The 279567-nt window shown below is 38.8% G+C and overlaps 13 protein-coding genes and 2 long non-coding RNA genes across 23 annotated transcripts; 10 read left to right on the top strand and 5 right to left on the bottom strand.

The window, feature by feature from the left end:
- The first annotated feature begins 2904 nt into the window (after window positions 1-2904).
- Window positions 2905-28261, top strand: LOC139938913 (sodium-dependent dopamine transporter-like). Its single transcript, XM_071934578.1, has 14 exons — window positions 2905-3455; window positions 9687-9866; window positions 13705-13839; window positions 15459-15723; window positions 16444-16582; window positions 17239-17373; window positions 17916-18019; window positions 19076-19200; window positions 21478-21590; window positions 22047-22178; window positions 22387-22486; window positions 22738-22853; window positions 23583-23750; window positions 24755-28261. Exons 1-14 carry the CDS (start codon window positions 3383-3385, stop codon window positions 24872-24874), a joined length of 1905 nt encoding a protein of 634 aa, XP_071790679.1. The 5' UTR covers window positions 2905-3382; the 3' UTR covers window positions 24875-28261.
- Window positions 28262-31653: 3392 nt separating this feature from the next.
- Window positions 31654-35892, top strand: LOC139938503 (uncharacterized). The gene is made up of 2 exons (XM_071934070.1): window positions 31654-31769; window positions 32403-35892. Exon 2 carries the CDS (start codon window positions 32428-32430, stop codon window positions 34429-34431), a length of 2004 nt encoding a protein of 667 aa, XP_071790171.1. The 5' UTR covers window positions 31654-31769; window positions 32403-32427; the 3' UTR covers window positions 34432-35892.
- A 274-nt stretch (window positions 35893-36166) lies between these two features.
- On the top strand, window positions 36167-41104 carry LOC139938862 (uncharacterized). The gene is made up of 2 exons (XM_071934505.1): window positions 36167-36931; window positions 38409-41104. The coding sequence occupies exon 2, from the start codon at window positions 38433-38435 to the stop codon at window positions 40416-40418; it is 1986 nt and encodes a 661-aa protein (XP_071790606.1). The 5' UTR covers window positions 36167-36931; window positions 38409-38432; the 3' UTR covers window positions 40419-41104.
- Window positions 41105-41283: 179 nt separating this feature from the next.
- On the top strand, window positions 41284-46035 carry LOC139938861 (uncharacterized). The gene has a single exon (XM_071934504.1). It carries the CDS (start codon window positions 41943-41945, stop codon window positions 43938-43940), a length of 1998 nt encoding a protein of 665 aa, XP_071790605.1. The 5' UTR covers window positions 41284-41942; the 3' UTR covers window positions 43941-46035.
- A 373-nt stretch (window positions 46036-46408) lies between these two features.
- On the bottom strand, window positions 46409-59680 carry LOC139938942 (BRCA1-associated protein-like). The gene is made up of 13 exons (XM_071934615.1): window positions 59418-59680; window positions 57673-57933; window positions 56217-57090; window positions 55389-55578; window positions 54356-54469; window positions 53291-53439; window positions 52500-52575; window positions 51759-51897; window positions 50917-51029; window positions 49822-49911; window positions 48897-49061; window positions 48255-48350; window positions 46409-47734 (listed from the first exon to the last, which is right to left on the bottom strand). The coding sequence occupies exons 1-13, from the start codon at window positions 59521-59523 to the stop codon at window positions 47549-47551; spliced, it is 2559 nt and encodes an 852-aa protein (XP_071790716.1). The 5' UTR covers window positions 59524-59680; the 3' UTR covers window positions 46409-47548.
- A 140-nt stretch (window positions 59681-59820) lies between these two features.
- Window positions 59821-65139, top strand: LOC139939057 (nicotinate-nucleotide pyrophosphorylase [carboxylating]-like). Its single transcript, XM_071934777.1, has 4 exons — window positions 59821-60756; window positions 61317-61448; window positions 62441-62581; window positions 63409-65139. Exons 1-4 carry the CDS (start codon window positions 59887-59889, stop codon window positions 63712-63714), a joined length of 1449 nt encoding a protein of 482 aa, XP_071790878.1. The 5' UTR covers window positions 59821-59886; the 3' UTR covers window positions 63715-65139.
- A 1135-nt stretch (window positions 65140-66274) lies between these two features.
- LOC139939112 (microfibril-associated glycoprotein 4-like) lies at window positions 66275-67404 on the top strand. The gene has a single exon (XM_071934850.1). The coding sequence runs from the start codon at window positions 66281-66283 to the stop codon at window positions 67388-67390; it is 1110 nt and encodes a 369-aa protein (XP_071790951.1). The 5' UTR covers window positions 66275-66280; the 3' UTR covers window positions 67391-67404.
- Window positions 67405-69109: 1705 nt separating this feature from the next.
- LOC139938759 (ankyrin repeat domain-containing protein 13D-like) lies at window positions 69110-81451 on the bottom strand. Its single transcript, XM_071934378.1, has 13 exons — window positions 81215-81451; window positions 80168-80303; window positions 79228-79352; window positions 78759-78804; window positions 78383-78526; window positions 77417-77600; window positions 76774-76925; window positions 76184-76263; window positions 75438-75623; window positions 74423-74525; window positions 73570-73910; window positions 72948-73018; window positions 69110-72409 (listed from the first exon to the last, which is right to left on the bottom strand). The coding sequence occupies exons 1-13, from the start codon at window positions 81326-81328 to the stop codon at window positions 72130-72132; spliced, it is 1962 nt and encodes a 653-aa protein (XP_071790479.1). The 5' UTR covers window positions 81329-81451; the 3' UTR covers window positions 69110-72129.
- Window positions 81452-82285: 834 nt separating this feature from the next.
- Window positions 82286-181570, top strand: LOC139938218 (uncharacterized). 5 transcript variants are annotated; one of them, XM_071933620.1, is made up of 22 exons: window positions 82286-82518; window positions 101908-102120; window positions 111544-111619; window positions 121084-121193; window positions 121761-121836; window positions 125311-125390; window positions 126805-126936; window positions 127576-127845; window positions 128710-128785; window positions 129524-129595; window positions 137145-139040; window positions 139424-139911; window positions 165188-165517; window positions 168252-168327; window positions 169688-169972; window positions 171094-171150; window positions 171920-172021; window positions 172651-172747; window positions 174828-174881; window positions 175936-176137; window positions 176543-176694; window positions 177416-181570. In XM_071933620.1, exons 1-22 carry the CDS (start codon window positions 82474-82476, stop codon window positions 177540-177542), a joined length of 5016 nt encoding a protein of 1671 aa, XP_071789721.1. In that variant the 5' UTR covers window positions 82286-82473; the 3' UTR covers window positions 177543-181570. The 5 variants fall into 5 exon arrangements, with proteins under 5 accessions (XP_071789721.1, XP_071789722.1, XP_071789723.1 ...); XM_071933624.1 differs by lacking the exon at window positions 82286-82518 and adding an exon at window positions 87625-87761; XM_071933623.1 differs by lacking the exon at window positions 82286-82518 and adding an exon at window positions 100489-100720.
- Window positions 181571-184594: 3024 nt separating this feature from the next.
- LOC139938994 (transcriptional adapter 2-alpha-like) lies at window positions 184595-201527 on the top strand. 2 transcript variants are annotated; one of them, XM_071934695.1, is made up of 16 exons: window positions 184595-184733; window positions 188904-189028; window positions 189337-189396; window positions 189995-190086; window positions 191218-191315; window positions 192143-192193; window positions 192976-193064; window positions 194332-194404; window positions 195042-195105; window positions 197676-197719; window positions 197825-197935; window positions 198564-198635; window positions 199215-199344; window positions 199987-200030; window positions 200155-200228; window positions 200898-201527. In XM_071934695.1, the coding sequence occupies exons 1-16, from the start codon at window positions 184730-184732 to the stop codon at window positions 201081-201083; spliced, it is 1317 nt and encodes a 438-aa protein (XP_071790796.1). In that variant the 5' UTR covers window positions 184595-184729; the 3' UTR covers window positions 201084-201527. The 2 variants fall into 2 exon arrangements, with proteins under 2 accessions (XP_071790796.1, XP_071790797.1); XM_071934696.1 differs by lacking the exon at window positions 184595-184733 and adding an exon at window positions 188475-188587.
- A 1939-nt stretch (window positions 201528-203466) lies between these two features.
- On the top strand, window positions 203467-208345 carry LOC139938670 (uncharacterized). Of its 2 annotated transcripts, none has more exons than XR_011786189.1 (5): window positions 203467-203565; window positions 204917-205023; window positions 205982-206108; window positions 206700-206821; window positions 207256-208345. It is a non-coding gene; the product is annotated as an uncharacterized lncRNA (long non-coding RNA). The 2 variants fall into 2 exon arrangements; XR_011786188.1 differs by having other exon boundaries at window positions 203474-203574.
- A 12800-nt stretch (window positions 208346-221145) lies between these two features.
- On the bottom strand, window positions 221146-224616 carry LOC139939071 (uncharacterized). The gene is made up of 5 exons (XR_011786261.1): window positions 224526-224616; window positions 223813-223974; window positions 223282-223431; window positions 222516-222765; window positions 221146-221790 (listed from the first exon to the last, which is right to left on the bottom strand). It is a non-coding gene; the product is annotated as an uncharacterized lncRNA (long non-coding RNA).
- A 6466-nt stretch (window positions 224617-231082) lies between these two features.
- Window positions 231083-249954, bottom strand: LOC139938863 (protein HIRA-like). Its single transcript, XM_071934506.1, has 27 exons — window positions 249833-249954; window positions 248722-248784; window positions 247976-248086; window positions 247162-247252; window positions 246719-246807; window positions 246171-246266; window positions 245355-245437; window positions 244532-244609; window positions 244088-244255; window positions 243825-243878; window positions 243325-243381; window positions 242797-242867; window positions 242202-242307; window positions 241628-241834; window positions 241006-241097; window positions 240265-240430; window positions 239560-239822; window positions 238681-238921; window positions 237518-237677; window positions 236996-237089; window positions 236350-236511; window positions 235735-235793; window positions 235117-235222; window positions 234037-234159; window positions 233365-233528; window positions 232975-233069; window positions 231083-232711 (listed from the first exon to the last, which is right to left on the bottom strand). Exons 1-27 carry the CDS (start codon window positions 249867-249869, stop codon window positions 232583-232585), a joined length of 3165 nt encoding a protein of 1054 aa, XP_071790607.1. The 5' UTR covers window positions 249870-249954; the 3' UTR covers window positions 231083-232582.
- Window positions 249955-250006: 52 nt separating this feature from the next.
- Window positions 250007-253762, top strand: LOC139938791 (zinc finger matrin-type protein 5-like). Its single transcript, XM_071934423.1, has 4 exons — window positions 250007-250182; window positions 250802-250864; window positions 251154-251225; window positions 251919-253762. The coding sequence occupies exons 1-4, from the start codon at window positions 250059-250061 to the stop codon at window positions 252197-252199; spliced, it is 540 nt and encodes a 179-aa protein (XP_071790524.1). The 5' UTR covers window positions 250007-250058; the 3' UTR covers window positions 252200-253762.
- A 144-nt stretch (window positions 253763-253906) lies between these two features.
- LOC139938789 (ARF GTPase-activating protein GIT2-like) lies at window positions 253907-278975 on the bottom strand. Of its 3 annotated transcripts, none has more exons than XM_071934420.1 (19): window positions 278834-278975; window positions 276549-276685; window positions 275711-275823; window positions 273469-273570; window positions 270450-270546; window positions 269383-269469; window positions 268612-268742; window positions 268026-268120; window positions 266821-266918; window positions 266039-266111; window positions 265826-265920; window positions 265087-265210; window positions 263911-264095; window positions 259276-259425; window positions 258499-258804; window positions 257516-257592; window positions 257024-257230; window positions 256370-256433; window positions 253907-255768 (listed from the first exon to the last, which is right to left on the bottom strand). In XM_071934420.1, exons 1-19 carry the CDS (start codon window positions 278886-278888, stop codon window positions 255571-255573), a joined length of 2394 nt encoding a protein of 797 aa, XP_071790521.1. In that variant the 5' UTR covers window positions 278889-278975; the 3' UTR covers window positions 253907-255570. The 3 variants fall into 3 exon arrangements, with proteins under 3 accessions (XP_071790521.1, XP_071790520.1, XP_071790522.1); XM_071934419.1 differs by having other exon boundaries at window positions 273466-273570; XM_071934421.1 differs by lacking the exon at window positions 273469-273570.
- Between the last annotated feature and the right edge of the window lie 592 nt (window positions 278976-279567).

Genomic DNA, 279567 nt, shown 5'->3' on the forward strand with positions numbered 1-279567 from the left:
AAATGTTACTATACAGGCTGATACATCACTGTTACCCGTTACAAGTCCTAGCCAGTTCCCCAATTGGCTACGACCATCTTTGCTGGATCCCATTCACAGTTTACAACATCTTGTTAACACAAACTTAAAGGCAAAGTTTATCTTTTGGTTTCTGGAACCGTTTGATTGTTTCAATCCTACATAAATACAGACATAATACAAGTAACATATGCAAATTCATTTCAAAGAGTGGTAGCGTTTTTAAATACTGCCGAACGGAGCGATTATATCCACGCAGGAAGAATAACCCACTGAATACATAATCTGAGAGACATTTACTGTCAGTAGTGCATCTCTGATTCAAATTTGGGGGATCAAAACTGATTCAAAGTGAAATGAATCTCAACATTCTTTACACTATCGAAAGCTGCTGTAACCAAGTAAATTTGTACAGCCATTAATTTTCAGAGTGATTAACAAACTGAATCTTTCTCTATAGTGCAAAGTTAATCCACGCATTTTAACAACGAAAGTCGAAACTCCTTTAAATTTGTCTCACCCTGTGTGAGATTTGTTTTATTCTACTTTCTCCGACGGATTGAACAACGATAGCCACAAACCCCGACGCTGCGATTCCCTTCGACTATGTCGCAGCGTCTCGCAGACAGACAGAAGCATCGGCAGGACTACGGCTCGCTGTTTCGCCATTCGAGGGGGGAAATCCTTCGATCCATTGCTGCCGCGTTTTGGCTTTCTTTCATCGACTGCTTGGAAGATCGCGTTTCGAGGGCAGAGTGGCGTCCATGTGACCAATGTGTGGCCACCTGCTGCCCTGAGGACCTGATCCCATAGGAGAGAGCTTAAGTAGTCCCTAACTTCATCCCTAGATGCTACACTAAGACGATGGTACACTGAGAGACAAGGGAGATGTTGCAATCTGGGAGGGATTGGGAGGCTCTGATTATGAATATTGCCGGATATCTGGGGAAAGTGAGTGATCGTTGGATTGCGTTTTATCCCAGTTTTAATATGATGATAATAACAATATTGATAGTGAGGTGGTCTGTAGAGGAATGAGTTGGTTTATACAGGTATAAGGGGTAATGATATTGGAATATCTAATGAAGTGATTGCAATCGTTAGCGATTTACACACTCACATTTTACACACTCCTATTTGATTCATATCCTCTTTTCAGCATCATCTCATCGCATCATTCATGGGGCGGCCATTTTGTTTTTACTCCAATATAATCATTGTAACCAAACCGAGGCTTGAAGGCAACAGACTCTGGTTCTACGTTTGTGAAATACTAGCATCCATTACTGTTGTTGGATACAGGGGACATGACCAAGATAGTGCCTGCATGATCAAGGTCTATGGTGCATAAATGATTACGGGAAACAAAAACCCTAACCGCTCCCCTCACCAAGTCAAGCCAAAGTATTTGAAATAGGAAAAAGTTGGGGAGGATAATCAAGTTCATCTTCACGAATGTAGGGATCATGGAGATGATGATGACAATCATGAAAATAACACTGATTTGGATAAGTGTGAACAACGAATACAAGATGTATGTCGTTTGGGCTTCAGTGCCGAAGAGCGAACGATACAATGTACAACACCTTCAAACAAACAAATCAATACTATAGTGTTGAGGAGGAATGATAAGCTTCAATGTGACAATAGGGGCAAAAACATTCCATTGAAGATGACAATCAATACAAAATATGTCCCCTATACACTGGACGATCATGACAATGGTGACGCTTTTACAAGGACATTGACCACTTTGACGCAGGAATGTCTGCGATGCACCTAGAAATCGGCTCGATGACAAAAGATAAACAACAATTATTAAAAATAGATGATAACAGATTTCACAATATTACAAAAGACAACAAAGGTGTCAACAGATGACAAATACGTCGAAATATTGTGACCGATGGTAATTATTTCAAACGATTGCATAACATGACCCAAATGACAAAGATGTTAAAAAGTGACAGAAGATGACAATACCAAGAAGACTCGTCGTAATCCTCATTGTCTTTAAATAAGTGACTAAAATGTGACAAGCGTGTCTACAGAATGACGACGAAGACGTCGAAAGATTTCATCACACGACCCAAATGGCAAAGGTATCAAATCGTGACACAAGATTGACAGAGTGAAGCAGACTCATCGTTAATCCTCATTATCTTTAAATGAGTGACTAAAAGATGACAACAAATGACAAAGGTGTCAACATGTGACGAAGACGTCAACAGATCGCATAACATGACCCAAATGACAAGGATGTCAAAATGTGACAGAAGATGACAATACCAAGAAGACTCGTCGTAATCCTCATTGTCTTTAAATACGTGACTAAAATATGACACAAGATGACAAACGTGTCAACAGAATGATGACGAAGACGTCGAAAGTTTGCATCACATGACCCAAATGACAAAGGTGTCAAAACGTGACAGAAGATTGACAGTGTGAAGAAGACTCATCGTAAATCCTCATTATCTTCAATTAACTATAACTACTTTAAAGCCACGATTGTTTCCACAGAACCACTCATTCAATTCACCGTCTACAACTTGGAGGTGTGTCTTATTCAATTTGGTATCTAATTAACCCAGCGTACAACAGTATCTTTTATGGCAATGTTCATTCCTCGAAGTAATAATATTACAAGCACGATGAAGCTAATCTGTGATTGTTGTTGCATCACGGAGAGACCCGATCAATTTGTCATTTACCTTCGGCCTGTCCCGAGCGGAAACGCCAGCGCAGCATTTGCATAGCCTACCTCGGAGTTTTTAATTAAAGAAACAGTTGAGTCTGGATTGGATACAGTTGTATCTTCGACTGAGCTTTCTTGGCGAGTAGAGTGGTGCCTGCGCTATGCATATAAATCGCTGCGGGGGACCCTACTTTCTACTTGTTGCATATCACAGTGGTGGACCAGAGGGGGTGGTCAAGTCAACATAGGCTCGCCGCCGCTGCCATACGTACACGACGCTGGCTCAATCCCTTGCTTGGGTGGTTGTATTCTACATCAGCAACATCGGGGTTTCTTTCTTAACCCACTTCAGCGAGGCAGGCCCATGAGCGCTGATCGGATCCGTCAGACCTGTTGCATGCATGCAGCTCCCGTCAATCAGGGCTTCTGATTTTTTTTACATCCATGAATCGGACTTTTTGCCTCTTCACAACAGCTCCTTAGGTCTCCTTCAGACAGAAAGTCTCGGTAACTACGGCTGAAAAACACTCACCGAACGGAATTCAGTTTTTTCTACTTCGTCTCTGAAGTGAAAAAGTTCGTAGACGTTCTGAGGGTTATTGAATACTTTTTTTTTTGTTCGGCCAAGGACGAGTGTGGAGTGTTAAAAACAGATACAAATCTACCATGAGGACTGATAGTGCTGTGACAACTACTAGCAATAACCCTAAATTTTATGGGATCAACATGAACTCCAACGGTATGTATAAATCATGATCTGCGTTTGTAATTTAATTTGACCTAAAATGTGGGGAAAGAAAGTAACCATCAGTTTGCAGTCAAAAGTTTACCGAACTTTACCGACGGCATCAGAGAGGTGCTTTGTTATAAAAATGTGGGCGGAGTGTTATTGGCAATTAAGGAGATCACGGCTCGCCTAAACTGTGAATAAAACCGGGTTGGGGCGTAATGGTCTTATTGTTATTTCAATTCCTGAATGAGATCCTAGAGGCCTAGGGAAGGGATATTAACAAAGTTGGAATCCAATGAGGAATTTGAACTGGATGCAATTATAACAACTGTGGCTTTTTAATATTTTAAAGGCAGTGGACACTATTGGTTGTTGTCAAAAACTAGCCTTCACAGTTGGTGTATCTCAACATATGCATAAAATAACAAACCTGTGGAAATTTGATCTCAATCGGTCATCGAAGTTGCGAGATAAAAATGAAAGAAAAAAACACCCTTGACACACGAAGTTGTGTGCGTTTAGATGGTTGATTTGGAGACCTCAAGTTCTAAATCTGAGGTCTCAAAATCAAATTCGTGGAAATTTACTTCTTTCTCGAAAACAATGGCACTTCAGCTCAGGGGAAGCCATCTCTCACAATGTTTTATACCATCAACCTCACCCCATTACTCGTCACCAAGAAAGGTTTTATGCTAATAAATTTTTGAGTAATTACCAATAGTGTCCACTGCCTTTAAGTTGGTGGTGCCGGATTTAGCACAGCTTTCCAAAACAAAATTGCTAAGTTATTGTTTTTGCTCATTATAAAGGGCGCTTATTAATGACAAATGCAGAATAAGACATCACTGGTTCTTAAAATGTCCACCCATGATATTTAAACATAATTTAGTACTAGTAGCCAAATGAAGGGTATAGCAGTTGATGAATTAGGCCCAAGTCATTTTAATTTGTGTATACACCATAATATCTTAGGGGAGGAAGTGTCGGCTCTGCAATATTGATCTTGTTGAAAGGGACTTTAAAATAACCTACTGAGTTATTTGTTTCACATAACTCGGGAAAGTATTGCGTGTACAGCACATAAAATACACTGGTGTTAAGAGTAACAAACAAATAATATTGAATTATTTGTTTAAAGGCTAACCTATCAGTCACGTATGACTAGCGTTATTGTAAGATGTGGTAAATAAATTGATTAGACGGATTAGAATGAACGCGTGGAACGAGTTCACTTCTGGCGTAAGATGAGAGTCAATCGATGCGGACTTTTAAGGTTTCCGTTCATGGACACATTGTGGTGAAACTTCAACATTTAACTGTCATGGAAATTAAATGACATGGATTAGTTTACCGATACATATCTAAACCATTGTGGGCCCAGGCACCAGTCCACCGGTGAACAGTCAATAACTTTCCACTGCACTTGTAAGGCTTGAAGCTAAGATTTCTGAAGTAGTCACAAACTTTTGGTCAGCACAGCGTAGAAATGTACATTGCTTGTTGTCGTGTGTTTAAACAGATACACTTGACACCACTTTCACTTCATGAAAAAAACCTGCGATTCAGCAGAGCAATTGTCAAAATATTTGTTGTAAGTACTCTTAACTATATAAAAATGATTTTTCCAACACGACCAAGTTGCACACTGCGTCCATGATTTTTACGCAATGTGTGGAAAGCACCTCGCCGGAATCGAACCACACATTTGAGAAAGTCCACTTGTTGGAAGTTGGCAAAATGCACCTTAAGCAAACAATCACACAGAACGTTGTCTCAGCCAATACTTTAAACTGAACTTAACATCTTCTCCGAAGGGAATACGATGAGCCTTATGTAGAACCATATACATAAACCATAAAGCAAGGACTATGGTCTATGCATAAACTAAACATTATAAAGGTTGGTTTTATGTATTATGTTTTAGATTCAAATTCTCTTTAGGTGGAGGGGAACAGTTCCATGATACTTTAAGTATGTCATCAATAAACAGTGTCCTCTGTTAAGCAAAACATGTCTTTTCTGTTCTAAAGTTTAATTACTTTAACATCTCTCTGACGCGTACAGAAATACCAATATTATCAACAAGCTTGTGTACAATATATTTTTTAAATTTATATCGAGCAGCTGCAAACGTTACAAACCAAAAGGGTCTATGGTATAACTTCAATAAAATACATATAAACCCAGCAGAGCCTTTTCTCGAAGGCTAAAGCTTTAACCTTCAAGAAAAACTCTGCTTCGGGTTGAAACGTCAAACCATGTACTATTTTTTGTGCATAATAAATGTCCAGCATATCTTTACATAAATGTTGATTTGCCGTGCTCTCTCTGCAGCTCAGTTTTCTCTACCAATAAATAACTATTTCCGCAAAGCTCTCGCTCTGTCTAACACCAACATGAAAGCCCCTTGTACGATATTTTGAAATCAGACATCAGGGCACCTGCGCGTGGTGGTCCAGCTCAATGCACCAACGATCAATTCTTCAGAATGGTTACCATAGTGACGTGGTCGATGACGTCACTGCCCATGGTAACCTTAACATCTTGTGTGTTTGTTCACAAGCACAGTGCCACCTAGTTTTGTCTGAAACTGAAGAAAGGCGGCGAGTTGAAAGTTTCACACGTTGTAAACACATGGAGTAAATACGTGCAAGGACATTGGTACCGAAATAGTGGATATAAGAAACGGCGATGATCCAAATCACACAAACACCAATATGCTTCAATACCTTCTAACAATCCCCATACCATCCCCCGTCGATGCAGCATAACTATCATTCTATCACGCGAAAGATATAACCTTGTGTCTATTTAATAGACAAATAAATTAAAATGCTGATACTCTGTCACCTAAAAATAACAACTCGGTAAAAAAAATCTTCCCGTTAACATCCGACCCAGCACAAAATATGTTTTTAAAATGCATCTTAAATGTCACCCAGTGGATTCACTTTCCTATCATACTTTGGTGCAAGACTGAGTGGAGGTTTGAGCCAAAAAGTTCTTTCCAACAACTTAACATGATCGATCAACAACCAGTGCAACAATTGATAATATATAACAACCGAGATTCTCTCAAATGGTTCAGATCAATCAATGACAGGAATTCAGGGGAACATTCCATGTTAAAATAGCCATGACCTAAAAAACATTGAATCTACGGTTACATTTCTTTCATCAAGTCCATTCTTCCTCAACTTTATATGACCCGAGTTGGCTTATGGCTATGGCTGAAACGACAGAAACTCATATTGTCCACTGTTGTCTTTGCAGTCATAGTCATAGTGGTAGCCGCTAGACGTAGCCGAAATCGGACGCGGCCTCCGTGTACGCCAATTCAAAATGAATGCATTAAAGTAATTTTAGTAATTACTAAAAAAAAATACTTATAGTATAAAAACCTACTTGGTATTCGAGCAATGGAGAGAGAGCTGTTTAAAGTATAAAACATTGTGAGAAAAGGCTCCCTCTGAAGTAACGTTTTTGAGAGGAAAGAGGCAACTTCTCACTCAAATCCTTCAGCTCAAGACTTTTTTATGCATCTGAAAGCAAAGAAAGTATTGCACCAGGGGTGTTTTTTCTTTCATTACTCTCATTAAAATTCGATGACCAATTGAACCCAAATGTTTACAGGGTTGTTTTTGTATATACTAGTCTTTGACAATATGATCATACGTGTCCAGTGCCTTAATTTGAATTAAAATGACATGGCTTTGCTTGCTCTAATCTAAAATGGTTGCGTCAAACGTTTCAACCTCAAGCCTCTGCACTCGACCAAGTTAGCTTACATCTGTACAACTCTTCCGATGAGGTACACTTATGGTGTTACGGCAATCGTGTCCAGATTGAAAATAGATAGGCCTACACACTGGCTGATCAATAAAGGAGACCGATCGTGGTTTTTTACCCACGGCCACGATCTTGCTCAACTATGTGACGAGCCGTGGCGATCCGCAGCTAATCGAATTTACCCTGAGATCTATCCACTCTCTAGCTCACGGTGAAAATCATATATTGTTTGAGCTGGGGTGCCATTGGTGATTGGTGAATCCTTAATCTAAGTGGAGGGAAAAGATCTCTGAATTTTGTACACAAAGAGGATAATGTGAAATGAGGAAAAAATGGAGTTTATGAAAATATCTCTTAAACAAATCAACGATTTGAAATGTAAAGCGTTTTGTTTACGCAAATGTGTTTCTTGATATGGCAGTAGTTTTCCTTCCTTCACTATGGGGTCTTGTTTTTGGAAAACATTTTGTTTCAATACCTACGTGCGAAACTGTTTCTTTGAGTTTAGATTTCTGAGAAATAAGAAAGGTCTTATTAATAGTTGTCTCTTTGCAGTGTTTAATTTTAATTGTTTTTTTTTGTGATTTATTGTTTTTTATTCCATATTCCATAATGTGAAATGTTTGAGCTGCTATTGTACTTGTGTTTGTTTGTTTGTTGGTTTATTCATATATCTGTTTACTTGCCTATTAATATTCTATATGCTTTTTACCCAGAGTATGCCAGGGTATGCCCAAAATGAAGTTTTGGGGCCCTGTTAACATGCCTTAACATCAATAAATCACTGTGACGACATCAATTCTGTAATTATACGTTTAACATTATATTTCCACCCTCCCCCCTGCATTTTAACACTAAACGTTAGTAGTTCATTCACGAATGTTACCGCTACATATGAAGTGTGGATCTAAGTCCATCTAATGTTGGGACTTCGATCACTATGTGGACTTACACACGTCCACACAGTGTTCTTTACAGTGTCGAAGAATGGTGCTTTCATCAAGTACATATCAAATAAATATCCAAACAGTAACTGCAACTCATGAATGCGTATGGGTGGACAGAAGCCCACTCAAAACATTCGAGACAAATAGAAATTCCAAACCGGCTCAAATTTGATTGGCAACCAAGGTTGGTAGCTCTCGGAGTGTAGAGTATATCATTGTGTTATAGGAAGCATCATTTGGTAGATACCACTATAGACTAATTGCACACATTGTGGATGATCATAATACCGTACGTCAGTGTGTTAAACTGCCACTTTGTTACGATACATTCGGAAAAGTAACAACGTTACTGTAAATGTTGTGCAAGGTCAAAGTATAAAGATCACCCACTCCAATTCATTTTCCTTTTTCAAGCAGGATGCCTCGAAAATAGAAACCTTTTCGCAATGTATAACGTGTATAGTTCCTCTAAAAATGTTAATACCAGAAGTTGTGTATAACATACTGATTCATATCGACATTGGAAAGGGCATTTGAATTCACCAACCAACCTAGCTCTGCATCAGAATTGTGTGGCATTTTAAAGGCCTACTTGACGGTCGTGAGAAATGTTTCCTTCTATAGATTTGATGGTAAAATCATCTGTTTTAAGTGGATTGTTGCTCATGTTTCACAACAGTTCATGACTTCTGTGAACTTCAGGGACTCTGTGTATGGTCTTATTTCTTGAAAGATTGAAGTATGGTTTCCTGATGACAGTTTCTTAAATGACCGATCTGGACAATTGTCCTAAGCTTCGTTTCTGCAAACAACTACTCAAATGATAAATGAGGCTATGTGAGATTGTTCCAAGTTGATCTATAAAGGGTATTTATATATCTTTTTGGGGAGACCATAGCAGAAGCTCAGAATAATATAGCCACTTGGTATTTTCTCGCTGTTACGTCTAGTGCACAAGTCGTTCTTCTATGGCAATGTACAGGATTTATAATATCGATAAAAACTATTAGTCCTCAATCTGAAAGCAAGTCCTCAGACAAAATAAATATCAGTACAATTCCTCTATCTAATTCAAGTCGAGGAAATAGCAATGAAGTTTCGAGTCACCAATGCTTATTTCGATCAGTGTAAGTCTTTGACAGTCGTGAGAAATGTCCTATTCTAGATTTGATGGTAAAATCATCGATCAATGTAATCGAAATAAGTTTTAATGTAATCGAAATAAGTTTTAATGCAATCGAAATAAACATTTTTAATGTGTGAAAACAATATATTGAACCGTCACCATCGTTGGTGTTTTTCTCCTAATTATTGCTTCATGTTTATGCCCAAATAAAGTCATGTAATATATATACCCGATTCATTGAATGAATAAATTTAAAAAAAAAATATCCCACTCCGATTGTCGTCATCGATCAATTCGAAGAAACTTTCCTAACATTTCTTTTTCGTTCTCTCCCAATCCACTTTATCCCACTCTCCATGTTTCTCATCAACCGAGCAGCACAGGGCAAGTTATTGAAAGTAAGCGTGGAGGGCGGTGAGCTTGCTCCTGGGAGAAGAAGCGATGGCGCCCGTCCAACCTGGGGCGGTAAAGCGGACTTTCTGCTCTCCATCATCGGGTTCTGCGTGGACTTGGCCAACGTGTGGCGGTTTCCCTACATGTGCTACAAGAACGGAGGAGGTAAGGAGTAGGGGAAACTATTTATAAGGAGACTTAGCTGGAGGGTTACGTTTCTACGTCTACCCTTCGTAATGATTTTGTGTCTTTGACATTCTCGTTTTGTTGACTGTCTCGATGTTTGATCGGAATCGAATGTTCATTTGAGTGGGAAATTTTTACTCCAATATATCATCAAATCAGAGGGAAATGGGTCATTTTAACGAGGGCTCCTGAGTCAATAAACACGGTATGCCTTTGGGCAAGCTCTCGGGTCGAAGACGTTCATTTGGTGTTAGACACGATACATTAACTCAGAGGCTCGAGAGGTTTCACCTTGGGGTTCATGAAGAGTTACTTGGGTATTAACAGCCTAAGTCCGTTACTCATTATTACACATCATTGCCTCATTGATGAGTACCATGAATGTTATATGACTTTATAACGATTGCCTTCTTAGACTATAGCTCACTTTAATTGGTAACAAATTATTTCAAGGGAACAAACTTGTACTTTCTCAATTTAGTACATTAGCTTATAACATGAACAGAACTGCTTTTAACAATATCTAAGACCTTTGCAAATCATGATTGTGCCTTTGGACTTACTGCATCAAAAAAGAGAAAGATTCTCCTAGGGTCGAAACGTCAGGCCATTAACTATTTTTGCATTTATACTCTCGGTCCATTTGGTTGGTAATCTGTTTGCAACAGCTAATTCTATTTTCTGCATAAAAAAGACATACAATTTTCTTTTTATTTCAATTATGTAGTTAAAGGTTTATTATTGTTTGCTTTTCAGTTATTGATTTCTTGATTTCTTGACTGCTCTAACGAAGCATTGCATTATTTTGTGCCATGCTACATAAAATAGATAAAACACAAGATTATTAAGGAGTTTTATTTGTAAAGCTCAAGGTACCGGCATTTCCTTCAAATGCACATCATTTGGTATGGGTGAGCATATTAATCAAAATGTGAGCCCTCCCACTGAACCACCTGCTACTTCAAACTTAAAACAAACATCAGAATAGTTGGCTATGTTCACAAAGTTTGATGCAAAACTTGACTTGTATGAACTCATGGTTAAACAAATAGAATACTATTTTAGTATTTCTACGTCGTGAAGTCGCTATCATCACGTTTCCCCGTGAAGATACACGTAGGCCCTATTACTAAATTTAATTTATGGTGACCTTTGCTCCGTAAGTGGGTTTTACCTGCTGGCCTCCGACCCAAGTGTTGTGTCAAGTGCAGCGTTTAAAATGATTCATTGATAACTGTGAATTGAGGGATAACCTCACAAGTACGTGGGGTTTATAGTTTACGATCCTACACCCTATGTTTTAAAGGTTTACGAAAACTACGCATGCCTTATAAGAAACCTAGAGTAATATGCCTGGTATACTCAGTACTTTCCAGGAAAGTACTGAGTATACCGTGCTACAAACATGGGTGTATATGGGTAAAGTCAAAATGAATATTGTTACCCCCGATGCAAATTTATCATCTATTAAACCTATAATAATTCTGAAACACAACTTGAAGTAATAAGTGAAAACCTTTGGGGAGGATCTGTGAAACCTTTCAATGAGTTTGTGGTATAGGGATATTTTCATCAACGTGACCAAATTGGGGTTTGCATGGAAATAGACTGGTCCCTGGAGACTCCCACTGTTTAAACAGTGCAAACACGTAGTTCTGGAAATAGCAACTAGACAAATTTCGTCTTGGTACCTACATTTGGATTGATTTCAGGAATGCGTCCATTGACCCACTAATCAAGTTCACTATTTTCGAACAAATTTCCAAACCGAAAGATCGAATTACATTTTAAAATAGCTCCCAAGACGGCAACACCACTGCTCTCTTTACTTCTCAAACTAATGCAAACTCTGATTTTGAGGGTATTGAAGAATTCGAAGCTGTGCCCCATGGACCTGTTATGCATGCCGGCTGCTCTATTAGCGGTGAAGAGGTGAAACAGTGCCCTGGTGTCGACGGCATTCATCTATCATCGAACTCACGTACGCGGTCGGAAACACAGCTTGTACAAGTTTACTCGCGTTGTTTTATGTTTTTTAATAACAGTGCCAATATCAACATGATTGGCTTCGCGACGGAAATTAACAAATCAAGACTGGCCTGCTTGCCTTTGGAGTCACGAAGAGCTTTAATGTTGCTTTAATTAAGCCTTAACGAGCAGCACTGTAATTATGAATTGCACGCATGGTGTACATACAGCTTCTTAATTGCTACAATTCGGTTCGCACTTTCAGTCATCACTGTTTTTTAATAACAAGTGGATTCTATTTTGTGCTGCGAAACAAACAAAACGAAACATAACAAAATCGTTATCGAGGAGCTCCTTTCACATGAGAGCAATTTAGCAAGGGTTCCTTGCTAAATTGTAGCATGGTTGTAAAATTTTACAAAATGTACCTCATGTGAAAGGACAACAAATCTCTACACTGCCCACAAGTCCCCCTGCAAAATCTTGTTTCAACATTTTTCAACCATGCTAAAATTAAGCAAGGGACCCCAGTTAAATTGCTGCCGTGTGAATAGCACTCAAGTGAGATCTCCACGATTTAGGGAACAGAGGAGGAACCCAAAAGACTAATCACTTTGTGTTTTGTATTTTAGAAAGATCGAATTGTAAACAGTGGGTCCCTGGATTACATCAGTTGCAAGTGCTAATTCATGAGTTTGCTAAAGGGAACTGACACCAATACATTTATTCAAGGTTTTGTTCCAACGTAGACGTAATGTTACTTTGGCGATCGTAAAAAGCATGTATTAAATCATAGGAACTGTGTTTTGGTGTGAAGTATGATATACGAGTTACTGTTTCATTTTAAAAAAAATGCTAGGCAATGATGAAACATCTGTTCTTGTTTGTCGATTGAATGGTATACATTTTGTCAACTATTTATATGAAAGCAGGCCATGCTCAGGTACAACCTTTCATCTAAATGCAAGCAAATCAAGATAAATTTGACGAAGACTTTCACATATTTCCTATCCCCTTTAACACGGCTGCACTCCAAAAACGCCCCCGTTTTCTGTTCCCGTTACTGAGCTGTGTCTATTCTAGAGTGCGAATCCTACACCGTTAGCACGCCGGCAGGGAGGTCCGGATCGTTCAGGCATTATTCCACCCGGATCACAAGGATCAAGATAAACGGAGTATACGGATTAAGGTGGCCGTTCCTGCCGACGGCCTTACAAATGCTACTGGTTAGCCCATGAGCCTATACCCAGGATGGGTGCAGTAGCGATACGTGATTACGAGGGTATCAGCTTACGAGGGGCTGGGAAATACGCCCCTATGTGATATGGGATAGGGTTAAGCCAATATGATCGAGCATGCCTACAGCTCACACTTGGTATATGAAACGGTGACATATTTTCGCAGCTCACACTTATAAAACTGTGTCATATTTTGCACATCTTGCTGCTATTACAATGATGTTTGTTTAATTGGCATGATTTTATCGAAATTGGATTTGAGCCCCTGGGCTTCCGGGGCCCCTGGGCGGGCCATAGACGCGCGTTGTATTGACTTTATGTAGCACACAGATCTAATTACATCTAGATACGATACAATGACCCGAGGGGGCGAAATGGTATGAATGAAGTTGAAAATATCAGTGAAACCAACAATATTCTAAATAGTCCAATTTCATTAGGTTGTTCGTCTGTTGCCAGAATTATAATGCAAACATAATCATTTATTTCAAGGGGATATATTCAGCCAACTCGATTACACGTACCAGGAGTCATGAATACCTCATCACTTTTCCAAAACTTTAAGTTGGGAAAAATTTTAATTTGTTGTTCCATTTTGTCGTTTTGTCTAGGGGCGTTCCTCATCCCATACACGATAATGCTCATCATCTGTGGTATCCCACTCTTCTACCTGGAGCTGGCCCTGGGCCAGTACAATCAGACAGGCGCCATCACCGTCTGGGATAAAGTCTGTCCACTATTTAAAGGTAAGTTTGTCCAATATTTAAAGGTACAAGTAGTCCAATATTTAAAGGGAAGTTTTTCCAATATTTAAAGGCAAGTGTGTCCAATATTTAAAGGTAGGTTTGTTTTATGGGAAGTTTGTCCAATATGTTAAGGTAAGTTTGTCCAATATTAATTAAAGGTTAGACACATTGTATGCATTTCTCTAATGCACAATCTGTCAAGCCATATCTGATAAACTTTGCTGTTCGCCATTTTAGTTAGCAAACAAAACACAACACCACCTGTAGTATAGTTCTTAAGTCAGGTCAAGTTCCTTTCTGCCTATATTATTTTGAAGATGGAATTTATTCAAATTTTCCTCCTGCAATGAACTATCGGTAAATCTAAAGATTAGCACCCAGACTTAGCACACTACTGTTCTATTCGTACACCCTCGTCAGCTGTAACCACGGATCTAAGCTGAATCGGCAATCTAGTTCTCGATTTTAAGAATTCCAACAAAATTGTGAACCCAAACCACAAAATAATGAAATCCTCAGCAGAGTTCCAGCTTGAGGTTTAATCTTGGCTGAATTACCTCCGGCCCTCGGATCAAAATCAAAGAACGTAAGGCAAGCTAGGGCTGCAGTTTACTTACCGCTTCCGGAAACCGAACCCAACCATCGAACCAACAAGAAAAGAGATACTACGCTTCTGGGAACAACTTCGATTTTCTTTTAATTAAAACCTTTGAAATCCGAGGTTTTTGGCTGAATCGGGGCCCATGTTGCTTTTAAAGACGATAATTAAGGTGAGGTCGGTGTAATCTTATGCTCACTTCTTCCGGGAAGGATTTCTAGTGTGGACTAGAAGGAGAGATACCAGGGGTCAGAAATTCCTCAGCGTCCCCGTTTTTGTTTCTTCTTCAGGGAATCAAACTGTATGGCAAAAGTTGTGTCTTTATGGGCATCATAGATGTGTTTTGTGTATTGTTCAGCTAAAGGGAACAGAAGTAAAAGGCATTTCGAAAGAGAAGTGCTAAAATAATGTCCATGCGGCTGCGTGTCGTTTTGGCATTGCAGTTACGTAGAATGGCACTCAATCATAATTATAATCAATAGTCTCGAGTCTAGCCTATTTGTGTGGACGTTTCAAAGAACGGTAGAGATAGTTCAAATGTTACGGAGCATATAAAACAATCCCAGTAAGCAAGGGAATGTTAAAGGCAGTGGACACTATTGGTAATTATCAAAGACTAGCCTTCACAGTTGGTGTATCTCAACATATGCATAAAATAACTAACCTGTGAAAAGTTGAGCTCAATCGGTCATCAAAGTTGCGAGATAGTAATGAAAGAAGAAAACACCCTTGTCACACGAGTTGTGTGCGTTTAGATGGTTGATTTCGAGACCTCAAGTTCTAAATCTGAGGTCTCGAAATCAAATTCGTGGAAAATTACTTCTTTCTCGAAAACCATGGCACTTCAGAGGGAGCCGTTTCTCACAATATTTTGTATCATCAACCTCTCCCCATTACTCGTTACCAGTTAAGGTTTTATGCTAATAATTATTTTGAGTAATTACCAATAGTGTACACTGCCTTTAATTACGAGAAACTCATACGCCGTTTGAAATACATTTGAGATGATTTCTTTGCTTAGGGGTTGGATGGTGCGTGGTCCTGATCGCGTTCTTTGTGGACTTCTACTACAACGTCATCATCTCATGGGCTCTCTACTACTTCTTTGCCTCCTTCACCACCGTCTTACCGTGGAGTACCTGTGACCATGACTGGAACACCATGTACTGTTTCGCACCCATTGACGGGCCGCAGTTTGACGTGGAAGTCAATGTTACCGCTGAAGATGGGACAAACGGGACCATCATTATCAATAGGACCACCTCAGCAGCCACGGAATACTATGAGTGAGTAGGCATGTACGTAGAGTTGTTGACAAGTTCATCAGCTTGAAACTACCTGCTCAAATTAATCAGGGACTTGATATCCACAATTTCATACATCAAAACTGTTTCCTAGCTCTCTGACATAGTGTCACTGACACTGCAGTCAAACCTAAATACACCTATGGCCAAATTGACAGGTTTCTAATTCGTGGGCAACAAACTCAAATCATTGACAGATGACGTCCAACATTTCATTCATCAAAACATGTTTTATAACTCTCTGACACTAACAGTAGCACCTACTGAATGATAAGTATCTTTCAAAATCAAACTTAAGTTAACCTACCCAAAATTTACATGTTGCATGAGTAACGTACAATCTGTAGATGCAAATCATACTCAAAATGGTACCCCCAGAAACTTCATGCACCTGCATTCACAGAGTGAGATAAGTACAACTTGAATACCTCTACAACACCGGTAGTCATAACACCTCAATGACGAGGGGGGCCACAGTTTGTTTGTATTTTTAGGACACACAAGATGTAGGCTACAAATTTTGGTTCAGGGCCTTTGTCACCTACTCCCAGGGGTTACCCCCTTTTAAGTCCATGCATATAATAATAAAGGCTTGGGTATCATCAATCAGTACTACAAAAAACTGCTACTTTTTGAAGGATCACTCAATTACCAATCAAATCCATTCGGAACCCAACTCAGTTTTGTCTATCCTTGATACAGGCGTGGTGTGCTGCAGATGGACCAGAGTGGTGGAGTGGAAAACATGGGTAAAGTGGTCTGGCAGTTGATGCTGTGTCTCTTCACGGTTTATTTGATCTGTTACTTCAGCATGTGGAAGGGAATCAAAGGTTCAGGAAAGGTATAGACAATTCTTGATGTCTTTGTCTAGTTATCACTATTCGTACATACCGGAAAGCCACCGAACAATTCACATGGTATCCTGCTTTTCAACCCGAATGTGGGTTTGTTCTATGATGTAACTACAGTCTTACACGCAATGTTAAGTAAACGGCATCAAAATGATGTCCTAAACCCATATGATTTTGATCCTAACACAAACAGTGGTGTAAAATCTGCACTAAAATTCTTGCTATCGTTGTTTGAATCCCAATCGGGTTTGGGTTTTGTTCTCCGAAGACTCGGGCCAAGCAATGAGCTACAGTGCTTATCACGTAAGGTGAAAACCGGAATAGTATGTGTTGTTCTCTTTGCAATTATAACATGTGTGATACAAACTGCGGTATATTTGCTGTGGTCGTGGTTCGAATCCCGTCCGGGGAGATTTTATTTTATTTTATTTTTTAAAATACATCGGTGTGTATGTTAACAATTTAAACAGTATTTCTTATCCAATGTCTAATATCAATATCTGTTGCACAAACACTAACTTAATTGCGCAAAAAATAATCAACTTTAAATTGCCAAAAAATACTAATTACGTATAATTGCACGAATACTAATACACTATAATTACACAAATACTAATAAACTTTACATGTTTTTTTTTTGTCCAAGGTGGTATGGTTCACAGCTACATTCCCGTACGTTGTGCTGTTCTGTCTTCTGATACGTGGGGTTACACTCGAAGGAGCGGATGTTGGTATCAAGTATTACGTCATCCCGGTGTTTTCCAAGCTTCTCAATGCTCAGGTATGGCCATAGCTCATTACTAATGTACCGTTGATTTTTCCTCGCCAATAATGTCACGCTTTAAGAACTTTATTGTGGTTTACTTCGGAGGACAATCATGTTTGTAGCATCAGAATTTCTGCCACCCGGACACTTCGTGGCCACTTTACACCCGTCCATCACGACCAAAGAGACCATCTACTTGCCTCACAAAGCGAATGTCACAAAGTATTGTTGCTGATTGTGACTTTAAAGCCGTCCGATCTGTTAATTTACAACAACGGCCCGTCATGCCGTGCTGCCCAATAAGAGCTGTTCCCCAAAACAACTATACGTAAATGAACAACGAGTTGAATCGATTTTTAATAAATGTCCACGTCACGTGGCGTAACAAATTACAAGTGACAGATCTATAGACATAGAACTTTACCAAAACTTTCTGCTTTTATATACATCGCAACGAATAGACGTTTGGTTGATCGGTATCAGGTATATACTTTGCTCAACTGTAGCTATTTGATGATAATAGTTCTTAAACATTTTCCATTATTTGCTTTTCGTAGGTGTGGGTTGATGCAGCCACACAGATATGCTTTTCTCTTGGGCCTGGGTTCGGCACTATGTTGGCTTATTCCAGTTACAATAAGTTCAATAATAACATATACAGGTGAGTATTATAGGATCTATAAACAAATGACAAATTAGTCGCTTTGTCCTGTCCCTGTTTTGAAGCTGGTTGATACGTTGGTTCCTATCATTTTCCCTTGGGCCTGGATTCGGTACTAGGTTGGTCTATTCCAGTTATAATAAGTTAAACAATAACATATACTGGAGAGTATAGGTTCTACAAGAAAAGTGAGCAAATCTCACTTTAGTATCTTATAACTCTTTTTGTACTGTCTCTGTTTTGAAGCACTTTTCGGCACTAGGCTGGTTCATTACAGTTATAATAAGTTAAACAAAAACATATACAGGAGAGTATTTTATTTTCTATAAGAAAAGTGCACAAATCTCGCTTACCAATTACTGTTTTCATCCTGTCTCTGTTTTGGAGTTGGTCCAAATGTTGGTTCCCTACCAGGTTCTTGTTCTGGTTCTCTGTCTTGTTTCATCTGTCCTTTGCTGATTCGATCTACAGCTCAGGTTCATTTAAGCCGGTTTGTCATGTTTCAGCTTTGGTTCAGTTCCTTGAAGGATATGGGTCCAAGTTCTTGCACTCCATTATTGTTTCTAAAGGGGTGTTGTATGTAGGGTGCTCCATTCCATGCAGTAGGAAATAGACTCAAATCCAACGATCCATTCAAAGGAAGCTCTATATAGGCAGCACTGAATGCAATCTCATAAATGAACTGCTGCAACAGGAAACACATACAGAATTACATTACAATTAACAATTCAGAAAACAACAATTATGAACTATCATCAGTTGTCTTTGAGTCAGACAAAATTGTTTAAGTGTAGTCTAAGGGCCATGTCACACGAGGCAATTTACGGGCAACCAGTTCCAGGGAATCTCCATGAAGAAAAGGCATTCACATTTGAATGTTCACCTATTTCTCTTGTGGATCGTAAGACAATGTTTGAAAATTGACCCGTGTGCTACCAAAGTGGTCCTGTAGTACGCACTGCAGTTGGTTGCCACCAAGTTGCCTGCAAAAGTTGCCTCGTGTGACAAGGCCCTAACTCGTCAGTTGTTTCCTGATCTCGTTCCTGAACTATACAGGGATGCTCTGATCACAAGTATCATCAACTGCGCTACGAGCTTTCTGGCAGGCTTCGTAGTCTTCTCTGTGCTCGGTTACATGTCAGTACGCAACAAAGTCCACATTGACAAAGTCGCCACTGAAGGTAAGTGAACAACGAGCGTATTGAAACGAGACTATATTATCATCACATTGTGTCTTATACGGTCAAAAGAAGCTTGGTCAAAACTCTTTTTCGCGTTTGCAATCGCTGGAAACGAATTGAGAATTGTCTGGAAGCAAAACTAGAAAGAATATTTCCCTTCATGCAATAGAAAAACAAATTGTTCAATTTTTATCCAATTATCCATAGGTGTTGACTGTATAGACTATATTCATGTTTCTTCTTCGTAGAATCACTTATTGTTATCGAGCCTGCAAGAATCTGACGTTTCATCAACAACAGTTAACTGTCTACGATTACAATCCCAGATGAAACGCATTAGTTCAGAGATAAATGATTTGCAAAATTTTATCGTTTTTCAATTTGTACCAATTCCCTCTGGTGGCACAGGTCGTATCACTGCTGTTGTGAAAACTCTTTAAAATAGGTTGTTTCTTTACAACATACATTGTAAAATCATTCATTATTATTGTAAAAGTTGCCAGCATGCGTAGACACAATTAAAGCTGAAAGGATTACTTTATACCAAAGTTGTTTTCATTGGCAAAATGGGCCTTTTGGGATCTGGCAGCGAAAACATTTCTAGACCGACAAGGATCAACTTGATGATAACATTTTACCTCCTGACATAAATAGAAGAGAAAATACCACCCTGGAATCTAGACACAGATGTCAAACAAATCAAATTTAGTTGCCCAACTAATGACGATGTTATACGTAAGTTTTTGGATACCCGATTGCCCAAATAACGCGTAGAATGCGGTGTATACGCTTGACCTAAATAAATAAGGTTAGACAGGGTCCTTTATTGGGGTATTGTATGCCTATGGGCATTATATACGTCACCTAATAATAGGGGTCAGGAACCCACACTTAAATGGGCTTAGCGGCCCTTCAGTGAACCGGGGTAGGTTTATCTCTGGTTAATGCAAGGACTCTGGGTTTCCGTAAGGTGTTCCTTGTTTTCAACAATTTGCTTGCCATCGGGCAGCAATTTTCTGGTAGAAAACCACATCCAAACAGATCAGTAGACCCCAAAGTTTGAACTTGTATGTCTGATGGTAAAACTGCAAATAGAAGTTAACTCTTTCCAATAAAATACATAGCAAGAGGTGTCAAATGATTAATTTAGCCCGATTATTTGATGAAAAGGCACGTTGGGTTCAGCAAGGCATAACTTTAATCTTGAGCTCCAAAATATTCGTAAAATATTCTGAGAAAAAAGTCAGTGCAACACCATGAAAGGATTAATGATGTGTGTTGGAATATCTGTAAATATTGATTATTTATCCCAAAACTTTCAGCGTGTATGAACCAACGTCTGGTTTTTTAACCTGACATTCTTGATAACCATTGCACCTCGAAATATAAAAGTGGAACACGTTGAAGGTACACCAATTATAATGAAGTCAACCGCACTCTTATGCAAAAGGCAGCTAAACAAACCACCATCAATGGGCAAATCAGTCAAAGTGGGTGCTACTAACACGTCAATCAGAGAGTCTTGAAAGGGTTTAAACTTGAAACGTTTCTTGCCCGAGGAGTGTAAACAATTGGATTCAAGCTTTTAGGGACTAACTTCCTGTTTTCTTACATTTCTGCCATTACAGTAGTGATTATAGTAAACCGTTCGTACAATAACAACACACTATTGTACTTGTTGGGAAAGTCACAAGTCGTACCCTGAATAGTGTTCATAATAAAAGTATATGAAGTTACAGATAATATGTAGCTCAAACGTAGACCTACTTTGTTGAAAATGGTAATTGAAATAACTGTCCCGCCGTACCAATGATATAAAGCTGTGAACAATTGAACATCGTGCGAATAAACCAAAACGAGATATCTTTGTAATATTTCACAATGATTTCAAAGAAAACTGCCACTTTCGTGGTCATTATATCTTTGGTAACAAAATAAAAAGTCAAAAAGTGAAAAGAAAGTTATTGTTAATAACATGTGTTGCTTGTTGTGCCCCCCCCCCCCCCACCCCCAAATGGAATGGATTAATTGATGGTCACTGCTATTTATTTCAACATTAGAAGAAAATAAAAAAAGAAAGATTTCACGAGAAATAATGGCGATAAAGGTTGCAACTTTCTTATTCTATGTTCGATAATTTCAATAATCAGTTTGAAGATTTTTCAGTTTGCTAGATCTGCCACATGTAAGCATTTTTAATATAGGCCTATTCAAAATAATTCAAGGTTTGCACTGGAACTTTTTTCTAAATATTGTTTTTTTTTCTTGTCGTTTTAGGACCCGGGCTGGTGTTTGTGACGTACCCAGAAGCACTCGCAACGATGCCTGGAGCGCCGATATGGTCCATCATTTTCTTTCTGATGCTGATTACATTGGGCTTAGACAGCTCGGTAATTACAAAGATCTCTAATAATGGCTGTCTTCTCTTCTTTCTTGTACACTGTGCGTTAATTAAACCAAGTATCAAATGTAGTCAGATAGACTCCAGTTTGACTTACGTCAAATCAGTGCTTGGGAAATCCTTAAAATATAATAATCTTGATGCAGAGCAGCTTTCCCCGCAAGAGGGCGCTGCATGCTTACGCAGAAAACTCATTTGAGTTAGAACAGTGAAAGAAACATCAATATTTGATTTACTTCAGTACATAACTGTGAAAGGACACGTTTTTCCTTTGTTTATTTTCCCTCACCACTCAAACTTTTCTTCACAAAACAATTACTGTTTGGCTTTTTGGCTCAAAGGATTAGGGGAAAGAAAAAAAAACAACAACAAAATTTGTGGAACTTTTCATCTAGCAAATTTCATGGTATATAAATCTTGAATTCTCGACTGCTTCATGTTTCAGTTCGGGGGTTCGGAGGCCATTATGACGGCTCTTTCTGATCAGTTTCCACGCATCGTCAAAGACCACCGGGAAATTTTCATGGCTTTTCTTTTCTCGTTCTACTTCCTCGTGGGGCTTGCCTTCACGTCGCAGGTAAAGTATAGTAACATGATTTGTTAACATTATTTCTTTAGTGTGTACTAAAAAAATGGCTGAAATTCATATCCGCGGCTTCCTTTGTGCCTATATTATACAAGATGATAATTTGTGTTTGAAATAACCCATACTTTCGTTATAAAACTGTTTCCATTTGAAGTAAGAATGTTCGTTTTACTGAATCTTGATCTTATTTTGTTTCCAGGGTGGGGCATATTTGGTGTTCCTCTTTGACAGCTTTGCTGCCTCGTACTCCATCTTGCTGGCTGTGTTCTTTGAAGCCATTGCCATTTCTTGGTTTTACGGTAAGACGACATTTCATCATACATTTCGACCCTATTAATGCTCTACATAATTATTTCTGAATCAAATTGCCATATACTTTGTTTATCATCGACTTTATTTTATAGCTAATGGGTTGACATAAGTTCACACTGTCAAGTATAAACAACAAGCCTTTATATTGGGGTATTTGAAACTATGCCATACAATCCAACTTAAAACTATGAAAGTTGAAATGAAAAAAATTTGATTTTTTGTTCCTCCCGACAAACAGGGATGCAGCTGCCGCCAACAAAGAGGATAAGTCAAGATATCAAGGCAATGCTCGGATACTACCCAGGAATGTACTGGCGTGTGTGCTGGTCATTTGTATGTCCGGCATTCGTTATGGTAAGTATCAACATTAACTTTGTGCTCTCGGGTCAGAATTTACTCTGATTCGGGTCCTTTACCAGGGAAAATTTCATAGAGCTGTTTATGGCCAGAGATATTGGAATTGAAGGCATTCGGGCTACAGTTTTTTGTAAACTGTTTTAATTCCAGGCATATGTCCCTTTTTGTTAAATTTTTGATTATGTTTGTTTTTTTTGTATGTGTTTTTATGCCGAATAAATAATAATTATAATATTAATAATAATAATAATAATTATAAGCAGAAATTATTACTTGACACTTTTCTGCTGAGGACAAATGAGCAGGACACCAGTCAAATATTGCTTATTAGAATGGTAGTTTGACTGGTAACCTTATTCTGGTAAGCATTGTTTTGTTGTTCTTAGCTGCTTTTTGTGCTTAACCAGCTCAATGCGAATGGGCTCAGGCAACTGGTCAAAAGGCATTGTGACTAGCGTCTGCGTCTGTTGGATCAATTTCAAGGTTATTTTGTACACAGATTCCGGGTCATACTGACCCAGAAACGTGTCAATGGGTCAGGTCTCACAGAGCCCGGATCCGGCTGCATGTTGACCAGGGAGTTTCTAGTGTGTGACCAAGAAGTCCCAGAGCTAGCTTTTCAAAATAAACCTTTTTTTTTAGCAATTTGGTTTATGAAGCCTTTTACGACTCCATAATATTGGACTTTTCGTCACGACTGTTTCCTGAATGTTTTCTTGTACGCAGTGCTGTAGTGTGTTTGGATTAGCCAATTACAAGTACCCCACCTACGACGAATACACGTACCCACCGTGGGCCATTGGGCTGGGATGGATGGTCGCAGCTGCGTCTGTTATATTAATTCCGCTTACTGCAATCTACAAGATTGCCTCAACACCCGGTTCCCTTTATGAGGTAAGGTTATGGAGATCAAATATTAATTGATCGAATTGCTTGCAACATTTTATAATCATTCTTCTAAAATGTAGACTGTGGGAAAAAATAGCATTCTTATCCCCACGTATGTTTGTCCACTTGCCACACCACACCTGTAACTTATATATCCTGTGAGAAAAAATTGTACCTGATCGTATTGTCATATAATTATAGATATCATCAGGTGTACGTGACCACAAGGGAAACTGACTGGGTCAACTTTGAAAATTTTTTGGGTTGAACAAAGAAAAATCGACTAGGGATTTGAACCAACGACCCCCGGTTTAACCAACGCGCTATCTAGCCCTATGTTGGCGGTCTCCAACTGATTTAATAATAATAATAATAACTTTCGATTTATATAGCGCCTAATAATTAACACTTAATTCTCTAAGCGCTTTACAAAGAAGTACACTATAAATCAACAACAACATAAATATATATATATATAACAAATAACACCACTACAAGCATAACGATACAACAATACAAGAACGTAAACTATTGTAAGAAAAGGTACTATATATTACGGTTCTTTGCCGGTCATGGTCGGTGATTTAGAGGCTCTAGATTGCGGTGTCTTGGGTTCGAGTCTTGTCCGGGTACAATACAATTTCGATTTTTTTTTTTTTGCTCAGGACTGACTAAGAGAGCATTTAGTTATAGCGAGGAGCTTTGTACACATTGATGTATACAACAAAACGACATTCATATTGTAGTCAAACCTACAATTTTAATATTAGGGGTTCATTTCAAAAACGTTTTCGTTTCCCATGCAATCATGTTTTTTGTTTGTCATCTGTAAACTTGTACTTACAAATAAATTGTCTTCATAAAATCATGCTACCCATTCTGTACTGTGTCGACACAAGCAAATTTGCACTAACTGTCTTTACATCCAATCATTTAGTTATAACTGCTCATCATAGCTATCAAAATACTTTTTGTTCTACAATTTTATTTCTGTTTTCTTCTCCTTATAGCGGTTTAGAGTGAACCTACAAACCCCACCTCAGTACCCAACCGACATGGAGGTCGGTAACCATTACCCCTGTCAACTCAACGGTGTACCAATGGACACCAAACCGGTCACGCACGTTTAAAATTTCCAATGGAACAGAAGTGTGAACGTTCGTAGGGGACTAGCCGTGGGGGCCAGCGAAGCTCAGTCCCCCACGAGCATGTACGGAAGACGCGGTCAAACACCGTAAGTTAAGGTTCAACAAGGAACACGATCGGGGATTTGTGTGGATTTTCTTCGAAGAAATGCCTTTCCCGGAATACCAAAAAATCACATTCGCAATAATATTCAGACTGTTAAGGTTTATTCATTTGTAATAAATTTGAAAGTTTATCTCAGTGACTGTGGATAAATAACAGTAAACATTAGGAGGATCGACTGCATGAAAATACGTTATAATTTTCACTTTTAACAGAATACACTGAACTGCACTGCAAGCTTGACCACGTATTTTTACACAATATTATGCTAATTATAACTCTCTTTTTTTGTAAGTCGACTGGGGTCGAATGTAGCTAAACAATTCGGCACAAAATCGTGGAGGGGCCGGGAAATTGTAATGGTGTAGTAATAAGACAGATACGTTGTGTTCCGGTTTATTTTCCACGTTTTGTTTATAATCGTATAATTGTTTTATCAAACTCTTGGCAAAACATCACAAACTCAAACAGCGCCCTCGTTGACGTTAAAGAAGATTCAATGAACTTTACAGTTGGGCGTGTAACTTTACACAAGGGCACGTTTTCATTGTTCTCTCAGTGATGGTAGACTTTAGTCAAGGCGCACGCGGCACCCCCAGTAGTCAAGCGCGACTTGATTAAAGGCTACAGTGATGGCGGCATTTGTAAAACGATTACGTAACTCAAGTATATGGTCGTTTAATTTTCGGGCTTTGGATTTTGTTTTTAACAAATAAAGCTTTTATGTACATTTTAATACTGTTAATTTGATTATAATCTCAAAAAAATTAAAATACGGTACTTATTTAATAACAATAATGTGTTGGATTTTGTTAGGCTTATTGCAATGACGAAAGAACTAACAAATAACAACAAAATGTAAATAGTAATTCATGTTAATGATTAAGTCATTGGTGATCACTCATAATTAACTTCATATAAATATCAAACTTAATTTCAAATCAGAGGATATTTCCCCATAAAAGTACATCATCAAATTCCATCATCCAAAGTCCATCATCAATTGGCATAACCAGGGCCCAATTTCATAGAGCTGATAAGCACAAAAAAATTGCTTGGCATGAAATTTCTTCCTTGATAAAAACAGGATTACCAACCAAACTTCAACGTGATTTTCAGGATAAGCAACAGCTGAATACAAGAAGAAATTTCATGCTTAGCAAATTTTTGTGCTTAGCAGCTCTATGAAATTGGGCCCAGGAGTTGTTTCGACGGGATACTGCAACACACTACTGCTATTATAAAATACAATGAGATGTATCTCATCATTGTTGACGTCGTGAAATTAGCATAATCTTTACAGTAGTAAGTAACATAACTGACGAAGTACCTTATTTGACGTACAAATGTTCTTATGGTTTGGAAACAACTTTTTAAGTGATTTATTTATTTAATATGATTCTGTCATGCTATAGTGTAATTTTGTTTGTTAATAATTACTGTACTTATAGTCCGAATACATCAGCTGCAGTCCAGCTCAATACTTAAGTTATTTTTGTCACTAGTTTTTCTCCGTGCCCTTGCGAGATAACAAATAATAATATAGTTATTATATAGCGCATTTTATAATAACGTTTAATTGTTCTGGAGAGTATTCTTGCCATAATTGTCGGTCTCGATATCACACTTTGGGTGTGAAATTATCCAAATTATGACGACAGCTTAAAGAGAGCAAATTGAAACTTTTCCTAATTTAATAAACTTAAGTAAAAATTATTTGTTAGGAGAAATGCAAAAAAAGGTGTTTCTACAATATTGCCCCTGATAAATATTGTGTTCCTTCAAAAAGTGGTAAACGTGAAAGTGAATAATATGGAGACATGATGTGTACCTGATACGTATAGTTCCCTGTTTACAGTACAACTGTGGATAACATTGAACATAAGAGCCATGATTTTTCCTTGAGCCTTGTTTTGACTACATGGGCCTCTTTCGAAACTGAAGTTTTGGTTGCAGCTTAACACAGCTCTGAAAATGAAAATAAAAACGTGCACTTTTGTTCACTCTCAACTTCATCCAGGTGAAGCCAGGGTGAAGCTAAGGCTGCAGTTTCGAAAAGGCTGTTAATGGGAGACTTTGTAACGCTAGGTGGCAGCAGACTAACCAAGTAATGTCCATTGTCTGGGTCAATCTGAGCATGCTCACATTTCTAAGACATGCAGTGGATTTACTTGGTAAGTCTGTTTCCACGTATAGAGTACTCAAAAAGCTCCCATTGAAGGAATACAAAAAAAGATGGCCGCTAAACGGTAACATTTATTTTGAGAAAAACAAATAGGTGTCGACCACGTAGACTAGCCGAAGAAAACCGTGCTTCAGTTTTGCAACTTGGAAAAGTATGGCATGTGTATTGGGTTGGAAAACTCACTTTTATATAGGCCCCGGTATAACCGTGTTTTGGCATAGGCCCACAGGGCATGATGCAAAATATTATGACCAAAAGTATAACATTTTTACTAGTTTATGTACACTTGGGTTTTTTTAAACGAAGAAACGATTTTTTACTGTTTAAAACTTGTTTCCACCATCTAAGGTTTGGGCAAATAACTTGTGTATATCCTTGGTACGATTTTGTTACTTTTATACAACTAAGAGTCGAAAAACATATATGTGAAACGTTGTGATAGGTTTAGATAGTCTACCTATACTAGATATAGGCCTAATGTATACGTGTTTAGTATATTGGCAAAAATGGTATCCCACGTTTGATAGGTTTTCCTAAGTAAAGTAGGGAATTTCGTAAACTCTCTCTTAAATTTCTTTTAAGAAATTTGAGCGGAGTTGTTAAAATAACTCCGATAGTGACAACTGCCAAGTAATAATTTGGCTCCATCCAGCTTCATCCCCCCGCCTCTCAAACACCCCCCCCCCAAATATAGCATTCCTTGCCACTATAGGCCTAACCCAAATCGTATACACTAGCCTCCTTTTTTTCTAAACGACGAGACATTTTTGGCAAACCTTCAAGTCACTGAGACTATATATAAACTGGTTTTCTAGGTAGAAACAACATTTGTTAATGGGATTACAAAGTAGTTAAAGGACCCTACCTTAAAAAAATTGACAATTCTCAGTTCCTATTAAGGCGTTGTATCTCAACAGGAAAAGGGCTAGATTATAGCTTTGTGTAAATTGCTATAGTAAGCCATTCTATGAGCAATGGTAATATTATATACTTATTTACTCATAAACATTGTATAGACGCATTGTTGGTATATTATACATTATTATAAAAAATGATATTATAATTCTTAGTGTATTGAGTATTATAGGAGAATGTTTAATTTGTGATGTATTATTCTATCAACAATAAAGCTCTTTCTTAACAGAGAGATATAAAACAACTAATATTGTTGAGCCTTTTAAGACTACAAAACGTTTATTCTATTGCGATTTTATTGTCTTATTATTTGGACAATAGACAATGATAAAGAAGCAGAGGCCATCCAGGGTAATGCAAAAGTTAAAAAAACTGTCATGAAAAAATGATGTGTCCTCCAAGACCTTGCTCATTTAAAAGAATAAAAAATCGTTGTACTATAAAATTTCAGAAATCTAAAATTGTAGTGAAAAGTAAGACAAAAGACGGCAAGTAAAAGAAATACTAAAGCAATATACACTAAACACCATATTCAAACCAAACCCAGTTGTCAAAAGTAGCAGAAACTCAAACCAGATGAGATTAGAAGGAATAACAACTATTATTTGCAAGATTTTAACCGCTCTGCTGGTACAAACTTTGACTGTGAGAGCCCCATGCACTTTTAACCACTTTGAGAATTGAACTATGGTTAAGTGAGTGAATGTATGGCATTTTCAAACAGGTGGTTGCGCGAGTAAGCCAATGACATGGTCATTATACACTGAAAGCTGCTTGGAATTTGTTATGCAACAAAATGTAACAATCTTGATTGTATAAGTACAATGCTTCTTTCACCATTGTGTCAACCACTGAATAGCTTTAATCATGTTACGTTCCTGTGAATGTTGATTGTGTGCATGTTGTTATGTGTGATGTTGAATTGAAGAAAAAGGACTTGTTCATATTGTTCAATATGCACAAATCTACACGACTGAACTGAAACGAATGGCGGACACAGTACTGGAATTTTTTTAAGGAGAAGCTGAGTAAACTTTTTTCAACTTTGCGAGAACGGCTTATCACATGAATATGCCTAACTATAAATATAAATATGAATAGTAGACTTGCGGGTACAACCATGTTTAAAACCTCTTTTGAGGGAGTGTTGGCTCTGAAAAGAGCCGGTTTGGTCAGTATACTTTGCTCGTTTTCCCTCGTCTTCCCTCGTCTTCCCTCGTCTTCAAGAAAATGAACAAAAAAAAATAATGTTTCATTTTATGGTTTACAGAGCGAGTTGTGAGTTAGTGGCTCTTCCTTTCTTCCTTTTATTATATCCTAGAATCCTTAGTAGTTACATGCCGTATTTTTCCTAGGGTCTTTTCACAGAGTAAAACAATTCCCTTGTGCAAACAATTTTGCTGAAAAAAACGAGCACGTTTTGATTTTGACACATGCAGAATGCATGGGCCTATGGCTGCGCATCCCGCCCCGAGCAGACGGTCGCAAAGTTGGTAAAAATTACAAAATTACAAATTTGTTCGGAGAAAGAATGAATTTAACTCACCATATTCTCAGCTTCGTGGTCTACTCCATTTTTACATGCTTCTAGTGGAATTATTTCCCCGGAATTTAACTTCTTGTCATAAAAAAACACAACTTTTACCGCACAAACTTTCACGCACAACGTGTTCGTTGGAAACTTTTCATTATACGCGTTGACGAACGTGTACATTGTGTCATTGAGTGTTGTGAATGAATAGTCGGTATAACATACCACGTGATTATAAACATGAACTACACGTTCTGTTGTGGACGTTTGGATGGTGCACGGAAGTTTTGAACTACCGAGTTGCATATCATTATAGCTGGTTCCCGCCAATGTTATTAAGTTAATTAAGTACAGGTGGACAGGTGGGTGTGGCGTAACGAGCTAACGTAACAATGACAATGTTCACTCTGTTCCAATTATTTAATTACAGATAAACAAGAAAAAGTTTGTCCTTTTAGACAACGATAATTAAATATTAGATTATTTATGTTTAAAATGAGTGTGATTTTTGGAAGCCATGGCATTCTTTAGTAACTGATTTACAATTGACATTAAATGAAGTGATTAAAACCGTATGGGTGAGATGGTCCTACCCCCTCCAGGGTGTCTATTTTTTCACTCACTGGGGAGGGGGGGGGGGGCACGTCTTCCATTTCCTTTTCAGGTATCTAATTTTTGTGTTGGTGGTTCCTGAGGGCACTAATTGGGGTGGTGGACGTGGATTGTTGCTAAGCAATTTACTCATGTACGTACAGGTTTCTCGTTTGAGTATCGTAGCATACCTCTATGGTTTAAATGAATTTACACAATAAACCACGAACTTCGGGGTGCTGTAGCAGACACACCAAGTGCAATTAATTATATAGCAGGAAACCAGTCAATAAGCGAACATGTGAAAGGGGTTTTGGTTGGTAACCTATTTCTGGTGAACCAAATATTGTTTTGTGCTCAGCCGCTTTTTGTATTACAGCAGTTCTATGACCAAGGGCGCAGCGGGTTAGCAGTTTTTTAGGTTGAAATTGGTTACGTCTGCTGCCACCTCACGTTCTGTGCCCAAAATCATAAAATCTGTAAGCTCAAAAATTTGCCAACAGAAAAATACTTTTGGCAGAAAGAGGTTACCATGCAGCCCAAATACCACGATTACCAGTTACGACTGGTACCCCATTAATATTTTTTTAGGCAACGAAATTCGCTAAGCAGTATTTTCTGCAATACAGCTTAATGAAAGTGGGCCCTACTCTTAAAAGTTTCATATTGAAGGGAAATGCCCAACATTTTGGTGTTGCTTTTGTTGACGTTTTTGCAAGACATTGCTTATCGGGTTCCATAGTTCAAGTGTGTTCAATTGTCTGTGCAGTTCGTCATATCACTGTTAACTAAATTCAAAGTGCATGTGCTACCATCAGCTTGCATTGTGTGCCACAAAACTGCAACCATATTATACAGGCCTACATCACAGACATTATTAACAGCCATGCAGACTTCCTGTATGAAAGACAACCTGAAGAAATTGTCCGTTTTGAAAAATTGATTTAAAAAAAGGGGAAAAAGTGAGTGGACAGTTAATATTCGACGACAACGAGTTCGAATACATATCAAAATCGTTTTGATTGTCGTTGCTGTTGTTGGTGTTGTTCCTTGGATTGGTTTTAGTTTTTTGTTTAGATTTGTGTTTTTCATGTTTTTTTAGCGTGGTTCATGACGATGCTTAGTCTTGGTGCAAGACGTTTCTCGTTCCCTTTTCACGCACACCGCGGCCAATTCACCGACAGCGCGCGCACTGACTCACCTGACTTAAAGTCCACTCACCGCCCCCGGAGAAGTTTCTCCGGGGCGGTGAGTGGACTTATAAGTCAGGTGAGTCGGTGTGCGCTGTCGGTGAATTGGCCGCGGTGTGCGTGAAAAGGGATCGAGAAACGTCTTGCACCAAGACTAGAAGATGCTTGACAGGATTTCAAAGTTCAAGTGCATCTAAATTTATCTGGTCATGATATCCAATCGCACGTAGTCAACTGGGTGTTTCCAGACAGAAACTAAAGTCCAAGTGCATTATTGGGCTTTACATGCATTACAGTAATACGCTGTTTGGATTAGGTTAGAGTCGTGAAGAAAGCCGCGACATCAATTGGTGTGCTAAATTCAGGTAAGAGTATAATACATGATATAGAAAAGCAGTTCCCGTCCTCTGATTTTCAATAAACACATCACATGACAAACTTATGAAAATGGTAAGAGACGTGCTTGGATTTCTGCAAATGAATTAAGGTAACCTCTAATGGTGTTTCATCAACTCATAGTCTTGCAGGTGGACTCGTATAAGGAACTCCATTAAAGGCACTGGGCACATTTGGTAATTGTCAAAGACCAGTCTTCTCACTTGGTGTATCTCAACATATGAATAAAATAACAAAGCTGTGAAAAATTGAACTCAATTGATCGTCGAATCGAGAGAATAGTGGAAGAAAAACACCCTTGTCGCACAAGTTCTGTGCTTTCATGTTTGATTCAGCTGAGGTCTCAAATTCAATTCAAATATATTAGTTTAAAATTACTTCTTTCGCAAAAACTACGTTTCTTCAGAGGAAGCCGTTTCTCACAATGTGTTATATCAACAGCTCTCCATTGCTCGTTACCAAGTAAGTTTTTATGCTAACAATTATTTTGAGTAACTACCATTAGTGTCCAGTGCATGCTTTTAACAGTGGGCTTTCAGACTTCAACATGTTCTTACCATGTGTCTTACCCACTTACCGGTTGGTTTGATTGTATTTTGCAGGTTTTGTCATAATTACGATTTTACAATGGCAACCGGTGGTATCACAGTTGAATCATTTCTGGGGAAGATCAGCAGGGATCATCTTGAATGTGCAGTTTGTGCAGACAACTTTAAGAATCCTAAAGTTCTGGACTGTCTGCACACATTTTGTCTCAAATGCCTCCGCGAGATGAGAATACGGCAAGATCCTGAAAACAAGAAGCTCATCTGTCCGATATGTAGAAAAGAAACCCATTTGGAGAAGATCGAAATAGATGATCTGCCTCATAATTTCACTCTAGATGCTTTGGTGGATGAGCTATATGTACATCAGAAGCTTCTGGGGACCACACCCTCACGTGTCACGTGTCAGTCATGTGAGGAAGAAGATCAGACAGCCGTTTCAAGATGTATGGATTGTGATCACTTTCTTTGTCAGGATTGCCATCGAGCTCATGGCCGGTTGGCAGCTTTGAGATCTCACACGACCTACACACTTGATCAGTTTCGTTCTGGAGAGATCGTATACAAAAGTAAATTGAGAGAACACATTCCAAAATGCCAGAAGCACTTAGACCAGAGTCTAAGCATTTACTGCAATACCTGTGAGCAGATGACATGCACTACCTGTAGTGTACTAAATCATGGGCAACATGCCCTCGTTGGCATACCCGAAGCATATGACAGCTTCAAACAACAGGTGACAGATCTGGTTTCAAAGGTGAAAAATAATATCAAAGAGCTCCAGGATGCCAAAGACACAGCAAACATGTTGCAGAAGAAGTTGGACACATCATTTGCTGAAACTAAGAAGAAGATTTCCCAAAAGGCCGACGATGTGGTTGCAAAGATCAAAGAGGAACAGCAGAAGTTGACGCAAGAGACAGAGAAGATTTACAAAGAAAGGTCCGAGACAATTAACACTTCTGCCGCTCAAAACAGCAACGAAGCAGACCACTCGGAGCAGAAGCTAGCTGATGTGTGCAGTCTAATGGCTGAAACAAACCGCTACGAGGTGCTTGACCTCAAGCAGAAAGTATTGTTTAATCTCAGAAAACTAACAGAGAAAACGACAACAGTGGCACCTGAACCCTTGTCAATGTTTGATTATAAGGAAGAAGAAGATTCCTTTGGGAAATTGGTATTGAAAGACCAAACGAACATTGTGCCTATGCCTCGGGGTCCGCTCTTAAACCAATCCACTACAACTAAAGACAAGCAACTATTAGAAATCCTGAAACACTCGTCTGTAAGTGTCAAGAAGGGGCAGTGGTTATTAAAAACAGAATTGCCGAACAAGTTTTCCAACGCAAACTGTGTTGGAGTTTTTTCAAACAATAAAATTGTCGCTCTTGATAACGGTAACAACAGACTAGCAACCTTTTTTCCCTTGCGTAGCAGCGCGCGTCAATTCCAAGCCATAGATAACGTACATTTGGATGGACTAACAGTGAACAGAGATAACAAGCTCATTGCCCTGCAAAGTCCGTTTGTGAAAGTGTATGGTGATGATTTGTGTGTTAAGTTCACACCAGGTAATGGATCAAACGCCAAACCAGTAGGTATTGCAGTAAGTAAAGATAACATAATAGCGGTGAGCTTCGAAGACAGAGAGGAGATCTCTTTGCACAAACTTGATGGCACCTTCATCAAACTACTAACGGCTCCAGACGTTGGTAGATATTTGACTTTCTACAACAACCAAGTTATTTACACAACATCATCATCATCTTCTTTTAATTGCCTACTATCAATAGACTGCTCCACCGGCACAAGGGTGTTAGGAGTTTGCTTTGTCGACGACGATAGCGATATAAACCCTACTGATGTGTGTTGTGACCTTGATGGGACTTTCTACGTTTCATGGAAGGGATACACGGGTGAGATTCGCCACTACCGTTACAAAAGTGATGGTAAAACTCTTGAGTGCAATACAGTAATCAGAGGGTGTGGTAGCGCGCGAAATATTCTCATCACACCCGGTGGTGAGTTAGTGGTAGCTGCGGGAAACACGGTTAAAATTTATCATCGTGTGGAGACAGACGACTAGTAAATCAAGTACATGTAAGCAACACTACACTAACCCCCTTGCTGACGTCACACGCGGTCCGGCTACAGAATGCGTATGGTCTTTAGGGGAGTCATCAGGCACCACGTGCACGTCACTAATGCTTAAACGCAGGAAATTTGACTGACGTCAACATCACATGATTTGTTTATCAAGATTCTTAGCTTTGCACACTTGCCCTGTGCTTGCCCTGGTCATTGACCTTTTTGTTAATCAGAAATGTGATGCAATAATTTCATTAAACGCTCCAACGAACGCGCAGATTATGTCATTGCGTGTTTGTGAATGAATAATGTATAAAAGTCCACGTGATTACAAGCATGAACTACACGTTCTGTTGTGGACGTTTAGATGGTGTACGGAAGTTTTGAACTACAGGACAGCGTTGCATATCATTATAGCTGGTTCCCGCCAATGTTATGGAGTTAACCAAGAGCAGGTGGACAGGTGGGTGTGGCGTAACGAGCTAAAGTAACAATGACAATACTATGTTCACTCCGTTCCAATTATTTAGTTACAGAAAAAACAAAAAAAAGTTTGTCCAAATAATTAATGACAGTTTATAAAAGCTTTTAGATAACAAAAGCTCAAAATTGAGTGTGATTTTTTTTTTCCAAACCGCCTATTCAGTTTCTCTTCAAAGTTCAAGCTATGGTGATTATTTAGTAACTTTAAATTCAATATTGACATTAAATGAAGTGGTTAAAAGTGTATGGGTGAGATGGTCATACCCCTTCCCGGGGTGTCCAATTTATTATTATTCACTGGGGAGGGGGGGGGGTGGTTTCTTAGCAGTGGGGTGGGGCATTTCTTCCATTTTTCCTTTTCAGGTAGACCAACCGTACATACAGTGTACGTGTATGTAATTTGTGTGTTGGAGGAACCTGAGGGCACAGGAAAATTTGCCCCCCCCCCTCCCCCTAACTACGGCACTGTCCCTCCCCTTCCGTTCCGGATTGTTGTAAACAATTTACTCATAAGAGTAACTATAAATATAATATTTAATAGTAAACTTGCGGGTACAACCATGGGTAAAATCTCTTTTGAAGGAGTGGTGGCTCTGAAAAGAGCCGGTTTGGTCTCGACGTTTCGAACAGTTTACTCTGCTCGTCTTCGTGAGGACGTCATGCACTACGGGCCAACCCCAAGTAACCCAATACACAAGCAGAGCACTTGGAGCTGACCCGGGTGAGCCCATGGAAAGTGACATCAAAGCTATTCGAACGTACCGGGGGAAGAACCGGGGGAAGACCGGGGTCGACCCAGGGAAGCTAATCGAACGCACCCATATTGATCAATGAGCCTGAACATTGATCTCTATTAGGCATAAATAAAAAAAAATTATTGGCGTAACCCGACTTAGCCTAAAAATATTTTTGAATATTTTTTCAAGGGAAGAAATTTAATGATTAAAATCTATTAAAGACATAAAAATAAAATAAATGTCATCAAGAGTTTAAAAATATTATACTATTGTGTGTAGCCTTGTTTTCTTTTGTTATCGTGTATACTACTGGCTTAAACATTTAGAATACACGTCATTTTCGTTGCTGGGAGGGGGAAAAAAGAAGGGAAAAAATCCATACCTACTGTACCTACCCTATCATTATTTTGGGGCCCGTTACGCCAACATAACATATATATTTTTATGACATTTTTGAGAATAGAGATTAATGAGCCTGAACATCTAACGTCACACTTCGAGGAGGCTCATTGCGGATAAAGACAGGAGTCCATCCTACTTGGAGCAAGTTCGAGTGGGCACAATTAGTCGACCCGTGGTTGACTACTGACCAGCAACGTGCATGCGCAGTGACGTACTCACCCGAACGACTCGTTTGGTAGTCTAGTCAACCTTCCGCCTTTTCACTACAGTGTCACTGGTTCCCCTCTGCGCTTTACACATGTTAGAATGGAACATGCTGTTGAGACCAGTGGAGAAACCATTGGCTTGAGGCTGGTTCCAAAATGGTCGACCACAGTATTCAACCAATGGTCGACCAGCCTGGGTTCGAGCGCAAATGGTCAACCTTTAGTTAACCATTGTGCACACTCGAACTTGCTCTTGGTATGATGCTTGTACTTGGGAACGAGGTTGGCTAGCACCAACTACAAGTTGAAAGTCACCCTCTTTTGTATGGCCCTTTTCGAAACCACAGCTTTGGATTTGGATTGGGCTTCAGGTTCAGTCCTCTCGTCTGAAGCCCTGAGCGCCTACATGCAAAGCAGGCGCAGTTTGTCAAAACAACCGCGGGGCCAAGCTAGCCTGAGCCGAATCAGTTGAACTTCAACTTGTAGCCGTGGTTTCGAAAGGGCCATATTTTGAAGGGGTATTGGTGTACACTTACATGTACTTCCGGATTCTATTTCTACCTCCATTCGGGACAAATTAAAGTGTTTCTTCGAAATAGCTCGTTTTCCTTCAGTGACTTCCTTTTTTGACTACTGGTGGCTATAAGCAAAAACTATACTAGTTATCCAGGTGTGTAAAGGCTATTATTATTATTATAGAGCAGTTAAATAAAGGTAGTGGACACTATTGACAATTAGTCAAAATAATTATTAGCGTAACACCTTACTTTATACTTGGTAACGAGTAATAGGGAGAGGTTGGTAGTATAAAACATTGTGAGAAACGGCTCCCCCAGAAGTAACGTAGTGTTCGAGAAAGAAGTAGTTTTCCACGAATTTGATTTCGAGAGTTCAGATTTAGAATTTGAGGTATCGAAATCTACCATCTGATCTGAATGCACACTTGAATGCACACAACTTCGTGTGACGTGGCTGTGTTTTCTTTCATTACTATCTCGCAACTTCGACTGTTTTTATTATTTTATTTTGTACAATTTGTTGTTGATGGAGCTTTACCATTAACTTCAGTTTCCCTTTAGTTTCTTAGCTATAAGAAATTGCAGATAATTATAATTGTCCAAACCGCTCATTGTTGGAATATTGGCAGTTGATCGAAACTGAAATCACAATGTTGCAACTGACCCAACTAATTTTCTATTTTTTTTGGAAACAAATGAAATTGGGCCACGTCTCAAGGTGTGCTAAATTAAAGTCACCCGGAAGTGGTATTTGTTTTCAACATAAAGCTTTTGTCACTAATATATGTGTTTTGGTGAGTGGAATGTGAATAAACAGTTAACGAAGGTTTTAAAAAAAAACAGTTCTTATGTTATTTACAAATTTAAGAGTAGACCCCGACCCGAGATGGCGCTGTTCGTGACGTCAATCGAGGCAGACTTTGCCTGTAATGCGTAGAGTAAACACAATTGCAAAGTACATGTACGGACCAAGTCGTGAGTTTGTACGTTTAAAAAAAAAATGTTTTTTTTCCATGAATGCCGACCAGGTGTATTGCTGCTGAATGCAGAAAAACACTCACGACTTGGACGTACATGTACTTTGCACGTGTGTTTACTATGCGCATTGCAGGCAAAGTCTGCCTCGATTGACGTCACAAAAGGGGTATACGGAGTCAGCCCCTCCAAACAACTTTATACATTTTTTAAACATATAAATCGTGACAAACAATTACAAACAAAAAATGTTTTATTGTTCGTAAGCATATACTCTTATGTTTGAAAGAAAAACAATTATATTTCCAGCTGCCTTTAAGGTAAGGTATACCAGTGATATTCAGAAAAGCAGATCTCCTCTGATTTTCAACACCAGTGTTTTGCAGGTCTCCGAGACCGGTCTTGTCATGGTCTTGGTGGTCTTGGACAGGCTGGTTTTTGTCCTGGTCTCGGGTGTACTGGTCTTGACAGATAAACACACCATTCAAACAACTTATGACGTGCTTCGATTGCTTTCAATGAATGAAATAGGAAATAGAAAATTGTTATTTGGGTCAGCTTCTAATGCTGCTTCCAGTAGATGCATTTGTACTCGTAGGAATTCGATTAAAACAGTGAGGTTTTATAAGACTATTATTAAATTATTTTTTGCAGGTTCTGTCGTATTACGATTTTACAATGGCAACCGGTGGTATCACAGTTGAATCATTTCTGGGGAAGATCAGCAGGGATCATCTTGAATGTGCAGTCTGTTCAGACAACTTTAAGAATCCTAAAGTTCTGGACTGTCTGCACACATTTTGTCTCAAATGCCTCCGCGAGATGAGAACACGGCAACATCCTGAAAACAAGAAGCTCATCTGTCCGATATGTAGAAAAGAAACCAATTTGGAGAAGATCGAAGTAGATGATCTGCCTCATAATTTCACTCTAGATGCTTTGGTGGATGAGCTTTATGTACACCAGAAGCTTCTGGGGACTGAACCATCGCGTGTCACGTGTCAGTCATGTGAGGAAGAAGATCTGACAGCCGTTTCAAGATGTGTGGATTGTGACCACTTTCTATGCCAAGACTGCAAACATGCTCATGGTCGTTTAGCCGTTACGAGATCTCACACTACCTACTCACTTGATCAGTATCGTTCTGGAGAGATCGTCTACAAAAGTAAATTGAGAGAACACATTCCAAAATGCCAGAAGCACTTAGACCAGAGTCTAACCATTTACTGCAATACCTGTGAGCAGATGACATGCACTACCTGTAGTGTACTAAATCATGGGCAACATGCCCTCGTTATCATACCCGAAGCCTATGACAGCTTCAAACAACAGGTGACAGATCTGGTTTCAAAGGTGAAAAATAATATCAAAGAGCTCCAGGATGCTAAAGACACAGCAAACATGTTGCAGATGAAGTTGGACACATCATTTGCTGAAACTAAGAAGAAGATTTCCCAAAGAGCCGACGATGTGGTTGCAAAGGTCAAAGAGGAGGAGCAGAAGTTGACACAAGAGTCAGAGAAGATTTACAAAGAAAGGTCCGAGACATTTAACACTTCTGCCGTTAAAAACAGCAACGAAGCAGACCACTCGGAGCAGAAGCTAGCTGATGTGTGCAGTCTAATGGCTGAAACAAACCGCTACGAGGTGCTAGACCTCAAGCAGAAAGTATTGTTTAATCTCAAAGAACTAACAGAGAAAACGACAACAGTGGCACCTGAACCCTTGTCAATGTTTGATTATAAGGAAGAAGAAGATTCCTTTGGGAAATTGGTATTGAAAGACCAAACGAACATTGTGGGTCCGCTCTTAAACCAATCGACTACAACTAAAGACAAGCAACTATTAGAAATCCTGAAACACTCGTCTGTAAGTGTCAAGAAGGGGCAGTGGGAACTAAAAACAGAATTGCAGAACAAATTTTCCAATGCAAACTGTGTTGGAGTTTTTTCAAACAATAAAATTGTCGCTCTTGATAACGGTAACAACAGACTAGCAACCTTTCTTCCCTTGCGTAGCAGCGCGCGTCAATTCCAAGGCATAGATAACGTACATTTCGAGGGACTAACAGTGAACAGAGATAACAAGCTCATTGCCCTGCAAAGTCCGTATGTGAAAGTGTATGGTGATGATTTGTGTGTTAAGTTCACACCAGGTAATGGATTGAACGCCAAACCAGAAGGTATTGCAGTAAGTAAAGATAACATAATAGCAGTGAGCTTCGAAGACAGAGCGGAGATCTCTTTGCACAAACTTGATGGCACATTCATCAAACTACTGCAGGCTCCCGGCGTTGGCAGATATTTGACTTTCTACAACAACCAAGTTATTTACACCACCTCATCTATTGGTAATGGACTAATGTCAATAGACTGCTCCACCGGCACAAAGGTGTTATCAGTTTGCCTTGCCGACGCCGACAGCGTCATGAAACCTACTGGCGTGTGTTGTGACCTTGATGGGAGTTTCTACGTTTCATGGAAGGGATACACGGGTGCGATTCGCCACTACTGGTACCAAAGCGATGGTATAGCCCGTGGATGCAATACAGTAATCAGAGGGTGTGGTAGCGCGCGAAATATTCTCATCACACCCGGTGGTGAGTTAGTGGTAGCTGCGGGAAACACGGTTAAAATTTATCATCGTGTGGAGACAGACGACTAGTAAATCAAGTACATGTAAAGCAACACTACACTAACCCCCTTGCTGACGTCACACGCGGTCCGGCTACAGAATGCGCATGGTCTTTAGGGGAGTCATCAGGCACCACGTGCACGTCACTAATGCTTAAACGCAGGAAATTTGACTGACGTCAACATCACATGATTTGTTTATCAAGATTCTTAGCTTTGCACACTTGCCCTGTGCTTGCCCTGGTCATTGACCTTTTTGTTAATCAGAAATGTGATGCAATAATGATGTCACAATGCAGAAGAAATACATAATCTAAACCGCTAATGGAATCATTGACACCACTCACTATTCAAAAATGCATTACCAAGTACCCATACCTTTTGAGCAGAACAACGAGTTTTTACTTTAATGCAGGTATAACAATGTTGGTATGTGGTTCTTATTTTGTGACTACCCATTCAATTTGGTGATGAAGGTTTTGCATATAAAATAATGAAACAGTGCAAGCCAGACAGTACATTATTCTATTAAAGAAGAAGTCTCACCAAACAGTATCAACAACTATGAAATATTATTAATTTCACAATTGACCTACACTGCATGCTTATCATCCCTTCTGCATGCTGTTTGGTAGACTTTGTTCCAAGTCTGCGATCGTGGTTTATAGTATACCCGATAGCCAATAATTGTTGCCTGAAGTAGCGCCCTCTAGTATGTAGATTAACCTCTACCATTAGCTACGATCATGAGTTGGGGCGCATGATAGCTAATCTGTGGGGGCGTTTTTCGTGGCTGATACAAAGGAATAACCGCAATCTAGACTTGAAATCAAGTCTAGCTCTTTGGGGGAGCTGGGACCACACATTGCGTATCTTTAAACAAAATACCACTTTCATTTACATATGCGTCAGTCCACAAAACGAGCCAAATTATTTGTTCTATTTATACATTATTGATGCAATGGGGAGATCAATATAATTTACCACCAGGTGGTGTTTGAGGCCATGTGCGAATGTAATTAGCATAACATTTGTTCATCCTGTTGACTATTGTTATTGCACGAGTCACTGCGTGTCTACAGATTAAAAATGAGGTTTAAATGGATTCAGGATATCGTCAAGTTATACAGATATCACTATTAGTAAACTTTAGATTAGGTTCAAGCCATGAAGATATCTGCAGTACATCTAGATATGGTAAATTCAGGTCAGGGTATACATGTATAACATTATTGATAAAAAAGCAGATCCCATCCGACCATTGGTTTTCAATAATTATGCCACACAACCCACCTTTAAAAATTTCTGGTGGTAAATATGAGAGACGTGCTTATGTTATGAGTGTGTGACTGTTGCAATCATAACAGGAAACTGTAATGTTGGACAGCTATTAGTTGTTTCCTCAACTCATGAGTCACAGTCTTTCCGGTTGATTTGTACTAAAAACTCCATCAACAGTAAGCTTTCAGACAAAACCACTTCTTACCACCACTTAGGCTACAGGTTGCTTTTTAAACTTAGTGTTTTGTGGACTTTGTTGTATTACGATTTTACAATGGCAACCGGTGGCATCACAGTTGAATCTGTTTGTGGGAAGATCAGCAGCGATCATCTTGAATGTGCAGTCTGTTCAGACAACTTTAAGAATCCTAAAGTTCTGGACTGTCTGCACACATTTTGTCTCAAATGCCTCCGCGAGATGAGAACACGGCAAGATCCTAAAAACAAGAAGCTCATCTGTCCGGTATGTAAAAAAGAAACCAATTTGGAGAAGATCGAAGTAGAAGATCTGCCTCATAATTTCACTCTAGATGCTTTAGTGGATGAGCTTTATGTACATCAGAAGCTTCTGGGAACTGAACCATCGCAAGTCACATGTCAGTCATGTGAGGAAGAAGATCAGACAGCCGTTTCAAGATGTATGGATTGTGACCACTTTCTATGCCAGGATTGCCAACAAGCTCATGGTCGTTTAGCCGTTACGAGATCTCACACTACCTACACACTTGATCAGTTTCGTTCTGGAGAGATCGTCTACAAAAGTAAACTGAGAGAACACATTCCAAAATGCCAGAAGCACGTAGACCAGAGTCTAAGCATTTACTGCAGTACCTGTGAGCAGATGACATGCACTACCTGTAGTGTACTAAATCATAGGCAACATGCCCTCGTTATCATACCCGAAGCCTATGACAGCTTCAAACAACAAGTGGCAGATCTGGTTTCAAAGGTGAAGAATAAGATCAAAGAGCTCCAGGATGCCAAAGACACAGCAAACATGTTGCAGAAGAAGTTGGACACATCATTTGCTGAAACTACGAAGAGGATTTCCCAAAAAGCCAACGATGTGGTTGCAAAGCTCATAGATGAAGAGAAGAAGTTGACGCAAGAGACAGAGAAGATTTACAAAGAAAGGTCCGAGACAATTAACACTTCTGCCGTTAAAAACAGCAACGAAGCAGACCACTCGGAGCAGAAGCTAGCTGATGTGTGCAGTCTAATGGCTGAAACAAACCGCTACGAGGTGCTAGACCTCAAGCGGAAAATATTGTCTAATCTCAAAGAACTAACATGGAAAAACCCAACAATCGCACCTGAATATCTGTCACTTTTTCATTTTGAGGAGGAAGAAGATTCCATTGGGGAACTGGTTTTGAAAGACCCACCGAGTATCGTGCCTCAAACTCGGCCCTTACACCAGTGGGCTGCAACTTATAATGGAGAGGAGCGGGTATCACAAATCCTGAAACAATTGTCTCTTCAGACGAGTATCAAACAAGGGCGGTGGGTAAAAAAGACAGAAGTATCGGACCAACTGGTCAATGCATGCTATGTTGGAGTTTTTGCAAACAATAAAATTGTTGCTTCCGATTATGACAACAACACAATCGTAACCTTTTTTCCGTTGCGTAAGGGCAAGCGTCAATTCCAAGTCGCCTTAAATTACGTACGTTTTCAGGGGTTAATAGTGAACAGGAATGACAAGCTCATAGCTCTTGAAAATACCTCAGTGAATGTGTATGGTGATGATTTGTGTGTTAAGTTCACACCAGGTACAAAACTAAACATCAAACCAGTAGGTATTGCAGTAAGTAAAGATAACATAATAGCAGTGAGCTACGAAGGCACTGGGAAAATCTCTTTACACAAACTAGATGGCACCTTCATCAAACTACTAAAGGCTAAAGGCGTTCATAGATATTTGACTTTCCACAACAATAACGTTATTTACACCCGTACAAAACCATGGTCTCAATCACTGGTATCGATAGATTGCTCTACTGGTAAAAAGGTGTTTACAGTCGACATTGATAACAACGACAACAGTAATACTGACCCAACTGGTGTCTGTTGTGACAATGATGGAAGCATCTACGTAGCATCACACAGACACACTGGGGAGATTCACCATTTCGGTCCCAATGGTGAACACATGGGGCTTGCCATCAAAGGGTGTGGTAACGCGAGAAATATTCTCATCACACCAGGCGACGAGTTAGTGGTAGCTGCAGGAGACACGATTAACATATATCATCGTGTGCCAGACAGTTAAAGGACTGGAAAAGAGAATACAACATAACTTATACTGTACTCACCCCCTGCTGACGTCACGCGGCTACACTGCCATAGTCTTTTAGGGGAATCAGGCGCAATGCTCACAGAAACTAAACTGACGTCATTTTCATGATCTGTTTACCAACATGCTTAGCCCTGCGCATGTGCCCGATTTTGAGGTCATTGGCCTTTTTGTCAATCAGAACTGTTGATATAAAGCATGCAATAATTGTATATTGTCATTGGTCATACGAAATATATACTGATGAAATCATTGACAACTCACTATTCAAAAATGCATTATTAAGTACCCATACCTTTTTAAATACCACTTTTCACTTAATGATAGGTAAAACAATGTTATAAAAAATGTATGATTTGAGGCATTGCATGGTGAGGTATCAATATATATTTGGTTTGCGGGAACACCATGGTGTTGCTCTGCATACCAAGTATATAATGTTGTAATAGTTCATATTTTCTCACATTTGTAAATACCGTGTACAATTTGGTGATGGAAATTGTGTATATAAAACAATTCAACAAGGCAGACAGACAATGCTATACAAAATACATATTGCATGGTCTGTGAGTGCAAGATATAGAGCGGGCAAAACACAAAATGCATGTTATGAAACTCCATTTTGTCTTGATTTAAAACTAAAGAATTGTTAAACCGTAGTTAATAATGGATTTGTATCAACAAGTATAGATTGGTTTGTAAATATCCGATGGGGAAAGTATACATTGACTGGAAATGTCTGTTGTTAACATACATGTAAAAAATACCGGTACAAAATAAGAGCAACAATTGGTCCAATTTGACATAAACTTGTTTTATTAATCTTTTTGACAAATACTTGTTATTTTTTTTATTTAGATTTATATATTTGCATCTCCGATCATTCTTAAAGAATTGGCCCAAACTTCATCAAGCTAGAAAACAGAACATATTGCACGAAACTCCAGTTGTTCTAAAAAAGAACAACTGCCAGAAACCAATTAGCCGTAACTCCGCTTTTACATTCTATAATTTGTTCAGAATGTTGCCAGTAAACTCACCTGTTTGGCTATAGGTTTAAACCGGGCAACCCATATTATACCCAAAAGCCGGAGTGGTGGTAAATGAAGTTGACCACAATGTCAGAAAATCATAGAATGTTAAAGCGGAACAGAATTTCAAGGCCAGCCACCATCTAAATGTATCAATCCTAGCTGGTATTCAGTACCCTGCTTAGCAAAAGTTTTGTGCTTAACAGCTTCATGAAGTTTGCCAATGTATCTATGTATTATAAGTTTTAAATATAACACATACGTCAAAATTTGTACAGCATAAGGCTAAGAAAGGCTTGTAGATATTGGTCGCTTAATTCAATGTAGTTTTAACAAGTAAGTTTTAATATAAGAAGAAACAGCATGAAGTGTCACATTGTCATCTTTCCTATTAAAGGCACTGGACACTTACGGTAATTACTCAAAATAATTGTCAGCATAATAACTTACTTGGTAATGAGCAACGGAGACCTGTTGATAGTGTAAAACATTGTGAGAAACGGCTCTCTCTGAAGTATCGTAATTTTTGAGAAAGAAGTAATTTCTCACAAAAATGTTATTTGAATTGAATTCGAGACCTCAGCTGAGGTCTCAAAATCAAGCATCTGAAAGCACAAAACTTGAAGGATGTGTTTTCTTCCAATATTCTCTCGCAACTTCGATGACCGATTGAGTTCAAATAGTCACAGGTTTGTTATTTTATGCATATGTTGAGATACAACAAGTGAGAAGACTGGTCTTTGACAATAACCAAAGGTGTCCAGTGCCTTTAACATGGTGTAAAATTGGGCAGAGCGTTACAGTAATATATACATTTAACATTATAATGTGTGTTTGCCTATAGTAATGTATTAATGTACTATTAGTATTGTGTTCATTTTTTCCAAGTCTATGCAGACAACAAAACCAAAAGCACTTTGGATGGAATTCAAAACCAACCCATTCCACATTCTTAAGCGGACATGTCTAAATAATCTAACAACTTGAGATGTTGTACTACTTGAGTTGATCTGAGAAAAAGGTGGAGTTTTAAGCCTTCCCTAAACTGTCACTGCTTAAAGATGTTCTTGTAGGCATTGTACAACCTCTTTTTGAAAAGAAAAACAGATTAAAGGAACACGTTGCCTTGGATCGGTCGAGTTGGTCTTTGAAAAGCGTTCTGTAACCGTTTCTTATAAAATTGGTATGGTTGGAAAGATGTTGTAAAAGTAGAACACAATGATTTACACAAATATGCCTTGAAATTGCGTGGTTTTCGTTTTACCTCGTCGACAAACACGGTCGGCCATTTATGGGAGTCAAAATTTTGACTCCCATAAATGGCCAACCGTGTTAGTTCTCAACGTAAAATGAAAACCATGCAATTTTGAGTGATACTTGTGTGGATTATTATATTCCACTTTTAAAACATCTTTCTAACCATATACATTTCATAACCAATGGTTTCAAACGCTTTTCATAGACCAGCTCGTCCGATCCAAGGCAACGTGTTCCTTCAACATTGTATATAATCTTTTAAAATGTTAAAAAAACTTTGAAATTATGGACACTTTCTAACAGCTTTTGTCAGAGGTCATAATTAAAAAAAACTCTTAAAAACAATTAAAACAATTGTATTCTTGATTTACATTGGGATTGACAAATGTAAATAATTTGTTAAAGGCAGTGGACACTGTTGGTAATTACTCAAAATAATTATCACCATAAAACCTCACTTGGTAATGAGTAATGGGGAGAGGTTGATAGTATAAAACAATGTGAGAAACGGCTCCCTCTGAAGTGACGTAGTTTTCGAAAAAGAAGTAATTTTCCACGAATTTGATTTCGAGACCTCAAGTTTAGAATTTGAGGTCTCAAAATCAAGCATCTGAAAGCACACAACTTCCTAAGATAAGGGTGTTTTTTTCTTTCAATATTCTCTCGCAACTCCGACGATCAATCAAGCTCAAATTTTCACAGTTTGTTGTTTTATGCATATGTTGAGATACACCAAGTGAGAAGACTGGTCTTTGACAATTACCAATAGTGTCCACTGTCTTTAAGTCCAAGATCAATATAAATACTGAAGTGCCTAATACTTTCCAAGGCATTTCGAAGGCAGTGGCAACAGTTCTGGTCCAGCAAACGTTTTGCGCTACAAGCCCTGCAGTCTTGAGGATTTTTCTCTCAAAAATTGAGCCTGTGGTTATTACACCACCCTTTTGCGAGTCCTCAGTTTGGTTTAAACAGCGCCCTCTATAGAGTGTTGAAAGATTCACTCAAAGTTTCATAAATATTCCGCATGTACTATCTGCGGAATAGACCTTTATCATGCTGCCTCCATCTTGGTCATGTTCCTTGTATCGAATACTGACAACGAATGATAATAATCATTTTGAAATTAGGAACCAGACTATTTTGTTCTTCCAGCCTCGGTTTGGTAACATTGATATCTATGGGAGAAGTTCAAGATGGCTGCACCACGATAAAAGTCTATTGCAATCTTCACAAGTTTTTACAGATGTACTATCTGCAGAATTGGATGAACTACTTAATCAAAACAAGACCTGCACCTCATCTTCCTTTCTTCCTACCCTTCCTTGAGGAGCGACCGTCTGACGAGGCAGCTGCTGCTTCTCCAATGACAATCTGTCCATCTTGGATTTCTTGTCTTGTGTCATCTGAAGTGCTTCCAATCTTCTGCTGGGCGTCTAGATAAAACATTAGGTCTCTCAACTGCTCCTTGAGCTCATCAATCTCCTATTGACATAAAAAGTTACAAAAACTGTTTAAAGGCCAGTTTGTAGTCGGTCTCGCTATGGTCGGGCGATGGAAATATTGACGCGCGATCGAAAAAATACACAGTTTTTAGGCCTCAGCCATGACTATAAACTGTGTCGCGCATCTAAATTTCGCACGACCAACTATAAACCGGCCTTCAGGGTGGTCGGGTTCGCAAAATAATAATAATAAAATAATAATAATAATATTTATTCGGGCAAAACATTTACAAGCGTTCCACCTCTGGGGCCCTAGTTTGAAGGTTTGCAGTCCCTATCTGCCCATGTCTTCACTGGAATCGTGTTCTAGGTGTTTCCTCTCATAAGGAATTTTCTAGAGCATAGAGCAAAAAGATGGTAAACCATTTTTGACACAAGATAATTAACAACAGTTCTGAAAACAGAAATAACCATTAATGCAACAAAACAACCACATCAAAGAGACATAAACTTGCAAGGCCCAACTTTTGCAGAAAACCAAATAACAGACGGTTACATACCCCTTGTTTCTTTTTACTGTCCTCTGTGTATTTGGTTTCAAGTTCCATCACTTTGGTTTGCCAAAGCTGCTGGTTTTCACGTAAACATTGGTTCATCTGGAGAAAAAAAAGAAAAACAAATCATAAAAATTTGCACAAAATGATTTTCAACATCCAACCTTGGCCTTGACTCTAGCTTGGGCTCTGGCGTAGGCTCCATCTTGGGTAGCCTGAACATCTGACATCACACTTCGAGGCTCGTGAATACTGTTTGCATAATACCACACACGTGTACACATGCAGAAACGACCGAAAGTAAGCGTTCCATATCTGTGTTTTGATTGGTTGTCCGAGGTGACTGCAGACCAATCAAAACAAACTCAGCTCTGGTAGCTTTTAGTCACTGCATTTATCCTATGGTATCATTGTAGCCATTGGAATCACTGGATCTGAGTAGCAGGTACCTGTCTTTATCCTTGAGGATAAAGACAGGGGCCCAGTCTACATCTTGGGCTCCGTTCTGGGCTCCAGCTTGGCTCTGGTCTGGGCTATGGCCTGGGCTCTGGCTTGGGAGTGAACAGTGCCTAAGCTAGAACCAAAATCTAAGCTGAGATTTCACAAGATAGCCATAATAGGTTGAGGTTTCTCGGTGTGATTACCAACCTCTTTCTCTTCTTTCAGATCAGCAGCAACCTTACTAAGACGTCCACTCAGCTGAGAACATTTCCTCTCCAGTCCAGACTTCTCCTTGAGGGCAGTCTGTAGACACTGTTCCATCTTATCTCTCTCTTCCACTGTCTTACGAGAACGAACCTCAACCTCTGACATCTAATGAGGAGTGGGAAAAACCCATAGAGTTATATATAAGAACTAGAGGGCACACAAGTGATGCTTCGTGCACAAACGCCACAGGACCGCAAGATGACAAGCGCGTCATTCTGCACGCGCGTTGAATATGCAATACACGATTGAGGTTTTTTTTATTGAACGCTCACGCGATGCTGTTTGTTCAACTTACAAAATGGCCGCACAAACACACGCTGTGAGATGCCAGTTTTGTCAACTTAGAAAGTGGCCGCCTGAGCACATGCCGGGGCGCGTATATAGGCAAGTGCGCTCTCTAGTTCTTATATATAACTCTATGGAAAAACCACATTGAAATCATTGCATCAGTGCAAAAGACGTCAGTTATGCTGAATCTTGCACAAGAGAGGCCTGTGCCAAAATATATCTTATTACTTTTTAATGACGAAGGGAAATGAAACATTCTATTTATTCCAATAGTCAAAGTCCTCATGTGAGTGGAAAAAAGGTCTTTAACCTTGTGTTAAAAGTGTTTGAATTCGATACCCTCCCAATGCTTAAAGATGCTATGTCAGATTTTTGACCCCAAACATTAAAAAACACGTAATTTTTCGAGCAATGGCTCAAATGAAAGCTTGTAACTTTCTCGACCCCCATCAAAATACCTATTGAATTTTAAATCAAAATTTTTGGGTCAAATCAGGAAAAAATCTGACATAGCATCTTTAATTGGTCAACATCCAAAACATCAGATGACATCCTTCAGAGAAAAATAACTACTTACCCGATAGAGGGCATCTTGCTCGATATGTGCCATCTGCTCCTCAAAATAGATTCTTTGTGACTCAAGTTGATTTGTTAATAAATAGGAATACTGAAAACAAAGAAAATTGTCAAAGTGTGAGATTTTGCAGTAGTGAAAAACAATCTTAAGATGCATGGGGGATGAACTAACAGGGGAAAATGGCACAGAGCTTCTTAGGCCCTTGTCACACGGAGTTGTGTGCTCTCAGATGCTTGATTTTGAGACCTCAAATTCTAAATCTGAGGTCTCGAAATCAAATTCATTGAAAATTACTTCTGTCTCAAACTACGTCATTTTAGAGGGAGCCGTTTCTCACAATGTTTTATACCATCAACCTCTCACTATTACTCGTTACCAAGTAAGGTTTTATGCTACCAATTATTTTGAGTAATTACCAATAGTGTCCACTGCCTTTAAGCAAAAAAACTCTTTTTGATAACTAGTAAGCAACAGCATAACAAGACATCTTTTCAGCGAACAAGCGGAGGCAATGGAGGATGAACTATCAGGGCAAATGGCAAATGTTATTTGGTCCTTAGAAACAAAGTTTGAATATTTTCTTGAGTTCAAGGGTTGACCTACAAGTACTCATGATGTAGGCTTGAATAGACTTTTCAGGCTATTGGATCACAATTCTCAAAGGCCCTTTAAGTAGGAAGAATATCATGTATGTACAATGAGCTTCTCCCTCAAAACCAGGTATAGACCCATTGCATATGACGTCACACTCTCAAAAAGGAGACAGATCATTGGACAATAGCTATGCGTAAAAAACATGCGCGTGACCTCAGCGTACCTGTAGCATTTCGCATTATGCAAGGGTGAGCTATTGATTTCTTACACAATACAGAACGCGCCTCAGAACAATGCGCGTAGCTTTTGGGTGTCAACTCTCTTTTGTGCATGTTTGTATATGATTTTGACACCCAAAATGACACCCAGGATAGGCACATGTGAGTACGCTGGGCGTATTGCAAGGGGTCTATACAACAGTGTGGATATACAATTAAAATCTTAGAACTGGACGGTTACCACCGTCCTTATAAAGAGGAATTCCTTTTGACCTTCACTTACCTCAAGTTGTAGCGAGTCCAGTTTTTCAGAATGAGCTGACTCAGTGTCCCTCCTGTCCCATTCTATGGGTTTACCGTCACCTTTACTCTGCACCAATCTATGTACGTAGTTATCTAGAAATACACAACAAACACAGTACATGAGAAATCAACTCAGTACGGGCAACAGCCATGTAATAGCTTTTTCTTGAAAGTACCTGACCATGGCCCAATTTCATAGAGCTGTCAAAACAAAGAGTTGCTTAGCATAACACAATTATGCTGAGCTAAATAAGGTAACGGGCTAGAATACCATTTCAAGTGTACCAATTGTGACTGGTATCCTGCTCATTTTTGACTAGCAGGAAATTATTCAGCAATATTTCTGCTTATGACAGTAATGAGCCCTAATTTCATAGAGCTACTTAGTGTTAAAGGCAGTGGACACTATTGGTAATTACTCAAAATAATTATTGGCATAAAACCTTTCTTGGTGACGAGTAAAGGGGAGAGGTTGACGGTATAAAACATTGTGAGAAACGGCTCCCTCTGAAGTGATGTAGTTTTCGAGAAAGTAGTAATTTTCCACGAATTTGATTTCGATACCTCAAGTTAGAACTTGAGGTCTCGAAATCAACCATCTAAACGCACACAACTTCGTGTGACAAGGGTTATTTTTCGTTCACTACCAATAGTGTCCACTGCCTTTAAGCACATGCGAATTACTACAAAAAACGTAAATTGTTGGTTCAAATCCAACTCTTGTCAATTTGTCTTTGTTCAACCCCAAATCATTTAAAATTCACCAAGTCAGTTTCGCTTGTAGTATAATGTTATTCTTTTAGAAATGATTGTTTTTTCTACCTCCAGCATAATCCCACACCCTTTGGTTGCCAAGCTGCATGGCGTATGTGTGTTGTGTCTCCTCAAAATGGCGATAGGAATGAGCGTTGGAGTATCTTCCACAACCAACATGTCCACAGATTAGACAGATCCATAGACTCTAGCAACAAAATCAACAAAAGGAAATATTTAGTGGATTGAGAAAGGTGAATTAAATACTGCAAGTACTCAATGTATCCACAGACTCTATCAACAAAATCAACAAAAGAAAGTATTTAGTGGATTGAGAAAGGTGAATTAAATATGTCAAGTAGCCAATGTATGCATTCACAGACACTATCAGCAAAAGTAAATCAATTACCCCAGCCATCGTTCCTGTTTTGTCTATGATTATGAAGTGCGCAAATCAAGAAATTGTGATTCAGTCAATAGATGACAACACTTATTCTAATAGAGGTTAAATTTGCATCGGGGATCATGAATATTTATTTTGGCTTTTACCTATATGCACGGATGTGTGTTAGCACTGTATACTCAGTACTTACCCGAGTTCGGTGAAAAAACCCACAGGCATATTACGCGGGTGGGATTCAAACCCACGACCTTTTCCAAATTAATAACACTTGTTCTAATCGTTCCGAAATCAGTGGCTAGCTTGGGATTCAAACTGCCATTAGACCTGCAGTCTTAGGTGTCCTATGCTTTAAGGCTACTTCATGATGAAGTCACAACCGGTGATTCAAACACTGCCTTAGTTCTTACCTCTTGAGCTCCGCAAGTAAAGCACTTATGGTCTTCAACAGGCTCAGGTGTTTGGCAGTATCTACATACAGGGCAACTACAAAAAAGAGTAAATAATAAAAGATTAATAATAATTATTATTACCCATTTACATGTATATATATATCGCATAACACATAATGATTAAAGACAGTGGACACTATTGGTAATTGTCAAAGACCAGTCTTCTCCCTTAGTGTATCTCAACATATGCATAAAATAACAAACCTGTGAAAATTTGAGCTCAATCGGTCGTCGAATTTGCGAGATAATAATGAAAGAAAAAACACTATTGTTACACGAAGTTGTGTGCTTTCTGAAATCAAATTCGTGGAAAATTACTTCTTTCTCGAAAACTACATCACTTCAGAGGGAGCTGTTTCTCACAATGTTTCATACCATCAACCTCTCCCCATTACTCATAATCAAGAAAGGTTTTATGATGAAAATTATTTTGAGTAATTACCAATAGTGTCCACTGCCTTTAAACAAGTCCCTATGCACTGTATAGAAATAAAGAAAACAGAAATCAAGTACAACATTTACTAGGAAACAAACGTGTAAAATTCAAGCCCAAAATAGAGCTGCTTAAGCAGACAATATTACTTCACAATTTTCTGCTGAGCAGAACTATCAGGATACCAGTCACAAATTGTACTAGTGACAATGTGGTTTGGCTGGTAACCATACTCTGGTAAGATGATCTTTATTGCGCTTAGCTACTTTTTCTGCTTAGGCGACTCATGAAGTTGGGTCCTGATGGTCTGTCCTACCTTGTGTCACCCCATTTGTCGAGGCAGTTCCCATGGAAGGCATGATTGCACAGTATGGTTAAGATGCCATCCACTGATTCATCCATACGCTCCAGGCAGATATGACAGGTAGGGAGTTCAGTCAAGCCAGGGACTGGTAAAGTTGCACCCTAGATCCAGAACCACAAAATACAAATCAATGAATAATAATAACAGCATTTATTAGTGTTGAGACCAATTTTAATAAGAACTGACTCCGCGGTAGTACAGTTAATCACGATCCTATAAAGCTAAAGTACTGTAGTAGTCCCAGCCTATTCTCTATACCATTCGCCCGGGTAGTTAAAAAGCATGACAGTTCTTTTCAGAACTGAGAAGTCTCCCGAAACCCTGAACATCTACTCCGCGGTAGTAGAACACAGCAAGACACTTCTCTAAGAACAAACTCTACCTGGCAAGTAGATACACACACGGTGTTACCGCAAACCAAATATACATTGATACCTCACCATGCAATGCCTCAAACCCTTTTCGAGCTGTTGCAAAGCGGTATAACAAAACATGAAAACCATGGAGGAAACTTTTTAAACTAACAAGTGAGTTTGAAGATGTTTTTCTGAACTGTGGCCAAGGGCCAAATTTCATAGAGCTTCTTCAACAGGAAATATGGCTTAAAATTTGTCTGCTAAGCAGAAATGAGCAGGATACCAGTCACAAGCTGTACTTGTGACATGGAAGCTTGGCCTATAACCTTTTTCTTGTAAGCATAATTTTTGTTATTCATAGCTACTTGTCAAAGCTTAAGCACATCTTTGTCAAAGAGCTGCTTAAAAAAAACTAGCTTATTACAACAAAATTATGCTCACCAGAATACGGTTACCTGCTAAACTATCATGTCACATTCAAAAATGTAACTGGTATCCTGCTTATTTCTGCTAAGCAGAAATGTGTTAAGAAATATTTTCTGACAAGCAAGCTAGTCGAAACGCTGAGACCAATTCAAGAAGTGAATCCGCGGTAGTGCAGTTAATTACGTATTTTCCGCTTAGCGTTGCTGTGAAATTGGGCCTCCGCCTTTAAAATTACCTCAAATGCCTTCATACACTCCACCCGAGAGACATACACCAGGTAGCAAATAGTGCTCTCGATGGAATTGAAAGGTTTCCCATTCAGCTCCGTGTAGAATTCATCTGCATCTTTCTGTGGGAGGAAATTGAAAACCGAAAAATGTACTAAGTGCAACTGGGATAAAGAATAGAATTACTGATGTGTGATATGCACTGTACACTGAGCGCTTTCCCCTAGAGTCATGTAGAAATTAAACTCCACACTGGTTTCGCTGTGATATTAGAGAGCATAAAATCTTTTGGCCAGGGCCCAATTTCATAGAGCTGCTAAGCACAAAATTTTCTTAGCATGAAATGTATTCCTTGACAAAAACAGGATTACTAACCAAATGTCCATTTGTTGCAGATTGCTTGTTACTGGTATCCAGCTGTTGTTTGCTTATCCTGAAAACCACGTGGAGATTTGGTTGGTAATCCTGTTTTTATCCAGGCAAAAGTTTCAATTTTTTGTGCTTAGCAGCTCTATGAAATTGGGCCCAGGGCCGTTTTCACAAAGCAATAAAATTTATCGCATAACAACTTGTCAGTATTACCATAGTGATTTGTATTGTGACATCACACTTTACTTAGCAAATGCGATTGATTTGCAGTTAAAATCAATCTTAGCTCTTTGTGCCCCAGGTTTCGAACCCACACTCTACTGACAACACCAGGGCCAAATTTCATAGCGCTGCTTAACAGTAAGCAAATTTGCGTGCTTACTGTAGCTTAAGCCTTAGCGTGTTTCACAGGTTAGCAGAAAAATTTGGCGGCCATATTGCGCGTTTACATCATTAGGATGCATTTTGACATCATTTATTTTCGTGCCATAAGCACCGGATGGTTAGCATGCCTTTTCGTGTACTTCTGGTTAGCAGCGCTATGGAATAGAAATTGCACAGTAAGCACAAAATCGGCCGCTAAGCACCGCTATGAAATTGGGCCCTGAGCTTGGGTCCGGTGAACTAGACCGCTCAGCCACAACTTGCTTGGCCATGATAATTTGAACCCACCTGATGCTTGAACTTAAAGAGCACCATGTACTGATTGGGCGTGGCATCTCTAATGATCCTCATGAGTTGGATGCCTTGACTGAGTGGAGCAGCAAGCTGAAGGAGGTCATGAATGGTCATGACGGCAGGTACAGCCAGCATGCATAGCATCTCACTACGGGATACTCCTTCATCCAGAGATGTCATCTCACTAATAATAATAATAAGAATAATAAGAATAATAAGAACAATAAGAATAATAATAATAACAAATTCTTATATAGCGCATTTCACAATAAATCGTATCAATGCACTTTACATTAGTCCCCTGGTCATTGGGCCAATGAACATCCCTTTAATCTTTCTCAGCTCCCATTAGGGAGTATAGAGCCCCGAGCTGCCGTGGCGCTCCGAAAGCTTTTTCATTCACAATATCAACCTCTACCTGCAGGTACCCATTTATACCCCTGGGTGAAGAGAAGCATTTATAGTAAAGTATCTTGCTCAAGGACACAAGTGTCATGACCGGGATTCGAACCCACACTCTGGTGACTAAACCACCAGAACTTGAATTCGATGCTCTTAACCACTCGGCCGCGACACTCAATGGTTTTTCAATATTTAGAATGTGGAAAGGTTTGCAATGACTATATCTCTAAATGAGTTGGGGTGGTTCTGAAAAGAACCAACAGTTTCCACCATGCAAAGTTTTACTATGCGAATAGTAAACTTTTTGTGAATGTAACTTTGTTTGATCATTTAAACTGGTTGTGATCGCTATCATTAAAACATCAGAAAGATACATATTTTTGAACAGAATGTCAATGAAAACATTTTGTAAAAGCTTACTTTTCTTTAAAGAGGTGAAGAATCCCTTTAGTTAGCTCCACACTTGGGTTGCCAGAGGAGAATGGAATGACGCTCTGGTGCTTCGACAGTGGACTCTTTGTCATGTGCTTCCCGTCTAGTATCCCACCTCTTTCAGTTGGTGACATGTTACGGTAATCCTTAGTATCTACCTCTATTGTCTGAGGAAGGGGGCTTCCTGTCACAATGGAAGCATAACTTCTCTGGCCTCCAACGGGGACAGAAGTGCAATTACCAGTTTCTTGGATCGAGTCCTTTATTCCATCTCCACTTGAAAGATCTTGGGTGTTAGTTTGTGGCTTTTTTGATTTCTTAGGTCCATCGCTGTCTGGCATTTTATAACTTCTCTGGCCTCCAACGGGGACAGAAGTGCAATTACCAGTTTCTTGGATCGAGTCCTTTATTCCATCTCCACTTGAAAGATCTTGGGTGTTAGTTTGTGGCTTTTTTGATTTCTTAGGTCCATCGCTGTCTGGCATTTTATAACTTCTCTGGCCTCCAACGGGGACAGAAGTGCAATTACCAGTTTCTTGGATCGAGTCCTTTATTCCATCTCCACTTGAAAGATCTTGGGTGTTAGTTTGTGGCTTTTTTGATTTCTTAGGTCCATCGCTGTCTGGCATTTTCTTTGATTTCTTGTTTTTGTTTCCAACTGGCTTGCTGACCTGGGTTTCCTCAGCAGGACTTTTGTTCTGAAGATCCTTCGTAAGACTCTTCCCTTTTCGATCGTTATCTGTGTTGGGGTCTGGTGGTTTGTTGGGAGTTGGTGGTGTCCCGTCTGAATTTGGTGACAGTGTGTCATTGTCGTTTGTAATCTTGGCCTTCTCTAGGTTTTTCAAAGTGTTGTTTAAGCTGTCTAAATACGAATGAAAGTGACAGAAAATGTTGTACATTATGATAATTTTTACTGAAGCATCATCAAAGTACTGGCATCAAATATAGCATAAAATTAGTCCTACATAAAATACTACTTGTTAAAACCATAGTTGGACCCTAGAAATTTCAGGAGACGACCGCCTCTATACCCTTAAATTGGGGGGGGGGGGGGGGGTCCACTTGTCCTATATGTACTGCGGAAGGCCAGTCCTTCTCAGGATGCCCCCCCCCCCCCATTTCTACATGCAGGGCATGCAGTATGCTTCGTTTTAAAAAGGGCAAGAGCACCAAGTCATTTTCTTCTTGGTAAAGGCCACTCTATGATGAAATTGAAAATTTCTACCGGAGCATTCAAGGGCACCAAGGCAATGACCAGGGGACACAGAGACAATCGCCTTCATTGCCTCCGTGAAGTATCAGGCCTGCACATATATTAAAAACATTTTTGGATTGTGTTTTATTACCACAAGCCTAGGCTAATTGGCTAGTTTGGAAAAACAAAACAGTGCATGAATGTATGAATGGAAATACAATAAATAAACAAATCAACAAACAAACAAACCTGTAAACACGATCGTCTCAACAGTCATCTCTCTCATTTCCCTTGAGCCACGATGCTGATTCAACACTTCTTCTCTAGTCTCCACATGCTTACTCGTTGGACTCTTTGGTGATCCCCTGACGTTGCTGGGTGAAGTCGCTCTCCCCTCATCCTCTCCTCCCACCTGCCTTTCTTTCAAATTCTTCTCAGTGGATTTGATGTTTGGATTGGACTTATCTTGGTGGGGAGGGAGTGCTTCATCTTTTTCTTGCATTTTCTCCTCTAGAAATAGAACATGAAAAAAAAATAAGTGAAACTTTTTATTTTATTTTGTTTAATTCAACATCATTATTCAAAATATTAATATTAAACATTATAAACCTATTAAAATGTAACAATTAATTCAGGAAGTTAAAGGAACACGTTGCCTTGGATCGGACGAGTTGGTCAAAACAAAAGCGTTTGTAACCGTTTTTGATATAAAATGCATATGGTTGGAAAGATGTTTTAAAAGTAGAATACAATGATCCACACAAGTTTGCCTCGAAATTGCGTGGTTTTCCTTCTACTGTGCGAACTAACATGGTCGGCCATTTATGGGAGTCAAAATTTTGACCCCCATAAATGGCCGACGTGTTAGTCGACAAGGTAAAAGGAAAACCACGCAATTTCGAGGCATGTTTGTGTGGATCATTGTATTCTACTTTTACAACATCTTTCTACCCATATGCATTTTATAAAAAACGGTTACAAACGCTTTTCAAAGACCAACTCGACCGATCCAAGGCAACGTGTTCCTTTAACAAAAGATAAAAATACACACATGGCAAGAGAATAATAATAATAATAATAACTCTAATATAGCGCATTTCACAATAACCATATCAATGAGCTTTACATTAGTGCCCTGGTCACATGGCCAATAACAAGAAAACCCTAAGAACAGACAGAAAACACTGCAAGACCCAAAATGGACAACTATTGAACTAATCACTAGGTAGGGTGGCAAGATGAGTTGGGGGGGGGGGGGCTTTTAAGCACATACATTGCTTTTCGTCACCAAATAAAACACTTATTTAGTTTTTTAAGCATAGGCCTAATGAAGTCCTTCATACAACAAAGAAATTGTTTCTCTGCACTGCAGAACCCAATATCATGGCAAAAAAATACTAAGCAATTTGTTTTTTATGTAGCAAAACTTAAGACCTATTTAAAAAAAATACTATCAAAGCTCATGTACAACAAATCTTTGAAAAATATACGCATGATAAGGTCATGCCCGGCTGTCTGTTTATTTATACACAAATCATGTTCTGTCTCAATAAATTATTTGAGACTGCTTGATGAAAAAAGCTTCCCATGTGTATTCTCATGATTTTGATTTATATAATATAGAAAAGTGAAAATAGAGTAGTATCGTCAGATTGTCATTCTAAATCGTTTGGTAGATGATGCATAAAGTTAACATCTAGGCCTATAAGTTTACTACAAATTCATTTAAATCATGTTGTTCTACAATCTTAGGGAAATCTATTCTAATTGAGAAACCAGTGCCAAATCCTTCTGCCGCTTTTTGTTCTTTTCTTTTCGGTTCTTCATTCATTTATCTACCAACTTAAAAAAAAGTACACTTCGTTTTATTTATCGAGGGACATAAAGTGAGAGGGCAGTGTTCGGGTTCGGTTTTCCCTCTTGACTGGAAGCACAAGGCTTTAGGCCTACACAAAAGAAAATTAAAACAGGAAAAAAAGTACTTTATTAATTACCTTTTTGTTTGATGATGTCGTCTTTGCAGGACGTGAAACGGACCGACTCTGGCAATGGGATATGGTCCTCTATCTCAAACCGCAAAACCACCAAAGAAACAGACATATGGAATCACAAGAAATCCCTCTTGTGTGTCCAAACTTTTACATTCTTCAGACAAACCAAAACTTAGTTAAAAGTTGAAGTAAATATGGAGCATCTTGGGCAAAATTTTAGCCTTGTGTTTCGCCGCTGGTCCGGGTCGTTTCTGACGTGCATGACTTTCGGCAGATTTGAGAAACTGCTTATTAACATGGTTCCGCTACTCAGGCCTCGTTGAGTCCAACGGAACAACGAGGCGGCGTTCAGGCAAAAAAAATGTAAACACGCTATGACACCGTTCAACAACAGAGGGCGGGCTTTACAAGTAACAGTTCCTGGGTGCCTTGTAGTTTGTTTCAGTTCTGCTGGTGATTTTTGACGTTTTAGATGAATACAGGGTATCATAAACAGCGTTCAAGTGCCCGTTCCCTCTCTAAAATGGGGAAGTGGGGTAAGTACAAGAAGAAGTACAATACAAAATGGGAAGACCAGCCGGGCATCAAAGACTGGATTGCCCGCGTACCGAATGATGACACTAAAGTGATGTGCCGTTATTGCCACTGTCGTCTACGGGCCCATAACCATGACTTACAACGGCACGCAAAGACCTCAAAACACAGGTCGTGTGCCGGTCCAAAGGCAAGCATGTCAAGTGCTCCGACGTTCGAGCAGCACTCGGTGAGTGGTCCAAGCACGTACAGTGGAGTGTCAAGCTTCAACATCCCAAGTGTTCTACACCCAACTGCCGTGCAGGAAGCTGTGAAACGGTGGCTTTTAGAAGACACACCAAGTTTCGACTACGCTGGGTTCGTCGTTGGTGACCTTGAAGAAACAGCTGTGATCATTTGCAAGAGCCCTGGTGTTCTAGCTGGTGTGCCGTTTGTTGAAGCAGTCTTTCATGAACTTGATTGCTGGGTGCAGTGGAAGTACCGGGAGGGGGCGGAGCTATATGATACTCCCTGTGAAGTGGCCACCGTTTCGGGACGAGCCCGACGTATTCTTCTCGGAGAGAGAATAGCATTGAATATTCTTGCACGTGCAAGTGGGGTCGCCAACAAAGCTCGCCAGTTTGCGCAAATGGCTACTGACCACCATTGGCATGGGGAGATTGCCGGGTCGCGCAAGACAACCCCTGGATTCCGAATGGTGGAAAAATACGCATTGATGGTTGGCGGAGTGTCAACGCATCGATATGATCTGTCCAGTATGATCATGTTGAAGGATAACCATATTTGGACAGCTGGAAGTATAACAAAGGTTATTTAAGTTTGTGAAAAATACTTTTGAAAATATGCTGTATAAATATCAACTAATAACATCAACAACCACTTTTAATTTTTTATTTATTTATGCACTTCCTTTGTGTAAAAAACATGTACATCATACGTATAACTGCTAGATGTTCTCTAAGACTTCTCGATCTAACCCCCTCCCCCACATTGTTCTGCAAAAGGGATATCACCACCATCACGTTTGTGCAGTAAGACACAGATACTGATTCTATGTCCTACAATGAACTAGTAAACAATCCAAGAATTCGTGCAGTTCATACATACATGTATGAGACCCTGAATTCTACCTCCATGGCCTAAACTTGTTTTAAAAGGCAGGCAATTGCCCCGGTCATTCCAATGCCTTGCTGCCCTTTGAAATGTAAAAAGAAATTTACTACTTCCTTATAGAGGTGCCCTTTGTTTTAGAAAGGAGAAAATGCCTCGGTGCCATCTTGTTTAAAAATGAAATCATAATTCTCCATTAAACATGTTGAAGTCAGAATCAAGTTAAAGTTTTGTTGCCTGTTGTTTTGTTCACACCAGGCTGTTAATGATGCTAGACGTGTGGGTGGCTTCAGTACTAAGATCGAGGTAGAGTGCCGTAGTGTTCCTGAAGCTACAGAAGCAGCCCTGGCCGGAGCTGAGATCGTTATGCTTGACAACTTTGACGCACAGGTAGTTGCATCTTTAATACTATGCAGCTCTCCTAAATTACACTTCTAACAGTTATCAAGTTATTTCACTGGTCATTCAAGTCATTAACACTTGACCTAATCCATCCCTAACCCTGGTTTAAGTGATAATACTGCAATCTCCACATATTGGGATGTGTACACGTGCAGGTGATTGAGCAGTAAGATTACATGGGTCCCCCGATGATGTTACCCATGTCCATAGTTTACAGTTTACACTTTAAAATCATCATACTTCATTTCGATCTGTTGGACTGATGATGCTTTACACATGATCAGATCATGGAGCAACAAACTAGCTTCACAATCAGACTATCCATGGTCCTTTCTCTATGATCATTTTCGTATGAATTATTTTCTTAATTTTAATTTTTTTTACTGGTCGTGTGTTAGAATGTTATGTGCTCTCGAACAGGCTGGTCCTGGAGAGAGCACAATAATGAGTTAAATAAAATATTATTATTATCAGACATACATGTGTACCACCATAATCAGTGTCCAACAGTTTGGGCATTGATTGACCATTACATCCTACCCTAGTCAACTGTTCTTTGTTTGCCAAAAATAAACACAGTATGAATAGAAGGACTTAATAATTTGACCTTGGTGCTGTATGTGAATGGTATCACTGAACAAAAGGAACTACAGGTACACTCAGCGGGTGTCACCAAAAGAATATGGTGCTACAGGTAATGGTTCAATGCATACTGTAGTAAATTTGACTAAAAGAACCCTGGTTCAAAGGAAAAATATGTGTCTATATCCACAAGTCACTGACCTGGACTTGTCCATATCTCCCACAGGGGAGGAGGTTAAAGGGGAGGAGGTTAAAGGGGAGGAGGTTAAAGCCTGGACCAAACCACAAGTGAAAGGAGGTATGCTGATGCCAACGTTTTAATTGAAACTAAGCAAGTTTTTCCCTGATAATTTGTCCCTGGTAATTGCAATTATGTATGTGGTCATTGTCTTCAACAGGCTGCCAAAGAAGCTGCATCCAATCTGAAAGACTTGTTTCCACAGCTGATCATCGAGGTCAGCGGAGGGGTCACTGAACATAATATTGCTCAGCTCTTCAGCCCGTTCATCAATGTCATCTCATCTAGCACACTCACTCAGGTACATAAACATACTTTGATGTCTCTGTTGACAACCACATTGTTGTGATTTCACAGCCACATTATTGGTGAACTTGTTACAACAACCTCATACAACAGAGAACTATCCAGCGACCCTTTGCAATCTCTTCAATACTATGGTGTATCTTTTATGCGGTTTCACAGCCATATTGTAGTTTCAACAGTCACATTATTGGGTAAACGTGTTACAACAACCTCATACAACAGAGAACTATCCAGCAACTCTTTGCAATCTCACCGAGTACACTTGACACTCGGGTACATAAACATACTATGGTGTCTCTTTTAACAGCCCCATTATTGTGGTTGAACAGCCATGTTATTGGGTAAACTCGTAAAACAGATAACTATCCAGCAACCCTTTTGCAATCAAATCAACCACACTCAATCAGCCTGAATTGGGTACAGAAACATATTTGATGTCTCTTTGGGTACATGTGAATTTTAGGTACGTGTGCGAGTTCACAACCACATAATTGGTTAAACAGAGAATCTGTCAACGTTTTGTGTGTGCAAACCTCACCCTGAACTGCAATCTTGAAGAAGCACAGCAATTTTCCTCTGGTTATGGGCACTTCTGTGAGGAAAATGTAAACTTGTATTGGAACTTTGCAAAGGGCACTACAGCAAAAGCACAGTCTTACAACAGTATGTAACTAATGATATGGACCAGTCAAAAACTTGCCAGTTGGAAAAAAAGTGAAGGGCAACCCCTGACAGGGCACCACTGCATATGCTGATGGGTTATTTCGAGGTCTGATGTACTATATTTGACAGTGTTATTGTTTGGTTTGTTTACTCCCATAGGGATACCCTGTTGTGGATTACTCCCTCAAGATCCTGAAGGAAGGTCATGACCCACGCAATCCAACAGTCACCTCCATACAGCGTCTCTCTATGGAATCTATGGACCCAACTCACACTCTCAACCACAGCGTCACCGATGCCGTCTCCGTCATGAATATTCTGAGCAGGGAAGCCAGTGCATCCAGGGATGGTAACCAGAGCCTGGTCCAGGGTGACCGAGGCCAGGACTTGGAGACAACAACAGTAACGATTATCACAACAACCGAGGATAATGTACTGGACGGTGGTGAGCAAGGCCACAATTAAAATGGTTGCTATTGTCTTTTGTTAAAACTACAAAACAGCCATGTTTTGATAGATAAAACAAGGAAGGTTTAGTCAACGTGATGCAATGAAGGGGATAAGCCAAGCAAATATTAAGTCCTTGATCAATAGGGTCCATGGGTAGATGCTCTTTAATCACTGACTCCACCTTTTGTTATTGGTTTCATTCTACCGTTATTTCTCGTAACATGGACTTGGCTTGTTAAGGATTCTTTCTAGTTATAAATCACGTGGACTTAATACATGAAATAATATCTGAAATGGGTCAAACATTGAGAGACTAAGTGAGCATGTAAAAGAGCTATGTATTTACCAAGTAAAGTCTACTGCCACCTTGTGTTCAAGAAGTCTCCCATATACGTTAAGGAGAATGGACGAGAAAGTGAAGCTTCATGAATAAAATGCACAAATCCACACTAAAGAGTCTATTCTTTAGAGTCTATTCTTTGACCTATGTAACAGTTTCATTGAATTGGATTTCTTAATTTTACAAAATATTATCGGCATACTTTTATTGCTTGCAACATTATCGAGTACAATGTCAGTTTGCTCAGCTAACAATAAATTGTGTTAGGGCCAACTAAAGTGATTTTTATAAACTGGAAAATATTTTTGTAAATTGAAAGATAAGATGTTTCAGTTATGATTTGTTGCACTTCATACTATCTAGTAATTTTCAAGTTTCAACTATTTACTTCAGTTTGTAAAAAAACCTACACTCAACTGTAGATTATTTCACGAATATATGCTTAAGATAAGATAAGATGAGAACTTTATTATTCCACAAAGGGGAAATTAAAAAGTATAGATTTGTAACGACGAATCTACAGTTAAGTGTACATTCGTAAGTATAATCTACACTGTCAACAAAAGAGTGAGGCCGTGTCCGAAACGACGACTTCGGCTACAGCTACGTCTAGATCAGCGCGTCTACCAGTGTTGAAGAATAGGCAGACGCGCGCGATCTAGCCGTAGCTGTAGCCAAATTCGCCGTTTTGGACACGGCCTTAGTCAACGAAATAGTTAAAATTGAGAACAACGTAATATTATTTTCTTTTGTTAATGTATCAATTATAATGTTTAGGCACTAGTATTTTGAACTGACATAATATTTTTATTTTAGCAATATTTAGCTGGACAATTAACTTTTTTTTATTTATTTATTTTTATTTTTTTGGTGGGGGGGCTCTTTCTGTTTGTTGGTTAAGTCTTATTGGATAGTTATTACTTTAATGGCACTGCACGATACCCTTTTGGTTAAACTTTTTTTTTTTTTAACTTAACTAAGTGTTGAATTCACATTAGTTTTTATACACACTTTGTTTGGTATGTTTTGAGAAAATGGTATAAAAAGGAAGGATATAGGTGTTAACTTTACATTTTAATAAACACAATTTAATGGATGAATCAAAGGAAAAGTTGTTTCAGTTCTTCAAATTATTTAAATCTAAGTTTCTTTGACCAGAGCTAAAGCACCAAGGTGATACCATAGTATGTTATATCCCCCACCTCGCCCACCCCGATCCCCACACAGGATACCTAGTTTTATCTATCTATCTATCCCTCTAGTGGGTAAAGTTATTACCCACTGCCCCCCCCCCCCCCCCCACAACAACAAAAAAGTTAGACCTATGTTGTAAAACATGTTGGTGTGGGAGAAGTAATGCCATTACACGAATGACAAAATGACTATTCCTGGGATTTGTGAAAATTTGATAAACCTAGCCTCTGCAGTAAATCTACACTAAGAGAGGGCGCTACATCGATTATTAACATCATTACGTGGTACACCACTCTACATGTTGAAATGCTAAAGTACCAACATAGAATTATTCTAAAGTCTACTGGCTTTAATATTAAAACCACTCTTGTGTATACACTATCACCGAGTAATCAACTTCCAATTTAACATTTCAATACAGTTACCACGTATCCATAGTTACTGACGTCCTTGCCACTATTAGACCACAACCAACGTCACCAAAACAAGACGCTCGTGCAAGTCAATTGTTCTCTCAGAAATTTTGTTATTCATTTAGCTGTCGTTCTTAAAATAGTTCATTGTTTGCTTCTAATTGCTGCGGAATAAACAGCTCAAGCAGACAAGGTTAGCCGCCAACAGTTTGAGAATTAGTATACTCTTATTTTATAAAGCCACTACAAAAATGCAATAGCTGTGGGGTGCGATCGCGGCTCTGTTAGATATTATTATAGTTCAGCAGAAGCTCTTGGGGGGAAATAGTATTCGGATTGAATCGGAATTATAATAGTCGGCAAAGCATCCTCAAAGAAACATCACACACACACCTTTTGTAGAAAAGACTATGAAAAATTTTCAGTTTTAGACGTGAGAGGAGAACCCTTACAGGGAAAGAAACACACTACACGCAGTTAGGTGGCGACTGAAAAACCAAATCCACACGCAGGGCTCCGGTCCGGGTTTCGAACCGCCCGGGGGTCCACAGAGGTGAAAGGCAGGTACAGAAACCACTGAGCCAACCTGAAGCTGGGTATTCTACGGAAAAGATAAGCTTGTTGAACGTCAAAGATGGCTCTGTTCTACGACGTAGCACTTTGGGTAGTTTTTGTTCTAACGGTCAAACAAACAACTGCTTCTTTGGTGTCTCCGTGCTATCATCAGATGAGGAGGAGAGAGTTTCTTCGCGCAGAGAATAAACAATTACAGCAAGTTCCATACCAACAAACTGTTAGCAGTTCTCATGTCCTCTGCGTGAGTTACTGCCATGCTGATCCTCGGTGCCACTCAGTCAATTACAACATTGACAATCATCTTTGTGAGTTAAACAATGCCACCAGGGCTCAGTATCCTAATGAGTTTATCACACACTATGGAAGTGTTTACTTTGATGCGGATTTACATACTCCTCTTTCCTCTGCCCGTCGTTACAGTGGTTGTAATGAACTAAAAATGGCCGGTTATAATGTAACTGGAGTTTATGAAATCTTTCCAGATGCTCTAGGTAAGGGTATCAAAGTTCAATGTGACATGGAGCTTGAATATAGCAGTTGCAAGACGCTACTTGAAGCAGGATATGATGTGAGTGGCGTCTATAAGATACACCCTCTAGGATTCAAAGATGGTTTGCAAGTCTACTGTGATATGGACGGTGGGGGCTGGATCGTTACTCAGAGGCGACAAGACGGTAGCGTGAACTTCTACCGCAACTGGACAGAATACCAGATCGGCTTTGGCAACCTCTCTAGTGAATTCTGGCTTGGAAATGACATCTTACGTACCCTGACAGAGTCAGCAAATACAACCTGGAGTTTACATATTGAGTTGGTAGATTGGAATGACGAAATAGGCTGGGCGGAGTACGGATCAATCCGGATATCAGGCATTAACTTCACACTAAGTGTTGGGTCTTACAACGCCAACAGCACAGCAGGAGATGCCCTGGCGTACCACGACGGTATGATGTTTACTACCAATGACCGTGACAATGACATCAAAGATGTGAATAATTGTGCCGTTATATGCTCAGGTGCCTGGTGGTACTCTGATTGCTACACGGCTAATCTGAACGGTGATTATTATTACGGCGGAAAGCGGTCTACATTGGGTATGAACTGGTTCCAGTGGAGAGAATTTAATTCTTTGAAAAAAACTTCATTGAAAATTCGTCAGTCGTTTTAGAGATCCAAAAGTGGAATTCTTGCATAAAAATAACTAACTAAACCTGGCCATCCACATGTCCTTATAAAAAGTATGGATACAAAAAGATTGAACACTTCATTAGTAGTTTTCAGCTTAAATGTAAAAGGGCCGGGATTACTTGAAGAAGAAAAAACAGGTTGGCGATTTCCGTTAACAACTTTTTAGCAAGGGATTGACCGCCCCTCAATGGTGATAATTCTAAACAACTTACAACGAACACTATTAACTTAACTTTGATTTTAATGTAATTGTAGTACAATTCTATTTCATAACATTCGTACAAGTCTTCAGAGGGATTGCATTCCTTCCTACATGATGGCATGCGGATCACACAAAACATTCAAAGGTTATATTGTTATTCAAACAAGTCCATGGGACGATGCCCGTATATAAAGGCCCGGACACAAGTCCTGAGCCATCTTTTCTGAGGTCATATAGTTTTTTGACCAAACAGTATTGGGAGGGTTCAAAACCCAGCAGCAGGCGGGACCCTCTTCGACTTGTACTTTATTATTATTCATATAATTACAATTATGCGCCTTGAACACCCAGCAGGGTGGATATGTGCGCATTACAAGTCTTATTATTATTACTATTTATTATTAATTATCTTTCATTCTTTCATATAATTTTTAAATTATATTATGGTGTTTAGTTACCGTTACTTTCCGCATCGTTATTTCCATCGTATAACTCGTTCCACGATACCAAAGTAGGCCGTAAGTCCTGTACTAATTATGCGAGAGGCTTTAAATTATAATAGCATATAGCAAGACTATAGTGTTGGACAACAGGCCATCGTGTAATACATTGAACATACTGTGTGCACATTATATAGGCCTTTGGCTCATTGCATTGCAATTTTCATTAACAAATTATACTAAGTGAACGTCCAATAGCGGCCTACGTAACATTATTCGCGTTTGTGAATTTCTAGTACTGTATCACGCTAAAGCCCTTGTACATAGACTGCCTGGGAAGCTTGTGCAACACAGATAGATAGCTGCACAACTTGTTTGGGTCGGCGACTCAACATGGGAAACATGGTGCATACGCACACAAGTTTTACATCATATACATTAACAATGGGAGTCAAAACTGAGGGTCAGACTCTACGTCTTTTCCCCGTGTGTAGTGCTGGACAACACTTTGGCCTACGTTGAATTGGAATCATCATTTAACAATGAACAGTCGGCTGCATTTATCCCCTTTCAATTACAAGTCAGCACGAAACTTCAAAGAAAATTCAAAAATACATACCACTTGGCGGGCGTTTTATGCGTTTCATTATAGGTGGCGCTGTTTGTGCAGTCCACTAAATAGCCACTTGTCCGGCAGGTTGAAAGTGAAACCACTGAGCAAGCGGGAGAGCTCCAAAACATGACACAGCTAGATATTCCTCCATGTTCACAGACAAGACGGTAAGGTTAGTAAAAGTCTCCATCAATTACGATAAAAACTGGAAATTGTGGCGAATGTTCTGAGCGTGTAGTGCGTAAAATAAGTAGCAGGCGGTACGTCGCAAAACTTTTTCACGTAAACTTTTTCAATGTGCTGCATCGTCCCCGGGCGCTTCCCGTGCTCACACGTTGTTCAATGTGATAGCCATTAACGTTACAACTGGAGGGATCGATGTAATACTGTAATGTACAAAATGAAAAAACGAGGTTGACGACCAATCAATTAAAACAGCGCCTCTTACGTTTACTTCCGGTCAACTTTATTATTTTACAACCAAATTCACTATAGATTCCTAATAATCCTCGGCAGAAATGTGTAATTTTGATCTATTTCTTCACAATTGAGAAGAAAAAAACCTAAGTGATGTGTATACTATTGTCACAGAGTTAAAGACACAACTCTTTTGCTGTCATTATTCGGGGTGAAATTGTTTTACAGCATCTTTCTTACAAATAAACACAACTTTTTGGTGGTACATGTACAATTAAAATATCAATACTTAGTTTTTTTTTGTATTTACATCAAATTAGTTTCCTTACAAATTTTCTGCAAATACTGTCCAATTACCAACCTGGAACATATGAAGTATACAAATATGGTAGTAGTTATTATAATATTCATGCAATTTACTACCCTACACTTCACCTACTGTTTCACCAAGACAAGTAATAAACCACATTTGGACTAACTCACCAGGAGTACATTATAACTATACTTTAGAGTTAAAGTAAAATTAGCTCAGAGCAGGATTTGAACCTGCAACTTGTGAACGTATGTGCCGTGCTCTGCAAATGAGCTAGTGTATACTGGTATACTCGCACTCTCCCTACACTACAGCAAGAAGTCAACACAGAGATCCACTCATGGCCCAGTCTCTTGGAGCTGCTTAAGCAAAAAATATTGCTTCATTTTGTTTTGCTATTAAGCGGAAATGAGCAGGATAGGAGTCACAAACTGTACATGTGACATAGTACATCAGTTTGGCTTATAGTCTTATTCTGGTAAGCGTAATTTTGTTATGGTTGACTTGTGCTTATAGAAGCTCTATGACATAGGGCTCAAGTTTTAACACAACCTGGTCCCAATTTCATAGCGCTGCTCAGCGGCCGATTTTGTGCTTACTGTGCAATTTCTATTTCATAGTAGCGATGCTAACCGTCAGTATACGAAAAGGCATGCTAACCTTCCGGTGCTTACCGCACAAAAATAAATGACGTCACAATGCAAATCCACGGTAAACACGCAATATGGCTGCCCAATTATTCTGCTAACCTGTGAAATACGCTAAGGCTTAAGCAAATTTTTCTGCTACAGTAAGCACGCAAATTTGCTTACCGTTAAGCAGCGCTATGAAATTGGGCCCTGAGAAGTAGAAATATTTATTTATTATTTGGTTACAATAATTTCGCAGCACTGTACAAACATTAAACATTGATTTAACTGAACTGTGTATGGCAAGAAATAAACATGTACAGCAGAAGCTCTAAACTGCAATAAATTAAAATATAAATTAATCATAAAATCTGGAAGAAGCCTTTCTTTTTCTGATCATAAACGTACTTTTGAGCTTTGGCAGACATTTCTTTAGATTATTTTTTATGGATAAAATGAATACCGTTTCTAAAACTATAATCCCCCAACAACATCAAAAACCCAAAAATGTTTCCTGTCTTTCAAGTCATAACACCAAAAATCATGAACGTCTATATCTTTTACACCTTGAGTCAACAAATATACAGTGACTATTCTTCGTTATGTCTTGTATATCTGTTTAAAGTGAAAATACATCATTTAACTGGAATTACAAATGAGAAAATACACATTTGTTTTTAGATTCCCTCATCTAGTTTGACTTAATTAACCTGTTAAAGTAACATCAAATTCGGTGGTTATGGTTTAGTTATAGCAAGGAAAAACAGTTCGTGCGATGTCGCTATTTTGGGCACTTTTATGGTTTATTTGGACAGGCATTTAATCAAAAGAAGCATTAGTAATTTTGGGGCGAAAGTTCCAATTGCTATTTCCTTGATTTTAACAGCATTTTAAACGTGCAAAAAATAGTTAATGGCCTGGCATTCCGACCCCAGGTGAGTTTTTCTTTAATAACGTTGCACATAGAACAAAAAAAAGCAGTAAAAGGCAACAATACTGCCCAGCTTGGAGGGATTTTTTTTTTTTTTTTTTAAAGGAGTACCTCATGAAAAACAAGCATAATATCCCATAGTAATAGCTAAGTGCTTATTTCAAAAGACCATCCTACGATAAAAAACAAGAAGAAAAGAAAGGAGATAATGGTTATTGGACTATGCCTCACTCACTAGAAAGTGATGAGAGACACAACAACTAGCATCACCGGCAAACATAATTGCTGTAAAACAGGACGTTACTTAAGATATTTATTTACTCTACATTTGAATGACTGCATGCCCTGGGTAGTAATGTCTGAAATAACCAATGATGGTAGGCTGTTCCAGATCTTCACAGCTGCTGCAGGAAGGAAAGCTGTTAATAATACTTGGCATTTTGAACGATCACTGACTATTGAGGAAATATATAGTGATAATTTCTCATGAAACGTAACTTGTTGATGCAAAGCCTCAAATCCAGTGAACCAGAAAGATGTTACAACAAAACTAGTTCTTTGGAGTGAATGCTTTTGAGGAAAGAATGTAGTTTTTTTAACTTTAAGCCCATAATCATTTAAAATGTTTTTTCAACGTAAAAAGCAGATTATCACAGTACTTTTGTCTCACATTTAATGATGGAAACAGTTTCTTAATTCCTATTGTGCAAATACCAAGCAACCAGAAGCAAATGCTCAAAAAAGCAAAACCTAGGTCAAATCAGCGGCTAGCTTTGGCTGCGGCTACTGCCAAGGATGTTGCTAAGGACATACTCTAATCTAATGTAGCCATAACCGCAGCTGTAGCCACCAATTCTTACAAAGCCAAAGTCCAAACTGAGTAAAATTTTTGTGGCTAAATACACGCATTGCAATAAAAAGTTACATTGAAATATCCTACAGTGAAAATACATGAAGTACATGTACAAGCAATCTCTAACAAAGGCATGCAACTATGCTATGCCTTCTGACTTTGACACACAAAGATAAAATAAAACATCTTACACACTATACAATATTATATACAAACATGATGAATCTTCCAAAATGAACAAGAAAAAACACATATAAATACATATTTATATATATATCTGAATATTCATATGAGATTGTTGAATATTAACGAGTGGTCGTGTCATTTCTCAGTGAGTGACAGCTGTAGTATCATAGCTAGCTCCTCCTCTTCTTGTTTTCGGCGTTGCTCCGCCTCCATCAGATCCTGTTGGGACAGCTGGAGAGCCAGCTGTAGCTGGTCAACATCCCCTTGCGGCCGGGAAGGGGCGGGACTTGGCTCCGGTAGATGGGCGGAAGAATTTACCGAGGCTGAGATAGCGTTTGGAGTTGGTTCTGGGTCAGAGGTCACAATGGGGGCGTCACCGCCTGGTGTGCTGCTGAGCAGACTTTCTTTGATTGCTCTGTAGGGTAACAAGATGTCTTGGTTAACATTAAGGAAATGTTGGAAACTGCATGTCTTGAACTTCAATCTTGAAGGGGCACAGCAATTTTCCTCTGGTAAGGGGCATTTTTATATGTATTGGAACTTTGGAGAGGGCACCACAGAAAAAGCACAGGGCATCACAGCAATTGCTTTGGTTGCTATGGGTTGTTCAACGGTCTGAAACTGAATCCAATTTCACGGCACTGCTCACCGTAGATTTCTACACGTGCAGCCAGCCCATTTAAATAAACTAAGCCATAAGCACTTGAGTGAACTAGACTACAATGCCATGAGATGACAACATCTTTTTTTATAATCATCATAGCCAGCCGTCAATTTCACCAAACTCTTCCTAACTTAAGATTAATCTTAGGACTTAGGACGAGTAAAATTCTGTATTCAAATACGTAGGACGCATTGAACCCATCCTAAGTTGGTTACTCATCCTAACTCGAGTTAGGATTCATCCTGGCATTTCGTGAAATCGGCTGCCGGTCATTTTATTTTCTACTTGCCTTTCAAGAAGTTGATCTTCAATGCCCCGCATCGATGAGGACTCTCTGCCCATAGAATCCAAGATGGCCATCTGTATTAAGAAAAAGACATCAAATGAAACAATATTTATTTGTTGTCTAAATAGGAATGGGTCACAAGTGGGAAGCCGGTCATCTCGCTCCCAGCAAAGTCGCCCCATACAAGCTTGCCCTGGGTTGTGTCAATCTTGCCCCAACACAATATCAACCCCAAGTACAGTCACCCCAAAACAAAGACAAAATTGACCGGAGCTGAACTTAAAAACTAAAGAGCTAAAGAATGGCGTATCGGCCCTCTACTAACTTTTGTCAGTCTCCCTACTAGTCAATATCTTTGTTTGGGGATGCCAACCAGAAGCCATATAATCATTAGCTGCCGTGTAGTCAGGGACCACATCCAAGTTTACCATACAACCTGGAAAGCGCCAACCAGGGGATCACCCTTTTAATGTTAAATTTCAAGAACTAATCACACGGGAAACTGACTGGGTAGTTTGAACTAGTTTTTTTTTTTTCTGTTTTCTTTGTGAAACCCAAAACAATGTAACATCTCTTTAACAAGAATCTCAATATCTTTCACCTGATGCACTATTTTTCTACGTACCTGATCAGGGTCGCTAGATCCCTCCATTAAACTCTGCTGTATAGCAAGCTGCAGTAACTCATCTTCACCGTAGCGTACCTCCCGACTCTGACTCTGATACAACCCATAACCCTCTGGTACCTCAAACACAGATGGGTCAACCGAGCAGACCATCATGGGTGGCTCGACGGTCGCGTCTACGTCCCTGTCTGGGTCAGCCTGTTTGGCTTCAGCCACTGGGACGGGGTCAGGGTGATCCAGATCTTCGACAACGACGTTGGTAACACCCTCGACGGGTTCTTGCTTGGCGTAAAGGTTGCCGAATGTAATACAGGCATTCAGAATATGGAATAGAGGAATTTCTGGGGAAAAAGTTCGGACAAAATATAAACAAGGTGAAGAGATGAAGAATAGATGATGTTTCGCATGGTTACACAAGGTTATGAATTGCATTAATATTTCTCTTTATAGGGGTATAATGTTACAACAAATACTGAAAACTGTTTTATGTCAAATTGATTGAAATTGTTTGAGTTGAAACTATACCCAGGTTGTGGTTTCCAATCTTACCTTAGCTAACTGCTGATTTCACAATGACTAGAATAAGTATTTTTGTCAAGTTTATACCAAATCACAATTTCTGGTTTGTACAATTCATAATCATAGACGTGAACCCAATGTTTGTATGAGAGAGATTGGCTGTTGCCAGCTGGGTGTTTACATCCCCTTGTATGTGGAAGTTTGACAGGAAGATCATCTAAACAAACAAACAAACAAATAAATATAGCCTGACCCCTTTTTCTGTGCAGCAGTTATTTGAATGATTACTACACATGTATGCTTGGTTCCAGTCAAAGATGGCTGTTGTACTCACCAATCTTGACAGGGAAACCGGCGGGGAGTTGCAACGTGATGAAGTCTCTGAGTTTGGCAAAATGAGCGTTGCTGATGGCCATTAAGTCAATAATGGGTAATACCTGGCAACAAGAAGATAATGAACACATTTGTAAACCACTTAATTCTCAAGTACTATAGGTTAGGTTTGTTGCTTCTTGAATTGCTAAATATATGCCGTGACCGAGCAGTCTAGAGCACCAACTTCATAAGGAGTGTTATGGCCGAGCCAGGAGTGCGTTTTGGCGACCCCAACCAAAAACTGTTTCTGACGTCATAACCAAAACGGTAACCGAGCTCACAACTCGGTTATCGTTCAGTCTGAACAGCAGAACCAACGACCAACAACCGAAACAGTTTTTGGTTGGGGTCGCCAAAACGCACTCTAGGTGTCATGAATTAGAGCATCAAATTTAAGTTCTAGTGGTTTAGTCCTCGGAGTGTGGGTTGGAATCACAGTCATGTGTCCTTGAGCAAGCTATGTTCCTATAATTGCTTCTCTTCACCCAGGGGTATAAACGGGTACCTGCAAGGGTAGAGGTTGATGCTATGAGGTTTGAAAAGCCCTCAGAGTGCCACGGGAGCTGAGAAAGATTAATGAAATGTTGTTGGCCCAATGGACAGGGCACTCATAATGTAACGCATGTTATTGTAAAATGCGCGAAATAAGAACTAGTTCCAATGTATTTGTAATCAGGTTTGGTTGTTCAGACAAGAGCAAGATTCTTACCTTAATTGCTTTATCCTTTGGATGGGACACAAAGTCATAGGTCACATAAATTAGGATAGGTTCTCCAGAACACTTATTCTGGAAGAGTTAGTGGTTAACCCTAGTGTTTCTGTTTCACATTTCAAGCACCCTTGTTTAAAGGTTTCCTCAGGCTTGATTAAGTTCTTTTATGAAGTCATCCTTGGTTTCGTTACCAGAAATATGTAATAATAATAATAACCCAACCAATCTTCCAACCGTAATGGATTATATTTTGTTACCCTACCTGTTCCTGCAATGATAGAGGGTGGTCTTCACTCAGCCAGAGGGTGGCGCGGAATTTCTGCACTTTACAGCAGAGTTCTTTCGGTCGACCAATGTCCCTGGTCCCCAGGTCCATATCGGCATCAAAATACTCCTCTGGTTTAATATCCGTTGGGTTAACTGGGTTGGTTATCGATAAAACATCAGTCTGTTTATAAGCCAAAAACAAAAAACACGATTACCATACCTCATACATATTCATGATTGAGAGTTGAATTCTCATTGGTCTACATGCACCAATAAATGCCGGAGCTATTTAGTTGTTTCTACCAAACAAGGTACTCAAGGCGCTGAGTTATACCAACTTTCAGAAAGATTTGTCATTGCATTGATGAATTTTGAGACCCAATTATGTAGCACCTTACAAGAGTTTACAGGGCGCTACAGGACATACAGCAGCCACAGCCAGGAACACCGGGGCGAACCCCTTCTCTTTTCGATATGTGCACTGGGTTCTCTTTTACATGTGTTACACAACACATGGGACCAACGGCTTTACGTCCCATCCGAAGGACAAAGCAATGGCTAAGTGTTTTGCTTAAGGATACAAGTGTCACGGCTGGGGATTTGACATATAGGACAATCTACTACGCATGCGGTTTACACTGTCACACGCTACAAATGCGCATGCATCACCAAAGCTAACAATACAAACAGGGTGTCACAATAACATGTGACATCATCCACACAAGCTGATTGGCCACTTACCGCTTGACCCGACACTTCTTCTTGCTGCTGCTCGGCAACTCCAAGCAGAGACTGCAGGGGTGAAGCGAAGACACTGGTATCTAAAATAGAAGAATATGAATGAATGATGCGCATTTATTTATTTATTGTACATTTTGCTTGGTTTTGGTCAAACAAATAATAATATTAAGAACCAAGGGCGTCGTGGCCGAGTGGATAAGAGCACCGAACTCAAGCTCTGATGCTTCTGTTCAGCAGAGTGTGAGTTCGAATCCTGGACGGACTCTTGTGTCCCTGAGCAAGACACTTAACTATAATTGCTTCTCTCCACCCAGGGGTAAATGGGTACCTGTGAGGGCAGAGATGGTTCTTGCGATTGGTTTAGCCGTGTAGCTCATGTATTGCGCACAGGCTGTATACTCCCCAGGGAGCTGAGATGGTTTAAGGAATGATTTAAGGCCCAGTGACCAGGGGTAAAAATGTCGGAAGCGCTTTGAGACACCTCTCAGGTGTGAAAAGCGCTATATAAAACGGTCTATTATTATTATTATTATTATTATTATATATTTTTTTGATACATATACTAGGTGTAAGAGAATACAAAATCTTACTTTGTTTATTTTTCTCTTTGTCTTCTTTGGTGAGATGTTCCGATCGTGTCTTGGTATTGAGTTGCACATTTGAGGCACTAAAGACTTTGCAATCGTAACTATTGATGCCTTCCACTTTGTCGTGCCGCCAGCCCCAGATACCTGCCTTGTTCCTACATTAATAGACAAGGTAGAAAACAATTTACAAACTCTCAAAATAAACCTACTGTCAACTGTCTGACCGGTGCTTTAACTTTACATGACCTTAGGAACGAGGCCAGTGACACTAGCCTTGGGCTGGTTAACTTAGAAATAGGCTAGTTCAGTGGTCTTGTGATTTTCGATAGACCATGCAAGTCTGACTCGTGTTGAACTGTTTTTGGGACCACTATGGTTCCACTCATACACTGCTTAATAGAGTGACGAAAACTTAGCTTGCTATCACAGTCCGTCATTTTGTAAAACATTTGGTTCCACAAAGTTATATTTGTTCACAGAGTAAAAAGGAAAATCACACATATTCGAGGCATATTTATTCAATTCGACACTTTCGGTTAATCTGTGAACTTTTTTTTCTGTTCCGAAAGTGTCCAATGGCTCTAAAACAAATGCCTTTAGCCCAAAGCGACCAATCTAAGGCAACATGTCCCTTTAACAAACTGACCTTGTAAATTCTATCTTGCCAGTGTCGATATAGGTGTTGGTTATAGATGAGGTTAATCTGGTTGCTATGGCATCCTCCGAGGGACGCATACGGGAAAGGTCATGGCGGGGTTGAAGTTCAAGTAGCTCGGAATAAACGACCTTTTTGTCATGGTCAATCTCCATGAAGTGAAACTTGTTATCGTCTGGAGAAAAAAAAAATGAACGTTCAAAATATTAAGACCGCTGATGTATGAACTCTCATTAACATTTGCTTGTTCGTTGAACAACACATTGAAACAAACAACTGTGCACAGGACTACATGTGCACTGTGTTGATGCATTTACCATGTCATATTGCAGGCTGGCCTAGTGCAGCCATCATCCAAAACCATACGGATGATATTAAATGGTCAGAAAGTAGGAGGGTTGACTGTACACTGTGTATAATTACATTATACCTTATTGGAGGGGAGCACAGTGCATCTACCATTCAAAACCAGTTGATGATATTTAATGGTCAGACAGTAGAAGGGTTGACTGTACACTATGTATAATAACGTTATACCATATTGGAGGGGAGCACAGTGCATCTATCATTCAAAACCAGTTGATGATATTAAATGGTCAGACAGTAGGAGGGTTGACTGTACACTATGTATAATAACGTTATACCATATTGGAGGGGAGCACAGTGCATCTATCATTCAAAACCAGTTGATGATATTAAATGGTCAGACAGTAGGAGGGTTGACTGTACACTATGTATAATAACGTTATACCATATTGGAGGGGAGCACAGTGCATCTATCATTCAAAACCAGTTGATGATATTAAATGGTCAGACAGTAGGAGGGTTGACTGTACACTATGTATAATAACGTTATACCATATTGGAGGGGAGCATAGTGCATCTATCATTCAAAACCAGTTGATGATGATAAATGGTCAGACAGTAGGAGGGTTGACTGTTCACTATGTTACTTACCTTCACTCTTGAAGATGAAACTACGGCTTCCTCGTAGCCATGTCATGTTATCAAATCCAATAAGAGTCGTGTCTATCCTGACGTTGGGTCCACTCTTCCAGACTCGGTATGTGTCATGAGGACAGATACGAGACATCAATGGCACTAGGGAAACAATAATACATGTAATCAACACAGTGTCATGGCCGAGTGGTTTAGACTTGGTGCAGTGATTTCAAGCTCTAGTGATTAAGTTTTCATTCATTCATTCATTTCAGAAATTGTATTGTTGTATTGTGTTTATTTTTTTCTGAAACTGGAAAAAACTACAACCCAGGGGAGGGCAAACGTTAAAATACACAAATTGCCAACCACACAGGAATTTAGGTGTACATACCCCAACTCGTAAACTCCCATTTCATTTCCACGTAGAAATCTGGAGCCTGTGAGAAAGGAAAAGTAGAATAAAATTACAAATTATGGTGTAGCGTTGTGCTTTATTGATCAACTAATTTTCCTTCAACCACCCTATTCAAAGATTTTGTAATCACCAAACTGAAATTAAAAACAAACTTTTAAAAGAGTAATCAGGTTTACAGCTGGTGTGAGCTTTTTGGGACGCTTGGTGGCAGCAGACTTACCAGGTTAAATCCATTGTTCTCGATAATGTGCGCATGCCCATGTAAACAATGGAAATTTACCTGGTACCTACCAAAGTCTGCCATTGTAGAATATAGATTTATTTCTTAGTGTTGCAATGTAAATGAGTGAGCTTTTAATTGTTGTTTTTTTCAGCAGACACCTTGTTTCTAGTTTCCTATATTTGTTTAGTGTTATTAAACATAAATCAAAAGTTGCATTGTCACCTGTCTCAATTTCTCAAGTAGGAGAGGTATTCCTGATATTCTGGAAGTTGCTCGTTGATGATCTCGATGCTGCAGTGTGATCTGCACAATCTCAGGGTCTCCCGTACTAATCGCCTCTTGTAAAACTAGAAGAAGAAAACAAAGTTGTTGTACAAGCCTGGAATTACACAGAGGTCATAGCCTCTGTTTCCCCTAGTCTTGATGTTTGTGCCCACTATAAAGTTTCCCATACTTTGAAGATTTTTCCTATGAAAGTGCTCTTTGCAAAGTGAAAATGACCTTGCCCCTTCAAAAAATATCCAGGCCTGGCTGTAATGTGTTGTTGTGTTACATAGCTGGATGGTCGGACTGTTCTGAAATTTTAACCGAACTGACTGGCATAGGTACAATTTTTATAAGTATATTATTTGTAAAACTGGTTAAAAGCAATGCACTCAAGCTCCGGTGTTTCTGATCAGCACAGTATGGCAGTTGTAGCTTTCAAGAGCAAGGCGCTTTTACCATAATTGCGTTGTCATTCTTAAGCCGAAGGCTCCATACTAGGATAGGTAGCGCACATAAAAGATCCAGAACGTTTATCGGAGAAGAGTAGGGGTTTTCCCCCAGTGCTTCTGGTTCATGTAGCAACCCTTGCTTTTCTTCACTTATGATAGCCCATAGAATTGTGTGCTTTACAGGGCATCGCAAGCTTATTTATTTTATTATTTTTGGTATTATTGATACCTATAATAGTTGATAGACGCCACTTACAGGTTTCATTAAAAACTATGTATAAATATTATATAAAAAGTTGAAAATTACAGTTACACAATAATTGATAAAAACATTATTTGAAATAGACAAAAAAAGGCAGACTTTCGCAGTTTGCAGAGCCATGAAATTGGACCCTGATGTGATAGGGACATTAATCAATAAAAAACGAGAAAGGATCAACATTTACCATTCCAGCCCCCTTTATTTTCAACGTTGACTTGTGCGTTGTGTCGCAAGAGAATACGTACACTCTCTAGATGACCTAGGGTCACGGCCAAATGAAGTGCCGTCCTACCACGAGGGTCAACAGCATGGACATCGCCCTGAAATATATGCGAAGATAGGGAAGCCGAGTTAATGAATATTAAGAGTTAAGGATAACTTTCCATATGGCGCCACCACTTTTTCACTCATTTTTACAAAAAGGGATATATCAATCAGGTAAATTAGATACTATATTATTTTATTTCGAATGAAAAAGTGGTGGCGCCATACGGAAACTTTTCCAGAGTTAATAATACTAATACTAAAATAATAGTATCCTCTTCTAATGTGCATTTTAATGTAAATTATAGAATTATGGCTACATGTATGACTATTTTATAATGACTCTAAATGAGCAAATAGATGATCCCAGGGCCAATGGGTTTGTTAAACCACTTAATAAAGTATGCGGCCAATATTGTTTGCAAATCAAAATTAAATGAGTAGTAAACCCTTTATTTAATTTAGGTTAGCTCATGTAACGTACAGATCTAAGTTCTTGATGTATGCGAGTAGAGTGGTGAGCAGAGTGAAGTCATCTAATTAAAGGTATTGGAAAAGTTTCTGTATGGCGCCACCGCTTTTTCATTCAATATGAAATAATATAGTATCCAATTTACCTCAATGAGATATCCCTTTTTGAAAAATATTTTGAAAAAGTGGTGGCGAGGTGCGGAAAGTTATCCGTATGGAAATCTAAATGACAACAAGAGGGCAGGGTAATCACAAAATTGTATTCATTCAGCAAATTCTTTGATTTATTGATTAAGGTAATTCATATATTATTATTAAAAACATGTTTGGATAAAAGAGTCATGCAAACGTCCCCCCCCCCCTTAGCCATCAGCCAACCCCGACCATGATCTTATTTGCGTCCTCACACAAATTTAAAACAAAAAGACAATTTTATGAGATTTTGTACACACAACAATTTTTCAATTAAATTTAAAGAAGGCAGTATTCAATTTACCTGATTTGTCTCGAGCAGTTGAGTCAGAAGTCCGACTTCGTTGTGCCAAACTGCCCAATGGATCGGGAAAGTATCCTGCAGGGAAACCGAGGGAGCCTTTTCTGATTCCGCCATAGATTTCTAAAGTCCCAGAGGAGTCCTTATCATGCATGAAAAAGGGGAATAAACTGATGTTTTTGTGTGTTGGTCGTGTTGGTATTTTTGTGTTTGTCATCACATACTCCACTTCCGGGCCTGTCAAGGGGTAGTGGCTCTGTAAAGATTGGATAGCGCCCTCACTCGTCCAAGAATTGAAAGTTCATAGTGCCACTTTTGTTCATCACGAGTTTTGTTTGCATTCTTGCGAAATAAGTGTTGAATTATAAGAAATTGGTGGAGAATCACATCTTTACCTTGTTCTATAACTTTTGTTTCTGCCCCATGAAATGGTGTAACAAAATTGAGTTTGAAAAGACAGAAATTGTCTCACCCATTTTGCTGGTGGCAATGATCGGAATTGGCATTGTAGAACATGTTCATTCATGCCCAAAATAACGATTTCCTATAGTGTGATTACTTCGGGGGAACTAAAGAATTTCAAAAGATAATGTGTCACGGGGGCACAGACTATCAGAGCAGGATATCCGTAAGGTACGGATAGGTTATTGCAGATAAAAACTCCTAGAATTGTCGGTCACCAACAGTCACGTTTTGAAGCTTTGTTTTATGGTTGACTTATCAATTTTTGACAAGGTGTTCACTTTCTGAAAGTTTGTTGTGACGAGTGACACGCCTCCCCAGACTAGCCCAAAACTTAGAGGGGAAGTTTTCAACTTGGTGATTGCTGTTGACATTAAAGAAATGTATCTAAATCAACCCCAACATTTGCATTAGGAAAAGATGATTGCAAATATTTATACAAAATTATTAAATGTACAACAAATTAATAAATTTGCTCCTAAAATGTGTAGTTTGGTAACTTTTAGTGTATACAAATTGTACCCCTCCTAGCTGTAAAGTGGTACGAACCAATTATTTGCATAAGAATGGCCTCGATGTCAACAACCTGAGAGACCATGCAGTTTTCGTGCGCAAGTCATGCACAAGTGGCTCACTGTAAAAGTTGAAAAAAGGGACACAGACAACCTGTTGAACGTGTGAAATTTAGCTGATTTCTTCGGATGTGACAGCTCAAAATGTCGAGGTTTTACTCGTAGGAACATTACAGCAAGCTGTTGGACAGGTTACAGTATATTTTGAGCCTGTGTCAGCTTTCAAAAATGGCGACTTTGACTGATATGGGAGAAGAAGGTCTGCGGAAAATGGTAAGTGGAGTGTGGTGGTGGTAGACACCACCGTGGTGCCGGGTGATGAGGCAAATTCCTGGTGGACCTCACCCGTTGTTTGGCCCAGCTTGCCCCGCAGCGGGTCGGTGTTTCGTGCGTGCCTCTTGGCGGTGTGAAATGTGCTTATTTTCTGCTAGCTCTATGGTTAGACCACGTTATTGCAAATAATTTCTTGACAGCTACTTAACCTTACAATGAAATTTTTGATAAGTTTTATTGTCTGGCGCTAGGTCAGGTGTCCTACACTTGTTTTTTGGTCACAGACAACAACATGAGACATGTGAGAACAGTTGTCAAGTTGTTCAGTGTATTAACATTCTAAAATGATTACTAAATTTTAGATTAATTTTGGTTTTCCACAAAATTTCCTTAATACTATTTATACTGTATTTATCAACCCTTCCTAGTTTAAAGGTCAATCAAAACAGAAGTTGTTTCCACACAATCTTCCTCTCAGCTGCATGGTGAGGTGTGAGTTTTTTTTTTCTCGAATTCCCTCTCCAGTCACTGCCTGAATGCATTCAGTTACCATGCAAGTATCTCTCCCGAAAACAGTCTGTCACCCAGGCTAGCGCAACACAGAATGACTTACTTAGCTGTTGTCCGCTCGAGACAGACTGGTATTCATGATTACAAGTAGTCGAGTGGTCAAGCGCACCAATTTCAAGTTATGGTGGCTGAGTCATCACAATATTGGTTTGAATTGCGGTCCAGGTACTTGTGTCCTTGAGCAAGACACTTCTTGATATAATTGTTCCTTGGCGTTTATGTCCTAACTTATGGATCCTGTCGGCCGAATAACGAAGTTAAGTAGAAATCCAGGCTCCAGGTTCGCCCATGGTCAAGATCTGTGTTAATCATAGAGCAAGGAACGACAACATTGGGATGATGCCATACATGTAGGCTTAAATGGTTTGTTAAAATTTTTGTCATTGCAGAACCATCGATGGTAGTCCTTAATAATTTAGTTTCTTTGGGAATAATAAACTGAACTGTCTTTTAATGAAATGTCTTTTGTTCCCAATACATAGGCCTTTTTCGTGTAGGCCTACCCATACTTTGCACCCTATTTAACTTTCAAAAAAGTTTCACAAAGTTGCCAGTTTGTAGGATGTTGTTAATTTGGTTTTACCTTGTCGGAATTACATTTCTAAAACTGTCACTGTCACTGAGAACCAATGTAAAACCATGGGATGTGTGCTGTATTTGTACAACACTGTATTACTATTGGTGAACTCTCCTGCCCAACTAGCCTATGCCATAACATTCCACATGTGACGCTATCCGCACCCACAGTATGTGATAGGTCTCCTGAGTCTAAGTACCAGAGATTGCTTACACACCTGTGGCATAATGCTCACAAATCAACTCTAAAACAGTTTTAGTGTCTATTCAGTTTGTTGTGTGGGTATTTCCTTCATGTCATCAGTAGACAGGCTGTTAAAAAAATGCATTACCTTACAAGTCTCTACCATAAACGCATCTCACAGTGACATGTAACCAATAATAAAGGCAGGCTTACTTTATATAGAGATCAGTGAATGGATTCGGAAGTTAGCTGTATGTCTGATGAGGGCTTTGTGTCAGGCTATTGTGTGTCACAATGTTGTCTTCAAAACTTTAGATCTACTAAATCCGCTCAGCTACACATAGCCACACAGTTTCCACAATTCAAGATGTCAGCATGAAGAAATGAGCACTTTGTTCTGATTTGTACAGGTGTCTAATGGACTGTAGCCAACACCTCAGAATGTAGAGTTATCACAAGGACAGTTAAAGTTGTGAGGCCTTGAGTCCGAGTAAACAGGCACCCAAGAAGTAAAGAATGTGCATGGAAGCAGAGAATGCTATCCTTGAATAAAGTGGATACACTACACAGTGAAACAGTAGCCCAAGGATTTGTGTGGTGTTGGATTTGGCTTTGAATTATAGAACCGGAGGTTTTAGATCATGCACTCTATCCCCCAGTGCTTGTTAGGGGGACACTTGTGTGATTGTACACAGAATAACCATCAATTGAATTTTCTTTTTATTGAGGGGGTGAGGGTGGTACACTTTGTTCTCAATAGTACTTTGGTATTCAGGTTGGCTCAGTGGTTTTGTCCTGCCTTTCACATCTGTGGACTGTGGTTCGAATCCTGTACCCTGGTTTGAATTAGGAAACCAGAGCGATGCCTGTCAGTTGCGTCTTCAGTCCCTACCTGAGTGTGTGTTTTCCCTGTTTGTTTTTTGTCTACCACATCTGATCAATATTGTCTTTTTACTCACAGACCTTCAGACCTAAAATAATCCTTGAGTGTCCCTCAGTTTCATTACCAGAATGTTATGATACAATGATAAGAGTAGTAAACTGATAGCTGAGGAGGTCAATGTTACTTTATCCCATCAGACCTATTCAATCATTGAACATCAATTGTGCAAGTCTTGTAGGACATTCACTCAAACTTCTTCAGCAGGGAACTGTTTTGGACACTTGTGAGTTTTTTCTGTGAATGAAACAAACTACCCACTTCAATGTCCCATTTATATGCACTGCACATGACTCACCCTGTCTTTTACTAGCATTTCAATGCTGGAATTCCAGTTTATATAAAAACCTCAGTGTTTAATAGTCTTACAAATCTTCTATTTTTTTATGCTTATAAAAAAACCCACATCAAAGTTTGATTTAGGTGTACCATACTGTCACTGTCGGTCAAACATAACACGTTCCACCAGCTGAATGTTCTCAGTTCAGTACACACCTGAACAATTGCGGTCAAAACACACAATGGTATCAAACAATGTTGAGATTTAAAGCAAATCAACTTGCCCAGCAGACAAAAGCTGCCAAATAGCATTTCTTTTACAATCAAACAATATAAAGTCAATTTTAAGTCCAATGGTGTGGACCATGTACCTCCATCGATCTTGTGGGTGCGTTTCAAACCAGGCTGATAAAACAACACAGAAATTTCATGCGTTGGAAGTCATAGAGTCTGGACACTCAGGGCTCAAATTTTACACTGGACCACTGGTTAGAGACCAGTGAATTCAGTGTCGGGCCATTAAGCTCAAGATTGGACAACTTTGGTGGGTTTTTTCCCCCTTCTATTTTAATTCATCATGATTGTCTCATAATAATGATGTTCGAATTGTTGATTGAGTCGCAGAAATATTGTTCAATTTTGCCGAGTATCGCCTATAAAACAGAAGAGATAAATCTCCTTCTAGTGTTTTGTTCAAATGAAAAAGTTTAGATGATAAAGCCTTGTTCTAGATTTGCATTCTAGTCTCGTTTCTTTTGATTATTGTCTTGTAAATAAAATCTTTGTCCAAATCCAGTAAAGATTCTGAGCTACAAGTCCTGCGGCCTTGTGGATTTTTCCCCCAAATTTGAGTCCTTACACTGTTCATCCAAGTGTTAACTCCATCACTGTTCCCTTCTAGAGCTTCTTATTTTTAAAAAAGCTAACAACCTATTGACTCATCACACTAGATAGTTAGTTTTACCACACATTGAAAGTGGTCTTTGAGTCGCAAGTAATTCTTTTGTGGGGGACACCGGCGTTTGTGATAGGCTCCCTCTTCTGTTTTCACCTCAGGCAGATGATTTGATAACATGCTTGCTTAAATGCAACGCACAGAAATGCAGACAGGTCCAACCGTGTCACATCTACCGTGCACGGCTAGTCTGTCTTTGTGGCATCTTTTTGTTCAAAACAAATTAACCAATATTTATAAGCTCACACTATCTCCCACACTTTACATGTATGTAAACTATTTAATCAGTCTACTTAACCATAGAGTGAATAAATTAACAACAGAATGTATTATATACAGCTTGTCTGAATGTTTCGAAACTATAATAATTTCAAGGCTACCCTTTTCATCTGAGCTATGGAACAAAATTATGCTACCAGAATTAAGTGACCAACTAAACTACCATGTCACATGTACAATTTGTGACTGGTATCCTGCTTATTTCTGCTAATCTAAAAATTGTTTAAAAGCAATATTTTTCTTTGAAATTGGGCCCTGATTTGAAACACTTTTGTTGAACTATACAACAAAATCTCTTTGGACCATGTATAAAATTCTCCTAAAATGGTATGGGTTCACATTGAGGCATTTGGCATACGTCCAAACCTTTATTTGATTCAAAGGTTCACATTTCATACGTAGCTGAAATGGCTCTTCCTTAACTACCCTCGAGAATTTTCAAACGAGGTGCAGTTATTTAGTCCAGATAGGTTTTTTAGTCTTCTAGTAATGCAGGACTCAACTTACTGAGTTAAGATCCAACTTCAAATTTGTTTTTAGAAAAAAGCCAGTTTCAAAATTACTGACAATTTGTGTTTCCAATTTAAGTTTAATAGACACATGACAACAAACTGGGGCATTGAAACTGATTTTTGAAAGGGCAAGGCCATTTTCATTTTGCTCAGGACACTCTTTTATGTGGGAATTCTAATCTTTGAAAGGGCAACAAGGCCAATACCAGGGCAGGGTCATTCCGTGTCAAATCACCCAATGGGTTAAACCCTACCCTCTTCAAATTTGCTCAATTTTTTTTTATTTGGTAATAATGGCTCAACAAGCTCAAATTTCACATTTCAGCTCTATCCGATATACTGTTTTTGTGCTATGGCATGCTCCTTCTCGTTGATTTTGGTCAAAATCGCCTGACTGCTGATATTCAAACAACCATAAATCGGGAACTATGCAAAAGGACCTTTCCAATTCCAAAAACTTCCCATTCCTGTCCTGACTTACATTTCTTCTTCAAGAAGATTTCCCCCTCACCTTCCAATCTGAAATGAATCATTAACTGCATTCAAACCTCTACTTATGAAGATGCTTGTTTTTTTTAATACAGCTCTCGTTACAAGAAACAAATTGCCCAAGGGCTATAAATGATAGAAGTTTGCACTTACACTTACTGTAACCACTGCCACCTCCTACATTACAGTAATGATATTCTATATGATTGCTCCTCCAGCATAGATAACTTTATTATCTAATCTGCTAGGTCTGAGAAGTAATTGATCGCAGGTCGTGTAAGGCTTAAATGCCATGATATGCACTGATGGTGAATTTACAATCTATGTTTACATGTTTATTTTTTCTTAAATCGGACGCATTTCTTGGAAGATTATAACTGTCATTTGAGGTTTTGTTGTTGTTTCATTTGCGAGTGTGGAGCGATATAATGAATTGGATTCATTTGTTAACAACTGAAGGTGAGTTTATTTTGTTAGGGGGTATTTGAAAATCACCTTATAGGAAAAAATAAATCATAACCTCGGCTAGGGTGAAGCTTTTTGGATGCTGCTTTTAAAACAAGTTGTGTACTAATAAGCAGCCCTAGTATTTTGTTTTTGAGCACAGCAGTCTTGTAATGTAAAGGGCACCTGTATGACTATAAGGGAAATTGTTTCTGCAGCTACATTCAAAAGGCACCAAGGCATTGACTTGGGGCACTGCCTCCCCGCCGTATTTAAATATAAATTGTTAAAATCATATTAAGCTTGCAAGACCCATCTACTTGAGACCTTCAGGCGTGAAGGATTTTGGTGGCATGGTTGGCTTTAGCTAATTCTATACCTAGCTTTTTACTTATTGCGTCTTTTTACCCAGTTGGGTTCTTGGTCATGGACTTGTCTTGCAAAGTCAATCCTTGTCGAGGTGCAGGCCTGATGCTTTGTTTTTGAAAGGGCAAGTGCACCAAGGAGTTTCCTGATCTTTTAGATAAGGGCACCAAGGCAATGACCAGGGGCATTTAGGCAATTGTTTCTGTTGCCAGTGCCAGCTGCAATCACCTCCATTGCCCCTGTGATGTACATGTATCAGGGCTGATGGTGCCTTTTTTTCATGAGAGGGCCTTCAAACATTGCCATAAATCTTTTGAAGGATGTTGGGTTTCGAATTTTGTTTTCTCTTTCAGTGTAAGAAATTGTTCATACTCATTTAAATTATTTTTATAAATGATTAAATGTACTGAAGTAGTTTCTGTGTAAATGTTTTGAGTTGCATGAGAAAACATAAATAAAAAAAAGACTTTTTAAAAGTTCCTTCTGTTTATTTTCAGTGGGTAACACTACTGCTTTAACATTGATGTTCATGTAAGTGGACCCAGTGGAGATAGCAGATGTTGCCATCACTTATTTCTAGAGAATGTTTGGACTTGGTTCAGAATAGTCACACCCAAAATAACACATGTCTTATTAGGGGAACTATTTTGCTTTCGGCTTTATCGCTGGCACATTGCAAGCGCTTCAAATATGTCTTATGCGGTTTTTTATGTCACTGAGAAGCAGTTCACTGTACGATGGCTCGGAACATAAACAATCAGAGTTCTTCTTTTGAGTTGGTCGTTAGAGGCTGAAGGTTGTGTGCTGATTGAAATCTTTTCACACTGTTTACAGTAAAGCACAAACAATATCTCTAAACTTGCAGTTTTGTTCAATTTAATTTATAAAGCAATATAGTCTAGTCTTTAGTGTGGAATTTCACCCGAAAAATTTACAATATTGTTCGAAGCCCATCTCTCAAAACAAAATGTAGTGTCAAGGCTCAAAATGTGGATGAAAAAACATAAGACTGCAGCCGTCAATTTCACAAAGAGTTAGGACTCGTCGTATCTCGAGTTAGGACAAGTCCTAACTTAGGATTAATCTTAAGGTCTGCATGGTACAGTGCAGGGTTGGGACCCGTCCCAAGTCATAAGATTAATCTTAAGTTAGAGAGAGTTTTGTGAAATCGACGGCAGGGCTTATATAGCTCACGATATTCACGGGGCCAGAAATATTTTTACTGGACTAGAATCAAAAGAGAAAAGTACACCTGTTTTTAGCTCAAACAGAATCCTTATCTCATTTGTTTTATGGGCTTTATGTACACTTTGATACTTGAGAGTATTGAATGACATTTATCAGAACTCTAAGTCAATATTTGAACATACTTTGTTTTCAAAAGCTATGTTTCTACAACTAACAGACTCTGAAAGGTACCTGCCGTCGATTTTCACAAAACTCTTCCTAACTTAAGACTAATCTTAGGACTTAGGACGAGTCCCAACCCTGCACTGTAGCATGCAGACCGTAAGATTAATCCTAAGTTAAGACGAGTTACTCTTCCTAACTCGAGATAAGACGAGTCCTAACTCTTTGTGAAATCGGCAGGAGTTTTTAAAGCAGTTTTTTCCCTTGTGAGTTGAAAAAAACAAAACCTCTGAACTTGTCTTGTTGGGAGTTTACTGACCCAGACTCTAAGGCCAGCCATCCAGTGTAAATTTTAAGCCCTTGGTGTATTAAGCCTCTTACCTGCACGTGTACATCCGGATATGTAGAGATTGTGCAGTAATTTACCAGAACCAGAAACACTACAAAGACAAATTTCTAGGAAATTCCTGAGAAAATTTGTTGATATTCTCACAGTATAGCCCTGACAAACTCCCGGGAAATAGCCATTCCCGAGTAGCCATTTCCAGAGATTTAGCTACCCCTGTTTCACGTTTGGGAATAGGGTAGCCATTTCCAGAGAAGGTAGGATGTGGCCTTTCGATAATTTGAGTGTTCATTCTTGACGATTTTGCCTCGAGTGTGACACGAACATGGAGTTTACATTCTCAAAGATTTTCCTTGGGTTTTATTTTCTTTGAATTGACTCATGCTACTGTGAAAAGGACTTTTATGTTGACCATAACAAAAACCTTTTCTTTGAAACTGCATGTGTCATCACAAACCTCACACAAATCATAGTAATGCTTTTAGTTTGAAAGAAAAGTCAGTGAAACCTTGTCAGCTTTTTTTATGTGCTGTTATTATTATCCCTTCTGTATCAGATGACGCTATACACAAGGATGAAATGCGAGGGCACAATGCCCACGCTACATTCTAATATTTATGTACATCTTGTACCCTTGCCCCCAATGTCTATATTTCAGGGTTAATCCTTTCTGTATACACAATAATACACAATGGCTCACCCTGTGTCAATATATCTATGCAAAGGGTATGTTGTCTATTGGTTTCTATGCATTGTTGTAGATTAGCGTAAAGTATCCCCAGTCATAAAATGTCAGTCATGAGTTTTTGCTCTCAGTGTTTTTGATTATGGCCGCACCTATAGGTTGTAGAATTTCATTAACTAGGGCACAATTCCATGGCTCTGCTTTCTGTAAACAAAGAATTAGCACTTAAAGGCACTGGATACCATTGGTAATTACTCAAAAAAACTTTAAGCATTAAACTTACTTGGTATCAAGCATTGGAGAGCTGTTTATGGTTACAAACATTGTGAGAAACGGCTCAATCTGAAGTAACGTAGTTTTTGAGAAAGGGGTAATTTCTCAATATTACACATCTGAAGGCACACAAAGTTGTGCAACAAGGAGTTTTTTTTTCTTTCAATATTCTCTTGCAACTGTGATGATCAATTGCGTCAAAATTTTCACAGATTTGTATTTTTATGCATTTGGGATACACCAAGTGAGAATACTGGTCTTTAACAATTACAAAGGGGGTCCAGGGGCTTTATGGAAACAGGGAATTCCTTGTTTACATCAAGCCGCTGCGTATTTCACAGGTTAGCATGCAGAGACTTATTGCTTGTGTGTGTGTGTACAACGGATGTGGGTTCGAATCCTACCAGAGTGTGGATTTTAACAGCAGGACTGGGAAAGCACAGTTCAGTGTTTATCACAAATCAATGTAAAGGGTGGAAAACACAGGTTGGGCATAGGGCATCGGTTTGATACAGTTTCCAAGATAAGCATGAGAAAAAAACCTTGCAGGGTTTCCTTTAAGTCAATGATTGACATTACTGGTATAGTGCGAACACAGCATTATACCCGGATAAAGCTAGTGTGTACTTTTGTAAAGGTGTGTTTGTTCAAGTACATTGTATAGTGTACCTGTGCAAACTTAACTAATCGATGAAACAGTTAAACAAATTGTTCCCTTTTGGATTGTCTTTTATGCTTAAAGGTATTTTTAGTACCACTTGTCAAAACTTATCCTTTACGTACTATGTATGATATTTTGTTGGTGATACAATGCTGTCAGGGTTTGTTATAAATTGGTGTTGAAAATTTGCCTTCAAAATGTTGGGTGAGCTGGTTTGTGTTAAGGTAAATGAACTGAAGGTAATATTTAAAATTGGTTTAGACATCAGTTTTCCCCGTTACCACAACCTATGAAGGTTATGTCCTTGGCTTAAACCGCTGGCCCAAAAACAAAAGCAATGATTTATGGATCAGCAATCAACATTACATCAATAATAAGAACATAGAGCCAATAGACAAGCAAGCAAAAACAGTTGCTTACAAAAGGTTGTGAAAATTTCACTCACTTGTTCAACTGGTGTCAGTTTCACCCTTTTCAGAGTGAAAGTCAGTCTGTGTCATTCTTTTTGAGTGAAATTTGAACGAAATTCACTCTAAATCGAGTTGAAAGAGTTGTCTAAAAAGAGTTGTGTCATTGGCTCTTTGCAAGAGTGGTAAAATGGCAGACAAAACAAGTGGTTTTCACTTAACAGTCACCAAGTAAAATTCATCTCACTTTGTCCAAGATTAAAAATTACCCTTTTTTGTGACAGGTTTTGTGCAAATGATCATTGACATTGATAAAGTGACTGACACAAATTAAGTGCATGTAAGATAACATTAACACCCTCAATGTTAAATCACCTTCAATGTTTGCATACTGTACACCATGTGCATTATCCCTGATGACCTTGTAAGGTCACTGTACCAAGGTCAAAGGTTAACCTCAATCTGGTTACCCTGGATACCCTAGATATACCCTGGGGTTGTTTATTTGGTGGAAGGGGGTGAGCAGATAGCATCTCTGGAATGTTGGAGGGGAATGTTTAGAGAGGTGTCCTGACTGGTAGAATGGTCTTTGATGCAGAACTACATTTTGTATGTTTAGAAAGGCACCAATAACAGTTTCTATGGATGTTTTTTTTATACTTTATAAAATACAGCAGTCTATTCAGCCTTGTGCACAATACCTGGGCTTGAATTTCATTCCTGTTGAAGGGGCACAGTAATTTTCCTCTGGTAAAGGGGAACTTCTATGAGGAAAATGTAAATAAGTATTGGAACTTTGCTGAGGGCACCACAGCAAAAGCTCTGGCCCTTGGTGTCTTGGTATTTCGAGGTCTGAAGTCAAATGCATTTGTTTTTATATAGCAGTCCAGCTTTTGTTCATAGAACAGAGCCAACCCCTTAGGGAAATAGAACCCTTTGAAGCTACTGGGGCAAACCCCGTGCCAATATTTGTTTATTTCACACTCGATGCAATTTTCCTTCGAAAAATTATAACACCCTGGAATTATCTCGTTCAGAACCAGCAGTCTCTGAAACGAATGAAAACTTTAATTTTTTAATCACGATTTCTCCAAACATGGAGTTCACCAGGTGTGAAAATTGTGAGTTAATGCTCATAAGTAGTGTCTGACATCATAACAGTATTTCTCAGTCTTGGCTTCCCCTCACCTCCCCTCCCCTGTTCCTATAAATCTACAATCTACAAATCTACAATCTAAGCCTACAAATTGTAAGAAATAAACCAGGTACACAGGGGACAAAAGTACACTGGAAAAGTTATTGACCGTGACTGATACACACCGTTATTGTCAATAATATTAACTCAATTTATGTGCATGGATGCACATGAATTACCCTCAACAGTTTAACAAGTGGGTCAGCTTAAAGGTTTCACAATGCAAAACGGATTTTCCATTTGCAAACGTAGAGTAGTTGTCAAAAATGAGAAATAAAGTAATTGATAATTCATGGGAGACTTTTTGAGGCGATTGCAGGCATTTCACTGACTGGTTCTTTTCCATTGTTCTCAGTAAAGAGAACAATAGAAAATGAATGCAGTGTTGTCTTAAAAGCCTCACATTGCATATATTGGAAGTATTTCATTTCCAAAAAATGTTGAGAAGTTCTGACTGACTGTAGGTATGCTCTTGGTTTGCCATTATTTTGAGGATGTTTCTAACAGAACAAAACACTTTAAAAAAAAAAGGGTTATGAAGTGCAAGAACATTATCACAACATATGGTTTTTTTGGATTCAGAGGTTTTGAGACAACCCCCTTCTCCTCCAAGATGAAATCTTTGTGCTTATTTGATGGCATGCTGGATCTGAGACAACATTGCTACCTCCTCCTCTCCCCCCCCCCCCCCCAAGTTGGGCAACCAGCGTGGGGCAGTGGAGAGGTATTGTGGGTGCTCAAGCCTCGTCCCCAAATGATATTTAAAAAATTCCAAAATGGATGGTTTAATACATAGCCCTCCCCAATGAAACATGTCTACATGTAGTTACCTCATTACTGCATCTCTCCTTCCCCAGCCCTCCCCCTCACCCCACCACCAAAACAACAACCTGGATCTGCCCCTGCCTTAATTTTGATACTCTGGGTAAAATATTAGTCGCTTAGATTGAATTTACCAGTACCTCTTCAGGCCTTGAGCTTACATGTAATGTAGCTCTTGAGTGGGCGCAGCAATTTTCCTTTCATAAAGACCACTTTTTTTAGGAAAAGTTAAGTGTGTATCTGAACTTTGCAAAGGGCACCACATCAAAAGTACAGGGCACTACGGCAATGAGAGACTTTTGGGGCGCTTGGTGGCAGCAGACTTACCAGGTAAAATCAATTGTTCGTGGTAAAGTGCGCATGCTCAGAACTACGTTAACAATGGAAATTTACCTGGTAAGTCTGCTGCCACCTAGCGTTCCAAAGTCTCCCATTGCTGTTGGTGCCGTTTGTTATTTCAAGTGCTTCCTTTCCAAAAGCATGCAGTGACCCTACTGGCACATTTCTCTTTGGAGATAATTTATGGTGAACATGTATAACCTAATAATCATATCAGGTTTGTATCCATCATCAACTTTTAATCCAACCAGTGAGTAGCTTACAATGATGATTTATGTTCTGTCAAATCATGAAGTGGTGACCTTAGAAGGATGGCTTAACATGAAGTTCGATCTCCTTGATTTGATATTCTAAATGTAAACATCCAAATAATTAGAGATTGCAAGTAAGTTGTTTTAAAGGCAAAAATGAACTCGGTAGTAGAATATTTAGCAAGACAAATTCTCAAAAGAACAAAATCTACCTAGCAAGTAGATACACATGGTGTTACCGCAAACCAAACATCTTCTTAACTTTGTGTATCCCAACATGCTTAAAAAAAAAAAACTGTGAACAATTATGGCTCAACTGGTCAAATAAGTTGCCAGAAAAAAATGGGGAAAAACATCATCAGTGTATAGAATTGTGTGCTTTCAGATGCATGAGTAAGACTGTATGCCTAGAGTCTGTCTGAGAATCAAATTTGTTGGTAAAGTTGCCTCTTTCTCTAAAACTGCATTGCTTTAAAGGTGGTCGTTTTTTTAGCATTGTTCAATACTTTGAACCGTTCTCCAATGCTCTTTGCTGCTTTTTACCATAAGTTTTTATGGTAGTTAATTGTTGAGTACTTACCTTAAAGGTATATATACTCTCCATTTAAAAGAAGAACAAGGAGAGTAATAAACTACACCTCTTAATTTATTGAGGAGAGCTTTTTGCACACCTGTGTCCTTTGACAACTGAGATATTTCATCAAGCAAATACAGCTCAGTTGTTGCTAACCAATCAGGGTAATCAAAGTTTTTGGGGGTAAACAAAGATTGTTTTTATCTTTTGTGTATTTAAAACTGAATAAGTTGATGATAAGAGCCAAGGTGAAGCAAACACTGCCACTGTAGTAACTTTGACAAATAATGAAACTTGAGTGATCTGTTTTAAGCAACTTCTCAATAATTGTTACTAAACTAAAAACCCCAGGGGAAACTGACTGGGTAAACTTTAAATGATTTGGGGTTTGGGGTTGAACAAAAAAGACACATTTACTAGAGCAGGATTTGAACCATGGACCCCCCCCCCCCTGTTGCTCAGACAGGTCTCTTTAAACATTAAGCAAAAAGGGGATATTGAAACATTCACTATTTGTCTTACCACAGATTGTGACTGGTATCCATGCTCGTTTCTGCTGAACAGCAAATTTTTAAGCAAAGTTTTCTGCTTAAGCAGCTCTATGAAATTGGTTCCTGGTCATGAGTCAACAAAAAACATCTGTATCACAAATATTATGAGTATGATACCACAGATATTGTGATAATGATACTGATTTGTAATACTATACAGCATCACATTATAGCTCTATACTAACATTAGAAAAGGAACTTCCCTTATAAATGAAGTGAATGTTGTTTTTTAAACCAGCATGCTGGTTTCAATAACTTCTCAACATCTTTTCTAATATTTTACAAATCCATTTAGCTTGCAGACCTACAACTTGATAAAGAAATTGTTTACTCATCGATTTCCAAACTCTGCAAAAAGAAAATACCCCTGTTCGGCATCAACCCTTACATCCTGGTGACTATTCCAGATGTAAGAACATTTCAGCAGAGCTTGAAATACCCACTGGGTTATCAGCCTTTGGCATCTTGCCAGAAACCTCAAGACCTGGTGGAGATGGTCCTACTGTCCATTAAAGTTTTAAAGGCACACTTGCAGGCCTGGATTTTTCATTTTTAAAGGGTCTATGTAACTTTTGTAGGACAAAAAACACAATGTCCACAAATTTACACAAAACTTACACAGTTTAAAGATAATGATAGTAGAAAGCTTCCCTGAAAATATTATGTGCTTAGGTGTTGTAGTTTTGGGGTAATGGGTAAAACAATGTCATGAAAATAGTTTTCGTCTCATGAGACGAAAATTATTTTAATCATTTACAAACGTATTTTCATGACATTGTTTTACTCATTTCTCAAAAAGTTTAATGTAAATCTATGGACATTTTGAAAAGGTACCCAACTAAGGCCACTAAGGCATGGGTTCCATGTCTTTGGGCAACTTCTGAAGGGACACCAAGGCCAACACCAGGGGCAACCTCCTCCCATATACTTCCAGGGCTGTTACACTAATTATCCACAACCCAATCACATCATTATTTAGCTCCAATGCACCTGACTGTAATTTACTATCTTGAAGTGATGATGTTGTCAAGGGTGAACTCGATCCACTATCAGCTTGTCACACTTTATTCCCAAAGATTGTCATTAAATGTTGACACATGTTTTACCATGGAATTCTTGAATGCCACTGCACAATAAATGACACAAGTGGGATGGGCTGTATATTTGTACGGGAATGGTATAACATGCAGTATGGAGTCCATTCCAACCAGCATTCCTTATTGACCAGGGCTGTATGCTTCGTTTTTGAAAGGGCAAGGGCACCAAGGCATTTTCGTCCTTGTAAAAAGCCCCCTATGATGAAATTGCAAACTTGTACTTGAGCATTTCAATGGCACCAAGGCAATGACCAGGGGACATGAAGGCAATCGCCTTCGTTGCCTCCGTGAAATATCAGGCATGCGTTAAAACATTGGAATTACCCTTGAACCCTTCAAAATCCAACTGCATGTTTTTTAACTCTGTTGGACTGAGGACCACATGTAAACAAGTTGAGTTAATAGTTGTTTTAAATTTTCTTCAAGCTGTATGTGCTCATACATTTCACAGGTCGCTTTCCTGAGACATTAGTTGTGAAGCTGAAATGCTATAAGAAAGTCAAACGTGGATGTTTATACAATGTTCAGGCCTGGAATTTCATCTTCGAGAGTGCAAGGCCATTTTAATTTTGCAAAAAAGACACTTGCACTGGACAATCTTGAAGTCCTTGGGAAACTTTTGAAGGAGCACCAAGTCCAAGACCAGGGGCAACCGAGACCTCAGTTTAATTCCAGCCCTGAATTAGGCTGCAGGACCGATTCAAGTTCACAGCCTGCATACACATTTTATAAGTACGCCAACCTTTTGGTAATTTGAGATCATTTTAAATAATTAAGTTCTGGTAAACAGACCAGAGGGTTATTCCCCAGACTCATTAAGAATCACCCTTACACATGGAGTAATGCTGTAGTATAAACTTGTACCGCTCTCCTGGGAAAGGTTTATGTACACAGAGCTGTCTTCACTCAACTGCTGATGGAATCCAAGAGGAAATTCCTGGACAATGAAATAAGTTCATATTGATTCTATCATTCTTTCCCACTTGGGAGTCGATTTGCAGAGCAAAATATTTTTATATCTTTTACAAGATATTGTGATGTTAGAAGGTTCATGTTGACTTAGTGTTTGTTATCCCCTCCCTTAAATCCGGATCTTGGTTCAAATCCAATTTCATAGAGCTGTTTTAGCAGAGAATATTGCTTAAACATTTGTTGCCAAGCAGAAATGAGCAGTATACCAGTCACAAATTGTACATGTACATGTTAGTTTGGTTGGTAACCTTATCCTGTGGGGTGTCGTGGCCGAGTGGATAAGAGCACCGAATTCAAGCTCTGATGCTTCTGTTCAGCAGAGTGTGGGTTCGAATCCCGGTCGTGACACTTGTGTCTCTGAGCAAGACACTTAACTATAATTGCTTCTCTCCACCCAGGGGTAAATGGGTACCTGCGAGGGCAGAGATGGTTCTTGTGGTTGATTTAGCCGAGTAGCGCATATTAATGTTGCACAGGCTGCATACTCCCTACCAGGGAGCTGAGATGTTTTAAGGAGTGAATTAAGGCCCAGTGACCAGGGGTAATAATGTGAAGCGCTTTGGGACGCCCTCCGGGTGTGAAAAGCGCTATATAAAAACGGGTTATTATTATTATTATATTATTATTATCCTATTCTGCTAATTTTTGTTGCGCTTAGCTAATTTTTATGCTTAAGCAGCTCTATGAAATTGGGCACAGGACTCAATTTCAGAATATCAGTCACATATGAGAAATCACAATTTGGCTGGTAACAATATTTTGTAAGATAATTTTGTCGCTGTTTGTTTTATATATTTTTTTAAGCAGCTCTATGAAATTGGGCCCAGGGTTCGACTTCATAGAGCTGTTTATGCGGTGAGTATTGCTTTACAGTTTCCTGCTAAGCAAAAATGAGCAGGACACAAAATGGTGTTTTGGCCGGTTACCTTATTCTGCTAAGCATACTTTTGTTGTGCTTAGCTACTTTTTTGTTCTGAAGTAGCCTGTTTGATTTGGCCCCGGACCCAATATTATAAAGCTGTTAAGCAGAAAATACTTCTTAGCATATATTTCTTTTTCTAAGCAAAACATTAGTGGGGCTCCTGTCGCAACAATATACAAATTATAATCTGGGCTGGAAACCTGTTTCTGCTAAGCATGTTTTTCAGTGCTTAGCATGTTTTTGCGCTTACAGGCTTTATGAAATGGACCCAGAGCCGTGCGTGTGAATAGAATAGGGTTTTCAGTCGTTGGTCTGGTTGTATGCGTCTTCCCTATTTTTTTTGTTTTTCCTCGGGCCACATCTATAACTAAGAATTCTGAACATCATCCTCAGGCTCATTGGTCAAAGAGCTGGTCACTTTCGAGGATCCTTTGATTTCATAATCAGAAAGATAGAAAAATAATAATAACACTCAGAATAAAATAATTGCATAAAATTGATTATTTTTTGCATTATCTGAAACATGCAGAACGATTTTGCATGTTGTAAATCCTGCATAAAAATATATTATTAATACTCCCCAGCCCTTGGATCTGAGTTAAACACCCCAATTGGTTTAAAATTAAATACAAAATTTGATGTAAAAAAATAAATAAAATGTCTCTGCGAAAAACACGTTACTTGCCAATGTTTATAGGCTTTGTACACAGTTGCTGCACAAACAGACGCGTACAGAAATGCTTAATTGAAAAGTCAAATACAAACTCAGTTGAATATGTATCCCTTTTTTTTCCATTCACGAGGTGCTATTTCTTGAGACCATGCAGATTTGAAACCGGAAGGAAATATCATTCCCTAAGAAATACAGAAAGCCTTTTGCTGCAAAAATGATTTCCATGGAAGAAAAATATCTATTATTTTTTATTCATGAGTCAAATCTGTATACAGATCATCCCCGGAAGGGAAATGGAAAATTGATTGTAGATCTTGAAGTAGCGTCTCCGCTCAGGCTGTTCTTCTTGACTATATATGGTTGATCTCTTTACAGTGGATACCATTTCCGAACCCGTCAACCTTTTCCACATATTTCACCCCCAGTCTCCAGCTAACTGCATCCACATCGCTCTACTGTCACTGAGAAACGTGCGGGTTGTTTAACGTGTGTGACTTGGACAGATGATGAATTGGTCATAGTGTTTATTCTCCGCTAAACCTCACTGTTGGCAAGCTATGTATCTCTTACTCTGGCTTACTGCTTAAAGGGCACAAACATTGGTTCAGATCCATGGGTTTGTGACTTTCACTACCAAGTTTTGTCAGAGAATATTTTTGTTGATGAAGTGTTTTGACTTTTAAGCTGCTGTAGAAATACAAAGCTGAATCAAACTTTACAATGAAGAGCACTGGAGAGCAGTTGATTTTTCAAAATTGTTAGAAATACCCCTTTTAAAAACAGAAAGCGGCAATTTCACCCAAAACAAACTTAATTAGTAAAGAGCACTGGAGAGCAGTTGATTTTATAAAATTGTTAGAAAGACCCCTTTTGAATAAAAAAAGCATGAATTTCACCCAAAAATTTGAACCTGAGAAAGGCTTCAGTTCTCAGATGTCTTAAAGCACACAATTCTTTGCAAATAAGGTTGTGTTTTCTTTCAATATTTCCTTGCAATTTCAATGAATAATTGAGCCAAATTTTCAAAGTGAGCATACTGAACTTTGACAGACAAATATAGGCTTCCTTTTAAAGCACAAGTCCTGATCATTTAACACTTAAGTTCTGTGTGCAATACCTCAGACATTGATACATGGTCAGTACTTCCCTTCCCCTTTAAGATCATTAAACCCCAGTAGTAGACATCACGTAGGTCTACATTCAATGCCTTTATGAAGGCACATATTTGCCAATAGTTGATAGACCAACTTACGTCCATCATACACTTGGTCGGACCAGCTTTGCAGCTGCCTTGCTAGGGAGGATACAGTACCTTACTGGTATTCGGATTTTGCGCCGAGACCTGTCACAGGTTTTTTTCCCTTTCTGAGGTGGAGGTATTTTGCGTTTGAGTTCGGCAAGCTCTGTGGATATTGGAATGTTACTCTTTGCGCTGGCATTATTATTTTGATATCACTGTGATTTTTCTGTGGAGTTTTATTATTTAGTGGGTAAGTTTTTTCCTGAAACTTATTTTGGGTTTGTCTTTGCTGTTTTGGGGACTGGTTTATTTGAAGCAACAAATAAATGCCAAATCTGAAAAATTATTCAAAGTAAACTTCATGTAAATTAAAAATGAACAAGTTTCTTCTGGTGATTTGGGTAACAATGGAGGAAGGATATTGTAAAACTTTATTGTCGTTTAATCAATTATGCATGGCACATCAAATGCTTGTTTGTAAAACCTTTAGAAGAATTACTCAATGATTTTGTTTTCAAAAATCTCTGAACATCAATGAAAAAAGTTCAGCTAATTCATGACCTTTTTGTTTTGTGTTTCATTCCTTTAATTAATGTATTGCTGAATGTTTGACTGGGTATGTTAACCTATTTTAAATCATTGCAACAAAGTTATAAAGTTTATCTACATAATTATGTCAACAAAGCTATAAAGTCATTTTTTTTAAATCGTAAACAAACTTTATAACCAGGTTTTGATGTATGTTCTATAAATTTGAACCGTTATTATCCAAAACTTTATTTTATATTGATTGCAAATTGATTTGTACAGCGCAGAACGCAACTGCGTACCTTGGTGTACATTCTTACTCCCGAAACGGCCGACAGGATAGGCACGTGTCAATCTAAAGCTTTATAATCTAGTTGCTACTTTAAAAATAAACAAATAAAAAAATTAAACAAAAGAAAGAAAAGGATATTGGCATTAATGTTTAGTCTTTGTGGTTTTCTGGTACAATTTCAGTGTTTTGTCCCTCTCTTGGGGTTGAAAATTCTTTCAAGATTAGAAAGCTTTCAATTTTCTCAATTTCTCTATTTTCGTTGTTTATTTTGTTAGTTACTTTCAATTGTTTAATTGGTTACTTTGATTAATTGACGATTTTATTGATTTATTGAACTGTCAACAAAAATGTCACTTAATTCACCAATTGACGAACAAACTGTTAAAAAGTTTCATCCACTCTCGCTTGTGATTCTTTAGTTGAATCATTATTGAGTTACGTGATATCACATAACTCAGAAGACCCAACGTCAAGGTGAGGGATACTCCTAACTGATTTGGGCTATCAACCCAAATCAACTGTCATCAGGGACACGTTAGCACCTACTCCTGTGGCTGAAACAGTCTAAAATAAAGTTTAACATGTTTTATTTGTGTTGATTTGTTTTCCTTTATCAGTTGGAAGTTTGTACCGATTTTACAACCAGACGACAGATCCGTAGAGCACTACGTGAGATTCAGTTTGGAGCTATACCCGGCTTAGTAGTGGCTTCTTGTAACAACAACTTGGACAAAACTTACATCTCAAACAAAATGGCTGAGGATCATTCAAACCCCGAACTGGAACAGAAGCTTAAAACAGTTACAGATGAAGACGCGCTATCAAAAATGGTAAGAACACCTGTTTTAACTACAATTAGTAAAATTAGTAGGTGTAGCTCTGGTAATTAAAGGCAGTGGACACTTTTGGTAATTACTTAGCATAAAACTTTACTTGGTAACGAGTAATAGGGAGAGGTTGATGGTATAAAACATTGTGAGAAACGGCTCCCTCTGAAGTGACATGAAGTAATTTTCCATGAATTTGATTTTGAGACCTCAGATTTAGAATTTGAGGTTTCAAAATCAAGCATCTGAAAGCACACAACTTCGTGTGACAAGGGTGTTTTTTTCTTTCATTATTATCTCGCAACTTCGATGACCGATTGAGCTCAAATTTTCTAGTTTGCTATGTTATGCATATGTTGAGATACACGAAGTGAGAAGACTGGTCTTAGACAATTACCAATAATGTCTTTAATTTGAGAAAAAGCTGAAACCATTTAGTACAGTCACATAGTGCCATAAGTAGAGTGTACTCAACAGAATTGAAACATAAAAAGACGCAAATTCAGCATTTCGACAAAACAATTTTTTCCCCCCATATATTACACGATGAGGTTATTACTAGTCAATCCAAAACACACTACCACCAGATTTTTCTGGTCTTGAGTTAAACTACATAGCCTAGAGCTAAAATCACTGGTTTGGGTACAGTCTTCACAGTGTCAATGTTTACAGTACTTAATAAACACACCATTACGTTCCATCTGAACAAAAAGATGTCCAATTTAAAGACATTGGACACTCTTGGTAATTGCCAAAGACCAGTCTTCTCACTTAGTGTTTCTCAACATATGCATAAAATAACAAACCTGTGAAAATTTGAGCTCAATTGGTCGTCAAAATTGCGAGATAATAATGAAAGAAAAAACAACCCTTGTCACATGAAGTTGTGTGCTTTCAGTTGCTTGATTTCAAGACCTCAAATTCTAAACTTGAGGTCTTGAAATCAAATTCGTGGAAAATTACTTCTTTCTCGAAAATTACGTCACTTCAGAGGGAGCTGTTTCTCACAATGTTTTATACTATCAACCTCTCCCCATTACTCGTTACCAAGTATGGTTTTATGCTAATAATTATTTTTTAGTAATTACCAATAGTGTCCACTGCCTTTAATACACAGTGGGTCCGGACAGTGTTCGAGCGAGAAGTGTGTAGTAATGTATGCCACTACAACACACCATCAAACCAAACAGACAATAAACTCTGTTAACACCAAAAATGCACTTTTAAGTTGGACCTAAGCAGAGTTAAGTCAGTTAAGACCAGACCTTCATATTTATAATGGTGTTAGCCCGTTCTTTACGCCTCTTGCGCCAAATTTGAATAATCTTACCGTGCATGTTAAATTAAGTGGGGCACAATTTGACTTGGAGGTCATGTTCACGTGTTCGTTAACAATCCACAAAACAAGACCTCATGAATTTTATGCAGAAAGTTCAAGTGCATTGGGGTTGTGATTAGGTCTTGTTATGGATACAGTGTTGTTATGTTGTACAGTAGGCCTAATGCATGTGGAGTCATACACCCTCAGAGCATAGAGGTACATTCAAGCTTATGGTGCTTAAAACTCTGATGCGATGCGGGTATCCGTTTTTATCGGAGTATAATATCTAGATCCAGATGTACAGTATTGGTGTGACAACCATGTGAGGTTTGTTCTTTTAGTGCACAGTTTACCTTGCAAGGCCTTTGGTGAATCCCAAAATACCTGGTGCACCCTGTGAAGTTCTGCATCTGCATCTGTCAGCTACTGTACAAACGCCTGTTGCGGCTATCCCGTACAGAACGGGAGTTAATTGTGAAGTTAATTGTTAACAACCATAGGTGCATTGAGTGTTAGCTGTGAGGTTTATGGTAACCCCTTATAATAATAATTAATAATAATAGTGGCTTCTTATATAGCGCTCAGGTATGTGCATGATGGTGCACCATTTAAGGTTTATAGTGAACCCATTTTTAGTGCAAGGGTGCAAGCCCTACCCTATGATGCCTCAGGCAATGAACCCTCAGGTGCCTGGTGCATCTGTGAGGTTTCACAGTGAAACCTCATGGGTGGTTGGTGTACCCTAAGAGGTTTATTGTTAACCCTCGGGTGCTTAGTGAGTTTATAGTATCCCACTGTGCATGCATGGTGCACCCTGTGAGGTTTTACAGTAAACCATTGTGGTTGCAAGCTATACCCTATGAGGTTTATTGTTAACCCTCTGGTGCATGGTGCACCATTCAAGGTTAATACTGATCCTATATGGGTGCATGATGCACTTTATTGGACTGTTACATGTAGGTGCACGGTGCACCTAGTGAGGTTTATGCTGCACCCAGTGAGGTTTATGGTGCATTTCAATGGGTGCAAGTTGCACCCTATGAGGTTATTAGTTAACCTGCCTGGGGGTCCCTATTGGGCACATGGTGCACTATGCAAGGTAACCCCATGGGTGCATTTTATTTAAGGAATGAAAAATCAATTGAATTAAATGAAATGAAAGCCACCTGAATGCAATAAGTTGATTAATGTTGAAAAAGGTATGTTTTGATCATTTGCTTGAGTTTGTCAGTTGATTTAGCATTTTGGATTGAGCGTGGTAGACTGTTCCACTCCTTTGCTGCAGTGACTGTAAATGTTCTATCACCAGCCTTGTTATGGGTGTGTGGGATTTTAGTTGGATGTTTTGTGGTACCCTCTCCATGTAGCAAGTTATTCTTTGCTGTTTTGTTTCTTAACATGATGAGGTTACAGTACGTGCAGACACGCACGCTCTTAATACAATCCAGAAGCTTCCAAAGTCATAAACTTACATCGGTCAAAAATTCCGATCACGGTTTGCAATGAGCATTAACTTTCAGCAGTAACTGACAAACACTGGCAGTTGTGCCACCACATTATAAACTGCTCCCACTCATAAGTACCTCGGCATACATGAAGAATCTAACAGATGTATATTCAAATGAATGTAAATAGAGTAGAGAGTCTCGGGTGAACAGTGAGTGACTTTACCAGGGTGTAGGTCAGCTTCCTTTTATGGTGCCAAGATGCCCAACCACCTCTCGACGTACATTCCTACCTCCCCCACTTCCTATTAAAATACTTCAGATCTTTTACCTCTTCAGCAATATAGAATAATCAAATCAAAATAATTATTGAAACAATTAGGGTAAACAACATCGAATCACCAAATAATAATTATTATCTCAGCATTTCAGGCCCTGGAATTTCATCTTTGAAAGGGCAAGGCCATTTTCATTTTTACTAAAGGACACTTCCACTGGAAAATCTTAAAGTTGATGGAAAAGTTTTGAAGGGCACTAAGGCCAAGAGGCATGGGAGGCCGTGGCGCCTGTTTGTGATTCCAGGCCTTGCATTTATAAACAGTGTTCTTACACAGAAATGAGTCACCTAATAATTACAACGATCAGGAATGAGAATGCAATAAAGAGCCTACTTAGCAACTACAAATGTATAATAAGTCTGGTAAGACGAATTTTAAGCGATGTTTTCAAATCAGTAAGTGAAATGGCGTGATGGTTTGACAATGAAGATTGTTCCACTGGTTTGTAAGATAAAGAGTATCTAGTTTGAGGTTTGGAGAGAACCCAAACAAACAGAAAATAATTCCAGGGTTCTCCTCAGAACCAAAACAATGGAAGTTTGGCCAATAAGCTAGGTCCTTAGAGATCTGCTTTTTGCTTGTGCAATCTTATGCATTTATGAAGTGGTCCTGCTGGCTAGTTCTCTAATGAAATAGCATCCCTTATTGTTTTAAAATATGGACAGAATGAAAAAATTGAGGGACCAGTGAAATGGCAAGCTTACTAAGTTCTGCTATTTAGTTGTTAAAGTTATGATAAGACGCTCATTTAATCACTTAGTTGTTTTCATAAGTAAGTAGAGTAATTTAAGGATAAGTCATCATAAACATCAATAATTCCTACTGGTTCATCAAATTCCTGATATAGAACCAGCGTTCCATGATGAAGAAGAACCAAAAATATTTCACCCCCGAGTAGAAAGTGCACGGTAGTGTACATTTCCACATTCCTAGAACCTTTGCCCTTAATCCACACCGGGTATTAATAGTGTGTGAATGGTCATCAAGGTGCGATGACACTTTTCTGTGTACATTATTCAGTCTATGGAAATCAAATAATTTCTTGCATGGTCTGTCAAGGGAGCGTGTTTGTAGTAGCAGAGGGATTGGGATGATCCCCAAAGGGCATAGTTAGGGCACAATGAGGAGGTCATGACCTACAAATATCAATCTGATAAGGCCAAAAAAAAGAAACTTGTTTAGGGTCCTGCCTTTTTGATAAAAGAAAGGAGGAGGGCCTTCTTTGTCCTTCATTTTATTCCCCCACAACAAAATGGCCCGCCGACTTAAAGATGACCAGTTGGGCTATTTTCAAAACATTTTCATTTTCGTCTGAGATTGTCAAATTTAGTTTTTTAATTTTTCATATAAGAAAGATAGGACAAAAAAAGGAAGCGGTGTCTAAAAAGGAAGCGGTTGGGGACGCTAAACATTATTTTTTTTGCCTAAACTTGAGATTCATGTCCCTGAAGCTGGTGTTTTGGGGTGGAAGAACTCCAGAAGCTTGCATATATGTTATTGTAGGACTTGGATAGAAGGTGACTCGATGTATGGAGGTTTTATGTTTTTTTACGATCATAAAAGGATAGCAGTTGTGATGTGGCGGCTTTGTTGTGAAAGAGGCAGTTTGAAATGTCACAATTTGTTTCTGACTTGTGGGGGGCACAATTGCCGAATGTTATAAATGGATGTGCTTCGGTGGACAATTACAAATAATAAAAGGCACTGCCGTCGATTTCACCAACTCTTCCTACCTTAAGATTAATCTTAGGACTTAGGATGAGTTAGTTTCATTGAACCCATCCTAAAGGCCCGGTCCTACTGCAGCGATAACGCGAACGATAACGATCACGACGCAAAGAGAACACGTTTTATTGGTTGAATTGCTCCACACAGAATACGCACACGCTCATTTGACCAATAGAATGCATTATCTTTGCGTCGTTATCGTTATCGTTATCGCTCTCGTTATCGCTGCAGTGGGACTGGGCCTTAAGTTAAGATGAGTGACTTGTCCTAGGATTTTGTGAAATCGGCTGCTTGACACATTTGATAATTACTCAACACAATATTTAGCATGAAAACTTACTTGGTATCGAAAAATGGAGAGCTGTTATTTTTACTAATAGTACAAAAAAAGGTGAGAAACAGATTCTGAAGTAATGTAATTTTTGAGAAAGAGGTAATTTCTCACTCAAATTCTGTGTTCAAAATTCATTATGAATTTGTATTTGTCTTGAAGATTTCAAACTACTTTTGAAAAGAAGAATTTGAAGTGTAGTGATAACTGTCCACTTATGGTTCCATGTAAACAAACTCCAAATGTGCAGTTCTTAATCCGGTGAGATTTACAGAGACACATAAACATCACTAGATAAAACCTATAAATAGTTGTGGTGGCTCTGAAAAGATCTGAAACGAACCGGTGGTTCAAAGAGTCTACATGTAGTTGAGAGATTGTTAAATCACCAGCTCTTTTCAGAATCACCACAACTCCTAAAGAGAGATTTACATACATGATGTCTTTGCAGACCTCAATAGATTGTATTCCCACCATGCAAAGTTTCTTACTTAGTTCTTAATCCATAACTTTCTTTCTTGTTTGGTTTTCTGTTTGTCCAGCGTCACCTTGTGTGTGTTTTCCAAGATACTTTAAACTATAAATCCCAGCTTTCTTTTCCCTAGTTTGGTTTTAAAGAATAATTTGTTACTGCCACACCATAGGACCACCATGTGCATGACCAGTCAATAATCACCAATTATAGGCCGTTGATACCAAACTGTGAAAATATAATGCCGCAAGATAAAAGTGATCAGTGAGAGTAGCTCTTTATACAGTCCTTTACGATTCCACCGAAGATAATCCCCCTTCTTCTTTAATAGAAACCGGAGCGATAAGGCCTTGGAAAGGACTTGAATTAAATCTGAACACTTCGGGGATTTCTTAAAGGGGATTTAAAATTCCAGAAGAGATTTGGGAAAATTGTTATCCCTGAAGTGGACAAAATAACACTGGATTTAGTGCATGGTTTAGCAGGTGTTTTCTAAACATGTACGATGATGCTTAGTCCTGTTATGGTAGATGTTAAGCCAGTGGTCATTACATTTCTGATTGTAGCAAGTTTGTGTTTGTACGAGGTGTGAATATTATTTTTACTAGGGATTATTCTTTCCGACTCAGATGAATCAACATTTCAATCCTGTTGGTACGCCATTAGCGTTAGATCTTGCCATTTCAGGGCCCAATTTCATGGCTCTGCTTACTGTAGCAAAGAATCGGCGCTTGCGGAAGCAGTGAATTCCACATTAAGTCAAGCGTATTTGCAGGTTGGCAAAGAAGTTTTGTAGGATTTGAAACTTTGCATGGTGGAAATACGATATAGAAAGGTTTGCGGTAACACCATGTAGTGACTATCTCTAATGAGTTGGGGTGGTTCTGAAAACAACCGTTGGTTTCAATGGTTTCAACTCTGAGAACGAGTTGAAACCAACGGTTCTTTTCAGAACCACCCCAACTCATTAGAGATAGTCATTACATGGTGTACCGCAAACCTTTCTATAGAGAAGTTTTGCTTGAGTGCTAGATATTTTGTCTAAAAGTCTCCTATTTGCGGATTCAAATGTGACAATCAAAGAGAAAGTTTTATTATGAGAAGCCTTCTAGTTATAAATGCTTTGTGGGATTCTTCTGGCTCATCAAAACCTTCATGTCAGGGTCACTTTATCATCTTTAGAAAGTGCATCCTGGATAAGAAGCAGCCTTGGTCGGGCCCTTCTGAAGAAATTTTGTTCAATGAAAGTACAGAGAAAAGCTGTTTTGCCAGAAAAATGTGAGGCAGAGATAGGACATGTTACATTCACATCCATACTTGCATGTAGTAGAATGATATTTGCTTGCTGGCGCTATTTTGATGGTAGAGGTTTGAGTAGCCGAGGACCACACTCTGAGTTTGTGTTATTCCCCTTGCAGCTAAGATACACAACTTGCAGGTGCTGCGTTAATGTGAGGTCATTAACCCCTAACAATAGGTCTTGGGTTCTTAATGGACCAGCCTGTACACTGACCCACTTCATGTCCTTCATGTTAGATTTATCTTTAGTTCCATGGACCTGATTTCATTCAAGGTAGTCTAAACAATTAAAACTTTCAATAGCAAGTAGGTATCAATTAAAGGTTGTGCACTATCAAAGATTTGAATGTTCACCGATTTATACATAATTTGTGGGTTGATCAAAGACATTTGAGTAGAGTGCGACTTGAATCTGCAACCTCCATTTGTATTAACCTGCTGGCGCTCTTCTAATTGAGCTATCTATAGCCCTAAAGTTGGCAGATCTGAAGCTTTAGCTCATACCACGCTGTCAGATTGGCGTATATTTAAAGACACCGGACACTATTGGTAATTGTCAAAGACCAGTCTTCTCACTAGGTGTATCTCAACATATGCATAGAATAACAAACTTGTTAAAATTTGAGCTCAATGGGTCGTCGGAGTTGTGAGATAATAATGAAAGAAAAAAACACCCTTGTCACATGAAGTTGTGTGCTTTCAGATGCTGGATTTTGAGACCTCAAATTCTAAATCTGAGGTCTTGAAATCAAATTTGTGGAAAATTACTTCTTTCTCGAAAATTGAGAAGCCGTTTCTCACAATGTTTTATACTATCAACCTCTCCCCATTACTTGTTACCAATTAAGGTTTTATGCTTATAATTATTTTGAGTATTTACCAATAGTGTCCACTGCCTTTAAGGTATCTTTCCTCGCCTTCCACCTCTAGGACCCAGCAGCCGATTTCATGAAACTTTACGCATCTGCGCCATAAATGTTGCACAAGTGGACTTACGCAGATGCGTAAAGTTTTTTTAAATCGGCTGCTGGTTCAAATCCCACTGGGGGCACTATGTGGATTGGGTTTTCAGTCCCTACCTGACTGCGGGGATTTTCCTAGAATACCAAATCTCTTGTGTTTTCCTCCAGTCCATATCACGAGCACTAATTACCTAATTTCCCTGAATAAAATAGAAAAGTGTTTGCCCCTTTTAACATTGCTTTAAAAATAAGGGTTAAGCGTGCTAGTCCTGTGCGTGCTGGTCCAGAATGCCAAACAGTTTAGAACTAACCCCACACACAACGTTGCTTTAACCTTTGCAGAAAAATAGTCCATATATCTTAGGTACTAATTACCTAATTTTCATGAAGTAATTACAAATGTTTTTGCCCCTTGAACATATGGATAACAGCTTAACTTTAAAGGTTTGTTATTAATATGGCATGCTAATCAGAAGTGCCCTTTACCTTTGGGGGAAATAAAATATCTTGCCCTTTCAGGAGTGAAACTCACAGCTTCCAAAATAAGAGAATCAAAACACAGATCGGCACATGTGTAAACATCGATGTGTTGAGAATTGCAAATAGGATGCATTCCAGTTGAATGGTCCGGTCAGTGCCATCGTGGTATGCTGATGGTGTACTTAAATCATAACACTAATGCTATACTGGGATTTGAGGCATTGCATGGTGAGGTATCAATATGGTTTTTGGTAACGCCATGTGTGTATCTACTTGCCAGGTAGATTAGATCTTTAGAGAACTGTCTCGCTTTGAAGCTGAGGAGAGCATGCTAGTGTAATGGTTGAGACCAATTAAGAACTCACTTCACTCCAATTAAAAATGTTGCTATCTTCTGCCCAGGTAGTATAGTTAAAAAGCAGGATAGTTCTTTTCAGAACTGAAAAGTCTCCCGAATTCTGAAAAATTTACTCCGCAGTAGTAAGCAAGACAAAAGTTACCTTTGTGACAAGATAAAGTTTACAAAGTTGACTTGTCTGCCTTTACTGCAGTTATTGTTTTTATAATTTGTATTTGCACTTTCATTTCCTTATAATAATTTGCTGCAGCTTTATGCGTATCTAATGACAAATCAAACACTTTTATTGGGTCATTGTGCCAAAGGCAACTCAGACAAGTTGTATCCGCTGTCCTTCACAAGTAGCTTATCAGATGTTTATCAACTGGGATTAAGGATGATGAGCCTCCCAAATTATTATTATTATAAACTCCCTGACTTCTAAAATGTATTCCTTGGTAGTAGAGTAAAGACAAGTTCTTATACACAGGTAATAAGTAGATCTAATCACATTGTGTTATCACAAACCAAACAGTATAAAGTAATGGGTAAGTGATATCTGATAACAAAATATAACCACAAATCGTTATGGTCAAAATGTCAGGCTATTTCAACAGTGAGCATTTATAGAACAGGCTGTTTTGATTTGTAAGCATTGTGCAACAGCTAATTCCTTTGTTTCACAAATACTTTCTTCTTTCTTTCTAATTCAGCTCCTTGAGACGACTGACTTCCACGATCGTAGAAAGATCCGTACGGCCATCAGAGAAATGAGGAAAAAGAAACTAGGTTTGTCAACTGATTTTGTTGAATCCTAATATTTGCATTACATCATGGCTGTGTTTGGTTTAACATTCACATTCAAGCAGTCTCATGATGTGACTAATCTGTCAATAATAACAAAGTTTTTCAAATCTGTTTTTATATAAGTTATTGATATTCTCCTTACTGATTTTTCTCCAAACACCAATTCTTTGGAAATGGACCATAATATATTATATTATAGGTGACTTTGTGAAACTCAGCGATGATTGTTAGATCCAACTTTCAGGCCTGTATACTTTGTTTTGAAAGGGCAAGGGCACCAAGGCATTTTCCCTTGATAAAGGGCACCCTATGTAGAAATTGTTGATTATCACTAGGGCACCAAGGCAATGACCTGTGCTGGAGGCAAATTCTGCGATTGCAATCACTATTCTAGTGCTGAATTTCTGCCCAAGCTGAGTAAGCATAGACTTCCTAGTAACAGGCCAAAATTTGCCATAATCTGTGAAATACGCTTTTCGTATGCACAGAATTCCCTGCTACTGTAAGCCCTGATTCTGTACGGTAAGCAGAGCCATGAAATTCAGCCCTGATTTTTATTCGATGGGTACTCATTGTACTGAATTTGTCAAGTACTTAGCGTGTATTTTTAAAACCCTTGCTTGGCGGCTAGGCATGGTATAATTAGGAGTCAGTTTCCAGCAATGTTATGAATGTCACTTCAATTCAGTCTAGTAATTCAGCCATAGTACCTGGCACAGCAGCTGGTCATAGCACAGTGCGGTCCTGACCTTATTATTCCAGCTATTTATTTTGGGTTCTTTTTGGTCATGAATCAAAAGATGATTATAAGTAAGCATAAATAGATAGTATCCTTTTTCTTTGCGTGTGCAATGGGAAAACTCATGAGGGCAGCAGACCTATTTAGTCTGATTGTTATTTTAAAATGAAGGGTCGGGCATGTGTAATTTTTCAGATTTTTCCTGATTTCTCAGAACTCCTTGAGTTTCAAAAATTTCTGGAGGAAAAAAAAAGGACTCACCAATGGGAGAAGTAAATAGTTCACTGTGTCCAAACCGGTAGTTTTGCTGTTCTGACAGTAACATTTCTGAGATTCAAAATTTATACCCTTTTACATAACACGTTACTTCCAAGTGAAATGTTTCTCAAAATGCTTTACCGTCGTTGAAAGCTGGTGTATGGCTTCTAACCATAATGTTTCATTGCCATTAGTTTTAAAGGATTTGGGTACCTTTTCAAAATGTCCATAGATTTACATTAAACTTACAGGGGTTGAAGATAATGATAGTGGAAAACTTCCCTTCAAATATTACTTACCGAGGTCCTGTAGTTTTTGAGAAATGAGTAAAACAATGTCATGAAAATACGTTTGTAAATGATTAAAATAATTTTTGTCTCATGAGACATTGTTTTACTCATTTCCCAAAAACTACAGCACATCAGCACGTAATATTTTCAGGGAAGCTTTCTACTATCATTATCTTCAAACTGTGTAAGTGTAGTGTATATCTGTGGACATTGTAATTTTTGTCCTACAAAAGTTACATAGACCCTTTAAGAGTGACTACCAAACTGATACCTTCCATCTAAGTAATCCAAAACTTACTTCTGTATTAATGCTGATCATAGCATAAACTACAATCAAAACATTTTGGGTTTAACTCGCTTTAAAGATTCCCATATCACACTGTGGTATACAAATTTTGTGACATTGATGTTTCCCACTGAACAAGTGTGTTCTCGGTTGCCAGTGTAAACAATGAACCCTGTGAACCTCATTATGTGTATTATAGAACCTTTCATGTGCCCTGGCCAACCCCACTTCCTCTTCGGAATTAGGTCCATACCAAAGTTGCTTTTTGACATCGACAATGTGTACTCACCTTTCAGTGACTTCTATTTACCAACGACTTCTATTTCCCAACGACTTCTATTTCCCAACGACTTCTATTTCCCAACGACTTCTATTTCCCAACGACTTCTATTTCCAGGTCTGTCCACATACAGGAAGATGGCAGTTCCTTTGACCCTTTCTAAATAAAAACCCAATGTCTATTGCCTAAGACACCCAATGACTAAATCCTGCATGAACAGATTATTTTGGTCTAGATCAAAGTCTGTGAAGTTTTAGCGTCTCATTTGTAAACCTGGTGATTATACTCAGTCGGAAAGCTGTGTTTATGGGAGAAGTGTCTTAAGTCTAGTTGTCGCTATGGTGGGTACAGTTCGGATACGAGGGAGGAGTGATTTTAAGGGGCTGGTGTCGTTTTGGATTGGGCGAAATGACGGACCTGGTGAGTTGTTGAAGATTCTTTCCTGTAGAGCAGCACTTTTGTTTGAGCTTGTAGGGCGAACATTATACATATTGACGGTCTGTTTATTTTGGAATTTGCTGTGTCACTCTGTGGCGATAGTTGTTGTATGTCACTTCAAAAAAGAAAAACCCAACTAAATCATTTATAGTCATTAGACGAAACCCCTCTGTGTTCATTCAACAAACACTTGATTTCTAGTTTATTATTGTTTTTGTTATTTATTAAGCCGTAACAAAATTGCACAATAAAAATAAAGCAAAGCTATCACCTTGGGCAGGGCACCAAAAGTATATAAACCACTGATTTGTTTAGAGACGTTGCCCCACAACTGGTAAATTAATGTTCAACTCAAAATATAGAAAGTAGTTGTTGTGGTACTTTGTTTAGCATAGCTTCTTATACCTTGTTGACAAAATAATGAGCACTTTGAGAGCCTTGGGTGTGATAATACTCTCTGCGAATTATTATTAAAGGAATAAAGCTTTAGGCCTACCCATCTGTTTAGCAAGAAGCCTTGTCCATCCTCACATTATTGCACTACTTAGTCTTCTTGGCGTATGTTTTTGAAGACATGAGGTTTCCTATTGAGCCAATTAGCAAAAGTGTCAATGAAAGAATTTTAATGAGCTAATTAAAACCCTGTGTAAATTGCAGGCCTGGCTATTAAGTTCTGTTCACCTTGTGTAACAATACGGTGCTATCAGTATGTAAATAAACGATTCTCATATTTCGAACATAACTTGTTGACAAAAAAAACCCAAAGAACTTTGAAGTGTGTTCACCTTATGTAAAACGAGCCCCCTATGTACAATTGATGTAACAATATCCAGTGTACAATGTCATAGAGATGCACCAAAAGGTGTTTTTGTGCTTAACACCTTTTTTTAATTGTGCTTACCGTAGTGATGTTACAAGCCATTTGGTATCATTTTTTGTTTTGTGTTGTTTTGTTTCCATTTTATGCTTAGCAGACAAAATTTGAAGCAGTGTTTTCTTCTTCAGCAGCTCCCGAAATTGGCACAAAAAATTAATGTACAAATAAAGCAATATATTTGGCTCAATTTCATAAAGAGGTATACAATACAAAGTTGTTTAAGCACAACAAAGTTATGCTTACCAGATTCATTCATTTCAGTACATTTATTTCAATGTTGCCATAAAGTTACATTTGTGTACATCATTAAAGTTAATATACATGATAATGAAAAAATAATGGCAAACCACAGATGTAGTCAAGACAATAACAATTTACACCGAAGTTGAGTAAATAATGACAAACAGGACAACATCTAGGCATAGGGTGAAGCAAGGCTTTTGTTCCTGTACCTACGGACAGAAAAAAAACTGAACAAAACACAGTACAGTCCGTGAAATACAATTTCCTTTTTTTCTTAGCAGACAATGTTTAAGCAATATTTTCTATGGATTTGGTCCCAGGTTCAATGTACATTGTATAAAAGGAAAAGGAAATTGGGTTGTTAATGCACAAAGGTTTAATATGACACTCTTATCTGTGGATTGTCCAGTTAGGATATTGCATTAACCTTGTATGATAAATTAGATTAATGATGGTCCACCCTGGATCACTGTGTGTCAGAAGGGTGGGATCTTAGAGGCATTTAGGGTTAAGGACAGAAGGAGAGGATGTTGACCCTTCTCGCTTACCAGGGCTCGATGTTAATAATAATCAATTTTCTGTAAAGCGCTTTATCACAGCCCGAAGGGCAAATCAAAGCGCTTCTGACATTATTACCCAGGTGTTCACTGGGCCATATATTTCATTCCTTAAACCATCTCAGCCCCCTTGGGAGTATACAGCCGGTGCTGCAAAGCCATCTCTGCCCTCACAGGTGCCCATTTTACTCCTGGGTGGAGAGAAGCAGTGGTTAAGTGTCTTGCTCATGGACACAAGTGTCATGACCGGGACTCGAACCCACATTTTGATGACTTAACCACCAGAACTTGAGTCCGATGCTCTTATTCGCTCGGCCACGACACCCCCTTGATGTCACAAAACTGTTATGCTGTGTTGACTTTGGCATGGGTGTTATGGCTGCGGCTGTAGCTAAGGATGTTGCCAAGGAAAGCCTATGCTTTCAATGCATAGTAAGTCTGGGATCTAATCCTAGCCATAGCCATAAGCTGCAAATTCGGTATTTGGTGCTCGATGTGGGGCATAATAATAATATTAATATTTATATTTTTATATAGCACATTTTAAAACAAGTCAATGTGCTTTATATTAGTGCCCTGGTGATTGGGCCAATAGCATTCCTTTAATCTTTCTCAGCTCCCTTGGGAAGATATAGCACTGAGTGCAGTTGCCGTACAATTTGCTGTAGTGCTCAAAAGGATTTTTCATACAAAGTATCAACCTCACCCCTCGCAATGCTCGTTTATACCCCTGGGTAAAGAGAAGTCAATATTTGTAAAGCATCTTGCTCATTGACACTCATGTCATGACCCTAACCCACGCTCCAATGACTAAACCACCCGAACTTGAATTTGATGCTCTAAAACGCTCAGCAATGACACCCTGTGTTGGCACCCCCCTCTATTGGGTCTTCATTGTATATTTGGAGTCTCAGGAAATACTCTTTGGAATCTCTGGACACACTCGTCCTTTGCCAGCTTTGGGTGACTTCAAACTTCAAAGACAAAATTTAGACGCACAGATTTATTTTAGCAAAGTCAGCGCAAGACAACACCTTTAACAGACATAGACATAGTACAAAAAGAAACCAATTTCTGTTCGGACAGACACTTAAAACATAGAGCAGGTGTTAGCATCACTGTCGTCAATAGAGGTACCCAGAAATAACTCTTTGGTGGCAAACCACAGTTGCAATACTGTCTATTTATAACTCCGCTAGTAATCTAACGACTTTCCTAGTAGGCTTGACTCATCATCAGGATTGTTAGTTGTAGATCGCTCCGTGTTGTGACTCAGACAATGTGGCTATAACTCCCAAGCAATAATATTCACACTCAAGTTGTCAAAACTTTCTTCAGACCTGGAATTATGCGTAAGCTACGGAGGTCATGGCCTTCCTTGCCCTGGTCTTGGCCTTGTTGCCCCTTCAAAGGTTTCCCTTATAGACTGTACAGATTTCGAATAGAAGTGCCCTATGGAAAATGAGAGTGGCCTTGCCCTCTCAAAGATGAAATTGACGCTTGTGAATTGAAGTCATAAACCACTTAAGAAACTGACTTACATGTTGGTACATACAAAACAATTTTGGGTGAAGGAAGAAAATTTGGCGTGATTTGAGCGTGGGAACTTCGGTGCTCTTTAAACAAAGCTTATCAGCCATTCCGTGGTATTTGCGCTTCATAGTAAAAAAATTAAAATGGTTATCAGTGAAGTTTTTACATTTATTTTGAAACAAGAACACCTAGTGCTTCTTCTTCTAAAAAGACTTTATAAAAATATTCTTTATTGTTTTTGCGACAGCCTTGGGAGTAAAGGGGAAAAGTGTACACAAAAGTCTGAAAAATCCTTGAAATTCAGGTTTCGAAAAAAAAATCATGAAACAATAGGTGTTCAGATTTAATCATTATGTATAAACAACAAAGAGTCATTAGTAAGGACAGCCAAAATATAAAATGCCTTTTTGAAATATTAACTTTTGAAAAATGGGAGTTAGTTTTTACCCTCGTTTTACTGTCACGCGAGTCACAAAAAAAATGATTATAGTATTTTTTCTATTATAGACCCTCAACATTTTTTTTCTTCTCTCTCATAATAGTGGTCTTTTCAAAGGGTCTTTCAAGAATTAATTAGTTTTTTTTACCTAGGCCTTCTACTTAAAAAAAAAAACACCCTCGAGTTTGTCACGCGAGTCACGGCAAATGCACTTAATGCACGTGGTTAGCAAAAGCTACGAAAGTATTCTGGGGATGATGTCTATGGAATGTTACAAAAGCACCTCCAGCCCACCGGAACATATTACTATGCCCCTGAATTTATAAATTTTTGTTAGAACAAGGAATTATTACAGTGTACAATTATAACTTGGCACACTGTCAGCAGATCATGTTGAACTACATGTACACTGCATACTCCACTGTACAATGTGCTCACGTCTGCATAATTTACCTGCATTTTTTAAATAATACAAGGAATGATAAACAAGAACATTCAAAAATGTTTGATGAAACTGGGTATTTTAAGACAGTATTCTCAAGTAAGATTTGGAGGGGGCATCAATAAAGAAATTACTTAACAGATGTACATGTACTCAGCCTAACACAATCTAATGCTAGAACTTGACACGAAAATTTGTGGTTTCTTATCAACCTACTCTGCCAAGCGCAGTGAGAAAAAAGTCCTTTCCCCTATCACAAAACAATATAATAATTTCTAGTAAGGGTTCTCTCTATGAGTTTGAGTGGTTCTGAAAAGAACTGGTGGTGTAACAACTCAGCGTTTCGACCAGACAGTGTCGTTAAACCACCAACTCTTATCAGAACCACCCCAACATTACCATGTTTAAGTCAAAGCCTGTTCAGATTATTTTTTCTTTAAATGTTGCTTCAGGTGTTTCTTCCTTTGATGAAAAGATTCAATTTCAAGTTCTGAGTGTTCTGAATGAAATAAATTGTTCTTTTTATGCAGTATCCTGTTTAGTTATTGTATATTTTCTCACTTGTCACGCGAGTCACAAACTTTTGTCACGCGAGTCACGTTGCATTTAACAAATTTTCAATTTCTTTAAATCTTTTTATTTTGTACTTTTAATAGTATAATATAGTGCTTCTCTTGTACTTGAAAAAAAAGTGATCCGGAACTAAAAAGTTCTTCTGAGTTCTCACGACTGGGCAATGGCATACAGGGATGCAACACCTTTCATTTTTTGGCAGTCACGCGAGTCACATTTTTGGAACTCCTATAAAAACATGATACCTTCACAATTTGTTTTCCTTTTTTATTTTTTATTATAGGGCTCTTCACTAAGTTTATATAAATTGAGTTACATGAGAGCCATGTGTTATATTTTGGAGTATAAATCTTTCAAAAGTTGAAAAACCAGTGAGATTGTCACGCGAGTCACAATGGAATGGCTGTTATGTTGGCTGTCTTCCTATTTTGTCAATATCTTTGGGGCGCCAGTTAGAAGTCAAACAACCTTATTCAGCAGTATAGACAGGGATCCTGCCAGGGTTGTGATACAGCCTGGGAAAAGACAGTAAGGGGATCACCTTAAGGGATGCAACTTTTTCCAGGCAATAAACTAAACGAGAAAACTGACTGTAGAGATATATTTGTTGGTAAACAAAGACCCCTGGAATTTAATCCAGTGCTCTACGAGCAACTTTTTATCTTGATGTTGGCTGTCCCACAAGTTTTAAACAATCTCATAATGCAGAGGGTAGACAGGGTTTATGATACAACCTGGGAAGCGGCAGCAGAGGGATCACCATAAAGAGATGCAACTTTATCAAGAAATAAACCACAAGGGAATGAACAGGGAAAGAAAACTAGAACAGGATGTGAACCTAGGACCTCGGGATTTAAGTGCAGGTGATCTACTAACTGAGCTATCCTATGTTGTCTCATTAAATTATCCACGCTTTTTATGTGACCTCTTTTTATCTACTCCTGGCTGAGGGGTAGCAATTTTAAGTTAAAGGTCTTGCTTTAAAAGGACAATGTCATAACTGGGAATCGAACCCACACTCTAATGACCTATCCACCAGAAGTTGATTCTGGTGCACTAGTCCAGCAGTCGATTTCTGGTGCACTAGTCCAGCAGTCGATTTCACAAAACGCTAGGATCAATCCTATCTTGAGTTAGGACGAGTAACCCATCTTAACTTAGTATGGGTTCAATTTGTCCTAACGTCTTTGGATACGGAACTGAGATTAATCCTAAGTTAGGAAGAGTTTGATGAAATCAACGGCAGGATCTACAAGCAAGTTTTCAGAATTTATGAGATCAATACATGTAGGAGGATAGATAGCTGTGTCACCTTTTTAAACTCTTGTTTTCCAAGGAACGTTTATTTTGACTTCTATGGAGAGATTCAACCCAGGTGGGATGCCAAAGTAAGGATTATGGGCTGTTAAATTTAACATCTATTATAAAATATGGGCGTTTTATTGAAGAAAATGTGATCAAATTGTCACATGAGCCTTGAAGTGTCATGGTGGACTATAAAGACAAATGTTATAGTGGCATAAAAATACTGTGAAAGCTTTGAACAGATGGGGTGTTTGGATTGCAGTATAAAACAGATTGGTAAACAATGCTGTTGTTAATGTGCTTTCAAGGCAGTTGACTGAAGTTTCGTCTTCCTTAGGGCACATCAACAAGAACAATTTCTTCTGGTGAAATAGGGCTCAGGAAAATAGAATGTTGGCATTTATCGTTAAGAAAGGACTCAAATGTAGTCTTACAAGCTGGGAGCTTGTTAGCGAGTTGTTAAAACAAAAATTGTAGTGAACTTTAAGGTGGACTGTGATTCCACAATTTGATAAAACAAATGTACAATGTAGACTTACTGTTAAAAGATAAATAGTTGCAGACAGTGGTAATGTTTTGGGTGATCATGGAGGTAGAGATGATAATCAACTATAGACATGAAATAACAACTCTGCTAATAAAAAAGTTGGATCCTATTCCCTCTACTGCCACTTCCAAGGTTATAACAAAACTTGGGTGTGATCCCTGCTGTCGATTTCTTAGGACTTAGAACGAGTTAGATTTCGTATCCGAAGACGTTAGGACGCATTGTACCCATCCTAAGTTAGGACAACTCGTCTTACCTCGAGACAGGATTAATTCTAGTGTTTCGTGAAATCGGCTGCTGGCTACACGGCAGTTACAGGTTGAATAGCTTCTGACTGGCACCCTTGAACCAAGATATTGACAACACAGTGCTAGATAGCTCAGTTGGTTGAGCACTGGCCAATAATCAGGAGGTCATTGGTTCAAATCCCACTCCAGTAAATTTTTCTTTGTTCAACCCCAAATCATTAAGTGTAAATCTCTGAATTTTGTGTACACATTTTCTCATTCCATTGTTGTCCACAGGGGTTATGCAACCTATGAACTGGGCTTCATTCTTTTCTCGAATTCTTTAGCTTGACCTTTATTTTTATTCTGTGATTTGTTTCCAATAGTTATTTTATTTGTGTGTAATCTACAGGTGATCTTGAGGGTTCTGCGTCACCAATCAGGTCGGTCAAACCAAAGAAAGCACCCAAGCAAGAACTCAACCTGGATGGGATCACTGATGAAGCTGTCTTGAGGAAAATGGTAAGGCCATCAGTCTGCCATTCTGGGAGTCAAAATGCATGTTATGAATTCTAAACACTGTAAGCCATGCAGACTTTACACACAAACTGGCTCCACTGATTTCTAGAAGGCTGTAGGAGTTGCATTGAGCTAGCTTTCCTTCGATGATTGCAGTATCAATCAGTCTCCGGACGATGACTAGAGCAAGCTAGATGAAAACAGTGAGACCAATTCAAGAACTGACTGTGCGGTAGTGCAGTTAATTACAATCGTATAAGCTAAAGTAGTAGTCCCAGCCATTTTTTAGTACCTTCTGCCCGGGTAGTAGTTAAAAAGCAGGACAGTTCTTTTCAGAACTGAGAAGTCTCCCGAACATCTGATAAATATACTCCGCGATAGTAGAATAAAGAAAGACGGTTCTTTAATAACAAACTCTACCTGGCAGATAGATATAAACATGTTGTTACCGCAAACCAAATATATATTGATACCTAACCATGCAATGCCTCAAATCCTATATAGGATACAGTTTACAAATACAGTTTTGTATTATTTTTATAATTTGTTATCTTCTTTTTCGAACCACAGTTGGAAGACAGTGATGATTTTGAAGACAAGAAAAAGATCCGAGCTGCCATTAAAGACATCATCAGCAGAGCAAGAGGTAAACACTGAAAACTTTATTCCTTTCCACTCTGTTCTGTGTTGTGAGAGGCACTGCTCTAGAATTGCAAGGGTCGTGGGTTCGAATACCATCCGAGTAACATGCCTGTGATATTTTTTCACAGGACTTGGGAAAGTACTGAGTATACAGTGCTAACACACATTGGTGTATGGGTAAAAACCAAAATTAACAATTTCTTTGGCTGTTTACATGCCAGCAGCAGATTTTATAACCTTTATGCAAGTGCGTAAGTCTACTTGCGCAATATTGATTATGTTTGTGATACAACAAGGGCCCAATTTCATAGCGCTGCTTAGCGGCCGATTTTGTGCTTACTGTGCGATTTCTATTTCATAGCGCTGCTAACCGTAAGCACACGAAAATGCATGCTTACCACACAAAAATAAATGACGCCACAATGGTAAACACGCAATATGGCCGCCAATTTTGTCTGCTAACCTGTGAAATACGCTACGGTTTAAGCAAATTGTTCTGCTATAGTAAGCACGCAAATTTGTTTACTGTTTAAGCAGCACTATGTATTTGGGCCCTTGGAAGTGGCAGTAAGGGGACCACCTCTAGGGGATACCATTTTTTTAATTTATCATGATAATAATTATAATAACATTTTTGTTGTGCCAAATTTATTGATGAATCTACTCGGCCACAACACTTCACAATGAAAGTGCCTTTGCATGAATTAGAAGGCCTGCCGCCGATTTCACAAAACTCTTCCTAACTTAAGACTAATCTTAGGACTTAGGACGAGTCCCAACCCTACACTGTAGCATGAAGACCTTAAGATTAATCCTAAGTCAGGATGAGTTACTCGTCCTAACTCGAGATAAGACGAGTCCTAACTCTTTGTGAAATCGACGGCTGGGTTTTTCTCCTGTACTGTGCTCTTTATGCACCCTTAGTTCCCTGCTTTCCTCCTTTGTTTAAAATCATGTATTCCTCATCCTTTTGTGTAGTGTCAAGAACCATTTTTTTGCCATTTTGGGTGTCTACATCTCCTTTCCAATTAGTTGTGCTCTTTCAGAGTGATTTACAATTCTGAACACATTTGCATCTGTACACTACATGGATTTCGCAAACTCAATGGTGTGCCATCCATTTACGTGTTTGCTTAACAGATGTTCTAAATTAGAGTAAGGATTCGACAGTTTGAAATTCCATTGCTTGGATCTTGTGGTCTGGTGCCATTTATTAAGTTGTGCCGCCAAAAAAGCCTGGACAGCATCCAGGTTCAAGCGAGAACAACATCACTTATTTTGTTTTCTTCTCATATTTTCCTCTGATTTTTTTCCTTTTTTGCTTGCCTGTTTTGAAAATGTGAAGTATCTGTGGGTGGCTTGCGTGTTTGGCTTACTGCCAACCCTGCTGTTTATCTTGGAGACTATATTTAGATGTAGAAACACATGGATGTGATGTTGTCGGACTGATTGACAGGAATTCCTGCTCTGTTGAACAAAATGGGGAGATACCTCGTTACATCCATCTGGCTTAAAGATATTTCTACCTATATTCTATGAGAATAGCAGGCGTGGTATTTGTTCTTATAAAACACCTCTTGCTTGTTCTGTATTCTGGTTGGCTGAAACACGGTCACGTGGGATGAACTAATATAGTCTAGTGATCGCGCGTGCGCATTTTGCGGGAACTAGTTCCCTGGCGGGCACTAGTCTTTGAAAATAGTGCCCGGTTACAGCGCCCTCTCTTGACTTGAACCGCGGACAGCAACTAAAAAACTTCCTTTCTTTTCCAAATTTCTGTTCTTATTTCACATTGAAGACCGAGCTGTGTTATAAAACACATATTGACTGGCAATGAGGTAACTAGTGTACGTCTATTCCCCCTCGGGCCTGTGAGTGACAAGAAGAGGGGCCTATTTCCCTCGGCTGTCACTCAAAGTCCCTCGGGAGAGTAAAAGTACACTAATTACCTCATTGCCAGTCAATATGTGTATACTATTTTATTTAGATTTCCCTGTTTTTATGTGCGAAGATCAGTAAGAGTCAGGCATGATGTTCTTCCTTCTTAAGTCTATCAAACTCGAGTTTCAAACGAGCACAAGCCAAATATGCAACCTACCAACTCGAATGCGCCAATTTTGTACCGTGTGAGGGCGCTCTCAAACATATTTGTATACCGGGGGTATACTCATTCATACAAAAAATCAGTTATTAAAGACTGGAACACATTACTACCACAGACATCATATCCATCACAGACAATAAGACAAAAGTAACAGAATGCTGTTGAAGAATACTATCGAGAGCGCCCTCTTGCGGTCAAAAATTCTGCGCATTTACTCAATTTCCCCAGACTCAACACTCCTAACTTTGCGATCTGCTTTTGACCAATCAGAATGTTTAAACTGTCCCAGGTATTTATGAATTATTGTCATAAAATCTTAAATGGATCATACACTTGTAATTCATTCAACTTTTTAACTTTCAAGCAGTTTTCGTTTGGATTTTTACGATTAGAATTGGCCAAGGTATGCAATGTATGAAGCGCTTTGAGACACCAGTTCGGGAGTGAAAAAGCGCTATATAAACTCAAATTATTTGTTTGTTAATATTATTATTAAAGTAGCAAGAAATGTTTTAACATCAGCAATGAAATTAATATAAACAACCAGGGCAGTGGCCAGGCTATACGCTGAAAAATGCTGGGACCCGAGTCTAGACGGTTTGATACATTTGACTTGTATATATCATGTTCCACCAACTATTCCACGATAAAATATTTAAGAATTCTTGCAGAGTTGTCTGGACCCCTGCACATGTGGAAATATAATTATTAAGACTTTGGTTTAATCCTCCCCTAATGTCAAAAGCAACTGTGATGGTTTGTTGTCGAGAGTCATTTAGTAAAATGATCTAGTGCTTTCGTCTTTACAGGGGGTTGTGAATATGATCTTGACCAGCCCCCCTGTTCACAAGTATAAGCGTGGAATGATTAAATAGGTTAAACACTTGGGAGTATGACCCTGTCTGTCAACTCCCTGGGGTGGGGTTTTTAAGCTTCATATCCAAAGTATGCTTGAATTTTGAAATGTACTTTTCGGGAATTTTTATTTTGCAATGTTTTGTCTCCAAATTTATAGAATTATAGTAACATTTACTGTTGTTATTTAGTTTTACGAAATAAAGTTTGTTCAATCTAGTGAATAAGACCTAGGGCTTAATGTCGCATCCGAAGGACAAAGCAATCATGGTAATGTGACTTGCTCAAGGACATGTCATGACCGGGACTCGAACCCACACTCTGCTGATCAGAAACACAAGAGCTTGCGTCCAGTGCTCTGAACCGCCCTGAACACCCTGCTAAAAGTACGACACATCTAAACCTTACAGAGTGTCTCTTTTCTTTATATGTGAACTGTTAGGTATACAGTGTATATACTTCATCAAATAAACAATTAGTTCACTAACTTGTTTTTAAATTGTTTTTTTTTGTCTTAAGATGTTGCTGGTGATATCATCATGAAAGATGAAGAAGCTTACGAAGAGAAACTACGCCAACAAGAGGAGGAGGCTGAGAGGGTAAAGAAATTAAATCAAGATTTCCTGGCCTTTCTAAAAACACAATTATATTGTAATGATATAATAGATGTTAAATTTGCATCGGGGATAAAGAATATTAATTTTGGTTTTTACCCATACACCAATGTGTGTTAGCACTGTATACTCAGTACTTTCCCGAGTCCTGTGAAATACTATCACAGGCATGTTACTCGGGTGGGATTCGAACCCACGACCCTTGCAATTCTAGAGCAGTGTGTTACCAACTAGACTACCGAGGTTGCCCGGTAGCTAGAGGCAGTTCGAATCCTATGTTTTGGCAGCGGGTACCGCAAGGATATAATAGATGTTAATATATTGTAATGGTCGAGCAGTTTAGAGCATCAAATTCAAGTTCTGGTGGTTGAGTCATCGGGGAGTGTGTTCGAATCCCGGTCATTACACTTGTGTCCTTGTGCAAGGCACTTCACTGTAACCAGGCCTGATACTTCACGGAGGCAACGAAGCCGATTGCCTCCGTGTCCCCTGGTCATTGCCTTGGTGCCCTTGAAATGCTCTAGTACAAATTTGTAATTTCATCATAGGGAGCCCTTTACCAAGAAGAAAATGCCTTGGTGCCCTTGCCCTTTCAAAAACGAAGCATGCAGCCCTGCTGTAACTGTTTCTCTTCACCCAGGGGTATGACTTGGACAGTACAGTTTAATATGTATTTAAAAATGCCGTTGTAGTGCTACGGCAGCTGGGGGCTGTACACATTTCCACAAGTTTATAATAATCAAATTTAGCTGTGTTGTTGAACTTCCTTATAAAACACGGAAGGTAGTGGTAGCACTTTAATACTAATTTCATAAAAATACTGCATAAACTTTCGTAGCAACAATTGCTTCCTTGCATCTGATGAAGCAGTTGTTTTCATGCAACTTTTTTCTTCCTGTATTTATTTAGTCTTTAATGGGAAGGTACACGTTTGGTAATTGTCAAAGACCAGTGTTCTCACTTGGTGTATCCCATCATAAGCATAAAATAACAATCCTTTGAAAATTTGGGCTCAATCGGTCATCGAAGTTGTGAGAAAATGATGAAAGAAAAAACAGCCTTGTTGGACGAATTTGTGTGCTTTCAGATAGGAATAAAAGACTTCTAGCTAGAAGTCTTTTATTATTTTAGTGAGAAATTACCTCTTTCCTCAAAAATACTACGTTACTTCCAAGGGAGTCGTTTCCCACAATGTTTTATACTATCAACAGTTCTCCAATGCTTGTTACCAAGTCAGTTTTTAAGTTCATATTTGTTTTGAGTAATTACCAAACGTGAACCTTCTCTTTAAGTGCTACCACAACCCAACCAGAAAAACACAATAATTTAATCCTTGTACGCAGAAGAGTAATTTTTCACAAAATGTTTTTGCTTTCATGGATCTTTATCTTCATTCCAGCAACACATTGAAGAGATTAAGCCAAGCCAGATAGAAATGATGATCACAGAAGCCCCTCCTACCGATGAACCTAATCCTGACGGAACTGTTGACTTCACAAAAATCCACTGTATTAGCACTCTTGAGAAAATGGTACGTTCTTTACGCAGTATTTCTTCAAGATATTTAATTGCTGACCGAACACACACAAATCTATCTGTTTTCAAAGCTCTTGGGTCTGGGTACTTTTTGTAGAACACAAAACACAATGTCCACAGACTTACATTAAACTTACACGATTTGAAGATAATGATGGTAGAAAGCTTTCCTTAAAATATTACTTACTGAGATGCTGTAGTTTTTGAGAAATTAGTAAAAGTCACAAAAAAAAATGTTCGTCTCAGTGAGACGAAAATTATTTTAACATGTAGAACATGTTAACCAGGCCTTGTGTGTCAGGCGATTTGCATAAACAATTAAAAATGAATTTAAAAAAAAATCACATAATGACTTGGTCTTTAGCACGACAGCAGTGGCCAGAAACTAACCCTCATTGTTACCCAATGTTTTCCATTTCGCATCGTTACTTATGGAACAATCTCCCTCTACACATCAAACAAGCCACCACGATCTCAAGTTTCAAGACTCTTCTCAAAACATACCTATTAAAATCTTCATATACTTAATTATTCTTTTGTTTTCCTCTGAGCGCTTAGAGACTTTCTTTTGGAGATGTTATGCGCTAAAGAAATACGGTTGTTATTATTATTTATTATTACTCATATTCTACAGCTTGCCGATATCGACGACTTTGGTGAGCGTACCCAGATCCGTGCTCGCATCAAGGAGCTCCGGGAGCTGCAGGATCTAGACGTCCCTGATTACCCAGACGCCAGACGCCTCTCTGAAGGTTTAGAAGCCTACTATATGGATGAGAGAGGTCGTAGGAGGAGTAGTTTGATTGACCGCGCTGCCCTAGAGGAGCTTAATAGGAATGCTCCTCCTACTGATGATAATATCTGCTATGATGAGATTGAAGATCCTGCAGAGCTGGAGAGATTAGTAAGTTTGATAATTCCAGTTAACCCACATGCTCTGCGCCTTTAGAACCGTCTCCCTCATCAAATTTGTTCCGCGGAGTCCTTTGCAATTTTCAAGAAACATCTCAAAACTTTCCTGTTCAAGGATTGATCGCTTTGCCTGTTTTCCCATTATCAGTGCCATTATGTATTTGTTTATTGTTTAGTTTCTTGTAAAGCGCTGTGGTACCTCAAGTAAGAGCGCTATATAAATGTCTCTTATTATTATTATTGTTATCATTAATTCATGGCAGCCATAAGTGGCTTCGACCAAAATCCTCATAGAGGCCACAGACGGCTGCAAGTATTGATCTACTTTTTTAAGCAGCGTGTACCAAAATGGCCTGTAGTGGCTTCAAATAGTCGCAAGTACTGATCCACTTTCAGGAGCAACTTGTAGCAAAATGCCCGTAGTAGCAACAAATGGCCGCATGTATCTTCTTCAACAAGCAGATTGTAGCAAAATGCCCCTCAGGTCCTCAAATGGCCGCGATTATTGTTCTGTTTAACAAGTGGCTGATGAATATGTGGCTACTGTATGCGCCGTAGCACCTTGTAAACCCTTATAAGGTGCTAAATAATTGGGTCTCAAAATTCATCACTGCAATTACCTATCTAAGTTTCTGAAAGTTTGTATATATACTCAGCGCCTTGAGTACCTTGTTTGGTAGATACGTGCGCTATATAAGACTTCGATATTATTATATTGCATTTCTGCAGTTTGATTGGTTGAATGTATATTTTATCTTGGAGCTGTTTTTGCTGTAAATGATGTAGTAAAGCCATTGTGAGTGATTGAATGAATAAACATACATGTACCTTTAATAACGAAACTGTTTTCTTGTAGTTGGAAAATGCTGTAGACATCGGTGAGAAGCGACAGATTAGAGGCTGTCTGTCAGAACTGCGGAAGAGACTTGCAGGTGAGTATTTACAATGGTTACATGAAGTTATAGAAACAGTAATAAAAGAACGAATACTTTGCTCAGGGGTAAGGCCATAATCATGAGTGCAGTAGACTCAAAATACTGTTTGAATTAAATGTTGTTTGAAGCTTTGCATGGTGTGGTCAATAAGAATAACTATTAATATAAATATAAATATTAGCTTTGTGGGTACAACCATGTGTAATATCTCATTTGAGGGAGTGTTGGCTCTGAGATGAGCTGGTGTGGTGTTGACGTTTCAAACAAATATACTTGGCTCGTCTTCAGGAAAATACTGTTCGAAATTTCGAGACCACGCTGGCTCATTTCAGAGCCAACGCTTTCTCGGAAGAGATATTACACATGGTTGATCCTGCAAGTCTACTATTTATATTTATATTAATATTTATTCTTACTGGTTGAATTATCGGAGTGGCAGGGGCTTTATTCCTAGTCATGACACGTGTTTCCATGGGCAAGGAGCTCAAACATATCGCAGGCCATAGCATTTGTTCTTGATGGCACAGCAATTTTAGAACTTTGCAGACAGCATCACAGCAAAAGCACAAGGCACCACGGCAATTGCTGTGGGTGTTATGGGTTAGTTCGAGACTTACAATCGTGCAAAAGTTTTATGAGATGATTAAATTATAGCCAAATATATCACAGAGTTAATGCTGACATAGTTGAGACGTCAATATGAAGTACAATTTTATTTTATTGTTATCTTCCAAGGTGAAACAGCAGAGAAAACTGACGACGTCAAACCCCCAGCTGCAGAACCTGCCAAGACGCTTAAGCCTACCGGTCAGTTATACGGTTCTCGGAAATTTTAGGGGGGAACTTTCTATCCCCTCTCCTTGCTTTGTAGATTGTTTTGCTAGCTTCTTACATATATAAGACTTTTCTCATACCTTTTGGACTCTGGAAACATCTCAGGTCACATCTTCTCTTTCTCTACTCCTCTCATCCTTCATCTTAAAGTTTATAAAAAAAAATTCTTTGAAGGCATCATAAAAAAGGATTAGTACTCAAGCAGCCAAACCCTTACTTTAAACACACGCACAATGGTTTTTGGCACACCTTAAGTTACTGTTACTTATTCAAAGTATCTGTAGTAACCTGACACTGAGTTTTAGCCCAGTTACTTATTCAGACATCTTTGCTTTGATGGGTTTTATGAACTGTCTTTGTCAGTGAGACCCCTTTCAGGTTCTGCCAGACCACACATTTAGTAGCTTTACAGATTTTTGTTGATATTCACTCTAATACCTGAGTTATTGCTTCAGAAAAAAATCCCATGTACTTTTTGTTCTTACTTTCACTATAGCCCTCTGTTTAAATGTTGAATACTTTCCCTAACCTATCAAGTTCCATCTCATGTAAAGTAGAGCCAAAAACACTAATCTATAGCTTAGTTATAGAGTGCTGTATCTATAGCTTAGTTATAGAACACAATAGTCTACAGCTTAGTTATAGAATGCAATAGTCTATAGCTTAGTTATAGAACGCAATAGTCTATAGCTTAGTCGGCGCAATACTCTATAGCTTAGTTAAAGGACGCAATAGTCTATAGCTAAGTTATAGAATCTTATGATCTATATCCAAGTTAAAGAATGCAATACTCTATAGCTTAGTTATAGGACGCAATAGTCCATAGCTTAGTTATAGAATATTATGATCTATATCCAAGTTATAGAATGCAATAATCTATGGCTAAGTTATAGACCGCATTTATTTATAGCTAAGGTATAGAATGCACTAATCTATGACTGAGCTGTAGTGTAAAAATACATGGCCAAATTATAGAATTTCCCCAATTAATCTTTTCTGTCGATTCACCTCTATGTAAATGAAAAGTCTTTTTGAAAAGATGTGTAGCTGGGAAATTTCTGGACACTTGTAGGTCTCTATTTCTTTTAATCTGCACCCCCTTTTTGATGTTCAAAAAAAGTTTGTAAAAGTTTTGCAAACACATGCACTAAGTTGTAATTGCTTTGTTGTGAATAGCAGCATGATGTCAAAATCCCTAATGTTATTGCTGCAAAGGTGGATATCATTGCTATTTTATTGACTTCATACAGATTTGTTGTGCTTTAGAAAGTAGTGTACCGCCCTCTGTTGACAGCAGTTGGACCGTTAAGTAATGACTATCTGTCTCCGGGAAAGCCCATGTGCTGCAGCTGCAGCAGCAATATTACTAATGAGTGCATAAATAGCTCACTGAAATAAAGTGAGTTTTCACATTCTTCCAGATATGCCTATTTCATAGCATTTCACATCCATTCAAAGTATCAGCTGAGGAAAACCTACTCCAATACTAGATGCATTTTCACCCATCTGCTATATCTTTCAGGAGCCTCACGAGGGTGAACCTTTCCATTGACAAGCTTCACAATGTTTAGACTTGTTATCCTTCCCAACTTAATATACCAACTCAGTGATTCATACCTTAGTTTTGATAGTGCACTTTCTTAATATTTACAACAGTATCAAAAAGTTATTAGAATTTGAAGGAGACGCTGCAGCTGTGGCATGTGTGGTGAATTTGTAGGTGTTTTTCAGCACTGTGCCCCAGAGGATCATAGCAATAGCTGTTTGGATGTAATATTCTAAATAGCCTAACTTTTGGAAAGTTTCAGATTTTGTCTATTCTATAATAGTATTTAATATATCATCCATTGAATAATGGATATCCGCCACATATAGGCATGGATTGAACATTTTTTTTTATCTATAAATATTTCTAAAAAGTACGAATAAAGATGTGATAAAAAAAACCTTTCAAAATGTTCTGGAATAGAACACTTAATATGACTGGGTTAGTATTCTAACAATGGAAGACTTTGGGATGCTAGTGGGCAGTAGATACACTCTGTACTTTTTCATTGTTTGAAACCCTTATGCGTGAGAGCGTCCCAGGAATTACACAATATGCAGAAAAAGTCCACTAAATTCTGGTTCCCTAGTCAGCCAAAATGTTTACTTGACCGGGGGAGGTGGTTTTGAAACCTCAGAACCTAGCATAGGCGTTCAGCGAAACATCTAAAAGCCTGCTTCAAAGAAAAGATGGCTTCCACTTTTTCAGAGGGTTAGATCTTGGTAGGTCTGTATGTCTGTAGTAAGAAATTTGTACAAAGTATATGAGTAAAAATAATCGTCAGTCCCTCAAAAGAAAGAAGAACACAACTCTGGTCCTGATTCCCCTCTTAGATAATTGGAATGGCCCAGTCTAGGATACCAAGGACTTTGACTCCACCGGGGCGTTGAAAACAAAATAAAACAGTAAAACAAAATAATTGTGCTATGACTCCAGTGTTAACAGCGCTCACCTAAGGGTTTTAAGTAGTTTTGAGCATATAACATTAAAGTAGTTTTGAGCATATAGCGCACGTACCTACCAAACACAAAGCGCTGAGTGAATACAAACTTTCAGAAAGATATGTTATTGCAGTGCTGAATTCTAAGACCCAATTGTTTAGCTCCTTATACTCCTTATAGGGGTTTACAAGGTCGATACATTTCTTAGAATGGTTATTTACCTGGTACATGTGAGTCTACTGCTACCCAGCATCCCTATAAGTCTCCCATTGAACTTGTTTTTGAATCAGATTGAAACAATGAGATGTGAATGAGTATGAGCGCTTAAATGAGAAGTGAAAGTGAGAGTTCTTGCATATTATGTGAGTACAAGCTTGAGTGTCTGGCCTTGAGATATAAAAGCAAGCGGCTGTGAGTATGGGTTATGAGTATGCAAATGGCTGGAGAGTATTGCTAGTAGTTAAATGAACTTGGCTGAACTTGTGCAAACAATTGCTTGTATTCCAAACATGCTGATTTTGAGTATGAGTTTAAGTATGGCTTTAATTCTACTTCAATGATCGAGTCGCATCACTCTGTCATGATGCCAGGACTCGCCTCGGCTGAAGACGTCACAAACTTTGAGGGTTTTCTCGGTGGATCGTCGATATCCTGACATGATTGTAATAATGATGATTGATAGATAATACTTGGATGAGTGAGTCTTCTTTCATCCTTTGCCATTTCCTTCATCTGCTCTTCATTTGCTTTCTTCAAGAAGAGAAGCCCAGGAAGCTACTCAATGAGCACTCAACAAGCTTCTTCTTGAGCGCTTAAGTTTCTTACTTAACAATCAACAAGGTTCTCAGCACTCAAGCTTCTCAATGCTCAAAAAGAAGTCGTTTCAATGTTTTTTTCCATTTACCTGTAGACGATGTCTTCAATTTCACACAAACGCCAGATTGTCCTGTAAAAATTAGTATTTTGCATTTTAAAACAGACGCGAAAAAAGGGACTATTTAGGAAAAAGGTAAACGGAAACCTGGGTAATAGTGCCCCATCCCCTAGAAACAAAATGGTGTACCCCTTGCCCCCCCCCATAAAACCTTAGTTTGGCAGTGCTGGAGAATGATAATACAAACTAGTTCTTATATAGTACATTTTCACAATAACCTATCACAAAGCTTTTCATTAGTGCCCTTGTCTTTGGGCCAATAACATTTCAGTAATCTACTTTCTCAGCTCCCTGGGTCCATCATATACACATGTACGATTTTGCTCGTAATGTTTTAATTAACGGTGCATCAACAACATAAAACCAAATTATTACACTGAAGTTGTGGTGAAGAAGGATGATATATTTGTTAATTTCTAGTTTTTCTAAAATTATTAATTGATATTGTCCAATATTTGTTTATCATTCTCATTCGGATCAAGTCGGAACTGGCTTCAAAGGAAAACCTTGCTATCTTCTGCTCTGACTCTTTCATCAATTCTCTCTTTCCTGAAACTATCGCCCTCAAACTGTCGCCGCATCTCCAGCCATCTGCTCCTAGCTTGCTATCCCCAAATACTAAACATTCCACACCATCTGGTAACCATCAAGGCAAAATAAAACTTGGATGTATGGTGTGAATAGAAACTGAGCAGATAGTTCTTTGACTTCTCTCGAATGTGTACAGAATTGAAATATTCTTTGTCAGAGCTAGGCATGACATTCTTTATTTTAAAGCACACAAAAACACACGCCATTAGTAGTGTCAAATCTACACAATGTAACCCACATACACATGAAATAACAAACTTGTGAAAGTTTAAGCTCAATCAGTCATCAGAGTCATGAAAAATACCATCATATGCTTGCACTGTTCGGACTCGCGAGACATTAAACCAATGTTTGTTTGAGAGAGATTAGCTTGTGCCAGCTTGGTGTTCATACCCCCTTGTGGGAGTTTACAGAGTTCCCTTGACAGGAAGATTATCTAAACAAACAAACAAACAAACAAACAAACAAACAAACAAACAAACAAACAAACAAACAAACAAACAACAAACAGATCACACTTATTGTTGACTTGTATTTCAAAATCTACTATTTTATTTTACATTTCAAGCAAAAATATTTCAAAGGAAGTTTTCCTTCATGATCATCTTTATACCAAAGTTATGTGCAAATATCTTAACATTTATATTTTCAATCTTACCAAGACTGCACACTCCCTTTAAAGTATTACATTCTTTGTTTCAACTATTTCATAGATTTTAAACCATGTACATACTTTATACATGTGTGAACGGGCAAGGCATTTAGCGGGTATTAAAATACGGACGTCATCAATGTGTGTGAATGGTTTTGCCATGTTCAACATCTGGGGATCACTTGCGCCAGTCTGCGTTTCTGACGTCACACTTTTTAGACATGCTTGTGAAGTATGTAGTTGGGTTCAAGAGTATATCCCATCCTTGCTGAAATGTGAATCAATTAAAAATCACTCCAGTCATAGTCATCTGCAAAATTGTCATATAATATAAATTCCAAGTATATATACTGCAAACTTTATCAATATAAGCTCAGAGAAATTTGACAATAATTAACTGGACAAAACCTTCCAATATTGATACACAAAATGTCCAAGAATATATGCATTTAATCAATATTAATCTTTAAAATTATTTTAAAAATCAAAGAAACTAAAAAGTTACTCCAGTATGAAAGAAAAGTCAGAAATTTGCAAGGATGTAAAAGATAAACTTGACGTGGCGTCGATAACTCAACAACGTTAGGGGTGAACAAGTTGCTGTAAAATATGATGGAAAAACAATGGGTCGGCAAGGGTTATGCTCAGTGTCTGTTGTCTCGGCTCTTCTATCTGCTACATTGGTCAAGCTCTTTGATCAGATGGTTAACAAGTTAAGCAACAGGGCCTTCTTGAGAGGATACAGAAAGGTAGAAGTCAGTGGGGTGTCCTCTCCTCTTTTTGACTCGCCCATGAGACCATGATGTCGACATCTAGGCAAGTTGATTGATGTGACTTTCCGTGTTTGTGAGTCTGTCAACTTTTTGATTGCATGGATTTAAACAGGTTTGCTGTGAAACAAAATTATCTTGAGGTTTTAAGACAACTCTTGTCGATGAAGCTCACCTGTTCAGCAGCTACCCTTGACATCAGTAGCTTGTCTTCATCATAGAAGAATACACCTTGCTATCAAGTCTCTTCAGACAGTTCCAAGTTTTCCAGGAGTGATTTTGATATAGGTTTTTCATCTGAAGTTTTTCAAGTTTTGAATTCATGCATGGTAGAGTTACTGTTTAACTAGCAATAACTTAATAACAAGTTTGCTGTGATTTTACTTCAAAAATAAGTATATGAGAATGTGTATGACAGATTTGTTGATATGCGTGTGTATGGCGTTCTGCATCATTGTTATTGGAATGTTTTTAATAAAATAACAATCAAATCATAGGCATTTATTAGGCGCTTTAAACTTGTGTATCAATTTGCCTTTAACTATTACTACCCCTGTTCAATGGGCCATAAGCATTCCTGAAACATCTTAATTCCTTTAGAATAAGGAACAGGCCCCCACCATCTGCTGTCCTACACATAGTTCCATCCATGCAGGTTTTCCAAACATCAGCCTTCCCTGCCATCAGAGCAATGCAGCCTCTGCTTGGCAATATTGTACTTCTTTTCTTGCACCTGTAAAAAGTGCACCTTTAATCTTTTTCTTTTGGCACCTTATCCACCTGGCTGTTGACGTCACTTTCCCACCATCCCAGTTTAGCCCAAAGGGTTAACTAACCAAGAACCAAGAAAGCCTTGGGAAATCTATTTGAACATAAACATTGCGGTTTCCCCTGCCCTTCCGCGATAAGTGTTCTTGGTTCTTTTACTTGCACTACAGTCTCCCTGTTGTGGTTTATACTTAAAGCTTGAGTTTTATTGTAATTTCTATTTCAGGAAATATTTTATGACCATTATGCATGTTTTGTTGTTGAGAATTTGCACCCCAAAAGGGTGTTATGCATGCTGACTGTAGAGTGAGTGTTGTTTATTGTTGAGTGTGTGAGTTGTTTGTGGGATTGCGGACTTGCCATTAGAATACCATTGAGGATCTTGACAAAGGTAAACTATAGTGTGTTATAACACACCTCTTGCTCGTTCTGTATTCTGGTTGGCTGAAACACGGTCACGTGGGATGAACTATTAATATAGGCTAGTGATCGCGCGTGCGTGTGTTTTGCGAGAATAGTACCAGAGCTGGCAATAGTCTTTGGGTATAGTGCCTGCGGTAACAGCGCCCCCTCTTGACTTGAACCGTGAACAACAGCTACAAAACTCCTTTTTCTGTCCTTATTTGACATTTACATGTTTGACCGAGCTGTGTTTTAAAACACATATTGAATGGCATAATTCGGTAACTAGTGTACGTCTATTCCCCTCAAGCCTGTGAGTGACCAGAAGAGGGCCTATTTCCCTTGGCCGTCGCTCCTCTGGTCACTCAAAGTCCCTCGTGGGGATAGACGTATACTAGTTACCTCGTTGCCAGTCAATATGTGTATACTATTAACCAATTGTTGTCTTGTGTCCTCTATGTTTACCATCCCTGTAACTAAAATATCTTCGGGATTTGTTGTATACAAAATTCGAGAAAAATTATGAAGTTTTATAATAATTATTTTAGGGAACGACTCAAAAGTTGGAATGATAAGAACAGTCTAAATGGATCTGATAAGTTTTCAAGCGTGCACATGGACCGTTCTGTTTGACTTCTGGAACATTCCATTGGAATGTTCAAAATACTAATTAATCTGGCGTTCACTCCTATTGGATTGATTTGTATTTTGGCACAATAATGCAGTGCAGCTGAACGCTCTTTGAATTCAATGAATTGTAAGCGTGTGTCCACAAAAACATTCCTTTGTGTAAACTTTTTAGACAGTCTCTGGATGTTCCTATAAATGGCTGACATACTTCACTTTGTTGAAAAAAAACTTTCTGTAATTGTATAAGAAATTATTGTCAATAACTCATACTTTGTGTTTCCTTAACAGACAAGTCTTCCATGACTATTCAACTTGCGTCACCGACTGTGGAGTTGAACCAACAAAGTACTGAAACACAAACCAAGACATCTGCTGACGTTGAGGAAAGTTATCAAGCATCTGAAGCTGTGAGCAGCCAAGCAGAGTCGGCCTCACAGGCAGAAAAAGCTTCCTTGGAGTTAGGAACATCTAGCAAGTTGGAAGTGACTGAAGACTTTGAAAGAGATGAGAAAGTCGACAGCGCTGAAAAGGAAAGCGAAAGGTCAGCTGATGAGGAAACTCTCCATGTTGCTGAGTCTGTGTCTTCGTCAAAGAGCCACAGAGAGAAAGACAACAAGGAACTGGATTATGAGGAGGAGAGCTCTACTTCAAAGTCTGCAACCGCCTTGCAATTCAAGAAGTTGGAGATTGAAGAGGAGACGCTTTCCTTGGAATCAGAGAAGACAAAGGAAGAAGTCATACCGTCCATATCTATGCCCACAGAAACTGTCATATCCAATAAGGTAGAGGTGGAACCCTCTGTTGATTCTGAAGCAGCACTGTTAAAGTCAAAGAAGGAAGAAGTTGCATCTTCTCAAGTGTCATCTTGGGCAGTTGAGAAGTCCAAGAAAGAAGAAGTTGCACCTTCCAAGTCATCTACCTTTGATGCTGAGAAAATGAAGAAGGAAAAGGCTGCAGAATCGAAGCTTTCATCTGGGGAAACTGAAAAGTCTAAGAAAGATTTAGAGGCTTCATCAAAGGCTTCTGCTTTGGAATCTAAGAGGCTGAAAAAGGAAGAAGTTGCACCATCTAAGCTTTCATCTTGGGAAACTGAAAAATCCAAGAAGGATGAAGTCACTTCCAAAGGTTGGGAATCTAGGAAATTAAAGAAGGAAGAAGCTGCGTCATCCAAACTCTCATCTTGGGAAGCTGAAAAGTCTAAGAAAGATGAAGTTACCCCATCCAAGCCTTCTTCATGGGAATCTAGGAGGCTCAAGAAAGAAGAAACGGCACCATCTAAGCTTTCATCGTGGGAAACTGAAAAGTCTAGGAAAGAGGAAGCTTCCCAATCTAAGTCTAAGAAAGATGAAGTTACCCCATCCAAGCCTTCTTCATGGGAATCTAGGAGGCTCAAGAAAGAAGAAACGGCACCATCTAAGCTTTCATCGTGGGAAACTGAAAAGTCTAGGAAAGAGGAAGCTTCCCAATCTAAGACTTCTGCTTGGGAATCGAGAAAGCTTAAGAAAGATGATGCAATAACGCCTAAGCCCTCTCCTTTTGAATCTTATAAATCTAAGAAAGATGAAGTTGCTCCGTCCAAGTCGTCACCGTGGGAATCTGGGAAAAAGAAAGAAGAAGTTTCATCATCAAAGTCTTCAATCTGGGAATCCAATAGATCCAAAAAAGAAGAATTTTTATCGTCCAAGTCTTCCGCAGGTTCGAAGTTCTCTTCCACCGACAAAAACAAAGACACCAGTATTAAACCTGATTCAAAACTTTCTACACCAGAGGCTGGTAAAGCAAAAGTGGACACCTCTAGATTTTCAACCACTGCCGCTGATTCCAGCAAGACAAAAGTCGACGCATCAAAGTTCTCAACTCCGTCCAGATTCGAGTCAACTCAGCGAGAGAATGAAAAAAACAAAAAGGAGAGCACAATGACAACAAGAACAACAAAGTTTGGTTCGTCTTTAACTGAGAGTGCAAAAACAAAAACTGACAAAAATGGAAAGGTGACTGATAAGTCTGGCCTTTTTGGCTCACGCATGTCTAAATTCAGCTCACCTGCTGCGGAACCTGCCAAGTTGACAACTCCCAGCTCAGCATCTGCTTCTGGATCCAAGCTGGGGAATTTGAGGAGTAAGTTTTCTAGCTGCGAGACGTCGTCCCGCACCGAGTTCAGGAAAGAAGATAGAGCACTCAAAGGTTTGTTGATTGAAACTCTCAGTAAATTGTATCCATTTATATTTCTTTTAATTGTCCCTACCCACTGCTTACATGTAGATATAGGATTCAAGCAACATCTACTCAGTCAAAATATATTCTTGAGTCCCACCCAGGCAATATGCCTCCCGAGCTATATGCCTGTGGATTTTTTGAGGGGGAAAGTACTCAGTACAGCTCTGAAGAAACATCTGTGTATGGGTAAAAAGACAAGTATATCTCGACACACAGCAATTCGTCCTTTTGAAACGACATTTAGATGCTAAAAACCCATTTCATCATTTCTTTAAATTTTTACAAGCAACATTAAGCCCTCCTAGCCATTTGCATTTCAACGAACTCTGACCTTTAACCCATTGTTGTAGGAACCGCAGGCAAGGTCAGCCAGGTGTCTAGCAAGTTTGGTGGTAGCTGTAGCGGTAGTAGTTGTGGTAGCACCCCAGCACACAGTCCCACCGGTTCCGTGCCGTCCTCCCCCCGGAGGAGCTTTGGAACGATCCAAGCAAAGTCCGGTGTCGCCAAGTCATTTGAATTTGGCAACATATCCAGCCCAAGTATTGCCCCGAGCACCGTCCGAAGCACAAAGACGGACACCACTACCGTCAAAATGAAATATGGAGACAATAAACCGTCCTCGGGTTCTCAGAATGTGTCTTCCTCGAAGTACGCCACCAAGACATTTGAGAGCTCTTCATCATCGACCTCGTCTTCCAAGACATCGACTCCTTATGGGATGAAGCAAGACTTGAAGACGACGAAAGTAGACATCCCGTATGGTAAAGATCGCCATGAGAAAGAAGGGATAATGTCCCTGGAGATTAAAACGACAGGAGATCGGACAATCAGGGTAGAGGTAAGTCACTTTTAATCCACAGAACCCCTTTTTATAATACTCTATTCCTCAGCGGCAACCCCAGGGAATAGCAGCTGACCCTTTCACACTTGGATCGCTTAACCCCTGATCTACCCCAGCAAATGGGCATAGCCTGGGAATAGCAACCCCCTACTCTATTCCTCGGGGGGAACCCTGGGGGATAAAAGCCGGTGTAGTTGGAGATTCTGTCCCCCCACATGATAGCGCTCTTTTGAAACATCCTCGTCCAGCCCACGTTTATTTCCCATCCGGGGGACACAATCTCCAGATTTCCCTGGGACACCTGCCCTTTGATCTCTTTATCCCTGATCTACCCTGGCAAATAGGCATATCCCGGGGAATAGCAACCCTTTATTCTGGAGTAGCCTTCCGATGACGGCATGTTTAATATCTACTGGATCCAAAGTAATATAGAGGGCGTTATCTACTGGATACAAAGTAATATAGAGGGCGCTATACTGTAACCTTGAGGCTTCAGAAAATAAACTTTTTTAGGATAATAACCTGTCACAGTACATTGGAACAAAAAGAAAAACTACAGCAGAGTTTATCATCTGCTGTCCATGTGATCATCTGCCGTTTAGACCTGGGCCCAAACTCTGTAAGCTCAAAAACTTGCTAAGCACAGAAAAATATTGCTTAGCAGAAACTGGTTACCTGCCAAAAGTCCATAGAGTTTACACTTTTGTGACTGGTGCCCCAACCATTTTTTCTTCTAAACAGCAATATAAAATTGGGCCCTGTTAAGAACACAGTCTTCTACCATAGACTTGGGTCATGGAGCCATCTTCTTTTTGTCCCATTCAAAGCAATGTTGCCAAGCCAAGCCGATGCTGTATGGACTAAGTAGTCTGGCTCCTTTTGGTATCTAGTATTCATTACTACTACTGTACACGTATAACAAGACCTGATTGCTCATAAGAAATGTCTGATCCCTCTTGTAGATCGCTTTACAATAAACAAGATGATTTATTTTGCTATTGAATTGCATGCATTCGCTTTAATAATTACTCTTTACCTATAATGAGTATAAAAAGCAGTTGTTGTTAACTACTAATGTTTACAGAAAGGTTTGCCATCAGGCAAAGCCATTCTTTTAATCAAATAACCAGATTAATGTAAAAGAAAAACTCAAAACTCATTGCATATTTCTTCTCAGGCAAGTTTTACTTCAAAAATTAATTAAATAAGTTTTTTGTCGCATTCCTGTCTACATCAAGTTCATGTTAGCCTTGATCTTGTGTTAAATAGTATGACAATTAGATGCCTTTTCCCCATCTGTAGAGGGCGCTGTTGTATAATTCTAACAGAAGCACGGCGGAGCCCTGCTGTGGTCGTTCTATTTGAGGAAGGTTTTTCTCTAGGCCGTGCTGTCGTGCTGTGAATTACTTAGTTAGATATTTGAAAGGGTGTTTGGGATGAATATCAGTTCATGTTCTGAAACTATACATTTAGTGGCGTTTAAGGGGGCACATGAGCAAGGGGGTGGCACATGCCCTCAACAGCCGTAGTCCCACACATGACCAGGACTTGCCCCTGACAGTTAGTCCCACTCTTACACTCTTATGAAGGACTTGCCCTAACAGCTAGTCCCACTAAAGAAGAGGACTTGCCCTTAACACTTACAGCTAGTCCCATTCTTGAACCTGACTTGCCCCTAACAGCTAGTCCCTTTCTTAACTTACCCTAACAGCTAGTCCCATTATATGAAGAGGACTTGCCCTAACAGCTAGTCCGAGAAGGAATTGTCCCTAGTCCCACTCATGAGCAGGACTTGCCCCTTTACAGCCAGCCTTACTCTAAAGAAGGGCTTACCCTAACAGTCAGTCCCACTAAAATGAGGAGGACTTGTCCCCGACAGCTGAGAAGTACAATTGCCCCTTGTCCCACTCATGAGCAGAACTTGCCCAAAACAGCTAGTCCCACTCAAGAGCAGAACTTGCCCCAAACAGCTATAGTCCCGCTCATGAGCAGAACTTGCCCCAAACAGCTAGTCCCACTCATGAGCAGAACTTGCCCCAAACAGCTATAGTCCCGCTCATGAGCAGAACTTGCCCCAAACAGCTAGTCCCACTCATGAGCAGAACTTGCCCCAAACAGCTATAGTCCCGCTCATGAGCAGAACTTGCCCCAAACAGCTAGTCCCACTCAAGAGCAGAACTTGCCCCAAACATCTAGTCCCACTCAAGAGCAGAACTTGCCCCAAACATCTAGTCCCACTCAAGAGCAGAACTTGCCCTAAACATCTAGTCCCATTCATGAGCAGCTATTGGAATAGGTCACTCTAGTTCACAGTCAGATAGTAAACTGATATACAGTCATCCCATTTAAAGGCAGTGGACACTATTGGTAATTGTCAAAGACTAGTCTTCACAGTTGGTGTATCTCAACATATGCATAAAGTAACAAACCTGTGAAAATTTGAGCTCAATCGGTCATCGAACTTGCGAGATAATAATGAAAGAAAAAAACACCCTTGTCACACGAAGTTGTGTGCGTTTAGATGGTTGATTTCGAGACCTCAAGTTCAATCTGAGGTCTCGAAATCAAATTCATGGAAAATTACTTCTTTCTCGAAAACTATGGCACTTCAGAGGGAGCCGTTTCTCACAATGTTTTATACCATCAACCTCTCCCAATTACTCGTCACCAAGAAAGGTTTTATGCTAATAATTATTTTGAGTAATCACCAATAGTGTCCACTGCCTTTAAACATTGCAAGCTATACCATTGCTTTCTTTATAGCTCCTTGTTTATATACCATATAGATGTCAGTGTATACCATGGAGTTTCCTCTATGGTTATACCAACATCTTGTATGTGATGGATGTATGCAGGCAGGCATTAGACTACCAGAGCCAAAGTACTTACACATTGGCTGTTCCCTTATATGGATCTCCCTCTAGCAAGCAAGCATGCGTGGGATCCCACTGCTATGTTCCTTACTGGTTGGGAGTCTGGCTGTTGGAATGCCAGAGGAAGTTGAAGGACAGTGTTCCTGATACATCCAAACGTTGATGATTTGCCAGAGGATTGTAATACAGATATGGCTTTTTAGTTTAGGTTTAAGTAAACTCACGCATGAAATAGCGGTGTGTAAGTCGTAGGAGCACTATCATCTATTATCTCTCAAATGATATTACCAAGAAGCCGTGCAGACTTCTGCAGAAGTTGTTTATGTACTTAGGGACGTTTAAGATATAGAAACTGTTGAATGCTTTTTGGAGTACGGGAAGAATTTGTTTCTTCAGTTGTTGCTTTCTTGGCGCGGAGCTATTAATATCGTAATTGCTTGGTAAGTTACTTTTGTTAGCTCGGAGCAAATTTAATTATCAGCATTCTTGGTCTTAAAAGAATATTGAACTTATCTTTTGAGGTCACTGTATATATGTAAATACACTTTTCAATAGAGTTATTCATTGTAGTATAAAATATCAAATAATAACCACAAGGAAAACTGACTGGGTATATTTAAAATGATTTGGGGTTGTCAAATCATAGTGTAAAATATTATACAGAATATTATTCACATTGTGCTATTAAGGCAAATTTTACACAAATAAAAAGAGTAGAGGATTAAGCAATTTGAAAAAAATATTCTGTTGTTGAAGAGGAGTGATTTGTTTTTCACAAGATGTATGGCTACAATAAACGTTCGGTAGTTAAATTTGTATATTTTTTGTATACTGGATGTGAAAGTTATCATCGTCTTGTAAAGTGCACGAAGGTTTGGTTGTTAATCTATTCACACTCCTAATGTACTTTTTGGGGTAACCTTTTCATTTTATTTTATTTTACAATACTATTTTGTTTCTTAAGTTTTCTGGTTATTTTGGTAGTTGTTTGGGGGTTCCGATATAACTTATTCCCCCCCCTAATAAAGTATATATATGTCTCTCTTTTAACAACCTTTGAAATTATAATTTTGACATTTTTTCAAGGCTTCAAAATTCATCAATAACTTTGGAGGTAGACTGAGGTTTTGTGGTGTTTGAACATTTTGAAATCATCAATACTATTGGGAGGTTCAGTGAGGTTTTGTGGTGTTCAATGAGGTTTTGTGGCATTTCAAACTTGGAATTATCAGTAACTCGCGACGTATGTTGAGATTTTGTATAGGTTCAAAAACTTGGAAATCATCATTCACTTGCTAAACAGGAATTAGCAGCCTACCAGTCACAAATTGTACATGTGACATGATACTTTGGCAGGTAACCTTTACTTTAGTAAGCATAATTTGTTGTGCTTAGCTCCTTTTGTGCTTCAAGTAGCTCTATGAAATCAGGCGATTCTGTAATGCATAGTTTTGGATGCTGTATTATGATAGTTATTTTCCAAACATAAAGTCTGCCTGTTTCTCTCTTTTCTCAACCTCAACCCCACCCTACTTATAATCTCTCTCCCAGTGACCCTCATCACGCCATTCTACCTCTTGCCTCCATTAATACTGGACATGTGTCGGGGTAGTGTCGGCTCAGGCCGATTTGGAAATTGACTGTTGGGTTGGGTTGTTGAGGTGTGATGAGAATCATTCTAAACACCTGAGTCCAGGCGGAATCTGATAGTGTATAATTAACATACAAAGTGTATTGGGTTTGCTATGGTCAATGTTATAAATTCATCTCAATTTAGCCGTTTTGATGTATTTTTATCAACAAACCATTTATGCACATGTATCTACCTGGAATTTATGAGCATTCATTTTATGCACCTCCCCCCCCCTCCCTCCGTAATGCCAATGGTTATTTTCTCTTTCTGGTATAAAATGAAACTACATGTAAGGGACTCTCAAAAATTACTAGCACTATGACCTTTTGTAGGTTTCTGAAGATGTAGAGATGGTTCTCATTGAACAACATGCCTCCTAGGCATTCTCTAGAACCCTTTTTACACCATATCTCTTACCCCCCCCCCCCTAGAAAACAGCCGTGGGGAGGCCCTTGGACTTTTTAACCCCACTGTCACCCGGCGCACTTTCACACTGTCCCTGACTTGGTCTACATTCCACAGGGTTCTGCATGCATCAAGAATACCTTGGGGTTTTACCGCTTACCCCTACTCCGGAGCAGGGGTGGTTTTTCTCAGGGGTGTGTCCACTTGCCGGGTAGATCAGGGCTAGATCAGGGGTAAAGCGAGTATTGTGTAAAAAAGGCCAGCTGTTATTTCCCAAGGGGTACCCCAGAGAATAAAGTAGTGTGAACAGGAGTTTAGTCTCATGCATCCTTGAGGTCATCTTGCAAGTCTTCAGAATTTTACAAAATTATACTGCATGAAAACGCCTTGGAAGGCTTTTTAAACTAACAGTTTGCCATACATGCTGCAGGCTACCTAAATTTTAAAATGGGCTTTTTGTGTTAGATTTCTGAGGTTAATGGCGCCAATTCTGGTTTTGAAGTACTTTGAATGAGTTGTTTCTTTCATGTCAACTGGTATGATGTTCCATTCTGGGATTGTATATGGGTATAGTGTAAACTTGTAGCAATCCGCGTTAACTGTGATTTTTTTAAGTTGTTTTGTGATAATTTCTAGACGGTCTGTTGTGAGGTATTTCCTCCCACGTCACCTTGAGGTTGGATGGGGCAAGATGGTTTAGTTCTTTAAAAATAATAATTTAACGAGATTTTAAACATCTAGCGTCCAGTCTATCAAGCTTTAGAAGTCCCAGTTTAGCTCTTCCTGTTATTTACCCAAAGTATGTCTTCCTCAATGGTTTTCCTGAGCCTAGTATTTTCAATCCTCTATACAATAATGGGATTACCAGTTGAAACCTAACTGTGAACTGTCATTTTTCTTAACAATGGAAGTATTTGCAGGGGATTAGTTGGGTCAATAATCCTGAAGAGGACTGGAGCTTTAAGCTGATTTATAATATAACTGTCTATCGTTGTGGATACAGTGGATTAACCATTCAAGGAACAGGTACAACTTCACTTAAGTGGCTAAAGTAAAGTTGGCTCAACTATTAAATCAATCCTTGTCTAGATGCTGAAAGGCTTTTACAAGTAGCAGAATAGATAAAGATGTAGATTACTAATAAATATTTTAACTGGAAAAGCTCTGGTCTTGAAGAAATGCTAGCTCTCAATACCAAGCCTGATAATGCACAGAGGCAATCAGCCATTTTGTGAGTAATTGGCGGCTACGGCTACGACTACGGCTGGATCGCCGCGTCGTTATGCATTGAAGTATAGAACGCCCTTAGCAACACCCCAGGCAACGGTCGTAGCCGCAGCCATAGCCACTAATTCGGAAATGGCCTTAGATTTGATAATGTCTGGTACACTGACTTCTTTGGTCACAATTGACTGCTTAAATTTGAATTCGTCTCAACGCTTTGAACAGCCTGCTGTATATTCATTGTCAGGAGACAAGGAATCTGGTTGGCTCAGTGGTTTCTTTTCCTGCCTTTCACTTCTGTGGACCCGGTTCAAATCCCAACTCAGTCCCTACCTGATTGCGTGGGTTTTTCCCCATTGGGGTTTACTCCCACATCTAAAACTGGGAAAAGTTTCTTCTTGTTTCCTATTCATTCTGTTACCGACGCTAACTGTACTGTTGGATGTGTAATCAGAGTAAATGAGAAGAGTTTTTGCACAGCTGAAACCAATAACTGTTTCAGTTATCGTCCAGTGATCAACCAATGGGGGAATTCAACTGTTATTGGTTGTGACTGTGTACCCTTAGTTGCTGTAAAACAGACTTTAGAGTTTGCGTCAGAGTTTCTATCATGTTCCACACTTTCTTTTATTCTTTTGAACGAGATCCACTCTGTCCAAATGTTATTCTAGAACCATCTCAACTTCCCTGCAACTCCTCATTTTTTCACAGCTAGTTCAACGTAGGTCACCTCCTAAGCTAATTGCCTTCACACCCCAACAAAACCCCTTCCCCAGCTATCACAGGAAATAATTTTCCCCGAGCCTATCTCAATACTTTGATCCACACCAAGTTGTTAAAAAAAATTACGTCCTGCTGGTTTTTGTTTGTGCCATTGACGTCAGTGATGCATCAGATGTGTTTAATGTAATGGCAATTTGTCAGAATGCGATATTAGATGGTTTAATTGGAGAGTCTGTTTGAAATACAGTAACTGGAATGTGATGGGAAGGTGTGAATATTATACTTGGTCAATTTTTAGGGCAAGTTTAGTCACGTAGCCATGGAATATTTTTTTTCACAGGAAGGATTTGCAATGTTTGCTCTGAATGAAAATCAAGGAAATGTTGATTTGTTGTTTTTGAGGATGGTCTTAGTGGCATAATCTGACATTTCATGAGGGGGGGGGGCACAAGCGGGGGCAATGACATAATTTGGTAATTTGGAGGGGCTATTTAATGTATTGAACCATTCATTTATTTGTGTATTGCTTCGGTCTTATGAGAGAGGCAAGAGGGGAGGCAACATTTCAGAATGGGGGGGGGGTATCTATCATTCATAGCTTCTCTGCATAGAAACCGCATTTGCCAATAGACCTTTATCATTCTGCCTCCATCTTGGTCACGTTCCTTGTATCGAATAACAATAGTGAATGCTAATAATCATTTCGGGAATAGGAACAAGACTATTTCGTTCTTCCAGCCTCGGTTTGGTAACATTGATATCAACGGGAGAAATTCAAGATGGATGCACCATGACAAAGATCTTTAATGCTTGAATTTGTGCAACCATTACATGGGTTTAACATGTGCCAGTCGGGTAAAATTCTGAACTGTTTACAATAACTGGAAATAGAGTTTCCCTATTTCCTATACCCTCACCCAGGTAGTAGTTAAGGAGCTGGCCAGTTCTTTCCAGAATTGAGAAGTCTCCCAAACTCCGAAAAATCTACTCAGCAGTAGTGTTACCACTAACCAAATATATGATATGGAAAGGTTTGCTGTAACACCATGTAATGACTATCTCTATGAGTTGGGGTGGTTCTGAAAAGAACTGTTGGTTTTCAACTCGACGTTTCAATCAGTATGCTCTGATCGTCTTCTGGAGAAAGCTACTCCAGAAGATGATCAGAGCATACTGATGGAAACGTTGAGTTGAAACCAACGGTTCTTTTCAGAACCACCCCAACTCATTAGAGATAGTCATTACATGGTGTAACCGCAAACCTTTCCATATCGTATTTCCACCATGCAAAGTTTCAAATCCTACAAATATATTAAAATACCTCACCAGGCAATGCCTGAAATCCCACAGTTTGCAACGGCTAATTCTATTTTCTCATGAATCTAGGTATAATCCGTTTCAAACTATAATAATCTAGAATCGTAGGCGGGACAAAAGGTGGAAGTCATTTGACTTATCCTTGGAACCCCTTAGACAAATACTGATTCATTTAAACAGCTGCCAAATATGAACTGACATGGCATTTGAACAAAAGTGGGTTATATACACATACAAACTGTGATTCATTTGAAACGAAAACTAGAGCTTTTTTGGAGAAATAGTAATACGTTTAGTGAAGTTTAAACACTGCTATTAATTGCATTCATTTCAAGAAAACTTTTTATTGTGTCACTCTCAAAGGTCTGAACAGAAATATTTTCTAGGGAGTGACACAGAAAATAATTTGTAGTTATGAGTAGAACTAATAGTTAAAGGGAGTGGACACTATTGGTAATTGTCAAAGACTAGTCTTCACAGTTGGTGTATCTCAACATATGCATAAAATAACAAATCTGTGAAAATTTGAGCTCAATCGGTCTTCGAAGTTGTGAGATATTAATGAAAAAACCCTTGTCGCACCATGGTCACACGAAGTTGTGTGCTTTCAGATGCTTGATTTCGAGACCTCAAATTCTAAATCTGAGGTCTTGAAATCAAATTTGTGGAAAATTACTTCTTTCTCGAAAACTATGTCACTTCAGAGGGAGCTGTTTCTCACAATGTTTTATACCATCAACCTCTCCCAATTACCAGTAATCAAGAAAGGTTTTATGGTAGCAATTGTTTTGAGTAATTACCAATAGTGTCAACTGCCGTTAATGGTACAACCATGTTTAAAACTCTTTTGGGAGAACTGTTGGTTCTGAGAAGAGTCCCTGATGTGTCAATGTTCAAACAGTATACTCAGCTTGCTTTGGGAAAAGGCTGGGCTGATGCCGCTGATGATGGTAATGAACTGTTTGAATCGTCATTACTACACCAGTTCCTCTTTAGAACAAGCAGGTTACTAGACACTAGTTGTTAATGTGGCACACTATTTCTGCTAGTAACCCTGTTCTGCTAAGCATAATGTTGTTGTGCTTAGCTACTTTTGGGGCCTATGCAGCTCTATGAAATGGCACCCTAGTTGTCTCCAGTTTCTTTGTTTCTCACTTTTATTTTTATAGAGTGTTTATATAGACAAGGACATTGGCAATGTCATTCCTTACAGTCTGGAACATTAAAGCCAGCCTTGTACAAATTATTTACCAGCCCTTGGCCTGCAGTTTTCCTTTCCATCGTCAACCGAATTCCGGGCAGGTCATAATATGCCATGATACTAGATATGTGGTTTGGCGCGTGGCACCTTGGCCTATACCCACCTACGCAGACAGGTGTACCCACCAAACGAGGGCACTAATAAGGTCATTACACTGTGACCTTTTTAGACTTAGAAGTTGATTTATAATCTTTTACAGGTGCATTGGAGCTTGTAATGTTTTGATTTAACTAATGTTACTTTTCCTATTGTTCCTGACTTATTTTATGAGAAGGATTTTCTACGTATGCCACTGTTTGAGGTATCTTAAATATTTTGGGAGGAAATTATCTTTTTGTTTTTGATCTTCCCGATCTTCCCATCAAGGGAACTCAGCAAACTCCCACAAGGGGATATCAACACCAACAGCAAATCTCTCTCTTTTACAAACAATGTCTATGATAATGAATCACGCAAGTCAAAAAATAGTGATTTAGTAACTAGACGACAATACTTATTCTAGTCATTGTGGAATCAGCGGTTAGCCTGACCGAATTCAAATCCACAACCTTGTAATTGCAAGTCCTGCAATCAACTTGACTACGGGGACGTGATGTTCATTTGCCAGTAACACATTCTTTAAAGTGTACTTTTATCAGTTGATATATTTCAACAGAACTTTCAAACACTTAACTATATAATAGTATAAACAATGAGTATTTGTGGGGTGCTTTTTTTAAATAATAGTGCCCATCAAAGCGCCTTTCATTATTGTTACCCATTTTCATTGGTCTGTAAGCGTTCCTGAAACATCTTGGCTCCTGAAGCAGAAAATATTGCTAAATAGATTTCTTTTAAACAAAAATAAGGAGGATACCAGTTACAAAGGGTATATGTTAGATGGTATTAATTGGGCTGGTAAACCTAGTGTGGTAAGCAGAAATATTTGTGCTAAGCTACTTTTTGTGCTTAGGCAGCGCTGCTTACCACAGGTCAAGTTCAAAGCACTATTCCTCACCCGATTTGGGTGGATAAACACTTTTAACGACTTTGTTGTCTCACAAAAAAATAAGTACAAATAAACATTGCACAATAAATTGAACCTTACGACAAAATAAACAATCATAAAACAACCAATATTGAAATTATATGGATCTTTTATAGCAGATGTGACACCCCAATAAAAGCGCAAAGTACAAAATTAACGTGATTTTGGATATATCTTGCACCCATGTGGTTATCCATATAGGCTGTAAACAATCAAAAGTAGCGCTTGAAGAGTTACGAACATTGGAGTGGCACCCCCTCTGATTAACACACTTCAAACTATTGCAATCCACACTCTGCAAGAGTAGATGCTTTATCACAGACCGTGTGGGTAATTGAGTCTCTCACATGATGATTCTTCACAGCTGGGTATTTAATAGGGTGGGTTCCCCCTGTACTGTTCGTATTTATATACCAAAACGAACTCCGTAGTCTGTTCACGGAATGAGCACTTCACTTGGCACTTAGGACTTCTCCAAGTTGTATCTGGACTAACTTTGGAGTTACTAATATTACTACTGTGTTTTGACGTGGAGAGTGTTGTTAAGCCAAAGGGGAAATATCTTACTAGGAATAACTCCTGGAGTTGAAAGTAGGTAAGATTTTAGTTTTAGTTTTTTTCGTTCTGAAAGTTCTTTTACCGGTGATTGATCTTTGTTGTTTCATTGTGCTTTGAAATTGGATGAGTCCCTCGTCACTTCAGTTACATCTTGTTATGCAATTTAGTATTAAATATTTTGGGGTAATTGTTTAAAAGCAAAATTGTTTTGTTGGTAAAAATAGATCTAAGCACTTTGTTTTGGGGACAGATGTCTTGTTATGATCGGAAGTACTCTTTGATATTTTTCTTAGAATGTAGCCTTCATTCTTTTTCTTCTGTTTAAATTCATTTAATTTTATAGATTTTTGAAGTTTGTATTTATATATATACTTATGGATCCTTCCCTTAATCCCTTTCCCTTCTCTTTTTCTATAAATGGATATGTATTTGTTTGTACTTGTTTTATGCCTCTGAGGAAGGTCCGGTTTGGATCGAAAGCTAAGGCCATCTGCACTATTTATTATACATATATACTTATATTGATTAAATTTTCTTTGGCAATCATAAAAAGGTACATTCACAGCCAAAATAGCAAAACCTTTAAAACTACAAAAACAATCAATAAGTGAACCCGATGGATGGCATAAAAGAAACAAAGTTTCAGTCCAAAGGCTCTCCTCTCCAGGTTGTTTTAAGAGGAACAATAATGATAACTGTCAAAGTATTGCAAGGGTCGTGGGTTCAAATCCCACCCGAGTAATATGCCTGTGATATTTTTTTTACAGGACTCGGGAAAGTATACAGTGCTAACACACATCGGTGTATGGGCAAAAACCAAAATTAATAATCAAAGAACGTTCTGTATAGATATGCTGGTGTATTAAATCCCACTTTATCAATGTAGAAATAACAAATTCTGCATCAGCCACAGGGATAATCTCATCAAATGATTAGTAAATTAATTGCAGCTTAGTGAAGATAATAACTCTGTTAAATCAACTAATGAAATTCCAAGCGCCTCAGTCTCTCTGGCTTGAGGAATGTTGTTAGGCCACTAGGCACAGTATGTACTGACATTCCTGGTTGAAGATGGTCACCAGGAATTTAACTCAACAAGATGGGATACTGGGACGTTAAAGGTGGTGTAAGCTGTTAGGTAAAAGATTGTCTTAAAGGCACTGGAAACTTTGGTAATTACTCAAAACAATTATTACCTTAAAAACTGACTTGGAAATGAGCATTGGAGAGCTGTTGGTACATGTAGTACAAAACATTGTGGGATACGACTCCTTCTGGAGTAACAGAGTTTTTGAGAAAGAGGTAATTTCTCACTAAAATGATAAAAGACTTCTTGCTAGAAGTCTTTTATTCCTATCTGAAAGCACACAAATTCGTCCAACAAGGGTGTTTTTTTCTGTCATCATTCTCTCGCAACTTCAATGACTGATTGAGCCCAAATTTTCATAGGCTTGTTATTTTATGCTTATGATGGGATACACCAAGTGAGAACACTGGTCTTTGACAATTACCAAACGTGTACAATGCCTTTAAAGGCACTGAACATGGTTGGCATTGTCATAGACCAGTATTCTCACTTGGTGTATCCCAACATATGCGTGAAATAACAACCAATTGGTCATCGAAGTTGCAAGAAAATAATTCAATTTAAAAAACACTCTTGTTGCACAAATCTGTGTGCTTTCAGATGCCTACAAAAGGCTTCAGGCCTGGTGTCTTTTAGTACTTGAGTGAGAAATCTCCTCTTTCTCAAAAATATAAAGGTAAATTATCATTCTGGGAAAGGTTTCAGGCATTTCTGTGTGTGTGAGTGAGTGATTTGTAGTTGATGAATTTCTATCTCAATTGGACTGTCACAATGACACAGATGTAATAATAGCATCAAGGCATGTTGTGCCGGAGGGGTCAATCTGAATGAAGTTCTGGTGTTCATAATCAGCAGAGTGTTGGTTCGAGTTCTGGTCTTGACACTTGTGTCCTGAAGCAAGACATTTAACCATTATTGCTTCTCTCCACCCAGGGGTAAATGAGTACCTGTGAGGGCAGAGATGGTTCTTGTGATTGATTTAGCCGAGTAGCGCATATTAATGTTGCACAGGCTGCATACGCCCCACATTGGAGCTGAGATGGTTTAAGGAGTGATTTAAGGCCCAGTGACCAGGGGTAATAATGTGAAGCGCTTTGGGACGCCCTCCGGGTGTGAAAAGTGCTATATAAAAACAGGTTATTATTATTATTATTATTGTCGTTTAGATGGCATGTAAAGCCGTGGTGTGAGGTGCAATGCACATAAAAGAACCTAGTACACTTATCGTTAAGAAAGGGGTTCACCCTCTGTTGTCTGGTAAAGTTGGCTGTAGAATGCCCCAAAGCACCTTGTAAACAGTTGCTTTGTAAATAACTGGTATTACATCTCGAACATTGCTCCACATACTTTGCAGAAAAAATATTCAGCTCATTACAGGGTTGAGATTGTTCAGACTTTTGGTTGAATTCTGACTTTTTATGTCGGCCTGGTGAAGAAAATCAGACAATATTTTGTTTCACAAATAAAGAAAACCTTCTCATTTGTCCACTTCTCTAGTGCTTTGGATACTGTTTCCAAAAGCTCCTTGGAATCTATAACCCCAGTGGTTACCAAGTGGTAGAAATGACATCATTTCAACATACCTTTGAGTTTGTATCCAAGTTTCAGACTTTTTTGTTAGTAATGACTCTCACCCCTGACTTTAAGATGTCCTCGGTTGTGATAATCCGCGATATAAAACGGCATACTATTTATTATTGGTGATAAAGAGTATTCTTTAGTTCGACCCTTTCATCCGTGTGAGGTAAAGCACTGTTTACTCAGGTGCTTTCTGAATCCTGCAAAATCCAATCTTGATCAAACAGAAAAAGGAGATGTTGGATTCGAAATGGATTTGAACTAGTGACCTCCGGAAACACGCCAGGGCTAGCTCTACCACTGAGCTATCTAACCCTACGATGGCTGTCTCCCTATTTTGTCAATATTTTTATTTGGGGTGCCATCAGTCACTGTGAGTGAAGATATAAGTTTCAGCTTCATTTTGGGGGAAAAAGGTGAAAATCACAGAGCAATGTTTTCAGGAGAGTCGCTTAAAGGCAGTGGACACTATTGGTAATTGTCAAAGACTAGCCTCCACAGTTGGTGTATCTCAACATATGCATTAAATAACAAACCTGTGAAATTTTGAGCTCAATTGGTCATCGAACTTGCGAGATAATAATAAAAGAAAAAAACACCATTGTCACACGAAGTTGTGTGCGTTTAGATGGTTGATTTCGAGACCTCAAGTTCTAAATCTGAGGTCTCGAAATCAAATTCGTGGAAAATTACTTCTTTCTCGAAAACTATGGCACTTCAGAGGGAGCCGTTTCGCACAATGTTTTATACCATCAACCTCTCCCCATTACTCGTTACCAAGAAAGGTTTTATGCTAATAATTATTTTGACTAATTACCAATAGTGTCCACTGCCTTTAATCTGTTGTACATTCTAAAATGATTCCTGTGAAATTTTTATACTCATTTCTCAAAAAACAACAGCACCTCAGCAGTAATATTTTAAGGGAAGCTTTCTACCATCATTATCTTTAGTTTTTGTAAGTTTAATGTTAATCTGTGGACATTTGTGTTTTGTGTCGTGCAACAAGTACCCAAACCCTTTAATAAGCACTCTAGCCTTGTATAGCTAGCATCAACGTCTCCATCTTCCACACAGTATAACAGCCATTCCATGGTATTTGCGCTTCATAGTAAAAAAATCAAAATGGTTATCAGTGAAGTTTTTACATTTATTTTGAAACAAGAACACCTAGTGCTTCTATTTCTAAAAAGACTTTATAAAAATATTCTTTATTGTTTTTGTGACAGCCTTGGGAGTAAAGGGTAAAAAGTGTACACTGAAGTCTGAAAAATCCTTGAAATTCAGGTTTTGAAAAAAAAAACATGAAACAATAGGTGTTCAGATTTAATCATTATGTATAAACAACAAAGAGTCATTAGTAAGGACAGCCAAAATTAAATATACCTTTTTGAACTATTGACTTTTGAAAAATGGGAGTTAATTTTTACCCTCGTTTTACTGTCACGCGAGTCACAAAAAAAATGATTATAGTATTTTTTCTGTTATAGACCCTCAACATTTTTTTTCTTCTCTCTCATAATAGTGGTCTTTTCAAAGGGTCTTTCAAGAATTTATTAGTTTTTTTTTACCTAGGCATTCTACTTTTTAAAAAAAACACCCTCGAGTTTGTCACGCGAGTCACGGCAAATGCACTTAATGCACATGGTTGGCAAAAGCTACCAAATTATTCTGGGGATGATGTCTACATGGAATGTTAAAAAAGCACCCCAGCCCACTGGAACATACTACTATGCCCCTGAATTTATAAATTTATGTTAGAAAAAGGAATTATTACAGTGTACAATTATGACTTGGCACACTGTCAGCAGATCATGTTGAACTACATGTACCATGTGTACACTGCATACTGCACTGTACAATGTATTCACATCTGCATAATTTAAATAATACAAGGAATGATAAACTTAAAACAAGAACGAACAAAAATATTTGATGAAACTGTGTATTTTAAGACAGTATTCTTAAGTTAGATTTGGAGGGGGGCATCAATAAAGAAATTACTTAACAGATGTACATGTACTCAGCCTAACACAGTCTAATGCCATTAGAACTTGACACCAAAATTGGTTGTTTCTTATCAACCTACTCTGCCAAGCGTAGTGAGAAAAAAGTCGTTCCCCCAATCACAAAACAATATAATAATTTCTAGTAAGGGTTCTCTCTATGAGTTTGAGTGGTTCTGAAAAGAACTGGTGGTTTCACAACTCTACGTTTCGACCAGACAGTGTTGTTGAACCACCAATTCTTTTCAGAACCGTCCCAACATTACCATGTTTAAGTCAAAGCCTCTTCAGATTCTTAATTTTCCTTTAAATGTTGCTTCAGGTGTTTCTTCCTTTGATAAAAAGATTCAACTTCAAGTTCTAAGTGTTCTGAATGAAATAAATTATTCTTGTTATGCAGTATCCTGTTTATCTATTGTATATTTTCTCACTTGTCACGCGAGTCACAAACTTCTGTCACGCGAGTCACGTTGCATTTAACAAATTTTCAATTTTTTTAAAAGTTTTTATTTTGTACTTTTTATTGGTAAGTATAGTGCTTCTCTTGTACTTAAAAAAAAAGTGATCCGGGACTAAAAAGTTTCTCTGAGTTCTCACGAATGGGCAACGGCATACAGGGATACAAGACCTTTCATTTTTTGGCAGTCACGCGAGTCACATTTTTGGAACACCTATAAAAACATGATACCTACACAATTTGTGTTCGTTTTTTATTTTTTATTATAGGGCTCTTTACTAAGTTTATATAAATTGAGTTACATGAGAGCCACGTTTTATATTTTGGAGTATAGATCTTTCAAAAGTTGAAAAACCAGTGAGATTGTCACGCGAGTCACAATGGAATGGCTGATAAGGTTAACAATGTGAGGTATTTTCAAATGCTCCTGTACCAATGTCAGCAGTTGTTAATGTGACTGTTCCTCAATCACAACTACATGACGGACTAACTATGGAGATTAACCTAACATTAAGTTCAACTTATCGTCATTTGTGAAGGCAATTACAGATGATGTGTAATATTTGTAATTAGCTGAGTGACTAATTAAAAAGTTTGTTCCTTTTAAAGGGAAGGTGTAGCCTATAGTGGATTAGCCAATGTACAAGACTGATAAATTAACAAAAGATTTGTGATTATAATGTTTATCCTAGTGTAGCACAAATTTTCTAGTGGATGATTTCTGTCTAAATTTCTGTCAAATTGAAGAATTGAGATTTAGACAAATTACTTATTTTGAATACGTTAATGCAATAATGAGAGCAGTTGGTCTGGTTATTGGACTGTAGAAGAGAGAAGTGCAGGTGCTTGAAAATGAGCAGGATACCAGTCCAAGATGATACATGGTAAGCATTAATTGTGTTGTGCTGGGCTACTTTTTTTCTGCTTACCCAACTCTGTGAAGTTGGACCCTGGGGTGGATTTCACAAAGGTAGTCCTAACTTAGGACTAGTCCTAGGCGATGCTAAGAGATAGGACTAGTCCTAAGTTAGGACTACCTTTGTGAAATCCTCCCCTGGATTCACACATAGCCCCCACTCCTTTCTGTTTCCCTTGTCTTGGCCTTGATGCCTAGATCCAAAAGTTTCCCATAGACTTTGACATCTTAAATATGAAATTCCAGACATAGAAGTGATTCTCTCTCAATGAGCAATGATGTAAGATCTCTTAAGGATCAGAGAATTATATTAAGACGAGCTTTGAATCTGCACGCCACATTAGCAGGGGACACAATATCATCTTATTGAACTGCTTGGAATTTCAAACTTGAATTATATGTTAATTTTTGTTAACATCTCTTATAATCGATGCGGTACCCGCTGCCAAAACATAGTTTTCAAACTGCCTCTAGCTACCGGGCAACCTTGGTAGTCTAGTTGGTAAGACACTGCTCTAGAATTGCAAGGGTCGTGGGTTTGAATCCCACCCGAGTAACATGCCTGTAATATTTTTTCACAGGACTCTGGGAAAGTACCAAGTGTACAGTGCTAACACACATCGCTGTATGGGTAAAAGAAAATAAAAAAATTAACATCTCTTATAATGAATTGTATAAATCATATTACAACTTCACAGGAAATTAAAAACACAATCTATACCCATCATGTCTCAATTATTTAACAGAAATATTGAATCTGAGAAAGGCTTCAGGCACCGTATAAAGATGGTTAAGTGGAAAACTTCAACTTGAATTTAGTTTACTTGAAATGGTATAATATTCAAAACTTTCACACTCAGTTTTCTTGATACATAATATTGCACATCGATGGCTTACACCCTTTCCCCAGTAACTCTTTGTAACGTCCCTCTTATAGATACACAACCAAGTACCACTGTAGTCCACTTGTGAATATCTTTAAGCATGAAACGTCATGTCAAATACTTCATACACAATCAGGGTACATTTTGATCTGCCTTGAGACATGCGGAGCTGTGAAATATCAAAGGGTTCTGGCCAGAGGGGCTTATGATGAGCTTAGCACGGTATGTTTTGACTCCTGATCTAATGGAAGAGAAAATGATCCTAACAGATGGTTAATGTGTGTCCTCTACTCATGGGTAATTTGGTTATCTCAGGGAATAATAACGGAGAAGTTGGAGGTAGCCTTGGAGGAGGCAGGAGCTGTGGTCTCGGAGATTGTTTGTGGTTTTAGGAGAAGGTTCAGAGAGTCAAGATTGTTGAACTTCTTTTGGGGTAAGGGTAATTATGGACTAAAGGATATTGTTAAGTGACTTGCAGAAGGATAAATGTAGGAATTGTGACCTTCTACCTTCATCTTGGACAAGGATCCTATCTGGGCAGTTTTAGCTCACCTTTTGAAGAGGTTTGAATCCAGGAATTCAACATTTTTTTAGTTGACCACCTATCACAGAAGAATTTTGTAAGCCTTAAACCCGGTTCATACTTTTTGAATTTGAATGCAAAGCAGATTTTGACGTCACATGGGTGTTTTTCACATGGAATGTTTCGCAGGAGTTGAACACAGCTCAACTGATATGCGAAGTATTCGCTGCTAATTTGTGACAACATAATTTGTATCGCATTCGCATCCGCAGGAAGTATGAACCAGGCTTTATGACAGCGTTTGTTTAGCAATGTATGGCTTAGTTAATCTGAATTTATGTTTAAGGATGAACCAGTACTCCCGAAAGGTGTAACCAACATATGCATAAAATAACAAACCTGTGAAAATTTGGGCTCAATTGGTCATCGAAGTTGCAAGAAAATAATGGAAGAAAAAAATAATCTTGTTGCACAAATTTGTGTGCTTTCAGATGCATACTTAAAGGCTTCAGGTCTGAAGTCTTTTAATATTTGAGTGAGTAACTACGTTACTTCAGAGAGAGCTGTTTCTCAAAGTGTTTTATACTATCAACAGCTCTCCATTGCTTGTTACCACAAGTTTTTATGCTAACAATTATTCTGAGTAATCTCAAAAACTACGTTACTTCAGAGAGAGCTGTTTCTCAAAGTGTTTTATACTATCAGCAGCTCTCCATTGCTTGTTACCACAAGTTTTTATGCTAACACTAATTCTGAGTAATCACCAATACTGCCCAGTGCCTTTAAATCCAAAGATTAGAGTTTTTTCAACACTTTTCATTTTCAAATAATTGCTTCTCATCTGTTTTCCTACTGTCACCCATCAGCTCTTTGACCTCTCCCAGGGATCACTACTCACTATTACCCCAAGGGGGTTGTTAAGTTGATACCCCATTGCCTAATTTTCCTGGAATGTGGGACCATTCATCCTGGAGTGGTTTGTTGTGTTTGTGTGTGACCTGAACATGAGGACACAAGAGCCCCCATCAACCAATGCTAATGCTTAAAGGCACAGCCGTCGATTTCACAAAACTCTTCCTAACTTAGGATTAATCCTATGGCTTAGAAAAGTTCCAACCCTGCACTGCAGCATGCAGACCTTAAGATTAATCCCAAGTTAAGACGAGTGACTCGTCCTAACTCGAGATAAGACGAGTCCTCACTCTTTGTGAAATCGACGGCTGGACACTATTGGTTATTACTCAAAAAAATTTTTAGCATAAAAACTGACTTGGTAAAGAGCAATAGTTTTAAACATTTTGAGATACGGCTCCCTCATGCAAAGTTTCTAATCCTACATGTACTTTCCCTTTATATGGTAGATGACTTACAATATAAAAGTTCAACATTTTCCCACAGTTTTGAATTGGCAGATCCTACCTCCCATGTAAACTAACCTTTTTGTGGTCTATTTCTGTGGGTATATGTTACCAGTCAGGGGGGCCATTTGTTACCCAGTAAGGCTGCACCCCAAGAAACAAAGTACACCCTGTCGTCATTTTGGAGTTCTCTTTCATGGGTTGTTGAGTGAAAATATCAAGGTGTCTTTAGGGAGTACAGGAACACATTTTGTGACTATTTTATATGAGATATCATCTTAGGTCACCAGGGGTGGATTTCACAAAGAGTTAGGACTAGTCTTATCTTGAGTTAGGACGAGTTACTAGTCCTAGCTTAGGACTAGCTGTACGTTTTTGATATCTCTTCGGACTAGTCCTAACTCTTTGTGAAATCCACCCCTGGCCCAACAGCCATCTCAAGGTGAAGTCTACACTTATCTGATTTAGGCTGATGGACCAAATAAACTGCCACAAGGGGCACAGTGTCACATACCCCTGGGGCTGAAAATGGTTACCCCCCTTTAACTTTCCATAAGAATGAAGTTTAAACAGTATAAATTTATATATATTATATTTTTTTAAATGTAAATCGCCAGTACAATCAACTATTTTTCCAGGGGATGTTGTGACCTACTCCTATGGCTGAAACAGGGTTATCCCCTTTACAGTCCATATGGACATAGGCTAGGTATCATTCACCAGAAGCCTGGCTGGTAGAGCAGAAAGCTTTAGGCCTACCTCCCAAATTTGTTTCTATTTATCAGAACGACTTAATTTTATGTAGAACGGCATATTTGTAAGGAGTCCCTTAAAATCCCCACAATACTAACTGGATCCAATGTTAGAACCCTGAAGGGATGAACTCTTGGATCACACCCGCTGCTCTGTCTTGTATTTCATTTATCAAGTAGAAAATACATAACTAGCTAGAAGATGCTATTTGATACAGCACGGATTTGTAAGTTACATTAGAGTCAAAGAGGGGTTCGTTGAGTCCCGCCAGCACAGCTGTTACTGTGTTAACTTTGTGAATGCACTTTTGGAAAAAAAAAACGAAAATTGTACCTTTTCAATTTTTTTACCAGACATTAGTACATTTTTATTGGTGGGTGTATTTGTATAAATCGTAAAAGGAACATAGTGCTTATTTGTTGTATTTTATGGAGACTAAGAACAAAACAAAAAATAAAAAATAAAGGAACTCCTAAAGATAAGGGTGCTCCACATGGAAATGTGTCTGAAAAGTCTATAGGAAACTTTCAAGTGTAGGGACAAAGGAAAGAGCAATTAAGAAAGCTCAACAAGGATGCATTTTTGAGAATGCGAGCAACCATTGGCATTTTCTGATGTTTTTAGAGCCACGGTACGCATGGGACAAATTTAACTTTATAAGAGGGTACGCAAAGTTCTGTATAAAACCAGAAGCTACTCAAATTCGTTAGAAGTAAATTCTCTGGATCATGCACTTTTGTAAAGAAAATGGAATCCCGTTCAAATCCATAAGTTATTTGTAGTTGGGGAACAAGTTGCCCCTTTTATTAATAGTTAAACAAGTTAAACTTTCCTTCCTTCTCAAGCCTATGGAGGAACTGACAAAAACCTACAAAATTGTCACCATTCACACAACTTGAATTACCATAGCTCGTGAGCACCGTGGATTTAACGGCTTCTTGAAACTGAATAATTGAGTAAGACAAATACTGTACGGTTCATTGCAGGTTAATGTGTGTATTACTTCCTTAAATTGACAAAGTACTTCCTTTGTGTGTGTTGCTATGGGAAGTTGCTACTCAACTTAATTTCCACTTTCTGTGGCTGTTTCCTTGTACTCAAAAGAGAGATTTTCATATGGTGTTACTGCAAATCTCACCTGATTTTTCTCACACCATGCCAAATTTTAAATCCTACTTAAAACCATTTTTTGTGAAATCCATACAAATTCCACTGACGACCTTATACTAGTTCTGGCCTGAGAATGTTAATCTCTTCAGGTAGATGGTTTTGAGGCATTGCATGGTGAGGTATCAATATATACTTGGTTTGCGGTAACACCATGTGTGTATCTATTAGGTAGAGTTTGTTCTTTAGAGAACTGTCTTTCTTTATTCTACTACCACGGAGTAGATTTATTAGATGTTCGGGAGACTAATTCTCAGGTTTGAAAAGAACTGTCCTGCTTTTTAACTACTACCCGGGCGGAAGGTAGAGAAAATTGGCTGAGACTACTACTTTAGCTTATAGGATCGTTATTAACTGCACTACCGCAGAGTCAGTTCTTGGATTGGTTCTGTTCAGGTAAATTGAGAGGGGAGGGGGGCCCTGTCCCCATTATGCACTAATTGGGTCAGGGAGCAAAGCTAATGCTACTTGATGACCTAACCCTAACCCAAATGGAAATATATAACTTCCTTATGAATGATGCAAGGCAGTCAAAACATACTGATTGAAATATTGAATTGTCAACCATGTGTTCTTTTTTTAGAAACAACACTACTCAAAAGATTTTCACATGGTGTTATCACAAACCTCACCTGATGATACTCACACCATGCATGCAAAGTTTCAAATCCTACTTTCTTTTCGAAATCCACACAAACTCCACTGACAACCTGTTAGTTCTGACCAGATGATGTTAGAGATGTTCAGGTAAATTGAGAGGGGAGGGGAGGGGGGGCCATGTCCACATAATGCATTAATTGGGTCAGGGAGCAAAGGTCATGCTACTCGATGACCTAACCCTAACCTCAACCCATATAATGGAAATATATAACTTCCTTATGAATGACGCAAGTACTGCTATTATTTCATTTTTTCTGAACTTAGACATTAGTTCATGACCTCGCTGTCTTAGCATGGAGACATCTAGAGTTACATATTGACAGCTTTATTGGCATATCTTGTTAACAGGAACTAGACTTGAAAGCTGAAATGAAAATAAACACAAGAGTTCTAGCAGCTCAGTTTTGTAACGAGATTCTCATGTATTATTTTCAGAATATTTTTATAGAAGCCTTGAAGTGAAACAAGAAATGCTTGGTGTGTTGTTTGGTATATTTGAATGTAGTTCTTTATTTGTTTTAAGAATAATGGTTAATGTCTTGACGTTCCGGACCTAGCAGAGACTTTTTAGAAGACTAAATGAACACACATAAACATGTAGACTAGTTTAACATCAGAAGTAAAGTGGAAATAAGTAAAAAAAAACGAGCAGCCGTCGATTTCACCAAACTCTTCCTAACTTAGGATTAATCTTTAGGACTTAGGATGAGTTAAGTTCCGTTTCCATAGACGTTAGGGCGCGTTGAACCCATCCTAAGTTAGGACGGGTTACTCGTCCTATCTCGAGAGAGGATTAATCCTAGCGTTTCGTGAAATTGGCTGCAATGGATGAGCAATGAAGGAGACAAGGGGGCTGTAGAGGGAAGGGCCTGATTTTATACAGTTTGGAAAGAGGGGGAAAACAAACTATTTGTAGTGATACGAGTGGAAACACCACAAATAAACAAAAAGTATGTACACAAAATATGTACACAAACGCGACCAAAGTACAAACAAGATCACCTTGAATAAGTCTTCTAGACTAACTCCCCATTTACAACCCATCAGGAAAGTAGAGAGAAATGTTTGGTATTCGGGGACAGCCCTTGGACATTCTCTGTGAATCTTCCTCCATTGCTAGTCTGTGGCATCTTTGGAATGTGCTTTGCCTTTCACCCAGATGCTCTAGATCCACCAAGTGAATCTGGCGTTTGACATTTACTCAGAGCTGGGTACCCTGGCTGGACATTTTAAAGTCTGTTAATTTTTTACTGCTCAAGATCAAGTCATTGGTTGTACTTACATGTACAGTAATTATGTGGATTTGTTTGGTCTGTTTTTCATTGGTCTGCTAAATTGTTCAGGGAAGTTCATAGAAATTACTTGAGAATCCTTTTAGAAGGAAAGGGAAGTTATATGGTTGGTAATCACTGTTAAAATTAATGGAAACAAAATCTTTTGGTTAGAAGCCTACAACAGCTTTTGATAGTGTTAAGCATTTTGAGAACTATTTCAAGTCTTTTTTTTTTAGGTAAAAATATATCAGTTTTCATGCCCCCCTATTTTGATTTGCCCCCCTAACACAGACTGTATATTTTTATTAGGGATTTTTCCTGCTGCATGAACATATTTGCTCTGGATTCTCAGCGATATATGTCAGAAATGTGACCACCTTTTGGAATGAAATTTTCAGATGTTAGTTTTATTGTGTACATCTGCATTTATAAAGGATTAAAACAATCAAATTTTTCCAAAAACCAAGGTACACTTTGCCTTTAATAAATGTTAACTTACTACACTAAGTGTGGAACAGTTGTTAAAACCTGAAACCATTTTAGAACAACAGTGTAAGACTAAAGAAATTGATCCCTACCGCAACATTGACTGCCAAATATTGACTGTCAAATATTGACTGCCAAGTATTGACTGCCAAATATTGACTGCCAAATATTGACTGGAGTTATATCTGGATATAGAGGTAAACATCATGAATGAATCAACGCTGACGATTCCATGTCATGTTCTCTGACTGTCCAACAATCTTAAGAATTCCCTTGACTAAATTACATGCTGTAAATGGTTCATGTACCTATGGTCTGGTCCAACTGTGAGCACTAGGATCCGAAGTGTGGTGGAGCATTCCTTCATCGGCATGGTACCTGGTAGAGTTTGCGACTGGAGTAGCTGACTTTGACTTGAGTCTCACTGTAATCCTTTAATTTAAGACTTGACTGCACTAACTTAAAGGCAGTGGACACTATTGGTAATTACTCAAAATAATTATTAGCATAAAACCTTTCTTGGTGACGAGTAATGGGGAGAGGTTGATGGTATAAAACATTGTGAGAAACAGCTCCCTCTGAAGTGCCGTAGTTTTCGAGAAAGAAGTAATTCTCCACGAATTTGATTTAGAACTTGAGGTCACAAAATCAACCATCTAAACGCACAGAACTTCGTGTGACAAGGGTTTTTTTTCTTTCATTATTATCTCGCAAGTTCGATGACCGATTGAGCTCAAATTTTCACAGGTTTGTTATTTTATGCATATGTTGAGATACACCAACTGTGAAGGCTAGTCTTTGACAATTACCAATAGTGTCCACTGGCTTTAAGACTTTACCCCTGGACTTGAGACTTATACCATGAAGAACTTGCTGTGAGAAGCTTTTATACCTCATACTTACTGTGAAGGACTTTTAGTTTTAGACTTGAGTGGAGACTTACTTATTCATTTCCAGAATAATATAATATAACTCATCAAATTTTGTATGATGCTATACATTTGTGAGAAATTCTGCTTCATTTATCTCTGATTTAGGGTTTTAAAATTACTGGTTGATTTTGTTCTTTAATCATTTGCATTTGTTTGTTTTTAAATTAACAGCCATCGTCAAAATCTCAGCTTGGCAGCGGAACCCAATCCACTCGCATCGAGTCAAAGTTTGGTGAGTCCAAATTTGGCGGGTCAAAGTTTGGTGACTCAAAGTTTGGAGGCTCAAAGTTTGGCGACTCGAAGTTCGGAAGTTCAAAGTTCGGAGAGTCAAAGGTCACTGAGTCAAAGTTCGGAGGGCGCTCAGACCTCAAGTCATCAACTGATCAGCTGAAAAAGAAATCTGCATTTGAGTCGAGATTCGAGAGTAAGGAGAAATCGTTTGGGGACAAGATGCCGCCAGTTATGGATGATATAGAGGATGAGGATGCTCTGGAAAAGATGGTAAGTCCCTGCTTAGTACATTTAAGTTGCTAAGCAGAAATTAGTGTGGGACACATTATTTCATAGAGCAATAACAAACAAGATACCACACATATATTGGCTGGTAAACTACTAGCCACAAGAACCACAACTGCTAATAATAATACACATCTCTAATGTAGCACTTTGACGGGCTCTCAAAGCACTCATTATTTTTACAACAATTAATATCATAAACAACGTGGTCCTTATATTCCTACAAGTGAAATTTTTCGTGCAAGTCATAAGTCAAATTAAGTGGCAACTTGATTGGATATCATACAAAGTCAGGAATTAACTAAAAAAAAACTTTAAAAATGAACTTTGACATTGTCAAACGTTTTGGGATTTTAACAAAAATTGCAGTTGAAAGGTATCGAACACAGTTGTATTTTACACCATTTTATGGTAAGGTTAGAGACTTGTAATTTCTTCTCATTCATCTATTTGGAAAATGAGTGGATCAAACTGAATGTGACCTTCTGAACCTTTAAATCTAGTCATTGAAGCACTTGAAATTCCTAGTTCAATATCTCCCTACTTTTATTACATTTGTAGAGAAAGTCTGGTTTGTGTTGAAATGTAATGGAGGGCATTACCCCCTCCTTACAGCCTTGACCAGTCGTAAGAAATATGGCTTGTATGGTTGATGTAAGTGAATGTCATGAACTCTAGATTACATGTATCGCTCTCAGAATTTGAAATTAGTTTTTGATTAAGATAAGTATGTTGTATTAAACGAAGCCGGCCTGGTAGGACACCGACAATTGCTCTCCTCGTGATCACCCTACCCCCTTTAAAAAGAGGTAGAAAAGATTGGAGAATTTGAGCAACAATTAGTATTGTTGTATTAAACGAAGCCGGCCTGGCAGGATACTGACAATTGCTATCCTTGTGATCACCCTTCCCCCCCCCCTTCAAAAAGAGGTAGAAAAGATTGGAGAATTTTAGCGACTCCAGTGTTGCCAGTAGGGATTGGAATTTAGTCAGTAATTGCTCGCGTGTGACAGGTGATGCTGTAGAAACCAAGAGTGACGTGGTTTGTCACTTGGAAGTTAGATTTGTACAATGGTCGCATAAAAAGTCTGTTAACACTGGGGTTTTCTAAAGCTCAGTTGCTAGAGCTTGTGGCAGTAGATTCTGTGCCCCTGGTGATTCTGTCTGTTCATTGAACTGTGTGCAAACTTCTTCTAATAACGCCCTCTTTTGAAGTGTCCTCTTTTATCCCATAAGAAGCTTATAAAACACAGTGTTTTTGTTTTACCTCAGTTGCTAGAGTGTCTGTTTGGCAGGAGATTCTGTGCCCCTTATGATTCTGTCCACCAGTATGGTCAACTGTGTGCAAACTTCTTCTAATAACGCCCTCTTTTGAAGCGTCCTCCTTTATCCCATACGAAGCTTATAAAACACAGTGTTTTTGTTTTACCTCAGTTGCTAGAATGTCTGTTTGGCAGGAGATTCTGTGCCCCAGGTGATTCTGCCCCCCCCCCCCTGTCCCCTGATATGGTCAACTGTGTGCAAACTTCCTCTGATAGCACCCTCTTTTGAATCTTTAAAAATTAGCGTTGACTAGTGTAAATTTGAGCCTTTCCTTTTCCTGATAAAAACTCTTTGAGCCACCACTGATTTGGTCTGATTTTGATCTTGTGCCTTCCATCAGAATAAAGCTGTGTCAAATCTAAATTTTGTTGGAGACACGCAATCATTCAAGGGCATATTTTGACATCTCCAGCTATAATCGTTTCTACAGACGCGTGTCATCATCAGTTAGTGACACATTCAATCATCGTATGGCATTTTTTTTGTATGTGCAAATTGATGTCCAGTTAAATGAAGGCTTGGGAATGTTGACAACATCCTGTCAACGAGATAGTTTTGTACGCCACATTTGATTGCAATCCAGAAATCAACGCATAATCAGTGAAGCTGACATGCTGCCTGCTTTGACAATTTGACTTTGGATTGGGGCCAATTACACAAAGCCTGTCAGTTAATACATATACTTATGGAGCTTCCCTTAAAACACTTTTTATTCATCAAGAATGCTTACCATAAGTAGACAATATTCTTGCTTACTTGCCAGTGCTTCTTGTTAAAGATGCAACTCAACTGTATAATTGTTATAATATTTTTTATATATTACATTTTGCTTGAGGAAATGTTTGTTATGTAAGCACAAAAATTTGTTTACGGTAGTAGTATCTTGCTCATATGAAATTTGTCCACACGAAGAGGTTAAAACAAGTAACAAATACATTAAATATTATTGTTAGTTATTATTATTGTAAGTTACAACCTGTAACAATAAATCTTTGGTAGGAGGGTGGTATCAGAAATTGGTAAAAGGTTCCCTTTAAAGGCAGTGGACACTATTGGTAATTGTTAAAGACCAGTCTTCTAACTTGGTGTATCTCAACATATGCATACAATAACAAACCTGTGAAAACTTGAGCTTGATTGGTAGTCGGAGTTGCGAGATAACTGTGAAAGAAAAAACACTCTAAATCCGAGGTCTCGAAATCCAATTCGTGGAAAATTTTGTCTTTCTCAAAAACTACGTCACTTCAGAGGGAGCCGTTTCGCACAATGTTTTACACTATCAACCTCTCCCCATTACTCGTTACCAAGTGAGGTTTTATGCTGATAATTATTTTGAGTAACTACCAATAGTGTCCACTGCCTTTAAAATATTGTTCTATTCTCTCCTTTGATTTAGTTGGAGGCGGCTTCTGAATTTGAAGAGAGGAAGAAGATCCGGGCCAGGCTCAGGGAAGTTCGCAAGAAGAAACGAGGTACGTCAAATTGTGGATTGGTATCTATACCCATACATGTGCCTGTTGTTGGTATGGTCTGGTATGTCTTACAGTGAGTCACTTGGGAGATATTTAGACTGACTGCCAGGCTAGCTTCACCGTTAGTCTATAGATTGGTTACACTTATGTGCCATCTGTTCCTACCGTCATGCTGTTGCTGTCTTTGGTGCTTTTTATTCCCGTCGTACATGAAAGACAGGATTGATAATCAAAATAAGGTTAATTAGTTTCATTTTGGAAGTTAAGTTATGAGATCCACCAGCAGAGTTCCAATCCTGCTGGCAAATATTTCCATGTAAAATGTTTTCAAAGTCAAGGAAATTGTTTTTGAAGACTTTGTAGAGTGTCATGGCCGAGTGGTTAAGAGCATCGAATTCAAGTTCTGGTGCTGATTCACCGGAGTGTGGGTTCATATCCCGGTCGTGACACTTGTGTCCTTGAGCAAGATACTTTACTATAAATGCTTCTCTTCACCCAGGGGTATAAATGGGTACCTGCGAGGGTAGAGGTTGTTATTGTGTATGAAAAAGCCACAAGCGCCTTACAGGCAGCTCAGGGTTGTATACTCCCAAGGGAGCTGAGAAACATTACAGGGATGTTATTGGCCCTATGACCAGGGCACTAATGTAAAGAGCATTGATACGGTTATTGTGAAATGCGCTTTACAAGAATTTGTTATTTTCAGAATTTGGTATTATTATTTTCAAATCACAGCAGGCCTTGAACTTCCCTCTTGCGAAGGGGCACAGCAATTTCCCTCTGGAAAGGAGCACCTCTATGATGAAAATGGAATTTTGTATAGGAACTTTGCAAAGGGGCACCACAGCAGTGCCGTGGGTTACTACATCAAGGCCCAGTACAGGGCTTATCACAAATAATAATAATAAATAACAAAACGGACATTTATATTGCGCAGTTACCTATATAAATAATATGCTCTACTGCGCATTATACAAGGTATACAAAAAATGCAGAGAAAAAATGGAAAAAACAAATACACAAACGGAGCAAGAATGAATTAAATGGGTGAAGTAAACAAATGGGTTTCTAACTTAGATTTAAATAAATTAAGTGAAGAAGACTGTCTAATGCAAGGTGGGAGATTGTTCCACAGACAAATACATACACTTGCCCAATTTCATGGGTCTTTTTCACTGTAAGCGTATATTGCCAACTTTGAACAAGGGCCCAACAAGATATGGCTGAGATTGTAGGTAGGGACAGTGTGAAAGTGGTAACCAAGGGGTAAAAAACTCAGGGGCCTCAACCCCAGGGCTGTATTCCCTGGGGATAAGAGATACAGTGTGAACAGGGCTCATCTGTACCCTATCTCCAACAGAGGAACAAGACAAGAAGATCGCCATACAGCAGAAGGCCATCCAAGATGACATTGTAAATGAACGATCTGAAGCCAAGGCCCAACGTCTCAAGGCTTTCGACAAGTACCCACCGCTCAAGCCCAAGGACTCCACAACGGTGGCTCTCAACAATAACACACAGTTCAGCAATAAGAACACAACAGTCGAGGACACAGATGGCAAGACGAAAACAAAGATGACCACGTCGGTTACTGAGGGTCCTGGATCCAAGTCAGTCACGACGACGATGCAAAGCAAAACAGAAGGTTCATAGATTTATTTTCATACTTTAATATCACAATATGGAAAGGTTTGCAGTAACACCATGTAATGACTATCTCTAAATGAGTTGGGGTGGTTCTGAAAAGAACAGTTGGTTTCTGGAGTTGACACCAACAGTTCTTTTCAGAACCACCCCAACTCATTTAGAGATAGTCATTACATGGTGTTACCGCAAACCTTTCCATATGGTATTTCCACCATTCAAAATTTCAAATCCTACTTAAATATCACAAAACCGACTTCTATGTGCTAAGTAGCTCCAGAATGAAAATTTGATCAATTTTGTTCCCCCTCCTTATTTTATTTTATTTATTTTTGTTTTCCCCTTTTAACTTTAGATTGCCTGCTTAGGTTTCTTCCCTCATTTAGCATTGTGGTTTTGCCTGAATCTGGTCTAGTCATCCTCCCAACCACCCTGTTTTCATTCTGAGAAACTTTATAGTTGTAGTTACTCTATAAAAAATGTGCTCATGGGATTGGCTTTGTCAACATCCAGGGCCCAATTTCATAGAGCTGCTAAGCACAAAAATGTGCTTAGCATGAAATTTTGGCCTTGTTAAAAACAGGAATACCAACAAAATGTTCACATGATTTTCAGGATTATAAGCAAGCAACAGCTGGATACCAGTAACAAGCAAAACGCAACAAATGGAAATTCGGTTTCTAGTCCTGTTTTTATCAAGGAAGAAATTTCATGCTAAGCAAATTTTTGTGCTTAGCAGCTCTATGAAATTGGGCCCTGATTGGCAATGCCTGCTGACTTTGTGTAGAGATATTTTTTTACTCTTTTGTACCAATGCAAAACCTTCCCCGAATCATGTGACACAGTGATAGACTCTAGTCTGAGGACATCAAATTTAAGTGGTGAATTGTGACTAAGCAAGTCTTTGTACCAGACTTTGTTAACTCGCAAATGGCATTCAATACAGAATATTAAGGGAAATATATCTAAATTTTGATCTTGAAAGTACTTGCTAAGATTTTGTTCACTCATTTTGGAATCTCAATTACTTTTCCCTAACCCTGCCTAAGTTATTCTGCATGCTTAGACATTGTTTTCAGTGTGTTTTGTGTGTATTTTTTTTTGTCAATTTGTTTTCTGTAGATAAGGATTCAAAGTCAGAACATTTCAGACAAGAAAGTAGATCAGTCAAGACCAGTGGTGAGTGTGTAAAAATAAGACAAGAAATGTAATTAATTTAACTTTTCCAAAAAAAGAAATATACCGTTACAGAAAAAATGCATTAAAGACACTCGACACCTTTAGTAATTGTCAAAGACCAGTCGTCTCAAATTTTAACTCAATTGGTCGTCGAAGTTGCAAGAGAATAATGGAAGAAAAAACACCCTTTTTGCACAAGTTTGTGCTTTTAGGTGCCTACTTTGAGACCTCAGCTAAGGTCTTGAAATCAATTCAAATATTAAAGTGAGAAATTACTTCTTTCTCAAAAACTACGTTTCTTCAGAGGGAGCCGTTTCTCACAATGTTTTATACTATCAACAGCTCTCCATTGCTCGTCACCAAGTAAGTTTTTATGCTAACAATTGTTTTTGAGTACTTACCATTAGTATCTAGTGCATTTAAAGAAAGTGGCTAAAATGAAACATCCATTTCATCTGGCATCTCACAACTGTTATCTCCATGTAATTCAGTTTTTAAACAGTGGACTTTATTTATTGGAGCATGCACAAACCAGTAAGGCTGCTGACTGCCCTTGGCAGATTAACTGCTCATCCATTAAACTTAATGACACAAGACATTAATTGTTAACATACCCACTCTCTGAAAAGGATATACACTGTCTGTTAACGTGGCAAAACTCAAATATCCTTAAAATGAGCTTTCCGTAATGCAAAATATTTTAAATTGGTGAACTTATCAATTTATCTTGAAAATATAAGTTCAAGTACTTTAATTTTGTGTTCTACAGAAACTGGAACAAGTAGCAGTTTCTCAGCTAAGAGCTCCAGTGTCAGTTCAAGCATGTCATCGTCGAGCAGCAGCACACCAACTGGTACACCAGCAAAGAAGAGTAAGCTTGCCAAATAATTTGGTATTAATTTCAAAGCCTTTAACTATTTTGTGCATTTTTAATTTTAAAGAAATGTACTTTATGACCTGTTTATGGGTAAGAACTTTTTTTTTGCGAAGCTCTTGAAAATTGATTGATGAATATTGATTATGAATAATGATTAAAATCGAATTATTCAATAAATAAACCCCATAATGAATATTGCTTACTTATCTATTTTCAAAACTCACAACTCAAAACTCACTGTACAAGCCTAGGCTTCCTGTCTGCGACCTCCCCATACTGTTCTATACAGTTCTATAATTAGTTTTCCCTTACATTGTACATGTACAAATGGTATGGAAATAAACCTGAAACCTGAAAATTGTTTCAGTCAGTGAAATTAACTGCATAAGTTCAAGACACTCCTGAAAGCTCACCTGTTTCAGGAGGTGTATCATCAATAACGTTTCTCCTGTTTGAGCCCATACATCAGCGCCTGAAGGGCAAACTTTTATAAATTTCTTTTGATTGGTTGATTGATTGATTGATTGATTGATTGATTGATTGACAAAAGTGAACTATCACTAAATTGACTGGTACTCTATGGTCTTGTAGCTGTGATTTTGTGACTTTTTTTCTGATTTCAGTGAGTAAGTTTGAGATGGAAATGGAAGAGAAACGCAAACAGAGAGAGATGAAGAGAACTGATGAGGAGAAGAATTGGAAAGAATACATGGCGAAAAAGTATGTTGCATGTTTTATAACCTCTTATCAGCACCATCTTGCTTTGTTATCACTCATTTTGTCTGTTCACAGATTTTACAGAATGATGGCAAATGCATTGGTATGGCAACCAGGGTTCAATATCGGTGAGCTGCTTCAAGCAGACAGAAATAACCTAAGACACCTAAATTATTCTTGCCAGAATTTGGTTACCAGCCAGAATATCATGTCATATGTACCACTTGTGACTGGTATCCAGCTGATTTAATGCTAAGCAGGAAATTTTGAATTAACATTTTCTGTTCAAGCAGCTCTACGAGCTTGGGCCCTGCCCTGAAATTTGTCTCTATACTCACGCTAGTGAGTCCTGCAATTGCACTCTGTGTTTTACAAATTTCATTTCCATTATTTTGTGTTTGGTTTTAGTGTGAAACAGGCTTTTAGAACCATTTCTCGCTTTCTGTATCTCACTTATGTTTGCTGTTCACTTGTACACACACTGTTGGAAACATTTTTCTGGTTTTCTTTCTTACAAATACAAATCCATCGATGGACTTAAAAGAAGTGCGTTATCTGAACTGCGTTTATTAACCCTTTGAATGTGTTCAACGGAAATGTCGTACCTCAATATTTTCATTCTTCAGCGAAGATCCAGAGTAGAAAATCCCCCAACCCCCAATAGAAAAGGCAAATAAGGGGCCTGGTTTTTGTTAGTGTCTTGCATGTTCTTTTACCCTTCAAATTTATGAGTGCACCTAGCTTCCCTCTTTTGTGGTGGTCCCTTTTTTGGCAGTGCGGTGTCCCCTTCAAAAACTCAACTCGCTTGTTGCAGTGGTTCCTTTTCACCAATTCTCTGTACCTATCCCCTTTCCCAGTTGTCAACATCTTTGTGGCAGCTACATGTGTGGAACATGGTTTAGGGGGTTCATTGAGTGGATAATCTAGAAATAATCTGGATACTTAAGGTGAAAAGAAAGAAGTATGCCTTGTGTGTACTATATAGAAAGGAGTCGGTTCCGGAATTCCGGTAAAAGAAGAGATCCTGCCGGAATTCAGATGGGGTCCCCTTGGGATCTTGGTTGCATTTTTTATAGGGTTTCCATTGCTGTCAGTGATATAACAAATCATTGCTTGCTAAAATGGCGCCCAATGAGTATTTCACATTCATGCAATGGATAGAGCTCCAGTTTTTCATCTTGCGCCATCAGCCCTCTATATTCTTTGCTTGTCTCTCGTATGCAATGCTTAGCTTAATTCATTATACTGTACTACATCCAGCATGCCTTTTGTAAATTGTGCTCTCAAAGCGGCCTTATTCTGTCTAACGAAGGAATACTCAAGTTTGAGTAACCATCAGGTTACTCACTACCACTGAGATGAGTGTGACTACTCGCTGAAGTGAAGTTCTTTAAGGCAAAGCACACTACTCGATTTATCGGTCGACAAACAGGTGTGAGACGCAGCATCATGTGATCTAGAGTAAATGCATGGAATTATTTTAATTTTTTTATTGAAACAAATTGGCATTTGCTCGGCAAAGACTTGTGATTCTAGGGATATGAGAAAATTCAGGAAAAAACGTCTTTTAAAATTTCTGTGCGCATGAAAAAATCGGCATGAAGAAAAAGAAGAAAGAAAAGCCAGGCGTATTTTGCCATCAACCCACTTTAAAACTTGGATGAAACATAGCTAGCTACCAGGAAGGCACAAATGCTTTGATTTGTATTCCTGCAAGCAATCTAAGCTAAAAATGTATTTTAAAAAAAAGTAACAGAGCAACCCACCAACTTTTAAAGATCCTGGCTAGCTAAGACAGTGGCCAACCCCTTTCTTAAAGCTTCCCGCACCCTCCAGAAACAACAAATAAATACCAAAGTTAAAGCTAGTTAAAAACAATTTTTACATGATTGACGAAAAAACATTTTCTAAAGGAAACGTTTTAAATTAGATTGAATCAGCTGATTTATGCAAACATTTTGAAAGTTATGAAAAAGCTGGAACTTCCAATGAGGGGCAAGTCATGGGGTGTGTCACTGCACTAAGGGTTGATGGCAAGAAACAAATGACTGTTGACAGCACTGTCTTTGTGGTTTACCAACAGTGAGAGAGACATATCCAAGTTAGAGATCTTCAGTGCGTCATCTCTTAAGCGCAGGTCCGTTTGCCTGTAATTGGTCAAAAGTTTGATAACGGTCCTGTTCACGCTTAGCACAAACGCGGGCGCGAAGCGAATTTGATATGGCTGTGATTTGTGATGTGAAACTTTGTATTTGTGATGTGTAACTTTTTACTCGAGCCGGACTTGAACCTGTGGCTTCCACAAAAGTATCAATGGGAAAGTTGTATGATGTTTTAATTTAAAAACTATTATTTATTTATTTAGTTTTCTCAGTTCAGAAGTGAGCTGTTCTGCTTCCTTGGCGGAAAGTAGGAAATTGGCAGGGACTACCTCTTTTGCTTGTTATTACAACATACCGAAGCTATTATTGTTTTACCAAGAAAAGGTCTGGTTCTAGTTTTGTGATTAATTAGTGAATTTTATTTAAGTTTTGAAAAATCTCCCTCTGTTTCTCTTCGTGTCAATGTGTTGTTGGGTTTGTTTTTCTGTTCATGAAACATGGTCTCAGACTTTGTTCATGTTTCTAACTGTTCACTACGCTTTGCGCTTCTGTTTGTGTCAAGTTTGAGCAGGATTTTCAAACTGTATGACAGTACTGTTTACAGCCATTTAAAATGAGAAAAACAATCAATTATTTTGTTCAAACATTGTCTACACATAAGTGGAAACATTTTCTACAAACATTTGAATTTATATTTGGGCACAACTTGTATACAAGATCCATCGGAGAGGCATAACATACATGTAGATTATCAGCTTTTGTCTCAGTCTGTTCATTCATCCATACATGTACTGCACTAAGGTGTTTGAGTTAGGGGAGGGGGCCAGAGGGGCTGAAGCTCCACCCCTTCTGACATCAGTACCTCTAGCCCCTCCCCTTTGTCCATTTATTGTACCTTCTTCCCATTCTTTCCACTCTTAACAACACACAGTTTCCCATCTTGACTTGCTGTTCAGTTCACTTTCACCCAGCATGCACACTCCATTATCTTCCTATTTGCATTGCACATTAGCATATTTAACTCCTCCCATTTGCTTGGTGGGGGGTCCATCCCTATTTGCATATTCATGAATATTCATACCGTCACAGAAAGCAAGATGACTATGACCGCAAGAAGAGAGAGATTGAAGCCGCCAAGAAGAAGAAAGACGCCCTGATGAATAAGTTTGGTGGCAAAGCTGATGAGAGTGGTGGCTTTGGGAAGGGGACCGGGATGTCAGCGGTACCCAATGCAAACACCATCAAGCAGAAACTGTTGGAATGGTGTCAGAGATGTGCACGTGGATACCCGGTAAGAAATACTTTGGAAAAAAAAAAAAAATTGAAAGTGGAATTCAGGTCAGAAAAATGAAAGCTCACTTTGAAGCATCCACCATCTTTTTGAAATGGAAGTGTCCTGTTTTCCTCCCTCGGGAAATATCAAACACTTTCGATATCTGGCTGCGGGTGCTCCGTGGTCATAACGGTTCGATGTGGCTGGCTGCCAAAGGTGCCCTTGCATGCCTGCTTCTCGAACATGTTGTACCCGCAATCTTCGCAATTCAGCTCTTAGCTGCGAGTAAGGATGATAAGCCTCCCAAGTTATCATTTTATTAATACCATCAAACAATTCACCTGTCTGATTAATCACTTTTAACACTGGCCAAAAAAAGCCTTCTTAAAATGCCTTTTGCTTATACATTTTTTCAACCTACAGGAAATTCAGATAACTAACTTCTCATCCAGCTGGGCGGATGGTATGGCATTCTGTGCAGTCGTCCACTATCACTTCCCAAATGCTTTCGACTTTGACACCCTGGAAAAGAAAAACAGACGGAAGAATTTTGATCTGGCCTTCGATACTGCTGAGTAAGTTCAGATTGATTTATCATGTGGGGTGTATGGTTGCTATAGGCCTGATAACAATGGTTATTCAGCTTTTCAGTAGTTTATATCTTTTGTTTTCCCGATGTTCCCTCTTTCCTCTGTTGATTTGTTTCTCTTTTCTTCTTTTCATGCGCTTTGAGCACCTTGTTAAGGTGGATACATGTACATGCGCAATATAAATTGTCCTTATTATTATTATTATTTATTATTATTATTAGGGGTCATTCAGAAAAGTCAATGTTTGTAAATTTAGGTTTTCCTTTTTGAAAATTGAGATTCAGTTTTTTGTTTTAAAAATACATATAATTTATATTAAAAAATATAAAGAAGCGGACAAAATACCCAACTTGCCAAGCTGTCAAGATTGTCATCATTCCTTAACTACAAAGTTGTTTGTTTAAGCCAGGAAAAGCCATTGAAAACAACTGATGTTGGAGACATTTGATCTAAAATACCTGATTCATTTGAGGCATCACTTTAATCTTCAGTGTATAGACTATATTTATATTTAAAAAATCAGAATTTGGCTTAGGTGTTTGGGTTGAAAAAATGCACTAAAAACTGTATGACCTTTCCAGGCGAGCTTGGGGTGTTTCACTATTGCAAGTAGTAATTCCTGAAGAGGCATTGATTTGATTTGCCCCCCCCCCCCCTCTTTATCATAGTTTGATATTTAATCTTTGTTTTGTTTATTTCTTTCCAGAAAATACGCTGACATCATGCCACTCCTAGAGACAGACGACATGATCATGATGAAGAATAAACCTGATTGGAAGTGCGTCTTCACCTATGTACAAAGTCTCTACCGTCATCTCAGCAAGATCAAGTAGTCGCCTCGCTGCCAGGAAAAAGTCTCAAATATAATGATAATTATGCAAGGTTTGAATAACAAAATAATAGTAAAACTATAGTATATATTTGACCTGCTCATTAGGAATGTACGAAGTACCAGACTTGTCATAGAACTTTACAATGATGTACATGTACTCACTAAAAGTTAAAGTAATTTGTTGGGATTGTGTTTGACTGAGAGCAAAAAACCAACAATATTGTTTTGGCTTTTGAATTGTACATTTTTAAGGAGCAGGTTATTAATGAAGATGAACCTTTTTGATGAGATGAAATAAGTCACAAAATCATACAATATGCTTTTTTAGCCACCCCATGTTTACTAGAACTCTGTAAGATCTGATGAGGGTTGCATGCTTGGACTTATAACAAGCGTGGTTGATTGTCCATTGACCAACTTTATAATCAAAACCAGGTGATTAAGTTTAAGGACTTAATGTGAGAGAAAGGCATACATTTATCATGGAGTTCAATTGACAGTTTTCTTCTTTAGTTCTTCTATTCTATTGGAATTGCTTACAACTTTGTGACTTGTTTCCATTTGTCAGGTCATTGATATAGCGAGTGTGTGTGTGTAGTGTACATGTGAGACTAGGGCCTCTTTTCATAGAGCTGTTAAACAGAAAATTATGGCTTCGAGTTTTACTAATCCTCTTTGGAGGCCGTCTGTAATTGTCACAAATGGCTTGTTTCAAACTACCTGTAATGGCCACAAAATAATGGCTGGAACAAAATTGCTGATAGTGGCCATACAAATGGCTCGTACTAAAACATTATAGTGGCCACAAATGGCTTGTGTAATGACTGCCTATAGTGGCCATACAATTGACTGGTACCAAAATGCATATAGTGACCACAAATGGCTTGCACCAAAATGTTTCTAGCGGCCAAATGGATTGTACCATAATGGCCACAAATGGCTTGTACCATAATGGCCACAAATGGCTTGTAAGAAAAGTATAGTGGCCACAAATGGCTTGTATCATAATGGCCACAAATGGCTTGTAAGAAAAGTATAGTGGCCACAAATGGCTTGTACCATAATGGCCACAAATGGCTTGTACCATAATGGCCACAAATGGCTTGTATAAAAAGTATAGTGGCCACAAATGGCTTGTACCATAATGGCCACTAATGGCTTGTAACATAATGGCCACAAATGGCTTGTAAGAAAAGTATAGTGGCCACAAATAGCTTGTAACAAAATGCCTATTATGGCCACCAATGGCTGGTACCAACATTCCTTTGTTGTCCACAAATGGCTTGTACTAAAATGGTTAGAGGCCAAAGAAGAGGTTGTTCATTAGGCCACTGTGTATGGTCGTGATTGTCTGTAAAGTGTGAAGCATGCAACCAGGCAGTACACAACACATGACCCTTCGTCTGAAACCCTGTCTCTTTCAAGCAATAATGTGTGTTTAACAGCTATATGAAGTTGCCCCTGTGTGTGACCCTCTTTCTTTGTAAATATATTTATATGGCAAACAGCTTGTGTTAATGTGTGAAGATGGCAGAACAAGTTTATAGAAAATAAAAAAAACAAAACCAAATAACAGGCTTTAAAATTCTAGCTTTAATAGTGTTACTCATTAACTTAATATTGAAGTTAAAACAAAAAGCAATAATTTTTCTAAAACTAAAATCATGTTTGAAAGCAATCTAGATTGGAATTGCACTACGAGATTTTATGCTTTATTCAAAAACTTTTAAAAATAGTTTGAGCAAAAAAGAACAAACAAAATTAATGTCCACCATGAATAACTTCATAATTGTGAATGGAATGCAAACTTTAAATCTCATTCTGTGAACTTATTATCATTGTCTTTGTTGCCAGTCATTAATGACTTCAATTAATTCACTCAAGCTTTCGGCGTTTGAAAATGCTGTACATTTCTTGCAAGATGTAGATTTTAGTCATGCGCTTTATATTGCACAGTTGGTTCTTAAAGAAGCGTAACCACCATGTCTGTAAATCTTCCAACACACTTTAAAATAGCGTTTTCTTGCCCAAGTTTCTGCTCCTAATTTCAGGGGGTTATGTTCTGATTTTCAAATAACGTCTGATAAGATTTAATACCTTATCTACAGGTGCAAAAGCTTATTGAAATTCCAAAGTGCTTCACAATTACCTTCCCTCCGGCTTACTTGATTTTTGTTGTCAATTGATCCTGTAGTGTATTTAAAGGAACACGTTGCCTTGGATCAGTCGTTTGAAACGTTTGTTATGAAATGCATATGGTTGGAAAGATATTTTAAAAGAAGAGATTAGAAAATAATGATCCACACAAGTATCACTCGAAGTTGGACGGGTTTCCGTTTCCGTTTTATGGAGTCAAAATGTTGACTTTACAAAATGGCTGACCGTGTTTCTTCGTGCAATTTCGAAGCGTGTTTGTTTGGATCATTATATTCTACTTTAAAACTATCTATCTAACCATTTGCATTCCATCACCAAAGACCAACTCGACTGATCCAAGGCAACAAGTTCCTTTAATGCCAGTCATTTAGACATCTTCTATGCACAATAAGACGCATGTTTTGTATTATTTTAATTACTTGAAAGAAGTACTGAATCATTACTTTGTAAGTACTACATAATAAGATTAATTGTACTCGGAATAGGTTGGCTCTAGCGGTGGCGCAAGATCCTTTAGGGAGGGGAGGCTAAAGGGGCAAGCTTAAATTTAAGGGTGGCGAGTGGTAGTTTTGTACTGCTGAAAAAGCATTGACTTGGATCTGACAAAAAATGACAGACTTGCACAAGCGTTATTCTTTAGCTTGGGTAATGGGAATAACATTATGGGTGCAACGATTTGGGGTTAAATTCCATCTTGGCCACGAGGGGAAAAAAGGAAGAGGAAATGCAGATGTTTGAATCCTGTTTCGAACTGGATCCTTGCATGTTGATGGTCTAGTCACTACCTAATTGCTAAGGTTTCCTTCAACTTTGTCATCTCTACACAGGTATCTTTAGATTATTAAGGTTACAGTGTTTATCAGTTTTCAGGTCCCCTTGTTTTTAAGCCAAGTAAGATCAATAATTAATCATATTTATAAAAAAAAACTAGATATTTGGAGATCGAACCTTTGAGCCAACCTATTTAGGATTGTAGCTTCACTGCCTAACGAAAATGTTTTCCCATTCTTTGTAAAAATTAACGAAGGAAAAGTGGTTTAGACTTATTTTTTAGGAACAGATTCAGGAAATACATTATTATTTTAAACTATCAGCATTTTACTGGACGGTCAATGCCAGAAGTTGTTAAATAGACAGGGTTAGACAACATTTTGTTTGCATATTTGATTATGTTTACAACCAAAGGCCAAATTTCATGAAGCTGTTAAGCTTAATTTGCTAAGCATAAACTATTTTGCCTACATGATATTGGTGAATAATATAATTTTTTCAACTTACCTCCTAAAATTTTGATCCTTGTTGAGACTTTTTTTTCAACAATGACTCTCGCGGTCGTACATTGGTTTAACACTTGTTTAAACATACTATAGGACAACTCTTCACGTGGTACACCAACAGCAAAAAATAACAAACACAAAAATGCAAGAACTTCAAGAAATAAATACTCTGATGTCTGTTGTGAAATGTACTTACTGCAAGGCCATGTACTTATCACCGTTACCTAACCGAGTTTAAAAGCTAAGTGCGTTTGAAGATTGTAAATAGATTTTGTGCTTAATTTATCATGCTCATTAATGTATGAACGAGTTTGGTCTTGTTTGATTTTCTATTGTTAATGTAATTTGGGTTTTTTTAAAATGTGGATTTATTTTTTATGTCTATCCTGATGTTTTGCATGTGTTGTAAATATTAATATTGATGAGATTATCATAATTTATTTATTGCAGCAATCTTTAAAGGAACACGTTGCCTTGGATCGGACGAGTTGGTCTATAAAAAGCGTTTGTTATGAAACGTATATGGTTAGAAAGATGTTTTAAAAGTAGAATATAATGATCCACACAAGTATCTCTCAAAATTGCACGGTTTTCTTTTTACGTCGCGAACTATCACAGTCGGCCATTTATGGGGGTCAAAATTTTGACCCCCATAAATGGCCGACCGTGTTATTGGACGAGGTAAAAAGAAAACCACGCAATTTCGAGGCATATTTGTGTAGATCATTGTATTCTACTTTTACATCATCTTTCTAACCATATGCATTTTATAATAAACGGTCAAAAACGCTTTTCAAAGACCAACTCGACCGATCCAAGGCAACGTGTTCCTTTAACGCCGTCTGTGTGTTGATGTGAAGCAGATTTAACACCTATACAGTATCTGGTCATGTCAGTTGGGTCTCTGGAAATTAATATGCAAAAAACTTCACCACAAAGTATCTAACGATAAATTTTTACTTGAGACTTTGATTTTAGTTTCAAACTGTTTTTTTTCCTTGTTCATTATTTTGTTGACAGAAACTGAACAGAAACTTCTCCCTAACTTTGTACATTAATTTACATACATTTTTTAATTGTTTTGGTTTTGTTGTTGGGGTATGGCTGACTTTTGTTCCAATTATAAAATTTCTATATTTTTGTTGCTGAAACTTTTTTCACAATTTCACAAGATTTATATGAATATGTGACAGGAGTTTAATGAAATTGTGGTGGGGTGAAAATTGACCAGATATTGTATGTATACTACTATAAGATTTAAAAGATAGAATGATATGAAAATTTCTGCATGCAGTAAATATATATTTCAGAAGAGATTGACAGATTATCTGTGTGTGTGCTTTCTAAAATATATGGCCAGGTTTTTGATAAAAAAAATTGCTGTAAAATGTAAAGATAACTTAAGAATTGAGACTATAATTATGCTTGGTATGTTTTTCTAACTAATATTTACATCTCTAGATTTAACCACTGTGAGTAACTGATCTATAGTACATGACTTTATATTTAGATTTATTATAAGTATACAAGGTTTCTATTAATAGTGTGTGAATAAGTAGATAATAATAATGCGTATTCGTGATTGTTTTGCATATTCATGAATATTTTAATTATCTGTGATATAATTTGTACATGATGCTTGCTTTGAAGCTTGCCAGTCAACTTTGATTTTGAAAGATTGTAATGACACTGATTGTCTTTAGCGTGTTGTGAATGGCTTAGGCTTAACTTAAGCTTGAGTAAAGCCCGGTTCATACTTCCTGCGAATGCGAATGCGATATGAATGTTGACGCCACAAATTCGCAACGAAAAATTCACAGCAGTTTAACTTTGCTCAACTCACTTGCTAAGATCGCTACGAAAGGAGGGTTGTGACGTCAAATTCACGTCATTCACGCATTCGCATTCGCACAAAGTATGAACCAGGCTTTAAGATTCAGGTTCCAGCTTAGGCTTCACTTAGGCTAAGTTTAATGTGTGCTTTTGGTACAGGGCTTTAGTCAGGTTGACAGATCTTAGCCTCAGTTCTGAGCCCAAGCTGAAGTCATGGTTCCAAAAAAAGACACTGAGACCCTTTTCAAAACAACGGCTTCAGCTCATTTGGCTTCAGGCTAGCGGTTGTTTTGACAGTTGCTCGTGCTGTATGATACACACTCAGGGACTTCAGAAGAGAGGATGGAGCCTGAAACTGAAACCAAAGCCAAAGTCGTAGTTTCGAAAAGGGCCTTAGTAAAACCGAACACATGCCGGAAGGACAACGATAGTCTGGTGCCCAATTAAAAAACTACTTTTCCAATGTTCTATGTCACAGTGTGCAGGACACCCAACCTTTAAAGGTGATCATGATGGTCTAAAACTATACCCTCAAGATCCTTTTTCATGGGTTGTTGAAAGTACGGGTTTACCATTTTATGGAAGAGTTTAATTGAAATGAACTTTGGATATCTGTAACAACTCTTACCAAATTCTACACTACCACTACAGCAACAAGTAAATAGGTTCAGTTTTATGATAATTTGATCTTCCAAAGAAAGATGGTGAAAATCTAAAAAATAATTAATTAATCAACTCTTGTTTGGTTACATTGCATAATCCTGTTTCAACAGTAGACCTTTAAACAAGCTACTGCTTTTAACCAATATTTACATTGCACACTTTTAAAGCACCTGTTTCAATCACTTATTCTCATGTAATTTTCTCATGATTTTGCTATAAAGCAGTAAATTACAAATCCTATCATGTTTTGGGTGTTTTTGATAGATCCAAATTTCTCAAACCGACACTTTGGTGTTTATTATTACGCTTTTCTAACACAGAAGGTCTCTATTTTGTTTGTCTTCTAGATGTATATTAAAAATATTAATGCAAATTATATATTATTGAACTGTTTTGTTATAATCTGAGATATAGTTTTCTTTAACATAGATGTACTATCATGCAGTTTAGTGCAATTTTAAGGTGGTAGCTTTGTCCTCAATCCATTTTTATGTACTTGTGGTTTTATGTCGTTCTTGTTCAGTGTAGTGCAATATGTTTTTTATTTGACGAACTTGCCATAAAAAAGAATGAATTAAACAATTGTGTAGCAATTAAATGACTGATGTTTCATTTTGTATTATTATAAAGGTTACTTTGATCTTTAGAGTGTGGTTTTTGTAGAGGTAGGACTGGGTATGCAATCTGGGCAAAATATTCTTATTTTCACCATCCTTTTGGGTAGAGGTTTCCATGTAAATTTATGCAAATTGATGCAAATCTCCCTGCGATTATACAACAGTTTGCTCATCCCTAGAGGCTACTCTGCAATGTTGATTGTGGATTAGGAAGTGACAAAATAAACTTTATAAATTAATGAACGAATACTCCTTTAATTTCAAGCAACCTGATCCAAGGGGAACTTTCGTGCCACTTTTTGAAATGAAATTCTCTCTGATTAAAACCACTGGAGTGCACCTTTAAGTCGGCCAATATTAAAACCACTGGAATCCACTTTTAAGGTGGCTGAATATTGAAATTACTGGAGTGCACCTTTAAGGTAGCCTAATTTTCAAAACCACCGGAGTGCGCCTTTAAGATGGCCGAATATCGCCACATGAGGGCGCTCGACCCAGTAAATGCATTGTGCACGTTTCCGTAAAAATGTGGTCTTTCTGGACGTCACTTTTGTTCTAAAAATGTATATTTTCAAGTAAACCTGTGGCAAGTTTGGGTTTTCTAAACCTGGATTCGAAATCTTCAGCAAGTTTTGTCGACTATGGGTAAGTATAAAGTAATCTCCGAGTAATTCAGGGGGTCGTGAGACTGAATTCACAATTACTTAATTTTGGGGCGAGGTTTTACGCCGGGCATTGCCGGGTGGACTACACGGCCGGGCGGTCGTACTAAAAGCCGACAACAAGCCGACAACGCCGACAACAAGACCAGAGCGCCGCCAACACGCCGCCAACAAGTTTTAAATACCTCAAAAATGGCCAATAAACCATAGATATATCATAACTATATGTGTTCTGTAATATAAACATAAATTTAATGGAAAAACTTCACGAAAAGTGTGTATTTTTTAACCAGAAAAAAACTTCACTTGCACGGAAAGCGGTCGGACGCCATCTTGGCTTAAAAACCGTGTTTGGACCAGACCATTATGATACGGGTAGATTTAGCACTTATCAACAACAGAGGGCGGGCTTCATGTGAAGACCTTCACTGCAGTGTGCAAAGTGCATGACGCCCGCCCTCTATTGCTAAATCTGACTTACCCGCATCATAATGGACTGGTCCAAATACGATTTTAAGCCAAGATGGCGTCCGACCGTTTTCCGTGAAAGTTAAGGTTTTTTTTCTGGTTAAAAATTCACTCTTTTCGTGAAGTTTTTCCATTAAATTTATGTTCATATTACAGAACACACATAGTTCTAATATATCTATGGTTTATTGGCCATTTTGGAGGTATTTAAAACTTGTTGGCGGCGTGTTGGCGGCGCTCTGGACTTGTTGTCGGCGTTGTCGGCTTGTTGTCGGCTTTTAGTAGGACCCCGGCCGGGCGATCGCCGGACACGGCTCGGCCCCTTGCTTGGCATGCGATTGTGTGTCCACCCATGGTCCACCATGGAGTGTGCCCGGAGCCAGTTATAATTGCAGCAATGTTGTGCACCATTCACGAATTTATAAACTCATTAGCCATATCACATGACGTGATCTGGCCTGACTTGTAAGTTATTAAACCTACTTTTAAAACCATGTTACGTTATGATGTTGGATAACTGTCCATATGGCGCCACCACTTTTTCACTCTTTTTTACAAAAAGGGATATCTCATTGAGGTAAATTAGATACTATATTATTTCATATGGAATGAAAAGTGGTGGTGCCATACGGAAACTTTCCCACGATGTTTTCACCTTTACTTATTTTGAATTTTAGTTTTAAAATTTCATTACATTATTACATTTACATTTACAACAATAACATTATTAACAATATCCTCTGCTTACCAGTTATCATGCTATTATGCCTTTTTCTTTGAATTGGGAAAAAAATAATGATGCCATATATCAACCGATGCCCTAATTATCTTCATTTGTTAATATGAAGTATGCAAACATGTATTAAAACTTGATGGACATTGAAATGTTCACACCACACACCGATCTTGGATGACTTCAACTGGCCCCATTTGTTTTGAGTTTTTCCTGTTTTCACGGCAAACGAGAAAGTATGGTTTCCCGGTGAAGTCATACATGGAAGAAACATCTGCAGTGACTACAAGTGTTCTTTGAGACTCTGTGTATGACTGTATAGCCAGCAGTTCCCTTCATTTTATTCAAAATATTTTTTTATTAAATTTTTAAAATTACCATGGTAACTTGCAAAAAGTAAAAAAAAAATAAAAAAAATATAAAAAGTGTGAATAATTACTGGCTTCAAAATCTGATTTCTATTTATTTTTTTTCTATTTTTTTTTCTTAATATTTATAATAAAGCGTATAAATAAACAGTGATAATTGAATCAACAAGCTGATGTTTAAATTTTAATATAAATAATAGTATTGATACGAGGGTTACAAAATAAAAATCTCCAAAAATATTAGAAAATGATAAAAGGCACAGGCTTCTTTAAGCCTCGGTATTTTTTTCAAGAATGCTCAGCAAAACATTCAGTCACATGATTTTGATCATCATGAATTGTGAATTGAAATAACGTTTGATGAAACTTTTTCGGTGGGCAAATATTTTGATATGGCCTCAACATTATGACATATTTGTGTACCTTGTAGAAATGCCTAAAATACCAAACTTTTTGCATTTACAAGTGCAAATGACCAGTGGAGCCTTACGTGTTTCTAAGTTTTGGTCAAAGAAGAGGAGACTCTTTGCTTGGCGAATAAAACCACACAATTTTTATCTTGGGACTGTTTACATCACGCACAGAGAGGTAAAAGATTTGCCACGATATTAGGGACACCTTGAAAACAGTCCCTCCTACGATACATGAATTTGATTTGCCTAAAATTTAAAATGTTAACAATTGAATTTCCTGCACCTGCACCCCCCCTTCCCGACCGGATTTAGGCCTACTTTTGGGGGAATAACTATTAAAAAGTATAAATATTATTTTTGAAAAGTAAAGAAGAATAGATTAATTTCATGAGCACTCTAGCAGTGGTACCGCAGCTTGTGTGGTCTGGAGGTTGTATTTTTGTACATCATGATCCATGACTTTATTAAATGACAATAATCCTACCATATGTTTTTCAAAGTCCACTACACTAGGCCTACCGTCTTGTCAAATACCATTTCCATCATTCAGCCACCAACCTCCTGGTCGTTGAGACATCCTAAAATATGGCATGCCCTCTGTCTCCCTGGACTGCTACAAATATTCATTCTACCCTCGTACCATCAGGATCTGGAATAGATTACCTTCTACCGTCGTCAGTGCACCCTCCATCCAAGCATGTAGGCTTGCAGCCCTTCCGGAGACCTGGGTAATGGGCCCGCAAGTGTACGATAGATTTCTCTAGTTGTTCCCTCGAATGCGCAGTGTATATAATGTTCATTATTTTCGTCTTGTCCTACACTTTTATTGCACCACTGGTCACGGCGTCATGCACAGCACATAATCCCAGTTTAGCTTTTACAAGTCCATCAAGTATCAAGTACCAGCTACAGGGGCACTCCATGCATGATGGGGTGGAGGGTGCCCCCCCCCCCCCCAACCCCCCCCCCTCCTTATGTTCCCTTTCTTAAACACATTACTTTCCTCCTGTACACAGAAGTACACCCCCCCTAAAATCCTCTAATCTTTTCTATTTTATTCTTAAAAGGTACTGACTGCTAATTCCATTAGAATGTGTTTAAATTGACTCTGCATTTGTAGCTATCCAGTGTCCATAAAAGGCTCCATATTGTGCTTTTATTTGACTTATTTGCATACTATAACAGTCCATAATGTGCTTGTATGCATACAATGTAGTTAAGTTCTTATTCAATTGTGTTTTTAAGTTGACAAGTGGTGAATGCAAACTGCTTGATACAATGATACTTAATGGAGAAATCCCTTTGCTGCGACACTGACAGCTAAAATGCCTTGAAGAATTGGGTGTTTGAGTGCAATTCATGCATTCCAACTGTTATATAACCAGTCATTGCCTTTGATGTGAAGTTTCAGTTATTGTACAGTTGTATGGGTTTTGACAAACAGTATTATGTGTGATTCAACCAGGACCCTGCATAACACTATGGGGTCATGGGCTAATGAACAGCATGGTGAGCTATGCAACATCTCCCTGTATTTAAAACCAATGGGGGAAACGAATTTCTGTCATTATGTGCATTGGATTGCAGTGCAGTAGTGTTGGGCTGATAAGGACTGCCACACTGTTGATTTGTCACACTGTGTTTCTGCTTTGTAGATAGCATGTTATGGAGGACATGGTTTGCTCATAACTTGTTTAGTGATTGGCCAGCCAGGACTCTGTATTATACTGGTTTCAACTGGTTTCAACTGGTTTCAACTGGTTTCAACTGGTTTATGTATTTTACTGGTCTGCAGTGTATGTTGCAACATGGAAGCTTCATTACTGAACTACTGTAGCCAACCAGAAAACTTGGGGTAAATTTGAACTGGTCATCTTGTGTTTTAATTATAATTTGGCCAGCAGACCAACTGTTGAATTAGATGAAGTTGGATGAGAATTAGACTTATTGGTTTTTGTTTTACTTTTAAATACATGGGAAAAAGTGATTTTTTTTGTTTTGCTTCTTTTAATTTTGTGTGCATTCCCCCCCCCTTTTTCAGAGTAATTTCCATGACGCCTACATCCTGATATTTTAAAAATAGTAGTACAACTTTCTAATTCTCTTCCAACAGGGTGATACTTTATTGTTATTAACATGTTTTTGTTTGTATATATTTCCTTTATCCACAGCGTTAGCATTTCACCATGTATCCACCGATATCGACCCACCGTGTCCAGGGTGTTCAACATACCTGATTGAGCCTTACATCAGATGTATGGTCTGTGGACCTACACACCTCAACATATGTCTTCAGGTAAGAGTACATGTACATGTAGTTCTTGTTAGAAACAATGATAACAATCTGAGCAGGTTTACACACCTTATCATGGGCCTCCCTGGATATTTTTTTTAAAGCGTGTCCTACAGGCTTTCATTTACTTGTCTGGAAAATTGTTCTTGTAGTTTTAAACAGTCTTCAAGCATAAAGCAGGCATTTTATTTCTGTAGATTTTTAGTTCATTGCAATGCACTGTAAGTCTTTGAAGCAGTGCTAGCCGCATTTTCTGATATTTGTACCCTTTTAACTCACAAACATTATTCCTGATTTGTTTGACCCACTAGTGTTTTTCCAAAGGATGGGAGAACGGCAAACACCACAGCAGCCATGACTATGACATCATCGTAAGTGAATCTTCAAACCAAATTTATTTCAAACTGAAACGGTGAACAGGCCTGGGTCCAATTTCATGGCTCTGCTTACCGCTGAATTCTGCGCTTACGATCACGATTCCCCGCTTACAGGCAAGCGCCAAACTTCTATGCTAGCCTTGTAAGCATAGAATGCCTAGTAATGTGGAGTATGCACGCGCAGAAGCCATAATTCGTCGCTAACACGTGAAATACGCTTAAGGTAAGCACAGAATTCTCTGCTTATGTAAGCACCGATTCTGTGCTTATGGTAAGCAGAGCCATGAAGTTTGGCCCTGATGCTTTGTTTTGGGCAAGAGCACCAAGGCATCTCCATGGTGAGGAAATTATAAATTTATTTTGGAACATTCAAGGGGCGCCAAGGCCCAGGGGCAACAGACAATTGCCCCCGTAAGGTGTCATGTCTTGGTGACGTTTTATTTCATTAACATTGTTTTGTTTCATTGCAGCATTCAATTTATTAGATCAGACAATGTTCAAATTTGAAGAATAATTGTTTTCAAAATGGTTCGACAAACCCCCAAAACTTGAAGTGCTTTAAAGGAATTTTTAATGACCTTTGACCTTTCAGACAAATGCTTTTCCTATTTTGGATCAATCCTGGAGTGCAAAAGATGAGAAGAAACTTCTGGAGGCAATTGCGGATTGTGGAATCGGGAACTGGTAAGTTGCAAATTGCTTCACTTTTTGAAGTCGATATTCTTTACCCTTATTCCAAATTTAAAATCTTTTGAAAATTGTAGTGCCACCCGCTGCTAAAATATAGGATTCACACTTTTTAAAAAGGGCTTGAATTTTGGAGATAAATCCACCAGACGATATAACCTATGTTTACATTCAAACCGCCCTCTGTTGACAAAATACTGTTTTTACGTCATGTTTCGCCGGGCAAAGAGTTGCGTAGTCATAGTAAGATTGCATACACTTTCTAGCTGGCTGCCAAAACACAAACGTTTTGCCCGGCGGTATGTGCGCGAATCATGTTATGGTTTTCGTGTGACGTCGGAGGTCACATCATCTATCGGTCAACATTTTTACAAGACCATATTTAAAATGAGTTGAACAAGCACTAGGAGAACCCAAACCCAAGCAATCAGTCAGGGGCTGAAAAACCAATCCACATGCAAGGCTCTGTTCTGAATCGGGGTCCTGGGAATGAAAGGCAGGGCAAGAAACCACTGAGCCAACCAGACATCTCTAGGATGCCAAGGGGTCTTGGGTTCGAGTCACACCCAAGTAATGAGCCTGTGAATTTTTTTAACAGGACTTAGGAAGTACTCAGCATTGGAGCACTCTTATGGAAATATATGGACATTATAATTTGCATCATATTATTGCATCATATTATTGCATTTAAATCTCAGATCGGCTCAGTCTTATATTGCAAATCTCCTTGTACCTTATGCCCCCTCTCGCACTCTTCGTTCTTCTGCTAAGTCCCTTTTAACTATTCCTAGAACTTCCTCATCGTATGGCGATCGTGCCTTTTCCGCTTGTGCTCCTAAACTTTGGAACGCTTTACCTAATAACATCAGGTGCTGTAGTTCTCTTCCATTGTTTAAAAACTTGCTGAAAACTCATTTATTTTAATCCTCTTACACTTAGCTCATTACATGTCTTGGCAGTAGATTATTCATTGTATAATTTTGTATTATGTTCTACATTTCTTTTTTGTTGTATGTATTGTTTTTTGTTCTGCGCCTCGGAATAGGGTCTTGTACACTAGATAGATGGCGCATTATAAATTTATATTATTATTATTATATTAAGCCTGGTTATTATGTTAATTTACAGGCAAGATGTGGCCAATCAAGTGACAGGACGGAGCAAGCAAGAATGTGAACAGCACTACACCAAGATGTTCATTGAGAAAACTAATACGTTATTCCCAGGTAGGAACTTCAAGAAACATTGTTAGTAAATTTTAAAGACAGTGGACACTATTGGTAATTGGCAAAGACCAGTCTTCACACTTGGTGTATCTCAACATATGCATAAAATAACAAACCTGTGAAAATTTGAGCCCAATTGGTCGTCGAAGTTGCGAGATAACAATGAAAGAAAAAACACCCTTGTCACATGAAGTTGTGTGCGTTTAGATGGTTGATTTCGATACCTCAAATTCTAAATCTGAGGTCTCAAAATCAAATTCATGGAAAATTACTTCTTTCTCGAAAACTATGTCAATTCAGAGGGAGCCGTTTCTCACTACGTTTTATACTACCAACCTCTCTCCATTACTCGTCACCAAGTAAGGTTTTATGGTAATAATTATTTTGAGTAATTACCAATAGTGTCCACTACCTTTAAATGATATTGGGTTAGACAAAAACAAATTGACTAGCGCAAGATATGAACCAACGTCCGCCTAGAAAACATTTTTTTTTTTCAACACCAAATCATTTAAAATTTATCCAGTCGGTTTCCCTTGTGGTTTGCTATTCAATGTTATGAAAACTGAAAACTGTGTGTGGCCGAGCGGTCAAGCGCACATAGCTCAAGTTATGATGGTCGAGTCATGGCTTTGAAGCTGGTCATGAAACATGTGTGTCGATGAGCAAGACATAATTGCTTCTCATCATCCAGGAGTACAAGGGTACCTGCGAGGGTTGCTATTGTTGAACGACTGCCCGTGCTGCATAATCAGAAGGAGTGAGATGTTTAGGGCCAAATTCAGAGTTCTTAAGAGATTTTATAAAACTTGTTATTTTTTTGGCAGACTTTCCTGAAGAACTGAAACCTGGTCCGTCCAAAGCAATTCCTTGTCGATGTAAGTATTCAGATAACTTTGGGTGCGTGACTTAAAAAAAAAGTTTTCCTTTTTTCTTTTTCTTGTGCGCTTATTATATCATATTGCAGGCTGGCATAGTGCATCAAATGGTCGGACAGTAGGAGGGTTGACCGTGTACTGTGTATATATGCATTCACAACATTAAACCGCATTGCCTGCTGGCGTAGTGAATATATCCCATATAAAACTATAGATGATGTTGAATGATGAGAATCTTGGCTGTGGGTTTGATGCTGACTGGGTACTGTAAAAGGCACCCATCACATGATATCACATACATGTAGAACCTGACAATACATCTATTGTGTTTTAGTTTTCCTTTTTTTTCTTTCTTTGGTGTTTCTCAGCTGTGCTACACAAAACCTTGTGTTTTTATAAACAGCCCTGCGTAAATCTCGTGATGTGAGGACACTGTGTGTGGTGTCAGTCTTGAACACCGCACCACTACCCTTCCCCCCCCCCCCTTAGAAAAACATGATTCAAGGGGAGTGCGTCCTAACACTTGCATTTTGTTACACACGTACCAAGGCCCCTACAAGTTTTTAACAAACATGTGCACAGAGCATTTACATTTGAGTAACCAATCAGCATTATTTTCCAGCGCTTTCCTTCCATGGAATGTTGATGGCGAGGTAACGATACATTGCGCTGCCAATGGTAGTAAGCTTGCTACTCTATTATGACATTTTTCATTGATTTTGTGGTTTACAAAATTTCTAATATATTATATATCTAACATGAGATTTCATTGGTCGTTTAAGTGAGTGAGGATCCCATACGACCAATTAGAGATTCCCAGAGAATGTTGGATATGGCTGGCTATCAACCTGCACGTGGGGACTTCAACACGGTATGTTTGTCATTGTTTATGGTAGACTGTTTATTTGGGTACAATTTTAGTTAATTTTCTGCTGGCGTAGTGAATATATCCCGTATAAAACTATAGATGATGTTGAATGATGAGTATCTTGGCTGTGGGTTTGATGCTGATTGGGTACTGTAAAACGCACCCATCACATGATATCACATACATGTAGAACCTGACAATACATCTATCGTATAGTGGATTCCATGGTCATAAAGTAGGAGGGTTGACTGTGTTCTGTGAAGATGCATTCACCACAATGTGTCATAATGCAAACTGTCACAGTGCATCTATCACATTAAACAATGTCGATTGTATTGAATGGTCAAATAGTAGGAGGGTTGACTGTACTTTGTTCACCAAGTTCACTGCATGATAAAATATTGCAGGCTGGCATAGTGCATCTATCATTCAGAGCTAATGGTTGTTACTGAACGGTCAGACAGTAGGAGGGTTGACTGTAGACTGTGTTTATGCATTCATGACGTTATACTGCATTGCCTGCTGGCATAGTGCATATACACAATGTATCACATTATAAGTTATCTCACAAGCGCGAGTGGAATACTTCTGCGTCCCATATCCAACGAGGGTGGCAGACGTATTTCCACGAGCGCACGTGTGATAACGTATTTATCTTCAAGCAAACTTGGCACGTGACATAGAACACAAGACGCATGGTAGTGATATTAGCCGTGCAATATAGGGTTATATCACCACCCAATTCTGTGAATCTGATTGGAGGATTAGCGCATATTTGAAGATAAAAAACTATATAGATAATGTTGAATGATGAATATCTGTCCACATTTTTGATGCTGACTTGGTACCGTAAAAGGCACCCATCACATGATATCATAAAAAAGCTGACAACACATATATTGTATAGTGCATCCCCCGATGGTCAGAAAGTAGGAGGGTTGACTGTGTACTGTGTGTAGGTGCATTTACCAAGTAATTTCACAATGCACGCTGGCACAGTGCCCTAACCACATATGGCAATGTCGATTTTATTGAATGGTCAGACAGACATATGCGTGCGCACGTAGAAAATATTGAATAATGAATATGTACGCTCATTAATGGCTCATTTAAATGTGCTAGCATATAGCACATTTAAATTGGCCAATTCCAGAGGTTATGATCGAGCAAGGCATGCTGGGAAAAAAATGGAGCGGTGAGATCGATCACCCCTGGGAACGAGGTTGAGTGACACTGCCTCTTTAATCACTGCATACTTTGCTTTCTGCAGGAATATGATAATTATGCGGAGTGGGATTTGAGAGATATCTACTTCCATAATGAGGAAGATGAACTGTTAACCGGTAAGTGGAAAACCAAAGGCGTAGGGACTAAGAAGCCATTCAGAATGGTAAATGTTAGGACATGCCATTTTAATGTGCAAGGTTACATCGTCTTTAAAGCCATTGGACCCTTTCGGTACAGAAAATCTTCTTTTTTTTACAGATTTACAAATAACTTACAGGGCTTACAGAAGGTAGTGGTGAAATACTTCTCTTTAAATATTATTCCATGAAATGCTTTACTTTTTGAGAAAACAGTAAAACCATATCAATTCTCGTTAACGAGAATTACAGATTTATTTTAAACACATGTCATGACACGACGAATCGCGCGGATACAAGGGTGGGTTTTCTCGTTATTTTCTCCCGACTCCGATGACCGATTAAGCCCAAATTTACACAGGTTTGTTATTGGATATAGAAGTTGTGATAAACCAAGTGTGGACCTTGGACAATAAAACGCAAATCTGTGAAGCAATTTACACAGGAAAGTTGCAAGGAAATCATCAACTGCATTCTTTTTCCTGCACATCTGTTAATAATTATTTTCAATCTTTCCAATGTTGTGCTAACCCGTTATTAGGTTTAATCAATCATGAAATGCTGGAATACCTCATATTAAATTAATGTTTGTTGTCTCCATTATGTTTCTACCTAGAACTAAAATTTGCTGCCGTCGACATCCATCAGTCCAGGAAAAAGGGACGACAGAGAAGAAAAAAGTAAGTTGAGTCTTTGTTGTTTGGTTTTATTCCAATCCATAGTCCGGAAATAATTGTGGGCCTTGGCCACCGTTTCTCAGCCGCTCACTATTATACACATATTGACTGGCAACGAGGTAACTAGTATACGTCTATTCCCACGAGGGACTTTGAGTGACCAGAAGAGCGGCCGAGGGAAATAGGCCCCTCTTCTGGTCACTCACAGGCCCAAGGGGAAATAGACGTCGTTTTTTACCGACTTATGCCAGTCAATATGTGTTTTATAACGCAGCTCGGTCTTAAATGTCAAATAAGAACAGAAAAAGGAATTTTGTAGTTGTTGTGAACGGTTCAAGTTAAGAGAGGGCGCTGTTACCGTGGGCACTATACTCAAAGACTATTGCCCGCTCTGGTACTATTCCCGCAAAACACCCGCGCGCGATCACTAGCCTATACTAGTTCATCCCATGTGACCGTGTTTCAGCCAACCAGAATAAAGAGCAAGCAAGAGGTGTGTTATAAATTGTCATATTGCAGGCTGTTAAAGTTTGAAACATCTATTATTCAAAACATTGTGATGATATTGAATGGTCAAAGTGTAGGAGGGTTGACTTTGTACTTCATCTTCAGGTAAACTTATTTCCTCAATTCTTATTTGTCAATCCAGAGAAACGAGATTGTGATATTAACCTATTAACCTATGTTGCATTAAGGGTTGGTGGGAGGGTTAATTGTTTACTGTGTAATACAATCACCACATGATATCATGTTTTACACTGGCACAGTGAATTTAATGGTCCGATAGTAGGAGGGTTCGGTGTGTATACATGCATTCACTGTATCAAACCATATTGTTATACCTCGGTAACAGACTGTGAAGTTTGATTGGTCGAGAACAAGTCATGTGACGCGCAACAAAAATGCATGTTACATGGCTCGACGGGCCAGGTAACATGAAAAGATTGTACACTGGTGTACATCACCTTGATCGTTCCCAGCGTTGGTTGCTTTCCAGCGCTGTGTGCGAAACAACCGCGGGTTCGAGGGAGTTGTTTCTTGTTCGTATGCTTATTAAACAATGAATAGTCTGTCGTAATAATGTTTGATGAAGATGACAACAGAACTTCGAGAAGAGAAATAACAATTATACAAAGGTAAAACAAAACAATTGTTGCACGTTGTGATTGGGGTCCATGGGTTTTGTACACCCTCGAGGGAAAATGGCACACTCGGCTTTGCCTCGGGTTCCATTTTCCCCCTTGAGTGTACAAAACACCATGGACCCCGTCACAGCGTGCCGTATACTGTTAGCTGGCACTGTGCCCCGATCACATAAAACAATATAGATGATATGGAATGATGAGTGTAGGTTCTGTTTGATGCTGACTGTACTGTGAAGTTGCAGTCATCACATGATATCATACAAGCTGACAATACATCTATCGCATAAAACAATATAGATGATATGGAATGATGAGTGTAGGTTCTGTTTGATGCTGACTGTACTGTGAAGATGCAGTCATCACATGATATCATACAAGCTGACAATGCATCTATCACATAAAGCAATATAGATGATATGGAATGATGAGTGTAGGTTCTGTTTGATGCTGACTGTACTGTGAAGTTGCAGTCATCACATGATATCATACAAGCTGACAATACATCTATCACATAAACAATATAGATGATATGGAATGATGAGTGTAGGTTCTGTTTGATGCTGACTGTACTGTGAAGTTGCAGTCATCACATGATATCATACAAGCTGACAATACATCTATCACATAAAGCAATATGGATGATGTTGAATGTGCCATATGGTGTACTGTGAACTTTCAGTCACCACACTAAAATCTTATGTAAAATACATCAATCATAATCAGCAATGTTGTGGCATTGAATGGTCACACAGTAGGAGGGTTGACTGTACTATGCCAGTCAAGTTCCAAAGGTTGCTCTACAACTTTTTCACCATCTTGCCAGCAGATAGTTTGTTGTTTCACTGGTCCCCATATGTTATGTAACATACATGTAGGGATGCTTTTCATACTGGACTTGCCAGATGAACCACTCCCTCCTACAACTTGTCAGTATTGATTTACATTGCAACTAGTACATATATAGTACATGATACAGCAAACGATATGTTTAGCAGAGAAAAAAATACTACACAAAATTTATCAATTGCTACTAAAAAATCACCATTTGCTACCCAATATTACCATTCAATGTGCACCAAGAATGCTTAGTCTACATGTTTTGCGACGCACAACTACCGTGTGAAACCGTTCCCTGTATACATATTGTTAATGGAACCCCCCTCCCCCTCCCACCCCCATACACACAATTATACTCAACATGATTACTTGCTAGAGTTTTCATTTCAAGTAATTTTCGTCGATAAATGTTTGTTTCCTGTGGTAGAAAGTTTTTAGAGCCTCAACTTCTAACAAAGCTTCTGTGCCACCCCCTCCACCAAGTTGTACCGGTGCTCTTAGTCTTTGAATGATTGACAAGCATTTTGAAAACTTTGAACCCAGATGTACCAACCTTTTGATTAAAATGAAGTTTTGTTTGCATTTTTGTAGGATCATAAGAGATTTTGGATTAGTGAATCTGGCAAAACAGACATGTAAGTATCAACATTTTTCATTTTTTATTTGTTTGCTGAAGTTGATAGAAATTTTATAGAATGTATTTCGAAAACTAAATGTTATATTATTTTCTGTGCTCATAGTGCAAGAGAGAACGCACACAGAGGCAGTGCGTAGCCTCTTCAACAAGTTGAGGCCGTTCGCCAGACTACACAACCCGCTAGCACAAGACAAACTTCTTGAAGGCTTGATATGTAAGTTCACCCCCCCCCCCCACTAGCACAAGACAAACTTCTTGAAGGCTTGATATGTAAGTTCAACCCCCCCCTAGCACAAGACAAACTTCTTGAAGGCTTGACATGTAAGTTCAACCCCCTCCCCCTACCACAAGACAAACTTCTTGAAGGCTTGATATGTAAGTTCAACCCCACCCCCACCCCCAGTCTTGTAGCGTTTCATCTCTTGACCCACTGCTCGCTTGGACTCAGTATTTGAGACTCGGCACCAGTGTTACCTTTTCCAGTCAAACGAGAGATGGCCCACCTGGCTGTTTGCACTGAAAATCTTGTGAATTTTTTGCCAATATCATCACCTTGCTTAGGCATATAAAAGCATACAAATTTGTGCACAAGGGTATTTTTCTTTCATTATTCTCTTGCAACTTCGATGACCAACTGAGTCGAAGTTTTCACAGATTTGTTATCTTATGAAATGTTGAGATACACCAAGTGAGAAGACTGGTCTTTGACGATAAACAGACTGAAATGTATGACAGACTGAAATCCATGACGCAACCTTTAATACACATTGGTGTAGAGGGAAAAAATAAACAATTTAAGGTTGGTTTGCTGAACTAAATTTATGTAATTTATTTGTTTTCAGATGAGCTTGATTTGAAGACAGAGATAGACAGATTGCAGGAGTACCGCTCGAATGGAATCAAGAATATGATCGGTAAGAAACACTAGTAAACACAAATATTTTCATGGTAAAAGTGCCACCAGTGTGTCCGACCTAGTTCCTCCTATATATAAGCTTTTTGCTTCTTCTCACCCATACACTCTTGCTTAGCCGAGATATACATGTAGAACAAAGAGCCATCCCAACAGCTTTATTCCACATACTGCATCACTCTGGCGCTTCTTGCCTGGTGCATGTTTCCCTCCATCCTACAACCTGGACTGTTTTAAGAGGAATATCAATTCCTACTTTCAGCTCCCCTGAGTTGATTAAATAGTTTTTCTTCTTGTAACCCCAGACCAAGAGTGGCTTTTAGCCCTTTATGTGGCAAACTTGCATTAAAGTGACCAGGGGTAATAATGTTAGAAGCACTTTGCGATGCCCCTTCGGGTGTGTAAAGCGCTATATAAAAACCAAGTGTTATAGTTATTTTATTTTTTAAATATAAAACAAATTTTTAAATTAATAATAATTTAAGTTTTTCCATACTTTTCCATACTTCTAGATCAAGAACCATTAGACTTTTAGGATATTCCAATTATCACTGTGACCCTTGAACTTTGACCCCTGTAGGTGCTAGACTATATGACAGGCTGAAAGTCAAGCGTCTTAAGAGAGAGAAGACCCATCATCTGACCAATGTACTTGCCACGAGTCAAGACCCAATTGCATGCAGGCAATGGTTGCTCCGCCAGGCTCTAGTGTAAGAATCATTCATCCTAATGACAAATTCTTAGTCTTATTCTAATATCAGTGAAATACTGAAAAATATATAGCACTTCAGCATCCCATACCCATGGTGTAACGCCAAGTTGTTTATGGGACACAGATGCCCTATTTGTCAGTACTCTACAAGTTGTGATAGCAAATTTATCTTCAAGTAGACCTGACCCACAGCTTAACATAATATATGTTGTTAGAGCAGCTGTATGTTTTGCATTTAGCTTCAAATAGCTCAATCTGCAAGTTAGAACAGCACAATACAAGGGGCTTACACGGGGTGTCGTGGCCGAGTGGATAAGAGCACCGAACTCGAGCTCTGGTGCTTCTGTTCAGCAGAGTGTGGGTTCAAATCCCGGTAGTGACACTTGTGTTCCTGAGCAAGACACTTTACTATAATTAGCGCATATAATTGTCACACAGGCTGTATACTCCCAGGGAGCTGAGATGGTTTAAGGAATGATTTAAGGCCCAGTGACCAGGGGTAATAATGTCGGAAGCGCTTTGAGACACCCCGTGAAAAAGCGCTGTATAAAAACCATGTATTATTGTTATTATTACTCTATATGCTGGAATTATTTAGTGGAATTGAACTTGATCTTTATTCTTTATTTTCCGTTTCCAGTGATGCAGGACACACTGACCTACTGCCAGCCTTACCCAGTGGAGGTGAGTTTTGCCATACCAGTGTTCAAATGGAAATTATTTTCAAACGGATATTAGTTTGTTGTAAGTGCTCATGAGATTTAGCATATATTTTGTTCACATCTTGCTGTGTGTTTATGAATTTCAGGTCGAAAGTCAGCACCCCCGCTAGATCTGACTGGTTTCGCTGGTTATGAGCGACTCAGCGAAAAAGAACGAGAGGTTAGTTTTTAAACAGATCATAATCAATAAAGGAAGAGGGATTTTCTTGACTTTGACATTATTTCCTGTGAAATATCTGAGGGATTGGTATGAGCTTTATAATCAGTGAGCTTTCAGATTGATACAAATTTCTTTTGATTGAAGTAAGAATTCCAGTACATCTGTCCCTCTTTGTATGCTGCACAATGGAAGTCCGGGATGTGAACATTCTGTTATTCTGAGTTAACACAATTGACAGTTTGTTAAATCTATATTGTGCATTGCATATGAAAGAGTTCTGCCTGTTATTAAGTCAACTGTAGATAACCATAGATATAAAGTATAATACGTAGCTCAGCCGCGCGTACATACGTGGGTTCTGGCATTGGGGCGTTCCCGTGTTCATCTTCTGCCAGCACGTTACGTTTAGCGCGTCCATAGTGGTTTAAGGACCGTCTCCCCTGTTTTTGTTTATGTGCGCTACCACCAGCACCTGACTTTTTAGCACCTCCATGAAGAACCAGAAATTTTTGCTTACGGCTTATGGCGCGTATGTACACGCGGCCGTTCTAGGTATTATATTCTATATCTATGTAGATAACATGTTGAGAAAGGGTACACTCTACCTTTACTGTTTGTATTCTTCGTAGTATAGTAATGATACGACTTTTATTACTTAATTTCTTTTAGTTGTGTGCAACAGTACGCATCATTCCAGAGGCCTACTTTGAGTACAAACGCATCTTCCAGACGGAGTGTACCCGGGTCGGTCATCTCAAGCTCAAGCAAGCTCGTAACCTGATTAAGATTGACGTTAATAAGATCCGCAAACTCTTTGACTTCTTGGTCAAGGAGGGGCTTGTGAATACCAGCTAATGTCATTGGTACTCTGGTTGGTTTATATGTAAAAAGCGAAGTTGGTCTTTATTTATTCTAATATCACAGTACCACTCTTAGTAGAAAACTAACTCTTTGCAGATTTATTTTCTTCTTAAAACATTAGCAAGTTTTGGTATGAAATAAACTTTTCCAAAAGCCAATGTAGACATTTTGAATCGTTCAATAGACTGACTTTACACGGACTAGCAGGGTTGACATTTTCAGTGAATACTCAATGGGACTAGTTAGCTTATTATTTAATTGGTTCATCAGCTTTTTCACCGGTCCATAATTTAAGGGGTTTTTTTTCAATATGAAGTAGCATGAATTATCAGTGGTTTATGTGCAGCGATGGCAAGGATGCCCGGCCTAGCAGTGTGGCTGGTCCTCAGGTCCCAATTAAGCTATTTAGCAGAAAATTCTACTGAACATTTTTCTTTGCTAAGCAAGAAATGAACGGGGTACCAGTCACAGCAATGGTAGCTGTATAGTATTCTGGCTTGTAGTCTTATGTTGCTAAGCAAGATTTTGTGCTTACAGGCTTTATGAAATTGGCCCAGGTGTTTTCACTGGTAGGCCACCAGATTTGTCAGTTAACAAGAGCTAAGGAAACACCAGTTTAAGATGTTGCTTTGGTATAAACTCATTGCTATCCCTCAGACTTGTCTGGTTCTGAAGTCTGTAACATTCTTTCTAGTGAAAATGTCTGAAAAAAACATTTAAAACTACCATGTTTTGTATAGGTCGGATATTGTTTAAAGGTGTGTGCAACACACATTATGTATGACAGACTTAAAGAGGCAGACCTGCTTAAAGGGGCACTGTCTTCATGATCCTAGTCTGCTTGTGGCTGATCCATAGAAACATGAACTCTCGCCCAGTTACAACAAGGTGTGTGTTTACGGTCACATCACAAACAACAACTTTAAAGAGTGCCGTCATTATTATCGCACACGCGTGCAACAACTGGGTTAGAGGTCGGAATTTAATGTCTGGCCACAGACATGCTTTAATCACAACAACATGCCCCTTTAAGATTTCACATATTAGCCTAAGATTTCTGTTGCTGAATGGAACAAGATGTCAAATTGAAATGCAAGACTCGCATTTCAGTGTGCTGTTTAAAAATGTCAGGCTTTATTATATTGAACTATTAATATCATAATTGCAAACTTTCATTTATGTAAATTGTATATATCTCCATAGCAATTGTTATTGTAACAAACTATGATATTTGGCTGTTCTTGTGATGTTTCACAGGAGTGAATTGTAAATAAAACATGGTTTTTCTTTTGTAAGTCATATCTGTTGGTCAAAATGTGGTTTGTTGTCTCCAACATCTATACCATTTATGAAAAGGGACCATTCGTTTCACTTAAATTGGACTTGCCCGGAAAATTTAGATTTATTTTGTTTTATTATTAGAATTTTGTGTTACCAAAAAATTTTTAAACGACTCTGTCCTTCCTTTTCTTTCTTATTTTGTTGGAACACATTACCTACAAATTTGAACTTGAAAAATGTATCTCAGATGGCAATAGAAGATGCAATTTTTTACACTGCCCTGTCGTGCCTTGTCAAGGAATGCAGAAGAACTACTTCATGAGAAAGTCGCCAAAAGTCATAGGTCATCCCAACTCATTGAGGTTATGAAATATTGATTAGTCGTAATTAAAGCACCTTCTAACTCTGTCTTTTATGATCATTTACTGAGGAGAAACCGTGGTCCCTCAGGCCCCTTCCCACCCCCTCACCTCCCGTCTCCACAATACGTAAGTATATAGTATCTTTGGTATGGCAAACTTGAACTCTAGATGACCTTTAAACGACCCCGTCTAAAGGTCATATAAACATTCTCAAAACCCAAGAAAAGAATCCACAAATTATTGGCAAAGTTTCTTAAGAATGTCAAGAAAAAACTTGCCTAAAACCTTCTGAGTTTCTTCATTCTGTTTTTACGGTTTTGGGGGCGATGTTTGGCGATTTCCTTCTTCCAAAGACGCTGTTTCTTTCTCCAGGAGCAAATCTCTACAGTGAGCGCATCAAAAATAGTGCGCCCGATCGTTTTGTGCACAAAGACTAGAGACTGCGGATGCACACATCTTAATGGGGTAAACAAACTACAACGACAATGATTACTGCTAAAAATGTTCATCCGCATAACGCAACTTTTATCAAAACAATAATGTTATTAATAACAGGAAGAGTCATTAAATTCAGATGACTTTTCTCTAGAGAGGTATTTTCCCTTAAATACCATTAAAAAACATGAATTTGCTTTGTTTTGAGAGAGGGTTTTCGGCCTTTATGCAAATTAGTACTGAAAGCTGGGGGGGGGGGTTGATCGTCATGTGACAGGTCGGCTGTGTCGTTGACGCACATTTAGAAGACAAGACGGAAGACGTGCAGATGTCAAGGGCCACTACTCTTCAACAAGTCCAGGTTTTACTGCAGATCTGAGGACAAATTTACTACAAAGGTGCGATGGGTGAGTTAACAATCTATTTGTGGGATTGCTTGTTTGATTTAAAATGATTTTCACAGAGAGAATTTACAGAGAATCCCTTACAAACAGTTACAATTTGCACTGACACTTTTAACACTCCATGCAGGTGTGTGCACCTGTGTTTCAGTTTCCGGAGGACGTTCCGCAATTACGTACATGTACATACAAAACAATGAACAAAGACGAAAACTACTTGGTTTAAGAGATGGAAGTTTGCATCGGGAAACAAAATATTAATTTTGGTTTTGTGTGTTGCTGTTAGCAATGTCATGACTGTATACTATAGTCAGTACTTTCCCGAGCTCTGTGAAAAAATCACAGGCATATTACTCTGGTGGGATTCAAACCCACGACTTTTGCAACAAAATTGTACTTTGTAAATTGTATTCTGTTGTGTACTACAAATATGCTTACATTATAATAAGTAAGAGATTGCCTAACATCACAAAGCCTGATGACCAATTCAATGGTCACCGTGGTCAAGTGGTTAGACTGTAGGACTTGCAATCACAAGGTTGTGGGTTCGAATCCCCCAGCTAACTACTGATTACACAATGACAAGAATAATTATTGTCGTCTAGTTACTGAATCACAATTTCTTGAGTTTATGCAACTCATAATCATAGACGTTAAACCAATGTTTGTGAGAGAGATTGGTTGTTGCCAGCTTGGTGTTTGTATCCCCTCGTGGGAGTTTGCCGAGTTCCCTTGATGGGAAGATCATCTAAACAAACAAACAAACAAACAAACAACAAACAAAAGGTGAGGGCTACATTGATTTGGGCTGCATCTAGTGGCACATTGCCACCTGCTCCTGGGGCTGAAACAGTGTTCCCCTGCACAGTCCATGTGGATTTAGCAGGCTGGAGTGGAGCAGAATGCCCTACCTTCGCAATTTTTTACATCTGAGTGCCTTTCTAAAGTGCACAAATGTCATGACCAGGGGTGGATTTCACAAAAGTAGTCCTAACTTAGGACTAGTCCTAAGCAATGCTAAGAGATAGGACTGGTCCTAAGTTAGGACCAGTAACTCATCCTAACTTAGGACTGGTCCTATCTCTTAGCATTGCCTAGGACTAGTCCTAAGTTAGGACTACCTTTGTGAAATCCACCCCAGGTATCAAAGCCACACTGTGCTGCGTAAACACCAAAACTTGGGTCCGAATTAATTTTGCAATACAGCCGTAAGATAAAGCAATTTTTTTTTAGATGGCTGGTAGGGCGCCCTCTTTGTGGTCCAAGCATTATAAAGTGTTGCTGAAATAGGAGGAAAACAACAAAACACTCCCTCTTACAAAGTGTTGCTTTTATTTTGTTTGCATAGGTCAGTCATAGAGTGATGCCAGAGTTATTGTCAGAGGACATCCACCTCTTCAAAAGTAGATGCATTGTACTTGATGCTCAACGTCAATGATGCCTTCTCCTAAGCAGGTAAATAATGTTTATAAATCGTTAATTATTACAAGATTTTGTCGGTTGAGGAATCTTTTTTTTATGAGAGATTGCCTCACATCATAATGCCATCAGAGATGAGATTGTTCAGACTTTTGGCTGAATTTCGAACCTTTTTATGTCGGCCTGGTGAAGAAAATCAGACAATATTTTTTCAACAAATAAAAGTCCTGCTCATTGGTCTACTTCTCTAGTGCTTTGGATACTGTTTCCAAAAGCTCCTTGGAATCTATAACCCCAGGGGTTACCAAACGGTAGAAATGCCATCATTTCAACATACCTTTGAATTTGTATCCAAGTTTCAGACTTTTTTGTTAGTAATGACTCTCACCCCTGGGCCATGGACGACCACTGTAATCAAGGGCTACACCTAACTGTCACCAGGAGTACTTTAACTCCTACTTCTTGGGCTGAAACACGGTTATATCCCCTTCTTGGCCCATAGTGAAGCCATGGGTATCATCCACTCGGGAGCCTGGTTGGTAGAGCAGAATGCACATCTGGTACATTCCCAGCTTTTAACAAAGCAAATATGGTTAAGTTCACAAGGGCACACGGTGTCCCGACCAGGATTCAAACCCTCTGTTTTCATATCATACCATCTTTATGTCATGTACTTTATTTGCAAATCAGTGGAAATTAATTTAGTTTTTCAACCTATGTGCACATTTTTTGAAAATTACAGGTGGAAATTCCACACATAATTTCATTTTGCAATTAATTTGTAACTGATTTTGCATACATTAAACAAGTGTTTGAAAAACTACTCTTGTTTCTCGTACTCATAAGATGTGAAGGATTTTAAGTAATTTAGTATAAAAAAAAATTCATTCAAAATAACAGGTGTTTCATTACTTGTTATATTAGGACTGATTACAAAACATAACTGTTTCTTCAAGTATTTTTTAATTTTTTTGTTTGTGTTTTCCTGATGCAGAGTGAGAGTTTGCCTCTTCAGCGAGATCCATTCATCATCAAGTACGCCTAGATGTGTGACACAAAGCTGCTGATGATATGCATCTGATGTACACAGTCTTCTTTAAAGGGGATTCCTCTCTTTGCAGGTAAAACTCCTTAATAATAAAACTCCTTTATAATAATAGTAGCTTCTTATAGCCGCTCATCCGTCACTCAGTGATGCTTAAGGTGCTTTAACACTGGTATTTCCTGCAAGGTAATGTGGAACTACGTTTTGAATTAAAAAACCTACTCATTTTAACTTAGCACCATGTAATGGTTTACAAGGTGCTAGGGGAAATATGCAGCCAATCAAACCAACACTGGGGCAACCCCTTCTCTTTTTGATAAGTGCACTGGGTTCTTTTTACATGCTTTAGGCAACACTCGGCACCTAGGGCTTTACGTCCCATCTGAAGGAAGAAGCAATGGTTAAATGATTTTGCCAAATACCTATAGTCTGTTGGGGTTAAAATTTCACTATCCTTACAGCTTTATACTTCGGAGGGATCTGAGATGGTTTACGGAATGAAATAAATGGCCAAGAGACCAGTGGTCATAAAGTTAGAGTGGTATGTGTGTCACTGGGTGATGGATTTGAGTGCTGTATGAAGCTCTGATTATTTTAAGTCAAGTTCTACATGCACTAACATAGTAACACTATTTTAACATTACATACTTTGTATTTGCTGTTACAGAGCTAGCAAAGCTGAACTGAAATCCACGGAGCTATAAAATGGATGTCTGTGCACCGTCCATCCAGCTATAAAGTGGATATCTGTGGACTGCACGTCATCAAGATGCTTATCCCACTGAGAAGGTACATGCCTGATACATGATGTTAAATCATATTACGATATGGGGGGGAAGGGTCAAATATTACTCTGGACCATAGGCCCTAGGCCACTTACTTCAAGTTTCGTGCCAGTAAACTCCTGACCCTGACTAGACAAGTCTGGCAGTCTTCTGTTTTTCTATGACCTGTGGTCTATAGTATCAAATTTGAGCCCTGAATATCTGCTACAACATGGAAACAATTATGTTTGTTAAGGTCACATTACAAATGATACTTTCTTAAATAGAGAGGTGCAATTTGGGCTTAATTCTTTATTACTAAATGCAAATTTTAATGTTAAATAGTTATTAACCGGTATCTACAATTTCTATTTGGGCATAAACAGGTAATAATTAAGATGTTCAGAGCATTATAGAACCACCTTTAATGTAAATATTTCGTTTGTTTGTATTTCATAGGTGTGGTATCTTGACGAGTCCTCAGTCACAAAGTATTTTCCTGAGACCTACAATTGCTTATCACAACCCATTCTTCTTCTACATTGTGATTGCATCATCACTGACAAACAATGGAATGGCAATCATCTTTGGATATGCTGCTTGCTTTATTGAGTGACATGCCCCTTTCCCATCACTAATTTAGAAGTGTAAAGAGTTACAACAGCAAGGTGCGTTGTATTACTTCTTTTACACTAACAATAAAAAAAGTAATGCATGTTAATAACTGCATGTCAAGTACATCCCCAATGCATGAATAACATGCACATAAATCGCCAGCTCAGTGCCATAAGGTCAGTTATTGTAAGTCAAGTTTTTTTGATCAATATGTCATGGGTTTACATTCAAAACTAAAGTCAAAATTCACAAATCAATGTTTTACCTTGAAAATTAATGTTTCTTTTTGATGCCTTGAAAGACCACTCTTAATAAACACATTTACCAGTTTGTTTTGATCAAAAGGTAATTATACTCAACAAAAATTAACAAATCAATGTTTTAAATAGAAACTTAAAGTTTATTTTTGATGCCTTGAAGACCATTCTTGATCATGAGTTTCCATTTACCAGGAGCTCCAAAATATGCAAAAGAAGTTTCATCAAACCCATTCAAATTGCACTACTGGCTTAATAGTTCTGAGCAGACGAATTATGTACTTTTCATAAGTAGTTATATTAAGTAATATAGCAGTTATGCATTTGTGAAGTGATCAAGCTGAATGAGTTGTTTGTTTGAAATATTAATATCGAGAAACAAGCTAGAACAGACCAACAGGGGTGACTCAAACATTTTTGTGTGTGTAAATTTAGATGAGAAAATATATTTAATTTTATATTGGCAACTTAAGATCAAAAATGGGTTTAGAGTAGCATTGGAAAAAAAATGTGCGGATGTATTTTCAATAAACTTTTTTGTCGTTGTCAGTTTCATTTTTTGTAACTAATGAATGTGGTATCAACATGGGGCTTAAAAACAAAGCAAAGATTATTCTATATTCAAATGTGTTGTTTAAACAAAACTTTATTGGTTTGACAACATTTCATTTTGCTTGATCACATCACATTTTTAGAACTATTTTAAGCAATAGATTAATTTATGTTGCCGGGGGGGGGGGGGGGGGGGGGTTCACTTAATGGTGTTGCAGATGTGGGACGTTATCAAGTAGATATGAATGCAGCCCCTATATACGAACTTTGGTGTATAATGTCAACCTCTTTATGAGAATTAAACCAGGCGTTTTAAATAATGTGGACACAATTGCGCAAAAGAGGGTTGAGTTTAAAGGGAAGGTGTATACTTGGTAATCTTTCATCAATTAGTGGCAAAAAAAACTTACTTAGTCCGAAGAACATGCAGTAGCTTTTGATGATATGATGATATGATTTGGATATTGAAAAAATATCAGTTTTATATCCCTCAAATTTGAGTCTGAGATATGTTCTGTCGGATACGTTTCTCAGATTGTGTTTTCCAGTTTCGGACATAAGAGCTCTGGACTTTTGGCGATGACTCAAACAGGCTACCACCCTTTTGAAATGAAAGTTTTTATTGTATTTATCTACATTGATTTAGGATTAAAACAAGCAAACATTCCAAATACCCAATGGTATATGTTCCCTTTAAAAGCCAGTGGACACTTTTTGGTAAATATTAGAGACCAGTCTTCTCACTTGATGTTTCTCAACATATGCACAAAATAACAACAAACCTGTGAAAATTTGAGCTTGATTGGTCGTCGGAGTTGCGAGATAGCTATGAAAGAAAAAAACACCCTTGGCACACGAAGTTGTGTGCTTTCAGATGCTTGATTTCGAGACCTCAACTTCTAAACTTGAGGTCTCGAAATCAATTTCGGGAAAAATTACTTCTTTCTCAAGAACTACTCCACTTCAGAGGGAGCTGTTTCTTTCAATGTTTTTTACTACCAACATCTCCCCATAAGTTGTTTCCAAGTACGGTTTTATGCTAATAATTATTTTGAGTAATTACCAATAGTGTCCACTGCCTTTAAAGGGATAACAAGAGATAGTAAAAGAGACATAGACCTCAATTATGAATCTAGGCATTTTTGTATAAACTTATTGCCACAGGCAATTAACAGAAAAAGACAAATTTTTACCTAAAATGGTACCAGGTGCAAACTTTTCTGGAACACTGTTTTTTTTTTTAGTGTGATGTCACGATTCTGGGTCAACTTCAAAATTTGACAACTAAGTGTGATGAAGTGATAAACAGTTTATAAATAGCAGAGTGGAACGTTTCTTTAACTCATTCATTCAAAGCGTGGTCTAGCAACCAGTTTTAAACCCTTCAGGTAGTTGTAAAACAATATAAAGAAAAAAGACCCTGAGTGTGCTATTGTGACTTTTTTTTTTTGGGGGGGGGGGCTGGGGGATCACCACTTGCAAAATATGAGTTAAAACAATTAATGTGTCCAAATAATCACTAAGATAAAATGGTGCTTGAAAATGTTCAGAAAAAAAACCAATGGTTGAAGAAAGTGTCATATTTTTTTAAAGCGCTGGACATCGTCAGTGCAGAAAAGTTTACTCTTAAACTTTGTAGTTGTAGTATCTGGATTATTATTAATGTTAAAAATTGTATTGACAGTATTTTGTAGTTTTTATTAACTTGATATGCCTGAATAAAATTATTCTATAAATGTAGCAAGAAATCTGTTTTTCCTTTTATTTTAGAGTTTATAGGCCTATGTAAATCATTATGGTTATACTCTGCATTGATATATTAATTAACCTACTTAAACGAACCATCAATTAACAAAAATACAACATCTTTAACAGCAAAGTCTGGTCAAATATTTAATAAATGAAATACCACGCCTTTAAACAACTAAATTTATAGTCAAACCAACAATAAATGAATAAAAACACCTTTAAAAGCTCCAGTTATAGTCAAACCTGTAATCTATTCAAAGCTTTAATAAATAAAATAACACTTTTAAACTTAAAATCTAGTATCTTTAAACAAATTCAAATAAACAAAATACCACTCGGTTAAACCCAAAATGTGCTTAAACATTCATTAAATAAAATACTGACCATTAAACACAAATCTATATGTACCTTTAAACACAATTCAAACCTATGCAAATTTTAACAAATAAAATACCACATCTTTTTACACAAAATCTATGTGTACCGTTAAACACAAAATCTATAGTAACTGTAAACACATCTAAAACTTAGGCAAATTTTGATAAATAAAATACCACAACTTTAAACACAAAATCTACAAATACATTTAAACACAAAATCTAAAGTACCTTTAAACACATCTTAAACCTACGCAAATTTTAATAAATAAAATACCACACCTTTAAACACAAAATCTAGTCATACCTTTGTTAAAATACCACATATTTAAACATAAATCTACATATATACCTTTAAACGCATCTTTAACCTACGCAAACTTTGATAAATAAAATACCACATCTTAAAACACAAAATCTAATCATACCTTCATTTAAATAAAATACCACCCCTTTAAACACAAATATACATTATACCTTTAAACACAAACTTTATGGTACATTTAAACACATCTTAAACCTGCGCAAACTTTAATAAATTGAATACCAGCCCTAGTGACTGCCATTTAGCACTGCATATTTATTAATAAAAAAATTAACATACCTTTAAAACCAAAATCTAGTTAAACCATCTATACATAAAATAATGTACCTTTAAACCTAAATTTATAATTAAAACCTGCAGTAAATAAAACAACACCTTTAAAACCAAAATCAAGTAAATAAATAAAATAATGTACCTTTAAAAACTAATTCTGTATTCAAGCTTGCAATGAATAAAATTAAAACACCTTTTATTAAAACATCACCACACATTTAAATAAATAAACCTACAAGTACCTTTAAACACATTTAAAACCTACAAAACTTTGATAAATAAAAATCCAAACCTTTAAACACAAATATACATATAACTTTAAACACAAAATTTGTAGTACCTTTAAACACATCTTAAACCTACGCAAACTTTAATAAATAAAATACCAGCCCTAGTGACTGCCATTTAGCACTGCATATTTATAAATAAAAAAATTAACATACCTTTAAAACCAAAATCTAGTGAAACCATCAATACATAAAATAATGTACCTTTAAACCTAAATTTATAGTTAAACCCGCAGTAAATAAAACAACACCTTTAAAACCAAAATCAAGTAAATAAATAAAATAATATACCTTTAAAAACTAATTCTGTATTCAAGCTTACAATAAATAAAATTAAAACACCTTTAATAAATAATCTACCACACATTTAAATAAAAAACCTACAAGTGCCTTTAAACACATTTAAAACCTACGCAAACTTTAATAAATAAAATACCAAACCTTTAAACACCAAATCTAATCAAACCTTTAATAAATAAAATACCACACCTTTAAAAAATAACTTCAGATTTAAATAACCACCCTTTAAAATTGCGTTACAAAATATGGTCACCGAACCTTCATCAACAACTGCGTAAAATATTTTAAGTCTGGAGCAGCCTCATTCGTTCCTCGGAAGCCTTCCCCGCAGCCATCCAGCCCGTACCCTAACCCTAACGCAAGCCGTACCCTAAAAACCCTAATGCGAGCCCGTACCCTAACCCTAACGCAAGCCATACCCTAAAAACCCTAATGCGAGCCCGTACCCTAACCCTAACGCAAGCCATACCCTAAAAACCCTAATGCGAGCCCGTACCCTAACCCTAACGCGAGCCCTCCCAGCACAACTCCACTACTAGCCATGCAGTCCCAACCAAAGCGACTGCCATATAACACTCAATTTATACATTTGAATTAATCACCAAATTCCAGTTTATTACAGAAACATCCCAGACCCTAGTCCAGTACCATCAATCCAGCCCCTCAGCAGCCCAACCCCACTGCCAGGCATCCAGCCCTGACCCTAACCCCAACTCTCCAAGCCCAACACCACTGCCAGCCATCCAGTCCTCCAAGACCCCAACCCTAACCCTCAGATCAGTCAGTGACTGCCATCCAACCCTCCAGCCCCTCAGCAGCCCAACCCCACTGTCAGGCATCCAGCCCTGACCCTAACCCCAACTCTCCAAGCCCAACATCACTGCCAGCCATCCAGTCCTCCAAGACCCCAACCCTAACCCTCAGATCAGTCAGTGACTGCCATCCAACCCTCCAGCCCCTCAGAAGCCCACCTCCAGTGACTGCCTTAAAGAACTCCAGTCCCATCAGCAGCCCAGCTCTACTGACTGCCTTTTAGCCCTCCATCCCCTCAGCCCCGAGAAATCTGAGCCAGCAAGGCCCTTGGTCAACCCTCAGATCAGCTAGAAATCCAAGGCTTGAGCCAGGCAAAACTTTTGGTGAGAAATTTGTGAAAAATTTTCTAAGTCCAAATGCGGTAAATTCATCACTCCAAAAACCGTTAGATTTTTATAACAGCTCAGTAGCGCAGCAGAGAGAGAGAGTGCTTACAGAGTGGAAGGTCCCCGGTTCAAGCCCTACCCATTTTTACTAGAATTTAAAAAAATTCTTTATTTTAATGGTAAAAGGGTCCTGGAGAGGATTTGAACCCACCCGGCTCACAGCCCCAGGATTCTGGGGGCTGTGAGCTAGCCCGCTGCGCTACGGCGGCTCTTGAAAAAAATCGCTCGGAACTAATATTTAAACCTTAGGATGGGGGGGTCCAAAAAAATAAAAAATTTAAATGAGATGAGACCTATGAACTTTGACATCACCAGAAAAGCAAATGAGAGAAAAAGGAAATTTGAAGACATTCAATACTTTTAAGAGGATCTTTATTCACCAATGATAAATACAAATAATTAGAAGTAAAGAAGATACAAATAATTATGGGTAAATTTAAGCATTTATACAAGTATTTAAAAATAAAAATAACTCTCATTTTCTTTAACGAAAATTAATTAATTAAATAATTAATTAGTTACTTAGAAATGCTTAAAATTTAAGGCATCAGTTTCCAGCCAGCCTACTTTTCAAAAACATTTTTAACCTTATTCAAACGCAAGCCATGTTTATACTTGTTCTACAAATTTAAACTGATTTTGGAAAACGTATAAAGAAATTGTTTCTTTCCAGTACCTCATTGAGGTTTTTATACAACACTGTATGATACTTAATGAATCGTGTACATGGTATAAAGATGTTTTGCATCCTTCACTTAATAGCACGCAAATCAACATAAATAAAGTGTTTAAAAACACTGATGTTTTTTAACGTTATAGTTGCCAATGTTTTGGTAGAAACCCATGGGATAATTAGCGCTTATAGATTGAATACATGGCTCTCTTTAATATATAACTTTTATTAATATTTGTCTACATACGTATTCTTAATGTGACTACTTCTACCCTTGCGATTAGCAACAAATTGTTCAGCTTGACACATTGGGGGGGGGGGGGTCATACTATTATCATAAGGGGAGTCTTTTGGACACCTCAATTTTGAAATCTCCGCTTGAAATTTGTACATGTTACTTATTGTATTGTAAGCAAACAATTTTGTCCCCCTGTTGTTAAATTTCAAGCATATTTTGACACATTTGTAACCAATTGTTTTTCGCTAAAACCTTGGGGGGGTACAAGGGGATGCATCCTTTCTTTCTAGGGCGCACTTCTGGTAAATTGAAACCATTTATCTTCAGTAAGCTGTTGTTTTGGCATTATTTGTTTTTTCTCAAGATAACCTGAGGCGGAGGTAAATACACACAGTTTTGAGTGTTTTAAAAACATTAAAGTTACTACAAATATCGAGTTTGCCAACTGCGACATTTACATCCAGGAATTGTTTATTTCAAAGGCCCAGAGTTCAAATGGGGAAGGGGAGTTGCATTGACACCAATTGAGGGAGGGGGCGGGGAGTTGCATTGACACCAATTGAGGGAGGGGGCACCCCATCCCCTTGTTACAACACTGTAAACCACAGTTTGTTTAATTAGGCTAATTAAAGTGTACACAAAAATATTTAATCATAGTGACTGTATACAATATCCACAATGCTTACAACATTTTATTGTGTTTATCAATTTTATTACAATATCGTGGGCCATCATGACAACATGATCACACAGACTACCCTCACCCATCATAATACCTAGGGGAGGAAGACTCGCCCTTGGTCTTACTAACAATTTCACATACATTATGTTTCTTTTATCTCTATGCCTAAATCTTGCTAGATTCTGATACTCAAACGTGCAAATCATAAATTTTTCTCAACTTTAAAATGAAATGTACCCCTCGTTCCGGAGCCATGCTTGAATGACAGTGAAAGAACTGCAGAGCCAAGGGCTCACGACAGTGAAAGAACTGTAGAACCAAGGGCTCATGACTGTGGTAGAACTGTAGAGCCAAGGGCTCATGACAGTGATAGAACTGCAGAGCCGTGGGCTCATGACAGTGACAGAACTGTAGAGCCAAGGGCTCATGACAGTGATAGAACTGCAGAGCCGTGGGCTCATGACAGTGACAGAACTGTAGAGCCAAGGGCTCATGACAGTGATAGAACTGTAGAGCCAAGGGCTCATGACAGTGATAGAACTGCAGAGCTGAGGGCTCATGACAGTGATAGAACTGAAGAGCCAAGGGCTCATGACAGTGAAAGAACTGCAGAGCCATGGGCTCATGAAAGTGATAGAACTGTAGAGCCGAGGGCTCACGACAGTGAAAGAACTGCAGATCCAAGGGCTCATGACAGTGATAGAACTGCAGAGCCACGGGCTCATGACAGTGATAGAACTGCAGAGCCAAGGGTTCATGACAGTGAAAGAACTGTAGAGCCAAGGGCTCATGACAGTGATAGAACTGTAGAGCCAAGGGCTCATGACAGTGATAGAACTGCAGAGCCAAGGGCTCATGAAAGTGATAGAACTGTAGAGCCAAGGGCTCACGACAGTGAAAGAACTGCAGATCCAAGGGCTCATGACAGTGATAGAACTGCAGAGCCACGGGCTCATGACAGTGATAGAACTGCAGAGCCAAGGGTTCATGACAGTGAAAGAACTGTAGAGCCAAGGGCTCATGACAGTGATAGAACTGTAGAGCCAAGGGCTCATGACAGTGATAGAACTGCAGAGCCACGGGCTCATGACAGTGATAGAACTGCAGAGCCAAGGGTTCATGACAGTGAAAGAACTGTAGAGCCAAGGGCTCATGACAGTGATAGAACTGCAGAGCCACGGGCTCATGACAGTGATAGAACTGCAGAGCCAAGGGTTCATGACAGTGATAGAACTGTAGAGCCAAGGGCTCATGACAGTGAAAGAACTGTAGAGCCAAGGGCTCATGACAGTGATAGAACTGTAGAGCCACGGGCTCTTAACAGTGATAGAACTGAGTAGCAAAGGGCTCATGACAGTGAAAGAACTGAGGAGCCCAGGGCTCATGACAGTGATAGAACTGCTGAGCCAAGGGCTCATGACAGTGAAAGAACTGTAGAGCCAAAGGCTCATGACAGTGAAAGAACTGAAGAGCCGAGGGCTCATGACAGTGATAGAACTGTAGAGCCAAGGGCTCATGACAGTGATAGAACTGTAGAGCCAAGGGCTCATGACAGTGATAGAACTGTAGAGCCAAGGGCTCATGACAGTGAAAGGTCTGTAGAGCCAAGGGCTCATGACAGTGAAAGAACTGTAGAGCCAAGGGCTCATGACAGTGATAGAACTGAAGAGCCAAGGGCTCACGACAGTGAAAGGTCTGTAGAGCCAAGGGCTCATGACAGTGATAGAACTGAAAAGCCAAGGGCTCATGACTGTGATAGAACTGAAGAGCCAAAGGCTCATGACAGTGATAGAACTGAAGAGCCAAAGGCTCATGACAGTGAAAGAACTGTAGAGCCAAGGGCTCATGACAGTGATAGAACTGTAGAGCCAAGGGCTCATGACTGTGATAGAACTGAAGAGCCAAAGGCTCATGACAGTGATAGAACTGAAGAGCCAAAGGCTCATGACAGTGAAAGATCTGTAGAGCCGAGGGCTCATGACAGTGATAGAACTGTAGAGCCAAGGGCTCATGACAGTGATAGAACTGTAGAGCCAAGGGCTCATGACAGTGATAGAACTGAAAAGCCAAGGGCTCATGACAGTGATAGAACTGAAAAGCCAAGGGCTCATGACAGTGATAGAACTGAAGAGCCAATGGCTCATGACAGTGATAGAACTGAAGAGCCAACGGCTCATGACAGTGATAGAACTGTAGAGCTAAGGGCTCATGAAAGTGAAAGAACTGTAGAGCCGAGGGCTCATGACAGTGAAAGAACTGTAGAGCCAAGGGCTCATGACAGTGATAGAACTGAAAAGCCAAGGGCTCATGACAGTGATAGAACTGAAAAGCCAAGGGCTCATGACAGTGATAGAACTGAAGAGCCAACGGCTCATGACAGTGATAGAACTGTAGAGCTAAGGGCTCATGAAAGTGATAGAACTGTAGAGTCAAGGGCTCATGACAGTGAAAGAACTGTAGAGCCAAGGGCTCATGACAGTATTAGAACTGAAGAGCCAAGGGCTTATGACAGTGATAGAACTGAAAAGCCAAGGGCTCATGACAGTGAAAGAACTGTAGAGCCAAGGGCTCATGACAGTGATAGAACTGAAGAGCCAAGGGCTCATGACAGTGAAAGAACTGTAGAGCCAAGGGCTCATGACAGTGATAGAACTGAAAAGCCAAGGGCTCATTACAGTGAAAGAACTGTAGAGCTAAGGGCTCATGACAGTATTAGAACTGAAAAGCCAAGGGCTCATGACAGTGAAAGAACTGTAGAGCCAAGGGCTCATGACAGTATTAGAACTGAAGAGCCAAGGGCTTATGACAGTGATAGAACTGAAGAGCCAAGGGCTCATGACAGTGAAAGAACTGTAGAGCCAAGGGCTCACGACAGTGATAGAACTGAAGAGCCAAGGGCTCATGACAGTGATAGAACTGAAAAGCCAAGGGCTCATGACAGTGAAAGAACTGTAGAGCCAAGGGCTCATGACAGTATTAGAACTGAAGAGCCAAGGGCTTATGACAGTGATAGAACTGAAGAGCCAAGGGCTCATGACAGTGAAAGAACTGTAGAGCCAAGGGCTCATGACAGTGATAGAACTGAAGAGCCAAGGGCTCATGACAGTGATAGAACTGTAGAGCCAAGGGCTCATGACAGTGATAGAACTGAAGAGCAAAGGGCTCATGACAGTGATAGAACTGAAGAGCCGAGGGCTCATGAGAGTTATAGACCTAAAATGGAGCCAAGACCATAACAATTACAGGTTTTGTCTATGGAAGAGAAAATTTGTTTTTCCCATTGTCTTTTGGTTTATGTAATATATCAGAATCTTGCAAGAATCCTTAGACTTAAAGAATCTGTAGATCTTCAGTTTAGATAATTTACGGGAAAGTAATTGAAAACATGTTGAGGTATAAACATTAGCTTTGTATAATTTGCACCTTTTCTTTAACAATTTTTTAATGTTCAATTTCTTATCTGATGACTATAAACCAACCTCAAAATAAAAACAACATAGAAATTCACATTGTGTGAATAGAACATGTAAATATCACGCCTACATTTAACACTAAGAATAATATACCAAGCACACTCTTGTAATGGATAACAATTGTTAATTTTTAGTCTGTCCAAACCTGTGAACAGCTGATTATAAATAGAAGTACCCAGTTGATTCAAGAGGGGAGAGGTTACCAGCACTTCACCCTCAGCCAAGATCCTCAGCATCTGGCTGTGAAATTAAAACCAATAATCTTCAGTTTTAACACCCAATAAAAACAAAACAAGTTCTAATTAAAAATTAGAGGGGAGAGGTTACCAGCACTTCACCCTCAGCCAAGATCCTCAGCATCTGGCTGTGAAATTAATCCAATAAACTTGAGTTTTAACACCCAATAAAAACATGATCAGAAGTTTTAATTCAATATTTATTCGAGGGGAGAGGTTACCAGCACTTCACCCTCGGCCAGTATTCTCAGTATACGGCTGTGAATTAAACAAATAAAGTGGAGTTTTAAAATCCGAATAACCAAATGACCAGAATTTCTAATTAACACAAAAAAAAACAATAAACAATAATTAAACCAATAAACTTGAGTTTTAAATCCAATGAAAACATGATCAGAAGTTCTAAATGAACATTATAGGGGAGAGGTTACCAGCACTTCACCCTCAGCCAGTATTCTCAGTATACGGCTATGAAATTAAACCAATAAACTTGAGTTTCAAAACCCGTGAAAACATGACCAGAAGTTCTAATCAAACATTTGAGGGGAGAGGTTACCAGCACTTCACCCTCAGCCAGTATTCTCAGAATATGGCTGTGAAATTAAACCAATAAACTCAAGGTTTGGAACAAAACAGATGCTGCATGCTGCTTAACTACTAGTGAGATGGATTAGCTTCATGATGCAAGAAGGCGAGAAGCTGGAGCTCGATGATGTGTGGGAATGCTGGATCCTGATCTGTGTCAGTAGGTACAAATTGAAGATGTGGGGCTTAGGGGACTGAGGGTATAGGCGACCCAAAGCAGTCTAAAAAAGATGGGTGACCTGGAGGAGACTAAGGGGGTACCTACGGAGTGACCGTGGATATAGGAGATCCATTGGTCGGGAGAAGGTGTAGAGATGTCACTGATGTGGAAGTTGAAGTCTTGAGTTACGACGCCTAGGTGACTGAGGGTATAGACGACCCAAAGCAGTCTAAAAAAGATGGGTGACCTGAAGGAGACTAAGGGGGTCCTAGGGAGTGACCGTGGATATAGGAGATCCATTGGTCGGGAGAAGTGGTAGAAATGTCACCGATGTGGAAGCTGATGTCTTGAGTTACGACGCCTAGGTGACTGAGGGTATAGACGACCCAAAGCAGTCTAAAAAAGATGGGTGACCTGAAGGAGACTAAGGGGGTCCTAGGGAGTGACCGTGGATATAGGAGATCCATTGGTCGGGAGGAGGGGGAACCAGATATCACTGATGTGGAAGCCGACGTCTTGAGGTACGGTGTCGTGTTTGTGGATCTGGATGGCTTCTCCGATGGTCTTTTATGAGTGAGTGTTTGACAATGGCTCCTCCAGTTAGCATTCTGAGTAGAAGGCGAGATGGACTTTAAATGCCGCTCAAACACTCGATGTCATTAATATCAAATGAAGTCACAATTTCACCAAAGATTGTCATCAGGTGCAACATAAAAATATGCACAGATACTTTAGCAGAGTTTGAAATTTTGCTGTGAAATTAAACCAGTAAACTAGAGTTTTAAAACCCAATGAAAACGTGACAACAAGTTCTAATTAAACATTTAAGGGGAGAGGTTACCAGCACTTCACCCTCAGCCAATACGGCTGTGAAATTAAACCAACAAACTTGAGTTTTAAAACCCAATGAAAACATGACCAGGAAGTTCTAGTTGAAGAATATTGAGGGGAGAGGTTACCAGCACTTCACCCTCAGCCAGTATTCTCAGTATACGGCTGTGAAATTAAACCAATAAACTTGATTTTTTGAGCAAAAACCTAAAAAGATGTTCTCATTGAACATTTGAGGGGAGAGGTTTCCAGCACTTCACCCTCAGCCAGTATTCTCAGTATACGGCTGTGAAATTAAACCAATAAACTTGAATTTTAGGACGCAACATCAAGTACCGAGTATACAATGCTAATCACACATCAGTGTAAGGGGTTAAACCAATATTCTGTTACTCAGATTCAAAATTAACACCTCTTAAAATTGAAACATAAACAGAAGGTCTTTTTGAACATTTGAGGGGAGAGGTTAGCACTTCACCCTCAGCCATTATTCTCAGTATACGGCTATGAAATTAAACCAATAAACATAAGTATTGAACCGATGCTGCATCCTGTTCAGTAATGGTGATGCAGATAGCTTGATGATGCACGAAGGCAGGAAACCGGAGCTTGATGATGCTCGGAAATGCTGGATCCTTAACTGTGTCAGTAAGAACAAACAGTGATATGGAGGATGTGTGGCCTAGGGGACTGAGGGTATAGACGACCCAAAGCAGTCTTAAAAAGATGGGTGACCTGGAGACTTACATTAGGGAGTGACCGTGGATATAGGAGATCCATTGGTCGGGAGAAGGGGTAGAGATGTCACTGATGTCTTGAGTTACGGCGCCTAGGTGACTGAGGGTATAGACGACCCAAATCAGTCTAAATGATGGGTGATGGGAGGAGACTAAAGGGAGGGGGGTACCTAGGGAGTGACCGTGGATATAGGAGATCCATTGGTCGGGAGGAGGGGAGCCAGATGTCACGGATGTGGAAGCTGACGTCTTGAGGAACGGTGTCGTGTTTGTGGATCTGGATGGCTTCTCGGATGCGTCTTGGGTGTCATGTCTGGATAGGGTGACGAGTTCTGCTGCTTTTGAGTCAACTTGTGAAATGTGCGAGTGTTAACGATGGCTCCTCCAGTTAGCATTCTCAGTAGAAGGCGAGATGGTCTTTAAATGCAGCTCAAACGCTCGATGTCATCAAAACCAAAAGATCCAATTTCCCCAAAGATTGTTATCAGGCGCAACACAAAATATGCACAAATACTGAAGCAGAATTTGAAATTTGGCATGATCTTTTCCTTAAGATCAAAGAACAACACGTTGACAGAATGAGGCGTTTCATCACCAGCTCTTTTTAGAACCACCACAACTTAAAAGACAGATTATTAACCACATTTGGTGTTATGATAAACCCTATAATTTAAAAATTAGGGCTAAGTCACACGAGGCAATTTACAGGCAACCAGTTCCAGGCAATCTCCAAAAAGAAAGGCATTCACATTTAAATGTTCAAATATTTTTTTGTGGCGATCGTAAGACATTGTTTGAAAAATTACTCATGTGCTACCGAAGAGGTCCTGAAGCATGCACTGCAGTTGGTTGCCTCCAAGTTGCCATTAAAATTGCCCCGTGCGACAAGGCCCTTATACAATTAACAATGTTCAAGATTATTTAGTGTTCATTGTAAGATGATGTGATAGACACTGGAGCAGCTCTCTTGCGCTGCCTTCTCCTGAAGATGATCAAGTTCATAACAATAGATCTTTCAGATGCTCCACGTCTCCCATCAAGATTTACTTATAGTTGTACGCAAAAGTCTAACCTACAGTTTCTCTCTCTGCTGTATTTCTTTCTGCTGTGCTTTGGTAATGTTCACACAAATCTCTAACACATGCTGACTGATGATACTCTGTGATTTATAAAGTTTCTCAAAGGTACACTGCTAGCGCTTGATTCTTGAATGTTCGATTCATTTCGAAAATAATAGTTTCTTTCTTTCTGCTTTGCACTAGTATTGTCCACACAGTTCTCTATACGTGCATTGATGACTGTTTATCACTCCGCCTGTGACTTAAAAAGTTCCGAAATTGTTCAACGCCGTACTTTGATTCCTGATGTCCAGGTCGTCAACGAATGAAAACGTCGATCACAAAAGCTTTCAGTCCAACTTGAGTATTTCGGAGTTCATCAGTGTTCTGAAAATAAATAAACTTTGTATTAAAAAACTACTCAATACCAAAATCAGGCTATAAGGTAGGACTTTACATGGTGATGGGTGCAATCGGGGTAGGTTTGCGGTAGCACTATGTTTATCTCTCTTTTGAGCAGTGTTGGTTCTAAAAAGAATCGTTGGTTGACAACTCAATGTTTCAATCAGTATGCTCTGATCGTCTGTAGGAGAAATCAGACTGATAAAGTATTCACTGCAGGCTGTTTATTTGCAGCAGTGATTGGATACAACTCATGGAGCTTGTGATATGTTTGGCAGCCATTCTGTAAAAAGAGCCTCTTTTATTTTTGTTTATTTGTAATGCATAATATAAGTATTTGTTGAAAATGAATTGTTTCTGGGATTTTAGTTTAACCTTAATTTAAAACAGAGAGAGTTTTCTTCTGGAAAGAATAATCTCTTTTGTTAAAATTTCACTTTTTTGTTTATGATGACGGAAACAATAATAACAATAACCAGTTTTTCTATAGCGCTTTTCACACCCAAGGGCATCTCAAAGCGCTTCAAACATTATTATCCCTGCTCACTAAATCATTAACCATCTCAACTCCATGGGGACAATTATTTGCACTACTCATTCACAATAACAATCTGCCCTCGCAGGTACCCATTTACCCCTAGGTGTAATACAACTTTCCAAGAAAATTCCATTTTGTTGCGAAAAAAGGGGAGTATCCTCTTAAATCTTACCAGTGTAACTAGAGTCCATGGCTCCATATCCATCATCATCATCATTCAGCAGTCGCAACTGAGATACTATGCACAGCGTTACTCGAGAGGTGTTTATCCCTCATCATGTTTGGAAGGTCCACGATTTCAGCCTTCGTATCTCTACCGATCACGTCGATGTAGTTGAGTGGTCGAGGTCCTCTATTAGGGCACGGCAGTCTCCATTACCCATCACTAGTAATAAGATACATCCCAACTGTCTTTACGGCATCTGCACAAAGTTGGTGACAAAACATATTACATTGAAAACTTTAACTAAGTTCATTCTAATGACGGTGTTTTAGGTTTAAGAACTACATACACTGTACCTCAATTATAAACTGTGAGGCAGTCAGGTTTGTCCCGTCATTCTTTGCCACTGTTTCAGCAAAGAGAATATTGAAAAGCAAACATCCTCGCTGATGGCAGTGACATCAAAAACATCCACAAGGAAAAACACATGTTGTAGACAGGGCTAAAAGGTAAATTCTTTTGAACTTGGTCAATTTTAACTTCAAAAGAAAGTAAAGAACTGGCTTGTAAGATTTGTTACGCCTTTCTTTGGCACTGTTTCAACAGAGAAGACAATTTAAAAGTTAACATGTCTCGCTGCTGGATCCAAAACTATCCACAAGGCAAAACTGCACATCATGTTAAAGACAGGGTTTTAAAAGGGGTAATTCTTTAAACTTGTCAATTTTAACTTTAAAAGAAGGTAAAGAAATTCCACCAAGATCGAAGTACTTACATGGGCTTTCATTGCTGTTGCCCAACTAACATCACACGCTGTGCATCTCAACTGCTTGAATGCTGCCTTGTCTAACTCAAGATGAGAAAGAAGTACTCATTGTCCATTGTTGAACATCCTGATGATGGTGAAGAAGTTAAGGTACTCATGCTGTAAAGAATGCAAGAACTGATGGTCAGAAATGATGGTCAGAAATTATAACTACTAAACTCTCGTTACAAAAACAAAAATAAAAGTGTAATAAATAAGCAGTCAAGTGGAGTTATACCAGAGAGAGCAAGTAATTTCATACAAAAGTATTTTGGTGTCAGTCCACATCTCATAAACTAGTGTGAGGCCTATAAGTTTTTTCTCCCATTGTCCTTTGCCACCAATTCAACGGAGAAGAAAATTCAAAAGTAAACATGGCTTGCTGCTGGATCCAAAATATCCACAAGGCAAAACTACACATCATGTTATAGATTTGGTTTTAAAAAACCCAGTTAACTTTAAAAGAAGGTAAAGAAATTCTACCAAGATGGAAGCACTTACCATGTCATTTGTTGCCTGCTGCATCTCATCATCATCAAGTCCAGTGCCATGTAGAAGCTCCATGCATCTCAGCTGTTGCTTGAATGCTGCCTTGTCTTACTCGTTGTCGATTGAAGAAATTCATGATGGTCAGATGGTGATGAAGAAATCAAGGTTCTCATGCTGTAAAGAGTGTAAGAATTTTGGTCAGAAATGACAACTATTATTAATATTCAACCTATGTGCCTGTCTTTTTCTCGATATAAAACCAAAGAGAAATTTGAACCAATACTGGTTAACTGTCTAGCTGATTAGGACACGAGTGTCAAAACAGTAACTTTAAACCCACACTCTGCTGTTTAGATCACTTTGGTCTATGGCGCTGCTGACCACACTATGCTCTTATACATCCCCCTTAAATCAGGCACTACAGTGTGCTGTAAGCGCAGACATCTGTTAGAAGTTGTGCAACAAAATTGGAATTTTGCAGTTACACCCCAATGAATCACTCACAGTGAGCTGTACAAGCGCAGCAATCTGTCATAAAATGTGTGGTGAAATTGGAATTCTGTATTGTGCACCAAAAGAATCGAGCATGTGCCGTAGGCGCAGAAGTCTGTTGTAAGCTGGACCCTAGTGGGGGGGGGGGGGGGGGATGGGATAGGAAGATTTAAGTCACCTGTTCGCAAAAACATTCAGGGTGAAGGGTTCTAATGATTTACATTAATATTCACAAGTAGGCATCAGGTATTATAAGGCTCTCCATTTGTCCAGACCTCCATCTAAAGACAGAAACTCCGATGGCTTCCTGCAAAACTGACAAAACAAATTGTGTTAGTCACCATTTCAAAGTATTTCTTCAGATAGTTCCCACTTGACATCACACAGTGTGAATTTGGTCATCCATATAGCCAATAATTAACTATTTGAAACACAACTGTAATGTGTACCTAGCATACATGTAAATACTGCATAAGGAACACAGGAGTAAAATAAAATTCCTTTCATGAATTGTCAGTGAGTGAACCACTTATTTGTGGAGGTAAAAATTAGAAGGCACCTCAAAACACGACCCTATGAAATTAATTTGTCCAGTACCATTGGTCCCTCCTTGTATTAGAGAGTCGCAGATTGAATAACATGTAGGCTTTACTTGAAGTAAGAGAAAGTTTGTTTTTACAGTGTGTTAATATCCATCTTGCACACAAATGAACAAATGCTGTGGGTTTTTATTTTAGGCAGAAAAGGTGCAGGAATATTCCAAGATATGACAAACCGGGTAGGTGTATGACATGATAAAACCGAATTGAAAGTCGTCAACAAAGGGGATTTATTTTTAACATTTTGTGTTTAATAACAAATTTTCCAGAAACACATAGAAGGTCTACCTTTTACGAAATTGTATCAATTATGATTTAATAGTATAATCACTTTGACAAATTATTAACAAGAATGTTTTTTAATTGAACAAGCCAAGAAACTTTCTCAACAATAATTTGTTTATTGATTACTTTATCAAACAACATCTTGTTTAAAACTAGTAATTTTGTAAACTTATCATCAAAAATGTGAACAAGTTTTTAAAAAACAAATAAGTCTACAATAAACAACAAAAACATCAGAGAAAGCTCAGACTTTGATGTCATTTATTTTATTTATTTTATTTACTCTTCGGGTGTAAGGTACATGAAGTTTAAGGCAGGCCTGGTTTAAGGAAACACAACTTTATTAGTATGATTATATTTAAAGCAGTAGAATTATACGGTACTTAAAATCAGAAGAACAAAATAAAATAAAAATACAAAGAGTTTGTTTGATGGAATGAATTTGCTTCTTTTATGTCAAGATAAATTATTTGCGGGTATAAAACTATACCAAGTAGAAAGAAGGAAAGCAAAATCTTTACGTTAAATGTTAAAAATTATATCTTCTGAAAGAATAAAAACTTTTTCAAAATTGTTCAGATCATGACAGGAGAGTATTACTCTTTAGGACTTTACTCCCTCCAAATTGGTACTTTCTTATCTCATAAACTAATACATTTTTAGACACATTTTAAAGTTATAAATAAGGCCTATATGGCAACTGAGCAACGAATTTATGATTTTAGATTTAACAAAGCAAAACTTTATATTTAAAACGGATTACGCAGATGGTACACAAGGGCCATTCTGTTTGTGTTTATTTTATTTTCACTGTTAACAATACAGCCCAATGATTATTTAACACAGTACAAGTCAACACGCTATTTAACAAGACACACACATGGCAGAACTTTATACAGCACACTAAATTAAAATATCATTTATTGTCAGCCAATGAACAATATTACAAGCAGAGCACTGACTACTCAACAAACAAAAGATAGGGAATTTGAATGTAATGTTGTCATTTATCTGCTGATTACTAATGTTATTGTATCACTGTGCAATGTACTGTATTACTTAGGTAATGTCAACATATTATGTGCTTTATTGTAATGAAAAACAGCTTTGAAATAAGTGTTACTGATGTTTGAATTTAAATATAAAAAATATTACTGATTGTGTTGTACATTATGGAAAATAATTCTATTCAGGCAAACAAAATTAAATTTTATGTACAGAAAAGTAAAATACAGCTGGTCCAGCATCAGCGTCCTCAGTAGTAGTTGAGCGAGGGGTTGTCTTCAGCCAAGGGCATCTAGAGAACCTCTGATGGTCGCCTTCCACACATCCCGGTCCAGCATCAGCGTCCTCAGTAGTAGTTGAGGGAGAGGTTGTCTTCAGCCAACGGCATCTCGAGAACCTCTGATGGTCGCCTTAAACACATCCCGGTCCAGCATCAGCGTCGTTGAGCGAGAGGTTGTCTTCAGCCGGCGGCATCTCTGTCAACTGTGATAATCGCCTTCCACACATCCCTGTCCAGCATCAACGTCCTAGCTCAGTTGTTTCTTGTTGTGTTGCATCGACCAAGTTGAGGAACACCGGGACCACCGGGTGCTTTTCAGTGCCATCTTACTACATCGTGTAACAACACCAGTGAGTTGAGCAAGAGGTTGTCGTCAGCCAACGTCACTGCGGGAACCTCTGATGGTCGCCTTCCACACATCCCCCTCCAGCATCAGCGTCCTCAGCTCAGTTCAGCCCAGCTCAATTGTTTCTTGTTGCGAGCCTGTAGTAGAAGGAAACCTGTCACAGTGAAGATTGTACCAATCAGGTGATGCTTGGCCTCATCAGGTCCTGCCATTTGTGTCCAGAGGTAGAGGATGTCATCAACAGATGTCATCATCAATGTACACACGCTCAAGTTTAGCTTAGATGGGGGTCAGTGGCATAACTTGGGGAGAATCATCAGGGAATATACAAAATACAAAACAGGACAGTACAGGGGTTTAAATAAACAACAATTTACAATAAATATTCCATGGTTTATGCTTTATGTTTTTTTTTTAATGCACAGCAGCATAGCTGAATTGCGACATACTTTACAATTATTAAAAAAAATATTTCAACAAAAATGTCCTGAAGAATAATCTATAATTAGTACCAGAATTAGAGAAAAATAAAAGGAATGTTTTAAATTTAAGTGCTCAGAAAATTTGTGAAAAAGGGCATCTTGGGCTGTTTCTGAACCTACTCATCCTGCATTTAAAAATAGGCAAAGTTTTTGACAGAGTTTCATTGAGCTGTACTAGGAAACAGGGCACCTGTATATAATATCCAAGGAATGACAGTAGGTAGGCCCTACAGTGAGATACTGAAACAATATCATCAGCTGCACACATAATACTAGAAGATACATATGTGGCATATGGAACAACAAACATTCGTAAACTGCATTCACAAAGTCTTTTTAAATCTCAATTAAAAACCTTTCTATTTAAGAAAGCCTTCGGTAATGTTTAGTGAGTTTTGTATATTTTAGTTTTAATTTCATGGTCTCTATTTGAGTGTTGCTTTCTTATATCAAAGTTGCATTGTTTTTACAGCCTTTATTGTTTTATGGTGTTAATGCACTTTTTTTGCTTGTAAACTTGTTTATATCTACTTTGCTTATATATTTTTACGGGAGTACTTTTTAAACTTTTCACTTATCATATGTTATTTTCTAAATCTTTTGCAATTTTTACTGTCATGCACCTTCTAACAGGCTGGTCCTGGAGAGAGCGCAATATAAGATCAATCAATTGTTATTATTTTTATCAATGGATGGCAAGTGATGTGGTGATCAAGCACTTCCACTGGAAACATCTTTAAGTCAATGGGAACGTTTGGAAGGGGAACCTAGGCCAAGACCGGGGGCAACAGAGACCATGGCCTCCATGGCATATATTCCATTCAAGATACTAAATTTTGGGAAAAAATCTATTTGCCCAAAAATATAAACTTGACAAAAGTGGGTCTTCACTCTTCAAGCAAACGGTAATGATACATAACAAAAGGTTTACTTACCAATATCCTTGTATAACCAGTCAGCTTCTCTGAGAGGTTAAGGCTCCAATGACGCTAGTTGTATTCAATCTTCACTTGTGGCAACAGAACTGGAAGGCCAAGCTCAGCAACGACCTCAAGAGGCAACTCTTTGTGGCAAAAGTTGAGTCAATGCTGCTCTACGGGGCTGGAAATAGACCGTAACTGTACGGCCAGAAAAATCCCTTGAAGGTGTCTATATACAAGGATGCTGCGCATAGCACTTGACGTCCCTTCGCATCATCAAAGAGGCAACAATCTCAGCACAACCTGTCCTATTAAGAAACACAAGTCAAAATAATCAACAAAATGCATACAATATTTTAGTTAACAATAACAAGCCACAAGAGAAGGTGACGATAAATTTAAAATAAAGATAGTTTTGAGTTGAACAAACAAAATTACTTGAGCGGAATTTGAACATGTGATGTCCACCAACGAATGAGCCTAACCCTATACTTGTTCAGGGTGCCTCGTCAGAAGGAATTGTTATCTGCCAGATAGCCACGCAGAAATCACACCAAAAGTTGACGTTTAAACCCGCGAAGCAGCAACAGAGGGGTCAAAGACATTAATAATTCTGCAAACATTTGGGCTAGATAGCTCATTTGGTGGAGAACACGTTAATTTGGTGGTCGCAGACTCAAATCCTGCTCTTAGTCCCTTTTTCTTTGTACGAGTGCAGCAACAAATAAAGACCTGCTAATTGTCTCAATAAGATAATACCAAAGAAGATAAATTACTTTATTTGTTGTGTGTTTTTAAAGGCGGTGGCAAACTAATACTTGGTAAACATTGAAAAAAAATTCACCAATCTAGCCCCTAGTTACGGTGTCTAAAAATGGAATAAACTTCAGTCCCAGCACAGTGACAGTGCACCCAAATCACAACGATACCTTTGAAGTTTTTCAATCATTTTATACCATGTAGGTGAATCAAAAAGAAATGTCTCAGTTTTAACTTTTAGCATGTTGAATTAGAATATTTATTAACAAATGGAAAAGTGGTGGCACAATCGATACAGAAAATTCCTTCCTTTTTTGTAACAAAAATGAGTAAACAAGTCATGGAGGAAGGATGGAAAAGTTTCCGTATGGCGCCACCACTTTTTCATTCGAAATAAAATAATATAGTATCTAATTTACCTGATTGATATATCCCTTTTTGTAAAAATGAGTGAAAAAGTGGTGGCGCCATACGGAAAGTTATCCGGAAGGATACTGAAAGTTTTCTGAAGTTACCCACAACAAGTTGTTTTTGCCTCTTCCTGTCATCTGTATCTTTGTTCTGTCTTTTCCCTCTTCTTTCTTTCTCAGCGCCTTGTATCAGAAAAGTTTCCGTATGGCGCCACCACTTTTTCATTCGATATCTTTTTTACCTCAATCAATGAGATATCCCTTTTATTTGTAAAATGAGTGAAAAGTGGTGGCGCCATACGTACGGAAAGTTATCCCTCGTATCCTTTGGCAATTTGGCGCTTTATAAATAAGGTTATTATTATTATTATTATTATTATTATTATTATTATTATTATTATTATTATTATTATTATTATTATTATTATTATTATTATTATTATTATTATTATTAAAGGAATCTGTACCAAGTACTCAATCATTGTCATTGAGTTTTGACTGCAACGTTCAAATAATCTTGAGATATGTGCATGGGCCTACATCATTGACTGTATGCTATGTGGGATACATTATCGTACAAAATTCAACAAGTGAAGAAAACCACGCGAGTTTTAGATTAACAAAAAATAAGTAATTTCCCTCCCAGTTTTTACAATTAATTACATTGAATTACGCCAACTTGAATACACAAATAGAAGGAGAAGAATGTTGGCATCTACCCTTTTATGCCAATGTGCTGATAATTTATTGACAAAGTGACAAAAACTTACCAATTATTTAGGCCATTTCTGACTACAGCGGGACATGTGCAATTTTTTCTGCACCTATAGCGCAAAGCATGCTGGTATCAAAGTTGACGTCACAAAGTTGGCCGTTTTCGAAACCACGGCTTCGGCTTCAGGCTCCGTACACTCGTCTGTCAAAACAACCGCGAGGCCAAGCTAGCCTGAGCCGAGTCTGGTGCCGAAGCCGTGGTTTCGAAAAGTCCGCAGTAACCGAAACGTCTGCGCGGTAGTTTCAAACAGACTATTATTAGGGCGGCCGCCCCTCTCTGTATGACCCTCGACTGCTATGTAAATTGATGCGTCGAATTTACATCTCAAGGCCCGGGGGTGTCACTTACTAGAAAGTCCAAGGTCTGTAAAAGACGGTTTAATCCAGGGGCCCAGGCATTTTTACACCTGCGTGCGTATTGGTTAACAAAAATAGGTTTCCGCATAGCAGAGAAAATTGCAGAGCAAAATTTTCTGCTTAACAGCTTTAGTTTTATGAAATTTTCCCCTATTTTTTTACGGGCTTTTTATAAATAGGTTCTGTGCTTTTTATTTGATATTTGATTATATCGTCTTTTAAGGCTGCCCTCAATAGGCCTATTTAAAATAGATTATGCGTTTTTTTGCGATTTTGATGGTCGCAAAATTGTGTTTTAATGCCACCCTCTATATATAGGCCTTTTAAAAGAAGGCCTTGCGTTTTTTTTTTAGAAAGCCTCATGTTTGTGCATGGATCATCATTTTTTTAATGCCGCCCTCTATAGGCCTTTGAAAAAAACGGCTCTGCGCTTTTTTGAAAATTTAAAAGAGGTTCTTTATTCGCCAACCATTTTTATTAACTAGACATCGCATTAAATACAATAAACAAACAATCTCATCACATCCATATTTCCAAAGATATTTACATTTTATTTATCAAAATCACCACATCCCATTGTGAATAAAAACTTGTGTTAGACACACGTTTGTTATACAACATCACTTCCTTACAAAGATGTACAAATCCCGAGAAAAATATTACCATCTTTGTACATAAATACAGATTGTTTGTTCACAGAAATTAGTTCGTTTTTTTGAGGTCACAAAAAGTTTCGTCCACATGATCATGACAGAAACAAAATCGTGTCAAGTGTTATTAAAGTTCATCAATAAAGATAAGCAGTGACTGGAGAAAAACCAGTTTTAAAAAAGCCCCCAAAATCTTTGCGAAACCCCTGAGAGATAATTCTAGATGACTTTCATTTTTTTCTTTTGTTCACTAAAAAGACTGCCCAAAAGATGACTTCATTTTCAAGGTTTTCTAAATAATATGCCACTGTAAATTATTGGGGATTTTTCTAGTACTGTAGTTGGTAGTTTTTTCTTTGTTTTATTTTTTCCTGTGAAGCTTTTAGTTGATACGAAGGGAAGTTTGGCTTGGTATTTTAGTGTTAGGTAAATTCGTCTCCATCATAAACAAAATGCAATACACTAGTTGTTGAATCACTTAAACCCGGTGAAAATTGTTGCTATAATACCCTTTATAGTTCTTAAACTAAAAAAGGTTTTAAAAAAAGTTTGTATCACAACTGAATATTACCGTAAAAAAAATCATTTCAGAATACAGTATTATTTGTTTTCACAGACCTTTTTGTGGTCATGTTACTTGTATGCAACTATGGCCATAGTACTGGCATTCATAACAAGTACCAGACTATTTGCCTGCCAGCCTCACTATGAACTAAGAAGTATGGGCAAACCAACTGTTTGCCTGGGGTGCATTCCACTTGCGCAAACATTGCCAACAATTTCGACTGGAACGCACAGTTGGTAAGCGTTAGCAACCATAGGCGAACATACTTCTGTGGTGTTGGTGGGTGATTTTAAAATGGCGGACAACTACACGATAAGCAGACGATGTTGTTTTCTTGTAACAAACATAATTATAGTGTGTTTTTGGTGGTTGATAACGCAGTCGAGTGGAGTTGAAATAACAGCTCAATTAGTTGATCTCATGATGTACAAAAAAAGACCGACAATACAGCAAAAAACCAACGGTACAAACAATTATGTACGCAGTGTTGCCATCTTTATTACAGAGCGCTGCTATTTTGACATCAGGAATCGTTCCAATGATAAAAAAATGTCTGCGCTAATGGTTGCAATCTGTTTGCGCAAGTGGAACACAACCCTGAAGCGAGTCTTTTAGTGAGAAACAAATGGTCCACCTGAGTTTGGGGAATCTAGGAGTAAACTTTAAGGCAACTAGCGTCAGAGTTTAAAGCTCTTCTTGTTTAGGATTTTCAGCCATCCAATCGTTCCATCAATCAAAAAACATTTGCGCGAACGGTTGCAATCTAATTGCAAAAATGGAACGCACGTCTTTTAATGAGAAACAAAGGGTCCACCTGAGTTTTGGGAATTTAGGAATAAAACTTTGAGGCAACCAGCGTCAGGTTATAAGGCTCTTCTCGTTCAGGATTTTCAGTTCTTCCTGGTACTCCGTGTACAATCTCTGCATCTTGAGATTGGAACCAATGATTGGGAGGACTTCGTCCAGGAGGTATCGTTTAGAGAGACCCTGAGGAGAGCAAAGGAGACATGAGAACAAAATTTAGAACAAAGCAAAAGCAAATATATTTTATCGCAAAGCAAATATTTTGTTAGTTTGGTGGCATGTTGTGGTTGAGCAGTTTAGTGCCCCCGACTCAAGTTCTGGTGTTTTTGGTCAGCCCAGTGTGGACTTGAGTCCTTATGTCCTGAGGAATTTGGCCGGAGGTCAATGCATGAGGTCAAATGTCAAGGATCAAAGGTTAAGGGTCAAAGGTTAAACAGGTATCTTACCAATTCCAATGGTTGCCACTGTGACTCCTCAGCCCCCACTTTGTAGAACGGTCCCAACAACTCACTACAGATATCTCGTAATCTGCTCTCTTGCTCTGTAGTGGAAGAAATTACCAGAAAGAAAAATAAACAATGTGTTTTGACTAAAGTGTCACTTACTCACCAGGAATTCCAGGACCTAAACTCACATGGTTGTGGGTTCGAATCCTACCAAGCTAACCACTGGTTTCACAATGACTAGAATAAGAATTGTCGTCTCGTTACAGAATCACAATTTCTGGTGAGCCTGTTTGAACTGGGTGTCAGTCTGAAAAGTTGGCTTGGCCTTGGCTTCACAACCAGAATCAATATATGGAATGAGATGAAAATGAAATTATTTCTTCAACCTACCTTCTTGTACCAGGTAGCGTACATAAGTCAGCAGCCAGAATCGATACTCATGACCAGACTTTAAAGCTTGAGCAGCGGACAGCTGACCCTCTAGATAACTCATTGTAGAAGAACGTTGTAGGGTACGGTTGGATTGGGACATACCGTTGGACTGCTTCCCTGCTCTGTGATTAAGAAAATATCGGATATTATTAACGGCTGTAAACAAATGAAAGCCATATTACAACAGTGGTATTTATTCATATTAAAGACACTTGACACTATTGTTAATTGTCGAAGAACCGTCTTCTCACTTGGTGTATCTCAACATACGCACAAAATAACAAACTGGTGAAAATTTGAACTCAATTGGTCGTCGAAGATGCGAGATAATAATGAAAGAAAAAACACCCTTGTCAAACGAAGTTGTGTGCTTTTAGATGCTTGATTTCGGGACCTCAAAATCTAATTCTAAGGCCTCAAAATGAAGTTCGTGGAAAATTACTTCTTTCTAGAAAACAAGGTACTTCAGAGGGAACCGTTTCTCACAATGTTTTATACTATCAACAGCTCTCCATTGCTTGTTACCAAGTAAGTTTTTATGCTAACAATTTTTTTTAGTAATTACCAATAGTATCCACTGCCTTTAACATCTATTAAATCATGCAGTACACGCTGCTAAAGTATACTTACCTGAGTGATGGCCCTTGCAGTGTGGTGAGGGGTCCGGATGCAGACAGCGCCCCCTGGGATGGTTGACATGCCTGGTGGTCTGAGCAGAGACTGAGGGTGTCACCCTGCTGACACAATAACATCCTAAAATCAAAAGGTAAAAACGGTTCACTCAATTATAGGAAAAATCAAACACTTTCGATCCTGGCTGTGCTCCGTGGTCATAATGGGTTGATGTGGCTGGCAACCAAAGGCGCCCTTGCATGCTTGCTTCTCGAACATGTTGTAGCCACGCCCTTCGCAATTCAAGTCTTAGCTGCGAGTAAGGATTATTAGCCCCCCAAATTATTATTATAGTAAAGTAACTAAAATAAATAACATTGAAACATTCTAAAAATCTACTCCACTGTAGTAGAACATATCAAAGCAAGACAAGTTCTCAAAAGAACACGATCTACCCGGCAGGTATATATATACATGGTGCTTATAAAAAATATATATATATTGCAGGCCTGTTTGATTTGTTTTTGAAAGGGCAAGGACACCAAGGCATTTTCTTATTAGTTAGGGGGCACACTATGAGGAAATTGTATATTTCTACTGGAGCAATTCAAAGGCAACAGGGGGCATTGAGGCAATCGCCTTCGTTGCCTCCGTGAAGTATCAGGTCTGAGATTGATACCTCATCATGCGATGCCTCAAGTCCCACATAACAAGTAAACAGTCAAATTATTTTTTGAACTTAGAAAGAGACTGGGACACATTTCATTAAGGCCTACATGTATAAGCACAAATGTGTGCTAAGCACAGTACAATCATGCCAAGCAGAAACAGGTTACCAGTCAAACTATACTAAAGCTCATATTGTTGGGACTGGTGCCCAGGTCATTTTGCTTAGCAAAGAGAAATGGCTAAGCAGTATTTTTTGATTGACAGATTAATGAAACTGAGCCATAGCTGAAGGATAGTCCACATTTACAACTGTGAAAACACACTCCACATTGATGGCTGTGAATCTAGTGAAAGTACACTCCACATTGATGGCTGTGAATCTAATGAAAATACACTCCACATTGATGGCTGTGAAAATACAACACTTACCAGCAAGACATGGATGAATTGTAGCTGTAGGATTTTCCATTGGAAAGCAGTATAGCTGGTACTCCCTGATCTGTTACCAGTGAATTTTTGATGGTTATATCACCACCTGCAGATTAACAAAAACAAAATATCCGATTAGAAAAAAAAAAATATTGTTGTCTAGTGACTGAATCAAAGATCTTCTTTCAAGACACTGGACACCTTTGGTAATTGTGAAAGACAAGTATTCCCATTTGGTGTATCCCATAGACCTTTTCGCAAATACCGGGGTGCGCGTAAAGCTTGGAATTAGGTGCATTGTGGTCTAGCTGGTATCCAAGATTGATCCATATCTATCCCACAATGCACCTCATTTAACTGTCTGCGCTTGCACAATGGTATGTGCAATTCATAATCATAGATGTTAAACCAATGTTTGTATGAGAGAGATTGGCCGTTGCCAGCTTGGCGTTTATACCCTCGTGGGAGCTTTGCCGAGTTCCCTTGTTGGGAAGATCATCTTAAAACAAACACCCCAACAAATACCCAAATAAACCCCCCCCCAAAAAAAATAAAAGAACCAAGAAAAAAAAAAAGAAAAACAAAAACAAAAAAACAAAAATAGTTGCTTGTTCTCACCTTTCATGATTGGCAGTAACGACACTCTGCTGACTTTGGCTTCCATCCTCCTTACATCCCTACAAACAAAACCCATAAAAATGACCCAACATTACTATGGAGGACACAATGGCACAGACCCAGTTAAATTCATCAAGGATGCCCTCGTTTTGTGGAGCGGGACGATGACAAGTCAAATGGGACGTCACGCTCTTGAAAAATGAACAACAGCTTCAATCAAAGAAGAAAACGGAGCATTTTATCGGGTCTAGCTCCCAATTTGTGTGTCAAAATCAAATCGCAATTAAAATGCTTACCGATGCCAGGTACTAACTTACTTGCACGGCTGTTGTTAGACGTAAACAAAAAATATTATAAAACGCATTCACGGCACGCGGAGACGGGAAAAAAACGAAGCCTGCGGAAAAAACTGGGAATGGGCAAATTAAAAACAGGGACTTCCGCGTTTCCGCAGATGTCTCACATCCTGTTGCTTACCAGAATCAAGCTACCAGTCATATACTATCTGTACCTGGAATCCTGCTTATTTTGGCTTAGCAGAAAATTGTTAAGCAAAATTTTCTGCTAAGCAACTTTAAGAAATGAGACCACGATCTTTTGCTACTAGTCCCTTACCAGACATACAGCAAGCCTGATGTTGTGATGGCCATGATGTACCCACTACTGCATTGTAAAATGCTGACAACAGAGGGCAGCAAACATGCGGGGAGTAACCTCCGACCCTCACTGGAGAACATGTTTACAGTTTGGTTTTCACAGCTGACGCATACCACAAACCTAAAAAAGAAATACAGACATACCAACACCAAAATTTACTTTTTGACAGTAAATGGCAAGACAGTAGGAGGGTTGACTGTACACAGTGTAAAGATGCATTCTTTACATGATATCTTATTGCAGGCTGTCCTAGTGCATGTTTTAATCAAAACAAGTAGATTAAATGGTCACATAGTAAGAGGGTTGACTGTGTACTGTGCAGATGCAATCATCCTATGATATATTACGGGCTAGCATAGTTTATCTACCAATCAAAACCAGTAGATTAAATGGTCGCAGAGTAAGAGGGTTGATTGTGTACTGTGCTGATGCAATCATCCTATGATATATTGCGGCTAGCATAGTCTATCTACCATTCAAAACCATTCAAATGATATAATCAGACAGTAGGATTCACCAAATGATATCATATAGCAAGCTGCCGTCTGAAGAATGTGGATGATATTAAATGGTCAAACAGTAGGAGGGTTAAAAAGTGACTGACCTATTTCCTGTTAATATTGTTCCTTTACTGGTTAGGATGGATTCCCATATCGTCTCGTTCTCTTTCATTCCTCGGAGTTTATGTACAGATTTTGCTGTAAAGAAGAAGAAATTACATCCACTTTGAACCAAAATACACAAAAAACTATAGTTACTTGTATGTATATTTCCAAGAGGCTACAGACCTCAGCAGTGTTGTCATCCAGCCACCATCTTAGAGGTAAAATGGTAACGAAACAATCAAAACGCACAGATATTCACACGCGGCGCACTGGTTTAGCCAATGAACCTCTTCTTTCTGACCTCTAGGTGAGGGCGCCCTACTGATACCACATCATGTGCATGAGGTCTATTTTATTTATTTCCTCAAAACCTCCAAAAATGGAAAAGATAAAAAGATTAAAGTACATCAAATTTAGAGTAAAATGCACATAAACACGTAATTAAAGACACATGATAACCCTGACACTCTCGGACGACCCCCCAGACTATCTGGACTATTGTTGTTATTATTATTATTTACCTGTTACTGAGTCGCTGTTTTCCAATTCAACAACGAGATCTGGTTCAGTTGAGCTGCTCTGACGAGGCACATTCAGCTGTAACTTCTTGGGAGTCTCTGGGGTTGGTATCTTGATTAGAGGCTTGGCTGGTAATAACCGACTTGCCGCTTCAGACGAACCCTGGTTCAATATCAAAGGACAACAAATTGACAATGTTAACGATTGGTTGATATATTCTAAAGACCCTATGCACAACACGCAGCGCATATACATGCATGTTTCTTCCAAAACCGCATTGTTCGGGGTTGGTAATGACGTATCTTGATCAGTGGCTTGGCTGGTAACAACTGAGTTCAAATTTTCACAGATTTGTTATTTTGTGCATATAATGAGACACACCAACTGAGAATGCTGGTCTTTGACAATTATCAAAGGTGTCCAGTGTCTTTAAGAATAATTAACAAGAATCAACAGGGTCCAGCCACCCACCAAGTTTATCAAGAATCCTCACATTGTTACAAAGCTGCCAACAACAATCACAGAAATGTTTCGCACTGGAGAAGGCTCTGCTAGGGTCAAAAAATTAATTTTTGGGGTTGGAACAGAAGATTGCAACAGCTTACTCAATGTTCTCTTAGGTATTAATGTAGTAGGAAAAAATGTCCACAATTTGGGAGATTTTCAAGTTTGTTCATCAATACAGGGAAAGATTGGTTTATTTTCATGGAAACTACTGCAGAGTCAGAGAGGGTTGGCACTCTGCTGTGAATGCTACAAATCCCTTTATCAAAAAAATTTGGACATTCTTGCACAGTGCATACAAATTTTTTTTTGCAATAGGTAATGGGGTGGATTTCACAAAGAGTTAAGACTAGTCTTATCTCTAGTTAGGACAAGTTATCCGTCCTAACTTAGGACTATCCATATGTTTTTCAAATTCTGCTCATATCTTTCCAATATGCAGCAGTTCAGTTGTGGAACAGTCTTCCAGAGGTTGTTACACAGGCTGAGACATCAGAACAATCTGTTTACTTTGTACATGTTAGGACTAGTCCAAACTCGTTGTGGATTTCACAAAGAGTTAAGACTCGTCTTATCTCTAGTTACCCGTCCTAACTTAGGACTATCCATATCTCCTCCTAACTCTTTGTGAACTCAACCCCTGAATTGAAAAATCACTTACACCAGCAACTGAGGTCCCGCTGGAAGTTGGCGTCGCTGCAGCTGCTGCTGCTGCTGCAGCAGCCGCAGCAGCAGCAGCTGCAGCAGCAATTCTCTGCTGTGTCCTATACTCCTTACGAGGCTTCTTAATGATGGGTTTATCTGAGGAGGCGTCTCCTCGTTTCCCCTTCAGGGATTGAGAGGAACGAGGAGGGGTAGGGGCGACGACGGGTCCATCTTTCAGTTTGGATACATCTTTGGTTCTGGTGGAAGAAAAACACAATTTAGAATCAATTTATAACTTTGTTTTCCATCCTCCACAAATAATAGTTGTTAAGAAATACTTTGGATAGAAAGTGGTAGAAACAGAAGTTAATATTCTTTATCCCCGATGCAAATTTAACATCTACACTGTATTACAGAGCATACTGATTGAAACGTCGAGCTGAAACCAACGGTTCTTTTCAGAACCACCCCAACTCATTTAGAGATATTCATTACATGGTGTTACAGCAAACCTTTCCATATCGTATTTCCACCATGCAAAATTTCAAATCCTACTTAACAAGTCACTAGTTCTGTTTCTCCATTTAAGAAAAGAAACAAAGCCGCATAACGGCTCAGTCACACAGGCCCCAATAACGAGAACGAAAATGAGAACGATAAAAATGCACGCTCGCGATTGGTTGAATTGCTCCACGCAGAATACGCCAACGCTCATTCAACCAATCGACGGCATGCATTTTTATCATTCTCGTTTTCGTTCTCGTTATCGGGGCCTGTGTGACCAGGCCTTAACTCTATCGCAAACATAAATGGCTGCCCACTTTAACAACAACCAGAATCAATTTAACATAAACAGAATCACTTTAAAAATAAACAGACCGAGTAACGTTCTTACTTATCAGCATAAGCTGCAGCAGCTTCAGCACATGCTGCAGCGGCCGCCGCCGACGCCATCTTAGCGATGTCTGACGTTCCTGACTTGGCTGTGCTGACATCAGCTTTTGGGGAGACCTCGGTGACTGCTGCGACTGGTTTAGGCTGATCGGCAAGGTGGCTCTCGGCAGTGAGTTTGGCTTTCTCTGCAGCTGCTGCTGCTGCTGTTGCTTTACCATCCGTGGTTTGTTTCTGGGTGAAGCGACTATCCAACGCAGAAACAGGCTGGATAGATTAAAGGCAATGGACACTATTGGTAACAACTCAAAATAATGAAATTTAGTGCTTTCTAATTAAACCAGCAGATAAAAACTCAAATAGTTTGTTACTCTTGAATAACCCAACAGTTTAGCAGATGTTAAATTTGCATCTGGAATAAAGAATATTTGTTTTATTTTTACCTGCTGCTAAACATAGGGTTTCATACTGCCTCCACCTATTGGGGAATCGCGATGGTCTAGTTGGTAAGACACTGCTCTAGAATTGCAAAGGTCATGGGTTTGAATCCCACCCGAGTAATATCACTGTGAATTGTTTTCACAGAGCTCGGGGAAGTACAGAGTATACAGTGCTACACACACATCGGTGTACAAGGGTAAAACTAAAATCAATAAAACTTAACAGTTGCTGATTATTTTTTCTTAAACCAAAGGTCATATCAACATACCACATTACTGTCCAGGGTCGTGACCCCATCCATGACCTCTTTCTTCACCATGACCTTGTTTTGACCTTCGATGAATACATTACTGCCTGGTTGACCCTGCTGGCTGCTTGATGTGGGACTATCAAAGAGATTCTGACTTAAGCTGCGGAATGGCTTCGGAGACACTCTGTCAAAAAGAACAATTTAAAAATTTGTAATAGTTGCATTGTGCACAAAAAATTACTTGTGTTTTTTGCTTTATAACTAGACAACAGTATAGTAAGCAATCAAGACTGCTTAGTGAATCGCTTTCAAAGGCAGATGACACTATTGGTAATTACTCAAAATAATTATCAGCATAAAACCTTACTTGGTGACGAGTAATGGGGAGAGGTTAATAGTATAAAACATTGTGAGAAACGGCTCACTCTGAACTGACGTAGTTTTCGAGAAAGAAGTAATTTTCCACGAATTTGATTTTAAGACCTCAAGTTTAGAATTTAAGGTCTCGAAATCAAGCATCTGAAAGCTCACAATTTTGTGTGACAAGGGTGTTTTTTTCTTTCCTATTTATCTCGCCACTCCACCGACCAATCGAGCTCAAATTTTCACAGGTTTGTTATTTTATGCATAAGTTGAAATACACCAAGTGAGAAGACTGGAATTGACAATTACCAAAAATGTTCAGTGTCTGTAAAATTCTCCATGTTTAATTCTCAAGTTTTTTTAAAATTCGATGCTCTTAACCACTCGGCTGCTTACCCGAAGCTTGCCTGTTGAGGTGCTATATGCAATGGTGTGATCCTCCGTCTGCCATCAGGGGTTCTTGTTTCTATCTGCTTGCTCTTCACATCCTGAGAGGGAAGAGGGGAATGTGTTTCATTGAAAATGCAAAGTAAATGGCGAATATAGATTCTGTTTCAATGGGAACAAACAATTTACAAAATTGAATGTCTGGTTCTTGCTTAGTCACAAGTTACTGCTCAAATTGGAACTGATGATGCGTGCACATATTGTAAGAGCGTTGTACGTGCGTTTAATATGAAGTACACGTTGGTGTGTGTGTTAAAATAACGCTATGGGATGCTGTTTTGTCTACTTACAAAATGGCCGCACACCGGGCCCACAGGCCGCGTATCTAAGCTTGTGCGGCCTCTAGTTCTCTATGAGTCAAGTTGTCGATTTCACCAAACTCTTCCTAACTTCTTAATCTTAGGATTTAGGACGTGTCAAAGCCTTGCACTGTAACATGCAAACCCTAAGATAAATCCAAAGTTAGGACGGGTTTCTTCATCCTAACTCAAGACAGGATTAATCCTAGCGTTTCGTGAAATCGGCTGCAGTGCACTGAACCGCTCAACCAAGACAACAAGATGAGACTCACCAGTGGCTGTCCCTCAATGAGGGCCGTCTGGACCACCGTCTTAGTAGGTGTGGTCATCATCTTGATCTTGGACGCCTGCTTCTCCTTCAGCTCTTTCTGTTGCTGCTGTAGTTTCAGCATCTCTGGATTCTCAATGATGCTGTTGGCGAGGTTTGTGGATCCTGACGAGAAGACGCTCTTTCCATAGACTTTCTCATGAAGTTTTGTCTGTTCAGGTGAAAAAAAAATATAGAATAAGGCCGTGTCCGAATGGACGGCTTCAGCTACTAGGGTTACGGCTAGATTTCCACCTCATCATGCGTTGAGGTATAGGACGTCCTTAGCAACACCCTTAACAACAGCCGTAGCCGTAGTTGTAGACGCTAATTACAATACGGCCTTAGGCTCCATTTATCCTAGGCTCAAAACTCGACAATTAACAACCTTAACCCTCCCACTATTACACCGTGAATTTTTTAAATGTTTTTAAATAAACCAAAAATCATAAACCAACCGAAATTATGTAAGTTACACAAATATTTATACAATGTTGTGCACTTTAAGAAATTGTTCATAAAGTAGTTGAAGTGAATACCTTGTCATCCTTAGTGAGTTGTGAACCGACTTCATCACTGCTGAGATTGAAGTAACAGACTGTGCCGTCGACTGAGCAAGCTAGAAGCTCATCACCTTCCTGGTTCCTGGAAAGACATATCGGTTTGAACAATTGTTAGCAACTTTGACAATATGGGTGCGTTCGATTAGCTTCCCTGGGTCGACCCCGCGGTGCTCACTCAGGTGAGCCCCTGACAAAAGCTAATCGAACGATCATTCACCCTCTCGTGGTGATGGCATGCATTATAAGCAGGGCACTTTGGGCTGACCCGGGTGAGCCCCTTGAATGCCGTCAAAGCTATTTGAATGAACTGGGGGCAGACAGGGGTCGACCCAGGGAAGCTAGTCAAAAGCACCCTATGTGGTGCAAGATCCTTGCTCGACCTGTCAGACCAACTGACGTGACCAACCTGAATGATCTGACAGACTGATCTGAACAACCAACTGGCCTAACAGAACGACTAACCTCATTGACTGTAATAACCAACCAGTCATCTTAAACAACCAAACGATCGGCAGACCTGAATGACCGATCATGATCAACTATCCTTGACTGAAGAGAAATATTTACTTACCACGTCAGGTCCATGATGGAGTTATTGAAGATGTCATGGACCACCACAAGAGGGCGCTTTAATGCAGTCAGCTGTTGGTTCAAGATATGAACACATTATCAAGAGAAATTCCATGTAGTACAAAAATTATTGGGGCTCCATGCTATGGGTAAATGTTACTACAATATACACGTCAAAAGTGAAGAAGGTTCAAAATCAATTATGTACTTTAGCTGCATTGGGAACCCTGCTTAGCGAAAATAATATGCTGAACAACTTTGTTTCGGCTTGAAACACATGTGGGTGTGATCAAGTGCTATATAAAGACCCGGTCACACAGGCCTTGATACTGAGAACGAAAACGAGAACGAAAACGAGAACGTTTAAAATGCATGCCCACGGTTGGTCGAATGAGCATGGGCGAATCCTGCGTGGAGCAATTCAACCAATATAATACGTTCTCTTAGCGGCGTTATCGTTTTTCGGTATCGCTGCAGTGTGATTCGGCCTTTAGAACATTGATTATTATTCTTATTATTGTTTACTTACCCATATTGACACTGATCTGTCTCTACTGCCTATTGCACAGCATGTATACGGCTGTTGCTATAAATAGGAAATGAACAACACACAAAAAAAGACACAAAAGAAATTAAGAACTGATATAATTCACACTACTTTCAGATAAGCATGTTGTGAAAAGAAAAAAAAAACAAGTTAACCTCATGGGTGTTGGGTGTAATTGGTAAATGTCAAAGCCCAGTCTTCTCACTTGGTGCATCTCAACATATGCATGAAATAACAAACCTTTTAAAATTTGAGCTCAATTGGTCGTCGAAGTTGCGAGATAACTATGAAAGAAAAAAACACCCTTGTCACACGAAGTTGTGTGCTTTCAGATGCTTTAATTCGAAACCTCAAAAATGTAATTATTATTAATCTTGTATATTATTTATTATCTAATACTTATGCTAATAATATATTTGAGTTATTCCAATAGTGTCCACTGCCTTTAAAATGGTAAACAAATTGAAGCAGACAAATCTTACCTTTGACTGGTTACCTCTTTTGATTGTTCTTGTAAAAATGTTAGAGTTGAACCTCTGCAATGAAATTAAAAAACAAACAATTAAAATATTATATTTAATTTATTTGTTTGCTTTTAATTTATTTCATACATTGTCCACAGCACAAGCGCCAAAAATGTCAGAAGAGAATTCTGTGGTAAAGATTCCTTATGAAGTTAGGTTGTTTTGTGGATGTAAATTTAACCATCAAATTGCCAAAATAAGAAACGGTGTTTTCCACTTACTACACATGTGACTGCTTTGCGGTGTCCGACAAAGTCCATATTAGCTTTCCAGCCCTCTCGGTCGATGATCTGAGCCGTTGGTCCCCTGTTGTTCATTGCATGTGCAGATACAACATAGGCGCCATCGGGGGACCAGCTAAGTCTCAATATATGTGTTGTACCCCCACACTGTGTCAGGAATGCAACAAAAGTAAAAAATTTATAAAACATGGTACTTATACAACGCATCACATTAACATCTTGATCCAATTTCATTGGCTTTAAAGCCTGTAAGCACAACAAACTTGCTTAGCACCACAGTAATTTCTTGCTTAGCCAAAAAATTGTTTAGCAGATTTGTTTAACTTGTGCTTATTGTATGCTTAGCTTAGAGGTGATATAATCAGTGATATCTTTTCTTCCAGTAGGAGTCTCATGGTCGACAAACAAACAAATATGACAAACCTCTTCAAATGGCTGGAAGATTGCTGTCTCCTCTTTCCAGTCCATCGTTCTCCAAATCCTTAGACTTTTATCATCAGACTAGTAGAGAAAAGAATAATACAGCAAATATTAAAACAATAATCTCAAAAATGTATACGTATGAAACTAGCAAGTATACAATACAGGAAAGTATCGTTGCCAAAATTTAGGATTTGAACTGCCCAAAATCAAAACATTTGATTTTTAGAGTTGAACAAAGAACTGACTAGAGTGGGATTCGAACCAACGACCTCTGGATTAACGTGCTGGCGCTCTACCAACTGAGCTATCTAGCCCTATGTTGGCGGTGTGACTATTTTGTCAATATCTTTGTTCGGGTGCCACTCAAAAGCCATATAATTGTTAGCAATTGACCAGGGATCACACCCAATAAACGATACAACCTGGGAAGCGGCAGGCTGGGGATCACCTTTTTTTAATGCCTGTGATTTTTTTCGCAGAACTCGGGAATGTACTGAGTATACAATGTACAGTGCTAACACACCGGTGTATGGGTTAAATAAAATAATATTATTCAAAAGATATAGACGATGTGACCTATGTTTACATTCAAACCGCCCTCTGTTGACAAAACACTGTATATGTCATGTTTCGACGGGCAAAATAACGCGTAGTCATGGTAAGATTGCATACACTTTCTAGCTGGCTGTCAAAACACAAAGGTTTTGTCCGGCGGTATGCGTGCGTATCATGTTATGGTTTTCGAGTAACGTCAGAGGTCACATCGTCTATAGCTATATTGGCTTTACTCAAACTACCACAATTCTTAATGATGTGTACACACCTGAGATGCGATGTATTTTCCAACTGGGTCCCACGTCACACCTTTAACCAGACCAGAGTGACCACTTAGTACAGAAATAATCTCTGGGGGAACAAAAAACCAAAACAAGAATTGATCAAATAATGCAGAGAGGAACTACCTGAAAAATTAAAAGAGAATATAAAACAATGAGCTTACAATGAATATGCTAATTATATTCATGCATATGCATGATTATAAACACAAATGGGTCCATGAACACAAATGGGCCCAATTTCATGGCTCTGCTTACCGTAAGCACAGAATCGGCGCTTATGGAAGCAGGGAATTCCGTGCTTACGTCAATCGTAATTCACAGGTTAGCATTTTGGCTTCTGCGCGTGCATACTCTATGTTACTAGGCATTCTGCGCCTACAAGGCTAGCGCAGAAATTCGGCGCTTGCATGTAAGCAGGGAATCGTGATCACAAGCGCAGAATTCAGAGGTAAGCCCAGCCTTACAGGAGTTTATTTTTTTGCAAGTTCGCCTTTGCAAGAAGATCTTAAAGGTCAAAAAAGGTCAATGAAAAATCACATTTCATTTCACATTTACATGTACCATCTGTGAGTGATATCCTGGTTATTTTTGCTAAGCAGAAAGTTATTCATTAATTTCAGTGCTTAAGAAGCTCTATGGAAATTTGATTGGTAATCCTGCTTTTATCAAGGAAGAAATTTCATGATAAGCAAATTTTTGTGCTTAGCAGCTCTATAAAATAGGGCACATGTCATCTGCTTTCTCCTTAAAACATTGTTTTAAGACCCTTAAAATGTGAATCTAAATTGTTTTGTATTTACCTGGAAACTTGAGTGCATTCCATATGACAATACTGTTGTCAATGCTGCAGGACGCCAGCCAAGCATCATGTGGGGACCAGGCAACATCAAGGACATCTGTGGAATAGTCAGTTATTCAATGATCAATACAACCTGAATCTGAATTATAATAATAATAATAATAGTAATAATAATATCGAAGTCTTATATAGCGCACGCTACCAAACAAGGTACTCAAGGGGCTGAGTGTATATACAAACTTTCAGAAAGATAGGTTATTGAAGTGATGAATTCTGAGACCCAATTATGTAGCACCTTAAAAGTGTTTACAAGGTGCTACGGCGCATTCAGCAGCCACAACCAGGAACACCGGGGCGAACCCCTTCTCTTTTTGATAAGTGCACTGGGTCCTTTTACATGCGTTACACACACATGGGACCAACGGCTTTACGTCCCATTCGAAAGACGAAGCAATGGTTAAGTGTGTTGCATAAGGACACAAGTGTCACGAACGGGACACGGATTCGGTGCTCTTAACCGCTTGGCCACGACACTTCTGTGCAACCTACCTCCAGTGTGAGATCGTAGTGTGTGAGCACATCTCCACTGTTCAATGTTATTCTTGCCTGAACCGAAGACTCTTGAGGTCCCTCCATAACTAAACACAACGAACAAACAAAAGCATTCAAAAATTGTATGAACCAATTAATAATGGAATACATAATTATCTGCAACATTTTTGTTGGACAGACTTACAGCGGACAATTTTTAATGCTCATATACGCTTGTATACGCCTGCAACCGTGAACCTCCTAGTTTCCCTCTTCTTTGCAACAGCTCCCATTGGTTTTGTACACATTTTCCAACTGTGTACACTATTGTCCTCTTTGAATGTGTCTGTACTCACATCCCCCTCTAGGGTCTAACTCTGTGGGGGGGGGGGGGGGTAGAGGGTGTTACTATTAGGGTTAGGGTTAGTGGCGGGTTAGTTGTTAAGTAGGGTCTATTTTACCTGATCATCTGCCACACCATGACCATTCTATCATCAGCACCTGAGGCAAGGTAGTAGCCATTATTAGACCACCGGACGCTGTTAACACAAGCTGTAAATATACAAGAACATCACATAATCATTACACATGCAAGACAACAGAGTCATAGTGTGTGTGCTCCATAAATTTTGTGTTCAGCAAAAAAACTTTTGAGCAATTATTTTTTTTTTGCGAGATTGAGAGTTGTTGCTGACAAAAAGGGCTGAAACTACGATCAAAATTTCAGGAGGTATGTTGAAAATCCATCATTTGACAACCCCTGGTTGTCCTCAATTCTAGAGAAGTAGACCAAAGAACATGGTTTCCTTTTGAAAACAAAAGAGTTCACCTGGTAGACATAAAAACTCTGAATTAGACAAAAGTCTCCAATTTCTTATCCCTGTTCTGTTTTTTATATTTTAATTTTTATGAAATTTGTCTCTGGTTTCAACTTACCTGGAATTCCACAGAAGCCACGGTCTCTGTTGCCCTAGTCTTGACCTCAGTACCTCTTTCCTGTCGACTTTCAGATTTCTAATGGAGGTGCCCCTTAGGAAACTTGAAAATGGCCTTGCCCTCTCAGAGATTGATTTCCCCGACTTGAACTTACTTAAATGGATCCAACTTATCTGGAAATACACGGCAGCCACAAAGGCCACAACCTCTGTTGCCTTTGGTCTAGGCCTCAATGCCCCTTTAAATGCTTTCCATAGACGTTCAGATTTCTAATGGAAGTGCCCCTTTGGAAATTGAAAAATGCCCTTGCCCTCTCAAAGATTGATTTCCCAAACTTACCTAAATGATTGTCCATCTCACAAAGAATCTTGGGTACATTTTCATTCTTTTCTTCATCTTCGTTGCGGACAGGGGCCATGTTCCAGATGATGACTCTACCAGAGTCTTCCCCTTATAGAAGAAATATTCAAAATAATTCATGATTTCAGAGATGGGAACTCGACGGCTAGACTGCCAACATTTTGCATGGATACATTTTTGCACAAGAATCAGGGAAATAGAATTTCACTTAACAGGGAAAAAGTGTCCACAATCGGGGAGATTTTCAAATTTACTTAAATCAGAATTGCACACAATATAGAAAGATTGCTATTTTCAGGGAACTTTCTGCAAAAACAGGGAAAGTTGGCGGCTCTGAAACAATCACACTGCCCCCCCCCACCCCTCCCCACCCGAAAAAAATCTCTAACACAACAATATAGTCCACTCTAATTCATTTGCTCTCATTAAAACAATATGTCCAAAGTAGCAAGATGCTGTAGTTAGGGTAGTAATAACCCTGAAAAGATATTGACATAAAAGGGAGACCACCAACATGAGGCTAGATGGCTCATTTGGTAGAGCACTGTCACTGTTAATCCTGCTTCAGTAAAATTAATAAATTTCATAAATTAATAAATTTCATTTCATAATTTCATTTCTCACGTAGCCTGTGGAGGAAGGAAGTACTTCCTGGCCCTGGTATGGCAAAGTGCAAAAACAATATAATCTGGTTATTTTGTGGCGAGACAGCAGAATAAATTTACCTTGTCCACCAGTGGCAAACCTTGATCCATCTGGATGAATGTCAATTCCAAATATCGGTTTTCCTGAAATCAACAAAATTATAATCAAGTTATAGCAATAGTTATGTAGGCCTATTACCTTCATAAAATTATAAACTCTCGACAAGTATATAACTTGTAAGATTTGGTTTGCGGTAACACCATGTGTGTATCTACTTGCCAGGTAGAGTTTGTTTTAGAGAACTGTCGTGCTTTATTGTACTACCGCGGAGGAGCTAGTATGTAAGTGACAACTGGGGAGGAAAAATTCACTAACACTTCCAATCTAACACATGTATGTGGATGGGCAGAGCATAGGCGTAGGGCGTAGGGCCAGGAAGTGGGTCAATCATTATAAATGGACTATTTTATGCGGCTACTGTACATGAAATTGCAGGACAATGTTGTCATTGTGACTTCATGTTCTTCAGACAGGAATTAAACGTTAACCAATACGGAGACCCGCCACATGTAACTTCCTCGAGTATTTTGGTGTTAAAAAGAAGAATCACCCCTTTTTTTGGGGGGGGGGGTGAAGAAAAAAAGAAAAAAAGCTGACAATCGTTCATGCAGATCTATCCAAGTTTTTAATTGCAAATCAGGATCATCCTCTCGACTTCATAATAACTGGACAATAATAAAGATACCAACCATACCCCACAATGGCGGCCACATGTGTACATTTCAAAGAGGGCGCTATACGATCTTCAAGGGTTTTTTAACAGAGTAACATTTTCAGCATCTGACTGCCAATTTTTCATGGACATAACTTATTTATTATTAGAAAACAATTTTTTTTTGAACAAAATAAAATAGCATTTTATTTTCAACAATCATTCACAAAAGAGTAAACAGATTATGGCGGTAGGATACGGATAAATAAAAACTGGCACCAGCAAGACAAGCACTTCCTAAACTTAACAGCTCAATCAAATTAATCCAAATGCTTGCAAAAAAAAAGAACAAAACTGAAGTCGAAGACTTTTTTTTTAGAGTCAGGAGTTTGACTTTGTGATTGTCACTAAATTAAAGCCAATCACCTTGCCATTTTTTGGTCTTAATACATTTACAAATTGAATACCATTATACTCACCATCATGGTTAACCCATGTAGGCTTCAAAAGCTTCATTTTCACTCCTTATTTGAGGCTAAACGCGACCAAAACAAAGCCCCAAATCCGTCTTCAAAGACGTCGTGTGCCGTCCGCGTGAGCGGCCATTTTTGAAATGCCTGTCACTTCATCAGTCAAGAGAGGGCGCTTTGTCACAAACAACAAAGTTGCAAAAGTGTTTTTTAGAAACACAATTTCGGTGTCATTATGAAGCGGTATTACTGTGATTATTGCGATAAATCTTTTCCAGACAACAAGCAGAACCGACGAAAGCACATGAAAGGTGGACAGCATCAATCAAATGAGAAGCTCCATTATCTGAATTTCAAAGGTGAAAGATTTGAATTGATTGTATATTGGTTGACGGGTTTCCTTTTTGTGTACAAACCAACGGGATTTGTTCACTGTGCAAACCAATGGGATTTGTTCACTGCAAACCGATGGGCTTTGCTCATTTCGGTCCTGAACTTAACTAAGTTCTAAGGCAAGGCACTGGGATTGGTGCTCGATTCAGCAGCTGTTTTCACGAAACTTTACGCAACTGTGAAGTCCACTTGCGCAACAATTATGGCACAAACTACGCCACAAACAAACATTGCGCTTACATTTTATAAGTGGACTTGGCCGTGTACGGATTACGCAGTTGCGTAATGTTTTTTGTGTGAAATCAACTGCAGAACTTGCACGCAGTTTGCAGCCAAACGCAGAAAAGAACAGTGTAGATTTGCACATCCTAACTGCGTAACCGTAAGTCCACTTGGGCCGGCAACGTTTATGGCGCAATTAAACTATGCCATAATTAACATTGCGCTTACTTTACAAGTGGACTTAGCCATGTATGGGTTGTGCAGTTGCGTAATTTTTTTGCAGCCAAACGCAGGATTTAAGAACAGTGTACATTTGCATCAATTATGACTAATGTCAAGAATTCCATTTCATTTTATTCATAGCTCCTGAAGAAATCTTGGAGGAGGAATCAGCGAAAACGCCCTGCCAGAGATTTAATCGAACAGGTCAATACAGTTTGGACTTTCTTTGACACGTAACGTTTCCTCCAAAATGCTACAGATACTGTTTGTTTACCTTTTGTTAACCGCAATATGTTTTGGATCAATACATAGGACTTGGGACGAGTATGTTCCGTATTCTCAGACGTTAGGATGCATTCAACCCATCCTAAGTTAGGGAGAGTTGATCACTAAATATAGGATTAATTCTAGCGTTTTGTGAAATCGGTTGCAGACCTCTAGTTTTAATCATGACGTGTGTCACATCACCACCTAGTTTTGTGTTTGCTTTCAGGTGAATGCAGTTTTGGCGTAATCTGCCGGTTCTCCCACTTAACAACACAGAGAAGACACGAGCTCCTAAATGGTTTGTAGTCTAAGGCCGAGCCACACTGCAACGATAACGCATTATATTGGTTGATTGCTCTATGCAGAATGCGCACACGCTCATACAACCAATAGAATGCGTTCTCTTCGTTATCACTGCAGTGTGACTCAGCCATTACACTCATTTTATATGAACCTCCACTTAATAACAGGGTATCTATGTAAAGTCTCTGTTCACACACACAAAAGTCTCAGTGAATTTTACCCCATTGCAAACCCCACGACCCTAAGGTGTACCATAGGTTCAAGAGCCAACGTTATGAGTATACCAATTGGAGGTAGACCATGGCATTTGTGCACTAGAAACTTGCAACTAGGTTCTCACAGTGTCCAATTTTAGTAAGCTATGAAGCAGAAAGTACTTCTTAGCAGTAATTTCTTTGCTAAGCAAAAAATTAGCGAGGCACCAGTTGTAACAATGTAAACATTGTGGTTTTTTTTGGTTGGTTATTGCTTATGCTGAGCAAGTTTTTGAGCTTTAAAGCTTCATGAAATTGCGTGGGAGGGTTTTCATTTATGACCCTGTACCGGTTACAGAGAATGGTCATGATTGGTATCATTATAAGTTGGTACCCATCAAGGCAATGCATTTTATCTTTTAAAAAATAAAACTTTAAGTTGTTAATTAGAGTTTTGTTGATTATCATGGGTAAATGATTGTTCATCCTTGCAGAAATTGAAGAGAGAAAGCGTATTGAAGCGTCACAAACACAGCCTGGAGAGAAGACTAATCCTACAGTGGAAGACTGGCTAGAGAGTAGAACCAAGAGAAGGAGGACTGAAAAAGAGACTAGCAAAACAGGGGGAGGAGAGGTGGATGATGGATCATCAGATGACATCATGGGTGTAGGCAGTCTACCACCTGTACTAAGAGGCATACCAGATCTTCCACCATCTCTTCTCCCGCCCTCTGTAGAAAGTCTGTTACGGATTAAAGATGTTGAGTGGGGTTGATGCAGGGATTAACAAACAAACTTTCGTAGAGGCCTTTTGGATCTTCCATCATCTAACTCTACACTGCGAAGGTTGTGGGTTCGAATCCCACCCGAATGATTTGTCTGTGTGTTTTTTACAGAACTCGGGAATGTATTAAGGCCGTATCCGAAACTGCGACTTTGGCTACAAATATGGCTAGATCAGCGCGTCTGCCAGTGCTGAAGAATAGGCAGAAGCGCATGATCTAGCCGTAGCTGTAGCCGAAGTCGCCATTTCAGAGTCCCCAGTTCAGACACAGCCTAAGTATACAGTGCTTTTAAGATACACATCGGTGTAGGGGGAAAAACAAAAATTATTCCTTATTCCTGATGTAGAATTAACAATGGAACAAGAATTTGAGATTATTTTAACAAAGAAACTAATTTATTGAGCTGAATTGTCGCAATTTTGTAAATATTTTCGTCTTAATTTTAATCTCTAATGTACACTTGTCAAACAAAAAATAGTTTAGAATGGTTTATACGTTAAAAGCTACAAGTTGCCATTTACTATAAATACACTGTAATACATGCACCACTCGCATGAAAAATATCCGATTATTAAATATGTTTTTATATGAACAAAATATAAAACAAACTTTGATGACGAGTATTTCTTAATTTGGATTAACAATTTGTTACATTATACGCAGGGAATCCATTTCAACTATAGACCATGTAACCTTCCTTTACAAAAAAAAGTGACTGTGTACATTCCAGTGCCTTTCTAGCAGGCAAGATACTACACTGGGGTTGATTTCAATAAGATAGTCCTAACTTAGGGGTGCGTTTTGGCGACCCCAACCAAAGCCCAACCAACTCAACAAGTCTGTTACCGGTTGGTCTGAACAGCGTCGTCACCACGCTCAACCGAATAGGCGAAAAATGCTCAACCGATAACCAATGTTTCTGGTTGGGGTCGCCAAAACGCACTCATGGACTAGTCATATGACTCTAGGTTTTATTCAAAATTTAAGGCTAGTCTTGTGGGAGTAACTGGTTAACTCTTTGCGAAATGCACCCCTGTCGTCAATTTCACCAAATTCTTCCTAACTTGGGATTAAAGGAACACGTTGCCTTGGATCGGACGAGTTGGTCTAAAAAAAGCATTTGTTATAAAATGCATTTGGTTGGAAAGATGTTTTAAAAGTAGAATACAATGATCCACACAAATTTGCCTCGAAATTGCGTGGTTTTCCTTTTACTCTGCGAATGCGAACTGAGACAGTCGGGTCATATAAATAGCCCGACTGTGTTAGTCGACCAGGAGAAAGGAAAACCGTGCATTCTCGAGGCATGTTTGTGTGGATCATTGTATTCCACTTTTAAAACATCTTTCTACCCATATATTTTATTACAAACGCTTTTCAAAGACCAACTCGACCAATCCAAGGCAACGTGTTCCTTTAATCTTAGGACTTAATCTTTGTGAAATCTTCATATCCATAGTTAAGTTTCGTATCAATAGATGTTGAGATGCATTGAACCCACCCTAAGTAAGGACGGGTTACTTGTCCAGACTCGAGATGGGATTAATCCTAGCGTTTTTCGTGCTGGTCATAATGAAATTTTACTGCAATTAACATTTCTTTCACATCAAATGAAATGGCATAAAGTGAACTTAAACTTCTATAAATACCAAAGTATTTTTGCAGACTCACTGTTGTTATTGCGCTTTGAAATAACATAATAATAAAACTTTCTGACTATATTTTAATTCTACAAGTGAAAAAAGAGTTCTACATACAAAAAATCTGGTTTTACAGTTTTGTACAAGTCTGCGTATACTGCACAATATTTTACGATATCTTTAACTTCCGATATAGTAAAAAATATTTTTAAATTCCGGAAGTTCCTTCGATTTATTCTGATTGATTTTAAGACATGCACTCTACAAGCACCTACTCAACATTACTCTGTTTATCGTTAACGTTAAAACTTATTTTTTTTAACACAAGAAAAAACCCGCTTTTTATTTCAGTTGCCTAACATAGTGATGTGACCTTAACGAGTTTTGCATGAAAAACTGCTAAGCAAAGACAAATATTGCTTAGCAGAAACAGGTTACAAGCCAACATACCGTGTCATGTACATTGTTTGTGGCTGGTACCCTGACTGGTAATTTATGCTTAGCAGACAAATTAGCTAAGCATGAATTTGTGCTAGTTCAGGGCCTAATTTCATAAAGCTGAAAAGCGCAAACTTGCTTATCACAGAAAAGGGTTGGTTAGCAAAAAAAAGCTTGCAAACATATTTTCATTCCTGACATCAAGAATAAGAAACAGGAAGCAAGTTTGGGGTTTTGAGTTTATAATTTTAAATTAACCACCCCTTCCACACTAAAACCGCAACAAATAATAACTCATTCAAAACATCTCTCAAGACAAACTCATGTCAAAAGCATTGAGTGCCTTTGAACTTGATTTTCCTAAAGCGCACAAATCCAGGGGAAGGGACAACCCTTCCCCTGGATTTGTGCGCTTTATAATACATCGTTATTATAACTGTTTTAAAAGTGAGGTTGACCCTGCAAACAGAAAAATAAATATTGTTTGAAAACCTCAATGAGTATGTTGATTTTGGGTAATTTTCGACTGACAGAAAACACAAACATCAACAGGTTTACATTAAAGACAGTGGACGCTTTGGGTAATTACTCAAAATAAATATTAGCATAAAAACTTACTTGGTAACAAGCAATGGAGAGCTGTTGATATTATAAAACATTGTGAGAAACGGCTCCCTCTGAAGTACCGTAGTTTTCTAGAAAGAAGTAATTTTCCACGAATTTGGTTTCGAGACCTCAAGTTTAGAATTTGAGGTCTCGAAATCAAGCATCTGAAAGCATACAACTTCGTGTGACAAGAGTGTTTTTTCTTTCATTATTATCTTGCAACTTTGACGACCAATTGAGCTCAAATTTTCACAGGGTTGTTATTTTATGCATATGTTGAGATACACCAAGTGAGAAGACTTGTCTTTGACAGTTACCAATAGTGTCCAGTGTCTTTAAACTTACACGATTTGAAAACAAGCCTGAGCCAGAGCCCAAGCCATGGCTTAAGAAAGGCCCCTGCACATGATGCATGCCAACAATTTTGTCTTCTGGGGACAAGACTTAAGACAGCACTCTCAGGAATAACTTTGAATCAATGATTTTGCATTCTGTGAGTCAACTGATTTGTGGAATGCCTGTAGAGTGTTAGCATTAGGGGAAAACTCCATTAAAGAATTTCTGGAAAAGGAATTACATAGATATAACAGGTGTAAGTTGCAAGATGAAAAGGATGTTTTTGTTAGCCTTTTTCTTTAATGGAGCATTCTTAGTATGGGGTTCGACTGTAAACTCCTTCACTGAAAACAAGTGACCAGCTGCTTTGCAGACTTGGCAATATCGTAGGCTCTTGCGATGATCTCCGAGGTCAGGCCTTTGAGGTCAGGGGTCACGCTGGGGTCAGAGGGCACGGCGTTCTTGCACTCTGTGTGGAGGCGAGTGGCACTTGACACCAGGATACGTAGCGGTGACTTGACTGCTTCAGTCCGTAGCTTCTGAAAATGAAAAGAAAGGAAAAAAAGCGTGTTATAGGTCGACTCCGATGCGATCGGAAATTATCAGGGATCAAATTCATAAAGTTACTAAGCAGAAAATACTGCATGATAAATTTCTTTGCTAAGCAAAACATTGAGTGGGGCACCAGTCACAACAGTGTAAACTTCATTTAATTTTTGGCTGCTAACCTGTTTCTGTTAATCAATATTTTTAATGTGCTAAGCAAAGTTGTTGTGCATACAGGCTTCATGAAATTGGGCCAAGGTTTTTAAGCATAAGATTCAGCTTAGCAGCAGTCTTGGCCAAACTAGAAATGACCATGGTACCAGTCACAGCAATGGTAACTATGGTATTCTGACTGGTTACCATTTTTTTTATAAGTGAATGTTGCAGATCAAAGACAAGTTTTGCCGGCCGAGTAATTGCAAAGTGGGTTTGAATCCCAGCAAGACACTTAAACAATCATAGATCTTATTTATTGACGATATCAAGCTACTATCTTAGGACGTTCTTTAGATGTTGGTGAACATACTGCTGTTTGTACAAGAAAGTAGTAGTGTAGAATCAGCATCAGAATAATGTCAATTCTATTGAACTCACCTCTGGAAAGAGATTGGCCATTTCAGTCACGGCAGAGCGAATATTGTCAGAGCATGATGCAAAGCTAAAAACAAGAACAAGTAGAAAAACAACTGCCACTTTACTACCAGTTTTTAAATTTTATTTCATCTCATTAGTTCTGGTTGTGAAGCCAAGGACTATCATAAATTGAACCTAGTCACTTTACTAAACAAGAAACCCAATGGCGAGAAGAAGAGGAAGGAATATGAGTTTTTGATTTTTCCTCCGTTGCTTTTTTCATCTTCTTTTCACACCCTTTGAGCCACTTTATTAGGTTGATATTGCTCAACATAAATATTAGACTTTATCTCACAAGTGCGAGTGGAATGCAGAAAAATATAGCGCTTCTGCAACACATATCCTGTCTTGCGTGCAACAGGCAAAGTTTCAGAATTTCAGAATGTTATTTCGTGACAAACAGCATGCACGTGCACAAAGATTAGAATGTAATTTTTGCACTGTCCGTATGCCTAGAGTGACGCATTGACACTCATAATACGCAGTGTGCAATATGGAAACTGAAAGTAGGTTATAGCTTTTTATACTACCCTCCAGTTCAAGCATCTGATTGGTGGATTAGTGCGTACTGGAAAATAATCTTTATTATTATAATTATTCCTACAGAATAATTACCTGTCCACTTTGCCTTCTGTTGCCATGGATAACAAAGTCTGTATCCTCTTGGTGATCTTGTCTGTGGCAGACACAATCTCCTCCAGCGTGGGTACTTTATCAGGGTCTACCTCCCCACCGCCGTCGCTGCGTGGTGATAGCTCAGCCGTGGGGGAGCTAGAGGCTGCAGGGGACCCTGGGGTGTCTGTCGTGTCTGGCTGGCTTGGGCTGGGGAAACAATTCAACTATTAAATTATGGTTTCACTGAATAAACAATGAGCGTCAGTGTATTTAGTTTTTTCAAAAAAGTTGTATCTTGCTCGAAAATGTTCTGTGCGATATTATTTAATGTAAGCGTTGTACTCAAATAATTGCATCATATTTTTAAAACTCTTATATAAAACTAATAATATGACTTTCCATAGTTTGCCAGCCACCTTTTGGCAATAATCAGTGACCATGCAAACATGAGGTCATGTTGGTGTTTCCTTTACGATTTGACCTTTGACTGACCTTGGTTCTGCTAGTTGGGTCTGGGTATTGTCGTAGTCACTTGCAGGTCTTTCCTCCTTCCCAGATGTATCCTCAGCCTGTGAGAACAAACACATAGTCATTGTTTTATGTCCTTTTTTTGAGAGATACAAGTAATTATTTAATATTAAAATAATAATAATAACAATAATAATATATTGGTTTGCGGTAACACCAAGTGTGTATCTACTTGCCAGGTAGAGTTTGTTCTACGAGAAATGTCTTTCTTTATTCTACTGTAGCAGAGTAGATTTATTGTATGTTCGGGAGACTTCTGAAAAGAACTGTCCTGCTTTTTTAACTGCACTGCACTACCCGGGCGGAAGGTATAGAAAATTGGCTGGTACTACTACTTAAGCTTATAGGATCGTAACTAACTGCACTACCGCGGAGTCAGTTCTTGAATTGGTCTCAACGTTTCGACTAGCTTGCTCTAGTCACCGTCAATAATATAATAGCCAGTTTTTATATAGCGCTTCTCACACCAGAAGGGCGTCTCAAAGCGCTTCCAACATTATTACCCCTGGTCACTGTGCGACAATTTATTTTCAGCTTAAACTGTTCTGCCATCTTGTCGCTATTATTACGAATTTGTTGTGTCATGTATTATCTGTCCGTCTGTCTGTCTGTCTGTCTGTCTGGTTGTCTCATTTCTTGTCTGTCTGTCTGTCTGTTTTTTGCAAGCTTACGCTTACCAAAACAGCCCTGTACTCTATTTATTTATTCATGTTTACTCTTACTTAAAGAAATGTTTTGCTTTACTCCGTAATACATGTAACTGTTGTTATTCTTTTATGAGAGTATGGAAATAAATGTATCCTTGAATTGAAATTGAATTGAAATAATGCGCTACTTGGCTAAATCAATCACAAGAACCGTCTCTGCCCTCACAGGTACCCATTTACCCCTAGTGATGTCATGATGAAGAACAATTTAATGAAAATGAAATATAGAACAATACCTACCTCAACGCCATCCCCGGCGTCTGTGATCGGTGGAAGGTTAGCATTGACACTCCTCCCCTTCCCCTCAGCTGCAGCCGCCTCAGGGGCAGCGGCAACAGGCACAGCACTCTCAGGCACGATAGAAAAGGGTTTAGAGCTGGATAGACGAGTATCAATCATAGACATTGGACGGCCAGAGACCCTCGGAGAACGGTTGACGTTACCGGCTTTTGGTTGGTAGCTTTCCAAGTCACGCGTCTTCTGTGGGAAGTCCATGTGACGCTGGATGGCACGAAACTGTTCATTTTCCTCTTTGAGTTTATCGACCTTGTTTAATAAAAGCATAAATTGTTTCTTGATGAGCCTTTAAGTCCAACTTTTGATTGATTTATTTTGCATGTAACTTGGCTCGTCTCAACCGCTCGGCCACGACATGCCACATTCATGTTACAATGTACACCAGGCTATTTCAGCTATTTATCTTCAAAGCTTAGTTCAGGAGTACAAAACAACCAGGAATCTGCGATCTTCAAATAAATCCCTTCTGACCCCCCCCAGTTATCAAAACCAAGTCGTACGGTTCCCGCTCTTTCCAATATGCAGCAGTTCAGTTATGGAACAGTCTTCCAGAGGTTGTTAAACAGGCTGAGACATCAGAACAATTCAAAACCCGGTTAAAAACATCTCTGTTTACTTTGTACAATAATTGTTGATTTCCTTTTACAGCGCATAGCGACCTCACGGTGATATGCGCTATATAAGAATGGTTTTATTATTATTATTATATTATTTTCTCACCATTGACTGCAGCATATGGACATCTTGATTGAGATCTTTATTCATGGCCAGGAGCTGAGTCACCTTAGCCTCTGAGGAAGCCAGCTGCTTCTTGACTTGAAGGTACTCCTTAAGAGTAATATACTCCTCAGGAACATCTGAGCTCGCACTCTGCAAGAAAGCAAACATTTCATTTTGATTTATTTTATTGTTTCATAGCAGACATCTTAAGGGCAGTGGACACTACTCAAAATAATTATTAGCATAAAAACCTTACTTGGTAGTGAGTAATGGGGAGAGGTTGATAGTATTAAACATTGTGAGAAACAGCTCCCTCTGTAGCGACATAGTTTTCAAGAAAGAAGTAATTTTCCACGAATTTGATTTCAAGTGTTGAGGCAATACTATGATGAGTAGTCTACCTTCAATGAGATAAAAACACTCTTGAGCATTGTATATGTACATTGCATACAAGTAGAACAGACTGTGTTGAGGCAATACTATGATGAGTAGTCTACCCTCAAGGAGATAAAAACACTATTGAGCATGGAATGTATGTACAATGTATAATAAAAGCAGAGCAGATTGTGTTGAGACGAGTCTACATGTACTTGCGACCCCCATCTAGGCTCACAATGAGCTCACAGGAGGCTGACCGTACACAGGAGGATCACAAGACTTCCACAGAGGATGTCTGGTGCCTTGTTCATTATTAGATAATTGAGTGTTTTGAAGGTTGGATGCCTGTGAGGCTCTGGCTACTCACAGGAGGTTGTGTCTGAGTTAACGGCTTGTTGATAAGGCTATGGCTAACATGGTTTCTCCTTAAAACAGTAGACACTATTGGTAATCACTCAAAATAATTATCAGCATAAAACCTTTCTTGATTACGAGTACATGTAATGGGGAGAGGCTGATTGCATAAAACATTGTGAGAAACAGCTCCCTCTGAAGTGACGTAGTTTTCGAGAAAGAAGTAACTTTCCACGAATTTGATTTTGAGACCTCAAGTTTAGAATTTGAGGTCTCGAAATCAAGCATCAGAAAGCACACAACTTCGTGCGACAAGGGTGTTTTTTTCGTTCATAAATTCGACGACCGATTGAGCTCAAATTTTCACAGGTTTGTTATTTTATGCATATGTTGAGATACTACTCCAACTGTAAAGACAAGTCTTTGACAATTACCAATAGTGTCCACTGTCTTTAAGAATGTTCAACAATGTGGGAAGCAAGTTTTGGAAAATTGGCCTAAGCATAGCATGCCCAAATGAAATGAGGCCGACTGAATGATTTACTTGGAGCTTATTTCCGATTTTCTAAAACCCTTGCCATCTGGGGCGATGTAAGCAATTTTATCTTCGTAGATCTTTAGTGGCCTTTATGTCTTTTATACATATTTATATTTTTAACACATTTATTGTAATGTCTGTATCTCAAATACAATTCGACGTTTTGCTGTGACTTTTGAAATGTTTTTAATAACCCCCCCCCCAAAAAAGAAGACTTTTGTGACTTTGATCTTATTAGTACATGTTTACTATTTCCATTCATATCAGGTGCAATTTGCACTTATGGATCCGATGGGCTGGAGTAACTTTGAGCTTTTGTTAGAGTTGAAAACCCTGATCATGTGTAATGTCATATGAGATTCCCATTAAAAATTTTACTTGATAACAACCTTAAGGCCTAAGTCCCCAAACAAAAACACGCAACAAAGTTGCATGTAACAATTGCCCTGCGTGACAAGGCCTTCAAGGATTAAAGCCATTGGACACTTTCGGTAAACAGTATTGTCCACAGCCCACACTTCGTGTATCACAACTTTTATATAAAATAACAAACCTGTGAAAATTTAGGCTCAATGGGTCATTGGAGACGGGAGAAAATAACGGGAAAACCCACCCTTGTTTCCGCACGTTTCGCCGTGTCATGACATGTGTTTAAAATAAATCCGTAATTCTCGCTATCGAGCATTGATATTGTTTGAATGTTTTCTCGAAAAGTGAAGCATTTCATGGAATAATATTTCAAGAGAAGTCTTTCACCATTACCTTCTGTAAATCCTGTAAGTTATTTGTAAATCTGTGAACTTTTATTTTTTGTTTTGTTCCGAAAGTGTATAATGGCTTTAAAACCAAAATTGAAACTTTATGTATGATTCTCCTAGACACCCAGACAACTGTAAATAAAAATCATGTCTACCTTCTTTGAAGAACCCTCAGAGGAACTTCTTGACATTGCTGGAGCCATCTCAACGGCAATAAACCATAACAAACAATATAATCCACAGACAAACAAGTTTACAGCGAGTCGTGCCCTTGCGGTCTAACCGCCAGAGTAAGCCAACGTCTTCTGAGACTGAGGTATACAATAATCTTCGCGTGGCCGGCTTAAGAAACCAGTTAGTAATAAGCAGTGTCTGGAATAGAACAAGTCCAAAATACCCCAGGGTCTCTTAACAAGAGGAAGTGGGACATCCACTGCTGCTGTAACCTGAACATCTGACGTCATACTCATAGGCTCGTGAATAGCGCCAGAGACTGGCCCTTCAGCAGGAGTGTACATTCACCTTTGACCTACATTTACTTCCTATAGAGATCATAGAGTTATATACTAGAGGGCGCACGAGTGATGCTTCGTGCACAAACGCCATGGGATCGCAAGATGACAAGCGTGTCATTCTGCACGCGCGTTGAATATGAAATACACCTTTGAGTTTTTTTTTATTGAACGCTCACGCGATGCTGTTTGATCAACTTACAAAATGGCCGCACAAACACACGCTGTGAGATGCCAGTTTTGTAAATGGCCGCCTGCGCGCGTATATAGGCCAGTGCGCCCTCTAGTTCTTATACTTAACACTATGATAGAGATACATGTATGCAGTCAAATTCTATGGAGGACGTGATAGGAGTGTACTGTTTGGGCATCTATAGAAAGCTCATGTCACTGCACGTACCCAATGATACCATTGTATCCAATGGAATCACTTGATCTGAGTAGCAGGTACATGTACCTGAAAGACAGGGGCCCAGCCTACAGCTGCTGCTGGTACCTTCTATGGACCCAGGGAAGGGGGTGTTTTTAGGAGGGACAATATTAAAGGCACTGGACACTACTGGTAATTACTCAAAATAATTGTTAGCACAAAAACTTACTTGGTAACGAACAATGGAGAGCCGTTGATAGTATAAAAACATTGTGAGGAATGGCTCCCTAGTTTTCGAGAAAGAAGTAATTTTCCACTAAAATATTTGAATTTGATTTCGAGACCTCAGAATTAGATTTTGAGGTCCTGAAATCATGCACCTTAATCTCGCAAATTTTTGTTTGTGCTTAGCTAGTTTTTGTGAGTAAGCGGCTCTATGAAATTGGGGCTCAGGTGGCAGTGAGACAGAATAAACTCAGTATAAAAAATACAAAAATAAAATATTGATAAAAAGTGACAAATAATACTAAAAATGAACACACCCTTAATCTGTCCGACAAGAATGCCATCAAATTAATTAAAGCTTTCCTGGAGGTCATTATTTAAACAAAATTATTGCACACCACTTTCTACAATATGCAAACAATAACTTCCAAAAATACTTTGGTGCTACCAAATAATCCTCTGTAATTAATAACATCCAGACGAAATGACTGTGGTTTATATTTTCGAAGATGTATCGGGTACAGCAAGATAGTCTCCTTACATGGCTTTATTATGCAGGAAGTTTCAATTTTTCAATAATGTGTAGGAGGGGGAGGGAGGTAGGGTTAGACTGGTCCCCTTTTTTTATCTGCAAGGATAAAGACTGGCACCGATGATATAATATTAATAATAATTTGGAGGGCTAATCATCCTTACTCGCAGCTAGAGCTGAATTGCGAAGGGCGCGGCTACAACGTGTTCAAGAAGCAGGCCTGCAAGGGCGCTTTTGCTGCCAGCCACATCAACCCCTTATGACCACGGAGCACAGCCAAAGATTGAAAGTGTTTGATTTTTCCCGAGGGAGGAAAATCAGATGGTCTGGAAAACCCTCGTGGCACAGCAGAGAACCAAAGCACAACTCAACTCACATATGGCCCTGGCCAAGAATCGAACCGGGGTCACCTTGGTGAGAGGCGAGCGCTTTATGCACAAGCCAACCGTGCAACCACATAATGAAACAAGTGGATAAATTTATCAGGCTTTCAATTTCTGTGTTCTGATTGGTCTGTTCTGAACTGATGTAGTTTGTCAGCTACATACACGAGGGCCAAATTTCATGGCTCTGCTTACCGCCGAATTCTCTGCCTACCATTTTCCGCATTCTCTGAATTTCTGCGCTAACCGTGTAAGCAAAGAATGCCTAGTAACATTGAGTACACACGCGCACAAGCCAAAATTCCCTGCTAACCCGTGAAACATGCTTGACGTAAGCGGAGAATTCCCTGCTTCGGCAAGTGCCGATTCTTTGCCAACGGTAAGTAGAGCCAGGAAATTGGGCCGAGCTGTAAGAGTATGCTTTAAATCGTCTGCTGATGCATGTGCATAATGTAATATAGTGAAATGTGTGTGCATGTACAAATGGATGTGAGGTCAAAGGTCAACTAGCAGGATCATGCCAGGTGCTCAAGACATTATTCACAAATAATTTTTTCTAAAAAAAAAAAAAAAAAAAACACTCACCTGTGATTTAGATCCCTCCCTAAGAAAAACGCCAGATTTAGCCCTTCCCTGGTCCCGATCATCATCATCATCTGATGCAACACTGTCGTACACCGGCTCATTATCGTCCAAGAAAACATTAATGTTATTAAGAGGTGGTTTCTCATGGAGAGGTGGAGGGGGGGCTCGGTGGATTTCAACGGTTTCTAAAAAGCAAAGATATAAAGGGTGCGTTCAATCAACTGAGACCAATCAAAACACATGGAAAGTTTTACGTCTGTAACACCAATAACTGTAGATAAAGACAGGAGACCAGACTACATGAGTCAAACTGGCAGTAGACAGGTACCTGCTACTCAGATCCAGTGATTCCATAGGATACAATGATATCATTGGATAAACGTGCAGTGACATGAGCTTTCCATAGATGCCCAAATAGTACACTCCTATCACGTCCGCCATAGAATTTTACTGCGTATCACTATGTGAAATGAATGTAGGTCAAAAGTGAATGTTCACGCCGGCTGGGGGCCGGTCTCTGGCATTATTCATGAGCCTCATAGTATAACGTCAGGGGCGGATTGCATTAAAATGGTCTTAGTCAGCAGTCTAAGACCAGTCAGTTATAGCCGGCTATCTGCCTTAGACGGTCTTAGCTTAGTCAGTCATTAAGCCTGTTGCAATAAGCCGGTCTTAGATAAGTTGGTGAAAAGTAATGCAATACGAACAAATGTCCCATTATTATACTTAGCACTCTGCAGGCACTGGCGGTACGGCATTGTTCTTATTGCTTTGGTTTAAATCATCGGATATCAAATCTGTGAGTTGTATCATTTTTACTTTTGGGAACATACATTTACGATACAATCACCTTGATCATCATCATAATGCCTCCCATGGGTGTAATCTATATTTCTAAAATACAATCTCATCCTAGAGCTCTTTATATCAAATCATCTACAACTAACCAATGCAGCGCCATCTTTAAAAACCAAAACAAAGACCGATTATAGCCAGCTCAGAGCAGGCTTAAGATTTAAGACTGGCTATAATTATATACCGCGCTATTGCAATCGGTCTGTAATTAAAGACTGTCTTAGCGCGTCTCAAGTTAGCCGGCTATAGTGCATAGACTGGTTTAAGACCGCTTGGTGCAATCCGCCCCAGATGTTCAGGTAACACTGCAGTGTTCTTTACCTTTGTCAATAGAGGGCCGTGTGAGTGAGAGGGTACCCTGTTGTCTCCGCTTTGCCTCTTTAAGAATGTCGATGATGAGGGTAGCAAACTCTCTAGCGCTGAATCGAGCTAGTTTCTGGCGACCCTGGATTGATTTGAGATAGATAAACAAATTTTAAGTCGATTTCAATAGAAGGGTTTACCGCATTGGAAACCCATGGCCAAAACTTCATAAAAATACTAACAGTCCCTTCCCTTCACCCCCCCCTTTTTGTCCCCTATTCATTGTTTACCCCCTGCTTTTTTATGTATGCTTTCTAACCCCATTCATGTATTTCCACTTCACTGCTTATGTTTCACTTAGTAACCTGTTCATGTTTGTTGTGTTGTCATTTAGCTTTCGAGAAAGACTCTGCTAGGGTCGAAACGTCAGGCCATTAACTATTTTTTGCAAAAATACTAACAAACAGCACTTACAAAGTGCACTTAACAGTTTCTGACAAAAAATGCTATTCAAGGGTGCCGGTTCACAAAGTCAAAGTCAAAAGTCTAGGATTTAGAACCGTAGACCAGGGGTGCATTTCACTTGCGCACACATACTGCAACCTTTCCGCACTACGTGATGACAATATGGCAGCGGACTGAATCAAAGATGGTGTCACCCTTAAGTCGGGCTGTATCTTCAGCCTTAGATCCAAGGGTTTTACTCAGTATCCTTACTGTACTATTATTATCAATATCGAAAGAGGGTTTATAGTACCTGGTTTCTTGTGGAAGACAGTTCTGGGTTCAGTGGCAGGAACGGAACCGTTTTATCAGCCCCAATAAAATTGGGTTTCTGTAACGATGACCAAACTGCATAGAAACAGACAACAAGAAAATAGCTCATGAGTATATACAGAAGGTTTAACATCAAGCTAAATTTGTACATAGAAATTCTTTATACTTAAATAAACAAAAGTCTTTGACTTACTTGAGTCTAGTTCTCGTCTGTCCACTTCGTCATATACATCCATCGCTAACTCCTCAAACAGATGATTGCTCAGCTGAAAGTCACACAAGAAATATCAATATCATCAAATGAAAAGGGCAAAATTAAAACTGAAAATAAAGTGAAATCAAATTGTATTGAAAAGGACCAGCTATAGAAAAGGATTTGACCCCCAAGAGATTTTGAAGCAGTAGGAATAGACAGAAGATGTTTATCATCAGAGGGTCGGAGTCCCACTCTGTCTCGTTGAGTATAAACCTGGGGTGTCGTGGCGGAGCGGATAAGAGGACCGAACTCAAGCTCTGGTGTTTCTGTTCAGCAGAGTGTGGGTTCGAATCCCTGTCGTGACACTTGTGTTTCTGAGCAAGACACTTACTATAATTGCTTCTCTCCACCCAGGGATAAATAGGTACCTATGAGGGCAGAGTTGGCTCTTGTGATTGATTAGCTTAGTGCGCTACATATTTGTTGCACAAGGCTGTATACTCCCCAGGGAGCTGAGATGGTTTAAGGAATGGTATAAGGCCCAGTGACCAGCCGTCAATTTCACCAAACTCTTCCTAACTTAGGATTAATCTTAGGACTTAGGATGAGTTAAGTTTCGTATCCATAGACATTAGGACACATTGAACCCATCCTAAGTTAGAACGGGTTGATAGGATTAATCATAGGGTTTCGTGAAATCGTCTGCAGGGGTAATAATGTTGAAGCCACTATTATTAAATCTCTGGATCTGAACCTCGAGTATAAATGTTTCAACTTACAGCTTGGAGTTTCTTCCTGGCCAGTTCAGCAGCTTCAGATCGGTCCAGCGAGCTGTCAGCCATCTCTGGGATCAGGAAGTGTTGGCCTCCAAGGTGGTCTGAAAGATCAAAAACCAACACTTAATACTAATGTTGAGTCTCCTCTGACGATGACTAGAGCTAGAAATATTGACAACACCAAATCAGAACTCAATCCGCAGTAGTGAACTTAAAGGAACACGTTGCCTTGGATCGGACGAGTTGGTCAAAACAAAAGCGTTTGTAACCGTTTTTTATATAATGCATATGGTTGGAAAGACGTTTTAAAAGTAGAATACAATGATCCACACAAGTTTGCCTCGAAATTGCATGGTTTTCCTTCTACTGTGCGAACCAACACGGTCGGCCATTTATGGGAGTCAAAATTTTGACCCCCATAAATGGCCGACGTGTTAGTCGACGAGGTAAAAGGAAAACCACGCAATTTTGAGGTATGTTTGTGTGGATCATTGTATTCTACTTTTACAACATCTTTCTACCCATATGCATTTTATGAAAAACGGTTACAAACGCTTTTCAAAAACCAACTCGACCGATCCAAGGCAACGTGTTCCTTTAATAACCATCCACTATAAGCTTAAGTAGTAGTCCCGTTCTACGTTCCGCCCAGGTAGTAGTTAATAAGCAGGACAGTTCTTTTGACAGCTGAGATGTCTTTTGAACTATGAAAATCTACTCCGCGGTAGTAGAATATACATGTAAAGCAAGACAGTTCTCTAAAGAACAAAACTTAGGCTGGACTAAGGCTAGAGCTGGAGCTCTGCTTGAGGCAGGGGCTCGGCTTGAGGCTTGACTAGAGGCTTGGCTTGATGCTGGGACTAAGGCACATGCCGGGGTCTGGCTTTAAGGCTGGGGTTCAACTTGAGGGTGGACTAAGGACGGGCTTGCAGTTTGGCTTGAGGCTGGGACCAAGAGAGGGGCTGGCATGAGCCTGGGGTTCGACCCGAGGCTTGGGCTTGGCTTGATGCTGGGACTAAGGCACAGGCTGGGTCTGGCTTTAAGCTGGGAGCAAGGCAGGGGCTCGGCTTGAGGATGGGAAATGCAGGGGTTTAGGGTTGATTTGAGGCTGGGACCAAAACTGGTATTGGGGCTTGAGCTCAGGGTTTTAGTTACAAACCATCAAAGATCTGTATTTGGACAATGTGTAAATTGATTATGAGTCTTACCTGGTCTCTTACTGCATACAAAGAAAGTCAGCCTGTCAGTGAGTTCATATTGACACTGTACAAGACGCTCGGCTAGCTCAAGATGGCCCTCCTCTCTAAGGTAAACAAACAAACATCATTGTCAATAACCTTCTTTGGTTTGCGGTAACACCATGCGTGTATCTACGTACAAGGTACTCAAGGTGCTGAGTATATACATATACAGACTTTCAGAAAGATAGGTTATTGAAGTTATGAATTCTGAGACCCTATTATGTAGCACCTTAAAAGGGTTTACAAGGTGCTACGGCGCATACAGCAGCCACAGCCAGGAACACCGGGGCGAACCCCTTCTCTTTTTGATAAGTGTGGTTCTTTTACATGTGTTTTTACACAACACATGGGACCAGCTGCTTGTCACGGCTGGGGATTCGAGCCCACACTCTGCTGATCAGAATTATCAGAGTGTTATTTCGCTGCTCTTAACCACTCGGCCACGACACTTCCAGAATAAACAAACTTAAATGCTCTCTAGGCAAAAGCCCCATCCCCCCTTTGGTGAGGACGACCCTGCCCATCCACCCTTTTTCCTTGGCACTGTACTCACTTTGCTAAATCAGCCGGTGTCTGTCCATTATTGTCCATTGCCCCCGGGTCTGCACCATAAGCCATAAGGAGCTCACTCTGTAAGCTCTGCCCTGCGTTGCTTGCAACATGTAACGGTGTGTTCCCTTTTTCCTACCATACAATCATTTAAAAGAAGGGTCAAAGATAAAATACATACGTCTCCTGACGATGACTAGAGCAAGCTTGTCGAAACGTTCAGACCATTTAGGGCTCCCATTAAGAGGGAGCTGTTTCTCACAATGTTTAAATTTTCAACAGCTCTCCATTGCTGGCTACCAAGCACCAAGTAAGTTTTTATGCCAACAATTATTTTTAGTAATTATCAATAGTATTCAGTGCCTTGGATCGGACGAGTTGGTCTATAAAAAGCGTTTGTAACCGTTTTTTTTATAAAATGCATATGGTTGGAAAGATGTTTTAAAAGTAGAATACAATGATCCACACAAGTTTGCCTCAAAATTGCGTGGTTTTCCTTTTACTGTGCGAACTAACACGGTCGGCCTTTTAAGGAGTCAAAAATTTGACTCCCATAAATGGCCGACCGTGTTAGTCGACGAGGTAAAAGGAAAAATGTGCAATTTCAAGGCATGTTTGTGTGGATCATTGTGTTCTACTTTTACAACATCGATCTACCCATATGCATTTTATAGAAAAACGTTACAAGCGCTTTTCAAAGACCAACTCGACCGATCCAAGGCAACGTGTTCCTTTAAGTTTGTGTTTGTAATGCAAAACAAATTCTGCAACTTACCACATGGTAGAAGTTTGCTTGAGCACCGAGTGAGAGCAGCCTTAAACAGGTCTCAAGATTACCTGTTCTTACACTTGAGTGAAGTTGCTGCCAAAGAAAAATCAATCAAAATTAATTAATTATAATAATATAATATTAACAGGTTCTTATATAGCGCATTTCACAAAAACCGTCTCAATGCGCTTTACAATAGTGCCCTGGTCATTGGGTCAATGAACATCCCTTTAATCTTTCTCAGCTCCCTGGAGAGTAAACAGCCTGAGCAACCATAGCGCTCCAAAGGCTCTTCGATACACAATATCAACCTCTACCCTCACAGGTACCCATTTATACCCATGGGTGAAGAGAAGCAATTATAGTAAAGTATCTTGGTCAAAGACACAAGTGCCACAACTGGGACCTGAACCCACACACCAATGACTTAACTACAAGTACTTGATTTTGATGCTCTTAATCACGTGGCCATGACATCCTATTACAACAGAACTAAATCCTTCAGCTCTTTCTTGTGCTCTGGGAGCCCAAGCAAAGTCAAGCCCAAAGAGGTCGAGGCCATCTGACCAATGTCGATCTGCTGAAAAAGGACACTGGATTTGTGACAGCTGGGGAAGTGTCCATGTGCATGGGGGACAGGAAGACCTGGAGAAACCTCAGCCGTAATATCATTGACCGAGGACACCACTCCAAATAAAAGAAATCCTTCAGACTCAAACTCACGACGTGTCACATATAAAGCAAAATCAACTTCACATTTTTGGGACCCTTTCGGCAAGGTTAAAAAATGGAGACAGGTTTGTTGAATTTGAAACATCGCATGGTGGAAATAAAACATGGAAAGGTTTGCAGTGACACCATGTAATGACTATCTCTAAATGAGTTGGGATGATTCTAAAAAGTACTATTGGTTTCAACCCAACGTTTCGATCAGTATGCTCTCATCGTCTTCTGGAGAAAGCTGGACTCTGATGCTGTATGCTGCTTAAGTACTACGGATGCGGATTAGCTTGGTGATGTACGAAGGCGGGAGACAGGTTTAGGATCTACCAGCTGAGATGTATTCTACTTACTTTACTAAGGTCTTTAACATTGGAATCTTCATCCTTCAGTCGATGAACAAAGTCCAGTCTCTGATACTTGGCCCGAATGAACTCTGATTTAGAAGGGCTAGAAAACAAAACAAATCAATACCTCTTGGTTACTTAATTTCCTTACAACAAAATCACAAGGAAATTTGGTTAGTAATCCTATTTTTATCAAGGAAGAAATTACATGCTGAAGCAAATTTTTGTGCTTAGCAGCTCTATGAAATTGGGCCCAGAGCTTAAAATTCTTTGAATCGGAGGATAAGGGTGGAATTTTTACAAGGTCAGTTCAATACAAATCATGCAAACTAATACAGAGGAAATCCACAATTAGGGGCAGTGTGTATTTAGTCCACATGGCAAGAGGGGTGGGAGGGGGGCCTGTTAAACTGAGATAAATATGTTACCATGAACACTTGGTTGTAAACTTCAAAACAACTTTCTCGAATAAGTAGATCCATGACCCTGACCAACATAAGGTCAAAAATCCTATATTTTTTTTTCTGGGTATTAATTTCTGACAAAAATAATAATTTCTGGATTTCAAACCTTTGGTACAAGAATCCAAATAAACTGACAGAAAAAGCTGAATGGGCCAATTGTCATAGAGCTGCTTAAAGACAAACATCAGCTAAGCACAACACAATTATGCTTAGCAGAATAAATTTATGCTTTAGAATAAAGGATACCAGCAGCCAATATACCATTTACCATTCCATCTGTTATGGTATCATGTTCATTTGTTCTAAGTTCTTCGAAGAAAATTGTTAAAAGCAAAATTTGCTGCTTCTAGCTCTTTGAAGTTGGGCCCTTGTCTTAATGCCCCCTATTAAAGTTTCTCATGGAGTTTAAGATTTCAAATAGAAGGGCAATTTGCAAATTGAAGGCCTTGCCCTCTTGAAAATGATATGCTCAACTGCATATAAAGGGAACTAACTACTCTTTCTTCAAAACAAAAAAAACAATGATGAAAATCACTGTTTGAGAAATTTAGTCAGAAAAGCATTTGGGTAAATAATTATGCAAAATGTGAACAAATCATAAAATAAAATTGAGCGAGAAGTTAAAAATTAATTACGTAAAGTTAATGACAACCGTTTTAGACAGGTTCGGCAGAGGTGTACAGAACCAATTAGATTAGGAACGAATCCAGTCGACCCAAATAATTTTTTGTATCAGACCAATGAACTTAACATTCGGCTAATGACAAGATCGACGTCTGAAACCAAGGCGCTCAAGAGTCGTTTCGAATGATTGCAATGGTCGATCTTTCGACTTCTGGCTTGTCCAGTCACTCCTAACTGTTTCAGACGTTTGAACGTTTCATGTACTTAATTCAGAATTTGGTTTGCCGTGACTCTGTAAGTGCCTGTTTAAAACGCGTGTACTTTAAGGCAAACTACAGTCAGACAGTGGATGATAAAGTCCTGGGAGTCGAAAGCTTCTCTTTCCCAATCTACTTCTTTGTCACTCCGCTAACATAACAATAGACCGATCCAGTAGGCTCCGCCCACGACGCACGTGTGAGCAAGAACACGTGGAGCTCTCCAATGCCTTTCTGCACAACTCTGCTGCGCGCGCCAAGATACACGCACGCATGTCTGACCATAGTGCCAGACCTTCCTTGCATTGTGGTAGGTCAATCTGCAATGGGGCGGAGCTTAATGGATTGGTCTACTACTTTTGTAATTCTTTGTAAAAAGAAATATATACTTGAACTTAGAAGTTTCAAATTTTTTATCCACGAACAAAAATATTTATAAAAATGCAGAGTAATACATTATGAAGAAAAAGTGGTGTTATGAAATAGAAAACAGTTATAAAAATAAAAGCAGCATGCAAGTATTAAAAAACATGACAAATAGTACTTTTGAAAACATGTATTAACGGAATGAAAGAGTGGTGACGACTGACCAGGCGATATATTGTACAGCCTTTTTAAACCGGCATGGTCATTAGGACTAATGACTGGCTGTGTAATAAAGGACCCAGCAATATTCATAGTTTATTATTGCTGGGTTATGACACTGCAAGGTTCTTAACTGCTGTTCCAGACTCAGTCTTTACTACTCTTGTTTTCCCATTCACAAATACATAGTACTCTATTTTTGTTAAAAAGCATAAAAGTAAAGGAAAACTGTAATTTAAAGGAACACGTTGCCTTGGATCGGTCGAGTTGGTCTCTTCGAAAAGCGATCTTGAAACCGTTTGTTATAAAATGCATATGGGTAGAAAGATGTTGTAAAAGGAGAATACAATGATCTACACAAATATGCCACGAAATTGCAAGGTTTTCTTTTTACCTCGTCAACAAACACGGTCGGCCATTTATGAGAGTCAAAATTTTGACTCCCATAAATTGTTGATTGTGTTAGTTCGTGACGCAAAAGGAAAGCCGGGCAATTTTGCGTGATACTTGTGTGGATCATTATATTCTACTTTTAAAACATCTTTCTAACCCTATGCATTTCATAAAAAACAGTTTCAAACGCTTGTTATAGACCAACTCGTCGATCCAAGGCAACATGTTGCTTTAACGTCTAAATTCTTTCCATTTCTGTCCTTAGGTCGCTTTGCATGCTCATTGGTACATGTTTGTGTAATAATTTTAGTGTCGTATCGCGATGTGTTGTGATTGCGTATATTGCGATGTGTTGTAATTGCCATGAATTTAAGCTTGCGCACTAGTACACATATAATGGCTGTTAACGCTGAACGCGCTTTAGACAACTGGTTTTAAATGGCTCTAGTTCTATACCATTACCAGCAATTTCACCAGGTTAACATGGTCATGTGACTGGCTTTTAACCAATAGGACAGCCTAATCTGTCCGAGGTATTTATGAATTACAAAATGAACAAAAAATTTATTACTTGATACAGATGGATTATGCTGCATGTGTAAACTACGATTGACCAATGTTGCCATGGCAACACAGTAAACAAAAATGGCTGCTGCAGCTTCATGGTGGTTGTTATGAATAGAGAAGGTCAAAACTTACGACCTTGAAAACGTCAGGTCCGCGTTCCTGGAGGACAGACGCCGTTTGGTAAAACTGTGACGGAGACTCCAATTGTCCCCGGAGTCCTCTATGCTATTCCGCCCACTGTTGTTGGGGGCATAAATAAGCATTCAGACAAACAAACACACGAACAAACAAACAAACAAACAAACAGACTTAAGCCTTTTTGCCATGTCAATCACATAACCCAATTTCATTTTGATAGCTGCTTACCAGAAATACTGCTTAGCACATTTGATTGTTCAGTTTGAATCAGCCACCAAATATATTATCACACGTTAAGAGTAAGTTAGGCACAAAACAATTTTGCTAACCAGTATTTACCAGAATCTGCTTACCAGGCAAGCTACCATCACAAGTAACATTTCTGAGTTTTGCTTAATAGCAGAACACTTAAAATCTGAATTGTCTGCTTAAAGGCAGTGGACACTATTGGTAATTACTCAAAATAATTATTGGCATAAAACCTTTCTTGGTGACGAGTAATGGGGATAGGTTGATGGTATAAAACATTGTGAGAAACGGCTCCCTCTGAAGTGCCATAGTTTTCGAGAAAGAAGTATTTTTCCACGATTTTGATTTCGAGACCTCAAGTTTAGAACTTGAGGTCACGAAATCAACCATCTAAGTGCACAGAACTTCATGTGACAAGGGTGTTTGTTTCTTTCATTATTATCTCGCAAGTGCGATGACCGATTGACCTCAATTTTTTCACAGGTTTGTTATTTTATGCTTATGTTGAGATACACCAACTGTGAAGGCTAGTCTTTGACAATTACCAATAGTGTCCACTGTCTTTAAGCAGCTCTATGAAATTGGCCCATGGCTTGATTTAACACAGAGCTAAGATTGATCTAAAGTTTGAGTCACTCTTAACTGATCAAAAGCTCTCCATTAGTCGTTACCAAGTAAGTTTTATGCTAACAATTATTTTTGAGTAATTACAGATAGTGTCCAGTGCCTTTGAACATGTATCACATGGCCAGTCCCCATTTCATAGCAGGGGTCGAAATTGCCGCTAGCCCGCTAGCCCGGGACTACCAGATTTACAGCCGGGCTACTGGTTTTTCCAGTTTGATAGCCCGACGGGCTAGTGAAAAAATAATGTAAAAATCATCATTACAAACAACAAAGAACTATGCTATATGGTGTATTGTAAAGTTTGAGCCGTGACGCTAGACATAATGTGTCTTTCGGGCTACCAAAATCTCATCAGGGCTACTAAAAATTCCTGGTTACTAGCCCTGCTGACTACCATGAAAATACACTTAATTTCGACCCCTGCATAGAGCTGCTTATCACAAAAATAGTAGCTAAGCACAACAAATTCTTGCTTACAAGAGTAAGTAATACACCATGTCTTGTAGCTGGTATCTTGTTTATTTTTGCTGAGCAAAACAAATTGTTAAGTAATAGCTTCTTTTTAAGCAGCTCTTTGAAATACATGTAGAATCCTGAGCACAGTGTTAGCAAGAGGGTTGTCTGTGTGTCTTAAAGATACCCAGCTATAAATTTGGACACCCTGTTTTTGTAATGTAAAACAAATGTAAGTGACAAATTTTTGACACCTAGTCATGGCAGTTTTAAATTTCCAGCAAATCTGTAAACCCTTTACTAAACCCTGGTTAAAACCTTGTCCCTAGGAGAATTTCCCCCAGGCCTGATGCTTCACGGAGGCAATAAAGATTGCCTCCATGCCACTTGGTCATTGCCTTGGTGCCCTTGAAATGCTCCAGGAGAATTTACACTTTCAGAATGGGATGCCCTTTGACCAAGGAAAAAATGCCTTGGTGGACTTGCCCTTTCATAAAACAAAGCATACAGGCCTGTTCCCCCACTCTAAGAGCAAGTTAAGTCGGTCTCAGGTCGACCTAAGATTTTCTTGCAACTCCAACAAACCGTCGGCAACGCACCTGTAGGTAAAATATGCTCAGGTCACAACAACTGAGAAATCGTGCGCCTGCAAATGGTTTCCAACCGTCAGAATCACGTCGTACAAATTGAAATTGTTCTACTCTTGCGACTGTTAATATTTTCGAGCGGCGATTGTTTCAGATTGTCTTAAAATCATCGTAGTTACGCTCAGGTCGTAAATAAACGCTGACTGAAAGGTTTCGCTCAGGCGCAGTGCGATCCTGAAAAGTCAGCCACTGACTGTTTTTTGTTGAAACAAGGTCGACCTGAGGCTTTACATTACTTAGCAGTAAGATGAGTAGATACTTACTGTATGGGATCCTTTGGAGATGGTTTACGCTTTCCACTACGGACTTGTGAGGGATCCAGAAGAGAATGCTCCCAGATTGAGTTGGCGCCGTTTGTTACAAGAGCATACACCATCTAGAACATCAACAACAAAATTACATATTATCCATAGGCTTCTCCCAGGGATATAAATGGGGTACTGCGAGGGTAGACATGGACATGGTTGATATTTTGTTTTAAAAAAATCCTCCTGAGCGCCACGGCAGCCATGGGCTGTGTATACTCATCAGGGAGCTGAGAAAGATGACAGGAAGGTTATTGGCCCATTGTCCAGCGGCCGGTTTCACAAAGAAAGAAGATTGCTCGCAACTGCAAATCAATCAAATTTGCTTTTAAAGTACAGTGTGATGTCACAATGTAAATTACTATGGTATAACTGACAATTTGTCTTTTGATGGATTTTAATGCTATGTGAAATCTAGATAGAGAGAGAGTTGAAGTTCATAGAAACAACGTACGGGGCACTTGCATGCGCGTTTCCTGTCCACCATATTGGGGATTACAACATGTGTTTAAGCGCGCATTTTGTGCAGAAACATGTGTACTATCCTTTTGTGCATGTTTTGACCCCCAATATGGTAGACAGGAGGGAAAAGTTTCCGTATGGCGCCACCACTTTTTCATTCGATATAAAATAATATAGGAACTTATTTACCTGATTGATATATCCCTTTTTGTAAAAATGAGTGGAAAAGTGGTGGCGCCATACGGAAAGTTATCCGACAGGAGACCTGCAGGTACATGCGCGCTGCGCGTTGTGCAATGGGAAAAAGTTCATATGGTCTGCATACTATACCCACCTCTCTAAGACTCCTTGGCCATTGTGAGCCATGGTTGATGGCACGGATCTGTGAGATGTGTCGTCCGAGGCTACGGTGCACACTGCAGCATTCATCACAAACCAAAACCCCACGATTCAGCGACGCCCATCCTGGATCTGTGGAAAATTTAACAATTAATTTGGTTTACTTCGTGAACATTTATAGCAACAATTAGCCAGATGCCGGGCTACACAGCCGATGGTTATGGGGTTGTCCTAAAACCCCCTCCACATCCACCCCATGTCAGAACCAAAACGTGTCCCAATTCCGAATTCATAAAATTAAAAAATAGAAAGAAAATCCCTGATTTAGAACTCACATCGTGTGCTTATGCAAAGCAAAGAGCACCATGCGACCTAGACCCAGTAACTGGGGCGCTGTACTCCTTTTCAACAATTTTTGACTTTATCTGTCGTACTAGCGCCCCAGGGAATGGCACAGAATTTTAACGAATACCCAGTTTTTCGCGACACCCAGCCACAAAAAATGCCTCAAAATGACAAAAAGACCAAACAAACTAGCTCAAAAATCGCCTACTCTATTCTCGATACGTCTAGGATGTAACATCAGGCATTTAATTGTACTCACGATCATTTTTTAAACTCCAAATCGATGATTTTTAACTCCGCATCGTGGAGCGATTGACAAGTCTGCGATTTTCGGATGTGTATGGTAACGAAACATGGCGTCGCGTTGTGGGTGGATGTCCATCAACGGCTGTTTAATGCTACACTTGTTACAGGCGTTGCAGCGAATGCTATACATTGTACACGGGGATGGGTACAGGCGCTGCAGCTAGCGAGTGCCCACGTGCGTTCAATCATGGGCAACGTAACTTACACGGTGCCGGGTTGTTGGAAAATTATCAGAAAGGGGGTGAAAGTTTCTCAGAAAGGGAATATTGTCTGAAAGAGGGGATTTTTCTGGTCATCGCCCCCCCCCCCAAAAAAAAAAAAAAAAAAGGGGGAAAATATGATAAATAAATAAAAACCGCTGAACTTCATCTAGGCCTACGATTTTTGTGCATGGTTAAATTGCTTCTTATAATGTTAAGTGCTGCCAGTGTCACTGTAGAATTTTTTTTTATTTATTTATCATCTTTTTTCCCCTTTTTTTCGTTTTTTTCCTTTTTTTTTTTTGGGGGGGTGCGATGACCAGAAAAATCCAGACCAGCAGACTTCATCCAGAACCATCCAGCTTCATCCAGCAGACTTCAGACCAGAAAAATCCCCTCTTTCAGACAATATTCCCTTTCTGAGAACCTTTCACCCCCTTTCTGATAATTTTCCAACAACCCGGCACCGTGTAAGTTACGTTGACCATGATTGAACGCACGTGGGCACTCGCTAGCTGCAGCGCCTGTACCCATCCCCGTGTACAATGTATAGCATTCGCTGCAACGCCTGTAACAAGTGTAGCATTAAACAGCCGTTGATGGACATCCACCCACAACGCGACGCCATGTTTCGTTACCATACACATCCGAAAATCGCAGACTTGTCAATCGCTCCACGATGCGGAGTTAAAAATCATCGATTTGGAGTTTAAAAAATGATCGTGAGTACAATTAAATGCCTGATGTTACATCCTAGACGTATCGAGAATAGAGTAGGCGATTTTTGAGCTAGTTTGTTTGGTCTTTTTGTCATTTTGAGGCATTTTTTGTGGCTGGGTGTCGCGAAAAACTGGGTATTTGTTAAAATTCTGTGCCATTCCCTGGGGCGCTAGTACGACAGATAAAGTCAAAAATTGTTGAAAAGGAGTACAGCGCCCCAGTTACTGGGTCTACATGCGACCATGTTCCTTCCAACCTGCTGACCAACCGACCAACCGTATGTCCACTGTCATTGTCACAAAGTGTCAAAAATTTCGTTTTATTTATTTATTAATTAATAAGACTTTAGACTTTTGTCCATTTATTTATCCTGATTATTTAATTAGTTTTTAGGGCCCAAAATAAAAACTACAGACAACCAAGATGCAAACAACGTCCTATTTATGTGGCTAACAATTTATTTGTAGGCAAACCAACAAGACAACAAGGTGTCACTGTCGTGTTGCTGTCGTGCTCGTGTTGTTGTCAATGAAAGCCTGACATCAAAAAAGTAACATTCACTTTCCTTGCCTCGCCTGCTTCTTCTTAATCTTGACACGACACTGACTGACAGAAAAGTCAAATACTTTATGTCTCGACTGTTTTGTAATTGTAAGTGTCTAAAATGTACCATATCAAATTATAAATTCAGAAATAAGTATATACTAACCAGGCGATCCACAGTCTGCACAAATTTCCCCTGGAATTCTCTGCTTCGCCCTCATTTTTGAGAGTAAATTTGGCCCAACTCTCGTCAAAAAATTATGTCTTCGCTATCCGGAAGTGACCCGACGTCAAACTTAAGGAAATTCATCCTCGTTCTCAACAATACCACTTTTGACAGCCCCATTCTTTATTTTCACGCATTTTGCATGCTTGAATTTGTTCACCAGGGGTAGGGGGTCGATTGAAACGAAAAACACTGGGAACGTGATGTGCGCTTCGGCAATATCCGACGAGTGGTGGCGCTATTCATTGTGTTGCAACTTTTGAGAGGGGCGGGGGAAGAGGGGGAAGAGGGGGAAGGGGGGCGGGGGAAGAGGGGCGGGGGATGGAGGGGGGAATGAGGTAATGTCACAAATTCAGTCACAACAGTCTGTCCATGTTTTGTATTTCAAACTATTTATGTTTTTTAATGGAAGGATATCCCTTCTCACAATTATACTATTGCACAACTAATAGTTCTCTTAAAATATTTGTGTACTTTTCCATTCTACAGCTTTGGTATAGTATTGACATTAATCATGTTAACATTTCAACACAATCCAACAAGCAAGTGTGGTTTTTACGGAGACACAAAGTTAAGTCTCTTTATGAGCTGTGTGGTTCTTCTGAGAAGAACCAGTGGTTCACAACTCGACGTTTCGATCACTTTCAGAGCACACTGATCAAAACATTTGGTTT

The sequence above is a fragment of the Asterias amurensis genome, chromosome 6, assembly GCF_032118995.1.
Source record: "Asterias amurensis chromosome 6, ASM3211899v1".
NCBI lineage: Eukaryota > Metazoa > Echinodermata > Asteroidea > Forcipulatida > Asteriidae > Asterias > Asterias amurensis.

What these genes read in the sequence shown, in the direction of transcription:
- LOC139938913 (XM_071934578.1), top strand. Translation starts at nt 3,383, where the DNA reads ATGAGGACTGATAGTGCTGTGACAACTACTAGCAATAACCCTAAATTT. An exon ending in TGACAAAGTCGCCACTGAAG is followed by an intron (nt 19,201 to 21,477) that starts GTAAGTGAACAA and finishes TTGTCGTTTTAG; the next exon opens with GACCCGGGCTGGTGTTTGTG. An exon ending in TATGTCCGGCATTCGTTATG is followed by an intron (nt 22,854 to 23,582) that starts GTAAGTATCAAC and finishes TCTTGTACGCAG; the next exon opens with TGCTGTAGTGTGTTTGGATT.
- LOC139938503 (XM_071934070.1), top strand. Translation starts at nt 32,428, where the DNA reads ATGGCAACCGGTGGTATCACAGTTGAATCATTTCTGGGGAAGATCAGC.
- LOC139938862 (XM_071934505.1), top strand. Translation starts at nt 38,433, where the DNA reads ATGGCAACCGGTGGTATCACAGTTGAATCATTTCTGGGGAAGATCAGC.
- LOC139938861 (XM_071934504.1), top strand. Translation starts at nt 41,943, where the DNA reads ATGGCAACCGGTGGCATCACAGTTGAATCTGTTTGTGGGAAGATCAGC.
- LOC139938942 (XM_071934615.1), bottom strand. Translation starts at nt 59,523, where the DNA reads ATGTCTGTTTCTTTGGTGGTTTTGCGGTTTGAGATAGAGGACCATATC. An exon ending in CTTCACCTCTTTAAAGAAAA is followed by an intron (nt 55,579 to 56,216) that starts GTAAGCTTTTAC and finishes TATTATTATTAG; the next exon opens with TGAGATGACATCTCTGGATG. An exon ending in TCTTTAAGTTCAAGCATCAG is followed by an intron (nt 54,470 to 55,388) that starts GTGGGTTCAAAT and finishes TTCCTCCCACAG; the next exon opens with AAAGATGCAGATGAATTCTA.
- LOC139939057 (XM_071934777.1), top strand. Translation starts at nt 59,887, where the DNA reads ATGAATACAGGGTATCATAAACAGCGTTCAAGTGCCCGTTCCCTCTCT. An exon ending in CAGCTGGAAGTATAACAAAG is followed by an intron (nt 60,757 to 61,316) that starts GTTATTTAAGTT and finishes TGTTCACACCAG; the next exon opens with GCTGTTAATGATGCTAGACG. An exon ending in CATCTAGCACACTCACTCAG is followed by an intron (nt 62,582 to 63,408) that starts GTACATAAACAT and finishes TTACTCCCATAG; the next exon opens with GGATACCCTGTTGTGGATTA.
- LOC139939112 (XM_071934850.1), top strand. Translation starts at nt 66,281, where the DNA reads ATGGCTCTGTTCTACGACGTAGCACTTTGGGTAGTTTTTGTTCTAACG.
- LOC139938759 (XM_071934378.1), bottom strand. Translation starts at nt 81,328, where the DNA reads ATGGCGGAATCAGAAAAGGCTCCCTCGGTTTCCCTGCAGGATACTTTC. An exon ending in ATGGGAGTTTACGAGTTGGG is followed by an intron (nt 78,527 to 78,758) that starts GTATGTACACCT and finishes TTGTTTCCCTAG; the next exon opens with TGCCATTGATGTCTCGTATC. An exon ending in AAGAAGTGTCGGGTCAAGCG is followed by an intron (nt 75,624 to 76,183) that starts GTAAGTGGCCAA and finishes GCTTATAAACAG; the next exon opens with ACTGATGTTTTATCGATAAC.
- LOC139938218 (XM_071933620.1), top strand. Translation starts at nt 82,474, where the DNA reads ATGGCGACTTTGACTGATATGGGAGAAGAAGGTCTGCGGAAAATG. An exon ending in AAGAAGGTCTGCGGAAAATG is followed by an intron (nt 82,519 to 101,907) that starts GTAAGTGGAGTG and finishes TTCCTTTATCAG; the next exon opens with TTGGAAGTTTGTACCGATTT. An exon ending in CTGGCCTTCGATACTGCTGA is followed by an intron (nt 176,695 to 177,415) that starts GTAAGTTCAGAT and finishes ATTTCTTTCCAG; the next exon opens with AAAATACGCTGACATCATGC.
- LOC139938994 (XM_071934695.1), top strand. An exon ending in GGACGACAGAGAAGAAAAAA is followed by an intron (nt 195,106 to 197,675) that starts GTAAGTTGAGTC and finishes GCATTTTTGTAG; the next exon opens with GATCATAAGAGATTTTGGAT. An exon ending in TGGAATCAAGAATATGATCG is followed by an intron (nt 198,636 to 199,214) that starts GTAAGAAACACT and finishes TGACCCCTGTAG; the next exon opens with GTGCTAGACTATATGACAGG.
- LOC139938863 (XM_071934506.1), bottom strand. Translation starts at nt 249,869, where the DNA reads ATGAAGCTTTTGAAGCCTACATGGGTTAACCATGATG. An exon ending in ATGGTGTGGCAGATGATCAG is followed by an intron (nt 246,808 to 247,161) that starts GTAAAATAGACC and finishes CGTTGTGTTTAG; the next exon opens with TTATGGAGGGACCTCAAGAG. An exon ending in GCGGGACCTCAGTTGCTGGT is followed by an intron (nt 237,678 to 238,680) that starts GTAAGTGATTTT and finishes ATATTGAACCAG; the next exon opens with GGTTCGTCTGAAGCGGCAAG.
- LOC139938791 (XM_071934423.1), top strand. Translation starts at nt 250,059, where the DNA reads ATGAAGCGGTATTACTGTGATTATTGCGATAAATCTTTTCCAGACAAC. An exon ending in CCATTATCTGAATTTCAAAG is followed by an intron (nt 250,183 to 250,801) that starts GTGAAAGATTTG and finishes TTTTATTCATAG; the next exon opens with CTCCTGAAGAAATCTTGGAG. An exon ending in AAGACACGAGCTCCTAAATG is followed by an intron (nt 251,226 to 251,918) that starts GTTTGTAGTCTA and finishes TCATCCTTGCAG; the next exon opens with AAATTGAAGAGAGAAAGCGT.
- LOC139938789 (XM_071934419.1), bottom strand. Translation starts at nt 278,888, where the DNA reads ATGAGGGCGAAGCAGAGAATTCCAGGGGAAATTTGTGCAGACTGTGGA. An exon ending in ATGTTAAAGACCTTAGTAAA is followed by an intron (nt 269,470 to 270,449) that starts GTAAGTAGAATA and finishes TTTCTTTGGCAG; the next exon opens with CAACTTCACTCAAGTGTAAG. An exon ending in ACACCGGCTGATTTAGCAAA is followed by an intron (nt 268,121 to 268,611) that starts GTGAGTACAGTG and finishes TGTTTACCTTAG; the next exon opens with AGAGGAGGGCCATCTTGAGC.